At 39.1% G+C, this 224,642-nt stretch overlaps 3 protein-coding genes and 2 long non-coding RNA genes across 13 annotated transcripts; all 5 read left to right on the forward strand.

Moving 5' to 3' along the window:
- The first annotated feature begins 13,023 nt into the window (after positions 1-13,023).
- On the forward strand, positions 13,024-188,558 carry LOC131504417 (guanylate-binding protein 1-like). 5 transcript variants are annotated; one of them, XM_058716676.1, is made up of 11 exons: positions 13,024-13,140; positions 15,995-16,194; positions 178,730-178,857; positions 180,267-180,376; positions 180,646-180,842; positions 181,429-181,671; positions 183,156-183,436; positions 184,996-185,208; positions 186,244-186,346; positions 186,585-186,778; positions 187,380-188,558. In XM_058716676.1, exons 2-11 carry the CDS (start codon positions 16,005-16,007, stop codon positions 187,494-187,496), a joined length of 1,776 nt encoding a protein of 591 aa, XP_058572659.1. In that variant the 5' UTR covers positions 13,024-13,140; positions 15,995-16,004; the 3' UTR covers positions 187,497-188,558. The 5 variants fall into 5 exon arrangements, with proteins under 5 accessions (XP_058572659.1, XP_058572660.1, XP_058572658.1 ...); XM_058716677.1 differs by lacking the exons at positions 178,730-178,857; positions 180,267-180,376; positions 180,646-180,842; ... (4 more) ...; positions 186,585-186,778; positions 187,380-188,558 and adding exons at positions 16,950-17,077; positions 19,780-19,889; positions 20,149-20,345; ... (4 more) ...; positions 24,322-24,503; positions 25,934-27,084 and having other exon boundaries at positions 13,047-13,200; XM_058716675.1 differs by having other exon boundaries at positions 13,049-13,200.
- Positions 64,312-82,381, forward strand: LOC131504416 (guanylate-binding protein 4-like). The gene is made up of 11 exons (XM_058716673.1): positions 64,312-64,430; positions 68,445-68,640; positions 70,716-70,843; positions 72,793-72,902; positions 73,090-73,283; positions 75,061-75,306; positions 76,575-76,855; positions 78,555-78,767; positions 79,729-79,831; positions 80,171-80,364; positions 81,238-82,381. The coding sequence occupies exons 2-11, from the start codon at positions 68,451-68,453 to the stop codon at positions 81,454-81,456; spliced, it is 1,878 nt and encodes a 625-aa protein (XP_058572656.1). The 5' UTR covers positions 64,312-64,430; positions 68,445-68,450; the 3' UTR covers positions 81,457-82,381.
- Positions 102,472-141,883, forward strand: LOC131504415 (guanylate-binding protein 4-like). Of its 5 annotated transcripts, none has more exons than XM_058716669.1 (15): positions 102,473-102,779; positions 104,934-105,075; positions 106,262-106,457; positions 108,149-108,276; positions 114,807-114,916; positions 115,126-115,322; positions 117,317-117,562; positions 118,616-118,896; positions 119,826-120,038; positions 121,327-121,429; positions 121,759-121,952; positions 122,815-122,983; positions 123,612-123,805; positions 134,204-134,271; positions 138,959-141,883. In XM_058716669.1, the coding sequence occupies exons 2-14, from the start codon at positions 105,073-105,075 to the stop codon at positions 134,249-134,251; spliced, it is 2,082 nt and encodes a 693-aa protein (XP_058572652.1). In that variant the 5' UTR covers positions 102,473-102,779; positions 104,934-105,072; the 3' UTR covers positions 134,252-134,271; positions 138,959-141,883. The 5 variants fall into 5 exon arrangements, with proteins under 5 accessions (XP_058572653.1, XP_058572652.1, XP_058572650.1 ...); XM_058716667.1 differs by having other exon boundaries at positions 104,954-105,075; XM_058716668.1 differs by having other exon boundaries at positions 105,001-105,075.
- A 6,119-nt stretch (positions 188,559-194,677) lies between the features above and the next one.
- On the forward strand, positions 194,678-198,482 carry LOC131504418 (uncharacterized). The gene is made up of 2 exons (XR_009257982.1): positions 194,678-197,398; positions 197,486-198,482. It is a non-coding gene; the product is annotated as an uncharacterized LOC131504418 (long non-coding RNA).
- Positions 198,483-204,016: 5,534 nt separating this feature from the next.
- Positions 204,017-221,383, forward strand: LOC131504423 (uncharacterized). The gene is made up of 2 exons (XR_009257987.1): positions 204,017-205,095; positions 221,214-221,383. It is a non-coding gene; the product is annotated as an uncharacterized LOC131504423 (long non-coding RNA).
- Positions 221,384-224,642: the final 3,259 nt, after the last annotated feature.

The following is a 224,642-nucleotide window of genomic DNA, read 5'->3' on the forward strand; positions in this document are numbered from 1 at the left end:
GGAGAGGTCCCCATCCAATAATGGAAGGAAGTACCTCAGATTTCTCACCCATCCTAGAGGGTATTTGGAAGCAGGTTTTACACTGTTTCCTAGAGTTATCTCAGGAGATTTGAGCCCCTGGTCCCAAAAAAGGGACTCACAAAATAGGTTTCAATTTATTAGTTTCCTTCCCTTCCACTTTTCAATTTATCACTCTGCTACCATGCTTCTTAGGATCACCTTCCAAATAAACTCTTGCTCTAAAATACTTGCTTCGGGAACTGCTTCTAAGGAAGTACAGCCTAAGAGCCTCTTTATTCTTTATAAAATAGAGATAAAATTAGCTATATAATAGAATTGTTGTCAGGATAAATTGAGATATTTAAAGTGTCTAGATCTTGTAATCCAATTAATAAAAAGAAATGATTATGGTGATGATGATTATGATGATGATTCCGTCAGCAAATACAGAAATAGTACAATGAAGTGGTTCAGGGTACTTGAATTTGAATCTTAAGATCTATTTATTTGCAGTTGTATGATTTTGGACACGTTAGTAAATCTCTTGTTGCCACAATTATTGTATAATTGGGAGCAAATATTTGTTACAATAATAAAAATAGGGTAATTTATATAAAATAGTGAGCACTCTGTATGGATCATAGCACATATTTAATAATGTTCTTACTATCATTTATTATATCTTATGTGCCAAGAGTTTTGTCCTTTCCTGTGGGATGAAGTTCTCAGCTACTGAACCCACTGTAAAAGCAATAAACTTAGTCTTATGTATATCTAATATTTTGGGAAATTAAACTTCAGAAAGTATGTGTAGTTTCTCCCTGCTCTGCCTCCAAACTTCAGATTAATATCATTATACTGCAAGCTGGGTAAAATACCATATACTTGGAAAACTTGGGAGCCATTTAGAGATCATGACATAGGAATCTCTGGAACTCACCTACTCCCACAGATACATCTAGTCAGCTATATATAGGAAAATTCCCTCTGAAAGAATCCCAAAAACTAGCTGGGTGACTCTTACACTGTAGGCAATTGAGAAAAGACCCACATGGAAACAGGTAAGTGAAGCTAAAACACAATCTTTCCAAAAATCCCACCCCTTGCAACAACACACAATTGGGAGGGAACTCACATCTTCCAGCTTCTCCTGGAGAAGTGAAGGATTTGGACCCCACATCCAGTGCCCAACTTTCAAGACTTCCATCTGAGAGATGGACCTCTAAAACATCTACCTTTAAAGGCTAACAGTGCTTTGCATCCATGAGACCCACGAGGCTCTAACAAACTCAGAGACAGTTCTTAAATGGTTCAGGTGAACTCACCATGGCTAACCTCCCAAGGCCCACTGCATAGGCAGCAAACTGAAATGCACCAGTCTTTCCATGAAAGAACCATTTGCTTATACTAAGGCTTTGGCCTGAGGGGCAGGATTCTAACTTAAAACACATCGAGGGGCCAATTTCAATATTCTCCAGAGATTGCAGAAGCCAATGGGTGCCATCTTCACCTTCTCCCTCTGCCTTGCTCTAAGTCACAGGTGTCTCCTAGAAAGGAGACTGTGTATATGTCTCATCCCCCAGTTTCACAGCTACTGCTTATAGAATACTCGTTGATCACCTGGCTATGGTGGGCAGAAGAGCTTACATTCATAGGTCCCACAGAACTGTAATAAATAGAGAAAGAGTTCTTAACTGGACACCCCACCACCACCATGGTGCAGCACAGAGGCAGTAGACACAAATGCCCAGTCTTTCAATGAAAGAGGCCTATTTACTTATATTAAAAGCTGTGTTCTGAGGGGCAGGATTCTAATTTAACACGCATCATGAGGCCCACTGCAATCCTCTCTAGAGACCAGAAGGCAAGCAGGCACCTCTTTGCCCTCTCCCTCTGCCCTGTCCTAAGTCACCAGTGTTCTGAGGAAAGAGCTTGTGCACCTGTCTGGCACCCTGGCTTTTGTGGCTGCCACCCAGACAGAGGACACATCCCTTAATAGCCTGGCTCTAGTGGCCAGTGGGGCTTGTGTTCATGGGATCAACAGGATGGTAATAAACAAAGAAACAGTTCTTAACTGGCTATCCCCTCAGGACTCAGCGCAGAAGGAACATACAGAAACACCCATCTTCCAGCATTTCCTTAACAGAGGTATACCTGTATATTTTAAAAGTTTCTGCTTGAGAGGCTGGCTTCCAATTAGCTGCATCTAGGTGCTGACAGAGATCCTCCCCTTTGGGACAATGACAGGTATTGGCACACCCTCAACACCTGAGAGCCACTAAGAAAAAAGAAGGCTGCTTAGATCATCACAAAGGTTTGAACTAGGTACAGGTTAAACAGTAAGGTTTATCTCCCACATGAGACAACTTTTTCAAGACTGGGAGAGGTGACTGTTTTATCTAATGCATAAAAACCAACACACAGAGTCAAGGAAAATGAAGAAAATGACTGTTTTCAAGTGAAAGAAATGATAAAACCTTGGAAAAATAAATTAATGAAACAGAGATAAACAATTTACCTGATAAAGAGTTCAAAATAATAGTTATAGGGGCACCTGGGTGGCTCAGTCGGTTGAGCGTCCGGCTTTGGCTCAGGTCATGATCTCATGGTTCGTGAGTTCGAGCTCCACGTCAGGCTCTGTGCTGACCGCTCAGAGCCTGGAGCCTGCTTCGGATTCTGTGTCTCCCTCTCTCTCTGACCCTCCCCTGTTCATGCTCTGTCTGTCTCTGTCTCAAAAATAAAAAAAAAATAATAATAATAGTTATAAAAATGTTCACTGAGGTCAGGAGAACAATGCATGAAAAAAAATGAGAATCTCAAAAAAGAGATAGAAAATATAAGAAGATACCAAGAGTAAATTACAGAACTGAAAAAAAATGCAATAATTGGACTGAAAAATTCAATTAGAGGAGTTCAACATCAAAGTAGGTGAAGCAGAATAAAGCATCAGCATCAGACTTCTGGGTAAGATGGTGGAATACGAGGACCCTAAACTCATGTGGTCCCATGGATATAGATAAATAACATTCTCATAAGAGCAAACAACCCAGAAAAGGGCCCAAAGACTGGCCAAACAAACTCAACAACTAAATATGGAGAAGAGGCCCCATCGAAGAGGTTAAGAAGATTGAGGACTTGATGGGAACCTAAACCCCATGGGTCTGACCACTAGAGGGAGGAGGCTGCAAGTGCAGAGAGGGGTGAGAAACAGACAATCACAATGGGGAGGCTGCAAGGGGAAGAGGAATCCCCATAGCATTCTGTTTGGAAATTGGAGAGGCCAAAATTTCATGAGTGCTTACAACCATTGGGATGTAAAACCTGGAACTTTAAAAATCAGCAGGCTGGGCTCTGAGAGAGCCCAGTGGGTGATGGGCAGATGAGCCCCTGCCCTTAAAGAGACAGCACAGCAAACGGCCCACTAAGACACAACTTGAAAGCAGCATTTTGAAAGGCACTTACTTATGCAAGGGAGAGTGAGTTACTAATCCCACTTTGCTGAGGGACTTCTCCAGGAAGAAAGGAGCTAGCAGGCATCATTTCCCTCTCCTGCCCTCAACATTAAACACACAGCCACCCATGGGAACAAGTGGGACATGCATTCACTACCTGAGTTGTTTACACCACACCCTGCCTCAGTCCTGGTGTTGTGGATCCCTCCCCACTGCCCAGAAGACCCACACAAACTTTGCCAACACCGCATCTCCCAACATTCCTGGAAGGACAAGAGCACCTTGTTAAAACTGTATGTCCCATCCTTGCATGTTCTGTAGAGCAACCTCAGCAGGCCCTGGTTTCTGCAGTGGCTACACATCCCCTGCGGAGGAGGATGAGCACCCTGCCCCCTCAACCCACGCACCCATGCTTTGTGGAGCAGCCCTGACAGCCCCAGTGTCCACACAGTTGCATGTTTCCTGTGGAGGAGAACCAGTACCCCCAAGTTATAAGTGTGTGACCTACCCACTACTTTCAAGAGCAAGAGGCAGAGTTGACTTTCCTAACACAGACAAACAGACACAGAGTGTTAGGCAAAATAAAGAGATGTAAGAATGTCACAAATGAAAGAACAGGAAAAAAAATCACAGCAAGAGACCTAAGCGAAACAGAGATAAGTAACATGCCCAATAAAGAATTTAAAGTAAGGATCATAAAGATACTCACTAAAATTGAGAAAAGAGTGAAGTACATCAGTAAGACCCTTAAGAAATAGAAAACATAAAAAAGAATCAATAAGAGAAGAAGAACACAATAAATTAAATTAAAAATACACTTGCAGGACTAAATAGGTTGCAAGAAGTAGAGAAATGAATTAATGAACTAGAAGACAGAGTAATGAAAAGTAATCAATCTGAACAAATGAAAGAAAAAAATTATGCAAAATAAGAATAGACTTAGGGAACTCAGTGATTCCATCAAGCATAATCATATTTGCATTACAGGGATCCCAGAAGGAGAAGAGAAAGAAAAGGGGGCAGAAAATTAAAAGAGGTAATAGCTGAAAACTTCTCTAATCTGGGGAAAGAAACAGATATCCATATCCAGAAAGCATAGAGATTCCCCCAAGTAAATAAACCAAAGGAGGCCCACACCAAGATACATAGTAATCAAACTGGAAAAATTAGTTTAAAACATTTTTTTAAGCAGCAAAAGAAAGAAGACAGTTACATAAAAGAGGAAACCTCAAAAAGTTATCAGCTGATTTTTCAGCAGAAACTATACAGGCCGGGGTGAGGGGTGTGTGTGTGTGTGATGATATAGGGAAAGTGCTGAAAAGAAAAAATCTACAGCCAAGAATACTCTATCCAGAAAGGATATAATTTAGAATAGAAGGTGAGATAAAGCGTTTCTCAGACAAACAAAAACTAAAGAAGTTCCTGACCACTAAACCAACTTTACAAGAAATGTTAAAGGGGACTCTTTGAGTAGAATATAAAGACCAAAAGTGAGAGTATGAAAAGTAGGAAACACAAAAGCAATAAACATAAGTATTTCTATAAAAAAAGAGTCAAGGGATTTGCAAAATAAAAGGATGTAAAATATGATAACATATACCTAAAATGTAGGAAGGGGGGAGAGTAGTAAAGAATGGGTTCAAACTTAAGTGACCATCAACTGCTCTGTGCAAAAGATGTTATATACAAACCTAATGGTAACCACAAGTCAAAAACCAGTAATAGATACGCAAAGAATGAAGAGAAAGGAATTCAAGTGTATCACTAAAGAAAATCAGCAAACCATGAAAAAGAGCAAGAGAAGCAAGAACCAGAGTAAAATTACAAAGACAACCACAAAACACATAACAAAATGGTAATAAATACATATCTATCAATAATTACTTTGAATGTAAATGGACTAAACACTCCAATCAAAAGACATAAGGTGATAGAATGGATTAAAAAAAAAACAAAAACAAAAAAACAAGACTCAACTATATATTGCCTACAAAAGACTCATTTCAGACCAAAAGACACCTGTAGATGGAAAGTGAGAGGATGGAGAAGTATTTATCATGCAAATGGATGTCAAAAGAAAGTTAAAGTAACAATACTTATATCAGTCAAAATACACTTTAAAACAAAGACTGTAACAAGAGACAAAGAAGGACACTATACAATAATAAGGGGACAATCCAACAAGAGGATATAATAATTCTAAATATTTATGGACCAAACTTAGAAGTAGTCAAATACATAAGAGTTAAAAACAAACATAACAGAAATAATCGATAGTGATAAAATAATAGTAGAAGACTTTAACACCCCACTCACATCACTGGACAGATCATCTAAACAAAAAATCAACAAGGAAATGGTATCTTTGAATGACACACTGGACAAAATAGATTTAATTGACATATTCAGAACATTCCATCCTAAAACAGCAGAAGACATATTCTTTTCAAGTGTACATGGGACATTCTTCAGACTAGATCACATATTAGGCCACAAAACAAGTCTCAACAAGTTCAAAAACATTGAAGTCATACCATGCATCTTTGCTGACTACAATGCTATGAAATTAGAAAGTAACATAGGAAAAAATCTGGAAAGACCACAAATTCATAGACGTTAAATAACATGCTACTGCACCATGAATGGGTCAAACAAGAAACCACAGAAATCAAAAAGTATATAGAAACAAATGAACACGACCGACAGTCCAAAACCTTTCTGATGTGGCAAAAGCAGTTCTAAGAAGAAAGGTTATAGCAGTACAGGCCTACATCAAGAAGCAAGGAAAATCTCAAATGAACAACCTACCCTTACATGTAAAGGGGATAGAAAAAGAAAAACAAACAAAACCCAAAATTATCAGAAGGAAGAAAATAATAAAGATCAGAACAGAAATAAATGATGTAGAAACTAAAAAAACCAAAAGATCAATGAAACCAGGAGCTGATTTTTTGAAAAGATCAAAAAAACCCACAAAACTGATAAAGCTCTAGCTAGACTAAAAAAAACAAGAGGACTCAAATAAACAAAATCACAAATTAAAGAGAAAGAACAATCAACATCACAGTGAATCAAACAATTGTAAGTAGATATTATAAAAAACTATTTGCCAACAAATTAGACAACCTAGAATGGATAAATTTCTAGAAACATATAAACCATCAAAACTAAACAGGCGGAAATCAAATTGGAACAGACTAATTACCAGCTAGAAAATTGAATCAGTAATCAAAAAACTCCCAAGAAACAAAAGTCCATGACCAGACGGCTTCATGGGTGAATTCTACCAAACATTTAAAGACGAGTTATTACCTATCCTTTACAAAGTATTCCAAAAAATAAAAAAAAAGAATAAAAACTTTCAAATTCATTCTATGAGGCCAGTATCACCCTTATAACAAAACCAGATAAAGACAGTAGAAAAAAAGAGGACAGGCCAGTATCTCTTAAGAATGTAGATGTAAAAATACTCAACAAAATACTAGCAAAGGAAATCCAGCAATACATTAAAAAAACAACATTCACCACAATCAAGTGAGATTTATTCCTGGGACACAAGGATGTTTCAACATTTGGAAATCAATCAAAGTGATACGTCACATCAATAAGAGAAAGGATAAGAACTGTATAATTTCAATAGATACAGAAAAAAGCATTTGACAAAGTACAACACCATTCATGATAAAAAGCCCTCAACAAAGCAATTTTGAAGGAACATAGTTCAACAGAATAAAGGCCGTATATGAGAAACCCACAGTGAACATCATACTCAATGGATAAAACAGAGCTTTTCCCCTAAGGTCAGGAAAAAGACAAGGGTGTCCAAGCCCACCACTGTTATCAACATAGTACTGGAAGTTCTAGCCACAGCAATCAGACAACAAAAAGAAATAAAAGACATCCAAATTGGTGAGGAAGAAGTAAAGCTTTCACTTTTTACAGATGACATGATACTACTGAAAACCCTAAAGACTCCACCAAAAAACCACTAGAACTGATAAATGAATTCAGTAAGACTGTAGGATACGAAATCAACATACAGAAATCCACTGCATTTCTATGCACTAATAATGAAGGAGTAGAAAGTGAAATTAAGAAAACAACCCCATTTACAACTGCACTAAAAATAATAAAATATATAGGAATATACTTAACCAAAGAGATGAAAAACCTGTACTCTGGAAACTATAAAACATTGATGAAAGAAATTGAAGATGTCACAAATGGAATGACATTCCATGCTCACGGATGGAAGAATAAATATTGTTAAAATGTCTGTACTACTCAAAGCAACCTACACATGTAATGCAATCCCTATCAAAATACCAAAAGCCTTCTTCCCAAAACTAGAACAACAATTCTAAAATTTGTGTAGAACCACAAAAGACCCCAAATAGCCAAAGCAACCTCGAAAAAGAAAAACAGAACTGGAGATTTCACAACTCCAGACTTCAAGTTATATTACAAAGCTATAGTGATCAAAACAGTATGGTATTGGCACAAAAAGAGATACATACATCAATGGAACAGAATAGAAAATCCAGAAATACACTTCAATTATATGGGCAATTAATCTTAGACAAAGGAAGAATGAATAAAGAATGGGTAAAAGACAGTCTCTTCAGTAAATGGTGTTGGGAAAACTGGACAGCTACATGCAAAAGAATGAAACTGGACTATTTTCTTAAACCATACACAAAAATAAACTCAAAATGGATTAAAGACCTAAATGTGAGACCTGAAACCAAAAACTCCTAGAAGAGAGCACAGGCAGTAATTTCTCTGACATTGGCAGTAGCAACGTCTGTAGTGAGGTTTTTTCTAGATAGGTCCCCTGAAACAAGGGAAACAAAAGCAAAAGATACTATTAGGATAACATCAAAGTAAAAAGATTGTGCACAGCAAAAGAAACAATCAACAAAACTAAAAGACAACCTATGGAATGGGAGAAGATATTTGCAAATGACATACCCTATCAAGGGTTAGTATCTAAAATATATAAAGAACTTATAAACTCAACACCCAAAAAATAAATAATCCAATTAAAAATTGGGCAGAGGGGGCACCTGGGTCACTCAGTTGGTTAAACATCTGACTTGAGCTCAGGTCATGATCTCACAGTTCGTGAGTTTGAGCCCCATGTCAGGATCTGTGCTGACAGACCGCAGAGGCTGGAGCCTGCTTTGGATTCTGTGTCTCCCCCCTCTATCTGCCCCTCCACCGCTTATGCTCTGTTTCTCTCTCTCTCAAAAATAAATACATATTTTTAAAAATGGGCAGAAAACACTAACATTTTTTCCAAAGAAGACATACAGATAGCCTATAAGCACATAAAAAGATGCACAATATCCCTCATCATCAGGAAAATGCAAATCAAAACCACAATGAGATATCATATCACATCTGTCAGAATGGCTAAAATCAAAAACAAGAAACAAATACTGGCAAGGATATGGAGAAAAAGGAACCCCTGTGCACTGTTGGTAGGAATGCAAACAGGTGGAACCACTGTGGAAAACAGTATGGAGGTTCCTCAAAAAGTTAAAAATAGCTACGCCTGAGTGGCTCAGTCCAACTCTTGATTTCAGCTCAGGTCATGATCCTAGGGTCATGGGAACAAGCCCTGCAATAGGCTCTGTGCTGAGCACGGAACCTGCTAAAGATTCTCTCTTTCTCTTTCTCTCTCTCTCTCCCTCCCTCCCTCCGTCCCTCTGCCCCTCTCCCCACCTCTCACGCTCTCTCTCTCAGAAAGAAAAAAAAAGAAAGTTAAAAATAGAACTACCCTATGATCCAGTAATTGCACTACTGGGTATTTTCCCAAAAAATACAAAAACACAGATTCAAAGATATACATGCACCCCTATGTTTATTGCAGCATTATTTACAGCAGCCAAACCATGCAAGCAGCCCAAGTATCCATAGATAAATGAATGCATAAAGGGGATGTGTACATATATACAATGGAATATTATTCAGCCATACCAAAGAATGAAATCTTTTCATCTGCAACAACATAGATGGATCTAGAAAGTATATTGCTAAGTGAAATAAGTCAGAGAAAGACATATGATTTCACTCATATGTGGAATTTAAGAAATAAAACAAACAAAGGAAAAAAGAAAAAAGACAAACCAAGAAACTCTTGACTACAGAGAACAAACTGATGGTTACCTGAGCAGAGGTGGGTGGCAAGTGGGTGAAATAGGTGAAAGGATTAAGGAAGGTACTTTTCATGATGAGCACTGTGTGGTGTATGCAATTCTTGTATCACTATACTGTGCACCTGTAACTGATAAAACACTGGCCATTAACAATACTAGAATTAAAATAAAACTAATACAAAACGCAAGAAAGAATCACCAAACTCAAAGATAGGGCACTGGAATTCATCCAGTCAGAGAATAGGATTTAGAGGGAAGGAGGAAGTAGCAGATTGTATTTATCTAGGCTGAAATTTCCTCACAGAGATTATGATGTTTTTGCTTGTTTGTTTCTTGCTTGTCTTTCAACACTGCAGTATGCAGTAGATATTCAAAGTGTTTGGTTTGAATATTTGCCTGACTTATGAAAGATGCAGTTATAAAAAAAAACTGCTGACCCACTAATGACTGATCATTTTCTAAGTTCTTAAAATTTTTTCAGCATTTATCTCTTAACTCAGGAGGTTAATTTTCTTTTGTCATTGAAAGTATACAATTTATTCTCTGTGTTGCATAGCATGGCTGCTTCCTTAAAAACAAACAAAAATAGAGAGAGTTCCGGAAGATGGCGGCGTAGGAGGACGCTGGGCTCACCGCGCGTCCTGCTGATCACTTAGATTCCACCTACACCTGCCTAAAGAACCCAGAAAACCGCCAGAGGATTAGCAGAACGGAGTCTCCGGAGCCAAGCGCAGACGAGAGGCCCACGGAAGAGGGTAGGAAGGGCGGCGAGGCGGTGGGTGCTCCACGGACTGGCGGGAGGGAGCCGGGGCGGAGGGGCGGCTCGCCGACCAAGCAGAGCCCCCGAGTCTGGCTGGCAAAAGCGGAGGGGCCCGACGGACTGTGTTCCGACATCAAGCGCGACTTAGCGTCTGGGAGGTCAGAAGTTAACAGCTCTGCTCAGAAAGCGGGAAGGCTGGAGGACAAAGGGAGGGAGAGCTGCTGAGCCCCCGGACGACAGAGCTCAGTTTGGTGGGGAACAAAGGCGCTCGCCAGCGCCATCTTCCCCGCCCATCCCCCAGCCAAAATCCCAAAGAGAACCAGTTCCTGCCAGGGAACTTGCTCACTCCACGCAAACACCCAACTCTGTGCTTCTGCGGAGCCAAACCTCCGGCAGCGGATCTGACTCCCTCCCGCTGCCACAGGGCCCCTCCTGAAGTGGATCACCTAAGGAGAAGCGAGCTAAGCCTGCCCCTCCTGCCCCCGTGCACCTTGCCTACCCACCCCAGCTAATACGCCAGCTCCCCAGCACCACAAGCCTGGCAGTGTGCAAGTAGCCCAGACGGGCCACGCCACCCCACAGTGAATCCCGCCCCTAGGAGAGGGTAAGAGAAGGCACACACCAGTCTGACTGTGGCCCCAGCAGTGGGCTGGGGGCAGACATCAGGTCGGACTGCGGCCCCGCCCACCAACTCCAGTTATACACCACAGCACGGGGGAGGTGCCCTGCAGGTCCCCACCACTCCAGGGACTATCCAAAATGACCAAACGGAATAATTCCCCTCAGAAGAATCTCCAGGAAATAACAACAGCTAATGAACTGATCAAAAAGGATTTAAATAATATAACAGAAAGTGAATTTAGAATAATAGTCATAAAATTAATCCCTGGGCTTGAAAACAGTATACAGGACAGCAGAGAATTTCTTGCCACAGAGATCAAGGGACTAAGGAACAGTCACGAGGAGCTGAAAAATGCTTTAAACGAAATGCAAAACAAAATGGAAACCACGACGGCTCGGATTGAAGAGGCAGAGGAGAGAACAGGTGAACTAGAAGATAAAGTTATGGAAAAAGAGGAAGCTGAAAGAAAGAGAGATAAAAAAATCCAGGAGTATGAGGGGAAAATTAGAGAACTAAGTGATACACTAAAAAGAAATAATATACGCATGATTGGTATCCCAGAGGAGGAAGAGAGAGGGAAAGGTGCTGAAGGGGTACTTGAAGAAATTATAGCTGAGAACTTCCCTGAACTGGGGAAGGAAAAAGGCTTTGAAATCCAAGAGGCACAGAGAACTCCCTTCAGACGTAACTTGAATCGATCTTCTGCACGACATATCATAGTGAAACTGGCAAAATACAAGGATAAAGAGAAAATTCTGAAAGCAGCAAGGATAAACGTGCCCTCACATATAAAGGGAGACCTATAAGACTCGTGACTGATCTCTCCTTTGAAACTTGGCAGGCCAGAAAGGCTTGGCACGATATCTTCAGTGTGCTAAACAGAAAAAATATGCAGCCGAGAATCCTTTATCCAGCAAGTCTGTCATTTAGAATAGAAGGAGAGATAAAGGTCTTCCCAAACAAAAACTGAAGGAATTTGTCACCATGAAACCAGCCCTACAAGAGACCCTAAGGGGGATCCTGTGAGACAAAGTACCAGAGACATCACTACAAGCATAAAACATACAGACTCACAATGACTCTAAACCCGTATCTTTCTATAATAACACTGAATGTAAATGGATTAAATGCGCCAACCAAAAGACATAGGGTATCAGAATGGATAAAAAAACAAGACCCATCTATTTGCTGTCTACAAGAGACTCATTTTAGATCTGAGGACACCTTTAGATTGAGAGTGAGGGGATGGAGAACTATTTATCATGCTACTGGAAGCCAAAAGAAAGCTGGAGTAGCCATACTTATATCAGACAAACTAGACTTTAAATTAAAGGCAGTAACAAGGGGCGCCTGGGTGGCGCAGTCGGTTAAGCGTCCGACTTCAGCCAGGTCACGATCTCGCGGTCCGTGAGTTTGAGCCCCGCGTCAGGCTCTGGGCTGATGGCTCGGAGCCTGGAGCCTGTTTCCAATTCTGTGTCTCCCTCTCTCTCTGCCCCTCCCCCGTTCATGCTCTGTCTCTCTCTGTCCCAAAAATTTAAAAAAAAAAAAAAAAAAAAAAAGGCAGTAACAAGAGATGAAGAAGGGCATTATATAATAATTACAGGGTCTATCCATCAGGAAGAGCTAACAATTATAAATGTCTATGCACCAAATACCGGAGCCCCCAGATATATAAAAACAAACAAAAATAGTATATTCACAAAATTCATACATACTTTGGGGTTATATTCACTGTAACTGTGGACTTATGGTTTCTCACAGCCCTAAGGACAAGACTTGGAGTATTAAAAAAAATTGCAAATAACCGCAATCTCCAAGTTGCAGTCTCAAAGGTTGCAAAACAGTCTCTTCCACTAATACATGCAGTTTCTGAGAATTCAGGCCAAATACACCCAGCTTGTTCAGTGAGAAATATTCAGGAAGTTACCGTTGAAACGACTTACTGAGCTTGCTTTGTGGTTTTAGTTTCTGTAGTGAGGTTTTGAAGACTTACCACTTTTGGTTTTTATTTCATGTTCTAATCACCTGACCTCTGAAGGTCTGGGGGAGTGGGTGGTGGTAAGAAATCCCCAGGACCGGGTAAGAAGTATATCAGAAACCAACACAGCTAAACTGAGGAACAAGGGACTCCTGGCACATTTTCATGTAAGCAGCAGAATTTCTTACCTGCTCTAAAGTATCTCTGCTACTAATTTTACAGTTAAGGTAAGATTGGGGCAAGGGTGGAGAAGATTTGCCAGTGGTCAGAATGTTTTAAAAACTTTCTATCCAGGATATGCAGCCGAAACCTGATGTGCACCATTAGATGTCATTAAAGACTAAATTGTGGTGTTGTAAGACAGGTGGCAGAGTTCCTCAAGCCCCAGCTATGTCTGCTTACTGATGGATTAGACATGTGCATGTGTGGGGACTAAACCAACAATCTGAAATGTCTTAACACTGTTTTCCTCCCTTTGCCACCTTAGGATCTATGGAGATCATAACTGCCACTTATGTTACCTTTGTCTTTTGATAAAACCTGATTAAGTTACCTCAAGCTGCAGCCTGAATGTTTGAAGAATTGTGACTGTATTATTTTTGTGAGAAAGAGAAATGAATGAGACGCAATGCAAACAGCTTGCTTACATTGTTAAAAATGGAAAAAGAAAAAAATTGAAACTCGGAGTGAACAATGAAGAGGTTTAATGAAAACAGCTGCACATTTTTAGTCATAGTCTTGTACTTTGAAGGTGGATTTCTTCCTTTAGAAATAGTACTGGATTAATTGATTTTCACTTCTTGGCTCACACTCATTCCTTAAAGCTTTTTGTGCTAGGTTCTATTTCTACTACTCTATTGCCTCTACTATTATGGAATCACTTCAGTCCAGTTGCCCAACTCGACCCGTCCATAGTGTCTGGCAATTTTGATCGCTCCTTAGAACTCACACCTTTGAATTTCTTATCATGGCACATACTTCAGGCATCTCCTTCTTGTTTGATTTCCGCTTGTCTCCTTGCTAAGAGCTTTTCCTCCTCCTCCAAACTCAAACCAAAAACAACACAAAAGCAAAAAGCAACAATTACAAACAAAACCAACTAGACTTGTTTGGCTGAAAACAGATGGTTTCTTCTAGATACCTCATCACTTAGTACTTCTGAACTTTTTCTCCTATATTTCCTCACATTTTCCTTCTTTATACTTTTTCCCCATCTCCTGCAGCTCTCTTTTTTTAAGCTAGCAGTTATACTGGTACATACAACTATTTTATTTACTTCCATTTTTTCACAAACAGGCTAAGAGTGTTGAGTAGAAATGCCAGCATCATACAGATAGCCAGTTGTAGGGCTGGTACTGAAAATCAAGTCTGCCTTACTTCAAAGCCAAAATGTATATTTGTGTGTGTTTGTGTGCGTATCCATTCTTGCACTGTTTTTATTTACAAAAGTTTATGAGGCTCTAACAAAATTAAGAAGGATGCATGTCAGAGCACACATCACAGTTCGGGTTAGGGATGGCAAAACAATAGTTATATGTCGGTGTGAACACATTGAATTTGCAAAGATATTTTGGAGACTGGGCTCTCCTAAAGTATTAAGATGCCACCCAGATATCATTTGGGAGCAATGTGTAAAATACTTCTATTAATAGAAATACACAGTACTAAATTATGCCTCAGGAGTTCTCAATATTCAGACAAATCTACTCCCTCTCCCATGAGCGACATCATCCCAAAGCACAACAGCTTGTAAGCCTCCAACATCTGCAAACAGACTGATTGTGTATCTTCTGTTTTCCTAGATAATTGTTGTAGATCATCACTGCCAGTTCCCCATACCTTTGTAGTCTAAAATGATTATGATCCCTGCTTTATACAAATCAGGCAACCAGAAATCTACAAATGTAAGGTACTAATACTGTATTGGATATATGTCAGAATGGAAAGAGACTTGGCATATGAGTCTGTAAAATCATGGAATCCCTCTCTGGGTTCAGGTTGGCCTGGGTATTTCCTGGCTTCCGAGTCCATGATGCTATCTCATTTGCAAAGGATCACCTATGATCTGCTCATAACCAGTTTGTTTTTATTTGTCACCTGAATAGTTTCCAGTGCATTAGCTATAAGGAAGAGGGAAGAAGGGGGTTTTATAATTTTTAAAAAGCAGTTTTACCACTGGCTAATAAGGGAATCCATGATTTTTCATTGCATGATTTTAGTGAAAGAAAAAGCCAAGCAGATGTTGGGTTTTTAGCTTCTGTAGTAAATAACCATGTCTACAATGGAAGAAAATTGCCCTTTATAAGGCAAAGCAGACAAGCAAACATTTGCTTGAGTATCAGATAGCCTAAAATGCTTTAGCAGGAACTCTTCAGGTTAGAGGAATTGATGCCTAGAAGTTAGAAAATAAATGGTCAAGTATTCTTTAAGAAGTATTTTCACTTACTCCCTCATTCATAAAACAATTATGCACTGAAGTTTTGGTTGAAGGCACTACTATAGCTATACAAAAAAATTCCTTAAAAGTACAGCTACAAGTAAACAATTATGATTTGTTAGTGCTACATAATGACATGGCAAGATTTAACATAATATGGTTTGACTAGACATAGCCCTAAGTGAGAGTGAAGCAAGCTGATAAAGGCCAAGCAAGCATAATATAGCAAATAGTGGTCCTAAAGATTCAATCTAAGGATTCACAGAGGTAAAAACTAAGAAACATAAGTAAGCCAGAAACCAAAGGGAAGGAGTCAGATTTAAACTAGTCAGTAGGTAAAACTCATGAAATGGATTTCCTTATGCCCATTAAACATTTAAGAACCAATGGGGCAGCCTATAATATAGTCCTCCTTAGGGCCTACAGCTTTTTTACTCTGACCCTCTTGGCTGTCCTTTTTTCAAAACTTTCTTCAGAAACTGAGGCCATTTGGGGAAGCAGTACGTCACCAAGTTCAGAAAGTAAAATGACCTTCTCTTCGGTAAGACTGGATATTTCAGTCCATCTCATCTCTTCCCTTGCAGACCAGGGAACATGGCCTCAGAGATCCACATGCCGGCCCCAGTGTGCCTCATTGAGAACACTGAAGGGCAACTGGTGGTTAATCAGGAAGCTTTGGAGATCCTGTCAGCCACCAAGAATCCTCTCGTGGTGGTGGCTATTGTGGGCCTCTACCGCACAGGCAAATCCTACCTGATGAACAAGCTGGCTGGGAAGAACAAGGGTGAGTGGCGCCAAAAAGCTCCGCCGAGTCCCTTCTGTCCACCTACACTGCCTGCATTGAATGTGGTGATGCAAGGACGGGAAGTTAGAGAACGCGGAGGAATATTGAAAACTGATGTTTGGGTCATAGCTGGCTAATTATGTCCCGAGAAACAAAGGCAGAGGTCTTTTCCTGACATATCACCTCTTTTTTTCCCCTTAGTATTGCCTTGGGAAAAACATACTTTCCAATCTTAAGGAGTAAGACGTCAATAAAATAATTTTTTATTGTTTTTAAAATTTTAGTTTTTGGGAGAGGGAGAGAGAGAGCACAAACAGGGGAGAGGGGCAAAGGCAGGGGGGAGAGGGAGAGGGAGAGGGAGAGAATCTTAAGCAGGCTCCACACTCAGCACAGAGCCCAATGTGGGTCTCAATCCCACAACACTGGGATCATGACCTGAGTGGAAATCAAGAGTTGAACATTCAACCAACTGAGACATCCAGGTGCCCCAATAAAATAATTTCTATATATGCAATTATAAACTATTAAAATGTTAGCAGCATGACATTCTTGTAAAAAGGGAAAACATCAAATTTCCAACCTATGATATTTGATATTTTAATTTTTCCATTCCTCTATTCTAATTCAGATCAATATTGGTTATAGTTTTTGACGTGTCCTCATCTTGAATTTCTTAAACCCAAGTTCAGTTGTCAAGAAGGTCTCCAACTGGCAGATCCCCTCCTCTATTACAACCTCTCCCCTACCCCTTGCAGGCTTCTCTATTGGATCTACAGTGCAGTCTCACACCAAAGGAATCTGGATGTGGTGTATGCCTCATCCCAAGAAGCCAGACCACACCCTAGTTCTTCTGGACACAGAGGGTCTAGGAGATGTAGAGAAGGTAAGGAACAGGAATCCCTTTTGATTCCTCCCCACCTCTGAACATTCTTTACACAGGGAGGTTTTATGTTTTGTTTTGTTTTTCTAAATTTGTACTTCTACTTGACGGAGTATACCTTTTTTTCCTTTTCTATTATTTTTAATAGTCAAGACTTGGAAATCTCAGATGAGAAAAATATATTTATAAGCCAGAATCATGACTGGGACAAGACACTAAAATATGGAGTTAGGAAGTTAACTGAAATACGGAAAAGATGATACAAATAAAACCACTGTCCTAAGTCTGATCCTGCAGAGAAGAGTGATTAGGAGTGAGCTCTGGGTCAGAGGATCTTGGATTCAAATCAGGGTTCTGGCACTTGTAGCTCTCTGACTTTGACAAGCAAAACTCCCCCAAATCTTTTATTTCCTCTTTGGTCTTATCCAACTTAACATTTGAACAGTAGACACATGGACTTTTTTCCACTTCTATGCTGGTATTTAACAACCAGCCCACTGAGTTGGGGGGTGGGGGGAAGCCTTGACTGGTAGCACCTGCCAGTTTTCTAAATACTCCCATCATGGCTGATTCCAACAAACTGCAGGTTCAGAATAGATGTATACAGTTAGCTCCCGTGACCTAGTAAGAACTGGCTCTAGCACATAACTGAATCTTTCCCTTGAACTTCCCTAGTCTTTTATGTTTTCATTTTGCTTTTGATTTATCACAAAATCAAAACAGTCACCTCATTTTGTGCTTTAGTTTTTCTCATCTATAACAATTGGAGATAGTAGTTATAAAGCTATCTTATGGCACTGTTTTGAGTATTGGATAAGATCAGTAATATGAATTAGTGTGTGTTTTTTAAATTCTTTTTTAAAAAATATTTATTCATTCTGAGAGAGATAGCACACACAGGGGAGGAGCAGAGACAGACGAAGACAGAATCCCAAGCGGGGCCACACTGTCAACATGAAGCCTGATGTGGAGCTCGAACTCATGAACTGTGAGATCATGATCTGAGCCAAAATCAAGAGTTGGGACACTTAACTGACTGAGTCACCCAGGCATTCCTGAATTACTGTGCATTGTACTGTAATAACTAGTCAATAAAATAAATAACTAGTCAATAAAATAGATACATGCATGTGTGTACAGGCCAAATTTGTTTTACACAATTGAAAATCTTGATTTTTTTAATGCCAGTATAATTAATGTATACTGTTATATTAGTTTCAGGTGTTGAATCAGAGATTCAACAATTCTATACATTACTCAGTGCACATCACTATATGATGTGATCAACAATAATGTATACTGTTATATTAGTTTCAGGTGTTGAATCAGAGATTCAACAATTCTATACATTACTCAGTGCTCATCACTATAAGTGTACTCTTAGTCCTCTTCAGCTATTTCATCCATCTATCCACCCACCCACCTCCCCTCTGGTAACCTTCTGTTTGTTCTCTATAGTTAAGAGTCTGGTTTTTATTTTTGTCTCTTTTTTCTTTGTTTTATTTCTTAAATTCCACGTGAGTGAAATCATATGTCTTTATGAAATTATTTAAGAAATTACTTGTCTTTCTCTGACTGACTTATTTCACTTAGCATTATATCCTCTAGATCCATGTTGTTGCAAATGGCAAGAATTCATTCTTTTTTTACAGATGAGTAATGTTCTGTTGTATATAAATTCCACATATTCTTTATCCATTCATCTATCAACACTTGAGGAGCTTCCATATTTTGGCTACTGTAAATAATGTCACACTAAACATGGGGTGCATATATCTTTTCAAATTAGTTTCTTTTGTATTATTTGGGTAAATACCCAATAATAGAATCACTAGATCATATGGTAATTCTATTTTTAACTTTTTTTTAATATTTATTTGTTTTTGAGATAGAGACAGAGAGACGAAGCATGAGCAGGGGAAGGGCAGAGAGAGGGAGACACAGAATTTGAAGCTGGCTCCAGGATCTGAGCTGTCAGCACAGAGCCCAACGTGAGGCTCAGACTCACAAACCATGAGATTATGACTGGAGCCGACGTCAAATGCTTAACCAATGAGCCACCCAGGCATTCCTCTATTTTTAACTTAAAAAATTTTTTTAATGTTTATTTATTTTTGAGAGACAGAGAGACAGAGCATGAGCAGGGGAAGAGCAGAGAGAGAGGGAGACACAGAATTTGAAGCAGGCTCCAGGCTCTGAGCTGTCAGCACAGAGCCCGACACGGGGCTTGAACTCACAAACTGTGAGATCATGACCTGAGCCGAAGTCCGACGCTTAACCAACTAAGTCACCCAGGCTCCCCTATTTTTAACTTTTTAAGGAATGCCCATACTTTTTTCCACAATAGTTGCACCAGTTTGCATTCCCATCAACAGTGTACAAGGGTTCCTTTTTCTCCACATCCTCACCAATACTTGTTTTTGTGTTTTTGATGTAAATCTTGATTTTAAGTATTCTAGTTACTCCACAAACTTTGACTATCCATTTTTCAAATACCTAACTAGTTATAAAAGGAACTGATGAATTAAAAATATATGGTTCTGTATAAAAATTATCAATGTTAATAGAACTATTCTATTCAAAGTTCATATGTTTCTCACAATCATTTTTGTTGGTCTTGTTTAACATTTGTAGGTCAAGGGACTATTTTTAATGATTGCTCATCTGGGAATACCATGAGACATGACTTAAATTTTTTCTTCTAGGGTGACAAGAAGAATGATACCCAGATATTTGCACTGGCAATACTACTGAGTAGTACCTTTGTATACAATACTATGAACAAAATTGACCAGAGGGCTATGGACTTGTTGCAGTATCCTTTTGTGGTCCAAGATGGCACCAAAGCCAGAGAGAACTCTATTCACCAGTTGTGTTTGTGAGTCTTTGTGAATCAAACACAAAAATGAAAACATACTAAGTGTTAAGGTACAAGAAAAAGAGTCCTTATATTTACAAATGAAATGAGGAGTTGGTTAAGACCCAAAGGGGAAATAAAAGTATAGGGAGACATGGAATTAAATATGGGCTTAAAGTAGTCATATATCCATGAGTTTTCCTTAACTGCATCCCAGCTATGTGACAGAACTGTCAAATCTGCTCTGGACAGTATCCTCACCTGATCTTGATGGGGTTGAAGATACAACTAACTTTGCTAACTTCTATCCAGATTTAGTGTGGACTCTGAGAGATTTCTACCTAGACCTAGAAATAGACGGGCAACTTATCACAGCAGATGAATACCTGGAGAAATCACTGAAGCTAAAGGAAGGTAACAGGGACTTCAGTTTTGGGAAGAGAGAGAGAGAATTAATACAAGAAATTACCTCTCATGTATAGGCAGTTAAATTCATTGTCACCTGGCTAAACTACCAAATAAATATTAATTTATAGTGAACTAATAGACTCATCAATATTAAACTGTATTACTCCTCTGTTCTTGGAGCAAATTTTCTTTTCCTTTCCCTGATTAGTTACCTTTTAGCTTTTTGCCTAGGTTCTGTGAACATGTATTGAAATAAATAATCAGGTGGAAGGCACACTTAATTGAAGAGAATAAATTAACACAAATGTTAATATTATACTAAATGAATCCTACTTTTCCTTCCCCAGGCACCGATAAAAGCCTTCAAAATTTCAATTTGCCCCGTCTATGTATAAAAGAATTCTTTCCAATAAGGAAATGCTTTATCTTTGACTCTCCTGCTCACTGGAAGAAGTTTGCCCAGCTTGAGACACTGCGTAATGATGAGCTGGATCCTGATTTTGTGCAACAAGTGGCAGCATTCTGTTCCTACATCTTCAACCGTTCCAAGACTAAGACTCTTTCAGGAGGCATCAAGGTCAATGGACCCCGTGAGTACCTTTTTTAGGTTTTTCCTTCAATTCAACATATAGAATAGGGTACTGTTAAAAGTTTCTCCTTCCATTGTCAATGTTGAAAATGCATTTCACGAAATTCCAGTGGGTACCAAAAATATTTCTAGTCCGTTTTTAGTAATGCCTCCAAAGTAGAACAAAATAGAAACATTACCCTGAAAAAAAGGTCAAGGTAAAGAAGTTCTCCCCATAAGTGGTCCACCATTGAACTAGACTAACCCACATGGGTTGGCATCATTTGTTTCACCAATAGAGCACATTATATATCACAGCCTTTGGGAGACACAAGATGAGGATATATTCTCTGTAGAAATGAAGTAAGCTCACATAAACATTAAACAGAGGCCCAGGTTGTCTAGAACCCTAAAAGAAATCGAAGCAGAATTTTAGGTCCAGTTTCTCCTACAATCTGTACGTCTCAGAAGTCTGTAAATTATTACTGCACTCTGGAAGGAAGTTGAGTGCAAACAAAAGTATGCAAAGGACAAGGGAGACAAACAGGAAAGTTCCAACAAAGGGTAGAGGAGACGTAATCTAATGTGCTTACTTTGTGCTTTTCTAGAGCAGGATAACACTCATGCCAGCTTTACATACTGAAGTGAAAAACTGAAGGTAATTCTGAAGAGAATAGAAACCTGAGGAAGAGGGAAATAAAGGGAAGAGTAAAGAGGCAAAAGGCCCATAGCCTTCTAATCAAATGAAAATGCCTAACTTTATATAACCGTTTTCTCATTCCACAATGGGAAAAAGATGAAACGTGGATGATCACACACATCTTGAGTCTTCCCCTTTGAATACTTTCTTTTCAATCTTAAAAAGAACAATCTTGCTTCTTGGTCACATAATTTCCCAAAGGAACTTATTTGGGCCACACGAACAGTGTGCAGAATGCTAAGAAAATGCAGGCAATGTGTTGGGAAATTAACATGCACAGAATTACCCAGTGTGCCACATGCCCTCTTTCTTGCAAATAATATAAGCATCTCTTCCCCCTGTGAAGATCTGAAGAGGCTAGTGCAGACCTGTGTTAATGCCATCAGCCATGGGGATCTGCCCTACATGGAGAACTCAGTTGTGGCCTTGGCCCAGATCAAGAACTCAGCAGCAGTGAAAAAGGCCATTGCCCACTATGACCAGCAGATGGACCAGAAGGTGCAGCTGCCCACAGAAACTCTCTCTGAGCTCCTGGACCTACACGGGGCCTGTGAAAGGGAGGCCACAGAAATCTTCATGAAGAACTCTTTCAAGGATGTGAACCAAAAGTTCCAGAAGCAATTAGAGGTAATTATCTTTTTCCCCCCTCTAGTTCATGGGACTTATGAGCCATAAGAGGCAAAGTTGATTTTTATTGCTATGAAAGGCAAACAGGGGATGAATGATGAAAAGCAATCCTCACTAGACTGAAAAAATAATAATTACCACTTCTGTGATCAAGTTATCACTGTTATTCTGAAAACAAACAAACATGTGACTACTCTGGGCCCTACAGATTCTGAAGCTTCCACATACACACAACCCACCTTACCACGTTACACCTATGTAGAGTCATCTTTTCCCTTAAAACATTTTATGCATAAGGTATTCATTAGCTTTCCTTTTTTTATTAAATAAGCATACAGAATTGCCAAATGGGCCTACTAAAAGATTATGTCTCCAGGTTTAATAGCACATACTATATCATTCCAGCCAGGTTTTGCATTCCCCTTACTCACTGGTAACCCCAGAAATGTTGTCAAATAGTAGGTTGCATTTAAAATTAAGGCTTGAGTCTAGAGATCTGTAGTCTAAAGACAACATCCAAAGCAGAAATAGCAAAAGAAAGAGGTTTTAGGGGATTCCATACACAAAAGCAAAGTAATTTTTCTACAGTGTATCATCTTTGGAACCTTTCTAGGTTTTGGTGGGAAGGATATAGTCTTACTTGTAGTCTTCCAGTTTCTAGAAAAAATATAAAGATTCTTCTTGAGAACCATTTCTAGAAATGCTGAAGTGCTGCTAACAGTTTTTCCATGGCCGCTTATCCCTTTGAAGACTCTGCTAGAAGCCAGAAAGGATGACTTTTGTAACCAGAACATGGAGGCATCATGGAACCGTTGCTCAGCTTTACTTCAGGCTATATTTGGTCCTCTAGAAAATGAGGTGACGCAGGGGATTTATTCAAAGCCAGGAGGACATTTTCTCTTCATTCAGAAGACAGAAGAGCTGAAAGCAAGGTACTATCAGCAGCCCAGGAAAGGAATGCAGGTATTCTGAGTTTTATCTATCAATTGCAGGAAAGTGTTAAGGGGCTTCTTTCAAAAATCAATGAGGACAGGAAGGAAGTATTTACACTCTAATCATAGCTGTGGAATTAAACTGAAGTATGTCACCATACTCACCAGACTTTTATTGCAACCATGAACATTCACTGTAATGAAGGGCCTGTCTTGGTTACATGGCACAGAATCCCAATAATCGAAGCTAGCTTGAGAAAAAATGGTAATTCCTTGGCTTACTTAAACTAAAAGCAAGACATTTAAATGTCGTTGCAAGTATAGCTATGTTCAGGAGTTGAAACAGTTTCATAGATTTCCCCCCTTCCTTCTTTCTTTTCAATCTCCACTTCAGTTTTTTGTTCTGTTTTCCTTACTATTGGTTTCATTCTCAGGCAGGCTCACCCCGCATGGCAGCAGGGTGACACCAACAGTTCCAAGCATAACTAGTCTTTCGTGCCTTCAGTCTCAGGAGAGAGTATATTTGCCCAGCATCCGTACCCGCCTCTAACACATCCGCGTGTTATTTCCCCACCTGTACCCAAATTCTTTGCACCTAGTGGCCTTGGATGCTCTGATTGGCCAGCCCAGGGCTTGTACCCACCCCTGTGACAGAAGAGACTTGACTGGCAGTTTTACCAAGTATGGGGCTGAGCACTTACGTGAAGGAAAAGATCCTGGGACAAAAAAGAAATAAAGGCTTGTAACATTCCTTGTCACGGTTTCCTACTTCTAACTACATGTTTTTGGGATTCCTAGGCTGAGAAAGCTCTGCAGAAATATTTGCAGTCCAGACAGTCTACAAGTGATACCATCCTACAGACAGACCTGGCTCTCACAGTGAGGCAAAAGGTGATAGAAGGTGAGACGAAAACAAAGGAGATGCAAGACAGACATTTCTACAGATTTTAACTTAATTTCGCCTGGTTCACCTGCGATCAGAAAACTGGAGCAAGAATGCCAAAGATGATTCCTAAATGTGAACAGGGCACATACAGTCAGCTGCAATATGGTTTCCTGGAAGGGAAACACAGTTCCAGGCAATAACAAGGGTGGGAAGCAGAAGGAAGAGGCCCTTTAATCCTAGAGAGGGTTGTCATTTTCTTTTTTCCTCAGAGGCACGTATGAAAGCAGAGGCTGCAAGGATTGAAGCACAAAGGTTGGAAGCAATTCAAAGGTATAACCAGCAAGTGATGGAGCAAAGGCAGCGACTCCATCTGGAACAAGTGAGACAAATGGAAATGTTCCAAGAGTACCAGTTAAGACAACAGCAGAGGGTCCTGCAACTTCGATTCCAGGTATTCATCAATTATTGCATCTCAGGGTTTTCTCACATCTCCCTTCCCTGTATTGATGACAGCAGGAAGCAGTGACAAAGGGGAGGGGCAGCATAGTATTATGGCTCAGGACAAGGAGTCTGGAGTTAAATATCCCAGGTATGAATCCCAGCTCCCACCTCCTAAATATATGTTCTGTGCCTCGGTTTCCTCTTGTGGAAAACAGAGACAGTAATAATACCCACTTGATAGGGTTATTTTGATAATTAAGTGAGAACATTTGCGTTTTGAACTGTGCATGGCCCAGAATAAGCACTAATATGTGTGAAACGCCCAGGAGCTTTCTAACCCCTGATAATTAGCACTTGTTTGTTTTTGTTGCTATTGGTATCTTGGTCATTGCTCTAGACAGTCTTCTTTGGTTGTGATTACCTTATTAAATTAATTCATCTTTTTGTGTCTATGCCCTGTCCTTGCCTTAATCATCACTGGTTCTGAAGGCCTTTACTTGCAGTTTGTTTCATTCAGTCCTTTACTATTATCATTGCTCACAAAGCAGTAGCTCCTATTTATTTCGCACTATACAAAGCACTTTGCATTCATGCTCTCACCTATCCTGTTCATTGCGAAGCACAAGTATTAGGTCCCTATTTCTGCAATGAGAAAAATGAAGTTCCAAAGAGAGAGAACACAATGTCAATATCGACTCAGCAAGTTACCTAAACTGCCTTCCCAGAGAGGAGGATCTGCAATGGTTTGTTTCTGCAAACCTGGTGGAAAAATCTTAGGTGAATCTTAGTGTTGTCTTCCGAGACAACACTTCCCCAGGGTGGCCCGTCGACCAGCAGGTCCCAGTTTCCCAGGCACAAGCTCCAAGACCTCTTGAGATTACAGCTCTGCACTGAAGGGCGGTATAGTCAACCTGACGCTCTTGGTTCCCTCGCTATCCTTGTACTTCTGCCCCGTAACTGTGAAGACCTAGAAAAAATTGCCTCATCAGAGACTCAGACTCCTCGCGTGATTGTAGAGATCACCTACACACCTTCCTACACACCTACACACCCTCCTCTGCAAGCTAGAGCTGACATTCCTCTCTGTATAGATGAGAATTAAAGTTGAGGTGTGACAAAGATCACCTGAGGAGGATGTATAAAATAAGGGGACAAGGAGGAGGGGGCCTCAGGGTATATTTCTTGGGACACCAATATTTCAGGGATCGGGAGATGATGTTCCTGGAACTAGAGAGAGAGGTATGGGAGAGGGATTAGACAATAGGAGACCAAGAATGAGAAATGCACATGAATGGGAAAGAATTCAGGGACTGTCTTCGGTCATATCCTATGATGGATTAAAATAAACAAAGAAAAATCAATGATTTGGGCTTTTTTCCCCTCAAGTGATCTGGACATGAGTGTCTGCTAAACTCAATTGTTTTACTTATCACTCTTTAGGAACAGACCGTAAATCTCAATAGGGAAATCGAAGATGAACGCAGAAGACTTCACAACGAAATCCAGGATCTCCAGAGGAATATTGTCTCACAAGATGATACATGCATCTTACTTTAAAGAGCTAAACATCAGAACTTTCCTCATTCACTTTCACTAAAGAGAAAAAAGAATGAGAAACTATAGAACTTGGGACAATCACCACTTAAATAAACTTCATAATTATTGTATCAAACTTTTGTACAGTTATATAGTTGCAAGGCTTGTAATTAGTAAAATGTACATTTCAATAATTCCATAGTTTAATTGATTATCGCTTCCTTAAAGAGACTGTGAATTGTGTAATAAGGGAATTTTATCAATGTCTCTATTTGGGGTGATACTGGGTTGGTTCCATCAGGGAAAACTTTGTCTTCTAACTCAAATTCATCCCTCCAATTTTCCATTTTTGCATTGGGGGGATTAGAAGTGGCCTAAGGGGTGTTACTCACAATGAGCTAAGTCAAGTAGAATTTGGCCAAAGTCATGGGCTGAGTTGAGTATCACCCCTGCCAAGTGGTCTTATGCTGGATGTCATCAGAGGGAGGCACCAATGGTAAGGACAACTAACCTCGCTTCTTAGGGAAATAATGTATGGTTCTCAAGTGCGTGTAGGCTCTAGGGGCAATGATGTGAATCCTAGGTACAGTTAGTAAACAGTCTGCTTAGATTTTAAGCTGAAAAAAAAAAACCCACATGGTAATAAAATAGGGGTACTCCAGAAGATGGAAAGAACTACCAGTATAGAAACTATGCCATAAGCTGAGGGCTAAATAAGACTTTTCTTTGTTCATCCTCACAAAGGGCATAACTTAAATAGGACAGTTTATATCATGAGGCAATTTATATTAGACTTAATGACTGTGTATCACATGTTTATAATCCTTTAAGGCCTATAAATAAAAGGTATATGGAATGCTAGATAAGGTGTCAAAAAATCTGATGGGGATCATTTAATTTTATGCTTACCTTAGTGCTTAAGTTAAATCATTGTAATTTTTTGCAATAACATATAAAAGCCTACTGATTTTTTTCTAAAACTATGGATTGTGTAAACATATTTGTTCGCATATATTTTTAACTGTAAATAACGATTAAATTTTTCAAAAACGTAACTGTACTCCTTTGTTTCTATTTTCTACAAAATTGGAAAAATTTGGAAGGTCCTAAATGTTTCAGACACAAGGTTATCCACTTGTACCCACTGCTCTCTCTCTCTCTCTCTCTACATGCACCAAACATGGCCTCTGAACAGCAGGACACTCTCTCGTGGCTAGCTTCCAAGACAGAGTGCTCCAAAGAGCAAAATAAGAAATTAAAGATCTCTTAAGACCCAGTGAACTCAACAGCCCTTTCGTTGCATTCTGTTGATCAGGATAGTTCCTAGGGACAGCCCAAGGCAGGAGAAATGAAATCTACCTCACTCTGTGAAGTATGGCAATATATTTGCAGCCATTTTTAATCCATCACTGATTTATGTACAGAGCAAAGGTGGTACATTGATCTCAGCATTCAAAAATTAAGTAAGACTGAAGCTGATGGGCTATTTGGAATACTGACTATGTACAGACACAACTGCATTGTTGAGGGATTTCTTACTACTCAGATTCACAATGGAAAGCTGGTTCACAGACCCAAGGAAGTAAAGGCCACTCCTTAGCTTCTGCCAATCCATAGCAAACTGCTATAATGACAGTCTTGTCTGCTGTCCTAGCAGCAGCAAGGCTTGAACTGAGAAGAAGGAAAAGATGCAGCAGCAGCAGCAGCAGCAAGGAGCGCTTGGGTGGCTCAGTCGGTTAAGTGTCTCACATTGGCTCAGGTCACAATCTCACAGTTCGTGAGTTTGAGCCCTGCGTCAGTCTCTGTGCTGACAGCTCAGAACCTGGAGCCTGCTTCAGATTCTGTGTCTCCCTCTCTCTCTCTACCCCTCCCCTCATTCACACACACTTTCTCTCTGTCTCTCTCTCTCTCTCAAAAATAGATTAACATTAAAAAAAAAAAAAAAAAGGCAGCAGCGGCTGCGGCAGGTTGCCCTTACGTATGTCACATTGGCGCACTGGCTATAGTTGCTTCCCAAGTGCTCAGCATGCCACATGCATGCCTCAGATTGTGCAGGCAGAGAGAGAACCTGCAGATAACCTTCTCATCACCTGAAGAATTTTGCCTAAGATAGAATGCCAGCTCGACGTTCTGAGTCCTGTTTTATTTACGTGGAATTTTAATTGAGATTCTATGTAAAGACATAGGCCTCAACTTATTTACACTCGACTAAAGTAGAGGTCACATGAGAGAAGAACTGCTATTAGGCTGGCATTACAACGACTACTTTGCTTTCGACTTAACCACTTACCTATAGTCCTTGAAATTTACCCCATTTTCACTCACTTGCTACGTGTCGAAAAGTGGTTTCTGTTCCTTTTGTAAAAACTCTAATTTTAGGCTGCTTACAGTTGTGTGGTATGGTAAAGTCTCTATGCCCACATTCATTACATCCAAGCATTTATACATTGACTAAACTATCATTGAACTGGTTAAGTCTTCACAATGAGAAATCCAGACCAAAGGTTTTCATGGTATTAGAGGGGTAAGTATACATATAGTTTTCAAGAGTTTCACAATGCCTCTCATTAGCAGGTATATATACACTGTGTACTTATACATAAACACTGTGTCAAGTCTATATATACACACATATGTATATTCATATGTATATATACATATATATATATACACACACATATACATATACATACATACTGTGTAGCTACATACACATACTGTTTCAAGCATGCAATATATACATACATATATGTATCTATATGCTGAGTAGCAATGGTTCAAGCTGAAATACATTAGGTGATACATTAGATAATCTTCAAAACTATAATGATTTTTGAAACAGAAATAGCTTTCCAGAAATGCTTTACTTTAACAAAAGTGGAAAAAGTATATATACATATATATTTCTATGATTATAAAAATAATTCAATCACTGAAAAATTCATAATATACAGAAAAGTATAAAAACAAAATATACCCTCTAATCCTTTGAAACTAGCAAAAAATGCATGGGATATACTTCGTTATAAAACATATTGCTGAACTAGAAATACTGTTAATTTTGGACTATATATTCTTCTAGGAATATATATTTATATATTATTGATTTATAGGGCTTTTTTTTTTCAGGGACAGAATGATCTTATACACACCATGAATTATTCTTTTTATTATTTATGTATTTATTTATGCATTTATTTATTTTTATAATGTTTATTCACTTCTTGAGAGACAGAGACAGAGTATGAGCAGGGCAGGGGCAGAGGAGAGGGAGACACAGAATCTGAAGCAGGCTCCAGGCTCTGAGCTGTCAGCACAGAGCCCGATGTGGGCCTCCAACTCACGAACCATGAGATCATGACCTGAGTTGAAGTCGGATGCTTAACTGACTGAGCCACCCAGGCACCCCCATGAATTATTCTTTAAAAAAAAAATGTTTAAGAAAGAGAGAGCATGAGCTATGGAGGGGCAGAGAGAGAGACAAACAGAATCCCAAGCAGGTTCCGTACTGTCATGCAGAGTCCAACTCAGGGCTCCATCTTGCGAACTGTGAGATCATGACCTGAGCCAAAATCAAGAGTCAGACACTTAACCAACTGAGCCAACCAGGTGCCCCCACCTGTTGATGAATTATTCTTCATCAACATTTCCAAATTTGTCTACAGACAATATGTTTATCAGAAAGCAGTTTGAAGGGTGCACAAGAAATTCAGCTCTTCTACACACAAAATTCACAAAACATTCAATTGTCCCTGGAATTCTTTTTAGTTCTCTGGAATAAACAGTAGATTGTAATGAATAGGAAAAAGCAGCTCATTTCTCAGCATTAGACCAATTTCAAAGTAGCCCTGCCCTATTGTCACTTTCAGTCTCAACTATATTAATAGAAAATAAAGTTTTAAACTTTGTCTTGAAATTGGAACCACACATTTATGGAGAGACAAGGAACTTTGGAAATTACCAATTGCAAAAAAATTACCAGACAGAAACTTAGGGAGACAACAGGAAAGACAGACAGAATCAATGAGTCCTTGACTAATATCACTCAAATTATTGTGGAATATAACTCCAAACTCTTTTGATGCAATGACCATTTTAAGATCTGAAACTATTTTCTTATGGCTTGGGTAAGAATCCTAATTTATATCAGACTTTATATTATCCAGTAATCCTCCAGTGTCCTGACTTTATTAGATAACTTTGACATAGAAGAGGTAGAAGTTTGGAGCATGTTTCTTTTTGTCTTTCTTTTTTTTTTTTCTTTGTGATTAAGACAAATATTGGTAACTAAAGGTCTCAAGCAGACTTTGTATTAATATAAGGACTTCTAAGAGAAATTTTTTTAACTTTTCAATTAAACTATAACATAGGGACTATAGAATGCTCAGGTGAAAAGTATACAGTCGGTGAAATATCACAAAATGTACATATCCCTATAATTATTACCCAGATCAAGAAAACAAAGACCTTTTTTTTTCTAAGAAAAGTAACATTCATAGGTTATGGGAATTAGGACATGGATATGCCTTTGATAGGTCATTTTTTTAAACCTATCACACTGTCCCAGTATGGATGAGCACTTAAGATATTACACTAGCTAGGGGTGCCTGGGTGGCTCAGTCGGGTAAGCATCCGACTTCAGCTCAGGTCATAATCTCACAATTTGTGGGTTTGAGCATCAGCTTGGAGCCTGGTGCCTGCTTCGGTATTCTGTGTCTTCCCCCCCACCGCTGCCCCCTGCCTCTCCTTCTGCCTCTTCCCTGCTAATGTCTTTCTCTTTCAAAAATAAATATTTAAAAAGATACTAAAGTAGCTATATTATAAATAAACACTTCTATGATTATTCTGCTTTGGAGGGAATGTGTATATGTGCCTGTTGACTATATAATTAGGAGGGAAATAGGCAGGCAATTGGCTACTTACGCTCAACTTTAGGGTTTATGGCTTTAGGGGTGCCTGGGTGGTTCAGTCAATTAAGTTTCCAACTTCCACTCAAGTCATGATCTGTGGTTTGTGGATTCAAGCCCTGTGTTGGGCTCTGTGCTGACAGCTCAGAACCTGGAGCCTGCTTCAGATTCTATGTCTCCCTCTCTCTGCCCCTCCCCTGCTCATGCTCTTTCTGTCTCTCTGTCTCTCAAAAATAAACAAACATTAAAAAAAATTTTTTAAATGACTTCAAATAAAAAAAATGACTTCAAATCATCCTCAAAATTATAATGATTTCTAAAACAGAAACAGATTTTCAGGAGTAGCATTTTTACTACCATACCCATTTGTGTGTTTAATTAGCCTATTCATAGTAGATATATCGGTTTACAAATGATACACTCCTGCAAAATAGCCAAATAATGTGAAGAATACATTTTGTAATAAATACACATTTCTGATTCAACAGGCTGTGCATGACACCCTATGAAGAGGAGGAGCTGTTTGGCTTCAGAGAAGGAGAAAAAGAGGAGGGAAAGAAGGAACGGACGCTGATTCTGCCAAACCTCTCTGAAACATGCTGGGCACACCACCTCAGCAAAAAGTGGCATCACTGTAACAATAACAGCTCTCCTCAGTTGCAAGGGGTTGATACTCTCCTTCATGTTTGCTCATTACTCCCACAGTGGGAAGGATTCCCATATTGGAGAAGGATTTTTTCCTAAGTAGCTGGTCCAATTAGTGATCTAAGTTTAGGTTCTGGCTGGCACACCTCAAGTAATATTGGGAAGCCTCTCTAACTACCAGACTCCAGGATGTCCTTAGACCTTGAACCCTTCAAAGAGCACTCAGGGGATCTAGATCAGGGAATTCAGAGCCTTGTACACTTCCTAGTATGAGCCTTTTTCTTAGATTATGCTGTATCTATTAATTCTGTTTTATCAACACAAATGCTGGTTTTGAGATCCTTGGAGCTATAATGACAAATAGGCAAAATGCAAGTCAATTGCTTTTAACAGTGGATTTTGACTGACATGATACCAAATTCATAAATTTGAAACTTCCTTAACCTTAAATGAACTATCCTTGAAAAGTTTTAAAAATGTATAACAGATACATGCAATTTTACAAGAATCTACCCACATGTAATATTCACCACCTGGAAACCAATGTCAAGTCCAAACAGTTACTGTTTTAATTTCACAGTTTGGATCTTGAGACCAAAGGTGAAGATATTCTTTCCAACTGGCCTCACTTACAAATCACTAAATCTGTTCTTGGGGAAAGAGGCCAAGGCAAGCGAAGGAAAGACCGAGTCTGGGCAGTCCCTGCAGGTAGTACCTGTGGTCACCATCGACGATGTGGCATGAAATGAATAGAAGGAGTTAGGTGTAAAAGAGGAAAAAAGGTACAGTCAGCTGAACCTGTGCCATGGAACAAGGAACCCAAGTGTCTCTCAGAGGGTGACATAAAAGATCTTTTTCTTTTTCATATTTACAAATAGGTGATACCATGTTTGGAAGGAAACTATTTTTGTTCTCTAACCATTCATCCTACAAACAGGAAATCTTCCTAAATTTTCATCTTAGTGGTCTGCCATTCATTTCCCTTAAGGCTGCTGCTGATGAAACCTTGGCTGAGGACAGCAGGAGTTCTCATTACTGCTTTCAATATGGCCTCTGCTGTTACTCACAGTTTGGTGGCCTCCTTACCCCTGAAAGTCTTGCCTGTCCACTATACCTTCTCTGACACCACCCAGTGAGAAGGGGGAAGGGTGCCTCATGATCACACAAAAAGAATGAGAGCCTAGGGGAGCCTGGGTGGCGGGGTTGGTTAGGCATCCCACAGGTCATGATCTCACTGTTTGTAAGTTTGAGCTTGGGATTCTCTCTCTGACTCCCTCCCCCTTCTACTCTCTCTCTCTCTCTTTCAGTATAAATAGAAACTTAAAAAACAAAAAAAAAAAAGAATGAGAGTCTACATTCCTAGTGGATTTTCTGACACCATTTAGGCAGTGGATAACGGTACCTCTTTACTCCTAGGTGAGGCAGAAGTCTAGGCCTTTCCTTGCTGTATGGGAGTCTGGAGGTTGGTCCACAGATTTTACTGTGCTGTTGGGCTGGAACAAAGTGCTTTGTCTAGAATTCTCTTTGTCTTGCCAAGTTGCCTCTTTTGTAGGCCTCTGGCTAAAGAAAATATGCTTTGCTGAGGTTTTTTGTTTGGGAGCCTACTGATATTTATGGGTTGTCAGCTTTTCCAGCACTAAAACTGGTACACAGCTAATTTGCCTTCTCCTCCCCTTCCAGAATCTTCTAAGGTTTGTTATGCCAACAATATCCAGGACAGTTAGTGGTAATTAGTGGGGGGAATAGGGAAAGCATTTCTCCTTTATCTTTCTGGAAACAGAAGTCTTCTCCTCAACACTGAATATTTTTAACTTAGGGTAAAAATAGTGAGGAAGATAAAAAGGAAAAGGGGCAGGAAAAAAGAAATCCTCTCTTGACCCGTATTTCAATCACAACACAATCTTTTGCTCCTTTTCAAAGCAATATTTTGACAAATGGCATCCCCGTTTTTGAAGATTTTGAAATATGACACATACGTAAGAGTGCATAGAACATAAATGTAAAATATACAATATAAATATAATTTTAAAACAAATACCTAAATTACCACTAGGTATAGAAATTGAACATTTCTAAAATTCTAAAGGCACACATTTCAACTTCTGACAACCCTGCTAAGGGCCAGCTAACATCACACATTTCACAATCCCTTTCTAGGATCTGATCATGTACATCTGAGCCCTAAATAACATTATTTACTTTGGCCTGCTTTCAGGCTTCACATAACTAGAATTACATTGTATGTATTGTATCTTGCTTCATTTGTTCAATAAGCTATTTGTAAAAGTCTCCTAGTTCATCGTGTGAATTGTAAGCTGCAAACGTTGAGCTGTACAAAGATAATTTATTCGTTCTACTATCAATAAGTATTTGGATTTTCAGGTTTATTTTTTATGAAATAGTAAAGATTTGTTGAACACAAGTATAAAACTCCCTTGCATAATAAACTCAGAAGTGGAATCCTAGGTCATAGAGGAAGGTTTGTCTTGGTATTGCTGAGTAGAAGGACCAGAAAATGCTTTCTAAGCTGTACCAAAGCCTCCTGAATAAGCTCTCTCTCCGGTGTCCCCTCTCTATTCCCCCTCCCTCTTCTCCTCCCATCAGGGTGATGGAACTCAAGCACAGCTCTGAACGTGTCTAACAATCTTCAAAGACTACCTGCCCTGGAATAAAGTGTATGATCCAGGTGGGAATTGATATATTTTTTAATTTTTTTAATGTTTATTTATTTTTGACAGAGCACGCAAAGCGGGGGAGGAGTAGAGAGAGAGGGAGACACGGAATCGGAAACAAGCTCCAGGCTCTGTCAGCACAGAACCCAACATGGGGCTGGAACTCATGAACCGTGAGATCATGACCTGAGCCAAAGTTGAACATTTAACTGACTGAGCCACCCAGGCACCCCAGCAATTGATCTTTCAACCTCAACCTCAAAGAGCTCGTTGGCTACAATAGACTCCGGCTGATTCCTAGCATTTACTCACTACCTTTACATATTTGCTCATTCCCTTCCTTTGCTTTCCAATCTCTTTTTGATGAAATAAGAGTCGTCCTCCAAGATCCAGCAGAAATGGTACCTTCTTGTGAAGCCATCTACATACAATTTTTCCAAGTACAATTAATTGTTGCTCTGAAAAAGACTCAAATGTTTCATTTGTAACATATTAGCACTGATCACTTCTTATTTAATTTACAGTATCTGCCCCTTCAAGGTATGGTTTTACCAAGAGTAAGAACTCTGCTTTGGTCGTTTTTAAATATCCACTAACAATGAGTTCCATATTGGGTTACACACACTAGTAAAATGTGCCCTGGAGCGTTGCAGAAGGAAAAAAAAAAAAACCTCATTGCCCAATTTGAATAATCATAAATAAAGACAACTGAAAAAAATAAGAATTTAATTTCACCATGATACTACCTAAGAAGAGTACACTTTAATATTTAATATGAGGAAGTACGGTATACAGGCTCGTTGAGGTCAACTTTCTAATAAGAATGTGATTAATAGCATTACATAATACATCAAAGAAAAAGAGATTTTAAAACAATATGAAATTTCATATTGAAATTCTTTTTATATGGTGGGTTACACTGTTATGATACAAGTTTGTCACATTAGGAACTTTAAAAAGCTATGAAAGTGAGTCTCTAATATCTAAATGTTGGTACTTAGTTTCTACCTCATTATTGTCAATTTCACAAAAATATATTGGTGAAATTGGGTAAATCCTTAGTATCTTCTCAATTCACTCAGAACATTCTGGACATAAAAAAGCAGCAGACGAACCAGAGACCACATGGGTCTATTAAAACAGCTCCTACCTATATCCATCCAGAAGACAACATAATGTCGTGAAAGACTAATTTCAGTTCCTGTTCTGTTGCTCAGTATAAGGGAATACAATTTTAAGATGCATTCAAATAGTTCACCTGTATGCCTCAACTTTATATGCCAGAATTATTGCTCAAACTGAAATTCAAATATGACAGGAAGGAAGCACCCTAACAGAACTAAAAACTGGAAACGAAGATAAAATGTTTGTAGCATTTGTCAGCTTAAAAAAAAAAAAAAGTTGCTTATGATTCCTTTGCTCGTTTTAAATATTTAGAGTTTTTATTCGTTATTTTCTTTAAAGCAGAACCTGAAATTATATAAGCTTCACGATACCAAAACTCATATGAACACGTAGAGTAAAATTCAAGAAAAATATGCAACAAAATCATAGTGATTACCTCTGGACTGTTAATACTAGGTGTTTTATATACGCATGTGCATATATGTATTTTATTATGAAAACAATACTCACGTTAACTACAAGCGTACTTTTTAAGGTAAGCGTGAGAAGAGAGAAAAAATAAGAAATAAGTAAATATTACAACCCCCACCCCCACCCCAAGCCCATTCAAGGAAACCAGCCCCAAGGCATCCCGGGAAACCAGCGGTTTCCGGAGGAGCCAGACGCTGGCGGAGCGCGCGAGGGGCGAGCGAGAGCTGCTGAGAACTTGTCCCCTGACCGCAGCGCCAGCGCCACGTAAGTTCGCTCCTAAACCCGGCTTTCCGCGCGCGCTTCGGCTACCAGACTAACAACACAGGCCCAGGCGCAGGCTCCGCGCCGCCCGCGGGAAGGCAGCGGGAGGCCGGCGCGGGGCGCTTTGCTCCCGCCACTCGGCGAGTGCGCGTCCACGCGGGCGCCTGGGGGGGGCGACGGCGCGCGCGCGCCGCCGTCGCGGGAGGCGCCGCTCCCCCTCGGGCGTCCGGGGGAGCCCGGCGCGGGAAAAGGACCCGTGCGGGCCGCCGTGTCTGCGGAAGGGGGGGCCGTAGCCTTCCTCCGGCTGGCTGGCGAATAGACCCCCGACCCCTCCTCGCAGGGATGCCGGGTGAGGTCGCTCCCTCCGGGCAGCCCCTCCCTCCTCAGGCCGCCACGACGGTCCTCAGCTCCCCAACAACTTCAATCCCAAAAGATGGTTTCTGGTTTATTTTGTATTAACTATATTGAATTCCATAGAGGCTACAAAGCTGTGTTATATGGAACAATTCAGTCTCGTTTACACTGATCAACTGTTAAAAAGATAAAGTTTATTCATGTTTATGTATCATGTACTTTTTAAATACATGGTCCATGCACAAACTACATCAGAATTAAGTGGTTGCAAATACGGATGGAACACTTTAAAAAAAATTTTTTTAAACATTTATTCATTTTTAAGAGACCGAGATCACGAGTGGGGGAGGGCAGAGAGAGAGGGATACCCAAAACCCAAAGCAGACTCCAGGCTCCGAGCTGTCAGCACAGAGCCAGACAGGGGGTTCGAACCAAGAACCGTGAGATCACGACCTGAGCCGAAGTCAGAAAGCCTAACCAACTCAGCCACGCAGATGCCTCATGGATGGAACATTTTTAATCATCACTCTAGATTAGTCTTATGAAAAGTTTCTTTTGGAACTGTTGATTGGCTACAGATCTAATAGAATTATCTCATTCTACTTGCATAATTTGGCGTTAAACGCTTCTTTGCTTGGATATCTCAGCCCTCCAATAATATTTAATGTTATTGATCACTGCCTCCTTCCGGACACCCGCTCCAACAAGGCTTCTGAGGCATGTTCTCCTGGAACTCATAAGACCATTTCTGACCACTCCTTCTCAGTTTCCCTCATGTCTTATTCTGTCTGTAGTAACACCCAAAATATTAGTGTTCTCAGGGCTCCATCACCATTCCTTTGCTTTTCTCATTCCAACTTTATGCATCCTCTGGGCAAAGTGTTATAAGGATATTCCTACTGTTTCCATGCATACACTAGAGTCTTACAGATATAGAATGCATGTGTATCTAACTTCCCTGGGAGAACTTTCTCCTAAGCCACACATTAGTTCATGATAGCAATGTTTATTTAGTATCCTGTATGAACTGAGAATTGGCTTCACATCACAGAACAATACATATAGCCTCTGCCCCCTTGAACTAACTATCAGGAGATACCGATAAGTATGATAAACTGTGAATAAATGCTTTTCTATCAGGAGATACTTGTATTCAGGGTTATGTAATTCCATTTGAATGTTCTATGAATATACAAGAAATTAAACATGTCTAGAAAAAATTCAACATCGACTGAATTTTATTTTTGTTACTTTTTGCTAACAAAGTTATTCAAGCTAAAAACCTAGGAATCATTTAGATACCTTCTAATCATCTTAATCCTTTAAATCATTCTATATTCTGTTACTTTTCAATTTTAACTCTCTTCATCTTTACTAACTTGCTCCTTCTAGAAACTTTTTTTTTTGCTCAGTTTTCCTTCAGTGATATTAGATTATCCTTCTTTTTTGAGTATAGTTGTCACACAATGTTAGTTTTGGGTGTACAACTTACTGATTTGGCAAGTTTATACGTTCTGCTATGTTCATCACAAGTGCAGCTACCATCTGTCCTGCTACATTGCTGTTACAGTATCATTGATGGCTTCTTTTGAAGCTGTTCCAAAAAATAGATACGCAAAGAAAACTTCCAAACTCATTCTATGAAGCCAGGATTACCTTGATTCCAAAACCAGACAAAGACCCCACTAAAAAGGAGAACTACAGACCAATTTCTCTGATGAACATGGATGCAAAAATCCTCAACAAGATACTAACTAGCCCACTGGATTCGAAAATACATTAAAAAAATTATTCACCACGACCAAGTGGGATTTATGCCTGGGATGCAAGGCTGGTTCAATATTTGCAAAACAATCAGTGTGATACATCACATCAATAAAAGAAAGAATATGAACCACATGATCCTCTCAATAGATGCAGAGAAAATATTTGACAAAATACAGCATCCTTTCTTGATAAAAAACCCTCTAGAATGTAGGGATAGAAGGATCATGCCTCAGGATCATAAAAGCCATATATGAAACACCCACTGCTAATATCATCCTCAATGGGGAAAAACTGAGAACTTCCCCCCTAAGGTCAGGAACACGACAGGGATGTCCATTCTCACCACTATTATTCAACATAAGTGGAAGTCCTAGCCTCAGCAATCAGACAACACAAAGAAATAAAAGGCAGCCAAATTGGCAAGAAGGAAGTCAAACTTTCACTCTTCACAGATGACATAATACTCTATATGGAAAACCCAGAAGATTACACCATAAAACTGCTAGAACAAATCCATGAATTCAGCAAAGAGCAAAGTCTCAGGATATAAAATCAATGCACAGAAATCGGTTGCATTCATATACATCAATAATGAAGCAACAGAAAGAGAAATCAAGGAATCGATCCCATTTACAATTGCACACACACAAAAAAAAACATAAAATACCTAGGAATAAACCTAACCAAAGAGGTGAAAAATCTATACACTGAAAACTATAGAAAGCCTATGAAAGAAACTGAAGAAGACACACAAAAAATGGAAAAACATGCCATGCTCATGGATTAGAAGAACAAATATCGTTAAAATGTTGATACTACCCAAAGCAATCTACATATTCAATGCAATCCTTATCAAAATAACACCAGAATTCTTCACAGAGCTAGAACAAACAATCCTAAAATTTGTATGGAACCACAATAGACCCGGATAGACAAAGCAATCCTGAAAAAGAAAACCAAAGCTGGATGCATCACAACTCTGGACTTCAAGCTGTATTACAAAGTTGTAATCATCAAGACAGTATGGTACTGGCACAAAAACAGACTCATAGATCAATGTAACAGAATAGAGAACCCAGAAAAAACATATGGCCAACTAATCTTTGACAAAGCAGGAAAGAACATCCAGTGGAATACAGTCTCTCCAGCAAATGGTGCTGGGAAAACTGGACAGCAACATGCAGAAAAATGAACGTGGACCACTTTCTGACACCACAACACAAAAATAAACTCAAAATGGATGAAAGACCTAAACATAAGACAGGAAGCCATCAAAATCCTAGAAGAGAAAGCAGGCAAAAACCTCTTTGACCTCAGCCACAGCAACTTCTTACTCAACACGTCTCTCAAGTCAAGGGAGACAAAAGCAAATATGAACTATTGGGACCTCATCAAGATAAAAAGCTTCTACACAGGGAAGGAAACAATCGGCAAAACTAAAAGGCAACTGACAGAATGGGAGAAGATATTTGCAAATGACATATCAGATAAAGGGTTAGTATCCAAAATCTATAAAGAATTTATCAAACTCAACACCTAAATAACAAATAATCCAGTGAAGAAATGAGCGGAAGACATGAATAGACACTCTTCCAAAGAAGACATCCAGAGGGCTAACAGACACATGAAAAAATGCTCAACATCACTCATCATCAGGGGAATAAAATCAAAACTACAATGAGATACCACCTCACACCAGTCAGAATGGCTAAAATTAACAACTTGGGCAATAACAGATGTTAGCGAGGATATAGAGAAAGAGGATCTCTTTTGCACTGCTGGTGAGAATGTAAAGTGGTGCAGCCATTCTGGAAAACAGTATGGAGGGTGATTCCTCAAAAAATTAAACATAGAACTACCCTATGATGCAGCAATTACACCACTAGGTATGTACCCAAGGGATACAGGTGTGCTGTTTCTAAGGGGCACATACACCCCAATGTTTATAGCAGTGCTATTGACAATAGCCAAAGTACGGAAAGATCCCAAATGTCCATTGATGGATGAATGGATAAAAAAAGATGTGGTATGTATATATATATATATATATATATATATATATATATATATATATACACACATATATACATATGTGTGTGTGTGTGTACACACACATACACACATAATGGAGTATTGGCAATCAAAAAGAATGAAATCTTGCCATTTGCAACTACATGATGGAACTGAGGGTATTATGGAACTTAGCCAGAGAAAGACAAATACCATATGACTTCACTTATATAAGGAATTTAAGATACAAAACAGATGAACATAAGGGAAGGGAAGCAAAAATAATATAAAAACAAGGAGGGGGACAAAACATAAGAGGCTCTTAAATACAGAGAACAAACTGAGGGTTACTGGAGGGGTTGTGGGGGGGTGGGCTAAATGGGTAAGGGGCATTAGGGAGGACAATTGTTGGGATGAGCACTGGTTGTTATATACAGGGATGAATCACTGGAATCTATTCCTGAAATAGTATATTATAATCAGGAATTATAGTACTATAAGCTAACTAACTTGGATGTAAATTTAAAAGTAAATAAGTAAATTTAAAAAATAAAATTAATTTTTCAGGTGTGGAGTTTGGTGAGTTCTTTATAGATTTTGGATACTAGCCCTTTGTCCAATATGTCATTTGCAAATATCTTTTCCCATACCACCGGTTGCCTTTTAGTTTTGTTGTTTCCTTTGCAGTGCAGATCTTATGTGGATCTTGAGAAACTTAACAGAAGACCATGGAGGAGGGGAAGGGGAAAAAAAAAGTTACAGAGAGGGAGGGAGGCAAACCATAAGAGACTCTTAAGGACTGAGAACAAGCTAAGGGTAGATGGGGGGTAATGGTGAGGGGAAAGTAGGTGATGGGCAGGGAGGAGGGCACTTGTTGGGATAAGCAATGTGTGTTGTATGGAAACCAATTTGACAGTAAATTATATTTTTAAGATAATAATAAAAAAATAAAATTAATAAAATAAAAAAATAAAAAACAACACCCAATTTTTACCTGGGCACATGACACATAGGTTGCAATGACAATGAGAAATTAGAATTTCTAATTTAAGTAGAATAAGAAATTACAACTAGAGAGATTAAACTCCCCAGGCTTCTTTGCAGATAATCTTGCCATGAGATGTAATTCTAGTAAATAATTGTAAGGAGATGTTATTATACATAATCATTTAAGAAATGTATTAAAGGGAGGAAACATTGCCTCTTTTTCCCTATATTCTTCTGCTGAGTTGAAGATACATGTGAAGATAAGAAAATTTTGACCATGATGTGGCATGTTAAACAGCTAAGGCAGCATATGAAAGGAACCAGGGATGTTCAATTCTTATAAGAGAGGGGGAGAAAAAAAACACATACACACACATTAGGCCACCACGGCCAGCTGAATGGGTGCGGACTGCACATGCATTGAACTCTAAGGGGAGCCAGGGACCAGGAACAGGATGAGTGTCAACAAAGCCTAATCACAGGAGCAAGCTCTTAGGGCTATAAAGTATCAACCTAATTCCAAGACATGACCTACAGAAAAGCCCATATTCTCCATGAAGGCAAAGCAGAAGGAATCAGAGCTCAATCCCAGTATAAGGCAGGGGGAGCTGACAAGGGGTTTTATCCAGTAAAACAAGCTAATCAGAAAGGTCCAAAAGGGGGACAACTGTAACCCATTTGCAGCAGCCCTTTCAGAACAACTTTTGGGGAGTGGCCTCCCTCCCTGAATCCATGCTGGTGGTTGGGGCCATGCTGGAATGTCACAGGCATGAAGGACCCCTGGGAGCAAGGCAGTGGGAACAAGGCCTCCCACTGATCACAAACCCTGGCTACCCAGTGGGGAATATTGCCCCTGAAGGCAGAATTGGAGTCAGTGGCCTTGCCAGGGAGGTGCCAGGGCCTGCTGGCCAGGTGACCCTCTAATAAGTGACACCTGGGGGCCCTGGCTGCTGGAGAAGCCTGTGACCTCTCTAGTGCACAAATCCAAATGGGGATTGGCTGTTGCCAGTTTAAAGCCACCCCTCAGAATGATTTTCACCAAGTGAACTTCCTCCACCCTGGAGTCTCTGAGGGGGCTAGAGACTGGCCCAAGCCCCACAGACAAGGAGGACTTAGGCTGCCCCAAGCCAGCTGATGAAGTGTCTACTACCTATGTGTGGTCTGAGCGGGGCAGGTAGCCAGGCACCGGGAGCAGGGTTAGTGCGGGCAGAGGCTGACTCACAGCGCACACTCTTGGAAGTACAAGTCATCTGCCTAATTCCAAGCCCTAAATTACACAAATGTGCACATTCCCCCTGAAAGCAGAGCTGGAGGAATCTGGATTGCCTTACCTGGTTCTGGATGGACTGGCTAGTGCGCTGACCTTCCATTAAGATATACCTGGGAGACTTGAATCTTGGAGAAGCCAGAACTCCATTATGCAGCAGGTTCAAATGGAACCTGTCGCCCAGTAGCACCTGAAACCTCAGGATTTTTAGGAGATGGGCTGCTTCCACCGTGGAGGGTATACCAGTAGTCACGGAGAGTGGAGCTCTACAGGTCGGGAGAGCCTAGGCGCCCCAGGCCAGCTAATTGGGTGCTTTATGCGCGTGCGCAGTCTGCAAGGAGCCAAGAACCAGCAGCCGGCAATTGGCCAACTAAGCACGTGCATATCACAAACTCTACCTACCCAATGGGGTATAGTTTCTTTGAAGCCAGAGCTGGGGCAATCTCCATTGCCTTCCCAGGTTTGGGCAGCACTGCCTGGCTGAGATTCCTCCCGTGACAGACTCCTGCAAACCTTGATTGCTGGAGAATCCTTGGATCGTTATCAGGCAGCCAGTCTAAATGAGAACTCACTGTAGCCAGTTTAAAGCTACTGCCTCAGAAAGGTTTCAGGATATGGACTCTCTCTGCCCTGGAAGCTACGGAGGTGGCTGGGGCCTGGCGGAAGTTCTACAGGTACGGAGGACCCTGGCTACCTAAGGGTGGCTGATGGGAGGCTTACTGCGCATGCACAGGCATTGCAGGGTAGCATAGCCCTGAGCCTTAGAATAGTGCAAGTGTAGGCAGGTGTCCGGTCTCAAGAACAGGCTTTTGGAGGTGCAAGGCATCTGTCTAATCCTACGCACTAGGTACCCAATAGGGAATATTTCTGAAGGCAAACTGGAGATTTTTCACAGCTGCCTTGCCAGGGAGGGGCCGGGCAGGCAGGATAGGGTATCCTCTGTTAGGAAAAACCTGGGAGTCCTGGTTCCAGGAGAAGCCTGGGTCTCCATCAGGTGGGAAGGCCACATGGGGACTGGCTGTTGCCAGTTGAAAGCTCCTCCCTCAGAAAAATTTTCTTGTGGTCAACTTTCTCTACTCTGAGACTATGCAAGTGTTTGGGGATCAGCTTGAGCCACACAAGCATGAAAGGGACACGCTGTCCGAAGCCAGCCTATGGACTGCATAGTTCACATGCATGTGCCCTTGCAGAACAGGGTAGTCAGGGGTCTGGATAAGAGTGTCAGGATAGGCCAGGTCACAGAAATGGGCTCTTTGGGATACTAGGCATCTGCCTCATTCCAAATATTAAACTACACAAACGTGCATGTTCTCTCTGAAGGCAGACCTGGAGGAATCTGGGCTGCCTTGCCAGGCAGACTTGTCATGATATCCTCTCATAAGAGACACGTGGGACTCTTAACTGGTGGAAAAGCCCAGAACTCCATCAGGCAGAAAATCCAAATAGAGACTGACTGTCACCAGTTTAAGGCTCCCGCCTCAGATTTTTAGTGACCCAGTTTCTTCCACATTTGAGGTTATGCAGGTGATTAGGGACAGGCCTGAGTCTCTCAGCTGCCCAAGGCTGGTTGACAGAGTGTGTACTGTTCGGACATGGGCCAGAAGGTCAGAGTAGCCAGGGACATGGATCAAGCAAGTGTAGAAAAAGGTTTGGGTCACAGGAACAGGTCTTAGGGGTTCCGGGCATCGGCCTAATTCCAACCTCTCACTTAAACAAATGAGCATATTCCCCCACCTGAAGGCAATACTGGAGGATACTATGCTGCTGACTTGCCAGGGAAGACGTGGCTGGCTTTCCAGTCTATTCCAATAAATTATACCTTGGAGCTCTGGTGGGGAAAGTCTGGTCTGCAATCAACAGCAAGTCTAAATGGAAAATGACTGTAGCCCACTTGCAGCTGCCACCTCAAGAGTAGCACCTTTTGAGATGTGGGCTCCTTACATCCTGGGAAGCAATACAAATGTTTGGGCCCAGGCCCTAGATTCCCAGTTCTAGTAAGTCCCAGCTGCCCAGTTTACTAAAGGGGTGTGTACTGTACATACACTTGCAGCTCATTTCAGTATTGTCAGTGATGTGGAATATAGCAAGGGTTGGGAGAGGTTGATCACTAGGAGCACAATCTTGGGTAAGTAAGGCATCTGCCTAATCATAAGCCCTAAACTACCTACTGGTTAATATTCCCCCTGAAGGCAAAATGTGAGGTTACTGGCATGGAGGTGCTTGGCTGGTTCATCCTGGTTTCCTCCAACAAGAACTACCTGGGATTATGGGAGAAGCCTGGGACACAATCAGACAGCAAGTCCATTGGCACCTGGGTGGCTCAGTCGGTTGAGCATTTGACTTCGGCTCGGGTCATGATCTAGTGGTTCTTGAGTTCAAGCCCCACATCAGGTTTGCTGCTGTCAGCCTGTCAGCACAGAGCTCACTACAGATCCTCTGTTCCCCTCTTTCTGCCCCTCCTCTGCTTGAGCTCTCCCCAAATAAATATTTTTAAAAAAGACAGCAAGTCCAAATAAAGACTGACTGTTGCCAGTTTAAAACTGTTGCCTCAAAATAATTTTTAGCAGGCTCTCCATCCTGGAGTCTATACAGATAGTTAATCATGCGCCTGAGCTCCACAGGCCTAGGGACCCTGGGTTCCCAAGGCCATAGGATGGAATATGTACTGTGTTTGGGAGAACAAGGCATCTGCCATTCATAAGCTCTAACATACCCAGTGGATAATGTTACCTATGAAGGTGAAAGAGGAGTTTACTTGACTGTCTTGCCAGGGAGTTGAGTGGACTGGCTATAGTAACCTTCAAAAGGAGACACCTGTATGCCTTGATGGGCATATTCTCATGGGAGTAGGTAATGGCAACCTGGGTAACTTCCATTTCTGAAAGTTGATTTGTATCGTGTAACCTAATCGTGGGTTGAAAATCCAACAAATTCTCAGGGATGATACAAATGCTTTCTTTGACTTAACCTGGAACTTGGTAACTAGTGTTCTATACAGGATCAACAGTTCTTATTATTTGTTATATGCATGAGCTTATGCTACCTCAGTGGAATTGAGACTTAATTAGGATCAAACTTACAGTCCCTCCCCAACAGGAATAACATATTAAGGGGATGGTACTTAGGCCTGACCCAGACCCAGCTCCTCCCCACTCTCGGTGGGATGGTACCGACGGTATCATGGGAAGGTATAAACCCTGGACACTCCCACTTTTCATGTGCAGTCATATGCAAATATTGGACAAACTCATCAAAGAGCACCCTAAAGTGGTAGAGAAATAGACATAGTACTTGTTGAAATTGTTAAATATGAAATCTTGACTCTTCATAACTAGGGGTTTTCAAAAGTGGACCCTTTCTCTTTTATAGAACTGCTTAATGAAGAACTGCTTAATGAAAGATTTAAAAAACTGAGCAGTAGGGGTGCCTGGGTGGCTCAGTTGGTTAAGCCTCTGACTTCAGCTCAGGTCATGATCTCACAGTTTGTAGTTTGTGAGTTCAAGCCCCGCATCAGGCTTTCTGCTGTCAGCACAGAGCCTGCTGCAGATCCTCTGTCTCCCTCTCTCTCTGCTCGTCCCCAGCTTGCATGTGTGCATGCTCCTTCTCTCAAAAATAAACAAGCATTTTAAAAAGTCTAAAAAAATAATAAAAACTGAGGAGTTGCATTTAGAGATACGTTGACTAAAAGAAGAAATTGAAACAACTAAAAAAATAAGTGGTTATTGATTTCAAAGGTCATTGATATGTCTGGCAGTGTTATAATTGTTTTACTATTTGGTGTTGGGATAAAAATTTTCAGTTCACTAACAAAACAGGTGTATATTTCCTGGCACGGATATTATAAAATGAAGTGTCTTTTATTTTAATAACATAATACTGTTGCTCATTTTTGAAGTCTGTACGTCCTGCGACTTTCATTCAACAAGAGTTCAAAAATAAAGAAATCGTAACAAAAAATATTAGTATATTATAATTATTAATATTATCAGCACTTTGCTTAAATTTCTTTTTTTATATTTAATACACATTTGTAAAGTCTATTCGACTTTATTGCAGACCTTATTGCAGAGTTTTCTTCTTTGTAAAATAATAATCTTCTAAATACAAGTTGTTAGAACCATGGATTTATAGACACCATATTCTAATTAAATGACTTTCCTGTTTTTGTCCAATGGTCATAGGTGAAAACAGCACAGGGGAACAGCAAAGTGAACACTCAAAAATGTTCACTGTCAGGCTAAGCTGATAGAGAATGTGACTCTTGATCTTGGGGTTGTAAGTTCAAGTCCCATGCTGGGTGGAGAAATTACTTAAAAATAAAATCTTTAGGGGTGCCAGAGTGGCTCAGTTAGTTATGCATCCCAGTCTTGATCTCAGCCCAGGTCTTGATCTCAGGGTCATGAGTGCAAGCCCTACATTGGGCTCTGTGCTGGGTGTGAAACCTACTTAAAAAATAAAATAAAATCTTTAATAAAAAATGTTGGAATCCTTCTCTATTGGAAGTTTATCCTCCTATGATGTTGGTTCATCAGTATGGATTTGGTCAGGAAAAAAGGGCTACCACCATGCATTAGAGAATTAGGGAATTATGTCAATATAGGACTAAATGATGCAGGAGATCTGGGGTGTGAAGGTCTGTATAGGGGAGACATGGTGGGATAAAGAGTTACTAAGCACTTCTGCCCGAAGCTTTTGTGCAGCTATAAAAAGTGGAGTTTGTAAGAAAGTCCAAAAACCTGTGCCCATCTGACTATCAACATAACACTGGAGAGATCTTCTGAACAGTTGCATCTGACCAGCACTGTGAATGAAGAAGCCAAAATTGCTCTAGAATAATGGTGTTGGCTCCCCATCTGCCTTCCAAATAACCCTTGAAACTTGTATCTAGAATGTATAAAGAGCTCTTACAACTCAATAATAAAAAGAGAAATTACCCAAAGAACACATGGGCAAAAAATCTGCATAAACATTTCTCCAAAGAAGAAGATATACATGTGGCCAACAAACACATGAAAAAATGCTCAACATCATTAGCCATTAGGAAGATTAAATCCAAACCACAATGCGATACCACCTCACACTCACTAGGACGGTAATAACCAAAAAGACAGTAACATGTGTTGGTGAGGATGCAGAGCAATTGTGACCTTCATACATTCCTAGTGAGAACGCAAAGGGGGACGGTCACTTTGGAAAACAGACTGGCATCTTCTCAAAAGATGAGACATACAATTCTCATATGACCCAGCAATTCCAATTCTAGCTGTATACTAAGAGTAATTAAGTCAGGCACACAAAACCTCATATTGTATAATTCCATTTATGTGAAGTTAAGGTTGAGATACATTTAATTTGGTTTCAGTTTGGGATGATGAAAAAGTTCTGTAGATGGATAGTGATGATGGTTGCATGACAATGTGAATGTACTCAATGCCACTGAACTATATATTTAAAAATGGTTAAAATGGTAAGCTTAATGTTACATGTATTTTACCACAATGGAAAATTAAAGAATCTGTTTACAGCTTTATTGGGCCAGCAACACCTAAATGGTCTGTTTTATGGTAGAATCCATTGAGTCCATGGTCACATGAATTTAAACTCATTCTGTATTGTATCAGTACCCAAGTTCATCTGCAAGAATTGAAGAGAAGCACACCTTGAGAGGAAGCCGTTGATGTTATGTTGTCCTCCTGGTATCCAGTGTAGAAAAGGAGCTAGCCAAAGAGCTATGGCTTTAACAGCAAATTAATAAGATGACTTTTAAGAATGAGCTACTTTTATTTTCTTATCATTTTGATGTGCTAGAACATGTGTGGAGGAAAAAATAGCAAATTAATAAGATGACTTTTAAGAATGAGCTACTTTTATTTTCTTATCATTTTGATGTGCTAGAACATGTGTGGAGGAAAAAATAAAGAGTCAATATAAGTTGAAGATAATATTGATAATATTGAAGAATTGAACATGCTGAAAATATTGAAGAGTTGGGGGTGCTGAAAATAAAACTATCTGATTCCTAATCAAAGTACACCTCTGGCAGGTCATTAGTGCAGTTTCTGTTTTTTTCATACTCTAGGAAATGTAACAACCAAGACAAAGGAGGTTGGGTTTAGTGATGTCTCTAATTTCCTCCCACTGAAGGAATTGTGTGAAATGATAAAATGTAGTCTAAGTGCTGCACTCTACTTCTATATTTGTGACGTGATTGTTAGAAACAGTATTTTGAAAGAGTAGTGGAGATGAGTAAGAAAGCAGGCACTCCTGCTGGTGTATGTCTTGAGCTAGGAGGCTTAATGGAACCCATGGAACTGAATGTGAAATTTCCATTACATTATGAGCTCTTTATGGTGAAGAGGACAGACACTTAGGTCTTCAGGTTTTGTATTAGATTTGTTTTATCATCATTATTGTGGTAGGAATACTCAATATGAAATATACCCTCTTAACAAATCTTTTTTTTTTTAATTAATTGTCAAGTTGGCTAACATACAGTGTATACAGTGTGGTCTTGGGTTTTGGGGGTAGATTCCCATGACTCATTGCTTACATATAACACCCAGTGCTCATCCCAACAAGTGCCTTCCTTAATGCCCATCACCCACTTTCCCCTCTCCCCTGCACCCCCCATGAGCCCTCAGTTTGTTCTCTGTATTTAAAAGCCTCTTATGGTTTGCCTCCCTCCCTCTCTGTTTGTAACTATTTTTTTCCCCTTCCCCTCCCCCATGGTCTTCTGTTAAGTTTCTCAAGTTCCACATATGAGTGAAAACATATGGTATCTTTCTCTGACTGACTTATTTCACTTAGAATAATACCCTCCAGTTCCATCCACGTTGCTGCAAATGGCAGGATTTCTTTCTTTCTCATTGTCAAGTAGTATTCCATTGTATATATAAGCCACATCTTCTTTATCCATTCGTCAGTTAATGGACATTTAGGCTCTTTCCATACTTTGGCTATTGTTGAAAGCACTGCTATAAACATTGGGGTACATGTGCACCTATGAATCAGCATAGGTGTCCTTCCTGTGTCCTTCAGATCCTGTGTCCTTCAGATAAATTCCTAGTAGTGCTATTGCTGGTCATAGGGTAGTTCTATTTTTAATTTTTTGAGGAACCTCCACACTGTTTTCCAGAGAGGCTGCACCAGTTTGCATTCCCACCAACAGTGCAAGAAGATTTCTGTTTCTCCACATCCTCACCAGCATCTGTTGTTTCCTGAGTTATTAATTTTAGCCACTGTGACTGGTGTGAGGTGGTATCTCAGTGTGATTTTGATTTGTATTTCCCTGATGATGAGTGATGTTGAGCATCTTTTCATGTGTCTGTTGGCCATATGGATGTCTTCTTTGGAAAAGTGTCTATTCATGTCTTCTGCCCATTTCTTCACTGGATTATTTGTTTTTCCAGTGTTGAGTTTGGTGAGTTCTTTAGAGATTTTGGATACTAATCCTTTATCCAATGTCATTTGCAAATATCTTTTCCCATTCCGTCAGTTGCCTTTTAGTTTTGTTGATTGTTTCCTTTGCAGTGCAGAAGCTTTTTATCATGATGAGGTCCCAATAGTTCATTTTTGCTTTTAATTCCCTTTGGAGATGTGTCAAGTAAGAAATTGCCGTGGCTGAGGTCAGAGAGGTTTTTTCCTGCTTTCTCCTCTAGGGTTTTGATGGTGTCCTATCTCACATTCAGGTCCTTCGTCCATTTTGAGTTTATTTTTGTGAATGGTGTAAGAAAGTGGTCTAGTTTCATTTTTCTGCATGTTGCTGTCCAGTTCTCCCAGCACCATTTGCTAAAGAGACTGTCTTTTTTCCATTGGATACTCTTTCCTGCTTTGTCAAAGATTAGTTGGCCATATATTTGTGGTCCAATTCTGGAAGATATACATGTGGCCAACAAGCACATGTCCTGTATTCTATTCCATTGGTCTATGTGTCTGTTTTTGTGCCAATACCATACTGTCATGATGATTACAGCTTTGTAGTTGAGGCTAAAGTCTGGAATTGTGATGCCTCCTTTTTTCATTTTCTTTTTCAACATTACTTTGGCTATTCGGATCTTTTATGGTTCCATACAAACTTCAGGACTGTTTGTTCTAGCTTTGAGAAGAATTCTGGTGTTCTTTTCATTGAAATTGCATTGAATGTGTAGATTGCTTTGGGTAGTGTTGGCATTTTAACAATATTTGTCCTTCTAATCCATGAGCATGGAATATTTTTCCATTTTTTGTGTCTTCTTCAATTTCCCTCATAAGTTTTCTACAGTTTTCAGCACACAGATCTTTTACATCTTTGGTTAAGTTTATTCCTAGGTATTTTATGGTTCTTGGTGCAATTGTAAATGGCATCAATTTCTTGATTTCTCTTTCTGTTGCTTCATTATTGGTGTATAGAAATGCAACCAATTTTGGTACATTGATTTTGTATCCTGCAACTCTGCTGAATTCATGTATCAGTTCTAGCAGCTTTTTGGTGGAGTATTTTGGGTTTTCCATGTAGAGTATCATGTTATCTGCAAAAAGTGAAAGTTTGACTTCTTCTTTGCCAATTTGGATGCCTTTTATTTCATTTTGTTGTCTGATTGCTGATGCTAAGACTTCCAAAACTATGTTAAACAATAGTGGTGAGAGATGACATCCCTGTCATGTTCCTGATGTGGGGTGGGGGGGACTCTCAGTTTTTCCCCATTGAGGATATTAGCAGTGGGTCTTTCCTATATGGCTTTTATGATCTTGAGGTATGATCCTTCTATTCCTACTTTCTTGAGGGTTTTTATCGAGAAAGGTGCTGTATTTTGTCAAATACTTTTTCTGCATCTATTGACAGGATCATATAGTTCTTGTCCTTGCTTTTATTAATGTGATGTATCACATTAATTGATTAGTGAATATTGAACCAGCCCTGTAGCCCAGGAATGAATCCCACCTGATCATGGTGAATAATTCTTTTTATTTGTTGTTGAATTCAACTTGCTAGTATCTTGTTGAGAAGTTTTGCATCCATGTTCATCAGGGATATGGGCCTGTAATTCTCTTTTTTTGTGGGGTCTCTGTCTGCTTTGGGAATCAAGGTAATGCTGGCTTCATAGAATGAGTCCAGAATTTTTCCTTCTGGTTCTATTTTTTAGAACAGCTTGAGAAGGATAAGTATTAACTCTGCTTTAAATATCTGGTAGAATTCCCCTGGGAAGCCATCTGGCCCAAGACTGTTATTTGTTGGGAGATTTTTAATAACTGATTCAATTTCTTCATAGTTGTGGGTCTGTTCAAATTTTCTATTTCTTCCCGTTTGAGTTTTGGTAGTGTGTGGGTGTCTAGGAATTTGTCCATTTCTTCCAGGTTGTCTAGTTTGTTGGCATGTAATTTTTCATAGTATTCTCTGATAATTGCTTGTATTTCTGAGGGCTTGGTTGTGATAAATCCATTTTCATTCAATGATTTTATCTATTTGGGTCCTCTCTCTTTTCTTTTTGAGAAGCCTGGCTAGAGGTTTATCAATTTTGTTTATCTTTTTTAAAAGCTAGCTCTTAGTTTCATTGATCTGTTATACTGGTTTTTGGGAAATCTATATTGTTTATTTCTGCTCTGATCTTTATTATTTCTCTTCTTCTGCTGGGTTGGGGGTATCTTTGTTATTCTGCTTCTAGTTCCTTTAGGTGTGCTGTTAGATTTTGTATTGGGGATTTTTCTTGTTTCTTGAGATAGGCCTGTATTGCAATGTATTTTCCTCTTAGGACTGCCTTTATTATATCCCAAAGGATTTGGATTTTTGTGTTTTCATTTTCATTTGTTTCCATATATTTTTAAATTTCATCTTTAATTGCCTTGTTGACCCATTCATTCTTTAGTAGGATGTTCTTTAACCTCCATGCATTTGGAGGTTTTCCAAACTTTTTCCTGTTGTTGATTTCAAGTTTCATAGCATTGTGATCTGAAAATGTGCATGGTATGATCTCAATTCTTTTATAGTTACTGAGGGCTCTTTTGTGACCCAGTATGCATTCTGTCTTGGAGAATGTTCCATGTTCATTTGAGAAGAATGTGTATTCAGCTGCTTTTGGATGAATGTTATAAATATAACTGTTAAGTCCATCTAGTCCAGTGTGTCATTCAGGGCCATTGTCTCTTTATTGATTTTCTGCCCAGATAATCTGTCCATTGTTGTAAGTGGAGTATTAAAGTCCCCTGCAGTTACCATATTCTTATCAACAAGATTCCTTATGTTTGTGATTAATTGTTTTATATATTTGGGTATGTCCGAATTGGGTGCATAAACGTTTATAATTGTTAGTTCCTCTTGATGGGTAGACCCCATAATTATGATATAATGCCTTTCTTCATCTCTTGTTACAGCCTTTAGTTTAAAATAATTTGTCTTATATAAGTATGGCTACTCCGGCTTTCTTTTGACTTCCAGTAGCATGAAAGATAGTTCTCCATCCCTCACTTTCAATCTGAAGGTGTCCTCACTTCTAAAATGAGTCTCTTATAGACAACATATAGATGGGTCTTGTTTTTTATCCATTCTGATACCCTATGTCTTTTGATTGGAGCATTTAGTCCATTTACATTCAGAGTTATTAATGAAAGATATGGATTTAGTGTCCTTATGCTATCTGTAGGTTTCATGCTTGTGGTGATGTTTCTGGTCTTTTGTAGTCTTTGCAACATTTCACTCACAGAGTCCCCCTTAGGATCTCTTATAGGACTGGTTTAGTGGTAATGAACTCCTTCAGTTTTTGTTTGTCTAGGAAAACCTTTATTTCTCCTTCTATTCTGAATGACAGCTTTGCTGGATAAAGGATTCTTGACTGCATATTTTTTCCTATTCAGCACATTGAATATTTCCTGCCACTCCCTTCTGGCCTGCTAAGTTTCAGATGATAGGTCTACTACTAGCCTTATGTGTCTACCCTTGTACATTAAGACCCGTTTGTCCCATGCTGCTTTCAGAATTCTCTCCTTATCTTTGTATTTTGCCAGTTTCACTATGCTATGTCGTGCAGAAGATCGATTCCTGTTACTTCTGAAGGGAGTTCTCTGTGCCTCCTGGATTTCAATATCTTTTTCCTTCCCCAGATTGGGGAAGCTCTCAGCTATAATTTGTTCAAGTACACCTTCTGCCCCTTTCTCTCCTTCTTCTTCTTCTGGAATTCCTATGATACGTTTATTATTACGTTTCATTGAATCGCTAAGTTCTCTAGTTCTTCCCTCATGGTCTAGAATTTTTTTTATCTTTATTTTGCTCAGCTTCATCTTTTCCATACTTTTATCTTCTATTTCACTTATTCTCCCCTCTGCCTCTTCAATCCTCACTGTCACCACATCTAGTTTTTTTGCACCTCATTTACAGCATTTCTTAATTTGTCATGATTATTTTTTAGTTCCTTGATCTCTGCAGCAATAGATTCCCTGCTGTCTTCTGTGCTTTTTTCAAGCCCCACAATTAATCTTATGACTATTATTTTAAATTCTTGATCAGATATATTGTTTATATCTGATTTGAGCAATTCTTTACCTGTCATTTTTTCCTGGAATTTCTTTTGAGGAGAATTCTTCCATTTCATCATTTTGGCTAGTTTTCTGTCCCTTATATGTTTTTTTAAATTTTTTTTAATGTTCATTTATTTTTGAGACAGAGAGAGACAGAGCATGAGCAGGGGAGGGGCAGAGAGAGAGGGAGACACAGAATCCGAAGCAGGCTCCAGGCTCTGAGCTGTCAGCACAAAGCCTGATGCGGGGCTCGAACTCATCAACCACGAGATCATGACCTGAGCCAAAGTTGGACGCTCAACCGACTGAGCCACCCAGGCGCCCCATGTCCCTTGTGTGTTTTAAAAGCTTGTTATGTGTCCTGCACTTACAAGCACTACTATATTAAAGAGGGGGTCATACAGTGTCCACAGCCTGGCCCTTCAGGAGGTGGTTTTTGGAGTGTGTTACTTGCTCTCTGTTGTTGTGACTCTGGTTGCTTTATCTCCCTTCTCGTAGTGATGTTTTGGGCTCTCCACCGGGTGTGCTTTGATTTGTTCATTGAAGGGAGCCCTTTGTATTTCCAGTCATAATCACAGAGCCAGGTCCAGGTGCTCCAAAAAGGATGCACAGGTGAATGATTAGCCCCTTGGTGGCCTCGGCCAGTTTTCCCAGAATACCTTCTGCTGGCTGTGGAGGGAGCAGGATACCCTGCATTTTCATCCTGGTGACCAGATACTTTAGAAAAGGAACAAAAATTTTCCCTCTGCCCTTAATGGTGAGTGCTTGGCTGAGAAACCTTTTCCTGTAGGGCACCTCATAGATGCATGAGCTTATCTAGGACAGAAGTTCTCCACCATGGCCGCTGTAACTCAAGATTGTCTTTGGTGGGGTTAACCTGCTGTTTCAGCCTTCCAACAAAGACTCACTGGAGGCCTCACACCAGATCCACTCTGGCACTGGAACCAGTCAGTTTTTAAAGTGGACGCAGAATAACCGTTACCCTCTTAACAAATCTTTAAGTGCACAGTACATTACTGCCAGCCATAGGCATGTAGTTACACATCAGATCTCTAGAACTGATTCATTTTGTAAAACTGAGACTTTATGTGTGTTAAGCAGCAACTCCCTGTTACCTCCTTTTATTAGATCCTGCTTTTTCCTCTGGGGTGGCTCTAAATACAACCTTTCCAAAGTCTATCAACTTTTATTATGTGAACTCTCTGATACTCAAGAAATGGTAACATTAATCCAGGGATAACATTTTCTCCCTTATAAATTGGGCGTGAAGAGGCTTTAGAGTGAGTACTGCCTAACAGTGAGACCTGAAACCAAAGTCAAAAATTTCAAAATTTCTCAACTTAAAGTGAACCAGCCCTGACAAGTGTTGCAAACATGTAAGGGGGAGTACTTCTTGAGGTGTGGCCCAACAACAGTGCACTTACATATGTCTTCACAGCAAAACAGATGTGCTGGGCCATGGTGGGGCCACACAGCTGACTGTTGTAAAGGTATTTTCCAGATTGGGTCTCTGGGACAAGGAAGAAATGTTTTTTTCACTTCAGGCCCACTTATAGTCACTTAATTGTTCTCTGGGGGAGTCAAGGCAGTGTCTCTGAAGGGTGACCCTGAAGCAAGAATAACCAGGTACTTGGAGCTATAGCCCAGGGAGTGCAGTGATATGGCACCAGACTAAGTCTCACATCATTTAAGGGTGAATGAATGAAGGGAACACACTGGACTGAACTAGTGTGGAAAAAGGGAACAGGGGATCTCCCAGGGCCTCTCAGAGAGTGACACGAGAGGTACTTTGGACTTTGATAAACTCATAAATATGTAATAATAGCTTTCCAGTGTCCAGACATTCCTCATGGCTCTTTTTTCTCCTAAATATCTATCCTACTAATTAAAATCCTCTGTAATTTTAGTGTCCATGTGTTCCAAAAACATCATCACTGAATTGAATATGTACCCTTCCCTCTAGTGATGTAACCGTTGCTCTAGCTTCCTGGCAAGGCGACATATTTATTATAATCAACACCCAAGCAAGATCCATTGCCTTATATTTTGCATAGCTCTGAATTCTCTTCTTTTATTGTGTTTTTCTTTTTGTGTGTGTGTGGCAAAAATACCATCTATCCTTTAAGCAAATTTCAACAATAGGATACAGTATTGTTAGCTATAGTCACATTGTGGTAAATTAGATCTCCAGAACTTATCTTGCATGGCTGAAATGTTGTACTCTTGACCAGTATCTCCCCATTTCCCCTCCCCCAGCTCCCAGCAACCTCCATTCTACTCTCTGCTTCTATGATATTATTATTTTCGATTTTACACATATAAGTGAGATCATGCAGTATTTGTATTTCTGCATCTAGCTAATTTGATTTAAGATTTGTCCTCTAGTTCATTCCATGTTGTCACAAATGGCAGGATTTCCTTCTTTTTTTTTTTTTAACGTTTTTATTTATTTTTGAGACAGAGAGAGACAGAGCATGAAGGGGGGAGGGGCAGAGAGAGGAGACACAGAATTGGAAGCAGGCTCCAGGCTCTGAGCCATCAGCCCAGAGCCCGACGCGGGGCTGGAACTCACGGACCGCGAGATCGTGACCTGAGCTGAAGTCGGACGCTTAACCGACTGCGCCACCCAGGGGCCCCTCCTTCTTTTTTTTAAAATGAATAATATTCCATTTCATTTATATGCCACATTTTCTTTATCCATTTATTGAGTAATGGGCATTTAAACTGTTTTCATATCTTGGCTATTGTGAATAATGCTGCAGCGAACATGAGGGTGCAGATATGTCTTTGAGATCCTGATTTCATTTCCTTTGGACATATATCCAGAAGCTGGGTTGGTGGGTAATATAGTAGTTCTGTTTTTAATATTCTGAGGAACCTCCAATTCATAATAGCAATGAAAATAATAAAATACTGAGAAATAAACTTTACCAAAGAGGGGGAATATTTGTACACTGAAACTTATAAAACATTACTGAAGGAAAATAAAGAAAACACATATAAATGGAAATATATACTACATTCATGGGTTGGAAGAATTAATATTGTTAAAAGGTCTGTACTACCCAAAGTGATCTACATAGTCAAAGCAATTCCTATTCAAATCCCAGTGGCATTCTGTGCAGAAATAGAAAAATTATCCTAAAATTTGTGTAGAGTCACAAAAGACTCTGAATAGCCAAAGCAATCTTGAGCAAGAAGAACTAAGCTAGAAGCATCACATCTCCTGGTTTCAAAATATATTTTAAATCCAACAGTAATAAAAAGTATATACTGGCATAAAAGCAGACATATAGACTAATGTAACAGAATATAGAGGCCAGAAAGAAACACACATGTTTAAGGCCAACTAATCTTTTACGAAGGCACCAAAAACACACAATATGAAAAGGATAGTCTCCTTTAAAATGACGTTTTGGGGGCACCTGGGTGGCTCAGTTGGTTGAGCATCTGATTATGGCTTAGGTCATGATCTCGTGGTTCCTGAGTTCAAGCCCCACATTGAGCTCACTGATGTCAGCCTGTCAGCACAGAGCCCACTTCAGATCCTCTGTACCCATCTCTCTGATCTTCCCCCACTTGAGATCTCCCCCAAAATAAATATTTTTAAAAAATAAAATAATAAAATAAAATGATGGTGTGAAAACTGGGTATTCATATGCAGAAGAATGAAATTGGACCCTTACCTTACATCAGATGCAAAAATAAACTCAACATGGATTAAAGGCTTAAATGCTGTGGTTTTTAATGCTCAAAAACACCCAACATGCTTAGTTTGCAGTTGATTTTTATAGTAATATCACAGTGCCTACCCTTTATGATTCTAGAATTCTTTAAGCCCTGTGCATCTTGTCTCTAAAGGACCCACATTCCTTTGCAAACACATTTTTCTCAGCAACAGAATTGCATTAAACAGATTTCTAAACAAAAACTACTATAAGCTTGTGTTCCTTCGGAAGGGCTAGGACATCCGTAGATTTATCACCAAGCTTGGTGTAGCAGGATGTTACAATGAAACTCTTCCTGTCTGAGAACTTCCATCAAATAAACAGTTCCTAAAACACCCCATTATTTTTGGAGTTAAAGTAGTATAACATGAAAAAATTTTCACTTTAGCTAACCTGTTTCATTAACTTCCATAAGTTTAGGAAACTATTCAACCATTCTTTCATTACTAACATTATACTCTCATTATTACTTGGACTATAATTTTAAATTTAAACCTTCAGAGATTTTTTTTTTTTTGCAGTAATTACAAACCTGGAAAGCTGGAAGAAAGACTCAAAATTAATTTTCTTCCATTGCTGAATAATAATTATTATTACCTTATTATTATAATTTTTAAAGTAAATATATATTTTACTTAAATATATAAAATATAAACATCAAATTTAAAAGATATAAAATAATAAATTAAAATAACTTTTTAGATCTTTTAGGCAAAAATAACTAGCTTGAAATTCTTCATCCCTAGATTTGCATTTTTATAGCCTCATGAGCAAAAACAAAAGAGACAGAGAGAAGCTTTTAATCAAGTTGGCTGAAGGATTGTACTCATGGGACTTGGCTCATGTGCCCACCCCTCCTCCAACACAAACCTGCGTTTCTCAAGATATACATGGTCGTTGTACTTAGCCCAGCTAGGGTTCAAGTTTTGAAGCTGCCATGTTCAATTTCACAACTTAAAAACATCTGTCTGTGATATTTTTGCATAGCCTTTTGAATGATAACCAACCATTAAATTCTAAATTTTGTATTTTTCTATTTTACCAAATATCCCGCCCCCCAGCAAAAAACCTGAATCCATCCTAATATAAGCTGAGAAGAAAACTGGAAGACAATGAAGCAAAATATTGATGAATATCTCTGGAGCATAAAATTAGGGATCTTATATATACACACATGTATTTTTTTGTTACATATGGAAAAAAAGCAGTATTAAAATAAGAGTACTTCTGAAAAGGGGGGGAAGAGAAAAGAAATTACTAGGTAAAATCTTTTTAAAAAAATGCCTTCTCACTAACAAAAAATACTCTCAAGAGAGACGCTGTAGAAATCTTCTCAACCTGCCACTATTTTGTTCACATTCACACCTGGTTCTCTAGATGTATTGTGCTAGATGAGGATGTCTAAGGCACTTGTGGAAATTCCATAATACTTCTTTGTAATGGCCAGAGACAAGAAAACAGGGGTAAATACTAATGTACAAAGAAGACTTTAATAGACTGCAAGAGACAAAGAAGGACATTAAATAATAATGAAAGTATCAATTCACCAAGAAGATATAACAATTATGAATATGTATGTACCCAACATCCGAGCTCCTAAATATATGAAACAAACATTGAGAGAATTGAAGGAAGAAACATTTGCATAATAATAGGAGAATCAATACCTCCCTTTCAAGAATGAATAGAATAATCAGACAGAAGATCAATAAGGAAAGAAGGACCTGAGCAACATTAGAGGCCAATTGCACCTAACAAACATTTATAAAACGCTACACCCAACAACAGAATGCACATTTTTCTCAAGTGCATATGGAACATTGTCAGGGTAGACCTTATGTTAGGACACAAAATAAATCTTAAAACACTTAAAATTATTGAAATCATACCACCCGTCCTGATCATAGTGGAATGGAACTAGAAATAAACAGCTGAGGGAAAATCGGAAAATTCACAAACATGTGGAAACTACACAACACATACCTAAACAACAAATGGCCTAAGATGAAATCACAAGAGAAATTAGAGACAAATGAAAAGTAAAACATAACATACCAATAAATAAATAAATAAATAAATAAATAAATAAACAAATAAATAATAAAACATAACATACCAATGCTTATAGATACAGCAAAATAAGTGTAACAAGGGAAAGTTATGGCTTTAGATGCTTACATTAAGAAATAAAGAAGATCTCAAACTAACCACCTACCTGTACACTTTGAGAAACTGTAAAAAGAAGAACAAACTAAATCCAAACTAGCAGAAGGAAGTAATAAAGATGGGAGCAGAGACAAATGAGATAGAGAATAGAAAACACAGAAAATCAACAAAATCAAGAGTTGGGTTTCAAAAATATCAACAAATTTGACAAATGTTTAGGTAAAGTAACCAGATAAGAAAAAAGGAGAGAAGACTCAATTAAAATCAGAAATGAAGGAAAAGACATTACAACCAATTTTATAGAAATAAGAAGGATTATAAAGAATGAAAAATTGTATGCCAACAAATTAAATAGCCCACATGAAATGGATAAGTTCCTAGAAACACAAGGCCCACCAAGACTGAATCATGAAGAAATAGAAAATCTGAACAGACCTCTAATTTGCAAGGAGATTGAATCATTAAACAAAAACCTCCCAACGAAGAAAAGCCTAGGACCAGATGGCTTCACTGGTGGCCACTACCAAATACCATTACATTCTTTAAAGAAATAAAACCAAACCTCTTCAAACTCTTCCAAAAAATTAGGAGGGAACATCTCCAAGCTCATTCTATAAGTCTAACATTATTCTGATATTAAAACCAAACATCAAACATACAGAGAAATTGAATCACTCTGTTATACATCTGAAAGTAACATAACATTTTGTGTCAACTATTCTCAAAAAGACCAATATCCCTGATGAATATTTATACAAAGGTCTTCAACAAAATACCATCAAACAAAATTCAAAAGCACATTAGGAGGAATATATGCCAAGTGGGATTGACTCCTGCAATGCACAGATGGTTCACATTTGAAAATCAAGCAATGTAACATACCACATAAACAAAAAGAGGAAGAAAACCACCTAAAAATATCAATTAATGCAAAAAGTATTTGCCAAAATTTGACAGCCTTTCATGATAAAAACACACAACAAACTGGGAATAGAAGAAAACTACCTCGACATACTAAAGCCCACATATGAAAAGCCCACAGGTAATATCATACTCAAAGGTGAAAAACTGATTTTCCTCTAAGATCAGGAAAAAGACAAGGACCCTCACTTTTGCCACTTCTGTTCAGCATAGTACTGGAAATCTTAGCCAATTAGGCAAACAAAACAAATAATAGCTGCTAAAATTGAAAAGGAGGAGACAAAATTATCCCTGTTTGAAGACAATATAATCTTATATGTAGAAAACCCCAAATATTCCACACACACAAAAAAAGATGTTGGAATTAATTCATTCAGCAAAGTTTCGGGATACAAAATTAACACTCAAAACCAGTGGCATTTTTATAAGTTTATAACGAACAAATCGTAAAGGGAGTTAGGAAAACAGTTCCATTTACAATAGCACCCAAAACCAATAAATTCTTAGGAATAAACTTAAATAAGAAAACTGAAGATGTATACACTCAAAAACTACAAAACATTGCTGAAAGAAATTAAAGAAGACAACAATAAATGGAAATACATCTTGTGTACATGGACTGATTGCAAGAGTTAGGATTGTTAAACTGTCAAGACCATCCAAAGAGATGTATACATTCAGGGCAATTCCCATCACAATCTCAATGTCACTTTTTGCAAACTTAGAAACACAAACAACAAAGCATAATAAACATCCTAAAATTTGCATGGAATCTCAAGGAACACAGAATATCCAAAACAATCTTGAAAAGAAACAATGAAGTTGGAGGTCTCACAGTTCCTGATTTCAAAATTTATTTTAAAACCACAGTAATCAAAACAGTGTGATACTGGCATAATGACATATAGACCAATGGAAAAGAAGAGAGAGCCTAGAGAGAAACCCGGCTTATATGGTCAAATGATTTTCACCAATGGTGCCAATACCATTTAATGGGAAAAGAGCAGTCTTTTCAATAAATGATGTTGTGAAAACTGCATTTCCACATGTAAAAGAATGAAATTAGACCCTTACCATATACCATATACAAAAAATAATTTAAAATGAATCGAAGACCTAAACATAAACATAACACCTAAAACTGTAACACTCTTAAAAGAAAACATAAGCAAAATGCCTCATGACATTGGCTTTGGCAAAGATTTCTTGAAAATGCACAAAAAGCAAAGACAAAAAATAGCATATGAAAATTAAAAAGTCAAACATCTGTGCATCAAAGGACACAATCAACAGAGTGAAACACAACTTTCAGAATGGGAGAAAATATTTGCAAACCATGTTTTTGATAAGGGGTTAACATTTAGAATATATAAAGAATTCCTACAACTCAACAACAAAAAACAACCCAATTTTTAAAATGGGGAAAGGACTTGAGTACACATTTTTCCATAGATGATACACAAATTGACAACAAGCATATGAAAGCATACTCAACATCCCTAATCATTAGAGAAATGCAAATCAAAACCACAATTTTACCTCACACCGTTAGGATGGCTAGTATCAGGGGGGAAAAGACTATAACAAGTGTTAGCAAGGATTTAGGAAAATTAGAACCCTCGTGCACTGTTGGTGAGAATGTAAAATGGTGCAGCTACTATGGGAAACAGTATGGTAGTGCCTTAAAAAAGAATTACTATATGACCTAGCAATACCATTTCTGGGTATACATACAAAAGTGTTGAAAGAAGGATCTTTTTTTTCAATGTTTGTTTATTTATTTATTTATTTATTTATTTATTTATTTATTTAGGGAAAGGAGGGGGCACAGAGAGAGAGAGAATCCTAAGCAGGCTCTGCAAAGTAGGATTTTAAAGAGACTTGCACACCCATGTTCACAATATTATTCAAAATAGCCAAGAGATGTAAACAACCCAAATGTCCATCAATGGATGAAAAGACAAACATAATGTGGCATTATTCATGAAATAAAATATTATTCAGACTAAAAAAGGAAGGTAATTCACATGCTACAATATGTGGAAATTATGCTAGGGAAATAAACCAATCCCAAGGTTTATATGGGGTATCTAGAATAATCAAATTCACAGAAAGAGAATGTAGAATGGTGGTTGCCAGGGACTGAGGGAGAGGGAAATTCGGAATTACTGTTTAATGGGTATAGTTTTGCGCGACGAAAAGAGTTCTGGAAACTGATCTTTAACACTATTGAACTTTACGCTTAAAAAATAGTTAAGATAGTTATGTTATATATATTTTTACCACAATTAAAAAGAAATGTGATTGGCTGCATTCCATCAAATATCACAGGAAATGGATCTATTCAAAATTGACAATTAAAAATTTGTTTTCTGGTACTCCATGTACTTTCTTGATTCAAATCTGTGATTTTAAGAAGCCATTTTTGATAGCGTTATAAACAATGAATCTCTAACATCTCCTAGTACTTCGTTTTTACCATGTTATTTTCAAAGAGCCGATTTCACACAAACATATTAGCAAAAACGTAATTAATACTCTTAACATCTTTTCAATTCACTCAGAACGTTTTAGGCAGAGGAAAGCCGTCAATGAACCAAAGCGCACAGATTCCATGGCACAGCTCCTGTCTATATTCATCCAGAAGGCAACACACTGTAAAAACAGAGTAATCTGTTACACAGTCCAGTTCTGTAGCTCCATACTATGGAATGCCTTAAATTAACATATTTTGTTATTTTTCCAGAATTCATGCTCATACTAAAGTTCAAATATGACAGGGAGTACCCTAATAGAAGAAACACTGAAAACGGGGGGTGGGGGTGGGGGGAAATGCAGCATTTGTTAGATTTACCTTTTTTTTTGTTCTTATTTCTTTGTTCGTTTTAAATAAATACCTGCTTCTGAAATTTTCCTGATATTTGAGTGACCCCCCCCCCAAATATATAAGCTCCAGTTTCCCAAAATCTGCATCCACCTAGGGAAAAAAAATTGGAAAAATATGACTTAAAATAATAGTGATTATTTCTGAACTATAAAATAATTATTTCTAAACTACATGTACATATCCCCCAATTTTATACGTACACATACATATTTTATTATTATTTTTAAAGTACTTACGTTAATACCAAAAATACTTTTTTTTTAAAGCAGTGGGATAAGAAATAACCAAGTAAAAACTTAAAACAGACAAACAAAAACTTGTTCCCTGACAAAGTACCGCTGCGAAAACCGGCTGTTGAAATATTCACAACCTACTGTTACTTCGCTCACATTCGCTCCTACTGCTCTGTATTTACTGGGGGACCAGGGAAGCCCAAGCCAACTGTACAGGAGGGACCGGTGTGGAAGCTTCTACTTCTAGGATTTCCTGCTTCGCCTCATTCACACACTCCAGAGTCCTGACTTAGCTAAAAGTGAAAATCCACCGCAGTTGAAACACGACTAAGCATGTCGTTTCGATTTCAGGTCTCCTTCATCCCGAACCTGCAAAGAATGGCTGTAATATCCGGTTTGCTTTTCACTTCTAAAGAGAACGGTCCAGATCCGTAGAAGGCAGACGCTGCAGGAGCGCGAAAGGATAGGCGAGGGCAGCTGAGAACTTGTCGCTGACCGCAGCGCCCGCCCTAGGTAAGTTCGCTCCTAAACCTGGTCTTCCATGCACAAATCCATTAACTAACAACAACAAATTCCCAAGCGCAGACCCCACGCGGGCAGGCGGCAAAGACAGCATAAGAACGGCGAGGGTGCTCCGCGGTGTGTGGCCCTTGGGATGGTTTGCTCTGCCTGAAAAGCGACAGCGCCTGCACCGTGTCCCCGGGATGCGCTGCCCCTCTTCTGGCACCCACCCGGGTTTGCACCAAAAGCCCTGCATGGAAGGACTGCATCCGACTGCATCTTTAGAAAGGGGGATTGAAGTCCTTTCTTAGACTAAGGGACCAAACCCCGACCCAGTCACAGAGGTGCGGCGTAGACTCGCCCACTCCCTTCCCAACGCCCCTTTTCAGACAGGTCCTGCCTGCGCCCCTGCTGGGCATTGGGAAAACAGAGAGAAAAGATGATCCATACCTTAGGGACCGTGTAAATCTAAATTTTGGACTGTTGGTTGTTCTTTCATTAATTACACTAAATATTCTGAAGTTGCTACCAAGCTATATTACATGAAATAATTCAACATTCTTCCTAATCGATTGTTAATCAACTGTTAAAAATAACCGTATGACCGAACTATATGGTTTGCTCATCACGCACTGTTTCTAAACGCACCATCCACACAAATAATAACCTTCAGTATTCATTAAAAATACAGGTTTGAAGCATTTTTAACCATCATTCTAGATAACTCTTACAGTCAGTAACTTTGGAAAATAATGATCATTTATCAGTATATAATACAGCTATCTCATTCTACTTTTTATTTTGGAGAGAAAAGCTTCTTGCCTTGCTTCCACAGTCCTGCTTTGCATTAAACATTTTTTAAAAGAAAATCACTTTGTAAGATCATCTCTTTCCCAAAGCTTTTCATAACATTAACCATGAGAACTCCACATTTCCTCCTAACACGGCATTACAAAGGCTCATGTTTTACTTCTAATTTCTCCTTGAACAACCATAGAAGAAGTCTCATGAGAATCAGGTTGAATTTTTTACCAAAAAATATTATAGTTACCCTCTTACTCCTTGGTAATTTCCAGTTTACAGAATCCTATTGACACAGAACTTGTCTCACTATTCTGTGGCTTCACAGGCTCATTATTGAAACAGTACATTAATTGTGGAAAATTTAATGTATTGAGAGGTTTTGATCCAGACAGTAATGAATTAACCAGGAATTAGCATTTTACCCATAACACTGATAAGAAAGTTGTAATTTACCGAGGCGAGTTCCTTTTTCAAGGTCGTCCAGGCAATAGATGACTAGAGCTCTAGGTGTTAATTCATAGCAGTCTCCCTCCAGAATCTGTACTGTGACATCCCAGGTGTCTCTGGGTTGCCCCTGCCTAACACTCTCCACAGTGCCCTCCTTGGCTGTGGTTCCTGTGGGGTCTGATTCTGCCAGCTCATACTTCTCATGGGATAGTTTGTTTGTGATAATCCTTCCTTCCTTCATACCAGCTTTAACTTGTGGGAAGGAGTTGTCACCATTTCTACCCAAACCAATTCTTTGCCTTCTTTTGGAATTTCACCCTTCCTGCCTCCTTCAATACTTATTTTTTAAGCAATACTTACATAGCATTTATTACGTATCAAATATAATTTTAAGTGGTTCATATGTATGCAATCTGGGATACTTTTTATTCTAGTGGCCCTACAATTTAGTTATTATAAGAATTCCCATTTCACAGATGAAAAAAAAGGAGACAGAGAGATATCTTTCCAGTAATCACTCAGCTTGGAAAGTATGAATCCAGTGTTTGAGTCCAGGCAGTTGAGCCCCAAACAAACAGTATGATGCTGTCTCTCTTTAACTTATCAGTCATCCATTTCTTTCCAGGATCTTCAAACAATCTCTCTTTCTCTGTCTGTCTGTCTGTCTGTCTGTCTCAATCTTTATCTCCTTGCTCTTGCTCTAATTTTACTTCTACTCTACATCTCCCCCTCTGTCATCAACACCTTTGACAAATCCCTTTTATGGGCCCGAAAATTCATGGATATCTGCCATGTAATTAATCATTTTTGTTTCTCATAAGAAACAAATGGACAATATTTTCTATTCCCCCCAAATGTGGAGAGTAAATATAATATTGAAAAGTTATGTAAGGATGCATTCTTTATCCAGAAATTATCCTTAGTTGCAGACTGCTATTTCAATTAATATCTCGAATTAGCTAAGAAAGTTGTAATTGCGTGTTACCACCTGTCCCAAACTATACTGGATCATATTATCCAGACTCACCTATAATGATACAGGAGTGGTGAGCTCACTTCTGTCTCCTGAAGGAGGTGTCCAATTGTGCCCAATGAGCATTTACTTTACTTGAGGGCATGCCCTTGTAGGGGCACCTTTTTGCATGAGACCTCCTACCACTTTGGGTCCCGTACTGCCTAAATGACTATTCAAGTAACCCCACCTTAGGCAGAGGACTGGAACCAGTGTGGAGACACGTGAATGTTGCTTAGCGTTATCTTAGAATAAAGGCACAGTAAATGTTCTTTGGATGGTCTCTATCTTTTGGTATGATGAAATGTTCCATTCATTTAGATGACAACAATCAAAGCAGAGTCTAGCTCAGATGTGGAGCTCTGTCAGATCCGGGAAGATCCTCAGACATCCTCACAACTGGCTCTCTTTGCTGTAAACTTATAAACGAGAAGTGTTTTTCAGTACATGAATGAATCCTGGCCCCATATATTTCCTTTTTTAATCTTTCTTTCTTTCTTTCTTTCTTTCTTTCTTTCTTTCGAGAATGAGCAGGAGAGGGACAGAGAGAGAGATTGAGAATCCCAAGCAGGCTTCTCACTGTCAGCTCAGAGCCCAACATAGGGCTCGATCTCATAAGTCCTAAGAGTCTGATGCTTATCACCAACAGAGCCACCCAGGAACCCCTGGACCCATATATTTCTTTAAGCACTGTGTATAAAGGTTTTGGATATTGAGACAAGCTGCATTATTTCTTTTCCCTTCTTCTATGCTTACTCCCCCAACCAATCTACCTCCTGTCCTCTTCCTTTCACTAAATCTATCCTTATCACGGGCACTGTTCACCTTCATTTTCTTTTTCTCAGAATATTTTGTGTATAATTCAACCCCCAATAACCCTATCTATTGCCGTGTATTTCATCTCCTGCTTACTCTTCTCCAGACCACTTACCATCATCTAACACATGTAGATCTTTTCTCATTTGTTTTGTTAATTACCTGACTGCCCCTACTAGACTGGAGCTCCACGAGGCAAGAATCTTATCCGTTTTGTTCATTTCTGGATACTGAGCACCTAGAACAGTGCAGCATACAGTAGATACTCAATAAATATTTGCAGAATTGATGAGCCACTATATTGTCCTGGAATTCTTAGAAACTCTATGACCACTCTTCTCATTTCCTTCGTGTCTCATTCTGCCTTACCCCCAAAATGTTGGTTTTCTCAGGACTCTATCATCAGTCCTTTGCTTTCTTCATTCTGTTCATTTTATGCATCTCTTGGATATGATTATTTTAGGATTCACTTTAAGAACAATTAAGATAATAGATACAGGTTTTCTGTACCAAGCCTTAAGGCACTAACTAGGGTACACACTTTTCCCTTAGGAATGATGTCTATATTCCATAAGCAGAAAGCTGATATGTGTGTAATTTGTACAACCATTAGAGGTGACTTCATGGGGCGCCTGGGTGGCTCAGTCGGTTTAGCATCCCACTTCGGCTCAGGTCATGATCTCGTGGTCCGTGAGTTCAAGCCCCATGGTGGGCGCTGTGCTGATAGCTTGGAGCCTGTTTCAGAATCTGTGTCTCTGTCTCTCTGACCCTCCCTCGTTCATGTTCTGTCTCTCTCTGTCTCAAAAATAAATAAACGTTAAACAAAAAAAAATTTTTAGAGGTGATCTTGTGTTTTTAGAGGTGATCTAGATCACCTCTGAATAGAGGTGATTTAGAGGTGATCTTCAGGATCTTGTGTTATATTGGACAGTTCTTCTGGATTACAGGTTACCATGGCATCTGAACTCACCATGGAAGCCCCCATTTGCCTGATAAAAAACAAGGAAGAGGAGCTGGTGGTGAATCCAGAAGCGCTAGAGATTCTTGACAAGATATCTCAGCCTGTGGTGGTGGTGGGCATTGCAGGGCTGTCTCGGACAGGAAAATCCTACCTGATGAACCGCCTGGCAGGACAGAACCATGGTGAGTGTTGTCCTGGGACCAGGGCCATTTGCTTGGAACCATCAATATAACAGGCTGTTCAGGCCTCCTCTAGTGTCGTCTCAAGGAAGAGCCTAACCGCTCCCACTGAAGAAAAATTCTAATTCTCACCATCAAATTTACAACCTAACCCTATCTATCCACAAAATCTTACTCTTGTATCTAGTAAAAAAGAAGAGTCTCCAACCCTGCTTGTTCTCTGGAACCCATCCACTCTCATCAGCTCAGCTCCTGTCGTGATTCCCTTTCTTTCTTTTGTGTCACTTTTGCCCAAATTACAGGGCCATTCCCAGCAGCATAAAATTTTAGTTTAATGTGTCTTCTTTTTAAAAGAGATAGAAAAAGGGGCGCCTGGGTGGCTCAGTCGGTTGAGCAGCCAACTTCGGCTCAGGTCATGATCTCGCGGTCCGTGAGTTCAAGCCCCGCATCAGGCTCTGTGCTGACAGCTCAGAGCCTGGAGCCTGTTTCAGATTCTGTGTCTCCCTCTCTCTGACCCTCCCCTGTTCATGCTCTGTCTCTCCCTGTCTCAAAAATAAAAATAAAAAAACGTTAAATTGTTTTAAAAAAATTTTTTTAAAAATAAAAGAAAAAAAAAGAGGAAGGAAGGAATGAAGGAGGGAGGGAGGAAGGAAGAACCTGTTATTCCCAAATCTCAAGGGAGCTAAGATTAAATTTTTTCTTCCATTTCATAACAAAAGTTTGATAAATTGTGCCCCCTCTCTTTCTGTATTCAGTGTTTTCTAATGTGAAAACTGTAATATGCCCAGAAAAGTTTGTAAAACATACATGTACTATAAAGTTATTAAATGTAAGATGGTCACCTGATCAGGTAAAGAAATTTAATATTACCAACACTCAAAGCCCAAATCACACCCTCTCACACTCTTATCTGTGCTCACCAGTATTTTTAATTTTGATGGCACTTCTTTGCTTTTTAAAGATGGTTTCAGGGGCACCTGGGTGGCTTGGTCAGTTGACTGTCCAACTACTGATTTTGGCTCAGGTCGTGATACCAAGGTCATGAGATAGAGCACTGTGTCAGGCTGTGTGCTGAACCCTCTCTCTCTCTCTCTCTCTCTCTCTGCCCCTCTATCCTGTTCGTGTGTGCGTGCGCTCTCTCTCTAAAAAAAAGAAAGAAAGAAAGAAAGAAAGAAAGAAAGAAAGAAAGAAAGAAAGAAAGAAAGAAATGGTTTTATAGTCTATGCATTTCAAAAAAGTTTAATTTGGTCTGCTTTTAAAGTTTATATAAATGAAATTGTACCATGTGTATTCTTTTGTGTGTTGTTTTCTTGTATGTATTTGTAATTTATTTCTAACTGCTGCATAGTGTACAATCGTATGAAGATATCAGAATTTGTTTCTCCATTTATTATTAATGAATGTTGAGATTGGTCCCAGATTTTCTTGTTTATGAATTCAACTATCATAAATGGTTTTGTACTTAAATTCCAGTACACACTTACTCAACCTTCCCCCGTTGATTATACCCAGAATTGGGCTCACAGGGTGACAGGGTATCTGTGTTTTCAGCCATTCTGGACAGTATCAAACAGCTTTTTAACTTTTATGTACAATTTACATGACTGTTAGCAGTCACTGAGATTTTCCCACATCCTTATCACCATTTCGTAATGTTAGACATTTTGGCTTTTGCTAACCTTGTGACTATATAGTCACATAGTCTATGTCTCACTATGAATCAGTTTGAGAACCTTTTCATATATTTATTTGCTGCTTGTATTTCTTATTTTTTTCAGTGCAATAAAGTTTTTTTTTTCCTTTTAAGGGTCAGCTAAAACTACACAGGTTAGTAGAGTTTACATTAATCTGTCCTATGACCTATTTGAGCCTATACAGGTACAAGATGAATAGGGGGCCTAAAGTGTTTCCTCAGAAAATCCTTAATGTCTGTAAACAGTAGATTGTCGCTGAAATGGAAGAAACTCCTTTCCCTGCTGGACCCTGAAATGGAAGACATTTATAAGTTTCACCACTGTAGCTCCTGGGGAACCTGGACTATCTACTGTCCCTGTATGTTGTTAACTCCTCCCTCACAGGTTTCCGCATGAACGCCACAGTGAGATCTGAAACCAAGGGCATCTGGATGTGGTGTGTGCCCCACTCCTCCAAGAAGAACCACATCCTTGTCCTTCTGGACACTGAGGGCCTGGGGGATGTGAAAAAGGTAAGGAAGAAAGTTGAGTAAACTTCCTTGCTCTTGCCTATTAATTCACTACCTCAATTCTACTTCTGTGACCTATTCCTACAAATAGCAAGTGCAAATTATAGATAATGAGGTTAAATTCTCTTATCTTGAACTTTTTTCCTTGAGAGCACAAATATTTTGATATTTTGAGTTAAGATATTCATCTTACTTTTAACACCAGGGTTAATGACACAATTTAATAAACACTTTTGAGTAGCTACATCCAGGCCTCTCTGCTAAGTACTACAGACACAGCAGGGAAGAAAGTAAAGACCCAGAGGTTAGCGGGGAGACCTCAAGTACTTAGTACAATCAGTACAAGGTGCCATGGATGCAACCTCGTAGTGGGTAGGGATTAGATTTCAACTTTCCTGGTGAAATAACACGAAAACTGACTGAAGTGTAACCCATCAGGTCAATGGGACTACCAGTTAAATTGTATGGATTGGTGAGTTTGAATATAGTAGCCTCAAAAATAGGTTTGAACAAAGTAATATATTTAAATAAACTCCAGAAAAGCTTTGGCTGTTCCAAGAACATCCATAATGATTTTAGTCTAAGTTTCTTCACTGACTTCTAAAAAGCATGATCTTGACCAATAGAAAATATTGTAAACAGGATACTTGTAGGCGTGTTGTCTTCCCAGTATTAGGCACAATCAGTAGTTTCTCCTTACTTCATATAAGTCTGAGTCTACATTGTAGCAGCAGAAGATGGGTTGATTCTGATACTGCCCCTCAAAAAGTAAAGGAGAGACTTAGAAATTCTGAATTAAAATTTTTTAATGTTTTAAAACTTTAAGTTTTAAAGTCCTCAGTATAAAATAAAGTGTAAAATAAAACAGAAGAGAAACTAAAACAAAACCTATCAGGCCTCATGAATTCATCTCACCATATGTTTGGATTTTAACAAGTTTATCCCTTCTTTGAATGTACCAGCAACTTCTCAAACTAAGAAAAAAGAACAAAAGTACCAACTTGTTACTTACCATTCAAGGGCCCTGCAACTTAATTCCTAGTGAGTTAGATCTACTCTAATTACCACCCCCCACCCAAAAAATGAAGAGGGACTCTTGATGGTGAAATATATTATATTTTGGCCAAAACTTGTTTCTTTTTATCTAATTACACTTGTTTAAGGGACCCAAACATACCATATTATTAATAACTGGTGGCAATAGAGAACAACTCACTAAATTTAGATTTAGGTAGTGTCTAATTCTGTTTTCCTGGCCTTCAATGCCCCTCCCATCTTGTCTTGAATCTCCTTCCCAGTCTTGTCATCTACTCTCACACATTTATACATTGCTTCAGCCAAATGGAGTAATTCTATAATACATTTATATGATTGTGCTTTTTAATTCCAACTTGGCTTGTGTTGGTCCTCCCATGATCTTTTCATTTCCACAAATCCACACTGCATCATTTCTTTAAAACCCACCTATTTTTTTTTACCTACTGCCATCATTTCACAGTCAGATGTAATCTCTTGCTCAGAATTCGCAGGGCACTTTTCTTTTTTACGTTTTTGGTTTTTACCCCTTTTCCTTTTACATTTTAGGCTTCTGGTTCTACTCCTGGCAGAGATCATTAACTTGTTTAATGTTTCTTGGTTGTATGTTTACTCATTGGTTGACCAACCCAGAAAGTCAACTTCTTGAGGGCAACGACTATCATATGGGTGGTTGTGTCCACCCAACCAAATGTATTGCCTGACATTTAGAAGACAACCGATGAATAGTTGTTGAATTTAACTGAATGACATTGTGTTTTTAATGTTGTCCATGACGCATAAAGTTTGCTGTAGGAATAATTTCCTGCTTATTGGCATATATCTACTGTGTTCTAGTCACTGTGTTAATGAATAGAAATGTTAACAAGTAAATGAAGGGGAGACTCTTTAGTCTTTTGCTCTAATGTGCTTTCCAGGTCAACCCTAAGAATGACTCATGGATCTTTGCCCTGACTGTGCTTCTGAGCAGCACCTTGATCTATAACAGCATAGGCACCATCAACCACCAGGCCCTGGAGCAGCTGCAGTATCCTTCCAGGGACCAAACCACCAAGTTTTATTGAGTTTACAGGAATGGCAACTGAGACTGTCATCTTAATTGTCTGGTTGAGGAGAAGGGACATGGGAAATAAGTTAATGTTTATAAAATTTGTTTTTATAAGACCTGGAAATTGTGGTATAAATCATTTCTCCTTCCTTAGCTGAATTCTCAGCTACGTGGCTGAACTAACGCAGCTCATCAGGGCAAAATCCTCAACACCTGATGAAGTAGAGGACTCCACCGAGTTTGTGAGTTTCTTTCCAGACTTTGTTTGGACTGTCCGGGATTTCACTCTGGAGTTGAAGATAGATGAATCCTCAATCACTGAAGATGAGTACCTGGAGGATGCCTTGAAGCTAATTCCAGGTCTCAGAGCATGGCATGGGTGATGGAGGTTCCAGAGGGAGTGGGAGCAACTAAGCCCTGTCCTTCAGGACTTGAAATCAAATTTTGTTTGCCCTTGGTTCGAGATATAGTCTATTAGTGAGGGGTGATTGGTGAATGATGTGATTGTTTTTCATAGGTTATTAGCTGCAAAACTCCAGCTGCTGGAGTAAGCTCGCTGAGGAAATTTAAGGACCACTGTGGAGCCAAATGATTTTAGACCAAATGGGTGTTGTGAGACATTTTTCTAGGTTACAGTGCTGCAGCTTCCTAAGGCCCACATACTCGTGTTCCTTTTATGTGCTCCTCTTGTTTCATACTGACAAAAATAGCTCATCAGATTAGAAGTTGGTGAACATTGAATCACAAGAAATAAACGGACATAAATTGTTTGTTATGGAAAAATATACAAAACATAAAATTTACCATCTTAACCATTTTTGAGCTTATACTTCTGTGGCAATAAATGCATTCACATTGTTGTACAAGCATCACCACCCACCAACTCCGAAAACTTTTTATATTCCCCATCCAAAGTTGTACCCGCTAAACACTAACTCCCTGATACCCCCTACCCACAGCCCTTGGCAACCACCATTCTACTCTCTGTCTCCATCTAGGTACCTCATAGAAATGGAATCATACACTACTTATCTTTTTGTGACTGGCTTATTTCAGTAACCATAATGTCCTCAAGATTCATTCATGCTGTAGCAGGTGTTAGAATTTCTTCCTCTCTGAGACTAAATAGTATTCTACTATGTATATACCATATTTAAATGACCGTATTTTAAAAATATATTTCATGTTTCTATGAAATATTCTATGAATACTTTACCAGTGCCTGGACAGTTACAAATTTCAGAGAAAGGATATTTACACATTAAGAGTCCAGAAAAAAAAAAAAAAAGATGTCCTTCTAGTAAGACTTTCAGATCCACATCTATCTGTCACATGATTTCACTTTCTTCTTTCTTACGGTCTTGTACATTATGTTACCATTTTAATATCATTAATTCACTACATGTTAATTTTACTTGCATTTTATTTTTACTTTATTTTAGCAGAGTGAATAATTGATGGCACCTGGAAATAATACAAGTTTTTATTTAATCATTCATGTATTCATTTTTCCAAAAAAATTTTATTGAACATCTTATATATCCCCCAAAATCATTCTATGAAGTACTTCCAAGTCAGATCTAGCCTGATATAGTGTTAAGACCTCCAAATTACCTGCAGGTTAACCTTACCACGTGGACACTTCCACTAAAAGAGCTCCAAACATATTTTTTTAGTGTGATTTTTTTTTACTCTGAATTTTAGAAATTTTTTTCTTCCCTTGGTATTATTTGTCCATCTCCTGTTATTTTCACAAACAATGTCTTACTCTTCTTTCTGGCATTACTTTATTTTAGGAATTTTCACTACTTTTGTTCATTCATCGGACATTTGATAAACATTTTATAAATACTTAAACCACTAAACTCCATACCAATGCTAAGGAAACCAATTATAAGTTTGTTCAGTTGAGCCTCATGCCTTTCTTTCTTCTCCCATAGTATTTTCTTGACTCTGCTCCATGCAGAAATGGATTTTCCATTCCTGTGGGGATGGCCCAGGTTGGTTAGAAATGATTGGATGAAAGGAGATTTACAGACACAGGAGCTGCAATGATGGAAAAATTCCTGGAAATGAAGTCCTCACTCCTCTACCTGAAGGCTGCCATTCAGTGATCACCTTTTTTCCACCTTTGCAGGCACAAATCCCAAAATCCAAAATTCCAACATTCCCAGAGAGTGTATCAGACAGTTCTTTCCAAAACGGAAGTGCTTCATCTTTGACCGGCCTACAAATGACAAAAATCTCTTAGCCCATATTGAGAACGTGCCAGAAGACCAGCTGGACAGTAGTTTCCGGGAGCAATCAAACAAATTCTGCACCTATATTTTCACTCATACAAAGACCAAGACCCTACGAGAGGGAATCATTGTCACTGGGAACCGTGAGTCACCTTTGTCCCACAGCATGTCTCTGTATCAGTGTGCGTGGTGGAACTTTGAGTATACTCTGACTTTGGCAGTAATTTTGTTGACATCTGTGTGTAATGATGGGGAAGCAGATATTCATGCCATGAAAAGGTATCCATACATGTTTCTTAATTAGTCTCCCTATGTGAGGGTTTGCTGAGACTTAATATATCTCAAAACCCTAATTCACTAATTATAAAAAGGCAAGACAGAGTTAAAGAGAGGACATCTGCAGATTGAGAAATCCTATGGGATATCTTCTGGTCTTTAAGGATATAGTAGATATTTTGTAAACTTACATGAGTCAGATCATGAATAGGAAGCTATAAGTTCTGGCAAGCCCATTGACAAAGAAAATTATGTATAGTCTTATATGCAGGACAGCTTCATGGGCATGTGACTTATACAGTCTGGTAATACCTTGTGCAGAGATGAGCCAATACTCTCTGTGTGTTTTGTTTTAAGTTTCCTTATTTATTTTGGGAGAGAGAATTCTAAGCTGTCAGCGCAGAGTCTGATCTGGGGCTTCAACTCAAACCATGAGATCATGATCTGAGTGGAAATCAAGAGTCGATTGCTTCACCAGCTGAGCCACCCAGGCACCCATCTATCCGTGTTTTGAATTCTTGATCATTTTCAACTAGGAGCCCACATTTTCATTTTGTCCTGGGCCACACAAATTATGTAGCTGGTCTTGTTTGTGTATACTACTTCACCTGTATAATCTATTCCTTTTTATTCTCATTGAATGGGAAACTATTTTTCCAGTGACCCATGAGCACATTAATTGCAATTAATCAATTATTAAACAAATTGTTTTAATGTTTATTTTTGAGAGAGAGAGAGAGAGACAGAGCGCGAGCGGGGAAGGGGCAGAGAGAGATGGAGATACAGAATCCGAAGCAGGCTCCAGGCTCCAAACTGTCAGCACAGAACCCTGCCCAGAGCTTGAACCCATGAGCTACAAGATCATGTCCTCAGCCAAAACTGGATGCTCAAATGACTGAGCCACACAGGCGCTCCTGTAATTGATCATTTAAATTATAATATGAAGAAATGGAGAACAATAAAAGAAAGAATAGGAAAACAATGTTGTTAGAAAGAAATAGATTCCCAAAGAAGAAAATAAAGTTTGTTTCTAAATAAGGTGGGGTTTTTGTGATCTCAGGATGATGCTCCATAAAAACTGGAAGCCAATGATTAAGACCTCGCTATTTATCCTCAAATTTCCTGCCTTATTCAGGGCTGGGGACTCTGTTGAAAGCCTATGTGGATGCCATCAAGACGGGAGAAGTTCCTTGCTTGGAGAACGTGGTGACAGCTCTTGCCCAGCGTGAGAACTCAGTGGCCGTGCAGAAGGCAGCCGACCACTACAGCGAGCAGATGGCCCAACGAGTGAGCTTCCCCACAGACACGCTCCAGGAGCTGCTGGATGTGCATACAGACTGCGAGAGGGAAGCCATTGCAGTCTTCATGGAGCATTCCTTTAAGGATGACAAGCGGTCTTTCCAGAAGAAGCTTGTGGTAGTGTGTCTTAGCATTTATCCTTCCTAATTCCTACCCTTCTGGATGAATGCTTACAGTACATTTTTTTGACTCCGCAGCTCTTCTACCTCTCATGGTGGATGGAACCTGGGTTCTTGTGAGTGACAGGGCACTACAGGGTTACTAGTCACCTTTTTACTAAAAGATGGGCATTCTGTTAATTTTCTATTGCTACATTTGAAAATTACCATTAATTTAGCACACTGTAATAATAAATATATATTTGTATATATATATTATCCATATATAATATATATAATACATATATAATATACATGCATAAGCTTACCATTCTGTAGGTCAGAACATAGGCCTAGGATGGCGCCATCCTCTGGTCAGAGTGTCACAGACTAAAAACAAGATGTTGGCCAAAATGAGTTCTCAGCTGCAGGCTCTGGAGTGGCTCCAAGTTCCTTCAGGCTGCTGACTGAATCCCCTTCCTTTTGGTTGTGGGATTCATGTTCCCTTTTTTGTTGGCTTTCAGACAGGGGGGTGCCTCCAGCTCCTAGAAGCATTTTTTGTACATCTCCATGTTCTCCTTTCATCTTCAGGACAACAATGACACATAAAATTCTTTTCATATTTTAGTTTTTTTGACTTCCTCTTCTACCAAGAGCTTGGGAGAACTCTCTGCTTTATTTTTTTTTTTTTAATTTTTTTTTTCAACGTTTTTTATTTATTTTTGGGACAGAGAGAGACAGAGCATGAACGGGGGAGGGGCAGAGAGAGAGGGAGACACAGAATCGGAAGCAGGCTCCAGGCTCCGAGCCATCAGCCCAGAGCCTGACGCGGGGCTCGAACTCACGGACCGCGAGATCGTGACCTGGCTGAAGTCGGACGCTTAACCGACTGCGCCACCCAGGCGCCCCAAGAGAACTCTCTGCTTTAAAAGAATATATGGTCTTATCTAAGCTTTCTCCAATCCTACCCTCTAGTAATCTCCATTTCTTAAAGTTAACTTGTACCATGTAATATCTAACCACTGGAATAAAATTCAGCAAATTCATAGGCTCCAGGACCATGCAAGGGGTATACATCAGAAGAAGGAAATCTTGGAGGAGAGTTTAATTCCTGGGGACAATTAATTACCATTGGCATCTTTCTGGAAGTTTGTCTTTCAGTCTATGACCACCCTACAGTGAAAAAAATCTCTTTGTTCATATTGAGAAAATGCCAGAAAGTCAGCTGTATTGTAATTTTCAAGAGCAGGGGAAATGTTTATTTTTTCCTCTTTACACACTCAAATTCTTGTTAAAAGCATTCATGGAGAGTTCCAAAGTCTGCTCAGAATACACTTTAGTCATTACCAGATGATTGTTTGGGGGGCAGGGGGATGTACATTTTCATCCATAACAACCCAAACTCTCTGAGGAAACTCTACTTCTAGCCACAATTCAACTTCCTATTGCTCATTGTTGATGATTGGGTCACTGTTAATCATACTACAGCAGAAGGAACCATGGAGTTCATGTCTTCCAACCCCAGGGAAGTAAAGGGACTTTCCACAGGTCACACAGAGAACTGGTCAGAACTAGGGCTAAAAGTCTCTTGACTCCTGGTCTGTCCCATGTTTCATTGTACTCTTAGGTAATCAGGATGCTTTTTCTAAAAGGATGACAGTTGAACTTTCCCTCCTAACAGCTTCTTCCCATTGGATTTCTCTACATTTCCCTGGCAGGACACCATAGAGAAAAAGAAGGATGGTTTCTTGATGCAAAATGAAGATGTATCTTTCAAATATTGTCAGGCTGCAATGGAGCAGCTTTCAGAGCCTCTGAAGGAAAGCATTTCAAAAGGAACTTTCTCTGTTTCTGGAGGATATGATCTGTACTTAAAAGCAAAGAGAAATGTTGAACTTGGTTATAAAGAGGTGCACAGGAAAGGAGTTAAGGTAAGGAATAAAGGGAAAGAGGTTGAACAGTAGAGTGGAGTCAGGTGGCCTTTGTTGCACCTTCTGAATATTTAAGACCCTAGTACCAATTATGGGGAAAAACAAGAGCAAGGCAATCATTCCCTATGGAGCATATGATAATATTTGTGCTAAGTCCCTGGGGAATACAAATATTAGAGACACAACTTTGCTCCCAAGATGCTGATTTTACCAGAGATACAAATAGTGAACAGGATAGGGTATGATAAAGGTTGTACTGGTATGCTAATAGACTAATGATAATGGTAATGATGATAATAATGGTTAACACATTGAACACTGACTCTCTCTACCACACGTGGTCTTTAGGTGCTTTTGTTGGGTTATTAATTTAATCATCAGAGTAATATTGTGAATTAGGTATACTACCATCTACATTATACACTTGAGAAATGTGATGCACAGAGAAGTTAATAAATTGCCTAAGCCAATGCCACAGTAAGTGGTAGAGCTGGTAGGGCAAATCAGTATCTTGGTGGCCATTCAAAGCTCAGATGGCAGCTTAGGAAACATTACAGAAGGTTGCTCCTAGAAGTTTAAGATGAAGTATTCATAGATGTTAGCTTTATTAAGAAAAGCTAGAAGAGCTTCCAGGAAGAAGAAAAGAATGTCCAAATACATATGAACAAAGTTTTAATATGTTTGTAGAATCAGGAGTCTGGTTGGCTGTAACCCATGGTGGGGCTTGGGGGTGGGCATCAGTTAAAAAAGGGTCTCAAGAACTAAGAAGACTATGATGGAGTTTTTCCATTCTCATCAATAGATTAGAATTTATGCTGTGGACATAGAAGGAAGGGAATCACTCAGGGATACACAATTTACTGGGCCACATTTGAGGTTTTGTTGAACAATTATTTCTGCAACCAGAGACAAGATCTTTGTTGCCTGACATGTATTTGCTCCTTGTTGGTTGGTTCCTCAGGCAAATGAGATCCTCCAGAACTTCCTACAGTCACAGGCAGCAGTAGAGGAATCCATCATGCATTTAGACAAAGCCCTCACTGCTGGGGACATGGCCAAAGCAGGTACAGGGGAGGGCTCAACTCACAGCGGGATGGGTAGATTCCTGCAGTGCCCACTGACAGATCTGACCAAAGACCTTCTTGCAACAAGGAGTTTCCTCTTCTACCACAGAAAACATGCTCTGTTCAATCAATTCTGAAAATAACAAGACAAGTGGTAGTTGTACATCAGCCAGCCAGGCAGAGTCTCTAACTTCAAAGTGAGAAACCTGTCAATGGTGTGGCCATCTGGTGAAATTACACATTTCCCAGTCACCTTTGCAAAGTCAGTTTAGTCTCTAAGCTCAGGAGGGTCAGACCTGACCTGTTATTTTATTCCCTTTAAAAACTTTCATGGGGCAGTGGAGCAGGCCAAAAGGGAGGCCTCTGAGAAGGAACAGGAGCAGCTAAAACAGAAAGAAAATGAACAACAGCAAAAAATGGAGGCTCAAGAGAGGAGCCTCAAGGAAAACCTAAGCCAGCTGGAAGAGAAGATAAAGAAGGAAAAAGAAAACGTTCAGGAAATGCTGGAAAGGATGTTGAAACATTATCTGAAGGTAAGTCTGGCCTGGATTTGGGCAGATCCTCACTCCTCAGGAAGAGAAGGACAAAATTTTAAGCAAAGTCATGATCCAAGAGTGAAACACAAATGGCATGTGATTTACTAACTGCCTCAGTCCATGTGGATCCTGCTGTAACCCTTAAAGCCATAATACATCTGCCCCTTCCATAGTGCTAGACTTTCGAGTATACAAATAACACCCCTTGAGGAATGGTTTGCTATTTGGAGTGGTTATGGAATGGTCTTGTGAACCCCAATTGAGTAGGGTCTTTGTCTTCTAGTCCTATAGTCCTTAGGATTCTTGATACAACCATCAGAGAGATCAGAAATAGATTTTTTTTTGTCTTGAAAGTATCCAATTAGGTCTGATATGAAATGAAAAGGCTCCAAAACTTGCTGCATTTTTTTCCAGATCTGTCTGAATATCCTGGGATTATTATAAAACATAGAGGAAAATCTTTCCTTGGTCCAACCTGCAGCTTGATAAGCAATATTCTGTACAGAGTCAGTAGTTACCATGTTTTATTAGATGATTGTGGCCATGCAACCTCAAGTAGAACTGAGAATTAATTAGAATTAAAACTGTATTCCTACCCAAAGAGCATTGTTTGGGCTAGAATGCGTTATGGGGAAAGTTCTCATGTCTGATCTAGGCCCAACACCTACCCACCCCCAGAGAGATGATGCTGAGGACATCTTAGGATGTTATAAACCATGGATACTCTCATTATCCAGGTCAAAATGTATGGACACATTGGATATCCTCCAAACAGCAGTCTAAAGTGGCAGAAAAATAGACACCTACGTTTGCTGCTGGCTGAATCCTGATAATGGTGATTTTCACAAGTGGACTCTTTTCATTTTATAGGTCCAAGAAGAATTGCTTAATGAAAGATTTGGAAAGAAATCCGAGGAGTTGAATAAGGAGATAAATCGACTACAAAAAGAGATTGAAAGAAACAAAAAAACTGATCCGTTATTGATTTCAAAGGCGATTGATGTGGCTGGGAACGTATTAATTGTGGCACTACCTGAAATTTTTAGGCTAGTCCGTCAAGGGAGGAAAATTCTCAATGAAAACAATTAAATAAGCTTAGATGTCTTGTTAAGGATACTATAAAATGAGGCTTCTTTTGTTTTAGTAGTGTAATACTGTGTTTATTTTTGAAATACATGTGTCATGCCACTTTCATACAACAAAAGTTTAAAAATAAAAAGTGATTGCAAAAAACATCAGCTCATGGCATATACAAGATAAACTTAATTTTGACTGAATGAAATAATTTAGTGAAATGGGAACCAAGTTGAAAAATACAATGGAAGAAAAGGCTAAATTTTCAATGCCATTGTAACAAAATAATTCTGAATAAGATTATAAAGACATTTGTAAAATTTACATAGAGATATACTTTAAGTGTTACTGAAGAACACAAAAATTTATAAAATGAACCAAAGTAAATAAGACATATATGGTGTATGTGTGTGTCTGTACATGTATACATATATGTATACGTATGTGTATATGTATGTATGTACATGTACACATATATGTACATGATTCCAACAAATATTTCAAAAATGTCTTGAAAGTAGACAAATTTGTTTTACAGTATACATTGAAAAACTGTAAGCAAAAATATCCAATGCAATTCTATAAAGAGAAAAATAATGAGAGGCAGTTATCTCTAACTGTATGTTAAAACATCCCAACAAGTAGCACAATGAATTTTGAATGAATAGCACAATGGTGCTGGCACCTGAATATTTAAACATCAGTAAAATAGTGTTGAAAGTTTGGACATCAGTAAAAATTCAGATAGAAATTTATTATACAATAAGTTTGGCACTTCACATTAGTGAAGGGATAAGGAATATTCTGTAAGTGTAATTTGGACTCTACATGCCCATCTGGAAAAAAAATTTCAAGTCTTCCTTTCACTTCATACCAAAGCAAATTTCAGATGTATCAAAGATTTTTAAATGAAAATTAAATTGTAAAAGATTAAAGAGTAGTTTTGTGGTAGAAAAGTCCTTTTTCAGTGTGAATATGATGATTAAAAAGAAAAGATTAATATATTCAACTACATAAAAATAATGAAATTATTCATAGAAAAGAAAAAGCAAGGCAAGAAGACAAATACCAATATGAATATAAATTAACAACTTCTATCACAACGAGTATATTTCGTGAAGCTATAGGAACCCTTATAAATCAGTGAGAAAAGATAAACAACCCCATTAAAAATGTGCAGAACGGTAAGTAGAAAATATAGTTGGTCAATTCTGCTGATAATAAGAGCTATGTAAAGTAAAACTGTCAGCTACCCGTTTCACCTCTATGATTTGCAAGGAAGAACACATTTGACAGAAGACTAGGTTGTAAAAATATGGAGAAGCGGGAAGAGTCTGCTCAGTAGAGCAAGGAACTAGAAAGACACAGAGATGCTCCCAAATCTTGTTTTCATTAGGACTTTTCAATAAAGCCTGAAAAATCCAGCCCCTCGTTTCTTTTTAGATAAAAATTCACTTAGGAAGTCTTCTGGAGTAGCCTCTGAATTCCAATTCAAATTGATAACATGGGTAAAAGAAAAGGAAATTTTTCTTTGAGGTCAATTCAACTTTTATGGAATTCCTTTCCATGTCTCTGTAGATTCTGTTAATTCTGCTCTGGCTAGAATGAATTCCTTCTGATTCTCCAAGCTTCATGTGTTTTATCTGGACTCTGGGCTTTTGCACAATACATATACTTATTTAAATAACCCTGCTTGATATTCTTTATATGTTAGCCTCTGTTCCTCCTTCTGGTCTCCTATTTCCTGACTTCCTGAGACTAGATGAGGTGACCCTTCTCTATGCTGCCATTGTGCCTTGTCACTCCTACCATAGCACTTTTTATATAATTGTAAAATGAAACTGACCTATTTACCGCTGTCTCTCCTACTGTCTCTTGATCTCAGGTACTCACTCTTCTTCATCATCTTATCTTTAGTTCCCAACAGGCCCACCATATAATCACCCAGCGTTCAAAAAATGTTGATTGAATAATTATATGAGCTGCCATCCAAAAGGACTCCAATTTACCATGTTCTAACTACATTATCTGATCTCTGGGGTCTAAACATAAAAGATGTAGCAGTTTCAAGGCACAGCTGACATGAGCTACTGGCCCTGCCATATGATATGTTGTATTCATACAAGGGTATCAGATCCTTTCCCTTCTCCTAATCCATCGCATAGTTTAAACTCTACAGACTTCATTATTTAGCCAAACGTTATGCCACAGAAAAGAGTGCTTCCTGTGTTAAATCACCAGCTGTTAAAATGATCATTACAGACCAGGGCAATTCACATGCTCACTAATCACTCCAAGGGCAGAAATTGGAATTAGCATATAAACACATACATCACACTGCTTATTCTGGAGTATTTAAAAGTAAATTATCACATTAATAAGGTAATTTACCCCAGTTCCAATCTACTGCTCTCATAGTTTGTCTCCTCTATTTGTTCACCAGGAAAAAGCATTCTTTCTACCCAGCAACTATATCAAAAGCTGCTGGTATCTGTTCAAACCAGAGACTGGTACAACTCTTCATCCCTAGCAACCTTTGCGATCAGAACTATCATAGTATAAGTAGCTCAAATGTGTCCAGTTAAACCCTAATATATGACAAAGTTTTATGTATAGTCATTGCTTATTAAATAATTGTCTAACAAATAAATGTCTAATCTAAAGGCACTAAACCAGTACATGGAAGGTACTCAGAAAATGTTTCTTGAAAAAAATTGGCATTCTTTTGAAAATAGAAAACACCTTGTAATTATGTGTGTATGTATATTATAAAAATACATCACATTCATTGAAAAGAAATTCATAATACGTAGAAAACTCTTAAAAAAACTAATTCCTTCAATGAGCTACTAAATTTCAGAATATATATGCTTTTAGAGTTTTATCTATGCATCATTGATTTATAAGTGTTTTTCCAAATAGAATCACACTATATACTATATGTGCCAGGAATTAAATTACTCAGCCAATATTTCGAAAATTTTCCACAGAAAGTAATTTCCTTTTCCCAGAAAGGGCTTGGGAGGGTAGGCAGGAAATTCAGTCCCTTTATAAGCAAAATTCACAGGAAGATTCAACTGTTCCTATAACTGTGTTTGATTGCTCCTTATAAACAATAGACTTGGGCACCTGGGTGGCTCAGTTGGTTAAGTGTCTGACTCTTGGTTGCACCTCAGGTCATGATCTCATGGTTCGTGAGTTGGAGTCCCACGCCGGGCTCTCAGCTGTATAAGCAGAGCTTGCTTCAGATCCTCTGTCTCCCTCTCTCTCTCTGCCCAAGCCCCACCCCCCATAAATAACTAAACATTAAAAAAAAAAATAGACTTCATTTATCAGAAGAAAAAGCAAGTGATTTCTTAGCATTAGTACTATTTCCAAGTAGCCCTGCCCTTATTTTCCTTTTCAAACTCACTTATAAAGAGAAACAAAGTTTCAAATTTTGTCCTAAAATGGACACCAGAACTTAAAAAAGATGGAGATAAACTATAGACTTAGTCATTACAATTCGTTAATCACAAACTGAGAAAGATAGGAGAGGCAACAGGAGAGACAAGCCCAATCAATGAGCCCTGGCCCTATTTTTCCCAGACTAGAGTTGAACATAGCCCCAATTCTACTGATACAGTGGTCATTTTAGGTCTAAGCTTATATTGCTGGTGGTTTGGGTAAGAACCTGAATTCTGGATCAAGCGTAAAACTGTCCAGTGACAAAGATTCTCTCTTTGACCAAACTTTAGACAGACTCCTCTGAATTCTCTTCTCAAGTAGGCCTTGACTTTGGGGCTTCATGTTTGTCTCTGCATCGTCCAATTTTAGCAAGAATCCTGCTAAGTCAGGTTAGCCAGAATTGCCCACTCCTGATATCTGATTACCCTCAATATCTGATTGGGTTCTTTATCCCCCAGGTGATGTTTGATCACGTTGACCTGCCTTTACCAAGAACCCTGTAGTGTCAGTTTAAACAAAATTCTCCCTTAGTCCTCTTATTAATTTTCTATCCACTGACCACCCCCTATGCTACTTCCTGGCTGTAAATTCCCACTTTTCCTTACATTTGGCGTTGAACCCTATCTCTCTTCCTACTGAAAAATCCCATTGTAGTGGTCCCTCTACCTAGTCTTCCTTGAAAAAAGTCTTTAAGACCATTTTAACAAGTATCATGAACTATTTTTCAGTGCTGTGATTCTGCAAGAGCCCAAATTCTATTAGTTGCCTGTGACATAAAAGAGGCAAAAGTTCTGAACACGTTTGTTTGTTTTGACACAAAGCATTTATAATTAAAGGACCCAAGGGACACCTTGGTGTCTCAGTCGGTTAAGTGCTCGACTCTTCATTTCAGCTCAGGTCATGATTTTACACTTCGTGGGATCCAGCCCCACATCAGGCTCTGTGCTGATAGTGCGGAGCTTGCTTGGGATTCTCTCTCTCCCTCTCTCTCTGCCCATCCCCCACTCATACTCTCTCTCTCTCTCTCTCTCTCGCTCTCGCTCTCTCTCTCTCAAAATAAATAAATAAACATTTTTTAAAAGTTATTTCTAAAAAAAAAAAGGACCCAAGTGTTTTTTTATTACGATAAAGACTTATACCAGAAATTTTATTTTTGCACTTTAATTAAACTATAAAATAGGAACAAAACAGTGTTCAGCTTCAAGATGTACAACCAGTAGGAGCGCCTGGGTGGCTCAGTTAGTTAAACATCCGACTTCAGCTCTGGTGATGATCTAATGGTTCACGGATTTGAGCCCCACATTGGGCTCTGTGCTGACAGCTCAAAGCAGGAGCCTGCTTTGGATTCTGTGTCTCCCTCTCTCTCTGCCCCTCCCCTGCTCATGCTCTGTTTTTCTCTCAAAAAATAAATAAACATTAAAAAAAAAAAAGATGTACAACCAGTGAAATGCCACAAAATTAAAACATTCCTGTAATTAATACCCAAGTCAAAAAAAGGAAAAGAGCACTAACAAAGCCCTAGAAGTTTTACCTGTGCCCCTTTCCCATCATACCCTCCTCTCCTGTTCAATGATGCCCATTTTTCTGAACTTTTTTTTCTAATTTTTAATTTTGGTGAACTACACACAATATAACATTCACCATTTTAACCATTTTAAAGTGTACAAATCAGCAGTGTTAAGTCTTTCACATTATCATGCAAACAATCGCCTGGACTTTCACCTTGCAACAATTCCATTCTTTCCTATGCCGCAGCTCCTGGCAACCACCAGGCTACTTTCTGTGTTTGTGAATTTGACTGCCTCTTTTAATACCTCTTATAAGAAGAATCATACATTATTTGTCTTTTTTTACTGACTTATTTCACTTGGTATCATTTCCTCAAGATTCATTCATGTTAGAGCAGGTGTCAGAATTTCCTTCCTTTCTAAGGTTGAAAAATATATTGTATGTGTATACATACCACATTTTCTTTACCCTCTTTTCTATAGATGGACACTCAGGTTACTTCTACCTTTGGATTATTGTGAATAGTGCTGCTATGAACATAGGTGTACAAATACCTCTTTGGGATTCTGCATTCAATTATTTTGGGTATATACTCACAAGTGGAATTGAACATTTATCAGATGTATGATTTGCAAATATCTTCTCCTGTTCAGTAGGCTTCCTTTTTGTTTTGCTGATGGTTTCTATCACCGTGCAAAAGCTTTTTAGTTTGAAGTAATCCCATTTGTTTATTTCAGCTTTTGTTGCCTTTGCCTGAGGACACTGGTTCAAAACAAATATTGCTAAGACTGATGTCAAAGAGCTTACTTCCTGTGTTTTCTTACAGGAGTTTTATGATTTCAGGTCTTACGTTTAAATTTTTAATCCATTCTGAAATTATTCTTCATATATGGTGTAAGATAATGGTCCAGTTTCGTTCTTTGGCATGTAGCCATCCATTTTTCCTAATACCACTTATTGAAGAGACTGATTTTTCCCCATTCTATACTCTTGCATCCTTTATCATTGAATGCATATGTGTGGGTTTACCTCTAGACTTTCTATTCTGTTCCATTGACCTATGTGTCTGGTTTTATGCCAGTACCACACTGTTTTAATTACTATAACTTTGTAGTATACTTTGAAATGGGGGAGTGAGAAACCTCCAGCTTTGTCCGTCTTTCTCAAGATTGCTTTGACCTTTTGAGGTCTTTTGTGCTTCCATACAAATTTCAGGATTCTTTGTTTTAGTTTTGTGAAAAATGCCATTGGTTTTTTGAGGAGAATGCAAATAATCTACAGATGCTTTGGGTGGTATGGACATTTTATCAATATTAATTCCTCAAATCCATGAGCAAAGAATAACTTTCTATTTATTTGCATCATTTTCAATTTCTTTCATCACTGTCCTATAGTTTTCAGAATAGAGGTCTTTCACCTCCCTGGTTAAATTTCTTCCTAGATATTGTACTCTTTTTAATCCAATTGTAAATGGGATTTGTCCCCCTAATTTCTCTTTCTGATAGTTCATTATTAGTGTATAGAAACAGAACTGATTTGTGTATGTTAATTTTGTATTTTGAAATTTTACTGAATTTATTTATTAATTCTAATAGCTTTTTGGTGGAGTCTTTAGGGTTTTCTCTGTATAGTATCATGCCATCTACAAATAAAAACAGTTTCCTTCTTCCTTTCCAATTCCGATGCCCTTTTTCCCCATTTTCCATACCTAACTGCTGTAGTTAAGACTCCCAATCCTTTTTGAATAAAAGTGCACAAGTGGGCATCCTTGTCTTTTTCCTAATTTTAGAGAAAAAGCTTTTAGTTTTTCATGGGTTAGTATGATGTTAGAGGTGACAATATGATTGTCATATATGGCTTTTCATATTGAGGTATATTCCTTCTATACCTACTTTGTTGAGAGATTTTTAAATCATAAATAGATGTTTAATTGTGTAAGATGTGTTTTGTATGTCTATTGAGATGACAACATGATTTTTTCTTTTGTTTTGTTAATATGGCATATCACATTGATTAAATTGCAGATGTTGAATCATCCTTACTCCCTGGAATAAATCCCACTTGATTGTGGTATATGATATTTTAAATGTATTGTTGAACTTGGCTTAATAATATTTTAAGGTTTTTTGCATCTATGTTCATCAGGGATATTGGCCTTTAATTTTCTTTTTTTGTGATGTTTTCTATTTCTGTTTCAGTGTCAGAGTAATGCCATCCTTGTAAAATGAGTTTGGAAGCATTCCCTCCTTTTTGATTTTTGGAATAATTTGAGAGGAATAGATACTAACTCTTGTTTGAATGTTTGGTAGAATTCACCCGTGAATCTGTCTGGCTCTAGACTTTTGTTTTGGGGGAGTTGTTGTTTTTTTTTTTTAATTTTTTTTAACGTTTATTTACTTTTGAGACAGAGAGAGACAGAGCATGAATGGGGGAGGGTCAGAGAGAGAGAGGGAGACACAGAATCTGAAACAGGCTCCAGGCTCTGAGCTGTCAGCACAGAGCCCGACGCGGGGCTCAAACTCACGAACCGTGAGATCACGACCTGAGCCGAAGTCAGAAGCCCAACCGACTGAGCCACCCAGGCACCCCATGGGGGAGTTTTAAAATAACTGATTCAATTTTATTACTTGTGATTGGTCTATTCAAATTTCCTATTTCTTTGTGATTCAGCCTTGGAATTTGTGTATTTCTCAGAATTTATCCATTTCTTCTTTTAGGTTTTTGTTTGCATGTAATTGTTCATAACATTCTTATATCTGTGATGTCAATTGTAACTCTCATTTGGAATTTTTGGTGTTTGGGTCCTCTCTTCTTTTTTTTTTTTTTTCTTTTTTAAAGATTTTATTTTTAAGTAATCTCTATACCAAATGTAGGGTCCCAGAAGATGAAGAGAGAGAAAAAAAGGTAGAAGGTTTATGTGAGCAAATCATAGTGGAAAACTTTTCCTAACCTGGGGAAAGACAGACATAAAATCCAGGAAACAGAGAACTCCCATTAGATTCAACAAAAACCGACCATCAACAAGGTATATCATAGTCAAATTCACAAAATACACAGGAAAGGAAAGAATTATGAAAGCAGCAAGGGAAAAAAAAAAAGTCCTTAACCTACAAGTAAAGACAGATCAGGTTTGCAGCAGACCTATTGACAGAAACTTGGCAGGCCAGAAAGGAGCGGCAGGATATATTCAAAGTGCTGAATTGGAAAAATATGCAGCCAAGAATTCTTTATCCAGCAAGGCTGTCATTCAAAATAGAAGGAAAAATAAAGTTTCCCAGGCAAACAAAAACTGAAGTTTGTGACCACTAAACGAGCCCTGAAGAAATTTTAAGGGGGGCTCTCTGAGGGGAGAAAAGATGAAACAAAACAAAAAAGACCAAAAGCAACAAAGATTAGAAAGGACCAGAGAACACCACCAGAAACTCAAACTCTATAGGCAACAACACAATGGCAATAAATTCATATCCTTCAGTACTCACTCTAAATGTCAGTGGATTAAATGCTCCAATCAAAAGACTTAGGGTAACAGAATGGATAAGAAAATAAGATCCATCTATATGTTGTTTACAGGAAACCCATTTTAGACCTAAAGTCACCTTCAGATTGAAAGTAAGGGGATGGAGAACCATCTATCATGCTAATGGTCACCAAAAGAAAGCTGGAGCAGCTATACTTATATCAGAAAAACTAGATGTTAAAATAAAGACTGTAACAAAAGATGAAGAAAGGCATTATATCATAATTAAGGGCTCCATCCAACAAGAACACCTAGTAATTGAAAACATTTATGCCCCCAACGTGAAACAACCAAATATATAAATCAATTAATCACAAACATAAAGAAAATCATTGATAATAATACCATAATAGTAGGGGACCTCAACATCCCACTTACAACAATGGACAGATCATCTAAGCAGAAAAGCAACAAGGAAACAATGGCTTTGAATAACACACTGGACCAGATGGACTTACAGATATATTCAGAAAATTTCATCGTAAAGCCACAGAATACAAATTCTTCTCAAGTTCACATGGAACATTCTCCAGAATAGATCACATACTGGGACACAAATCTGCCCTCAATAAGTACAATGAGATCCAGATCGTACCATGAATATTTTCAGACCACAACACTATGAAGCTCGAAATCAACCACAAGAACAACAAATACTTGGAGACTAAAGAACATCCTACTAAAGAATGAATACGCTAGCCAAGAAGTTAAGGAGGAAATTAAAAAATACATGGAAGTCAATGAAAATGATAACACCACAGCCCCAAACCTCTAGGACACAGCAAAGGTGGTCATAAGAGGGGAGTATATGGCAATCCAGGCCTTCCTAAAAAAGGAAGAATGATCTCAGATACACAACCTAACCTTACACCTTAAAGAGCTGGAAAAATAACAACACTAAAACCCAAAGCCAGCAGAAGACAGGAAATCATAAAGATTAGAGCAGAAATCAATACTATCAAAAAACAAAAAACAAACAAAAACAGTGGAACAGATCAAAGAAACCAGGAGCTGGTTCTTTGACAGAATTTTAAAAACTTGATAAACCCCTAGCCAGTTTGATCAAAAATAAAAAGGAAAGTACTCAAATTAATAAAAAAAAATCAAGAATGAAAGAGGAGAGATCACAACCAACACTGTAATAATACAAACAATAATAAGAGAATATTATGAACAATTATATGCCAATAAATTGGTCAATCTGCAAATAATGGAAAATTTTCTAGAAACATATAAAGTACCAAAACTGAAACAAAAAGAAATGGAAAATTTGAACAGACCCATACTAGTAAAGATATCGAATTAGTAATAAAAAATCTCCCCCAAAACAAGAGTAGGCCGGCTGACTTTCCAGAGGAATTCTACCAAACATTTAAAGAAGAGTTAACACCTATTCTTTGAAGCTGTTACAAAAAATAGAAATGGAAGGAAAACTTCCAAACACATTCTATGAGGCCATAATTACCCTGATTCCAAAACCAAAGACCCCACTATTAGGAGAACTAAAAACCAATTTCCCTGATGGAGCTGGATGCAAAATTTTTCAACCAGATATTAGCCCACAGGATCCAACAGTACATTAAAAGAATTATTCACCACAACCAAGTGGGATTTATACCTGGGATGCAGAGCTGGTTCAATATCCACGAAACAATCAGTGTGATACATCATATCAATAAAAGAAAGGACACGAACCACATGATCCTCTCAATAGTTGCGGAGAGGGGCGCCTGGGTGGCGCAGTCGGTTAAGCGTCCGACTTCAGCCAGGTCACGATCTCGCGCTCCGTGAGTTCGAGCCCCGCGTCAGGCTCTGGGCTGATGGCTCGGAGCCTGGAGCCTGTTTCCGATTCTGTGTCTCCCTCTCTCTCTGCCCCTCCCCCGTTCATGCTCTGTCTCTCTCTGTCCCAAAAATAAATTTAAAAATGTTGAAAAAAAAAAAAAATTAAAAAAAAAAAAAATAGTTGCGGAGAAAGCATTTGACAAAATACAGCATCCTTTCTTAATAAAAGCCTTCAGGAAAGTAAGGATAAAGGATAATATCTCAAGATCATAAAAAGATGAAAGACCCACTGCTAATATCTTCAATGAGGAAAAACTGAGAGCTTTCCCCTTATGGTCAGGAGCATGACAGGGATGTCCATTTTCACCACTATTATTCAACATAGTATTGGAAGTTTTAGCCTCAGCAATCAGACAACACAAAGGAATAAAAGGCAGCCAAATCGGCAAGGAGGAAGTCAAACTTTCACTCTCCATAGAATACATGATATTTTATATGGAAAACCCAAAAGATTCCACAAAAAAAACTGCTAGAACTGATCCATGAAAATTCAGCAAAGTCGCAGAATATAAAATCAATGCACCGAAATTAGATGCATTTCTATACACCAATAATGAAGCAACAGAAAGAGAAAACAAGGACTCGATCCCATTTACAATTGCACCAGGAACCATAAAATACCTAGGAACAAACCTATCCAAAGAAGTGAAATATCTATACACTGAAAACTATATAAGGCTTATGAAAGAAATTGAAGACACACAAAAAAAATGGAAAAATATTCCATGCTCATGGATCGGAAGAACAAATATTATTACAATGTCAATACTATCCAAAGCAATCTACAATTGCTTTCAATGCAATCCCAATCAACATCGCACCAGTGTTCTTCTCAAAGCTAGAACAAATAATCCTAAAATTTGTGTGTAACTACAAAAGACCCCAAATAGCCAAAGTAATATTGAAAAAGAAAACCTAAGCGGGAGGCATCGCAATCCCAGACTTTAGCCTCAACTACAAAGCTATAATCATCAAAACAGTATGGTACTGGCACAAAAACAGACACAGAGACCAATGGAATAGAATACAGAACCCAGAATTGGACCCACAAATGTATGGGTAATTAAACTTTGACAAATCAGGAAAGAGAATCCAATGGAAAAAAGATAGTCTCTTTAGCAAATGGTGCTGGAGAACTGGACAGCAACATGCAGAAGAATGAACCTGGACCACTTTCTTACTCGATACACAAAAATAAAGTCAAAATGGATAAAAGACCTAAATGTGAGACAGGAAGCCATCAGAACTCTAGAGGAGAAAGCAGGCAACAAACCTCTTTGACCTCAGCCACAGCAATTCCTTGCTCAACACATCTCCAAAGGCAAGGGAATTAAAAGCAAAAATGAACTATTGGGACCTCATCATGATAAAAAGCTTCCACACTGCAAAGGAAATAATCAACAAAACTAAAAGACAACCAACAGAATGGGAGAAGATATTTACAAATGACATATTGGATAAAGGGCTAGTATCCAAAATCTATAAAGAACTTACCAAACTCACCATCCAAAAAAATAAATAATTTGGTGAAGAAATGAGCAGAAGACATGAATAGACACTTTTCCAAGGAAGACATCCACATGGCCAATAGACACATGAAAAGATGCTCAACATCACTCATCATCAGGAAAATACAAATCAAAACCACACTGAGATACCACCTCACACCAGTCACAGTGGTTAAAATTAATAACTCAGGAAACAACAGATGCTGGTGAGGATGTGGAGAAACAGGAACCCTCTTGCACTGCTGGTGGGAATGCAAACTGGTGCATCCACTCTGGAAGACAGTGTGGAGGTTCCTAAAAAAAATTAAAAATAGAACTACCCTACGACCCAGCAACAGCACCAGGAATTTACCCAAAGGATACAGGAGTGCTGATTCATAGGGCCACATGTATCCCATTGTTTATAGCAGCACTTTGAATAATACCCAAATTATGGAAAGAATCTAAATGTACATCAGCTGATGAATGTTTATATATACAATGGAATACTACTTGGTAATGAGAAAGAATGAAATCATGCCATTGCAGCAACGTGGATGGCACTGGAAGGTATTACGCTAAATGAAATAAGTCAGTCAGAGAAAGACAGATATCATGTTTTCACTCATATGTGGAACTTGAGAAACTTAACAGAAGACCATGGGGGAAGGGAAGGAGAAAAAAAATAGTTACAAACAGAGAGGGAGGGAGGCAAACTATAAGAGACTCTTGAATGCAGATAACAAGCTGATGATTGATGGGCGGGAGGGGAGAAAGGGGAAAGTGGGTGATGGGCATTGAGGAGGGCACTTGTTGGGATGAGCACTGGGTGTTGTATGAGAGCAATGAACCATAGGAATCTATCCCCAAAACCAAGAGCACACTGTGCCAATAAGTTATATTAAAAAATAAAAATAAAGAAATAAAATTTGTAAGGTACCAGAAAAGATCCAAATAGCCAAAGCAAACCTGAAAAAGAAAACCAAAGCTGGAGGCATCACAATTCCAGACTTCAAGCTGTATTACAGAGTTGTAATCAAGACAGTATGGCACTGGCACAAAAACAGACATTCAGATCAATGGAACAGAATAGAGAACCAAGAAATGGATCCACAAACGTATGGCCAACTAATCTTGGACAAAGCAGGGAAGAATATCCAATGGAATAAAGACAGTCTCTTCAGCAAGTGGTGCTGGGAAAACCGGACAGCGACATGCAGAAAAATGAACTTGGACCACTTTCTTACACCTTACACAAAAATAAACTCAAAATGGATGAAAGATCTAAATGTAAGACAGGAAGCCATAAAATCCTAGAGGAGGAAGTAGGCAAAAACCTCTTTGACTTTGGCCACAGCAACTTCTTACTCAACACGTCTCTGGAGGCAAAGGAAACACAAGCAAAAATGAACTACTGGGACTTCATCAAGTTAAAAAGCTTCTGTACAGCAAAGGAAACAATCAGCAAAGCTAAAGGCTAATGACAGAATGGGAGAAGATATTTGCAAATGACATATAGGATAAAGGGTTAGTATCCAAAATCTATAAAGAGCCTGTAAAACTCAACACCCAAAGGACAAATAATCCAGTGAAGAAATGGGCAAAAGACATGCATAGACACTTGTCCAGAGAAGACATGCAGAAGGCTAACAGACATATGAAAAAATGCTCAATATCGCTCATCATTAGGGAAATACAAATCAGAACTACAATGAGATACCACCTGACATCTGTCAGAATGGCTAAAATTAACAACTCAGGCAACAATAGATGTTGGCGAAGATGAGGAGAAAGAGGGTCTCTTTTGCATTGTTGGTGGCAATGCAAGCTGGTGCAGCCACTCTGGAAAACAGTATGGAGGTTTCCCAAAAAACTAAAAATAGAACTACCCTAGACCCAGCAATTGCACTACTAGGTATTTATCCAAGGGATACAGGTGTGCTGTTTTGAAGGGACACATGCAACCCCGTGTTTATAGCAGCACTATCAACAATAGCCAAAGTATGGAAAGAGCCCAAAGGTCCATCGATGAATGAATGGATAAAGAAGATGTGGTATATATATACAATGGAGTATTACTCGACAATCAAAAAGAATGAAATCTTGCCATTTGCAACTAGGTGGATGGAACTGGAGGCTATTATGCTAAGTGAAATTAGTCAGTCAGAGAAAGACAAACATCATATGACTTCACTCATATGAGGACTTTAATAGACAAAACAGATGAACATAAGGGAAGGGAAACAAAAATAATATAAAAACAGGGAGGGGGGCAAAGCAGAAGAGACTCATAAATATGGAGAACAAACTGAGGGTTGCCGGAGGGGTGGTGGGAGGGGGGATGGGCTAAATGGGTAAGGGGCACTAAGGAATCTACTCCTGAAATCATTGTTGCACTATATGCTAATTTGGATGTAAATTTTTAAAAAAATAAAAAATAAAATAAGTTAAAAAGAAAAAAAAAAGGATACTGTTATGGCTCAAGCTTAACACATCCAATATGTTTGGGAGGGTTCTTTTCATGAAAGTGCTGGTTGACTTGCCAGAGGAGAGCAAAAGAGAGTGACTTCTTCCCACTCCAGAGAGGCTGGAAGACATCTCTCAGCATAGTCAGTATACTTGGTTGATTTGGTCTGCCACTGAGGGAGAAGTGGGGCTACCAATTGTGATATTTTTTTCTCCCTCCCTCTCTCTCTCTCTCTCTCTCTCTCTCACACACACACACACACACACACACACACACACATACACACACACACACACACACACACACACACACGACTTTCATCAAACAGACTGGCTCTGGTTGGTGAATGACACTATATTGTTCCCCTTTAACTCTTCCTTTTCTCCCCCTCCTAACTGCCTTGCCAGGGACTTGTCATGGTCCCTTTTCAGCTTGACAGCATTTTCTCACTTCTTTCCTCCTTCTACTGTCCACCTCAGTCTTTTTTGGCTAACTCCACATTTCCCAAAACGGAATCTGATTGGCTGTATTGATGCTATCATATCAGGCCACTTGGATCATTGACTCGTATATAGTTGGACTTCCCTTGGATCCAACACTTTACTCAATGTCCAGACAGCCAAGGCCAGAGAGGTGGAGTCAGATGGAACAGACATGGCAAGTGCTCAATTGCTCCTCAATAGGTTATGCTGAGAGTATTCACATCAATAGAAGGAGGACAGAAAAACCCCAAACCTAATGTGGACACAAATCACTGTATAAGTACTTGGCAGACTCCCTAAAGAAAGACAAGATTGGCTAGGATTCATGTTCATGGTCACATTATAAACTCTGGGCTAGGGGTAATAAAAAAATAATTAACTTATAAAAAAAAATAGAACTACCCTATGACCCAGCAATAGCACTACTAGGCATTAATCCAACGGATACCGATGTGCTGTTCTGAAGGGACACATGCACCCCAATGTTTATAGAAGTGCTATCAACAATAGCCAAAGTATGGAAAGAGCCCAAGTGTCCATGATGGATGAATGGATAAAGAAGATGTGGTGTGTGTGTGTGTATACACACACACACACACACACACACACACACACACACACAATGGAGTATTACTTGGCAATCGAAAAGAATGAAATCTTGCCATTTGCAACAACATGGATGGAACTAGACAGTATTATGCTAAGTGAAATTAGTCAGAGAAAGACAAATATGATATGACTTCACTCGTATGAGGACTTTAAGATAGAAAACAGATGAACATAAGTGAAGAGAACCAAAAATAATATAAAAACAGGAAGGGGGACAAAACATAAGAGATTTAAATATAGAGAACAAGCTGAGGGTTGCTGGGGCGTTGTAGGTGGGAGGATGGGCTAAATGGATAAGGGACATTAAGGAAGACACTTGTTGGGATGAGCACTGTGTGTTGTACATAGGGGATGAATCACTGGATTTTACTCCTGAAATCATTATTGCACTATACGCTAACTAACTTGGATGTAAATTTATAAATGAATGGATGAATGAATGAATGAAGTTTATGGGCCTGTCTCTTCAAAAGAGATTGATACCTTTGGAAATCAGTTTACCTGCTTGCCTTTTGTCTTCCGTTCTTAGATGGGTTAAAACATGATGATTTCATAGAATGTCCTTTTTGTAAAGATGGGAGAAAATAAAGAATTTGTACCTTTTGTTCTCTTTATTTGTCACCACAGCTTTACCAACCTATTAAACTTTGCCAAAGACCAATATTTTGGATACTTTGACTCTATTTTATATTTGTTGTCTATTTCATTGAGTTCTACTTTATTTTTTGCTTTTCTTCCTTCCATGGTTTGTCTACTTTCTAACTTCTTGGGCCTGGTATTTAGCTAATTCTTCCCTAATACATGGGATTAACATGATGAATTTCACAATAAGATATAAGGATTATCAATATTTTTCAGGTTAAAATATTTTAGCTTTTATCATGAAGTCTTCTTAGACCCATAGGTTTTTTTTAGAAGTATAATTTTTAATTTACATGCTTATAGGGATTTCCATTTATCCTTTCATTATTGTTTCTTAACATTGTATCAAAGTAAATCACACTTGGCTTCATTGAAAATCTTTAAACCTGAAAATTTTTCTCTACCATATTTTAGCACCATTATCTATAGAGTAAATAACCATTTGTTCAGTTTTCTTAATTATGACGTTCAAGTCTTCAATATTATCACAGATTTTGTAGTTTTGATCCAACAAATTGTCACTAAAGTATTATAAATGTTTCTTTATAATTGTAGTCTTTTCTATTCTTGTAGTCATTCCCATTTTTGCTTATTTTGAAGTTATATTTTGGGTACAGAAAATTTAACAACATTAAATCCTCCTGAAAACTGGAATTTTTAAAAAAATTTTTTCATGTTTATTTGTTTTGAGGGAGAGAGAGACAGAGTGCAAGCAGGAGAAGGGCAGAGAGAGAGGGACCTCTGAGCTGTCAGCACAGAGCCCAGTACAGGGCTTGAACTCATGAACCTCAAGATCATGACCTGAGCCAAAGTCAAACGCTTAACTGACTGAGCCACCCAGGCACCCCCTGAAAACTGGGATTTACATCTTTTTCTGCATCACTTTTCATCTCTAGGCATACTTTTTTTCTTAATATATCGTTTATATTGTACTATTATACAACACACATAGAGACACATACATTATAATATTTCTATTAGCTTTCTTCTCTGCTCTCATATAGACAATTGACAGAGTGATTATTGATATAGTGGGGTAAATATCTACTATATTTATTACTGTTTTCTACTTATTGCTCTTGTTTTTTTGTTCCTATTTTTGTCTTCCAGTCTTTTTCTGCCTTTTTGTGATTTTAACTGAGCTTTTTATATGTTTCTCTTTTTCTCTCCCTTCTTAGTATATTGGCTGGGTTTTCTTTTTCATTTTTTAGCAGTTGCTCTAGAGTTTACAATATATATTTACAACTAATCCAAATGTCCTTTCAAATAATATTGTACTGTACCATCTCACAGATAGTGTAAGTCCCTTAAAATAACAAAATAAGCCTAATTCCTCCCTCCCATTCTTTGTGTTGTTGCTGTCACTCATTTCACTTATATATAAGAATACATAAGCATATATCTATACCCATATATATGTTATACATACCAAGATATATACATTAGCATACATAATCAAATACATTGTTGGCACTGTAATTTTGAACAAACTGTTATCTGTTAGGTTAATTAAGAATAAGAAAAATCGGGGCGCCTGGGTGGCGCAGTCGGTTGAGCGTCCGACTTCAGCCAGGTCACGATCTCGCGGTCCGTGAGTTCGAGCCCCGCGTCGGGCTCTGGGCTGATGGCTCGGAGCCTGGAGCCTGTTTCCGATTCTGTGTCTCCCTCTCTCTCTGCCCCTCCCCCGTTCATGCTCTGTCTCTCTCTGTCCCAAAAATAAATAAAAAACGTTGAAAAAAAAAAATTTTAAAAAGAATAAGAAAAATCGTGGCGCCTGGGTGGCTCAGTTGGTTAAGTATCCGACTTCGGTTCAGGTCATGATCTCACAGTTCCCGGGTTCGAGCCCCAAGTTGGGCTCTGCACTGACACCTAAGAGCTTGGAGCCTGCTTTGGATTCTGTGTCTCTCTCTCTGCCCCTCCCCTGCTCACATTCTCTCTCTCTCTCTCGGTCTCAAAAATAAACATTAAAAAAATTTAAGAGTTGGGCGCCTGGGTGGCTCAGTTGGTTAAGCGTCCGACTTCGGCTCAGGTCATGATCTCACAGTTTGTGAGTTCGACCCCATGTTGGGCTCTGTGCTCATAACTCAGAGCCTGGAGCCTGTTTCGGATTCTGTGTCTCCCTCTCTGACCCTCTCCCCTTCATGCTCTGTCTCTCTCTGTCTCACAAACAAATAAACATTAAAAAAAATTTTTTTAATAAAAATTTAAGAGTAAGAACAATCAACACACATGTGTTTTTCACCTAAAAATTGCCCTAGGCAGATATCAGAACTGAAACGCCTTCACATCTGTGCTCTCCGGAAGGGCTGGTACATCCATAACTCTTTGTTCTTTCACAATGTGTAGCAGGATGTTAAAATGAAACTTTTCCTAAGAACTTCCAGTAACTTCAAAAGCTGGTATAGTACGTGCCAAAAAAAAGCTAAAATAACATGATAAGCTATTGTTTTGGATACAAATGAATACAAAATGAAAAAAAAAAACCCTTCATCTATGTTAAACGAAGCCTCATTTAAACTCCATCAGTTCAGGAAAATTTTAACAACTCTTCCTTTGCCAGTATTACGCTCCAAAATACAATTATAAAAGATTTTTTGCCTTGAAACAATTATAAGCAAGAAAAACTGGAAGAAAAACTCTAAATTTATTTTTTTCTTTCATTGCTAAATACTAATAAAAACATTTTGCTGTAAAAAACATAATATTGTAAGATTGAGAGTGGGAGGATGTTGGGATGTTTCAGTGTGGCATTGAGGAAATTACGCCATACATGGATGGTATAAAAAGAATGATGCTCTTAGCTCAGCTTGGGTTCCACTCTCAAAATGGCCAACTTTAATTTTAGGACTTAAAAAAAATCTGTTTCTGATATTGTTGCATATACTTTTGGCATTATAACAGACTTCACAGCTTTAAATATTGTAAGATTCTATGGTATAAGATGATCTCATAACAGTACAGCTAGAGATTATACTTTTCTGACTGTTCTTTCAGCTATAATTACATTATGTTTGTATCTGAAATAGGTGCAGAAGTATATGTCTGTCATTTGAGAGTCTGGGCCAGAGAACTTTGAGTTTATAATCCACCAGTCTCTTTTCCCTCCTATTATAGGATCACAGATATGTTAGCCATCAATGTTTGACCTTACAAATGACTACAACGCCTTAGTGGTAGAGGAAGGAGTCTATATCCCTGAATGATCCTGTGGAACAATGTTTCCATACAAACTTACAGTGGAAGGGCTGTAACATGTCTTTAAATAGTCCAACAGCCTCCAAAATGATCTCTATCTCCAGTACTCCCACTTCATTGTCTTTTTCCTTCTCTCAGAGGGATGGATGATGGAATTTACATACAACTCTAAAGCATGTCTGATAACACTCAAGATTTTACCTGCCTCTGTATTAAAGATCATGACCCAGATCCCAAGTGACTTTTCAATCTCTGGGTATAATAAACCTTGGATCATTCCTAGCATTGCTCATAACCATTGTATATTAGTTCATTTCCTTCCTTTGTTTTCAAATGCATTTTGGGTTGCTTGGGTGGCTCAGTCAGTTTAAGTGTCCAACTTTTGATTTTGGCTCAGTTCACGGTCTCAGGGTCATTAGATCAAATCCCAAGACTGGTTTCACGCTGAGTGTGGAGCCTGCTTAAGATTCTCTCTTTCTCCCTCTTCCTCTACCTCTCCCCACTGCTCATGCATGCTCTCTCTCAACAACAACAACAAAAGCATTTTGTCCAGTCTTTCTTTGATGAAATCTGAGTCATTCCTCAAGATCTAAAAGTAATGCCACCTCCTAAGCCCATCTAAAATCCTTCTGAATATAATGAATTGTTGCTGTTGTAGACAACCAACCAGTTCATTTGTAACACTACTTAACACCCACATCTTACTTTATGTTATATTTGCCCCCAAGATCCACCAAGAGTGAGAACTTTGATTTGCTCTTTAAATATGCAATAGCAATGGGTCCTACATTTGAATTATACGTACCAGTAAAATGTACCTCAAGTGAGGAAAAAAAATATTATCATCCAATTTTAATAATATCAAGGAAGGAAAATTTTAAAAGCACATCCAATTTCACCAAGGTCATATAAATATGGGTAAATTTTTGTACAATAATAGGAAGGACAATATATAAGTTTATACTGAAAGATAAATTTCCCATAAATATATGATTGGTTAAAAAGAATATGTTAGCATTACATTACACACGAAAGGAAAAAGGGGGGTTTAAAATTTTCAATATGAAATTTTATTTTCTGATATTTACCAGTTTTGATCGCCATATCAGTGCTATATTTTGATAATTTAACACCATTTTAACTTTTGTTAGTTTAACAAGATTTTTGATATTGTATAAAAAGTGAATGCACAACCATCAGGGCCGTACTTAGCTTTTACCACTGTTTTTGTCAAAGAGCCAATTTCACACAAATACAACGGTGAAGATAGAATTGACACTATTAATGTGTTTTTAAGCCATCCTGAAATTTCTGAAAATGTTTGTAGCATTCATTCGCCATATTTTTAAAATGTGATGTTGGTTATGACTTCTTTGCTTTACTTTTAATGAGAATTCATTGTTGACTTCGTATTTTTCTACTATTTTATTTAGAACAAACCCCAAATTATATAAGCAAAAGGCCCCCACCCCCAATCTACCCATATGGTAGAAAAACAGAGAAAAAACTAACTGCAAGAATTGGAACAAATACTTGTGATTATTTGGGGATGATAGTATTGGGGGATACACACACACACACACACACACACACACACACGCTCACCATACGCGTATTTTTGTTATGAAAAGAATACTTTTTTTTTTTTTAAGAATACTTATAATACTAACAAGAGTAGTTCTTTTAAAGTGGGGGAGGAAGAAAAGAGCACGTAAAAATTAAAGAACAAAACAACAAACAAAGCTGTCCCCTGACAAGGCTCCGCACGGAGAAAAGCTGCCGCGGGGCCGCCACTGCGCCCACATTCCTCCCGCGGAGGCCGGGGAGCCCACTGCGCAGGCGGCGCCTACAGACTTCCAAACGCCGGCGCAGGAACCGCACGCACCTGCCGCGCCTCCCCTCACACGCACGCTCTCCCGCCTCGGCAAAACAAGCGAAGACCCCCGCAGTCAGAACCGGAGGAAAAATGCTTTCGATTTCTGTCCTCCCCATCCCCACCCATGCCTGCATGGCTGTAATATCCGGCGGCTCTCCTGCTTCCAAAGGGAACAGTTTCCTGAGGAACCAGACGCTGGTGGAGCGCGCGAGGGGCGAGTGAGAGCTGCTGAGAACTTGTCCCCTGACCGCAGCGCCAGCGCCACGTAAGTTCGCCCCTAAACCCGGCTTTCCGCGCGCGCTTCGGCTACCAGACTAACAACACAGGCCCACGCGCAGGCTCCGCGCCGCCCGCGGGAAGGCAGCGGGAGGCCGGCGCGGGGCGCTTTGCTCCCGCCACTCGGCGAGTGCGCGTCCACGCGGGCGCCTGGGGGGGGGGGGGGCGACGGCGCGCGCGCGCCGCCGTCGCGGGAGGCGCCGCTCCCCCTCGGGCGTCCGGGGGAGCCCGGCGCGGGAAAAGGACCCGTGCGGGCCGCCGTGTCTGCGGAAGGGGGGGCCGTAGCCTTCCTCCGGCTGGCTGGCGGATAGACCCCCGACCCCTCCTCGCAGGGATGCCGGGTGAGGTCGCTCCCTCCGGGCAGCCCCTCCCTCCTCCGCTGTGTCCTGCCTGCCCCCTGCTGGGCGCCGGGGAAAACAGGCAGGCTGGTCCTTATCTCCCCTACAGCTTCTATCCCAGAAGTTTGTCTCTTGCGCATGTTTGTGCTAGTCATATTTAATACATACCTACAGCAGAGATGTATGGAGTAAATCAGTCTCATTTACGCTAATCAATAGTTAAAAATAATTCTAAGGTTTAACACTGTTTATTGTGCACTGTTTATAAATGTGTGTTCTATGCACAAACTGCATCAGAATATCTTATGGTATTTGTTGAAAATGTAGATTTTGGACATTTTTACCATTATTTCAGATGATTCTTATAGACAGTAACTTTCGGGAGCTATTGACCATCTAACTCCTTCTGATAGAACTATCTCGTTCTATTTATTTAATTTGGATTTAAAATCATGTTAGCTTCGACATCTCAGTCCTGCTTTCTGTCGGTGTCCGCTTCACATTCACATTAACTCCTGGATGAGAGAAGTGTCACTGTGTCTGTCCAAAATGGTCCTTCACATGAATTTGGAATTCTACCTTTCCTGTCTTCTCAGATACTTAGTTTACTTACATAGGAGTTACAATATACCAGCTATGGATTTAGGTTGCCATAAATGTCATGAATTATTTAATACTCCCAATGGCCTGTGATGTAGTCACCATTAGTAGTCCAATCTTAGGAGAATACTAGTAAAAAAGAAATAGGCACAAAGAGAGTAAGTATTTTTTTGGTGGTCCAACAGCTCATAAAGAATGGATCCAATATTTGAACCCAGGCACTCAGGCTCTAAACACAATATATCATGGTGCCTCTCTTCAGTTGTCACTCTTGTTCCTGCTCTAATATTAGTTGTACTAGAGCTAATATTAGTTGTACTTCTCTGTCACCAATGCCTTTAGGCAGCTTTGTTTTATAAGCTAAAAGTCCATGATTATTTGTTGTGCAATTAATAATTTTTTTGTTTACTGCAAGAAATAAATGGACAATGTCTAATTTCACAGAATATAGAGGCAAAATAGAATGTTGAGAAGTATACAAAAAAGTATTCCTTATCCTGAAATTATGCTTAGTTGCTCTTTAATATTTCATTTAGTGTCTCAAATGAGGTAAGAGTTGTTGTTACGTGTTGGCATTAGTCTGTCCCAGATGAGACAGGATTGTGTTTAAGCATTACACGTACTCACAATGATGGTACAGGAGTGGTATGCATACCTCTCTCCTGAGCATGAGAGTGTCTTCTTCATGCGCTCCAGGACAGCCTGAATGACTGTCAGAGAAACCCCACCTTGGACAGAGAGCTGGAAACAGTATGGAACACTATTGTTCAACACTGTCATAACAAAAATAAAGGGACAGTCAAAGCTCCATGACTAATCTCTGTCTCTTTGTCTCATGAAACACTCTACTCACTGAGAGGGAAATATTCAAACTTTCCCACATGTGGGACTCTGTCAGATCTGGACAGAACCTCAAACATCCACACTACTGGCTCATTTCTCTGTAAGCCTATAAACAAAAATAAAACATTATAAAGCCTAGAAATGTCCTTTTCTTCCAGTTAAATAAATCCTGGAACTATATCTTTCTCTAGTCACTATAAAGGTATTTCTGTTCTGCTTTAAGAGAGAGCTCCATTCTTTACTGTTCTCTCATGTCACTCCTCCTTCACTTGGACACCATCCTGTGCAGATGTCTATTATGGCACTTTTCTACTTATGCTGCAATAAGTGATTATTGCCTATATTTTCCAAAATACCATAAGCTCTTGAGATATAATTACAGGAACTGGAATCTGAGCTAAAGTGATGTGTGCATGATCAATTATCCAGGAGATATCCTTGAAAGAAGGTGACCCAGAGTCCTTCCTCTTTTCTTCTTCTGCTGGGTAGAAGGCACATGTGATGGTGAGTCAGCTTATACCATGAGGTGGCATTGTTAAAAGGCAGCTAAGCAGGGGTGCCTGGGTGACTCAGTCGGTTGAGCACCTGACTCTTGATTTCGGCTCAGGTCATGATCTCCTGGTTGCGAGATCGAGCCCCCTGTTGGGTTCCATGCTGGGCATGGAGCCTGCTTGAGATTCTTTCTCTTCCTCTCTCTTTGCCCCTCCCCACCTCTAAAAAAAAAAAAAGAAAGATGTAAAGATTTTTAAGCAAGAAATACAAGGAACCAGTGCCCCTGATGACTTTGTGAAGTATAATCTTAATCTTTGTACACTTGTGAGAAAGAGTAGTACACTTTGAGCTTTTTAAGCAATGGTTTTCTAGGACTTTTCTATCACTCACAGGTGAATGAAAGGCTAGCTGATAAGATTCTAAGACACTTTGAAGGTTGGGACTCTATCTTACTCATTTTTATATCCCCAGCATTGAGCATGGCATCAGGTTTATCAAATATATAATGGATTAGATGTTTAGGTAATGAATTAGGTAATAAATTAGACTGGATATGAGATGAACTGAAGTTTCGTATGAGACACACACCCTGTAAATAGATGAGTTGGTCTGGAAATAGATCAGTGGCTTGATGATGACGCAGGAAAAACAGTATCTGTTTAGATCATGCTATCTGTTCAGAACCCTTACTCTTTCTCCATCAAGAAACTTACATATTTTTTAAATGTATATTTGAGGAAGTTAATTCTGACAGGTAAGTTTTTGGAGTAGGTAGTACGGTGAGATTACTATTTACCTCCTACTTTTGCTACTGACTGACCATAAAGCCTCTACCAATCTTTTAGCTTAAGTATCTGTAGTGTCATTACTTCATCTCATAAGAAAAGATAAAATTCTTTAAATTTCAGGGATTTTGTTTTTTTACCAAGGCTTTTCTTGCAGAGGGATTCATGAATAAGAATATTATTTTTAGAGAACTGAGTCATTGGAGACAAATAGTATGTTTGTGCCATCATTGATTTCACTAGGGATTATGGGTATGCCAGAGGAAGAGGTCTGTGATTTGCCAATTCCAGGCTATATACTTTTCCCTTCGAAATGTACAAAAAGTATGAAGTAAATATGCATGTTCCTTGAATAACCATTAAAGATGACTTTGGAATCTTCCATTCCACTGAGAGGCTCTTCTGGGTTGCAGGTTACCATGGCAACTGAACCCATCATGATGGCACCCATTTGTCTAGTGGAAAACCAGGAAGAGCAGCTGAACCTGAATCCAGAAGCATTACAGATTCTTAATAAGATTTCTCAGCCTGTGGTGGTGGTGGGCATTGTAGGGCTGTATCGGACTGGAAAATCCTACCTGATGAACTGCCTGGCAGGACAGAACCATGGTGAGTGTTGCCTTGGGATGGGGCCCATTTGCTCGGAAGCAGTGAGAGTGCAGGTTGGCCTCTTCTGGTATCATCTTAAGGAAAAGGCTGACTCTGCCCAATGAAGAAAATTTGTAATATTTACCATATAATTAACAACCTTGACCCCATCTGTCCATAAAACCTCTCTTCTCCAATAATGAAGAACCATTTTCCACACCCTATCAAAGACCAACCTCACTAGTCCCCTGGATTCCATCCATTCTTTTGCTCAGAAGTTCAGCCTCTGCTACTACTTTATTTCTTTCCCCTGCATCACTTCTGCCAAAACTATAATGTCATTCCAAGAAGCTTCAAATGTAGTTTAATATTTCCTGCTTTTTAAAGTAGAGGAAAGGAAGGAAGGGAAAAAGGGAAAAATCTTTTTTATTCTGTGTCTCCATAGAGCTACCATTTTATTTTTCTGCTCCATGTCATAACAGATTTTCATATGTTATAATCCCTTCTCTGTCTTTTTTTAGTTTTTACAAATATGTAAACTATAACACATACAAAAGAGTGCCTAAAATACAATGTACAATAAAGTAAATAAAGTGAACACCTGTGTAATTGTGACTTGAGTAAAAAAATAAATCATTGTCAAAGGCACAAGTCATACGCTCTCACATTCTCACTAGCGCTAAACAATATTTTTATTTTCATGATACTTCTTTCTTTACTTTTAAAAAATGGTTTTGTAGTCTATGTTTGCATTTTTAAAATTTTTTTAATGTTTTTATTTATTTTTGAGAGAGAGACAAAGCATGAGTAGGAAAAGGGCAGACAGAGAGGAAGACACAGAACTCGAGGCAGGCTCCAGGCTCTGAACTATCAGCACAGAGCCTGACACAGGGCTCGAGTTCACAAACCACAAGATGATGATCTGAGCCAAAGTCAGACGCTTAACTGACTGAGCCACCCAGGCGCTCTAGTCTATGTTTGCATTTCTAAAGCACACTTTATCTTGGCTTGCTTTTAAAGTTGATATAAATAGAATTAAATTTTATGTATTCTTTGATGGCTTCTTTTGCTCAACAAGAATTTCATAAGATTTATCCATTTTTTAGCATGTAGCTGTATTTCCTTATCTCACTGCATTATGGTATCTTTTATCTTTACGAACAGAGTTGTCTTAGATTTTTTATAATTTTATCCTGATACACATGTACACAGATTTCTTTTAAATAATATATCCTGAAGTGGAATCTCTGTATCAAAGAGTATGTGTTTCTTCAGGATTTCCAGATAATATCAATGGCTTTTTCAACTCTCTATTCAAGCTACATATTTATTAGCAGCAATTAAGAATTCCCACATCCTAAGAAAAATGTTTAACTTTTACTGTTGTGATAACTATTTGATTGTATGGCATGTGCCTCACTATAAATAAGGTTGAGCACCCTTTCACATATTATTTGCCATTTGTATTTCCTATTTTATTAAATGCCTACTCAAGTCTTTTTAAAAATTGTAATTGAGTTGTCTTTTTTAGTTCTTACTGATTTTTAGGAGAATCTTTCTCTGGTCCCATTAGTCATTAGTCATTTCTTTCTATGCAGCCAGTACATTCCAAATATCTTCTTTTTTGCTCAGCTTCACTAGGTGTTGAACCTCAGTCCCTAAACTCTAAGGATCCCCATACATCCATGTTGCTTTCCCCTCTTCTCTTTTAGGCTTCCCCCTGGGTTCCACAGTGAGGTCTACAACCAAGGGTATTTGGATGTGGTGTGTACCCCACCCCTCTAAGCTGAACCACACCCTGGTCCTTCTGGACACTGAGGGTCTAAGTAACTTGGAAAAGGTAAGGAAAAGTCATGAGGGAATCTGCTCTTGACTGTAATTCATTTGCTACCTCAATTCAAATTGTGTTACCTATTCCTACAAGCTATAAATCCAATTATGAATACGAGACTAAATTATTAGTCAGCTCAAATATTTGGGTATATTAGAACAACATCTTCTTACTGTAACAGTTGGATAAACATACAGTTTAATAAATACGTAACCAAACAGCTGAATTTCAGGACTCTGTGCTAAGTACAACAGACACTACAGTAAATAAGGCAAATGGCTAGAGCCTAGCTGGGGAGACAACATGTACACACTGTGACCAGTACAGGGTGCTATGCATAGATGTAGGCAGTAATCCAGTCATATGGCTTGGAGAAAGATTCCTAGAAGTAATGTCTAAACTGTAACCCGTGAGACCAGTGGAAACTACCAGTTCAAGTGTGTGGGAATGATGGAGTTAGAAGTAGGAGCTGTTAAATAGGGTTTTGGTAAAATAATTTATTTAAATCCTCTTCAGACAAAGCTTCAGCTACACCAGAAGCATTGATGAAGGAAGGGTTTTAGTTAAAGTCTCTGGTTTTGGAGATTACCTCTTCTCTAACTTCTATAAAAGAATGACCTTGACCCACTGAAATTATTTTCCCTGAGATAATCTTAGTATTTTGTTTTTAAATATTAAGTGAAACAAATTTTTTCTCCATCTTATTTTACATTATTCTGAGTCTGTATTCAAGTAGCAATGGTAAATACCTGTTTTCCATAATTGTGGGGAGAAAGTATTCAGAGTTTTTGTGCTCAGCTTTAAAGTTCTCGATAACTTCAGTATAAAACCAAAATGAAATATGCAGCCAAGAATTCTTTATCCAGCAAAGCTGTCATTCAGAATAGAAGGAGAGATAAAAGGTTTCCCAGACAAACAAAAACTAAAAAAGGATTTTGTGACCACTGAACCAACCCTGCAAGAAATTTTAAGGGGGACTCTTTGAGGGGAGAAAAAAAGAAAAGAAGACCAAAGCAATAAAGACTACAAAGGACCAAAAGACCAGAAACACCAACTCTATAGGTATAACACAATGACACTAAATTCATATCTTTCAGTAATCACTCTGAATGTAAATGGACTAAATACTCCAATAAAAAGATACACGGTATCAGAATAGATTAAAAAACAAACAAACAAGATCCATCTATATGCTGCCAATAAGAGACTCATTATTAGACCTAAAGACACCTGCAGATTGAAAGTGAGGGGATGGAGAGCCATCTATCATACTACTAGGTGTCAAAAGGAAGCTGGAATAGCCATCCTTATATCAAACAAACTAGATTTTAAAACAGAGACTATAACAAGAGATGAAGGGCATTATATCATAATTAAGGAGTGTATCCATCAAGAACATCTCACAATTGTAAATATTTATGCCCCCAAACTTAAGCACCCATTATATGTAAATCAATTAATTACAAACATAAAGGAAACTCGTTGATAATAATACAATAATAGTAGGGGAATTTAATACCCCACTTAAACAATGGACAGATACCTAAGCAGAAAATCAACAAGAAAACAGTGGCTTTGAATGACACACTGGATTGGACTGGATGACTGGATATATTCAGAACATTCCATCCTAAAGCAGCAGAATACACATTCTTCTCAAGTGCACATGGAACATTCTCCAAAATAGATCACATACTGGGTCACAAATCAGCCCTCAATAGGTACAAAAAGATCAAAATCATACCATGCATATTTTCAGATCACAATGCTATGAAGCTTGAAGTCAACCACAAGTAAAAATTTGGAAAGCCCTTAAATACATGGAAGGTAAAAAACATCCTACTAGAGAATGAATGAGAACATTACAGTCCAAACCCTTTGGGATGCAGCAAAGGCAGTCCTATAAGGAAAGTATACTGCAATTCAGGCCTATCCCAACAAGCAAGAAAGGTACCAAATACACAATTTTAACTTAAACCTAAAGAAGTTAGAAAAGAAACAGCAAATAAAGCCTAAATCCAGCAGAAAAAGGGAAATATTAAAGATTAGAACAGAAATAAATGATACAGAAACAAAAGAATGCAGTATAACAGATCAATGAAACTAAGAGCTGGTTCTTCGAAAGAATAAACAAAATTGATAAACCTCTAGCCAGATTTCTCAACAAGAAAAGAGAGAGGATCCAAATAGATAAAATCACAAATGAAAGAGGAGAGATCACAACCAACACCACAGAAATACAATTATAAGGGAATACTTTGAAAAATTATATGTCAACAAACTGGGCAATCTGGAAGGAATGGACATTCCTAGAAACTCACAAATTACCAAAACTAAAATAGGAAGGAATAGGAAATTTGAACAGACCCATAACCAGAAAAGAAATTGAATCAGTTACCAAAAAGCTTCCAGGGGCTCCTGGATGGCTCAGTCGGTTGAGCGTCTGACTTCGGCCCAGGTCATGATCTCATGGTCCGTGGGTTCGAGCCCTGCATTGGGCTCTGTACTGACAGCTCGGAGCCCGGAGCCTGTTTCAAATTCTGTGTCTCCCTCTCTCTCTGACCCTCCCCTGTTCATGCTCTGTCTCTCTCTGTCTCAAAAATAAATAAACATTTAAAAAAAATTTTTTTAAAAAAAAGCTCCGAAAACACAAGAGTCCTGGGCCAGATGGCTTCCCAGGGGTATTCTATAAGACATTTAAAGAAGAGTTAATACAAAAGGATGTAATGAAAGGAGGGAGGAAGGGAGGGAAAGAGGGAGAAGAGTTAATACCTATTCTTCTCAAACTGTTCCAAAAAGTAGAACTGGAACGGAAACTTCCAGACTCATTCTGTGAAGCAGCATTACCTTAATTCCAAAACCAGACAAAGAGAATTGGAAGAATTACAGGCCAATATCCCTGATGAATATGGATGCAAAAATTCTCAATAAGATACTAGCAAATTGAATTTAACAGTACATTAAAAGAATTATTCACCACAGTCAAGTGGGATTTATTCCTGGGCTGAAGGGCTGGTTCAATATTTGTAAATCAATCAATGTGATACACCACATTAATAAAATAAAGGATAAGAACCATATGGACCTATCAATAAATGTATAAGAAGCATTTGATAAAGCATCAATTCTTGATAAAACAAAAACTCAATAAAGTAGGTTTAGAGGGAACCTCAACATCATAAAGGCCATATATGAAAGAATGATCATCAATGGGGGAAAATTGAGAGCCTTTTACCTATAGTCAGGAACAAGACAAAGATGTCCACTCTCACCATTACTATTTAACATAGTTCTGTAAGTCTTAACCTCAGCAGTCAGAGAACAAAAATAATGAAACACGAATAATGAAACACAGACAAATCAAGGAATCAGTCCCATTTACAATTGTACCAAAAGCAATAAAAAACCTAGGAATAAACCTAACTAAGGAGGTCAAAGTTCTGTACTTTGAAAAGTGTAGAAGACTTATGAAAGATATTGAAGAGGACACAAAGAAATGGAAAAACAATTCCATGCTCATGGATTAGAAGAAAACACATTGTTAAAATGTCTACACAACTCAAAAAAAAGTCTACACTTCTCAAAGCAATCTACAGATTTAATGCAATTCCTATCAAAATAACACCAGCTTTCTTTGCAGAGCTAGATCAAACAGTCCTAAAATTTGTATGGAACCACCAAGACCCTGAATAGCCAAAGTAATACTGAAAAATTAAAAAACTGGAGGCATCACATTTCTGGATTTCAAGCTATATTACAAAGCTGTAGTCAGCAAGACTGTACGATACTGGCACAAAAACAGACACATAGATCAATGGAACAGAATAGAAAATCCAGAAATGGACCCACAGCTATATAGTCAACTCATCTTTGACAAAGCAGAAAAGAATATCCAATGGAAAAAAAGACAGCCTCTTCAACAAATGGTGTTGGGGAAACTGGATGACAACATGCAGAAGAATGAAATTGGACCACTTTCCTACATTGTACACAAAAATAAGTTCAAAATAGATGAAAGATCTAAATGTGAGACAGGAAACCTTCAAAATCCTAGAGGAGAAAACAGACAGCAACTTCTTTGACCTTGGCTGGAGCAACTTCTTACTAGACACATTACTGAAGGCAAGGGAAACAAAAGCAAACATGAACTCTTGGGACTTCATCAAATACAAAAGCTTCTACACAGCAAAGGAAACAATCAGCAAAACTAAAAGGCAACCTACGGGATGGGAGAAAATATTTGCACATGACATATCTGATAAACAGTATCCAAAATATATGAAGAACTTATCAAACTCAACACCCAAGAAACAAACATCCCAGTTAAGAAATGGGCAGAAGACATGAATAGACACTTCTCCAAAGAAAACATCCAGATGGCTAACAGACACATGAAAAGATACACAGCAACACTCATCATTAGGGAAATACAAATCAAAAACAGTGAGATGCCACCTCACACCTGACTGAATGACTAAAATTAACAACACAAGAAACAATGCCAGGTGTTGGTGAGGATGCAGAGAAAGGGGAACCCTCTTGCACTGTTAGTGGGAATGCAAACTGGTGCAGCCATTCTGGAGAACAGTTTGGAGGTTCCTCAAAAAACTAAAAATAGAACTACCTCACAATCTAGCAATTGCACTATTATATGTTTACTGAAAGGATAAAGAAATACAGATTCAAAGGGGTACATGCACCCCACTGTTTATTGCAGCATTATCAACAATAGCCAAACAAGGGGGAAAGCCCACATGTCTACCGAAAGATGAATGGATAAAGAAGATGTGGTGTGTATATACAACAGAATATTACTTGGCCATCAAAAAAGGGAAATCTTCCCATTTGCAATGATGTGAATGGAACTAGAATGTATTATGCTAAGGGAAATAAGTCAGTCCAAGAAAGACAAATATATGATTTCACTCATGTGGAATTTAACAAATAAAACAGATGAAGGGAAGGGTGGGGGAAAAGAAGAAAGGTTAACAAACCAGAAGTCTTTTTTTTTTAAATGTTTATTTATTTTTGAAAGAGAGAGCAACAGAGTGGGAGCTGTGGAGAGACAGAGAGAGAGAGAGAGAAAGAGACAGAATCTGAAGCAGGGTCCAGGATCTAGACAGATCCCAACACTGGGCTCAACCCACAAACTATGAGATCATGACCTGAACCAAAGTCAGGTGCTTAACCAACTGAGCCTCCCAGGTGCCCCACAATCTACAAGAGACTCTTAATAATAGAGAACAAATTGAGGGTTGATGGAAAGAGGTGGATGGGAGATGAGCTAAATGGGTGATGTGCATTAAGAAGGGCACTTGTTGGGATGAGCACTGGGTGTTGTATGTAAGTGATGAATCACTGAATTTTACTTCTGAAACCAAAATTCTACTGTATGTTAACTAAAATATATTTTAAAAAGAAAAAAGAAAATGCAAACAAATAAAAAAGCCAAAATGATTTTCCTGAGATTTAAATAGATTGTTTTTTGGCTCAAGTCCTGCTTTTAAAAAAAAATAAATAAATTTGATTAGTTTTAGGGATAATAAAATCAGGACTTGAAGAAATAATTTTTCTCAAAAATATGAAAAAGTGTTCTAGTCTTCAAGATCAAGTCTGGTAAGCATAGAATGCAGATACTGCATTTGTACAAGGCAACAAAGTATACCATACTGTAAACTCCTGATGGCAGCAGAACCAATGGCTAATGGTAGAATTGTGGAGTGATTTGAGATATCTGACCCTGTTTTCTTGGTCTTCAGAGAACTTCAGGTCTTGCCCTGAATCTTAATTTTAGCTTTGTCTTCCATATCTGCACCCCTACTCATTGTTTCAGTCAAACAGAAGTAACTTTGTAACAATTTTTTAGGATCTGCACTTTCTAATAATTCTGCCTTGGCAAGCTGCATGATCCCTTCAAATCTACATGTCCACTTTCTATCAACTCTTTGAAGTGCACCAGTTTTCATCATATATCCATCATATCCCTGGCAGATATTGTCACTTCTTGCTCTGAAGTTGCACAATACTTGTTTCCATGCGAGAGATTATAATCTCGGTTACATTTATATGTTGACATGTTTATCTGTCCCTTCATAAAGTCATCTTGAGTTCAGGGAATCTCATGTGGATCTTTTCATCCATAGAGCCAAATGCAGTGTCTGGCATTTGTAGGTGCCTAAAGAGTAGTTGTTGAACAACATTTGTGTTGCAAATACAGACAACATGAAGAAAAATTTGTTAGAGGAATAATTGCTCACATTGTATACCTACTATCTTCTAGGCACTGCATTAAACATTCTACACATATTGACCATGTCATTCACTTCTTTTAGTAGCTTAGGATACTGAGGCTCTGAGAGGGGATTGTATTAATACTCAAAATGAGGTTGAATTTATGATGGTCTTCAAAACTTGTATTCTTTGCCATACTGTTCGGCAATATATAGTGACAAAATAATGAATGAAAAGCTGAATGAATGAAAAATGAATTAATGAATAAAGAGCAGCCTTCTAAGTCCCTTGTCCAATGTGCTTTTCAGGAAGACCCTAAGAATGACTCATGGATCTTTGCCCTGACTGTGCTTCTGAGCAGCACCTTGATCTACAACAGCATGGGCACCATCAACAGCCAGGCCCTGGAGCAGCTGCAGTATCCTTCCAGGGACCAAACCACCAAGTTTTATTGAGTTTACAAGAATGGCAACTGAGACTGTCCTCTTTCCTGTGACTTAATTGTCATGGTTGAAGAAGGGGGTGAGGGGACACCAAGAACAAAAATTAGTGTTTATAGAAGGTATTTCTATCTGAGATCTGGAAATTGTGGTGTAAAGTACTTTTTCCTTAGCTGAGTTCCCACAGCTATATGACTGAACTAACGCAGCTGGTCAGGGCAAAGTCCTCCTCAGACTACACTGGGGTAGAGGACTCTGCCAAGTTTGTGAGTTTCTTTCCAGACTTTATTTGGGCTTTACGAGATTTCACATTGGAGATGAAGATAAATGGATACTCCGTAACTGAAGATGAGTACCTGGAGGATGCCTTGAAGCTGCTTCCAGGTCTCAGAGTATGGCTTAAATGGTAGAAGGTTTTTTTACTGGGTGGGATCAGCTGAGTCCTGTCAATCAGCATTTGACATATATGTTTATTTGAATTTGGATTGAAGCCAGTGCTAATGGTGATTGGGTTTTGTGGGTTATTATTACTTTAAAATCTCCAGCAATTGAAGCTTAAGGTCACTAAAGAAATTTAGGGCCCCATTTTGGATCAGATAACTTAATGCTAATTAATGCCATGAAAAAAGATCCCCAGATTGCAATCAGTGCTATAACTTCTTGAGGCCCACATATTTCTGTAGCTTGTTAAGTGTTCTTCCTGTTCTTTCTTTAAAAAAAAAATCAGATTGGGAGTTGCTAGACAAAATCACAATGAAATTAATTACCTTATTTTTGACATATATTATAATAGTAATAGTAATATGGTAATTGGAATAGTAAAATAGTAAGTATATTTTAATAGTAAAATATATTTTACTAGTACCTAGAGAGTTATATTCTTCACAGAAAGGGTATTTTCCACACTAACAGGTCCAGAAAAAAATGTTGACGTACCTTTCCAGTAAAACTGTGAGTCCTTCATGTCACCTTTCTTATAACATCATCCTTTTCATTTTGTAGCCTTACACAATATGCTATTTTAATATTATGAATTTGTCACATTATATTTAGCAGAGTGGATAATAGAAGGCATCTATAGGGAATATCTATTTTTATTTTTTAATTACTTTATTCTTTATTAAACAGCTGATATGTGCCATAGAGTTGCTCTTAATTGTTCTATGAAGTCTAAATTAATCTGATATAGGGAAATGATGAGGTCTCAAATTACATTTAGATTAATGTATACTTTAGAGATTTCAGTTACAGGACTCTCTAAACATATTTGCGGTATGATCTGATTTTGGCTTATGCTTATAAGTTTTCTTGACTGACATGGGTATCATCTGTTTCCTTCCTCACATTTCCCCAGCAAAATGTTATCCGTTTGTTCTGGCATCACTTCAAGGCCCATATTTCTTTTCTTTTCTTTTCTTTTCTTTTCTTTTCTTTTCTTTTCTTTTTTTTCTTTTTTGTTTGGTTTTTTTTTGTTTTGTTTTGTTGGGTTTTTTTTGGTGTTTATTTTTGAGAGTGAGCGAGCAGGGGAGGGGCGGAGAGAGAGGAGGACAGAGAATCTGAACTGGACTCCGCACTGACAGAAGAGAGCCTCCTGCGGGGTTTGAGCTCACGAACTGTGAGATCATGACCTGAGCTGAAGTCAGATGCTCAACCAACCGAGCCACCCAGGTGTCCCAAGGCCTATTATTTCATTTTTGCCATGGAAATAATAAGATCAGAAAAGTACCTCTGACCTTTTTTTTTCTTTTTTCTTTTTTTTAATTGAAGTATAGTTGACACATACTGTTACAGGTGTAGAACATAGTGATGTGACAACTCTATACATTATGCTATGCTCATGACAAGAGTAGCTACCATCTATCACCATACAATACTATTACAGTGCCATTAATTATATTCCCTCTGCTGCGTCTTTCATCCCCATGACTTCTTCATTCCATAACATGAAGCCTGTACCTCCTACTCCCCTTCACCCATTTTGCTCATTCCCCCACCCCCATCCTTTCTGCAACCACCAGTTTGTTCTCTATATTTACGGGTCTCGGACTCTTCTTTTCTTAATCACTAAACATGTATTCAGTATTTAATCCATGGGACTCCATAAAAATGCTAAGGAAACTATCCTAAGGTTCTTCTCTTGGGCTGAATGCCTCTCTTTCCTCTCCTGAAGTACTTCCTTGACTCTTAACTACTCTGTTCAAGGAATTTTCCTTAACTTTGGTATGTTAGCCCAAGATTGATTTGTAAAACACATGATTAGAATAAAGGAGATTTACAGTCATAAGAGCTGCAGTGATGCAAAGATTCCTGGAAATGAAGTCCTCACCCCCTTACCTGGAGATTGCCTTTCAGTGATCAATTTTTTTCCACCTTTGTAGGCACAAATCCCAAAATCCAAAATTCCAACATGTCCAGAGAGTGTATCAGACAGTTCTTTCCAAAACGGAAGTGCTTCATCTTTGACCGGCCTACAAATGACAAAAATCTCTTAGCCCATATTGAGAACGTGCCAGAAGACCAGCTGGACAGTAGTTTCCGGGAGCAATCAAACAAATTCCGTACCTATGTTTTCACTCATACAAAGACCAAGACCCTACGAGAGGGAATCATTGTCACTGGGAACCGTGAGTCACCTTTGTCCTACAGCATGTTTCTGTATCAGTGTGAGTGGTGGAGCTTTGAGTATACTCTGACTTTGGCAGTAATTTTGTTGACATCTGTTTGTCAGATGTCAACTGACTATGGAGAAGCAGATATTCATGCCATGAAAAGTATCCATACATGTTCCTTAATTAGTCTCCCTATGTGAGGGTTTGCTGAGACTTAATATATCTCAGAACCTTAATTCACTAGTTATAAAAAGTGAGTTAAAGAGAGGACATCTGTAGATTGAGAAATCCTATGGGATATCTTCTGGTCTTTAAGGATATAGTAGATATTTTGTAAACTTACATGAGTCATATCATAAATAGGAAGCTATAAATTCCTTTAAGCCTGTTGAGATAGAAGATTATGTATAATCTTATATGCAGGGCATGCATGCTTCATGGGTATGTGACTTATGTAGTCCCATGTGGAGATGGGCTCATACTCTGACTCTGTTTTATTTTGTTTTGTTTAAGTTTATTTATTTATTTTGAGAGAGAGTATTCCAGGCTGTCAGTGCAGAATCTGATGTGGGGCTTCAGCTTAAACCATGAGATCATGATCTGAGTGGAAATCAAGAGTCATTTGCTTAACCAGCTATACCACCCAGACATCTGTCTATTGCTGTTTTGAATTCTTGATCATTTTCAACTAGGAGCCCACATTTTTATTTTGTACTGGGCCACACAAATTATGTATCTGGTCTTGTTTGTATACACTACTTCACCTATATAACCTATTCCTTTTTATTCTCATTGAATGGGAAACTATTTTTTTCCAGTGACCCATGAGCATATTTGTTGTAACTGGTAATTTAACTTATAATATGAAGAAATGGAGAACAATAAAAGAAAGAACAGGAAAACAGTAATGTTGTTAGAAAGGAATAGATTCCCAAAGAAGAAAACAAAGTTTCCTTCTAAATAAGGTGGGGTGTTTTTTTTTTGTGATCTCAGGATGATGCTCCATAAAAACTGGAAGCCAGTGATTAAGACCTCACTATTTATCCTCAAATTTCCTGGCCTATTCAGGGCTGGAGACTCTGTTGAAAGCCTATGTGGTTGCCATCAAGACGGGAGAAGTTCCTTGCTTGGAGAATGTGGTGACAGCTCTTGCCCAGCGTGAGAACTCAGTGGCCGTACAGAAGGCAGCCGACCACTACAGCGAGCAGATGGCCCAACGAGTGAGCTTCCCCACAGACACGCTCCAGGAGCTGCTGGATGTGCATACAGACTGCGAGAGGGAAGCCATTGCAGTCTTCATGGAGCATTCCTTTAAGGATGACAAGCAGGAGTTCCAGAAAAATCTCATGGTAATTGTCTTATAGTAAAAACCTCATGGTAATTTATCACTCCTGATTTCTGCCCTTCTGAAATGATGCTTAGAGCCTATATTTTTTATTAAATAGCTCATCTCTACAATGATAGAAGGAGCCTGGATTGTTGTGAGACAGGGCTTTACAGGGCTACAGTTCACCCTTTTACTGTAATGTAGGCAGTTCATTAATTTTCTATTGCTGCACTAAAAATTGCCATGAATTCACCAGTTCAAAACAACAAATATGAATAAGCTCACCAATCTGTAGGTCAGAAGTCTGGTGTGGAATGGTCCTGTGCTCTGTTCATGGTATCACAGGCTAAGAACAAGGTGTCAACAGGACTGAGTTCTCATCTGCAGGCCTCTGAGGAGCCTCCAGTTCATTAAGGTTGTTGGTGTAACCAATCCCTTGGATTGCAATTTACAAGTTCAAAGAAAAAAGTTCTGTTTTTATATCTTCACATACTAGAATCCTGTTGGAAGAATTCATTAACGATTCCAAACTCTCTTCAGAGTATTCTTCAGTCAGCACTGGGGGGTTGATTTTCTTTGTACACAAAATCCATTTGTAGCAACCCAAATCCTCTGAGGAAGTGCTACTTCTGGCCACAAATCAACTTTCTATTGTTTATTATTGATGGTTGGGTCACTGTTAATCATACTACAGTAGAAGGAAAATTGGAGTTTATGTCTTCCAACACCATCATTTTGTAGATGATAAGCTTGAATCCAAGGGAGTTAAGGGGCTTTCCCCAAGTAACACAGAATTGATAAGAACTAGGACTAAAAGTCTTTTGACTTCTGGTCCGTTCCATGTTTCGGTCTACTTGTAGGTGATCAGAATGCTTTTTCTAAGAGGATGACATTGGACTTCCCCTTCTAACAGCTTCTTTCTATTGGATTTCTCCCCCATTTCTCTGGCAGGACATGATAGAAAAAAAGAAGAAAGATTTCTTGCTGCAGAATGAATACACATCTGTTAAATATTCCCAGGAAAAGCTTCAGCAACTTACAGAGCCCCTGATGAAAAGCATCTCAACAGGAACTTTCTGTGTTCCTGGAGGACACAGTCTCTACTTAGAAGCGAAGAACAAGGTTGAATGGGACTATAACCTAGTGCCCAGGAAAGGGGTTAAGGTAAGGAATAAAGAGGGAGGGATAGCTGTCAGAACCGTAGAGTCAAAGGGTGTTGCTTTTTCTGAAAATCTAAGGTCGTAGCACCATTTTTATGGAGAAAGCAGAGCAGGGCAATATCTCCACATTTTTAGCTTTTATCCACAGTTAGTTATATGTTGTTGAAGGAACTGGAAATATATTTGCAATATTTCGGGAATTCTGGGTTAAAGAGAACAACTTTTCTTTATCAAACAATGTGGCCATTTCTTTGCTAAGTATAGAGGATACAAAGAGTAAACACAACCTTTGTTCTCAAGATGATGATATTACCTGAAATGAAGACAAAAAATTGGGCAAATATATAATTATCATACTTTGATGAGCAGATAGTAAAATAATGGTAATGATTATTGATGATAACAATCATTATGATATTGGCTGATGGGGCCCCTGTGTGGCTCAGTAGGTGAGTGTCCGATTCTTGATTTCAGCTCAGGTCATGATCTCATGGTCATAAAATTGAGCCCTGAATTGGACTCCATGCTGGGCGTGGAGCCTGCATAAGATTCTCTCTCTCTCCCTGTCCATCTGTCCCTCCCCTGCTCATTTGCATTCTCTCTCTCTCTCTCTCTCTCTCTCTCAAAAAAAACTAGTAGACATGTTCAGCACCCCCTTACTATGCCATGCATAAATAACCTATAATCAGGTATTTTGGTTGGATTGTCAATTTAATGCTCAGAATATTATTATAACTTAGATACTATAGTTATGCAGTTGAGAAATGCAATACACAAAGAAGTAAAAAAGTTGCCCAGAGTCATACTACCAGCAAGGGGAGAGCTGGTAGGGCCGCTCAGAGTAATTGGCCATCCTCCAAACTGGAAAGGTAGCTTAGCAAAGCACTCTGAAAGAGCAATAGGAGTTACAGGATGAAGTATCCATAAATGTTATCCTAGTTAAGAAAGGGTAGACGAGCATCCTGGCAGAAAATAGATTGAGCAAATGTTTGAGAAAACAGGAGTCCCTGTTTATATACACACTGAAGTCTGCTGGGCGGCACCTGGGGTGGATAGTGGAAAGCTTCACTGGAAAGAAGGATGGAGGGCTGCAAAGGAGGCTGCAGTGGAAGGTTTCAGGTATCACAGAAGAACTCAGAATTTATATTGGAGGCATAGAAGGAAAGTTAGTGAGGGATATCTAGGCAAGTGAAAAATTTACAAGGCCAGATTTGTGACTTTGTAGAACAATAATTTCCCCCAAAAGACACGATGTGTGCTGCATGTCATGTCTCTTCTCCTTGTTTCCTCAGGCAAATGAAGTTCTCCAGCACTTCTTACAGTCCCAAGTGGCAATAGAGAAATCCATCCTGCAGGGAGACAAAGCCCTCACCTGTCAAGAGAAGGCACTCGCAGGTACAGGTGCAGGGCTGAGCTCATAGCAGAGTGGGTGGGTTGCTGCACTACCTCCAGACAGAAACGAGGGCAAAACCTGCATGAAACAAAGAGCTTCCCCTCCTACTGTGGAACGACACTGCTAAATACACATATAACAGTCAGAGTTGTCTTTTTATATCAGGCAGACAAGGAGGGCCATCTCCATCATATTCTGAAATGTGCTCTTGGTGACCCACATAATTTGGGGGCTTCTCAGCTTCCTTTTCAAAGTCAGTTTGGTATCTGTGCTAAGGAGAGTAGAATCAGACCTGACTGTTGCTTTCTTCTCTAAAACATTCGTGGAACAGTGGAGCGGGCTAAGAAGGAGGCAGCTGAGAAGGAGCAGGAGCTGCTAACTCAGAAACACAAGGAGCAGCTGCAAAAAATGGAGGCTCAAGAGAGAGGCTTCAGGGAAAACATAGCCCAACTGAGAGAGAAGTTGGAGAAGGAAAGAGAAAGCCTTCAGAGAGAACAGGAAAATATGCTGATGCACAAGCTGAAGGTAAGCCTTGGCACAGAGCTGGGCAGTGCTCCATGGACAGTGCCCTGGTTCCTGAGGAAGGGGAGAGCCAAACTATTAAAAATCATGATCCCAGGGAGAATCATAAAAGACATATGATTCATTAAAACCTCAGATCTTTCTGGACCCTGCTGGGACTCTTAAATCCACAAATTCCAAAGGCTTATGTAGTTAGAGAATTTGTAGTATGCAATTAACATCCCTAAGGGTGCTGGGCTGCTGTTTGTGGTGATTGTTAGGATGGTTTCATTGGACCCAAATTAAATAAGGCCCTAGTCTGCTCGTCCTTAGGATTCTTGGTTCAGCCATCAAACAGACCTAAAAGAACTCCAGCTTATCTTAAAAGTATCAGAAAGACTTGAAATACAGGATTCTGAAAGCTCTAAAATTTGCTGCATTTGTTTCCAGATCTGTGTGAGTCGTCCGACAGAGCACAGAGGAAAAGTAATTCTTCAACTCAGTCTGATGCTTGACAGCCAGTGTTCTGGAGGGGATCAGAACTTCCCATTTTTGTTAGACGTGTGTGTTCATGCTACCTTGGTGGAACTGAGAAATAGAATTAATCCTACATCCCCCTGAAGGACATCCTCACTGCTGGAACTAAGAGGATAGTTCTTAGGTCTGATCTAGCCTGACCCCACCCCACTCTTGGTGAGATGGTGCTGAGGGAATTGTGGGAAGGTGTAAACCATGGATACTCCCACTCTCCAGGATCGACTCATCAAAGAGCACTCTCGGGTGATAGTGCAGTAGACATGGTTCTTCCGTGCTGAAACTGTTAGACTCAAAACCCTTGCTTTTGATAATAGAGGATTTTCAGAAGTGAACTCCTTCTTTTTTATAGGTCCAAGAAGAACTTCGTAATGAGGGATTTGAAAAGAAATCTGAGAAGTTGCGTAGAGAGATACAGCTACTAAAAAAAGAGATTGTGGCAAATAAAGATAAATATTTGTTGGATCAATGGATTATTGATGTGACTGATGGAGTATTCAGTAAAGAAACGCCGGATCATAGTGAGTTACCTGGTTTGGGGATGAAGATTCTCAGCTCATAATGACATAGGCTCAGAATTCCTTTTAGGGACTCATAAAATGAGGGTTTTTGTGATGCTCTGACTTATTTTGGAAGCACATGTCATATTAGTTTCTTTTAACAAAAGTTTAAAGATCAACAGTGATTAATGATTACTAAGGCCTGACATACAAAAGACATACTTCATTTTGATCAAATAAAAGAAATGGTAAACAAGATTGTTAAAAGATAAACGTAGGGGGCCTGGGTGGCTCAGTGGGTTGAGAGTCCGACTTTGGCTCAGGTCATGAACTTGTGGTCCGTGAATTCGAGCCCCGCATCGGGCTCTGTGCTGACAGCTCGGATACTGGAGCCCGCTTTGGATTCTGTGTCTCCCTCTCTCTGTTCCTCCCCCACTCATCCTCCCTCTCTCCCTCCCTCCCTCCCTCCCTCTCTCTCTCTCTCTCTCTGTTGAAAATAAATATTAAAAAAATAATAATAATTTTAATAAAAGATAAATGTAAGGAAAAGCTGAATTTGCAATTGCAGCAAAACAGATGAGATACTGCAGAATAAAATCATCAGACCTGACCATTGCTTTCTTCTCTCTCTAAACCATTCGTGGAACAGCTGAGCGGGCTAAGAAGCAGGCAACTGAGAAGGAGCAGGAGCTGCTAACTCAGAAACACAAGGAGCAGCTGCAAAAAATGGAGTCTCAAGAGAGAAGCTTCAGGGAAAACATACCCCAAATGAGAGAGAAGTTGGAGAAGGAAATAGAAAGCCTTCTGAGAGAGCAGGAAAAAGTGCTGATGCACAAGCTGAAGGTAAGCCTTGCACAGAGCTGGGCAGTGCTCCATGGACAGTGCCCTGGTTCCTGAGGAAGGGGAGAGCCAATACTAATAGAAATCAAGATCCCAGGGAGAATCATAAAAAGTATATAATTCATTAGAACCTCAAATCCTTCTGGATCCTGCTGAGGTCCTTAAATCCACACAACTCCAACATTTCTGTAGTGGTAGTCTTTTTTTTTTTTTAATATTTATTTATTTTTAAGAGAGAGACAGAACTCCAGTAGAGTGGGGAAGGGAGGGGAGGCAGAGAGAGACACACACACACAGAATCTGAAGCAGGCTCCAGTCTCTGAGCTGTCAGCCCAGAGTGCAACGCGGGGCTCGAACTAATGAACCACAAGATCATGACCTGAGCCAAAGGTGGATGCTTAACCGACTGAGACACCCAGGTGCCCCTCTAGTGTTCGTCTTTGAAATGAACAAATAACATCCTCAGATTGGTACGTTGCTGTCTGTAGTGACTACAGCATGTTCTCTTAATGCTTGGATTGGGTAGGACCTCAGTACTATAGTCTTTAGGATATTAGTGTAACCATCAAATACATCTAAAATAGATCTACTGGGTTCTGAAAGTATCAGATTATTCCTGATATGAAATATAGAATTCTGAAAGCCCTATAACTTGCTGTATTTGTTTCCAGATCTGTGTGTTACTCTATAAAGCCCAAGGGAATAGTCTTCCTTATTCCAGTATGCAGCTTGATAGCCTGTTTTCTGCACAGTGTTAGCAATTCTCATTTTTTGTAGATGGTTTTGGCCATCATACCTCAAGCAGAACTGAGAATTAGTTGGAACCAAACCTACATTCTCTCCCAAAGGGCATCGTTAGAACTGGAACACATTTCTGTAATAGTTCTCAGTCTTGACTCAGCATCTCCCCACCCTCAGTGAGATGATCCTGAGAAAATTAGGAAGTTACATGCCATAGATACTCTTACCATCAGTTTCAAATACATGGATATATTGAAAAACCCCATCAAGGAACACTATGAAGATAGAGAAGAAGATATGAAGATGGATATGCTTAGCTTAGCTGCTAGTGTTAAAAGTGAAACCCAACTTGATAATTGGGGACTTTCAAAAGTGAACTCTCCCTTTTAGAAACCCAAGAAAAACTGCTTTTGAAGGATTTAAAGTTCTGGGATCACAAATGAAATAAGCTCATAATTCCTGTTAGGAAATTATAGAATGAGACTTGTTATGCTGTGACTCATTTTTGAGGTATATGTGTCATGTTAGTTTCATTTAACAAAAGTTTAAAAAGTAATTATCTAAATATATCAAGGTCTTACCCAGAAAAGATAAACTTCACATTGACAAAATTAATTTGGAGAAATGAGAAGCAAATTAAAAGATACAGTGGAAAAAAAGATCAAATTTCCAGTAACATCAAAACCAATATGATACTACAGAATAAAATCATGAAGTACGTAAAATTTACATGAACAAAATTTTTTAAATGGTATGTAAGACACAATTTATAAAAATGGACAGAAATTAAAATTTCAATATTATTTAAGTTAATATGGACATTTAATGTGATCCAAAAATATGTCAAACATAATTTTTCAAGAAGTAGATAAATTGGGGCGCCTGGGTGGCACAGTCGGTTAAGCGTCCGACTTCAGCCAGGTCACGATCTCGCGGTCCGTGAGTTCGAGCCCCGCGTCGGGCTCTGGGCTGATGGCTCAGAGCCTGGAGCCTGTTTCCGATTCTGTGTCTCCCTCTCTCTCTGCCCCTCCTCCGTTCATGCTCTGTCTCTCTCTGTCCCCAAAATAAATTAAAAAAAACGTTGAAAAAAAAAATTAAAAAAAAAAAAAAGAAGTAGATAAATTAATTCTGAAAGTTTTATGGAAAAGCCACAAACAAAAATATCCAGTGCAATCCTGAAAAAAGACAAATGAAAGGGAACTAGCTTTAGCCACATGTTAAAACATCCCAAGAATTAGCATTGTGGTACTAACATCTGAATATTGAAACAATGACAAAACAGACTTGGAAGTTTAGAAATTGGTGCATGAAGCTCCTGGGTGGTTCAGTTGGTTGAGCATCTGACTCTTGATTTCAGCTCAGGTCATGATCCCATGGTTGTGGGATCAAGCCCCATCTGGGACTCCATCCACATTGAGCATGGAGCCTGCTTGAGATTCTCTTTCATTCTCTTTCTGTCTCTCCCCCTCTACTCGCACCCTCTCTTTCTCTCAAAAATTTAAAAAAGAAAAGAAAAGAAATTTGTGCAAAGTCATGCAGAAATTCAGCAGATGATAATTTGGGCATTTTCTTGTGTGAAGGAATATGGGATATTCAGCCAATGGTGTTTGAACTATAGGCAGCCATCTGAAAAAGAAAAGTTGGGTTCTCCTTTACATGTAAATTTCAAGATGGTCCAAGTAAATTTCGGATGGTTCAAAGATACAAACATGAAAAATTACAGCATAAAATTAAGTAATAGGGGGGAGTTAAAAAAATAATATGGGAGTAGGTAGGACCTTTTTTTAAAAAAAAAATTTTAATGTTTATTTTTGAGAGAGAGAGAGAGGCAGACAGACAGACAGACTGTGGGTGGGGGAGGGGCCAAGAGAGAGGAAGACAGAGTCTGAAGCAGGCTCCAGGCTCTGACCTGTCAGCACAGAGTCCAACGCGGGGCTTGAACTCATGAACGGTGAGATCATAACCTGAGCCAAAGTTGGAAGCTTAACCAACTGAGCCACCCCGGTGCCCCAGTAGGACCTTTCTAAGTATGACATAATGGAAATAGATAAAAAAAGATATATTTAAAATTTTTTTGAATGTCGTTGACGCACAATGTTATATTAGTTTCAGGTGTGCAACATAGTGATTTGACAAGTTTATACATTATGCTATGCTCACAAGTTTAGCCAGCATCTGACACTGTACATTGCTGTTGCAGTATCGTTGACTGTATTCCCTATGCTGTGATTTTTATTCCTGTGACTTCTTCATTCCATAACTGGAAGCCTTTCCCACTCCCTTCATCTATTTTGCCCATTCCGCACACCTCCTTCCCCTCTGGAAACCATCAGTTTGTTCTCTGTCTGGTACTACTTTTTTTTTGTTTATTCATTTGTGGTTTTTCTTAGATTCCACTTATGAGTGAAATCAAATCAAAACTACAGTGAGATAGGGGTGCCTGGGTTGCTCAGTCACTTAAGCATCTGACTTCAGATCATGATCTCACAGCTTGTGAGTTTGAGCCCCACGTCAGGCTCTATGCTGACAGCTCAGAGCCTGGAGTCTGCTTCCGATTCTGTGTCTCCCTCTCTCTCTGCCCCTTTCCCACTCATGCTCTGTCTTTTTCTCTCAAAAATAAATAAATGTTGAAAAAAAAGTTAAAAAAAAAAACTACAGTGAGATACCACCTCACACCAGAATGACTAAAATCAAAAAGACAAGAAATAACAAGTGTTGGCAAGGTTGTGGAGAAAAAGGAACCCTCGTTCACTGTTGATAGGAATGTAAATTGATATAACCACTATGAAAACAGTATGGAGGTTCCTCAAAACATTAAGAATAGAAATACCATATGATCCAGTAATTACACTACAGAGTATATGCCCAAAGAAAACAAAAACACTAATTCAAAAAGTGCTCCCCCATGTTTCTTCTAGCATTATTTACAGTAGCCAAGATATGAAAGCAATTTAAGTGTCCATCGATAAACAGATTAAGATGTGGTGCATATATATATATATGTACACACACACACACAATGGAGTATTACATGGCCATAAAAAAGGATGAGATTGTGTCATTTGGGACAACCTGGATGGAACTAGAGGGTATTATGCTAAGTGAAATAAGTCATACTGAGGTAGATAAAAGAAAATACTGATGAATTCATTTGTCTAAGAAAAAAAAGTTCTTCATAGAAAAACATGAGCAAAGATGGCAAAATGAGGAATTCATTTTAATATGTATCAGAAAAAATAATATAATTTCTTTAAGCCATAATGATCCCTTTAAAGCAGTGGGAAAAAGAACACCCCTGTCCCCCCAAAATGGGCAAATATATTAGAAGAAATGAAATATATTCAACTTTGCTAATAATATGAGATACGCAAAATAAAGTTTTGAGGCTCCTGTTTCATCCCTAAGGTTAGCAAAGAAAAACACATTTGATAGGATACTAAGTTGCCAAGGATTTGGAGAAATCGGAAATTTCCCATATTTTCGAGAAAGTACAAATTGGAAAAATTCTATATCAAGGTATTAAATGCACATACCTTTGATCCAGCAGGTTCAAATTTAGGATTTGAACCTTATAGATTTAGTGTACGTGTGCCAAATGTCATACGTGCTAGGATGTATGTTACAGCACATGTGTATGGCACAAAATCAGAAAACAACTGTCAGGTGCTGGTAATAGAAATCATGGGGCATTTGTACAAGAGTATTCTATGGTCACTACAATGAAAGGGAAAACTCTGTACTAATATGAGAAGATCTCTAGATTTAGCATAAAGTAAAAAAACATCCGGAAAGTATGCATAGTTGCTACTAGTAAATTTAAATATAATGAATATGCACATGTATTTTACATGTCTCAGGAAAAATATGAAATAAACTAGTAACTATGGTTGTGACTGAGGATGGACCTGTGTAGTTGATGTGAGGCTTGAGAGGGTAGCTAACTTTATGTCATATATTCTTCTCCATGCCTCTTACATTTTGTATGGTATTACTGTTACATATTCAGAAATAAAGACTTAAAACTGCTAAAATTAAAACTAAAATAAAAATACATGGAAAGGGAACATTTAGTAATAGGGTGGAAGGAGTTATGCTCCTTGAAACAGCATACCTCAAGCATACCTTGAAACAGTAGGAAGAGTCTGCTGATTACAACAGGGAGCTGAAAACCATAAGATATGCATCCTAATCTTGCTTTAATTATGACCTTTCGATGTTCCAGTCTCTAATTTCTTTTTTTACTGAGGTATAATTGGCGTATAACATTATATTAGTTTCGGGTATACAACATACTGATTCAGCATTTATATACACTGGGAAATGGTCACCCCCAGTCTAGTTGCCGCCCATCACCATGCAGAGTTGCACTTTTTTTCTTGTGATGAGAACTTTTTAAGATTTACTGTCCTGGCAACTTTCAAATACGTACAACACTATTATTAATGATAATCACCATGCTGTACGTGAAATCTAATTTCTTTTGCTATATAGTCACTTGGGAAGTTTGCTAGAATGCCTCTATGTTCCAACGCCATGCTTATAAAGGGAGTGAATTAGAAAAATTGTTCTTCAGTATCAACTAGATTTTTCCGGAATTCCTTTTCCGGCTGCCTTGTGCTGTAGAATGTGATATAGCTAGAATGAACTACTTGTGATTCTGCAAGCTGCACATGTTATCTTTGGATTCTGTGTCTTTGTATATTGTATACAGACATCCTGCCACCATACTACAATCTCATTATTTGCTAGCCCCTATCTGTCCTGACTTCCCCAGGAGGCAGTTGATCTGTTCCTCCTCTGTGTTCCTTATTGTCACCCCTGTCAGAGCACTTTTTACTACTTGTGACATTGAAATAGCCTGTTTATAGGCACCTCTCCTCTTCTCTTGATCTCAGGTGCTCAGACTTTTTCATCATTGTGAATCTAACTCCCACCACATAAACCCCAGATCTTCAAAGGTAGTTCTATTTTTAGCTTTTTGAGGAACCTCCAAACTGTTCTCCAGTGTGGCTATATCAGTTGCATTCCCACCAGCAGTGCAGGAGGGTTCCCCTTTCTTTGCATCCTCACCAATACCTGTTGTTGCCTTAGTTGTTAACTTTAGCTATTCTGACAGGTGTGAGGTGGTATCTGATTATGGTTTTAATTTGTATTTCCCTGATGATGAGTGATGTTGAGTATCTTTTTATGTGTCTATTAGCCATCTGGATGTCTTCTTAGGAAAAATGTCATGTCTTCTGCCCATTTCTTAACTGGGTTATTTGGTTTTTGGGTGTTGAGTTAGATAAGTTGTTTATATATTTTGGATACTAACCGTTTATCAGATATGTCGTTTGCAAATATCTTCCCCCATTCCATAGGCTGCATTTTAGTTTTGTTGATTGTTTCCTTCACTGTGCAGAAGCTTTGTATCTTGAAGTCCCAATAGTTCATGTTTGCTTTTGTTTCCCTTTCCTTCAGTGATGTGTCTAGTAAGAAACTGCTCCAGGGTCAAAGAGGTTGCTGCTTGTGTTCTCCTCTAAGATTTTGATGGTTTCCTGTCTCACATTTAGGTCTTTAATCAATTTTGAATTTATTTGTGTGTGTTTGGTGTAGGAAAGTGGTCCACTTTTATTCTTCTGCATGTTGCTGTCCAGTTTTCCCAACCCCATTTGTTGAAGAGACTCTTTTTTCTTTGGATATTCTTTCCTGCTTTATCAAAGATTAGCTGACCGTATAGTTGGGGTTCATTTCTGGGTTTTCTATTCTGTTGCACTGATCAGTGTGTCTGTTTTTATGCCAGCACCATAGTATCTTGATGACTCAGCTTTGTAATATGGCTCTTAATGGAAAAGCATTCGATGCTCATGGATTAGAAGAACAAACATACTTAAAATGTTTATACTACCAAAGCAGTCTACACATTTTAATGCAATCCCTATCAAAATACCACCAACATTTTTCACAAAGCTAGAACAAACAACCCTAAAATTTGTATGGAACCACAAAATACCCCAGATAGCCAAAGCAGTCGTGAAAAAGAAAAACAAAACTGGAAGTATCATGATTCTGGATTTCATTCTCTCTAAAGCCTTTAGGGCACAGTTCTAGTTTCTTAACGGTTGTGAGTCAAAGTTTAGCCACCTTCTACTTTCCCCAACCAAAGCCATTGGAGTGAAAGTCCAGTAGCTGAATCAGTCCCTAGTGACCCATTGATATCACTCAGAGGACTGCATCTCATACTGTCCATATGCATGTTTTGGTAAAGGAAAGAAGCAGGGATAAGCCCTACTTCCCCATGAAATCTCCCTAACGCATATGGCCAACACACATCATATACATTATCTTCTGTCTGAATGAGCTGCCTCTTTTCAGGACATACTTTTTATCAAGTAACACCTTAAGCCTTAGGAAACATACTAGCTGCAGTGAATGATAACCATAGAGGGAAAAAGAATGAGGAACAGTCAACAAAGCAGTGTTTACAAGAAATGATAACTGGAAAAGATTAAGAGTGAAGTAAAGGACAATAGGGCAGAGTAAAAGGGATCTTCACCACTTCCATGTTTAGTCATAAACTTCCTTTTGTAATAAATTTTGTAAACACCCAAAGATAAGCCTCCCAGTAAAAGGTGTCTTACATAATAGTGAATAGGAAATAATTGTTGAATCATTGAAGTAATCAAAGAATGATTTCAAACACATCTTGGACAATCTTGTAAGAAGACAAGTTCAAGCCATTTGTGTACGTGGTATTTGGATGAAGTAAGATGTAAGTTGCTTGGCCATTTTTATATTACCATCTCTATTTCCTCAAACTTAGTCTACAGCCTGCCTTATTTGTTGCTACCTTCTCACCTCTAAGCTGGAGTTGAATAGCCCTTGGAAATGTATTTATTAAGAAGACTCTTCAGTGTTGGCTGCTGTATAGAAATTCAAAGAAAAAATAGAGCAGTCCTCTCTCCAGGAATATAGGAAATAGGTTAAGGAAGCTTAGGAAAGCTGATATGACCATGCCAGTGGTCTCCTTTGGCCTACCTAGTATCTGCATGGCCAACAGCAGGGGGGAACATACCAGCACAGGAAAATTATATTACATTTTGCTTGACCGCAATACAAATAATATGTGTGATCAAAACAGAATTCACTATGAAGATAATGCCCACAAAATGGCAGACTAGAAGCTCCAAGCCCTTGTTCCCTCATAGAGACATTAAAATAATAATAACAATAATAATAATAATAATAATATGACTAAAATAATCTTATAGAACCTCTAGAAAACAAAGTAAACACAACAGTCAAGTGAACCCCAATCAAGAAAAAGCCACATTGCCTGCTCCCCTAGATTAAGGGATGATCATCGACCAATGTAATTCATGACATTAACAAAATGGAGGGGAGAAAAATGATAGTCTCAATTCTAAGGAAGAAACATCTGACAAAATTCAACACCTTTTCATGTTAACAACCCTCGACAAAGTAGAAGTAGAAGGAAACTACCTCCACGAAACAAAGGCCATAAATAAAAACTCACAGCTAATTTCACACTCAATGGTGAAAGGTTGAAAGCTTTTCTGCTAAGATTGGGAACAAGACAAGGATGCACTCCTTCACCAATTCTATTCAGCATTGTACTGGAAGTCCTAGCCAGAGCAATTAGCAAGAAAAAGAAATAGAAGGCATCCAAACTAGAAAGGAAGAAGTAAAATTATCTCTCTTTGCAGATAACATTATCTTTTTTTCTCCAGATTTATTGAAATCGTTTTGACATATAACATATGTAAGTTTAATGTGTGCAATGTGATGACTAGATACATGTATATTTTGTAAAATTATTTCCACAATAAGATTAGTTAACACCTCCATCCTTTTACATAATTGTGATTACTTTTGTGTGTGTGGTGATAACACTTAAGATCTGTTCTCTTAACAACTTAAAGTATGTAATACAGCATTTTAATTATAGTCACCATGTTGTGCATTAATTAGATCCCATATCTTACTTATCTTATATCTGAGAATTTGTACTCTTTGACCAACATCTCTCCATTTCCCCTACCCCTTAGTCCCTGGCAACCACCATTATACTCTATTTCTATGACCTTACCTTTTTAAGATTCCATATGTAAGTGGGAACATACACTATTCATCTTTCTCTGTCTGACTTATTTCACTTAACAAAATGCCCTCAGTGTTCATCCATGTGGTTGCAAATGACAGGATTCCCTTCTTTTTCATGACTCAGTAATATTCCATTCCATTGTCTATACAATAGTGTACACACACACACACACACACACGCACGCACGCACGCATCGTCTTTGTCTATTAATCCATTGATAAAAATTAGGTTGTTTCCACATTTGGGCTACTGTGAATCATGCTGCAGTGAACATGGTGCATGAACATCATGCAGTGAATATATCTCTTCGAGATAGTGCTTCCATTTCATTCAGAAGTATACCCACAGTGGGATTGCTGGCTCATATGGTAATTCTATTATTAATTTTTTGATAACTGTTTTGATTACTGTAGTTTCATGATAAAGTTTGAAATCAGGAAATGTGATACCTCTAGTTTTGTTCTGCTTTCTTAGGATGACTTTTTTTATTTGGGATCTTTTGTGATTCCATATAAATTTTAGGATTATTTTTTTCTATTTCTGTGAAAAATATCATTGGAATTTTGATGGGGATTGTATTGTTTGCTAATATCTGATTTAGAATTTTTGCCTCCTTATAGTTGTCATAAACTTTTTCTATACAACTGTGGTCATATTTGGTATTAAGGACATTCTTGAATAATGAGTTAGATAGCATACCTTATTTTTTTGTTTATTTATATTATTTTTGAGAGAGAGAGAGAGTGCAGGAAGGGCAGACAGAGAGGGAGACAGAGAATCCCAAGCAGGCTCTGCACTGACAGCCTAGAGCCCACTGTAGAGCTTGAACTCACAAACCATGAGATCATGACTTGACTTGAAACTAAGAGTCACACACCTAACTGATTGAGCCACCCAGGCACCCCAACATGCCTTATTTTTGATGCCCAATAAGAATTTCTTTTTTTTGTTTTTTATTAAAAAAAATTTTTTTATATATGTTTATTCTTGAGACAGAGATAGAGTGTGACCAGGGGAGAGGCCGAAAGAGAGCATGAGCAGGAAAGGGGCAGGGAGAGAGAGGGAGACACAGAATCTGAAGCAGGCTCCAAGCTCTGAGCTGTCAGCACAGAACCCGTCACGAGGCTTGAACCCATGAACTATTAAATCAGGACCGGAGCTGAAGTTGGACGCTTAACCGACTGAGCCACCCAGGCGACCTCTGACAACAATTTATATAAAAAATATTGTTAAATGTTTGTTTGTAGAAATCACAGTTAAATCATCTGAGTCTTGAGGTTTATTGTAAAGAATTCACACTGGGGTGCCTGGGTGGCGCAGTCGGTTAAGCGTCCGACTTCAGCCAGGTCACGATCTCGCGGTCCGTGAGTTCGAGCCCCGCGTCAGGCTCTGGGCTGATGGCTCGGAGACTGGAGCCTGTTTCCGATTCTGTGTCTCCCTCTCTCTCTGCCCCTCCCCCGTTCATGCTCTGTCTCTCTCTGTCCCAAAAATAAATTAAAAAAAAAAAAAAAAAAAAAAAAAAAAAGAATTCACACTGATTTCAATTTCTTTAATAGATACTAGAAGCTTCCGGTTTCCAGCGACAAAAAGCACAGATTCCCTGAGGATATCATTGTGTGTGATGGTAAGTCCACTCATCCTTCCAGCTTTTGTTCCTAAAACCTATGTTTTAACCTTTTGGGGCACAACACTATATAAAGGCTATAGGTTTAAGGTGTATGTGTACTGACCAAAGCAGAGACACTTAGAAATTCACATATTATGTTAGGTCTTCCTTTCTTCTGTAGGGTAGCTTATATGGATAATTAATGCCCCCAAATATTAAAATCTGTCCTCTTTAATTGTGTGAGCTTTCTGATGCCCCCCAAAAATGGTAAAAAGGAAATATTAAGCCAGAAAAATAATGATTTCCCCTTTATAAATCAGACTTGAAGAGGCTTTGAATGTGTACTCCTTAATAATGAGACCGCACATTTAAGTCACAAATTTAACAATTCCTAGACTTAAAATGGATCATTCCTGACAAGTGTTGGAAATGTGTAAAAGGACTATACTTGAGGTAGGGTGCACTTAGGTATGCCTTCAGTATACCACAGCGGAAACCATAGGCTGCAGAGGGGTCACACCAGTTGACTTTTGTTAAGATGTTCTTCTGATTCGGTTTCTGGAAGAAGGGTGGGGGGGTTTTCATATTAGTACATTAGTACATTTAGTTTAACCTTTTATAGGGGAATCAGAGCAATCTGCATCTGTGAAGGGTCCTCCTGAAAAAAGAATGAGCAAAGTGTAAGACTCCACCTATGGTCACCATAGGAGATATGGCACAAGCTGTCTTGCATGTGTAAGGGTGGATGAAAGAAACGGGGCACATGGCCTCAACCTCTTTGGAGAATGGGCACAAAGACACACTTAGAGGGGTGGCTGGGTGACTCCATCGGTTAAACACTGGCTTCGGCTCAGGTCATGATCTCATGGTTCGTGGGTTCGAGCCCCACGTTGGGCTCTGTGCTGACAGCTCGGAGCCTGGAGCCTGCTTCAGATTCTGTGTCTCCCTCTCTCTGCTCCTTCCCCACTCGTGCTCTGTCTCTGTCTGTCTCTCAAAAATAAACAAATATTAAAAATTTTTTTTAAAAAAAGACACAGAGAGTAGCTTGAAAGACGCTTTTGTGAACTCATAAATATGTTATACTAGCACTTTACTGTCCAAGTCTTATTAGAGACTCTTTCCTGAATATCCATCCTGCAAATTAAAATCCTCTGTGATTTCAGTTTTCCCTTTAAGACCTATATTTTCGGTGCAATAAGATTGAACTTAAGTTCAGTTAAGTGAACTGATGCATTTTTCAATCCAACATGTAGGCAAGTTGCCATATTTATCACAGCCAAACCACTAGGCAAGTTCCATTGCCTTACATTTTATGTAGTTCTGGATTTCTCTTCGCTTAGTCTGTGTTTTTCAAAATCCAGCAAATGCAAGGTGATTTTGGTTTTGGATTGTTTTTACTCTTACATCACAGTTGCTAAACTCTCCAGTTCTAAAATTCCCTAAGCATGTGAATTATGTCCCTAAAAGGCTATTATTTTTTAAGACATTTAATTTTTTAACTGGTCAGTTGCACTCACCACATTTCTGAACTGAAATTGTCTCATGTCTGTGCTTTTCTGGAAGGGCTGGTACATTTGCAGCTTTGTGGTTTTTCACCAAACTTTGTGTAACAGGATGTTAAACGAGACTCTTCCTGTCTGAGAATTTCCACCATTCTCTAAAGATGAGTGCACGAGGTGCTAAAGAACCACAATTTCTAAAACAACATGCTACCGCATTTGGGAGGAGTTAAATTGATAAAACATGAAAAAAGTCATTTCTATTAAATTAAATCTCATTAGCTTCCATCAGTTTAAGAATATTTTAACAATTCTTCTTTTACCAGGAGTATAATCTTGGTACTTAGACTTGCAAAATATAAAAAGTTATTTCTCCTGGGGTACCTGGGTGGCCCAGTTAGTTAAACATGTGACTCTTGATTTGGGCTTGGGTCATGATCTCATGTTGTGTGAGATCAAGCCCAATGTTGGGCTCCATGCTGACAGCACAGAACCTACTTGGGATATCCTCTCTCTCTCTCTCACTCTCTCTCTGCTCCTCCCCTGCTCACACATGCACACTCTCTTTCAAAATAAATAAATAAACCTTTAAAAAAGTTATTTTTCTTGTCAGCAAATTTTCTTCCAAATAATGGAATCTGGAAGAGAGATGCCAAATTTATTTATTTTCATTGCTAAATAGTAAAAACATCCTGCTATACATCCAAATAGAACTAGCCTTAGATTCATCATCTCTAGAATCATATCTTTATAGCTTCATAAATAAAATGAAAAATAACAGCAACAAAAAATGAGAGAGACAGAGGGGGATTCCTTGATCCAGTTGGTGAGGAAGGACTCTTTTTATTTGGATGATAGTCATGTGCCCACCCTCTCCTACATCAATATCTGTGTCTCAGAAAGGACAGGACCTCTGTACTTAGTGCAGCTTGGGCCCATCCCTTAAAATGTCCAAGTTTAATTTCAGGACTATTAAAATTATCTGTCTCAGATATTGTTGCATATCTTTTTACAATAATAAAAGAAATGTCAGCTCTAATTATTATAAAGTTCTGTTATCAAAATGAGCTCCTGACAACCTTGCTAGATGTTAGATTTTTCTAGCTGCTCTTAAAGCTAGCAGTGGTCAATGTGATTATGTTTGCTCAGGAGATAGAAACAGAAGTATGTGTATGTCACTTGAGAGTCTAGGCCACAGAAATTTGCTCCTGTACTCCACCAGTTCCATCTTTTCCCTCCTACTGGTTCAACTTTGACAGCAGTGGAGCTTTGACCTTGCAGATAAATAGGCTTTCTTAGTGGGTACAGAACAACTAGATGGAAGGAACCTGAATCCCTGCAGAACCCTGTGGAGGAATGCTTCCACACAAGCCTGGAGTGGTAGAAGCAGAGGTGCTATGGCAGCACCCTCTAAAGGGATCTCTATCTCCAGTGTCCTCCCTGTACTCTTTCTCCTCCTGCCATCAGAATGTGGAACTCTATACGCCTTTGGGATAAATCCCATTACTCAGGTCCCACCTGATCTTTCAGCCTCATCCTTAATGAGCCTGTGGCTATGGTGAACTCCAGTGGATTCCTAGCATTTGCTCACTACCATTGTTTATTTGCTCATTTCATTCTTTTGGTCTAAAATACATTTCCTCTCATTTTTCTTTGATGCAATCTGAGTTATCTTTTGAGATCCAGCAGTAATGGCACCTCTTCTTGTAGCCATCTAAAATCCTGAATATAATTAATTGTTGCTTTTTTAGACAACCAAGCACTTTATTTTTAACATTATGTTAGCAGTTATTACTTCTCATTTAATGGTAAAATATTCATGTTCCTCAAGATACAGGTTAGCCAAAGAACTTTTCTTTGTTTTTAAATACACAAAAACCGTGGAAATGCTAGTTTTGAAGGCCTGAGAGGTATATAATGATGACAAATAGGCAAAACGTAAAGTAATAGCTTTTATCAGCAGCCTTTAGTTGGGCTGATGACAAAGTCTCAATTTTGAAAATTCCTTAACTTTAAATAAACTATCCTGGCAAGGTTTGATGACATGTCTAAAGATACTTTAAAAGTGGAGATTAAAGGGCGCCTGCGTGGCTCGGTCAGTTAAGCATCTGATTCTTGATTTCAGCTCAGGTCATGATCCCAGGATCATGGGATGGAGCTCCGCATCAGACTCCACACCTGCTTGGAATTCTCTCTCTCTCTCTCTCTCTCTCTCTCTCTCTCCCTCTCCCTCTCCCTCTCTCTCTCTCTCTCCCTCTTACTTTTCCTCTCTCTCTCTCTCTCTCTCTCTCTCTCTCTCTCTCTCCCCTTCCCTCCCTCCTCCTCCCCCTCTTCCCTACTTGTGCTCTCTCTTTCTCTCTAAAAAATAAAAATAGAGTGGAGATTAAAAAAATTTACTTGTTCACTATCTTGAACCAGGTATCACAAACAATAAAGGTAGACCAAACTGGCTATCTATTATTTTCATTTCACAGATTGGATCTTTGGGTCAAGGGTGAATATGGTCTTTCCAGTTAGCCTCACTGCAAGACATCGAATCTGTTCCTGGAGTAATAGGGTCAGAGCAAACTGAGGTGTGGCCAAGAAACTAGGATGGGAGATGCCGATAGTACCTATAGTCACCATCAAAGATGTATCATGAAACAAATTATACTAAATTCAGGGTGGAGTGAAGGAAAAGTCACAGTCACCTGAACCTGGGCTGAGGGAAATGAACAGAGGGACACCCTGACCTCTCAGAGAGTGGCATTAGCAAGCCTTTTGTCTTTTCCACATTCGCAAATATTTAATGCTAGCATCTAGAACCCAGGTCACAGAGGAAGCTTCTCCTTCTGATATCCATCAGACAAATATAAAAACCTCCTAAATTTTACATTCTTTTTCCCCACGCTCAAAAATACTAACTGCTGAACTAAGGGCAGCTCTTGTTTCCACTGGCTCAGCCCACACTGTGATTATGAACAAGATGACATATTTATTACAGCTATCTCACTAAGCTGATTCACTGACTCAGATTTGTGCAGTAACAGTTTCTTCTTATTTCTTTTTTTATATATATATAGATTTCCTCAGTCCCACCAATATCAGAGTATTTGTTTTGTGGTGTTTAGCTTTCTGTCACAGTAGCTAGTGCCTCTTGCTCTCATTCAAGAATATTGCAAGGCTATAGATCTTGACTCTAAAACTATTTATTCTTTTATCCCCAGATTTTTATCAGCTGAAGAATTGCATCAAATAGATTGATGGCCTGAAACTGCTTAAAGTCTGCATTTCCAGGAACTCGATGTGGTTTAGGATATCATCAGTTTGGGGCTCCTTCTTCTTATGCTTCAGGATGCTAAATGGGACTCTTCTGTTAGGGGTCCACTAAGTGTCCTGGACTGAAAACACTAGGTGCCAAATAACTAATTCCCAAGCAAGGTGCCACATCAGCTTTTACAGTTAGGTTAAACTCAAGACAGTAGAAGAAAAATAATATGATTATATCAATTAATGAAGAAAAAGCATTTGACAAAAGTCTAACACTCACTCGTGATGAAACCTTTCACAAATTAGGAATAGTGGGGTATTTCCTCAACTTGATAAAGAATAGCTGAAAAAAACCTACAAGCATACTTAATGGTGAAAAGCTAGATGCTTTCCTGTAAGATTAGGAACAAGGCAATGATGTCTGCTTTCACTTCTATTGAACATCATGGAAGTCCTAATGAAATAAGAAAAGAAAAGGAAAGATATATAGATTTTTTTATGTAGAAAGTCTCAAAACATCATCAACAACAACAAAAAATTCCTGGCACTAATAAGTGATTATAGCAAGGTTGCAGGATACAAGGTTTACATACAAAAATCAATTGCTTGCTTATACATCGGCAATGAACACGTGGAATTTGAAATTAATAACACAATATCATTTATGTTAGCACTCCTGAGAAAGAAATACTTAGGTTATACATCTGAAAAAAAAATATGTGTAAGGTCTAATGAAGAAAATAACAACTCTGTTGAAAGAAAACAAAGAAAAATCTAAATAAATGGGAACACTCAGTATTGTCAAGATGTCAGTTCTATAGATTCAATATAATCCCAGTAAAAATGCCAGCAAGTTATTTTGTGGATATTGACAAACTAATTCTGAAGTTCATATGGAGACGCAAAAGACCCAGAATATACAGCAAATACTGACGGAGAAGAAAATGTCAGAAACTGAAACTACCCAGCTTTAAGACTTACTATAAAATTATAGTAATCAAGACTGTGTGGCACTGGAAAAAGAATAGACAAGTAGATCAATGGAACAGAATAGAGGGTCCAGGAATAGACTCACACAACTATAGTTAACTGATCTCTGACGAAGAAGAGCAAATCAGTGGATAAAGCATAATCTTTTCAATAAATGCTGCTGGAACAACTGCACATTCATATACAAAAAAAAAAGGAAGGAAAAGAAAAAGAATCTAGACACAGATCTTACAATTTTGATAAAAATGAATTCAAGTTGGATCATAGATCTAAATGTAAAACATAAAACTCCTAGAAGATAAGATAGAGGAAAAACCTAGGCGACCTTTGGTTTATTGATAACTTTTTAGATACACTACCAAAAATCACAATCAATGAAAAGAAAATTGGTAAGTTGTACTTCACTGAAATTGAAAACTTTTGATGTTCAAAACACAGTATTCAAAGAGTGAAATGACAACGTACACATTAAGAGAAAATATTTACAGAAAACATGTCTGATAAAGAACTGATGTCCAAAATACACAAACAACTCTTAAGACTCAAGAATAAGAAAACAACCCAATTTAAAAATGGGCAAAAGATCTGAACAGACACCTCACAAAGATTCACAGATGTCAAGCAAGCATCTGAAAGGATGCCCCACATCATATGTCTTTAGAGAACCCTACATTAAAACCACAATAAGAGGGGCACCTGGGTGGCATAGTCAGTTAAGCTTCCGACTTTGGCTCAGATCATGATCTTGGCAGTTCGTGAGTTCAAGACCCGCTTTGGGCTCTGTGGTGACAGCTCAGAGCCTGGAGACTGCTTCGGATTCTATGTCCCCCCATCTCTCTGCCCCTCCCCTGCTCTCTTTCAAAAATAAATAAACATTAAAAAGGAAAAATTCTATCTTTTGGGATGTGCACTGGGTGTTGTATGGAAACCAATTTGACAATAAATTTCATATATTAAAAAATAAATAAAAATTAAAAAATAAAAAAATAGATATTTACATATGTCAAAAAAAAGAAAAAATTGTAAAAATAATTTTACAAAAATAAAACCACAAAAGATACCACTAAACACAAACCAAAATGGCTAAAACCTAGAATGCTGATGACACCAAATACTAGTAGAAGATATGAAGTGATAATAACTCCCATTCATTGCTGTGGGACTGCGAAATGGTTTGGCCATTTTGGAAGACATTTTTGTAGTTTCTCCCAGTGCTTAACACTTACATTCCGATCCAGGGATTGTGCTCCAGTATTTACCAAAATGAGTTGAAAACTTAATTTACAAAAAACCTGCATACAGATGTTGAAAGTAGCTTTATGTATAATTGCCAAAACTTAGAAGCAACCAACATATGCTTCAGCAGGTGAATAGATAAACAAATTGTGATATATCTGGTCAATGGAATGTTAATTCAATCCTAAAAAGAAATGGGCTCTCAAGGCACGAAAAGACGTAAGCAGACTTCAGTACAATTTGCTAAGTGAAAATTTCAGAAGCCCATCTGAGAGGCTACATATTGTCATCCAACTATATGACATTCTGAAAAGGTAAAACAGTAAAAATACCAGTGGTTGCTAGAGGCTCAAAGGGAGAAAGTGTGGTATGAATAGCTGGAGGTCTTTTGGGAAATGAAACTATTCTGTATGTACATACATATAAAACATACAAAATGTACCACACTAAGTGAACTCTAATATGGAATTTAGTTAATAATCTTTCAACATTGATTCAGCATTCATAACAAATGTACATGCTAATGTAAGATGGAAATAACTGGGGAAAACTGGGGGATGGAGTGGGCTAAGGGATATATGGAAACTCTTACTTTTTGCTTTATTTATGTAAACCTAAAACTGATCTAAACAAAATAAAGTCTTAATTTAACATAATGCATAGGGCATCAAAGAATGTAATTTCAGGCATCTGGGTGGCTCAATCGGTTAAACATCCAACCCTTGATCTTGGCTCAGGTCATGATCTCACAGTTTGTGAGATCCAGCCCCACGTTGGGTGCTGCACTGACAGCATGGAGCCTGCTTGGGATTCTCTTTCTTCCTCTCTGCTTCTCCCCTGCTCATGCATTCTCGCTCTCGCTCTCTCTCTCTCTCTCTCAAAATAAATGCATAATCTTAAAAAACAAACAATGTAGTTTCAATTCAATCAATTTGACACTATATTACATTAGGTAGGAATTTTTTAAGTTTTATTTTAATTCCAGCTAATTAACATACAGTATTGTATTTGTTTCAAGTGTAAAATATAGTAATATAACACTTCCATATATCACCCTGTGCTCATCACAGCAATTGCACTCCTTAATCCCTGTCATCTATTTAACCCATCCCCACACCCACCTCCTCTCTGGTAACCATCAGTTTGTTCTCTATAGTTAAGGGTCTGTTTCTTGGTTTGTCTCTCTCTCTCTCTCTCTCTCTCTCTCTCTCTCTCTCTCTCTTTTTCTCTCTCTCTCTCTCTTTTAATCCCTTTGCTCATTTGTTTCTTAAATTCCACATATGAGTGAAATCATACACTATATGTCTTTATCTAACTTATTTCACTTAGCATTCACTTAGTTCCATCCATATCATTTTAAATGGCAAGATTTCATTGTATTTTGTTTGTTTTCAGGAGTAGAATTTAGTGATTTATCACTTATATATATCACCTAGTGCTCAACATGACAAGTGCCCTTCTTAATACCCATCACCCATTTAACCCGTCCCCCATTTAACCACTTCCCTCCATCAACCCTCAGTTTGTTCTCTGTTGTAAAGAGTCTCTTATGGTTTCTCTCTCTCTCAATATTTCATTCTTTTTTATGGCTGAGTAATATTCCAGTGTGTGTGTGTGTGTGTAGACATACATACATCCCATATCTTCTTTATCCATTCATCAGTTGATGGACACTTGGGCTATTTCCATAGTTTGGCTATTGTAGGTAATGCTGCTATAGAAACTGTATAAATATTGTATAAATGCTGCTATGTATCTCTTTGAGTTAGTATTTTTATATCCTTTGGGTAAATACCTAGTAGTGCAATTGCTCAGTTGTAGGGTTGTTCTATTTTTAACTTTTCAAAGAAACTCCATACTGTTTTGCACAGTGGCTGCACCAGTTTGCATTCATACCAGCAGTGCAAGAGAATTCCCCTTTCTCCACATCCTTGCCAACACTTGTTTCATGTGTTGTTGATTTTAGCCATTCTGACAGGTGTGAGGTGATATCTCATTTTAGTTTTTATTTGAATTTCCTTGATGAGTGATGTTGAGCATCTTTTCATTTGTCTGTTAGTCATCAGGATGTCTTCTTTGGAAAATGTCTATTCATATCTTCTGTCCACTTCTTAACTGGATAATTTGTTTTTTAGGTGTTCAGTTTGATAAGTTCTTTATATATTTTGGATACTTTATCAGATATGTCTTTTGCAAATATCTTCTCCCATTCCATAGGCTACCTTTTAATTTTGTTGACTGTTTCCTTCACTGTGCAGAAGCTTCTTATTTTGATGAAGTCCCAATAATTTATTTTTGCGTTTGTTTTCCTTGCCTTAGTATACATACCTAGAAAGAAGGTGCTACAACTGATGTCAGAAAGGTTGCCGCTTTGTGTTCTCTACTAGGATTTTTAAGGTTTCAAGTCTCACATAGTCTTTAATCTATTTTGAACTTATTTTTCTGATTGGCGTAAGAAAGTGGTCCGGTTTCCTTCTTTTGCATGTAGGTTTCCAGTTTTCCCAGCACCATTTGTTGAAGAGATAGTCTTTTTCCCATTGGATATTCCTTCTGCTTTGTTGAATATTAACTGACAATATAGTTGTAGGTTCATTTTTGGATTTTCTCTTCTGTTCTATTGATCTGTGTGTCTGTTTTGTGGCAGTTTTGATTACTACAGGTTTGTAATGTAACTTGAAGTCCAGAATTGTGATGCCTCCAACTTTGCTTTTACTTTTCAAGGTTGCTTTGGTATTCTGAGTCTTTTGTGGTTCCATACAAATTTTAGGATTCTTTGTTCTAGTTCAGCGAAAAATGCTGTTGGTATTTCAGTAGGGATTTTATAAAATGTATAAATTGCTTTGGGTAGCATAGACATTTTAACAATATATGCTCTTCCAATCTGTGAGCATGGAATGTCTTTCCATATTATCATGTCATCTTCAGTTTCTTTCATCAGTGTTTTCACAGTATAGGTCTTTCACCTCTTTGGTTAGGTTTATTCCTAGGTATCTTATTGTTTTCAGTGTAGTTGTAAATGGGATCGATTCCTTAATTTCTCTTTTTGCTGCTTCATTATTGGTGTATAGAAATGCAACAGATTTCTGTACATTGATTTTCTATCCTGCTGCTTTCCTGAATTTGGGCGTCAGTTTTAGCAGATTTTTGATGGAGTCTTTCAGGTTTTCTATATAAAGTATCATGTCATCTGCAAACAGTGAAATCTCACTTCTTTCTTGCTGATTTTGGGTGCCTTTTATTTCTTTTTATTGTCTAATTGCTGAGGCTAGGACTTCCAGTACTAGGTTAAATAACAGTGGTGAGAGTGGACATCCCTGTCTTGTCCCTGACTGTAGAGGAAAAGCTCTCAGTTTTTGGCCATTGAGGATGATATTCACTGTTTTTCATATATGGCCTTTATTATGTTGAGGTATGATATTAGCTGTTTTTTGTATATAGCCTTTATTACATTGAGGTATGTTCCCTCTAAACCTACTTTGTTAGAGTTTTTATCATGAATGTATGTTGAACTTTGTCAAATGCTTCTTCTGCATCTACTCAAATTATCTAGTGGCTCTTATCCCTTCTTTTATTAATATGGTGCATCATGTTGATTGATTTGCAAATATTGAACCACCCTTGCAACCCAGGAATAAACCCCACTTGATTATGGTGAATGATTGTTTAAATGTATTGTTGGATTCGGTTTGCTAGTATTTTATTGAGAATTTTTGCATCCATGTTAATCAGGAATATTGGCCTGTAGTTTTCTTTTTTAGCAGAGGCTTTGTCTGCTTTTGGAATGAATGAAGGTAATCCTGACCTCATAAAATGAGTTTGGAAGTTTTCCTTTTCAATTTTCTGGAGTAGTTTGAAAAGAATACGTATTAACTCTTCTTTATTTTTTTTTTTTAACGTTTTATTTATTTTTGAGACAGGGACAGACAGAGAATGAACAGGGGAGGGTCAGAGAGAGGGAGACACAGAATCTGAAACAGGCTTCAGGCTCTGAGCTGTCAGCACAGAGCCCGATGCAGGGCTCGAACCCATGGACTGCGAGATCATGACCTGAGCCAAAGCCGGCCACTTAACCGACTGAGCCACCCAGGCGCCCTTTAACTCTTCTTTAAATGTTTGGTAGAATTCACCTATGAAGCCATTTGGTCCTGGGCTTTTGTTTGTTGGGAGTTTTTTGATTACTGATTCAGTTTCTTTCCTATTATCAGTCTGTTCAAAGTTTCTATTTCTTCCTATTTCAATTTTGGTGGCTTTTATGTTTCTAGGAATTTAATAATTTCTTCCAGGTTGGCATATAGTTTTTCATAATATTCTCTTGTAATTGTGTATATTTCTGTGGTATACCTTGTTATCTCCCCTCTCACATTTGTGAATTTATTTGGGTTCTCTCTCTCTCCCTGTCTTGGTAAGTCTAACTAGGGAATTATCAATTTTAATAATTTTTTCAAAGATCCAGCTCCTGGTTTCATTGATCTGTTCTATTGGGTTTTTGGTGTTTTTTTTTAGTGTCTCTGTCATTTATTTCTGCTCTAATCTTTATTATTTCCTTCCTTCTGCTGACTTTAGGCTTCATTTGTTGTTCTTTTTCTAGCTCCATTAAGCATAAGGTTAGATTGTTTTAGATTTTTCTTGCTTCTTGAAGTCGGCCTGTATTGCTATATACTTCCTTCTTATGACCTCTTTTGCTGCATCCCAAGGGTTTTGGACCATTGTGTTTTCATTCTCATTTGTTTCCATGTGTTTTTTTTATTTCTTCTTTGATTTCCTGGTTGATGCATTCATTCTTTAGTAGCATATTGTTTAACCTCCATGTATTTGTGGTCTTTCTGTATTTCCTCTTGTGGTTGACATCTAGTTTCATAGCGTTGTGGTCACAAAAGGTACATGGTATGATTTTAATCTTTTTGTATTGTTGAGGCCTGTTTTTTGACCTAATATGTGATCTATTCTAGAGAATGTTCCATGTGCTCTTAGAAAGAATGTGTATGCTGCTGTTTTAGGATGGAATATTTTGTATATATCTGTTAAATCAGTCTGTTCCAGTATGTCATTCAAAGCCATTGTTTCCTTGTGGATTTTCTGCTTAGATGCTCTGTCCATTGATGTAAGTGGGGTCCCCTGTTATAATTGTGTTATTATCAATTAGTTCATTTATGTTTGTTATTAGTTGCTTTATATATTTGGGTTCTTTCATGTTGGGTGCATAAATATTTACAATTGTTATATCTTCTTGTTGTATTGTCCCCTTTATGATTATATAATGACCTTTGTCTCCTGTTACAGACTTTGTTTTAAAGTCTAGTTTGTTTTATATAAGTATTGCTACTGTGGCTTTCTTTCGACATCCATTTGTGTGATAAATGTTTCTCCACCCCCTCACTTCTGACCTGCAGGTGTCTTTAAGTCTAAAATAAGTCTCTAGTAAGCAACACATAGATGGGTATTGTTTTTTTATCCATTCAAACACCCTATGTCTTTTGATTGGAACATTTAGTCCATTTAATTCAAAGTAATTATTGATAGATATGTATTGTCATTTAATTAATTGTTTTGTCATTGTTTCTGGAGATTTTCTCTGATCATTTCTTATCTTTGACACTTTTGGTCTCTCCTTTGCATACAAAGAATCCCCTTTAATATTTCTTACAGGGCTGGTTTAATGGTCACAAACTCTTTTAGTTTTTGTTTGTCTGGGAAACTCTTTATCTCTCCTTCTATCTGAATGATAGCCTTACTGGATAGAGTACTCTTGGCTACAGATTTTTCCCAGTTAGCAGTTTGAATATATCATGCCTCTCCCTTCTGGCTTGCCAAGTTTCTGTTGAGAAATCTCCTGCTAGCCTTATGGGTTTTCCCTTATAAGTTCCCAGGACTTCTTTTGTCTTGCTCCTTTTAAGATTTTTTTTCTTTATCACTATATTTTGCAAATTTAATTACAATGTGTCTTGCTGTTGGCCTGCTTTTGTTGATTTTTAATTTTTTTTTAATGTTTATTCATATTTGAGGGACAGAGAGAGACAGAGCAGTAGTGGGGGAGGGGCAGAGAGACAGAGACAGAATCTGAAGCAGGCTCCAGGCTCTGAGCTGCAAGCTGTCAGCTGTCAGCACAGAGCCTGATGTGGGGCTTGAACTCATGAGCGGTGAGATCATGACCTGAGCCAAAGTCAGACGCTTAAGCAACTGAGCCACCCAGGCACCCCTGGATTTGTTGATTTTGATGGGAGTTCTCTGTGCCTCCTGGATCTGGATATCTCTTTTCTTCCTCGGATCAGGGAAACTTTCTGCTATAATTTCTTGAAATAAATTTTCTTCCCCCTTTTTTCTCTCTTCTTCTAGGACTCTATAATATGAATGTTATTACTTTTGATGGAGTCACTGAGTTCCCCAAGTCCATTCTTGTATTGAATAATTCTTTTTTCTCTCTTTTGTTCAGCTTCATTATTTTCTATTATTTTGTCTTCTAGGCCACTGATTTGTTCCTCTGCTTTTTTCAGCCTGCCATTCATTGCATCAAGCCTATTTCCAATCTCCGTTATTGCACTCTTTATCTTTGATTGATTCTTTTAAATTCTTTTTTCTTTGTGGTAAAGGTCTCATGGATGTCTTCTATTCTTTTCTCAAACCCAGTGAGTATCCTTATGATTGTTGCTTTAAATTCTCCCTCAGGTATGTTACTTGTATCTATTTTTCTTAGATATCTGGCCATAGCATTATCTTGTTCTTTCATTTGGGACAAATCCCTTCATCTTGGGATTTTATCTAAGTCTCTGCCTTCTTCTCTATGTTAGAAATGTCAGTTAAGAGATCAAGTAGTGCCCAGGACCTGGGTGTATCTCTGGTGTGTGCTACATGCACTGTGCTGTTGCGTTTTGGCTGCTGTATTGATTAGGCCAGTCACATGCAGAAGTTCTCCTTGCCTGCTGTGAGCAGTATTTGGTCCCTTTCTGAATGTTCCAATTTTTAACTAGATGTACTCTGGTCTGCTTGTGAAAATGAGACCTAACACCAACTCCACCAGAACTGATGCCCTGCAGAACTCTCTGGTTGGAAGACATGGTGTGGACAGGGGTTTGTGCTGGCCTTCTGGGGGAGGGGCCTGACCGCATTGGGAACTGAAGCAAGCTTGACTGAGAAGGGCCATCCTACCATAATATATGGGGGTGGGGCTTGGTGTAAGCAAGTTAGGCAGCCAGTGTCAGTGCACTGCTTCTGTGTTTATGCTGAGAGATGGGGGAGGTAAATGATACCAGTCAGTTCCTTTGTTCTAAAGACACATCTCTGCAAACTCTGCCTTTCAGGGACATACTCAGAGAAGAGTGAACAGTCTCACCACTGTGAGCCCAAGGCATTCCCCAAATAGCCACTTCCATGCTGTCTGCCCTTGGGTTGTTTGCCTGTCTTTTCTCCAGGAGCAGCACAATGCCCTCTGGGCTCCATCCCAGCCATGCTCTCTGACCTTTAAAACTGTAGACTTTAATCCCCACTGGTTACAAGAACTCACATAATTCAGCCCTTTTCATTTTCCAGGCCAATGGCTTTGGGGAAATTGTGAGTTCCCCTGTGTGCTTCTGTCTCTTTCTTGCACTTCTCCATAATCACAGCTCCTTCCCTTCTGCAGCACCTGCAATCCATTTCTCCCCTAAACCACATCTCCACACTTCCTACATTCTTCATTGTGGCCTCTTCTCTCCCTTTAGTTGTGGAGTTTGTGCTGTCAGTCTAGGAAGACATTTTGATTGTAACTCTTCTCTTACCAATGGACTCTTCTGTAATAAGACTTATTGAATGTTGTACTTAAAAACATTACATTCCATGCAATGACACATCATGGGAGCTGGAAGAAAGTTTCTTGATTTATTTTTTTTCTTCTTCTGTTTCATTTCAAGATTCACATGCTTGCATCCTCATGATTAAAGAGGACAAAAAAGAAGGCTCTCTGATCAGAGGATGAATTCTGATAACTCTGATTTGGGTCATATGTTTATTTCTCCTCCTGAATCAGTCTCCGTTCTTCTAAGAAAGCTGAGTGATCTGTGATTAACCCAACTTGGGTTAAATGCCCTCCCCTTGCATCATCTGTAGATGGATAGATAGATAGACAGATTACCTAGATAGATCTATCTATCTGTATCACCTATCTATCTATCTATCTATCATCTCCATAAGGGCAATGCCTTGACAGGTTTACAGCAAGAAAATTGCCTCACAGAAGAAATCTGCCTAGAGAATTAGGTATAGGAATCACTACTCAGCAGAGGAGGAGCACCAGAAAACTGGAGGAGAGGAGAATCAAACAGGAAGTTTCTGTGTGTAGGTGATAGAGATGTCACTTAGCAGGTGTTCAACAGCACAGTGATGAGGTCTCTATGTCAGAGAACTCTGAAGGCCAGCAGTGGTTTGGTGTCTTTATGACCCAGGGTTTATCTATTGCCAGCCAATGTTGGGCAAAATTTCATGGGGTGTATAAAGCAAGCAGGTTTTAGATGGCTAAAAATCTACTTGGGGGAGGAGGCTAAATTAAAACAATTACATGTGTAAAACTTGAGTTTGGTGCCAGTCAGCTTTTGAGCTAACAGATCTCAGCCTGCAGTAAAGAAATAAACAACTTAGGGGCCAATACACAGAAGCTATCTGGGCTCATTTATATAGTATTTTCTTTTTGAATACATGGTAATCCAGGTAGGGAAGTATTCAGATATGTGTGATGAAAAGCTGATCCACAAACTTGGAAAAATTTGTACTGTACCATGAAATAATCCTCCGAATTTTTAAGCTATAGGACTTTGTCTTCTCTTTTAAAGAGAACTTTGAGGTCTCTTTTTATTTTTTTTTTTTTTTTAAATTTTTTTTTTTTCAACATTTTTTATTTATTTTTGGGACAGAGAGAGACAGAGCATGAACGGGGGAGGGGCAGAGAGAGAGGGAGACACAGAATCGGAAACAGGCTCCAGGCTCCGAGCCATCGGTCCAGAGCCTGACGCGGGGCTCGAACTCACGGACCGCGAGATCGTGACCTGGCTGAAGTCGGACGCTTAACCGACTGCGCCACCCAGGCGCCCCTGAGGTCTCTTTTTAAAGTAGCATAGGTATGATCCAGGTTAATACCTAAGACAATTAAAAATAATATGTATTTTAAATTTCCTGTAGAAAACTAAAGAAAGGCATAGAGAGAAAAAAGAAACTTTTTACTGAAATATTAAGAGCACAAAGAACTATCCATTTGGGGAGGAATATAAAGGGACCATTTAAGAAAAGGTTATATATTTATTATATCAGATTTCTAGCCACAGTCACTTCTAGCTATAATGCTGTTTGTTACATGCTCAGATGATAGGTACAGCATCAACTCCTGAGGAGCTCTGCCTATGTCAATTCTAGTGATATTTAAAACATGAAGTAGATTCAGCAGTATGTTTCTGACTTTCCCAGGTTAGAAGACCAAATTTAGAGGCAGATTTGCTCAATTTTCACAATCACTACAACCCAGAGAGCAGAGGACTTCCTATCCAATACCCAACTGCGCATCCTTCTATCTTATAGTGCCTTCCCTCAAAGAGAATTTAATTAGTAAACCCACATTTACGACCAGAATTTGGTATTGTGTATACTCTGCTTAGAATAATCTCCAGTGTCCACCTTCCACAAACTCAACTCTTTCCATCTGTTCTCAGCTTACAAGTCACCTCCAAAGAGAAACTCTGTCTAACTGCCCTGATTTGAGTGTCCACAATCTGGACCCCAAAAATGCCAAAGGTCATATCAAGATATGAATATGACCTACAAGTCTGGAGACAGACACAGGCACAGGGGCAGAGGAGAGAGAAAGTTGTTGAATGGCGTGAAGTCATTTTGTAGAAATTTCTCCTAATCAACAGACATGTAAAAATTTTTTTTAATTTTCTTATGTTTATTTGTTAGAGAGAGACAGAGCATGAGCGGGGGAGGGGCAGAGAGAGAGGGAGACACAGAATCCAAAGCAAGCTCCAGGCTCTGAACTGTCAACACAGAGCCCGATGTGGGGCTTGAACTCATGAACCGTGAGATCATGACCTGAACTGATGTTGGACGCTTAAATGACCGAACCACCCAGGTGTCCCAGACGTGTAAAATTTTTAAAGGATTTGTTGGTTTTCTTTGTTTACCTGTATTTTCTAATTATTATGTTAAAAAAATTGATTACTCATCAAAATAAGTACTTTTTTAAAAAGGACGAATGGTGGGTGGGCGCCTGGGTGACTCAGTTGATTAAACATTGGACTCTTGATTTCAGCTCAGGTCATAATCTCACAGTTTGTGGGATTGAGCCCCACTTTGGGCTCTGTGCTGGCAGCACTGCTTGGGAATCTCTCTCTCTCTCTCTCTCTCTCTCTCTCTCTCAAAAGAAAAGGACAAATGGTTGCACAATAATGTGAATATACATAATATTACTGAACCATATACTTGAAATGGTTAAGGTGGTTAATTTTATGTTTCTTACCACAATTTAAAAAAAAGAGAAAAAAATTGAAAACTTCTTTCCCACTATGGTGCTACCCAAGAAATACATCCTAAGGGACACACTGTTGAAATAAAGTTCATGACTTATCACATGTGCCAAGGACCCTAAAGTCAACGTTCAGAGTAATTTGAAGAAATTTTCAACCCTTCCAGGGAGCTGGCGATGAAATAAGAAAGGAAATGTCTTTGGATTCCTGAGGAAAAGGTGGACCTTCCAAACTCTTCTCTTACACATGTTCTTCACTTTAGTCCACTGACATAGGTATATTTGTCCTAAGTAGTAAAGAACACCAAAAATTACCTTTACTTTTGATTTTGCTCTCTTCCTCAGGTTCATTGAGTGGATGACTATAATATCATATCATCCCTAGTCATGGTCCAAGAAGAGTATTGTGCCCCTGTTGATTTTGTTGAGCAGAGCCTCAATTCCAATTCTGGATTAATTACTTTCAGACTTTACAGACTTTTATTGTGAGAATTAAAAATGAAAACAAGTAAACACACAAAAAAAGCAACTTCTATCACCTTTATGCAACAATTTACTCAGGTTTTTCTGTTACTAACAAATAAAGCTAACTCTTGTTGTTATTGTTCTTAAGGCACTTTGAAGGCAGAAACCATACCTTATTCCTCTCTGTATCCCCAGAAAAGAAAAGAAAAAAGTAACGGCAGTCACAATATAACCCCTATGCCAAATCATGGCACAAGGAATGATCAACTAGAACAGCATTATTGTGGGGGCGGCTGGGTGGCTGAGTCAGTTAAGCATCTGACTTCAGCTCAGGTCATGATCTCACGGTTCATGGGTTTGAGCCCCGCATCGGGTTCTCTGCTGACAGCTGGGAGCCTGGGGCCTGCTTTGGATTCTGTGTCTCCCTCTCTCTCTCTGCCCCTCTCCCACTTGTGCTCTCTCTCTCTCTCTCTCTCTCTCTCTCAAAAATAAGTAAAATGTTAAAAAAAAAAAAAAAGAATGGCATTATTGTGTACACAACAGCCATGATTCATTCAAAGACATACTCCTCATACCTAGCAATTAGAACTTTTCTAGACATCCTTTTGGTTGTCATCTACTGACAATTTCTTCTTTGTCAATACACAGCACCAAGTTTACTCCTTGTGCATCCAACCTACCTTATTATGTACATTCCCCATGATATCCCAGAATTTTGGCAAGGCAAAGAAAGCAGGAATGAGAAATTAGTCACATAGCATGGTTACAACAGTGGGGAAGCTGTATCTAGATTGGGGGAATGGCAGGAATTGCAGCTTTTACTGCAAAATATGACATAACATAATGCCAAAAATGTGAACAATTTATAAAAACAAACATTTCTTGGGATGCCTGCATGGCTCGGTTGGTTGAGCATCCCCCTTCAACTCAGATCATGATCTTATACTTTGTGGGTTCAAACCCTGCATCAGGCTTGCTACTATCAGAGCAGAGCCTGCTTTGGATCCTCAGTAACCCCCTCTCTCTCTCTGCCCCTCCCCCACTCATTCTCTCTCTCTCTCTCTCTCTCTCTCTCTTTCAGAAATAGGCATAAATAAATAAATAAATAAATACATAAATAAATACATAAATAAATAAATAAAATATTTCTTGTTCAGGTAACTCAAATTAGCTGTATAAGTTATCCTCCAGGGTTAGGTTCAACATTATTTCTTGTATCCTTTTTACTTGTGACTTGAAGGGGCAGTTCTTTCTGGGAGCCTGCTGTCCCCATTGTGGAGTGCAAATAGTGCACAACAGGGCTGGTGTGAATCTATAATATCTTTTAAAAACTCTGCCCAGGAGTGACACACTGTCTCTTCTGCCCATGTTTAATTTGCAAAGAAAGTCCCACGGTAAAGCTCATCATAAATAGTGCAGTGGGAAGAGTGAATGCATGTTGAATCAAATCTACTACATGGGGGACTGGCCTTAGCCAGCACTAGTTACAGTTAATGATATAAGCATGCTATTAATCGTAACCAATCCATATTTTAGCTAATCAGGAAACCTATAAAGTAGCAAGTCTGGATGCAGCCTTGTTTATATCAAATGAATGGTAATGTCTCTGACTAAAGACAAGGATATCATACATGTTTCTTTAACATCATTAAAGATGGACACTAAAATAGAAGACAAGAGCAGGGGGTTGGAGGTCAACCTATGCTGGCTTCAGGTTGTTGGTAAAGATACTTACAAGCTATGAATGAATTGAGAGGATAACGGAATCATTGAAACATGTGCCCCTGGACTGGATATACAAATAACATAGTGATTCTAATGGCATTTAACATTTAGTATATCATGCTAATGATAACTATAACCTACACTGAGAACTGACCCGAGGAAGAACTTGGCCTTTGAAAAATTGCAGTCTCAAAAATCCCATTTTACAGTTGGATCAAAAGTAATTAAATACCTTGGAATAAATTTAACCAAAGAAGTGAAGGATCTATATTCTGAAAACTATAAAACATTGATGAAAGAAATTGAAGACAACACAAACAAATGGAAATGGAAATACATTCCATGCTCATGGATTGGAAGAACATATATTGTTAAAATGTCTATACTACCCAAAGCAGTCTACACATTTAATTCAATCCCTATCAAGATACCAATAACATTTCTCACAGAACTAGAACAAACAATTCCTAATTTGTATGGAACCACGAAAGACCCCAAATAGCCAAAACAATCTTGAAAAAAAAAAAGAAAAACAAAGCTGGAGGTATCACAGTTCCAGATTTCAGGTTATTTCGCAGAGCTGTAGTAATCAAAACAGTATAGTACTGGCACAAAAATAGACATATAGATCAATGGAACAGAATAGAGTCCAGAAATAAACCACCATTATATGGTCAATTCATCTTGGACAAAGGAGGCAAGAATATGCAATAGGAAAAAGTCTCTTCAACAAATAGTGTTGGGAAAATTGGAAAGCTACATGCAAAAGAATGAAGCTGGACCACTTTTTTAAATTTACACAAAAATAAATTCAAAATGGATTAAGACCTAAATGTGAGACCTGAAACCATAAAAATCCTAGAAGAGAGCACAGACAGTAATTTCTCTAACACCAGCTGTAACATTTTTCTAGATAATGAGTCCTGAGGCAAGGGAAAAAAAATGCAAAAATAAACTATTGGGACTTTATCAAAATAAGAAGCTTCCGCACAGCAAAGAAAACAACCAAGAAAACTATGACAACCTACTGATGGGAGAAGATATTTGCAAAAGACATATCTGATAAAGGGTTAGTATCCAAAATACATAAAGAACTGATACAACTCAACACCCAAAGAAACAAATAATCCAATTAAAAAGTGGGCAGAAGACATAAGCAGACATTTCTCAAAAAAAAAAAAAAAAAAAAAAAAAAAGACCTACAGATGGCAAACAGACACATGAAAAGATGCTAAACATCACTCACTATCAGAGAAATGCAAATCACAATCACAATGCAATATCACTTCACAGCTGTCAGAATGGCTAAAGTCAAAAATTCAAGAAACAGCAAGTGCTTGCAAAGATGTGGAGAAAAAGAAACCCTCTTGCACTGTTGGCGGGAATGCAAACTGGTGCAGCCACTGTGGAAGACAGTATGGAGATTCCTCAAAAAATTAAAAATAGAACTACCATATGGTCCAGTAATCACACTGCTAGGTATTTACCCAAAGAATACAAAAACACTAACTCAAAAGGATATATGTACCCCTATGTTTCCTGCAGCCTTATTTACAATAGCCAAACTGAAGGAGCACATGTGTCCATCTAGAGATGAAAGGATAAAGAAGAGGTGGTATAGACATACAATGCAATATTATTCAGCCATAAAAAATAATGGCATCTTGTCATTTGCAACAACATGAATGGAAGTAGAGTATAATGCTAAGCAAAATAAGCCAGTCAGAGAAAGACAAATACCATAGGAACTGAAGAACTGAATTCCTCACTTAAAAAGCTACGTAACTCATGATTGGAAAATGTTTGCAGGGAATGGCTTTGGTGCTTTTCACTACAAATCATGTTTTGTATCCACTACTCACATACACTGGTGCTGGAGCCCTTAAGATGTGATCTCATATGTGGCCTCTGTACTGACACCTTTTCATCATGATGCATAATCAGCAGTAGGAAAATTCCTGCAAGCTGTTATTACTACACTGTGACAGGTAGAAAAGAATTAACTATTTATGAGAGTAATTGTAAACCAAAATATATACATATCCCACTAGACCTAAACTAAATGTATCTTAACCTCAACTGTCCTTAGCAATAGCCAAAAATTCCATAGCCAATTTAATGTTATATGACACAGGAAAATGGAACCAAGAGGAGCTGAAGTGCAAAGACGTAGCAGTATACATGATTGCAGGCTATATAACCTTTTTTTCTTTTTAGTTTTTTAAAAAGTAATCTCTCCACCCAGAATGGGGCTCAAACTCACAACCCCAAGATCAAGAGTTACATGTTCTACTGACTGAGCCAGCCAGGCAACCCCATAACCTTCTTTTTAAAAATATAACAACTTTATTGGGATATCAATCACATAAACATAATTCACAAACTCACAAGGTACAACTCAATGGTTTTTAGCATATGCATAGAGTTGTTGCAACCATCACTATAATTACAGAAATTTTCATCACTCAAAAAAGAAACCCAGTATGCATTAGCAGTATTTCTGCTCAATCCCCAGACCCTAGGTAACAAATTAATCTGCTTTCAGTCTCTATGGATTTACCTTCTTTGGACATTTCATATTAATAGAATTTAAAAGGTCTTGTGACTGGCTTCATTTCTTAAGGGTATATACTTGGGGGCAGAATTGCTGGGTCATATGGTAACTCTTATGTTTAAACTTTTGAGAAACTACCAAACTGTTTTCCAAAGTGGCTGTACCATTTTACATCCCCACCAGCAGTGTAGGGGGGTTCTGATTTCTCCATCCTTGACAGCACTTTTTATTAGCTGTTATTTTGTTCACACCAATCTTTGTGGGTGTGAAATGGTGTCTCATGGTGATTTTGATTTACATTTCCCCCTTGAGTAATGATTTTGAGCATATTTTTGTGTGCATTAGCATTTATACATCTTCTTTGGAATACTGTCTAGTCTTTATATATTCTAGATGAAAGTATCAAAGGATATTTGGAAGATGCAAATGGAGACAATGCAGTTATTCTCAGCAGTTGTGGCCTCATACACAGTGGTAGTCAGATAGGATGTTTCGGCAGACCTGTCCAGGATCACATTGACACCAGAGGCTCAGCTATTCAGACTTCTCCACAAACTACAGCTCTTTACCCTCACCAATGCTTCAGGCTTGAGTGGTTAGTAATTATAACTTTATCCTCCCCCAATTCTCCTCTTTCCAGACTTTCAGACCCCAGCATCCCTTTGTCCTTAAAGTTAGTCCTCATTCACATAATTCCTACATAAAACATATTCTCTCTGTAATGCTTGATGGTGGCTCTGTTTTCCTGACTGAATCCAGACTGATCACCCAACATTGTATTAGGATAAAATTCCAATAGGATGATTGCAACATTTAAAGTGTTCACCATCCCGTGCCCCTACACTGATCACGCAGTATGAACATTGGACAAAGCCAGATAAGTCATTTGGTTAGAATATGGTGCCTATAAAGCCATGGGTCTAGTAATATTTACGTAACTCATTTTTATTTCACAGAGAAGTAAAGCTCCACAGTAAGATCATTCTATGTATTTTAATCCTCATTAGACATTTTACAAGAGGGTATGAATTATGAAGAGAGAAATTAAGCAAAGAAGTAATAATAACACATAAATTTATACATTATTATAAATTTTGTATCCTGAAAACTTAACCAGAAGGAGCATATATTTAAATACCAAGTTGAGAAAAATGCCTTTGTTATTTAATTGCTGATTAAAATAACAGCAGAGGAGATGGAGAGAGGGAGACAGAGGATCTGAAGCAGGCTCCACTCTGATAGCCTGATGCAGGGCTTGAACCCACAAACCATGGGGTCATGACCTGAGCTGAAGTCAGATGCTCAACCAACTGAACCACCCAGGTGCCCCAAAAGAGGTACTAATTTTTATTTATTTATTTTTTTAATTTTTCTTAATGTTTTTATTTATTTTTGAGACAGAGATACACAGAGCACGAGCAGGGGAGGGGCAGAGAGAGAGGGAGACACAGAATCTGAAGCAGGCTCCAGGCTCTGAGCTGTCAACACAGAGCCTGACGCGGGGCTCAAACTCATGGAGTGTGAGATCATGACCTGAACTGAAGTCGGATGCTTAACCGACTGAGCCACCCAGGCGCCCCTCGAGGTACTAATTTTTAAGTGCTAATAATGACCATAATGATGTGAAAAGACTTTTATACAGATTATCTCCTTTAATTTTCACAAATCATTATAAATTGGGTATTTATAAAGCCACTAAGAAGATAGTGAAATACTGCATAGAGAATTTGTGAAGCTGATGAGTAGCTGTATAGGTTTGCATACTCAGTGTGCCAGCAGCTCTCTTGTGTTTTTTTCTCCACATTTCCTAATTTGACAAGAGCTGGAAATGAAATAGATTAGATGCCCTTCTTACTCCTCATTTTGACTTCCAAATCATTCATTCTCTTTCTTTCTTTTTTTTCAAATTTTAATGTTTATTTATTTTTGAGAGAGACAGAGTGCGAGTGGGGGAAGGGCAGAGAGAGAGGGAGACACAGAATCTGAAGCAGGTTCCAGGCTCTGAGCTGTCAGCACAGAGCCCGAGGCAGGGCTCAAACCCATGAACCGCAAGATCATGACCTCAGTCGAAATCAGTTACTTAACCGACTGAGTCACCCAAGTGCCTCCATTCTCTTTCTTAAGCCCCTTAATCCTCCCCACCCAAAGAACACAAAACAACAAACAGTAAGAACAAAGCTCCTCTCCGCTCCTCTCAAGACTTCCTCTATGTTGCTTCATCCAATGATCAATTTTATGGCTTCTTTTCTATTATATACTCTGTTTTTCTCTATTTCACCAGACTGTCTTATTAAGTTTTCTTTCTGGATTCACTCTACTTCTCAATCGCCAAATAGCGTGGCTCTTCTGTTTGAAACCTTCTTTTTCTTTAATCTGGTCCTCCATATCCATGGCTGGAGTAAATCAATAAAAATAATCCATGAATTTATATTTCCAGCTCTAACTTTATGTATGTGTTTCAAGCGCATAAACTCAATTCCCTATTTGACATCCCCTTATCTTGTCCTGTAATTATTGTAAGCCTAACATATCCAGACTAAAACTTTTGGTTGTTTTCTGTGGTCCTAAATGTAATCCTTCCAGTCGTCTCCAGCTCGGTGAATTATGAATGACTACTTTAATCCATCCTTGATTCCTATTTTTCTGTCAGGCCTCGAATTCAGCCCAACAGGAACTCCTGTGAACTCTAAATATGACACATATCTAGAGTCAGACAGAATCGCTATTTCTCATCCACTGATACATGTCCATATCACCACTCACCTAGGATACCATAGTAAGCTCTGAACTTGCCAACTATGTTCAGTCTTACTCTCCTAGATCTAATCCAGTCCTAGGTTTTTCGTTGTTTAAAAAAATTAATCAAAATTTCACATACATAAGGAATAATAACCAAATTATAATATTATGGATAATTTTCAAAAAGTAGACATATCTTTGTACAATTATGTAAGTCAAGGACTAGGATTTTACAGATACACCCAGAAGCTTAGTCATAGCACTTTCCAAATTTCCATCCCTCCCTTTTCCCACAAAGAAACTATAGAAAGCAATTTCTGACCCTGGCTTTCAATGTTCCTGCCTCATATTATTCACACTCTTGTGCAGTGCCTCTGCCTTGAGTGCGAGCTGAACCTGGTGAATTGCTTCTAATGAATAGATTATCCTAAACATGAGATGTAACTTCCATGACTAAGTAACAAAAGATTGATTTCCATCTTGATAGCACTTTCTCTTGTTACCTCTCGCTTTCTCTCTGCCCCATTCTCTTTTTATTCTCTCTCCCTCCTCCCACCTCTCTCATTTTCTCTTTCTTGGCCTACTCCCATGGATGAAGCAAGTTACCATGGTAGAGAGGCCCAGTGGTAATGAATTAAAGATGGCCTTCAGACAACAATCTTCAAGGAGTTGAGGCCTTTAGTCTAGCAACTCATAATGAAATGAACCCTGCCAAAAACCACATCAATGATCTTGCAAAGTGGATCCTTTTCCAGTTGTGCCTTGAGATGACTCCCATCCCCAGTCAACACTGTAATTACAGACTGTAGGAGACACTGAAGCAGAGGATGCAGCTAAACCATAGCCAGATTACTGTGACCTACAGAAGCTTTGAGATTATAAATATTGTTATTGCAAGCTGCTAAATTTGGGAGAACTTTGTTATGCAATAACAGATTACTAACACAGAAACTTTTATGTAAATTCTAACAACATAACAAACTGAGGGTTGATGGGGGGTGGGAGGGAGGGGAGGGTGGGTGATGGGTATTGAGGAGGGCACCTTTTGGGATGAGCACTGGGTGTTGTATGGAAACCAATTTGACAATAAATTTCATATATTAAAAAAAAAATTCTAACAACATAGATTGCTATTGTCTCATTTTTGTCTTTATATAAATTGAATTATATAGATGATTCACCTCATTTTGGCTTCTTTTGCTCAACAGTATATTTTTAAATTCATACAAATTGTTAGATTCAGTAACAGTATTTCTTCATATAACCAGGAGTGAAATTATTTGGTCATAAAGTATGTGCTCATTTTATGGTAGACAATATCAGTTTTTCAATGTGATTGTCCAAATTTATACAGTCATAAGTAATGTGTAAAATTCCCAGTATTCTGTGTTCTCATCATAGTTAGTAATGCTAGAGTTATAAAATTTTGTCATTCTGGTAAGTAAATAGTTATAATTTCAGGTTTAATTTTTTCTTTAAATCTTTTCTTTATTTCATGGCTATTGCCTTTTGCATATCTTCCTATTCAATATTCTTACCTATATTTTTAATGGGCTGTCTGTCCTTTTTTTTTCGTTCTTGATTTGGAGACTGCTTTATATACCCCATATCCTATAAATTTTTCTGTTAGTATTTTAGTTTGCTTTTTATTTCTCTTAGTGGTGTCTTTGAATGAACATGACTTTTTAATATTAATATAGTTAAATTTATCAATTATTTGTTTGCAAGTTATTGATTTATTTATCCTATTTCCTGAACCAAAGGACATGAAAATAATCTTTAACTTATTCTAAACATTTTATTATTTTGTCTTCCACGTTTATCCTATTTTCTGAACTGACGGACATCAAAATAATGTCTTTGACTTTCTTCTAAACACTTTATGCTTTACATTGGGATTTACAATCCATATAGAATCAACTTTTATAATGTCAGAAGGTAAGAATCAAGTTTTTTTTTCACACGTACGTAACATAGACTTAGCAGCATTTATTGAGAAGACTATCGTTTTGCTATAGTTGTCATGAATCAATTTTCCTTACGTGTATGAAACTAAGAATTGTAGCAAATCTATAGATAAATATGTGAATAAATGACACTCAAAAAATATGTCTCCAATTCATCATTACACGTCCCACAATTTGTTAGTCTTTTATAATCTTTCGGTAATATTTTATATTTCAGAGCATATACTCTTTGTACATTTTGTTAGATTTATTCCTGAATCTTTTTAAATAACTTTTTGAAGCATAAGTATACATATTAAATATATAAATAGACATATTAAATTTATGTACATGTAATATAAATTATTAAATATAAATATAAATAGTTTAAAAATTAATCAAATTAAACCAAGAAGGCAAAAGACTTATATGCTGAAAGCTATAAAATTTGGCTGAAAGAAATTAAAGAAGACACAAATACATGAAAAGACATCCCATGTTTCCAGATTACAGGACTTAATATTGTTAAAATGTTCATTCTATGCTACACAATCTACAGATTCAATGCAATTCCTATTAAAATCCCAGTAACATTTTTTTGCAGAAACATAAAACGCATCCTAAAATTCATATAGACTTTCAAGGGACTCTGGATAGTCCCATCAGTCTTGAAAAAGAAGAATAAAGTTGGAAGCCTCACACTTCCTGACTTCAAAACATATTACAAAGCTACAGGTAATAAAAACAGTCAGGTACTGGCATAAAGATAGCCAAATAGACAGTTCAGAAATAAACCCTCACATATGTGCTCAAATGATCTTTAACAAGCTTATTGAGACCACACAATGGGGAGAGAGCAGTATCTTCAATAAATGGTGTTAGAAAAACTGAACATCCACATATAAAAGAATGAATTCAGATTCTTAAAACATATAAAAATTAATTCAAAGTATATTAGAGTACTAAACATAAAATATAAGACTTTTACAAGAAAACATAGGGTAAACCTTCATGACGTTGGATTTGGCAATGATTTCTTGGAAATGACACCAAAGCATGGAAACAAAAGCGAAAACAGACAAGCAGAACTACATCAAACTTTAAAACTCTTGTGCATTAAAGAAAACAACCATCAGAGTGAAAAAGCAACCTATAGAATGGGAGAAAATATCTGAAAATCATATATCTGATAGGGAACAAATATCCAGAATATGTAAAGACCTACAATTCACAGTAACAAAAAACAACTCAGTCTAAAAAAATGACCAAAGGAATTGAATAGACATTTCATCAAAGAATATACAAATAACCAAAAAGCATATGAGAAGGTGTTCAATATCACTAATCATTAGAGAAATGCAAATAAAAAATATGAGATATTATCTCACATATATTAGGATGACCACTATCAAAAAAATAGAAAATAGGAAATATTGGTGAGAATATGGAGAAATTGGAATTCCTGTGTAATGTGAGTGGAAATAAAAAATGATGCAGTTGCTATGGAAAACTGTAAGATGGCCCCTCAGAAAAATAAAAAATAGAGTTACCATATGGTCCAGAAATTTTACTACTGAGTATCTATATCTAAAAGCACTGAAAGCAAGATCTTGAAGAGATATTTGCATACCCACATTTATTACATTATTCACAATAATCAAGAGGTAGAAACAACCCATATGTCCTTATAGACAGATGAGTGGATAAAGAAAATGTTGTGTACATATACAATGGAATGTTACTCAGTCTTAAAAATGAAATCTGTCACATGCCACAGCAAGGACTAACTATGAAAGCATTAAGAGAAATAATAAGTTACAAAAGACAAGTACTTTATTATTTCATTTATATGAGGTATCTAAGGTAGTCAAACTCATAAGCACAGAAAGTAGAATGGTGGTTGTTAAGGGGTGGAGTGAGAGAAGAATGGGAAATACATATGCTCTCTCTCTCTCTCTCTCTCTCTCTCTCTCCACCCCTACCCCCCCTACACACACACACACTGCAAGTTGTTTTTCTAACTTGCTGGTCTTGCCTCCTATTGTATATGAGACTCAGGGACCCCAACTGAATAAATGAATTCCTGCTGTTGAGTACCCTAAAATGTTCTGCATGGAATTCTCCATGTGAAAAGCAGCTAATATAAAAACATTTCAGACGTGTAATTCTGGATAACAATTGAAACCATTAAGCATATATACATAAATTTTTAATGTAATAATTCTATCGTGCAAATTAATTTGAGGTGTATCTTTTAGAGTAAGTATTCTAGAGACCACAACTCCAAGTGCACTGGAAAGCAAGGAAATACAGCTTCTTCATACCCAGTGTTTAAAAGAAGTCCCGGGGCGCCTGGGTGGCTCAGTCGGTTAGACGTCCGACTTCAGCTCGGGTCACGATCTCGCGGTCCGTGAGTTCGAGCCCCGCGTCGGGCTCTGGGCTGATGGCTCAGAGCCTGGAGCCTGTTTCCGATTCTGTGTCTCCCTCTCTCTCTGCCCCTCCCCTGTTCATGCTCTGTCCCTCTCTCAAAAATAAATAAACGTTAAAAAAATAAATAAAATTAAAAAAAATAAAAGAAGAAGTCCCTCGAAAAATTCTCAAGTCTGACATTAAAAAAAAAAAATGCACAAAAACGGTACACAACTCATTTTACTACACAGGAAGGAGCTTTTTCTTAACATCTGGCCTGTTTCTGAGAAACTAAGAGCCTGTTCCTGCTTTCATTTTCAACCGACATGTGTTCAGTAAAAATAGGTTCAAGTTGTCTTTAACTGAGACAAGAAATTCCTTACTAATAAGAAAAAGTAGAGAAGAACCAGACTTTTAATTTATAAAAGAACTAATCAGACTGTCATATTTAGCGCGGATATGGGAGAGACATACATCACCAGAGTCTTCTAGTCCACTTTTGCAGGTACAGAGCCATGAATGAACTTAATTTGACCTTCCCCTTTTAATACACTGACTTATCATTCAAGGAAATCTCAACTGTCAGTCTTGTGGCCCAGTGAACTGCCATTTAAAAAACATCTTTAAATTCCAGTTAGTTAACATATGGTATAATATTAGTTTCACGTGTACAAATAAAAAATTAAAATAAAGAATTCCAGATATATAAAAACTGAGAATTTTTTTTTACATGTTTATTTATTTTGGAGTGGGGAGGGTCAGAGACAGAGAGGGAGACAGAGGATCTGAAGCAGGCTCTATGCTGATAGTAGAAAGCCCGATACAAGGCTCAAACCCACAAAATATGAGATCATGACCTAAGCTGAAGTTGGATGCTTAACTGACTGAGCCACCCAGGTACCCCAAAACAGAATTTTTTGCTAGCAGACCCATCTCATGAGAAATAGTAAAAGAAATTCTTCAGACTGAAAGTGAACCCAGATAATAAATGCATGCATATAAAAAGAGAAAGAAAACTAGTAAATTATGTAATTATAAGACAGTATAAATACATATTTGTTTCCTTATCTTAACTGATTTTTAAAATAAGTAAATAAATAAATAAAATAAAAAATATCTTTAACCTGTATTAACTGGTCTGTAAAATGCAGATAATAATATCTACCTCATAAGCATGTACTGAGGGTAAATTCAATTTAGTTAGTAATACCTGTAAGGAATTAGCACAATGTCTACCATACAGCAGGCACCAGATGCATTTTACTTATTATAATATGAACTTAAGCTTCAATGCCTCAACAAAGCTTATATACTGTGAGATAACAATGTGATAAAAATAATTATATAAATATGTTCTTTTTCAATAGTAATAAGTTTTTTTTTCACGTTTATTTATTCTGAGAGAGAGAGCATGCAAGAAGGGGAGGGACAGAGAGAGAGGGGGAGACACAGAATCTGATGCAGGCTCCAGGCTCTGAGCTGTCAGCATGGAACCCAACACCGGGCTGGCACTCACAAGCTGTGAGATCATGACTTGAGTCAAAGTCGGATGCTCAATCAACTGAGCCACCCAGGTTCCCCAGTATTAATACAAAATTGTCTATTAAAACAGCACAGTATTTTCTACCTCTCAGCGTAGGTCAGATTTTAAACAGCATGATTCCACCTGTTCAGGGCGATGTCAAAGTACAGGTGCTTTTATATGCACTTGGAGAGTAGGAGAGTGCAAACATTTCCAGAAGCAAATTTTATAGTATGTCTCAAAAGTCTCCAAAAAGAACATAACCTTTAACCAACATGTTCACTTTCCCAATTTGATCCACTTAATCGCGAATACTTACTAAAGGCCTATCATGTGTCATGCACTGTTTTTGAGGGATTCAAAAGTCAAAAAGAAACAGAAATCTCTGCCTTCGTGGAAGTAACATTTTAGTAGGCAATAAAAACATAAACTATCCAGAATATCAGATGACAGTTTCTATGCAGGAAAGTGAAGCAGGAATAGGGGAGAACAAGTGCTGGCAATTTGAAGAAGAGCAATTTTATATAAGGGATCAGAAACAGCACCGATGAAGTGACATTTCAGTAAGGATCGAAAACTGTAAGGGAGAAGGTCATTGGATATCTAGGGAAACAGCATAAGTTGCAGGGGAAACAGCAAGTGCAAAGGCCCTAGGGAAGGAGCATGACCAGCGTGTTTCAGAGAGGCCAGGAGAGGGAAGTTATAGGGAAGAAATCCCAATCCTATAGCCCCTGTAATCTCTTGTGAGAACACGGCTTTTACATTACTAAAGCAAGATGCTAACCACCTGAGATGAGTTCAGGCCTTCTCTGAACTGTCCACTACAGCCAGAGCTGGAACTGGAAGTGAGATTGAGAGGATTCAAGTTAGCGCACCAGAAACATCTAAAATGGTCCACCCCTTGCATCATTCTGATCACTGTGCCCTATATTAAATGCAATCCATCATCGTATCTTCAAATTGGTGAGTAGCTACAATTCTATAAAGGACTTAATACACATGACTTGGTTTATGCCACAGACTTTAACTCCTACAACTTGTCACAGGTCATAGTTGATGTTCATCATCTCCCTCCTCCACCATCCATTCTAGATTTTCCTTGTCATAAACAAAAGCAGGCATCCCACTTAAAAAAAATTTTTTTTAACGTTTATTTATTTTTGAGACAGAGAGAGACAGAGCATGAACAGGGGAGGGTCAGAGAGAGGGAGACACAGAATCTGAAACAGGCTCCAGGCTCTGAGCTGTCAGCACAGAGCCTGACGCGGGGCTCGAACTCACAGACCACGAGATCACAACCTGAGCCGAAGTCGGCCGCTTAACCGACTGAGCCACCCAGGCGCCCCAAGCATCCCACTTTAGCTTTTCAACCGTGTGCCTAAAATACTCCTTCTACAAAACCAGACTAACCCAAAGAGAAAATATAACTGGAAAGACACTTAAAGGTTTGATAACTTCAGGTACTAGAAGGTCAGCATATCATCTGATGAAAAAGGTAATGAGCTCCTATGGGGACAGCACATTCTACTTATTAATGTTTATAAAAAGTGCACGCAGCCCTAAGCATGCCTGGCTGGCTCAGTTAGCCACGCATGTGACTTTTGGTCTCAGGGTTGTGAGTGTGAGCCCCATATTGGGTGAAAAATTACTTAAAAATAAAATCTTTTTTTAAAAAAGAGTGCATGCAGCCCTTTGTCTTTGTTTTTTGTATGGCTGCATTGGCATATGACAAACTCACAGTAATGTCCACAAATACTGTCCCATGGCAAGTTACAATCACCCAGACCATATTTCACATTGTTGAATAAAGTCACCGATAAGAAGGGGTGCTTGGGTGGCTCAGTCGGTTAAGGGTCCAACTCCAGATGAGGTCATGATCTCATGGTTTGTGAGTTTGAACCCTGCATCGGGCTCTGTGCTGACAGCTCAGAGCCCGGAGCCTGCTTCAGATTCTTTGTCCCTCTCTCTGCTCCTCCCTGCTTGCACTCTGTCTCTTGCTCTCTGTCAAAATAAATAAATAAATAAATAAATAAATAAATAAATAAATAAAAATAAAAACAATTTAAAGGTACAGATAAGTTATTGCAATTGGAAAAAACCCACAACTTTCTCATGGTTTTCTGTAATAACTTAAATACACAATATTGCCAATTGATCAGTATTTGTTGAAATCGTGGAAAACGTATAGTAATGGAGTAACATTTGGACTCTACTTAACACTTGACTTTATGTTTTCCTTATATTTTGACTAATTCATCATAATCTGGGACACAGATATGATATTTTGTTGTTGTTGTTGTTGTTGTTTTTAATTTTAGCATTTTTCCAAGTAGCCATGCAAAAGTGGATTAAGTCTAGCAAATAGTTTGATGATTCCCATGACATTTTCATTATTGGAAGAACATCATTTTTCATCATGATGTTCAGTAGAGCAAACCTCAGTTTAAAATATAATAATCGCAGGGGCACCTGGGTGGTTCAGTCAGGTAAGCATCCGACTTCAGCTCAGGTCATGATCTTGTGGTCCATGAGTTTTAGCCCTGCATCTGGCTCTGGGCTGACAGCTCAGCGCCTGAAGCCTGTTTTGGATCCTGTGTCTCCCTTTCTCTCTGTGCCCCTCCCCCAGTGGTGCTCTCTCTCTGCCTCTCAAAAATGAATAAACGTTAAAAAAATTTCTTTAAGCATGTTATAATTGCAGTGTTCCTGGTTGACTCAGTCGATTGAGTGTCTGACTCTTGATTTCAGCTCAGGTCATGATCACAGGGTCATGGGATCAAGCCCCATGTCAGGCTTCATGCTGAACATGGAGGCTGTTAGGATTCTCTCTCTCCCTCTGCCCCTGTCCCCTACTGACGCTGTATCTCCCACTCTCTCTCTAAAATAAAAAAAATTGAGTGCCCAGGTGGCTCATTTGGTTAAGCATCCAACTCTTGATTTTGGCTCAGGTCATGATCTCATGGTTTGTGAGTTCAAGCCTTGCATCTGATCTGAGCTCCCAGTGTGGTGCCTGGTTGGAATTCTTTCTCTCTTCTCGCTTTGCCCCTCCCCTGCTCTCTCTCTCTCTCTCTCTCTCTCTCGCTCTCTCTGTTTCTCAAAATAAATAAATAAATAAGTAAACATTTTTTAAAATAAATAAATTAAATTAAATTAAAAATTTTTAATGTAATAATTGCAGCAATCCCTTCAAAATAATGGTCAAGTTTCTTCAAGACATTAGTAAATACTTTTATATTTTATTTACATTGAATTCAAGTAAATTCAAGGTTTTTTATGCTCTGTGGAGTCTTCAACAAATTTTGAAGATTCTTTTTTTTCACTCACTTTGAAAACTACATGTCATATGTAACATCTGTACTGTTGTAAACATTTCACTAACTGAACAATATATACAAACTTTTAGTTCTGGAATAGACTAGCTAGGATCTCATAATAGTTTGAACAACTCTTACAATTTGAATATTGTTTATTAGGTCAGAGACAAATGCAGGCCTGAGTAGTCCCAACAGAATGACTCCAATCCCTCACCGTAAAAGCTTAAAGAATGGCACCAAAGGATATCACAAGTCTTGATTCAAACTTCCATCATTTCATGATAAAGTGGATAGACACATGGAAAAGACATTAACTACTCATTTGGACACCTGAATGGCTCAGTCAGTTAAGCATCCAACTCTTGGTTTCATCTCAGGTCATGATCTCACAGTTCATGGGTTTGAGCCCTGTGGGTTCAGGCTCTGCACTGACAGCTTGGAGCCTGCTTGAGGTTCTCTCTCCCTTCTCTCTCTCTCTCTCTGCCCCTACCCCGCTTGCACTCTCTCTCTAAATAAATAAACTTAAAAAATTTTTTTAAGTTTACATATTCAAATTGCCAAAAGTGTGGGGTTTCTTGCATAGTTGGGGTCATTTTATACTTAGTCACATAATATCCATTGAACTTCTACTCTATGCCAAGTCCTATTGTAAGTGCTGTGAATACATTAGTTAACTGCTTTTATGAATTTGAATTTCAGGTATCATAAGGGGGAAAAATCAAGGTGATGTGAAGGAGATTTGCAAAGGATTCACAGGAGACCAACAGAATAAAAAGGGATCTTGCCAAGATCAAGGGTAAGAAAGTTTCAGATCTGTAAAGTTGTGCCTCAAGGATCAAGGCAGGAAGGAACTGGGTGTGTCCCAGCAACAGAAAGTCCAAGCTAACTCATTTTTCAAAGCAAATTTCAAAAAGGAAAAAGAAAAGAGAGTATTCAGTTCTATTTGTTAAGTTTCTCACACTGGCTTCTGGGTATAGAGATCTGGGATCAGCAGAAAACCTAATCAATCTCTCCCTTTCTCCTCATTTCCCTATTCCTTCCTTTCAGAAGCAATGTGAAAGAGGAGAAAAAGCAGAGAATTTAAAGGTAAAATGAGTTTAGGGGCACCAGGGTGGCTCAGTCAGTTGAGCATCCAACTCTTGATTTCAGCTCAGGTCATGATCCCAGATTGTGAGACCAAGCCCCATCTTGGCCTCCATGCTGAGCATACAGCCTGCTTAGGATTCTCTTTTTCTCTTTCTCTCTCCCTCTGCCCCTCTCCCAGCTTGAATTCTCTAAAACAAAACAAAACAAAAGGTAAAAAGAGCTTAAAATTTGATTCCCACCCCTGTGACTTGCTCAATGAATATGGACCGGCATACTTACCCTCCCTCAAGCCTCCTTGTTTTCACTGTAAGATGAAGACATTGTTGCTTATTTTGCATTATTGTAATCAAAAATGAATTAGACTTGAAACACACATAGTTCTTTGCAAACAATCAAGAAATAAACCCATTACTTCTTTTGCTATTCACTCAGAAAGCCTAGAAAGGCAGTGTAGTGAAGTAGCTTCACAAGAGTGTTTGGGATCAAGAATGGTTCAGTTCAGATTACTTATATATACTACTGTGATTTGGGTTGAGACATTCAACTTTTCTGTTCCTGTTTCTATAAAAACATGGGGAAATGTTTAGCATATGATATGTTATAAAACCCACATAAAGCAGTCAGCATAGAGCCTCAAACATGTGTGCAATTCTTGGAGCCCCTTCCTGACTGTGCACTGGGTATTAGTGCCAGGTGCTGGGTGTTTGTGACTGTGTGTGTGGCATATTCTTCTCCTCACTTGCTGTATGTATAAAGCCAGGTCCGCTGTATGTTCATCACGTGAGGAAATTAGACCTAAAAATTCACATGATGCTTCCTCACTCTAGGTTTCTCAACCTGAACCCCAACTCTGAGCTCCATTTCATTGTATTTGCATATCTGATAGACATTCTTTAAAATCAGCGAGCGTTCTCTGAAATCTCTTTCAAAAAAATGTGAAGGTTCTGGTTGAGAAATTGTGTTAAACCCATATACCCTCCCACTAGCACAGCCTCCAGAAATTCCTTTTATGGTCTTTGAATAATTGTTTTGTGTCCCAATGCTTTCAGTTTCAGATAAAGTCTGTTACAGTGGTTGCTTTGCTTCTAGTTTGTCTTTAAAGGAAATCTGGAAAGTCCAATGACATTACACAAGTAAAATAAAAGATCCATGATCCAGTGAGAGAGGGAGAAGTAACAGAAACCGCTCCACCTAACTGAAGAGGAAAAAATAAAAGGTAAGAACTCCACTTCATTATCAAAGCAGCTTTTTCTTCAGCTTTAAAGGAGCTCTGTTCCAGGAAATGGGGCTCATGACAAGGTTGGGGCAGGGATGGGAAAGGATTTTATAAAGGTCAGTTTTCTTAAAAAGTGACCAGCCTAAGGGCACCTGGGTGCCTCAGTTGGTTGAACATCCGACTTCAGCTCAGGTCATGATCTCACAATTCATTAGTTTCAGCCCCACATCGGGCTCTCTGCTGTCAGCACAGAGCCTGCTTTGGATCCTCTGTCCCCCTCTGTCTCTGTCCCTCCCCCTGCACTCTCTCTCAAAAATAAATACACATTAAAAAAAAAAGTGATCAGCATCAAGACGGGCTGCAGTTGAGCCTGCTGTGGGATACTAGGTCGGATAATGAAATACTGGGGTCATCAAATGGTAGCATGTTCCTACCTGTTACTACTGTGCTTGTGTGAAATTAGGCACCAGCAGACATGGGGATAAATGAAGTTTGAAGTGCATTAGGATTGTCTTTCTTTTTGCTGACTTTGTCTGTGTTGACTGGGGACACAGTTAAATTCCCATTATCTTTGATAGAACTTGCTCAGTACAGATCCGACTGCAGCTAAGAAACTGAAAGGCTGCAAATATGTTATATTCATGAGAAGGAAAGAATAGTAAATGAGGTGTGGTGTGGTGAACAGCCACGCGACACTGATTTTTTTAATGTTTATTTATTTTGAGAGAGAGAGAGAGAGAGAGTGCATGAACAGGGAAGGGGCAGGGAGAAGGAGAGAGAGAATCCCAAGTAGGCTCTGAGATGCCAGTGAAGAGCCCAACACAGTGCGCAAACTCACGAAACCATGAGATCGTGAGCTGAGCCAAGATAGAGTCTTGAGCCACTGAGGTATCCCCACCTGATACTGTTAAAGACAGAGAAAGAAAAATCTGAAACCCAGAGCTAAAGGTGAAGATTTATGAAAACATCATTCTTTTTAATCACACACTTGAACTTTGACTCAAAGTGTATTTCTTCCTTCAGAAATAGTCCAGGTTCAGTAGATCCAATTACTTAGTGCCAACTTACTCCTTACCCCTTACAAGTAGAATCTGGAGCCCATTTGACTAGAAAGCTTCCTTTTTAAAGAATCTACCGTGATGCATCACTAAGGGCTACATCTTTGTTTGCCTTGACCTCTCTGTGCTCTCAATCAGTTCCAATCTTGCCTTCTGGAAACTCCTGCCCTGAATTCCTTGGCTTGGCACGAGCTTTATTTATCTTGCCTGACGACTCTCTCTCCTTTCCAGTTTCACTTTCCCTTCATCTCTCATCCCTCTTCCCCACCGTCTATTCTCCTCTTCCTGCTTCTCCTTCTCTACAAAATGGAAGAGCAGAACAAAACAGAAAACCTAGAAATGTATGCTGAAAATACAAATATTTTCCTTGAACAACTTGCCCTTTACCTCTCCTGATCTGCCTCCTCATTTTTTTTTTTTTTTTAGTTTCAGGTGTACAGTATAATGATTCAACAATTCTATACATTACTCAGTGCTCATCACAATAAGTACACTCTTAATCCCCTCACCTGTTTCACCCCAAACCCTACCCACCTTGCCTCCAGCAGCTTCCAATTTCTTTTCTATATTTAAGAGTCTGGGTGCTGTTTTTTTGCATTTTTTCCCCTCTTTTTTGCTTTGTTTGCTTTGTTTCTTAAATTAATTTCATATATGAGTGAAATCATATGGTATTTGTCTTTCTCTAACTGACTTATTTCAGTTAGGATTATACCCTCTATATCCACCCATGTTGTTGAAAATAGCAAGATCTCATTCTTTTTTATGGCTGAGTAGTATTACATTGTGTATATACACCATTTCCTCTTTATCCATTCATCTATAGATGGACGTTTGGATTGCTTCCATAGTTTGGCTATTGTAAATAATGATGCAGTAAACAAAAGGATGCATATATCCTTTCAAATTACTGTTTTTGTTTTATTTGGGTAAATACCCAGTAGTGCAATTACTGGATCACATGGTAGTTCTATTTTTGAGGAACCTCCATACTGTTTTCCAGAGTGACTGTACCAGTTTGTATTCCACCCCCCAGCAGTTCGCCAGAATCCTTTTCTCCACATCCTCGGTAACTTTCTTGAGTTTTTTATTTTGGACATTCTGATAGGTATAAGATGATACTCATTGTGATTTTGATTTGCATGTCTCTGATGAGTAGTAATGTCAAGCATCTTTTAATGTGTCTATTGACCATCTGTATGTCTTCTTTGGAAAAATGTCTATTCACGTCTTCTGCCCATTTTTAATTTTGGATTATTGGTTTTTGGGTGTTGAGTTGTATAAGTTCTTTATAGATTTTGGATATTAACCCCTTATCAAATATATCATTTGCAAATATCTTCTCCAATTCAGTAGATTGTCTTTTTGTTTTGTTGATGGTTTCCTTTTCTGTGCAAAAGCTTCTTATTTTAATGGAGTCTCAATAGTTTATCTTTGCTTATGTTTCACTTGCCTCAGGAGACATATCTAGAAATCTGTTTCTATAGCTGATGTCAAAGAAATTACTGCCTGTGTTTACTCCTAGGAATTTTGTGGTTTCATGTCTCATATTAAAGTCTTTAATCCATTTTGAGTTTATTTTTGTATATGGCTAAGAAAATGGTCCAATTTCATTATTTTGCATAGAGCTGTCCAGTTTTCCAACACCATTTGTTGAAGAGACTGTCTTTTTCCTATTATTGTATATTCTTACTTCCTTTATTGTAGGTCATTTGACCATAAAAGCATGAATTTATTTCTGGACTCTCTATTCTATACTATTGATCTATGTGTCTCTTTTTGTGCCAGTACCATACTGTTTTGATTACTACAGCTTTTTTGTATATCTTGAATTCTGAGATTGTGATACCTCCAGTTTTGTTCTTCTTTTTCAAAATTGTTTTGGCTATTTGTAGTTCCATACAAATTTTAGGATTGTTTGTTCTACTTCTATGAAAAAGGCTATTGGTGTTTTGATAGAAATTGCACTGGGGTGCCTGGAAGTCTCAGTCAGTTGAGCGACTGACCAGCTCAGGTCATGATCTCATGGTCTGTGAGTTCAAACCCCAAGTCGGGCTCTGTGCTGACAGCTCGGTGCCTGGAGCCTGCTTCATATTCTGTGTCTCCCTCTCTCTCTGCACTTCCCCTGCTCTCACTCTATCTCTCTCTCAAAAATAAATATTTAAAAAATAAAAAATAAAAAAATTGCATTAACTCTGTAGATTTCTTTAGGTAGTATGGACATTTTAACACTACTCATTCTCCCAATCAGTGAGCACAAAGTATCTTTCCATTTGTTTGTCTCACTAAGATCCTCCACTCTTTTCTCGAGTCCAGTAAATATCTTTATGATCATTACTTTGAATTCTCTGTCAGGCATATTTCTTATCTCCATTTCATTTAGCTCTTGTACTGTGATTTTTGTCTTGTTCTTTCATCTGGAACATATTCCTCTGTTTCTTCATTTTGTATAACATTCTGCACTTGTTTCTGTGTGTTAGGAAAGTTAGCTATGTCTCCTGATCTTGAAAATAGTGGCCTTATGAAGAAGAGGTTTTATAGTGTCCTCTAGTGCAATGTCCCCCCTTCACCAGAACATGGCACTTTCAGGGGTGTCTCGTATGTGTGTTGTGTTAGTTTATTTTTGTGGCTGAGCCATGTTTGCCTTCAGTGAATTGTCTGAAATGGCCCTCTTTCCCTATTATGAGCAGGGTTTGGTCTCTGTGCTCTTACAGGGCCAGTCTGGGGCAGCCTTGGGCTTGTAGCTAGGTCAAACCAGATGCCTGCTCTCAACCCATTTGCCAGAACTGTGGTCACACTGAACTGCATGGTGCTCTTCCTGCATTGTTCCCTTAGATGCTTTCATTGGTGGACAAAGCCTACAGTTAGACCCCAGTCTGATCCCAGTCTGTCTTTCAGGGTTGCAGGTAACCCAAACTACAGGGCTCTTCCTTTGTGCTGCCCCTTGTGAGGTTGGTTGGTAGAGCTAGCAGTCTGATCGGATGTCTGCCCCAGCCCACCATTGAGCCTGCAGTTAAATTGGTGTGTGTGCTTTTCTTCCCCCTCCCAGTCAATGTGGAGTGGTGCTGGCCACTGTTGGTGCTGCTTGAAGGACGAGACCTGGCCAGAGCATTTTGAAGGAACTTCTCTTGAGTGGGGTGTGTTGGATGGAGGGGATCTGCAGGAGAACAGGGCACATGGTGTTAGCAAACTAGATGATGTGTGGTCGTGCTAGTTCCCACAAGTGTCCATGTAGCTAATCTGGGGTTAGGAGAGAGAAATGGCACCTACCAGTTATTTAGTTCTTGGAGAAGTCTCCTAAAGATCCTTGCCCCTACTGCACACATTCTTTTTTTTTTTTTTTTTTTAAATGCAAACTCATAAACATTCACTTTATTGTTACTGATGCTTAAGTGTGAATTTATTTGTGATCTCAGACCTTGGATCAACGTAGGTAGCAGGGTCATCCCAGAACAATGTTATCAAACTAGAAAACTTGTCGATGGCATGTAAATGAATTTTCCAGAATCCCAGAGAGCTAGGGGCAGGGATATTGCTGGAGACAGCTAATCCTTTCTGTCTTCCAATTGACAACGTAACTCTAATGCTGAGGTTTGCTCAAGAACCAGTAGTAACTAATGCTTCTAAAACATTCCCATGAGCAAAAGTACATAGAAGTTCTTCAACAGGTCACCTACTGCACACATTCTGAGATTAGTAAATAAATCTCCTCATACACCCGAGGTGCCTCTCAAATTACTGCTTCTATGCTGTATCTCAGTGGGATTGTTTGTTCTGCTGGATCTATAGGGGTAGGGACTCCGTTTTCTATTACCCTCCATGCTCTCTAATATTTTTCTTAAGATGTTAAGCCCTACTGATGGTAAAAACCTGAAAGTTTAAGCCCTCTGATTTTCAAAGCCAAATGTAATGGGGACTTTAATTCCCCACTACATGTGCAGGTACCCCATGTCTCAAGTGCCCAGTGTGGGGTCTGCTCCTCTCCCTTCTCTGTACTTAGGGTATCCACAAGCAGTTAGTCTTGCAGATTAGCTTAGTTTCCAACCAGACTTCACCTTTGCTACTGTTTTTGATGTGGCCTCCTCTCTACGATTAACTGTAGACAGTCTGTTCTGCCAGTCTTTGGTTCATTTTCTGGGTTAATTACACTGGTGTGGCTGTTATTTAGGTGGGACAAGGTGAGCTTAGGATCCTCCTACTCTGCCATCTTCCCAGGGTCCTCTGACTCCTGACCTTTTAATCCTTATTTCATAGTCTTTTGTTTCCTTATCACATATATATAAACATGATTTTTAGCCATGGTAAGTATTTCCAGTAGTGCACTTGTACCCCCATGTAGCTGGAGGCTAACTTACTGTGAAGTTAATGAAGTTTAAAGGCCCCTTGCTTATAAAAGCCCATGCCAAGGCTTTCGAAGGGTCCCTGGTCATGTGTTCCAGATGGTCATATGTTTTTATAAAATTTGCAAAAGTAAGTTATATTGGTTTCACTTTTGGAATGGCAATTTGAGAAGTTCTGTGGACCCTCATTCTAGCAAAACAAGCATATCTATCAGGGGAGAAACACATTTAAAATCTATGGGAACTGTTCAAAGGGCATGCATGAAATAATGTACAAAAGTATTCATAGTAAGAATTAATGAATAAATAAATCAACATTGAATTTTTACATATAACCGGAATGTAAAATAAATACCTCTAAATTCTATTCTATTTTCCATTTAACATTTACTCTAAATTTTTTTAAGTTTTTCTATTATATTGAGAGAGAGCATGCACACATGCATATGTGCATGTGAGCAGGGGAGAGGCAGAGAGAGAAAGGAAGAGAGAGAATGCCAAGCAGGCTCTGTGCTATAAGCGTGGCCCAATGCAGGGCTCAATCCCACAAACTGTGAGATCATTACCTGAGCCAAAATCAAAGATGTGGATTCTTAACCAACTAAGCCACACAAGCACCCCTGCTTTACTCTAAATTTTAAATTTTTTAAAACATTTATTCATTTTTGAGAGACAGAGAGAGATGGAATGTGAATCAGGGAGGCGCAGAGAGAGGAGACACAAAATCTGAAGCAGGCTCCAGGCTCTGAACTGTCAGCACAGAGCCCGATGCGGGGCTCGAAATCACGGACCACAAGATCATGACCTGAGCTGAAGTCGGACGCTTAGCCGACTGAACCACCCAGGCACCCCTCTAAATTTTTTAATGAGAATACAAAAGGAAAGTTTTCCATGGTGAATTTAATGACCGATTTTGTTCATGAGAGTGTCTGAACATTCATAAGATATGGTCATACCAATATTTTTTCAATGGACTACTTTGATAATACTTCTGTAACTTTCTAAAATGATACAGATCTTACCCTCATCTATCTCAATGTTGACACAAAACTTATGTCCATGTTGTGGAAACTGAGGACTCCAGCTTCTGAATGTAAAATAACCTGGTGAGGTTCTTGATCTAATTGGACTGGAAATTTTATTTCATCCCATCTCTTCCCTTGCAGACCAGGGAACACTCTGAACATGGCCTCAGAGATCCACATGCCGGCCCCAGTGTGCCTCATTGAGAACACTGAAGGGCAACTGGTGGCTAATCAGGAAGCTTTGGAGATCCTGTCAGGCACCAAGAATCCTCTCGTGGTGGTGGCTATTGTGGGCCTCTACCGCACAGGCAAATCCTACCTGATGAACAAGCTGGCTGGGAAGAACAAAGGTGAGTGGCATCAAAAAGCTCCTCGGAGTCCCTTCTGTCCACTGACACTGCCTGTATTGAACGTGGTGATGCAAGGACAGAAAGTTAGAGAACGTGGAGGAATATTGAAAGTTATCTTTTAATCCACGATTATGCTCTTATCTTCACTATAATCTGAAAGAGTCAGTTCATCACTCTTCCCACTTTGCCTTAGTTTCCTCTTTTAAAAGCATAAATTGTTCCTTTCCTAGAAAGACTAGTGCAGTAATAAAAATAATTAATGTACATAATAAGACATTTACTAAAATGTTCATGTAGCAAAAGCAAGTTTCCACTGGTTATTAAGATGCAAAGAATGTTTAAGTCTGTATTGGCTTTTTTTTTCATTGTTGTAAAATATATATAACATAAAACTTACCATTGGAATCATTTTTAAGTGTACGTATAGTTCTATGGCATTAAGTAAATTCACACTGTTATGCAGCCATCACCATCATGCATCTCCCTAATTTTTTCATCTTCTTCAACAGAAACTCTGTACCCATTAAACAATAACTCCCCAGCCCTTGGCAACCACCATTCTACATACTATCTCTATGAATTGGACTGTTCTAGGAATCTCGTTTGAGAGGAATCAGACATTATTTGTCCTTTGTGATTTGCTTAATGTGATTTGGCACAATGTCTTCGGTGTTGTACCCTGTGTCAGAATTCTCTCCCTTTTTAAGGCTGACTAACTAATATGTGCATACTGATTTGTTTATCCCTTCATCTATTGAAGGACTCTTGGGTTGCCTCCACCTTTTGGCTATTATGGATAATGTTGCTAAAAACACGAGGGTACAAATATCTGTTCAAATCCCTACTTTCATTTTGTGAGGGTTATATATCTCCAAATCATAGGGTAATTCTATTTTAATTTTTTTTTAAGAAGCCATCATATTGTTTTCCACAGCAAGTGTACCATTTTACATTCTCACCAGAAATACACAAGGTTTCTAATATCCCCACATCCTCCCCAACACTTCCTATTTTCTGGGTTTTTGATAGTGGCCATCCCAATGAGTGTGAAGTAGTATCTCATTGTGGTTTTAATTTGTTTTTTCCCTAATGACTAATGATGATGAGCATCTTTTCATTTGATTATTGGTCGTTTGTATATTTGCTTTGGAGAAATTTCTATTCAAGTCCTTTGCTCTTGTTTTAATCAGGTTGTTTTTTTTGTGCGTTGCATTGTAGGATTTCTAGTTCCATCTGCTATTAAAACACCACCTTCTCTTATCCCCACTCTCCCTCACAGGCTTCTCTCTGGGCTCCACGGTGCAGTCTCACACCAAAGGAATCTGGATGTGGTGTGTGCCTCATCCCAAGAAGCCAGACCACACCCTAGTTCTTCTTGACACGGAGGGCCTGGGAGATGTAGAGAAGGTAAGGATTGAGGATTCAGTTTTGAAATAAGACCCTCATCCCTGAATATTCTCTACACAATTTAATTTTTCTTTAAATAAGAACTTACACTTAACCATAATATGCTTTTGTTTTTGTTTTTGTTTTATTTCTGTTTATGTGCCCTCCGACCAAGTTTAGCAACCAGGGATCAGGAAAATGTTTATAAGGCAGAATTCTAGAAGAAGATCATAGTGGTCAGTAGTAATTAGTAATATTCCAATGATTAACAATAGGCTGTGTGTGGGCCACCTGTGTGGCTCAGCCCGTTAGGTGTCCAACTTCGCCTCAGGTCATGATCTCAGGGTTCGTGAGTTCGAGCCCTGCGTTGGGCTCTGTGCTGACAGCTCAGAGCCTGGAGCTTGCTTCAGATTCTGGGTCTCCTTCTTTCTCTGCCCCGCCCCCACTTGTACTCTGTCTTTCTCTTTCTCAAAAATAATAAATAAACATTAAAACTATTTTTTAAAAAAGATTGTATGCTAAACCAGTTAACCCAGAAGCTTAAAGGTAGAACAAATAAAATCAATGTCACGAGTTGAATCCTGCAGAGAATTTTAGTTAAAATTTTAGGTTCTGAAGTTCTATACCCTTGTGTTTAAATGTAAACCCTGTCACTAACTCAGTGGCCTTAGCAAATTATTTGACCTCTTTTAACCTCAGCTTTCTGAATTTGTAAAACAGATGTAGTAGATCTTTATTTGACTCATAGTGTTGTTTTGGATAAGATAAGTAATGGAAAATGTTAGGTGCCTAATAATTGCTCAGTAAAATAGCTACAGGTATTATTACTCTCACATAAGTCAATTTTGCTGTAAAAAGGAAGAGAAAATTCTAAATTTATTATTTTTTTAAATGTTTATTTATTTTTGAGAGAGACAGTGAGACAGAGTGCAAACAGCGGAGGGGGAGAGAGAGAGGGAGACACAGAATCTGAAGCAAGCTGCAGGCTCTGAGCTGTCAGCACAAGCCTGACGCAGGGCTTGAATTCACGAGCCGCGACATCATGACCTGAACTGAAGTCAGATACTCAACTGACTGAGCCACGCAGGCGCCCTGAAAATTCTAAATTTAAATTATATTTAAAGCCTTAGAAAGCCTACCAACCTTTACTATTGGTTTTGTAATTATCTGCCAATAATCATAAGAAGACCTAGTGAGAATCAGTGTAAATTAAAAATACTAATCATAAAATGATCCAAAATCCAAATCCCACTAATATTTTCATTTGAATTTGGTTTTCTCATATAGGTCATTAATCTTAAAAAGCAAAAAAAAAAAACCAAAAACCTCTAGTTAAATAAGCATCTTTTTAGTGCTGCTGATCTAGAAAGTCAGGATCTAGATATCAGGAGAGTGAAACCTAACAGGCTTGCACATGTTCTGATTCACAGGGTGACAACCAGAACGATTCCTGGATCTTTGCCTTAGCAATACTCCTGAGCAGCACCTTTGTGTACAATAGCATGGGAACCATCAACCAGCAGGCCATGGACCAACTGCAGTATCCTTTTTGTAGTTCAAAATAGCCTCAAAGTAAGAGGGAAGAATTGTATTTAAAAACCAGCTGCTTGGTTGTGAATCCTGGTGAATCAAGCACAAAAAGAGAAAACATGAAAAATAATTCAAGGGCAGGGGAAAGATTCTATGTACCCACTAGAAAATTGATGCTTGGGTTAAAAACAAAGGTGAAGTGAAGGTTTTAATATGTGGAACCAATATGGGATGGGGACACTATTCTTTGATGCCAGTTTTCCTTAGTTTGCTACTCAGCTATGTGACAGAGCTGTCAGATCGGATCAGGGCGAAATCCTCCCCTAATTCCAATGGGATTGAAGATTCAGCAGACTTTGTGAGCTTCTTTCCAGATTTTGTGTGGACGCTGAGGGATTTCTCCTTAGAACTGGAAGCAGACGGACTACCCATCACAGCTGATGAGTACCTGGAGAATTCACTCAAGCTTAAACAAGGTAAAAGGGACTTAGAAATAAATGGAGATAATAAAACATAAAAAACTATTATTTTGTCCGTGTTCCATTTACAGTTTTCTTACATTTATAGTTTTCTATTTCTTCTTAGCTGGCCATCAGTAAGAATTAATGCTTGTTTAATACATGAATTAATAGATTTGATTTTAAATTATATTCTCCTCTCTTCTAAGAATAGTTTCTTTCTCTTTTATTTTTCCCTGTGCTATTATCAGATTGATTTTATCTCCCTGAATAGGGCTTGTGATTAGCCAAAGAATATGGAGAAGAATAGGCATTGTCTGGAAGAAAATAGGTAAAAGCATGAATAGTGCTCTAGTTCAGGGGTTGGCAAATTATGGCTCACAGGCAAATGATGGCCAACCCAGACCACCAGCTGTCTTTGTAGATAAGGTTTTATTGGAATAATGCTATGCCCACTCATTTATAGATTGTCTATGGCTGCTTTCTTGCTGCAATAGCAGAATTGAGTACTTGGAGAAGAGACCACCTGGTTTGCAAAACCTAAAATATTTACTGTTTGGTCCTTTACAGAAAAAGTTTGCAAGCCTTTTTTATCTTCCTGCAGGTACCACTCAAAGTGATCAAAATTTTAATCTGCCCCGACTCTGTATCCGGAAGTTCTTTCCGAAGAAGAAATGCTTTATCTTTGATCGACCCACTCATCGGAAGAAGCTAGGCCAGCTTGAGACACTGCATGATAATGACCTGGATCCTGAATTTGTGCAACAAGCTTCAGCCTTCTGTTCCTACATCTTTAAGAATTCCAAAACTAAAACTCTCTCAGGAGACATCAAAGTCAATGGACCTCGTGAGTCCTCTTCCCAGTCTTTTTCTTCCATTGTTAAGACTAAAGGAGAGTAGAATTACATCCACCTAGTTTCAGCTTTAAAAAATGTGAATCTAGGGGCGCCTGGGTGGCTCAGTTGGTTAAGCGGCCGACTTCGGCTCAGGTCATGATCTCGCAGTCTGTGAGTTCAAGCCCCACGTCAGGCTCTGTGCTGACAGCTCAGAGCCTGGAGCCTGTTTCAGATTCTGTGTCTCCCTCTCTCTGACCCTCCCCTGTTCATGCTCTGTCTCTCTCTGTCTCAAAAATAAATAAACATTAAAAAAAATGTGAATCTACTGCTATTTCCATGTTAAGTTCTTGATGACATCAACATTTCTAATAGATTTTACTAGTCAAATTTCTTGGGTGAGAAAAGATAGGAAAGGCTAAAGAAATCAAGTTCTATTTCTTAAAATTGACCTATTTATTAGGACCTGCATTGTCCAATATGGTAGCCACTTACACAAGTGTAGCTATCTAAATTTAAGTGTGAGCTAATTAAAATTACAGAAAATTTAAAATTCTGGGATGCTTGGGTAGCTCAGTGGGTTAAACGTCTGACTTTGGCTCGGGTCATGATCTCACAGTTCATGGGTTCAAGCTCCGGGCTCTGTGCTGACAACTCAGAGCCTGGAGACTGCTTTGGATTCTGTGTCTCCCTGTCTCTCTGCCCCTCCCCGACTTGTGCTCTGTCTCTCTCTCTCTCTCCCTCAAAATTAAATAAACATTTAAAAAAAATTTTTTTTAAAAACTTAAAATTCCAATTACACAGATTTATTTATTTGTTTGTTTATTTATATCTTAATATGAAATTTATTGTCAAATTGGTTTCCATACAACACCCAATGCTCATCCCACCAGTGCCCTCCTCAATGCCCACCACCCACTTTCCCCTCCCTGCCACCCCCATCAACCCTCAGTTTATCCTGTTTTTAAGAGTCTCTTGTGGTTATATATTTCAAAAGCCTATACCTACATGTGGCTAATAGCTGGATGACATAGAATATTTCCATCATAACAGAAAGTTGTCTTGGACCATGCTTTGCTAGAATAAACAAAATCGAGTATCCTTTTGATTTTTTCCACAACAATGATCAAATGCTTGCCACAGACCAGGGCTGATGATAGAGATGTAAATTAGAGAGGTATGGTTCCTGTCCTAATGGTGCTTAAGGGTAAAGTGAATGAAAACACTCAGTAAACATAGGCCTATGCTATCTAGAACAGATTCTCAACCTTTGATGTGTAAACATATCACCTGGACATCTTGCCAGAGAGGAGGGTCTAATTCACTTGATCTGGGTCAGAGGCTGAGAATCGACATTTCTAGCAAGGCTCCAGGTGATGTTGAGGACATTGATGCTTTGAGGCAAATGGGTGGTAGTAGACATGATCAGAATCACACAGAATGGAATGTTTCCTCATCCCACCTACAACAAGCAACATTATTTGTTCTCTGTTTGTAGGTCTAGAGAAACTGGTGCAGACCTATGTCGATGCCATCAGCCGTGGAGATCTGCCCTGCATGGAGAATGCAATCCTGGCCTTGGCCCAGATTGAGAATGCAGCCGCAGTGCAAAAGGCCATTGCCCACTATGACCAGCAGATGGGCCAGATGCTGCAGCTGCCCACAGAAACCCTCCAGGAGCTACTGAACCTGCACAGGGCCTGTGAGAAAGAGGCCATTGAACTCTTCATGAGGAATTCCTTCAAAGACAGAGACCATTTATGTCAAAAGGACTTAGCGGTAATTTTTTCTCAAGTTCTTATGGATTAGGGTCTTGGAAAGCAGAGTACTACCGGAAAATGAAATGGGTATTTATTTTGAAAGAGGCAATTCCTACTAGACTTTAAAATGGTGATAACCACTCTTTGTTTTTATCATAAAAAGAAGAACAAATTTTATTACAATGAACTCAAAGGGTTTTTTTCCTATTGTTTTTAATATATGAAATTTATTGTCAAATTGGTTTCCATACAACACCCAGTGCTCATCCCAAAAGATGCCCTCTTCAATACCCATCACCCACCCCCCCTCCCTCCCACCCCCGATCAACCCTCAGTTTGTACTCAGTTTTTAAGAGTCTCTTATGCTTTGGCTCTCTCCCACTCTAACCTCTTTTTTTTTTTTCTCCTTCCCCTCTCCCATGGGTTTCTGTTAAGTTTCTCAGGATCCACATAAGAGTGAAAACATATGGTATCTGTCTTTCTGTGTATGGCTTATTTCACTTAGCATCACACTCTCCAGTTCCATCCACGTTGCTACAAAGGGCCATATTTCGTTCTTTCTCATTGCCACGTAGTACTCCATTGTGTATATAAACCACAATTTCTTTATCCATTCATCAGTTGATGGACATTTAAGCTCTTTCCATAATTCGGCTATTGTTGAGAGTGCTGCTATAAACATTGGGGTACAAGTACCCCTATGCATCAGTACTCCTGTATCCCTTGGGTAAATTCCTAGCAGTGCTACTGCTGGGTCATAGGGTAGGTCTATTTTTAATTTTTTGAGGAACCTCCACACTGTTTTGCAGAGTGGCTGCACCAATTTGCATTCCCACCAACAGTGCAAGAGGGTTCCCGTCTCTCCACATCCTCGCCAACATCTATAGTCTCCTGATGTGTTCATTTTGGCCACTCTGACTGGCGTGAGGTGATATCTGAGTGTGGTTTTGATTTGTATTTCCCTGATGAGGAGCGACGTTGAGCATCTTTTCATGTGCCTGTTGGCCATCCGGATGTCTTCTTTAGAGAAGTGTCTATTCATGTTTTCTGCCCATTTCTGCACTGGATTATTTGTTTTTGGGTGTGGAGTTTGATGAGTTCTTTATAGATTTTGGATTGAACTCAAAGTTTTAAAACATTTTTTTCATGAATAATATTCTTCCTCTTAATTTACCTAAATTCACATAAGTCACAATCAGAGCTTCTAAATCAAATGCCCACTATTACCTGACTGATTTGATATCCTAATCAATCAGGATATTTCCCTGATTATCCATATGCAGGCTTATGTTGAGCCACATTTATTCCATACGCAATCACTGGCCTAATTTGAAAAGCGGAAGTTTATCTCTAAAGGTATAGCAAGAAAGCTAGCAATCTCTGCTCTGAACTTCACCTCTAAGGAGAAAGGGACTTCAGTAAAAGTCAGGAGCAGGAGGAAGGATATGGTCCTGTTGGGGTGCCTGTGACTTTTTCTAGGGTCATAGGCTTATTTCTGAGAAGCCCTTCCAGATATTCTAAGGTCATGCTAACATCTTTTCCCTGTTATTCTTTTTACCTCCTATTTTTACATCAAAGGCCCAGCTGGAAAAAAAGCGAGATGACTTTTGTAAACAGAATGTGCAGGCATCAACAGATCGTTGCTCAGATTTACTTAAGGATATTTTCAGTCCTCTTGAAGAAGCTGTGAAGCAGGGGGTTTATTCTAAACCAGGAGGGTACCGTCTCCTCATCCAGAAAATACAAGAGCTGAAGACAAAATATCTTCAGCAACCTAATAAAGGGATACAGGTAAGCGGGGCGCCTGGGTGGCGCAGTCGGTTAAGCGTCTGACTTCAGCCAGGTCACGATCTCGCGGTCTGTGAGTTCGAGCCCCGCGTCAGGCTCTGGGCTGATGGCTCGGAGCCTGGAGCCTGTTTCCGATTCTGTGTCTCCCTCTCTCTCTGCCCCTCCCCCGTTCATGCTCTGTCTCTCTCTGTCCCAAAAATAAATAAAAAACGTTGAAAAAAAAAAATTTAAAAAAAAAAAAAAAAAGGGATACAGGTAACCAAGATTTATGTTCTGATTCTGGAAAGCTGCTGACATGCCTCCTTGAAAGACTAAAATAACCACGTGTAATTGCACACCTTGTGAGAACAACAGCATTCATACTTTCATTCAGTAAACATGTATAAGGAGCCAATTACACCAGATACGTCCTATGTGCTCATCCAAGAGTGCACTCAATTAATAATTGAGTTATTAATTGGGTTTTCAGATCAACCACAAAGTTGTTATTGCAATTCACTACTGTGGCTGGATCTTTATGCTGCAAGGAACAGAAACCCATTTTCTTAAACAAAAATGGGAATTCATCAGTTTAGGCTTTAAACTGGCTTTAAGGACAACTGGATCCAAGATTTCAAATAATGTCATCATCTGTCTGTCTGTCTGTTACTCCCCTCAACCCTACACTTCCTTCTTTCCTATTCTCCCTCCACCTTTTCTCTGATCTGCTTTCTCCATAATGACTTCTTTTTTCAACAACTCACTCCTTAGGGGGCCAGAGCACCAACACCTCCAAAATTAGAGCCCTCATTCTAAAAAAACAAAGAATGTCTGTTTCCCAGTGTCTATCTCAGTCTCTTATAAAGGATTTTGCTTAGTAGGCTGCCATTATTGGCCAGCTCAGAGCATGTGTCCATGCCTGTGGCAAGGAGTCTTGACCACCAGGCACACTAAGGCCAAGAGGAGCAATTCCTAGAGGAAAAGATGATAGGAAGACAAACAGGAATGAGTGCTTATATCCATTTCCTATTACCAACTCCATGCTCTCTGGGTCCTAAGGCTGAAGAGGTTCTTCAGGAATACTTGAAGTCCAAGGAGTCTGTGACTGATGCGATTCTACAGACAGACCAGACTCTCACAGAAAAGGAAAAGGAGATTGAAGGTGAGGAGCCAGTCAAGAGATTAGATAGCCTCAAGAGTTCTTAAAGCTTAAATAATTTGGCCGGGTAAGCCTGGGATCCTTAAACTAGGGCAAGGTGAACAACAATGCCCCTTACTTGCTGAAGTCATTTCTGAGTAGGGCATATGTAGTCAACAGCAGCAATGACCGGTAAGTGTGCAAGGAAGAAAGGGACAACATGCTTACTCACATACATTTGTCTTCTTTTTCCTCCTCTAAGTGGAACGTGTGAAAGCTGAATCTGCACAGGCTGCAGCAAAAGTACTAGAAGAAATGCAAATAAAGAATCAGCAATTGATGGAACAGAAAGAAAGGAGTCATCAGGAACATGTGAGACAATTAACTGAGAAGATGGAAAGGGATAGAGTCCAGTGGCTGGATGAACAAGAGAGAATTCTAGCTTTCAAACTTCAGGTATTTAATTGTACTACCCTAAGGTTTCTGTTTTCTGTTTTCTCTCCACTCTCCCTCATCATATCTTAGTGTGGCAGTGATAATATGATGCCTACAAGAAGGACCTTGCTTGCCACTTGCCACTTGTACTTTTCAATTTCTGTCTGCCTGCCTGACCTGGCCCCTGCCTCTATCTGGTTATTAAAAGATTTATTTGTGGTTAGGTCACATCCAGTCCTCTATCTGTACATCCTTTCATCCATGGTAGCTGTTCTCTGCTAGGCATTCTGAAAAATCTCTTATATGGATCTCTTGCTTAATACTATACGAAGCAAGAACTGCTGTGTCTCTATTACTTACGAAAAGAAACAGAAGTTCAGAAAGGATTAAGTAACTTTTATAGGGTCACACAACTTGGTAAGATATCTGAACTGTCTTCACCACTTAGTGGAAATGTAATCACAGAGCTAAGACACCCAAGAGAACATATAATGAAACTTAAGGGTAGAGAAAATGTCAAGAAGAAATTTAATACTAAAAAAAATGAATGCGGAAACTAGCTATAAATTAGAGATTTACTTCAGTCCTACACTTTATTCAGTCTCCAATTGTCCCTTTTTAGGAACAGGCTCGTCTACTAAAGGAAGGATTCCAAAATGAGAGCAAACGACTTCACACTGAGATACAAAATATCCAGAAGAGCATGGAAAAACCAAGGAAAACATGTTTCTTAAGCTGAAGACCTAAAGAATAGAGCTCCTGATCATTCTTATCCAAGGCATAACTTAAGTAACCTTTGAATTTGGAAAAATATCATTACACTCGAAAGTAACTGGATTTTGCATTTTTATAACACTAGAAATTTGCAAAGATGTGCAGTACTGTAATTAAAAATCATATCCATCTTCCAAAAAAATATTATAAATTGTATGACAAAGGTCAGTTTTACCTCTCTAACACAAAAAGTATATGAGCTGGTACCATTCAGGAAAAATTTATTCCTCTAGGTGACTACTAGTAGACAAAGGGAAACTGAACAAAGTCTTAGGTAAAAGTTTAGGAACATAGTTGGGCTTCAGTCTGGCCAAGTGTACAATGGATTTCAGTGTCAGGAGGACCATCCTAGCTTCTTAGTGAAAGCAAAGTGCGGTTTTCCATTATACCACAGCTGCACCATCTGTGAGCAATGATGTGATCACTAGGCCCTAGGAATAGACAATCCTCCCTGATGGATTCTAAGCAGAAGCAAACCACCTTATATAGAGATCTAGAATCTACAGAATTTTCATAAGAAGGTAGAAGAAACCATTAGCATGAATAGGGATTGGATCACAAACAAATGGGCCAAAAAAGGAAACTCCTTTTTTACTTAATTCACCCAGGTTGTAACTTTAATGGTACATTTTAGAGGTTTAGATAATTGACACTGGACTGAACATAGTAACATGATGACAATTATGCATTATGTGTTTGTAACAATATATAATTCACAAAGATGGACTTTAAATGATGACAGATAACATACTAGAAAACTGAGCTAAGTTAATTAATAGATCATTTAAGATCCTATAAATTAGGCAACCTTTTTCCACTTCTCAACAGTCTATACTTGAAAGTTTGCTGATTTTCCCCAAAGTGATTATAGATTGTTTTTTATATTTTTTGAATAACAAAACAATGCTCTTGGTATTAGTATGCACAGACTTTCTCCTAATTTTCTAAACTCCTAGGTAAATGGTTGATATTTTTCAAAATGATTAAAAATTATTTTTAAGCTGAAAATAAAATATGCTTCACTGGGTTTTTTTTTTTTTTTTTTTTTTTTTTCAGTTTTCACCCAAAAATAAGACTTTACTCTTCACACCAATGGTTGGCTAACTTATCTGCAAAAGACCGGGTAGTGGCTATTCATGACTTTGTAGGCCCTACAGTCTCTGTCTCAACTGCTCAATTCTGCCATGTAGTGTGAGAGCAGTCATAGACAATACATAAATGGTTGGACATGGCTGTGTTCCAATAAAACTTTATTTTAAAAAATAAGTAGCACTCATAAGCCATAGTTTCCAGATTATTGCTCTATAAAAACATTGGTCAAAGTCTATGTATCCGCCTTATGTTGCTTACATTTGTAAGGGAATGTGTATTAAATTGTATGTTAAGATCTTGAAAATATTATACAATGTTTCAAGATATTAGAAGATGAGAGAAATGCAGAGACGTAGCTAATGCCATTAAATCCACATTAATAAGCCTGATTTCCTGATTGCATAGGGACATTTTCTTCCAATGAACCCCCTTACCTCCTATTACATGGTGAATACCTCTTTCCACAGTTAAACACATGCTACTAAGCAGTATTTTTTCATTTGACTGCCTTCACTGGAGATCAGGGAGATCTACGGCATGTATGTAGGTATGCACACAGACCCACAATGCTTATATAAATAGGCTTTGTCTTTTCTTATCCAAGCTGCATTGCAATAAAGGAGTAAATAAAATACATTTTTATTAACTAAAGAAACTTCATGGTAGAAAGAACACATATGCCTTCAAAACCAAGTAGTGGTCTCTTTAATAACCATTTAAAAATACTAACATTAAGGGGCGCCTGGGTGGCTCAGTCAGTTAAGTGTCTGACTCTAGACTTTGGCTCAGATCATGATCTCATGATTTGTGAGTTTGATTCCTGCATCAGGCTCCATGCTGGCAATGTGGAGCCTGCTTGGGATCCTATCTCTATCTCCTTTGCCCCTCCCCAGCTCTTTCTCAAAATAAGTTTTTAAAAAACCTTAAAAATAATAACACTGAAACTAAGCAAAATTACATAACTTCCTTTCTAGCTTGATAGCATGAGTCTATACCAGATTTCAAATCATCTGACGCCTGGTTTAATGCTTTTTCTATACTATCTCCAGGAACAAAATGAAGCTGTCTCCAGGGAGGCATGTTGCTTTCACCAGTAGTCTTCAACCCCACCGTGCATTAAAACCAATTTATTAAATATAAAGATTCTCTGGGCCCTAGCCTTCCCTTGACTTTCTGATATAGTAAATTTGAGATGGGTCATCGGGTGATATCTGCCAAAGCTAGCATATGTTAGGACCTATATTTGCTGACCCTTATGATGTTCTTGTGTCAAAATTCTTTTTAACTTGGGCAGGTATATTTTCTACTGTTTAAGTGACAGTCTGTTACTTTTCCTTCTATGGGTTTAATGAAAGGATATATAAGGTCCATTGATATAGTGGGAGGGGCTGAAAACTATCTTCCACATATTCAGGTCAAGGGTCAATTAGGCCACACAAGCTCAGAGCCTGGAGCCTGCTTCAGATTCTGTGTCTCTCTCTCAGCCCCTCCCCACTTATACTCTGTCTCTCAAAACTAAATAAACATTAGAAAAATGTTTTAAAGATTTAAAAAAAGAATCAATTAGGCCAATTAAGGTATTGACTGAAAAATAAACACAAAGATAAAAATTTAAGAAACCTTTTAAATATTTGATAGACAGATAAACTAAAACTCAATACTGTTACCACTCTGCATGCATAATTTCAACAAATTAGATGAAATGGACTAATTTCTAAAAAAACCCCCACAAACTACTAAAACCCACCTTAGGTGAAATAGATGATCTGAATTGTACTGTAACTTCTAAATTGAATTCTAATTGAATTTGTAGTTTAAAAAGAATCTGAACTGAAATCCATAAGATAATGGAATAGGAAATCCTGGCTCTCATCTACACCAATAAAAGAATGCTATTTCACTTTGCTGGTATCAGTCCCTGCCACAAGTTGAAACAGCTTAGCATCTAGAGAAAAATTTTGCTCAGCCCACGACTTTTCCCTCAGGGGCAAAATATAAGGGAAGCAACCATCTGATATCATCCTCACTTTTCCGGATGCTGCCCAAAAGACCTACTCGAGAGTGATGAGGCAAGCAGCAAAGTTAGAATGCCTGGGGGCGACTTTGAACAAAGAAAAGGGCAGGACCTCTCAGCTGACTGCATAGCTCTATGGGATTAAGAGAAGTTACATGATTGTGAGAGTTAGAGGAAGGGAGACAAGTAGAGCTTGCACCCAGTGCCATTCCAGTACATCCTGGCATTTTAGTTTATTGTCCTAGGGAAAAGAAGCAGGCAGCTCTCAACAGCTGGCATGGCTCTATGGGATAGGAAGAGACACACAATCCAGAATCTTCTCCAGAAGGGAGGGAGAAAAATGGAACTCAACAACTTCTCATTTCAGTACTGTGACCCAGAAAAAATGTGGCAGGAGGTTTGTGGTGGCCGGCATAGCTCTGTGAAATTGGAAGACGGCCCATAACCCTGAGATTTCTCCCCTGGAAGAGAGGGAGAGGACTGGAATATGTTTCTAATACACCACCCTATCAATGCACTGCTCTAAGGAAAAAGAAAGCAGCCTTACAGCAGCCAACATGACTCTGTGAAATTGAAAGAAGGTATACCACCCTGAAATCTCTTCCCTAGAAGGAAGGGAGATTGGGAGGTCCACATCCACAGAAAACATTTGACAGGCCCCCAGGATCTCCAGCTGGGCTGACCAATAAATGTCTTTTCCTGCCAAAACCAGTCTGTAAAGACTGGAAGAGGTGAATGCTTCATCCTGTGCACAGAAACCAGTGCAAAGTTATAAGGAACATGAAGAGTCAGGGAAATATGATGCAACCAAATAAACAAAATAAATCTTCAATAACCAACCCTAAAGAAATGGAGAACTGTAAATTGCCTGACAAAGAATTCAAAATAATACTCTTAAAGCTCAATGAACTACAAGAGAACACAGACAACTAAAAAAAATCAAGAAAATACATGAACAAAATGAGAATGTGAAGAAAGGAATAGAAACCATAAAAAATAATCAAGCAGAAAATCTGGAGTTGAAGGATACAACTGACCGGCACCCCCCCCCCCAAAAAAAATCAAAAGCTTCAACAGCAGACTTAATTATTCAGAAATAATCAATGACCTTTTTGTGGAAATGAAAGGTAAAGCATAGGATATATAGTCAATGGCCTTTTAACAGCATTCTATGAGGACAGATGGTACCTACACTTGCAGCGAGCACAGCATAATATAGACACAGTTGTGGAATCACTATGTTGTACACCTGAAACTGACGTGACATTGTATGCCAACTATACACAAATACAAAAATAAATACCCTCAGGAGGTTGGTATTCGAAGAAGTTATGAGTGGGGTGCCTGGGTGGGTGGCTCAGTCGGTGAAGCGTCCAACCTCAGCTCAGGTCATGATCTTGTGGTTCGCGAGTTTGAGCCCTGTCTAGACCTGGAGCCTGCTTCGGATTCTGTGTCTTCCTCTCTGCCCCTCCCCCATTCACCCTCTGTCTCTTTCTTTCTCAAAAAGAAATAAACATTTTAAAAATTTAAAATAAATAAATAAGAAGTTATGAGTGAAGTTTTATATAAAGTGAAAAACTAATGGCTGAATTTATCTGTGTTAAAATTTTGAATTTCATAGTCTACACTTATTTTTCAATTTGCAACCCTATATATAGTTGTCCTCAATTTGCTTTGCCAAATTGTAATCTTTTTTCCTCTGTGTTATATGTATAGTATAAATTCCCCAAAGGCAGAATAAAATCCAAAAAATGTTCGTTAAAATATTTGCAAAGTCTGAGGATAGGAAAAGTGTTGAACATGTAAGAGATTTATTGGAATCTCAGCTTGAATTCTAACTGCAAGTACTTATGAAAATGTAAATATTAACATGAAATATCTGGCAGTTCTTATAATAAGTGTAAATTGAATTAGAAAAAAAATCAATGGCCTTGAAAACAGGTCATTTGAAATTAGCCAGTTAGAGGAATAAAAAGAAAAAGAGTAAGGAAAGCATATGGGACCTATCGGATATCATCAAGCAAAGAAATATATGCATTATGGGAGTAAAAGAGGAGAAAACAGATAAGGACAGAAACTTTATTTACAGAAATAATGGCTGAAAATTCCCCAAATCTTGGGAGGGATGTGGACATCCACATTCATGAAACTAAAGGACCCTAAGCAAAATCAACCAAAGAAGATTGTCTCAAGAAACATTATAGTCAAATTCTCAAAATTCAAAGACAAAAGAGCTTTGAATGCAGCAAGGGAAAAGTGATTTGTCACATACAAGGGAATCCCCAGAAGGCTATCAGTGAATTTTTTTTTCTTTTTATTTAAAAAAAAATTTTAGGGGTGCCTGGGTGGCTCAGTTGGTTAAGCATCCAACTTTGGCTCAGGTCATGATCTCACAGTTCATGGGTTTAAACCCCACATCAGGCTCTGTGCTGACAGCTCAGAGCCTGGAGCCTGTTTCAGGATTCTGTGTCTCCCTCTGTCTCTGCTCCTTCTTAATTCATGCTGTTTCTCTCTCTCTCTCTCTCAAATGTTTTAATAAACACTAAAAAAAAAAATAAATAAACATAAGAATATTTATGAGGTAATACATTAAGACTCCCCAGTGGTTTTTTTGTTTTGCTTGATTTACCTGCTAGCACTGGTTTGATGATAACAAGTAAGTTTTTGTCTTAATGATTGCAGACCGGTGTAGAAACAAGGGGCCTAGTCCAAGTCCGTCGTTGGGAGGAGACCATAAGGAGAGGGAGTGGGAACAGGATGAAGGTGTAGGCTGAGCAAGGTGGCCCGAGTGATGCCTCTTAGAGGACTGGGAGGTCCATGTACAGCCTGACTGCAGAGAGGACACAGCTATAATTTACCTCCAGGGCCTTTTTAGGACTGCTGCACCCCCACCCCTCCTCTCTCACAAGGGGGTCGGAACTGATAGGTTCCATAGCAATCATTTCTTCTGCCCTCTCCTTTCATACCAACAGCTACCCTGGGTAACAGTATTATAACAGGACAGTGACATACAGGTATGCCTTTGTCCTGAGAAGAAGTAAGACATTTAAACTTTATTATAACTGAACAAATAAAACCTGAGTTTTAATATCTTTATTAAATGTCTGAATTACTTGTCTAAATCTTATTACCATAATAGCTTAGATATAAAATAAAATACCAATATTTTTCTCCACTAATAATAGACACATAGGAAAAAGCAAACATCAAGAAGCAAGAGAGGTCCATTTTCTCCTCTCTTTGGGGAAAACATTTTATAATTGTTTTTAAACTTCACCTTTGTTTGGAAGAATACTATGCAGGCCTGTACTTGAAAATGAATTTTTTTATGTTAAAACAACTTGTAGTAAGTATAACAATGTTTGGCGAAACAGTGTTTAATCCTGGTTACAGGTGGTTTTTGCTGAAATGAGCATAAGTCCAAAAGAAAATAGAAAGTGCTTATAAGAACTATGATAGTTTTTGGCTCCTAGCATGTATATGTTAAATCCACGTATACTTTTTATATACTTTATAATGAATTTCATACTCTACCAGTAAGGTCTTCAGAGGACATTTACTATTACTGCACAAAATGCCCAAGCATTTCTATTAGGTAAAATTGCAAGTAAAACAGCTTACAATAAAAATTTCTTTGGCGTTCTTTCACTAGCAATTTTATCATTACCTGATGAAATAAAAATATTTCAGTAAAACCAATTGATGTAAGCGATACATATACTAGAATTCATATTTTAAAAAATTTTTATATTTATTTTTGAGAGAGAAAGAGAGAATGCAAGCAGGGGAGGGGCAGAGAGAGAGACACACACAGAATCCGAAGCAGGCTGCAGGCTCCAGGCTTACAAGGTGTCAGCAGAGAACTCGACATGAGGCTTAAACTCAAGAACCATGAGATCATGACCTGAACTGAAGTTGGACGCTTAACCGACTAAGCCACTCAAGTGCCCTTCAGGGAATTTCTTAACAGAACCTTTGCAGGGAGATGATATATTCAAAGTGCAAAAAAAAAAAAAAAAAAAAAAAAAAAAAATGCCAACCAAGAACACTATGCCTGGCAAAGTTGTCCTTCAGAAATGAAGAAGAGATAAAGACATTCTCAAACAAAAGCTGAGGGACTTCACAAATCCTGCCTTACAAGGAATGTTCAAGGGACTTCTACAAGTCAAAACAAAAAGAGTACTAAGTAACAAAATGAAAACGTATGAAAGTGTAGAGCTCACTGATAAAGGTAAATATATGATCAAATTTAGAATATGCTAATATGGTAATGATGGTGCATAAATCACATTTAACTCTAGTATAAAAGTTAAATTACAAAATTATTAAAATAACTAAAACAATAATTTGTTGATGGATACACAATATTAAAAGATGTAAAGTATGGCATAAGTAGTATAAAATGTGGGAGAGAGACAAGATGTAAGAGTGTAGTTTTGGTATGTGATTGAAGTTAAGTTGTTACCAGCTTAAAATAGACTATAATAAATATAATTTTATGTATGCTTTATGGTAATCACAAAGAAAAATTCTCTAGTAGATACATAATACATAGAAAGAAAAGAATCAAAACATGCATTTTTTGTAAAAAATCAACAAATCACAAAGGAAGACAGCATGAGAGGAAAAAAGGAACAAAGAAACTACAAAACAGTCAGAAAACAACAAAATGGCAGGTATAAGTCCTTACCTATCTTAATTATTTTCAAAGTAAACTAATTAAATTCTCTAAGACAGAGTAGCTGAATGGATTTTAAAAAACAGGAGTTAAAATCCTTTAAAATTAAAAAGAACAGACTCCAACAGTATGCTGCCTACTAGAGATTCCATTTAGCTTTAAGGACACACACAGACTAAACTTTGTTTATGAGTTATAAGAATTTTTATGAAGCTTTGGTACATGATTGAAGTTGTTACCAGCTTAAAATAGGCTGTAATAAATGTGTTTTATGTACGCTTCATGTGAAGTTTTATGAAGTTTCTACATACAGGATCTTGTTATCTGCAAACACAGATAATTTTCTTCATGCTTTCTGATTTGGATTTCTTTCTTTCTTTCTTTCTTTTTTTTAAGGAAAACATGATTTAAATGCGTTTGGAAAGTGTTTTTTATTTTATTTTATTATTTTTTTTTTTTTAAAGAGAGAGAGTGCAAGTCAGGGAAGTATACAGGGAGACAGAGGGAGAGAATCTTAAGCAGACTCCACACTCAGCACACAGCCCAATGCAGGGCTCGATCTCACAACATGAGCCAAACTCAAGAGATCATGACATGAGCCAAACTCAAGAATTGGGCACTTCACTGACTGAGCCACCCAGGCGCCCCTGATGTGGATTACTTTTATTTATTTCTATTGCCTAATTGTTTTGGCTAGGGCTCCAGTACTATGTTGAATAGAGGTGGTGAGAATGGGTATCCTTGTCTTGTTCCTGATCATCACTGAGTATAATGTTAACTGTGGGCTGTTATATATGGTCTATACTCTGTTGAGGTACATTCTTGTATACCTAGTTTATGAGTATTATTTTATCATAAAAAGATGTTGAATTTTGTCAAATGTTTTATATGCATATATCGAGATGATCATATGATTTTTATCCTTAATTATATTAACGTGGTGTATCATGTTTATGGATTTCCTTATGCTGAGCCATCCTTGCATCACAGAGAAAAATCAACTAATATTTGACAAGGATGCCAAGAATACACAGTGGGGGAAATTATAGTCTTTTCCACAAATGCTGTTGGGGAAAAATAGATATCATATGCAAAAAAATTAAATTGCACCCTTCCTTTACACCATCCACAAAAATCAACTCAAAATGAATTAAAGACTTCAACACAAGACCTGAAATGGTAAAATTCTTAGAGAAAAACAGAGCAGATCTTTTTGACATTGGTCTTGATGATGTTTTCTTAGATAGGACACCAAAAATACAGGCCACAAAATCAAAAATAGACAGATAAGACTACACCAAGCTTCTGCAAAGCAAAGGAAACAAGAGAATGAAAAGGCAACCTATGGAATGAAAGAAAATATTTGCAAATCATATATCTGATTTGGGCTATATGCCCTTGATCAACTGAGGTTTATTAATTAATGTAATTCACCATACTAAAAGTCTGAGGAATAAAGACCACTTAATTATATAAATAAATGCAGATAAACCTCAACAAAATAATATAGCCGTTCGTGATAAAACTCTAAGCAAACTCGGAGTAAAAATTAACTTCTTTGAGCTGATAAAGGCATCTACAAAAGCCCTACAGATAACATCATATTTAATGATGAAAAACTGCTTTGCCACTAACTCAGAACAAAGCAAGTAAGTCTAGTCTCACCACTCCTGTTCAACACCACCCATCCAGAAAATCCCAGGGAATCTACCAAAACAACCTCTTTGAACTAATAGGTCATAAGATATAAGATCAACACACAAATCAATCTTCAGGACTCCATCTCCTGTTCTATTGATCTATGTGCTCATTTTTGTGCCAATACTATACTGTTTTGATTAATTACAGTTTGTAATATACCTTGAAATCTGGGATTGTGATACTTCCAGGTTTGTTGTATAATATTGTAATATGTTGTATAGTGCCAGATGGTGGTGACCGCAGTTATGGTAAACATTGGGTAATGTGGAGAATTGTCGAATCAATATTTTTGAAACAGTGCTGACAATACTGACCCCATCATTGACTGTGTGTTCCAGGCCCCTTGGTGATTAGCTTACATACCTTGGAAATGCCCATCAAGGTAGGGATTTGGGGGGAGGGGGGCTTGCTTTGGCCTCCCAGGAATCTGTTAGAGATAACGTATTTCTTTCCTCTTCCTGATGCATAGGTAGTACCACAAGCACTAACTGAAGTAGCCGTCAGTTAGGTGCTCGCAAGCCCTTTGAGGAACACGCAGACCCTTTGAGCTCACTACAGTGCCCCTTTTGTGTGGCCCCTCGCTCTATAAAATCTGTGGACTAAGGTCTGAATTTTGTGGAGCGTAACTATGCAGGTGACATGGATCATCCTCCACCGGATCCTTCCTGTCAGTAAGTTTCCCTGAGTAAAACTGTGCAAACTGTATGGAGTGGCCTGCTTTATTTTCCAGTCTCAAAGTGGCTTCTCAGTTTGGGGGACACTTTCCTGTCTCTTCTCTACCTTCTAACAATGTTATATGATGTGGGAATAATGGGGTTCAGAGCCCATGGCCAAGAAAGAATTCTTGAGACATCTTCAGTGCAAAAAGGTGGTTTTATTAAAGCACAGAGACAGGACCCATGGGCAGAGAGAGCTACACTAGGGTTGTGAGCAGTGGCTGATTATATATTTTCAGATTGGGAGGGGGTTAGGGATAGCGTAAGTCTATAAGGAATTTTGCAAGCAAGGTTTCCAGGACTTGAAGGGGGCTAGCTGTTGTTAGGAAAAGGTCATTTATTACTGTCTAGGGAAACCTCAGTCACAAGACCCTCCAGATGTATATCAGTGGGCCATATCCTTGGAGGATGATTGCTAACATCTATCTTGAGGGGAGGGGACAGAGATAAAGGATGTTTCCAAAGGAATTTTTATATGTTAAAGTAGACTTACAGGATCCTGGGGGGTCAAGATGATGTTAAGCTAAGATTGCCTTTTGCCTTTATCAAAGTGTTAGCATCAAGGCAGCTGAGCTCCCAAAGGAAGGTCACTCTGCCTGTTTCAAAGATTTGTCAGTGAGTTGTAGATAGTAGGGAAATTTAACTTGTTCTTATTGCCTTTGTTTCCCACATCATTGTACACTTGAAATTAACATAACATTGAATGTCAATTTTACTTCAGTAATAATAAAAAATGTATCTTCAACTGCATTTTTATATACAAGTAATGAACAACTGGAAGCCAGAATTTAAAAAAACAATGCCATTTACAACAACACAAGAAATACTTAGGTATAAATCTAACAAAACATTCAACAGAATCTCTATGCTGAAAATTATTCTAAGACCAAGAGATTTTAGGATAGACCATGACCCATGAACCTCCTTAGATTCTCTCCCCTAGCAGTTTTTACAATGTTCCTTCTACTGGCTGTAGAGAAGGTTCAAGACCCTTTTTTATCTAGTATTAGCCCTGACAAAAGTATATGCCTAACATTGGTTAAGTTCCATTGAGCACTAAAAATATGTCCATTGTGTGTGTTAGGATTTCTCCAAGTAGAAAGAGGAAAAAATATGACCCTGAACTCAGAATGACAAAAAATATTTCTACTCGATTTGCACACACACACACACACACACACACACAACCTTCCCATCCACTGGGAGTTCTTTGACAAAAAGGAATTCATAGAACACAAGAAAAGGAAAACTCACCCAAGTTTTTATTATGGAGATTTTTTTCACCAGCCAAACATCAAAATAGAGTCCCTAGGGAGTTAGATGAGACCACCTGGAAAACAGCAATTGCTTGGGCTAAAGGGATCCTTTCATTCAAAAGGTACTTGTTGAGTACCTATCAGGTACTCTGTCAAGGACTGGGAAGCATTGTTGTACTTCTTATTCAAGAAACTAATAGTCTAGTGGTGAATACAGATATTAAACAAATATCTGTATTCAGATTGGGATTCTTCCTCTCTCTCTCTCTTTCTCTCTCTGCCCATCCCCTGCTCGTGCTCTCTCTCTTAAAATCAATAAGTAAATATTTTTTAAAAGATACATTCAGATATTAAGTAAATAAATAAATAAATAAGGGTAAATACCCAGGAAATTGAGGGGAGAGGATTTCTATGATTTAGGAAGGAGCTGATCTAATTCACCTACTCCAAGATACCTCTTGTTGGCTCTGTAGTACATCTTAACTATATTTCCCCCTTTCTGTAAGCTGGTAGAAAAAGAAAATCTGAATAAGGAGGGAGAGATAAGAAAAGAGAGATAGCCTATCACCTGGCCCCCAAACACAACTTTAACAGCATATCAGGCACTCAGCATCATTCTTTTTGAGAGGATTGGTGAGACATAAAAAAAAGTAATGAGCTGTATCTAGTGGCCAACAGTTTAATTTTCCTTCACAGTATTTTATCACTGACATATTGCCTGTCTCCCCCATTAGAATAGAAGCTCCATGTGGGCAGAACTGTTTTGTCCATAAGGGTGCCTGGCATAGTAAGTAGCTCATACCATGATTATTTTTAAACATGTGAGTATCAGCGCAACTCCATTCTCAATGCTTCTCCCTGAAAGTTTACCTTTTGGTTATTTAACATCATATTGAATATTTCAGGAATTTGATAGCTGTTTATATTCTTATAGTATTTATTTTTAATTTTTTTTATTTTTATGTATTTTTGAGAGAGAGAGAGAGACAGAGTGTGAGCAAGGGAGGAGCAGAGAGAGAGGGCGACACAGAATCTGAAGCAGGCTCCAGGCTCCTAGCTGTTAGCACAGAGCCCAATGAGGGACTCAAACCCATGAACTACAAGATCATGACCTGAGCCAAAGTAGTATGCTCAACCAGGCATCCAGGCCCCCCTATGGTGATGGACTTTTGATCCCTCACTTTGTCATAGTGTCAATGTCTTTTTGGCACTGCTGCCTGTCCAGTCAGTACTACATGCCTTATGCTGGGTGGATTTCCAGAGCAATGGCAGGAAAGTAACACCAGATTCTCTAGGTCTGTAAGTAAGAAATAATAATGAAATCCTATGTGGGAAGGGAGAGGGAGAAGATTCTCCTTTAAACAGTACAAGAATAGGGGTGCCTGGGTGGCTCAATCAGCTCAGCGTCCAACTTCGGCTCAGATCATGATCTCGTGGTTCGTGGGTTTGAGCCCTGCATCAGGCTCTGTGCTGAGAGCTTGAAGCCGGGAGCCTGATTCGGAATCTGTGTCTCCATCTCTCTTTGCTCCTCCCCTGCTCACACTCTGTCTCTGTCTCTGTCTCTGTCTCTGTCTCTGTCTCTGAAAAATAAATAAACATTAAAAAAAATTTTTTAATTAAAAGAAAAGTCCAGGGGCGCCTGGGTGGCGCAGTCGGTTAAGCGTCCGACTTCAGCCAGGTCACGATCTCGCGGTCCGTGAGTCCGAGCCCCGCGTCAGGCTCTGGGCTGATGGCTCGGAGCCTGGAGCCTGTTTCCGATTCTGTGTCTCCCTCTCTGTCTGCCCCTCCCCCGTTCATGCTCTGTCTCTCTCTGTCCCAAAAAAAAAAAAAAAAAAAAAAAGTCCATCACCATAGAAACCCTTCAGCAGCTGAGAATCTGCATATAGCCTTAAAGAGAGAGGCCTCTATGGGGCGCCTGGGTGGCGCAGTCGGTTAAGCGTCCGACTTCAGCCAGGTCACGATCTCACGGTCCGTGAGTTCGAGCCCCGCGTCGGGCTCTGGGCTGATGGCTCGGAGCCTGTTTCCGATTCTGTGTCTCCCTCTCTCTGTCCCTCCCCCGTTCATGCTCTGTCTCTCTCTGTCCCAAAAATAAAATAAACGTTGAAAAAAAAAAAAAGAGAGAGAGGCTTCTGAAAGATTAAGAGCTTCATTCTGAATGTGAGTCAAGAATTCCAGAGGCAAAGTCAGACTGAGAAAGAATGCATAATACCTCACTAAGCAGAGCAATTTCTACCAGTTTCTAATGTAATGATACTTGTGTGAGGACATTTTCTAACGCTATTTAGCTGGAAACCACACACCTAGCCTGTCATAATGGGCACAGTACTTGCAAAAGCTTTCACAAGGATAATTTTTATTATTATATTTTACATTTGGACCCCATGTTTTGAACTATTTTTCCCTACCAAATTGACTTTTAAAGTCAACATTTATTCTTTTTAAAAACTGTTCAAAGATTATGAAGATTATAGAAGTAACCAATGCTAAAGGCTAAATTGCTATAAATCCAGCCAAATGTATATGCGGAAAGACGGCTGGACAGACAGATAAATAGATACATAGGCAGGCTTTCTATGGGTAAATGTTCAATTTCCATTACGGTTTTTGAAATACTTAAACTGTTTGTACAGCTATTATTTATCTGGCTGGAAAGCATTAATTTACTATAATAATACCTACACACATGCACGCACACACACACACACACAGAGAACATTGGATTTAAAATAGCTCCATGAGGCTGAACACTGAACATAACTTTTTGTGACATATGTATGTATATTATATATACACACATACCTTATAGAATGATTATTAAGATCAATTTAATTACCATGTTCATCATCTCACATAGTTTGCATAGTTAACTGTGTGTGTATGTGTGTGTGTATGTGTGTTGAGAATGTTGAAGATCTACTCTCATCAGCTTTCAAGAACATAACTCTTTTTTTTTAAGATTTTTTCTTTTTTTGAGAAAGAGAGAGAGGAGCAGAGGACAGGCAGAGAGAGGTAGAGAGAGAATCTTAGCCCAGTGCAGAGCCCAATACAGGGCTCAATCTCATGACCGTGAGGTCATGACCCGAGCCAAAATTAAGAGTTGGATACTTAAGCGACTGAGCCACCTAGGTGCCACTTAAAGATTTTCTTTTTAAGTAATCCCTACACCCAACATGGGGTTTGAATTTACAACCCTGAGATCAAGAGTCTCATGCTTTGCTGACTGAAACATCTAGGTGCCCCTCAAGAACATAACTCTTGGGGCGCTTGGTGCTGTCAGCGAGGGGTCTGCTTCGGATCCTCTGTCCCCCTCCCTCTCTACCCCTCCCCTGCTCACGTTCTCTGAAAATTAATTTAAAAAATTTTAAAAATAAAAAAGAATGTAACTTTTAAAAAAATAATTAATCTTAATAGCAGGAATGTCAGGTAGCAAAAAAAGCTTTAGGAATTTACAAACCCAGATTTCACTTTCTCTCCTAGAGCAGGTCCTTTTTAGTATCTCCCTAGGGTCATGAGGTAAAAGAAGAATGCTCTGTTTGCCTGCCTCTTAGCACCTACAGGTGACAGACACCTTTTGAGAAGCATTGCCAGGTAATGAGGCTTAGCTTCCACCTTGTTCTCCTCCCTGTCACTCCTCTATTGTCACCTGGAAAGTAAAGTGGCATGCTTTTGGTAAGTAAATTAGAAGAGTCAGTAAACCATTACAGCCATAGTACAACATGTCAGAAAATCCATATAAAAAAGTTAAGGGGCACCTGGGTGGCTCAGTCGGTTGAGCATCCGACTTCGGCTCAGGTCATGATCTCGCGGTTTCTGAGTTCAAGCCCTGCGTCGGGCTCTGTGCTGACAGCTCAGAGCCTGGAGCCTGCTTCAGATTCTGTGTCCCCTTCTCTTTCCACCCCATGCCTGCTTGTGCTCTGTCTCTCTCTGTCTTTCAAAAATGAATAAACATTAAAAAAAATTTCTTTAAAGAGTTAAAATTGAAGTTGACTTATCTCTTATTTAAATATAGTAGGTCTGGGCCTGGAGTAGTGGCTCCATCATGTCAGGGCCCAGGCTCCTTCTCTCCCATTCTATTGCTCTGCCATCTTCAATGTGCAGATTCCACGTGCTGGTCCAAGCAATCGTGTCTGCACTCAAACTGTCAGGGAAACTGCAAAACAAGGGAGCAATAAGGGCATGCTAGCCCTTTAAGACTTTTCCTGAATGAAGCACACATAGTTTCCCTTATACCCCAGTGGCCAGAATTTAGTCTTATGGCCAACCTAGCTACGACAGAGGCCGGAAATATAATCTCTATCCCAGTAGCCACAAACTCTGCTGAAATTTGAAATTTCTGTCATCAGCTAGACTCCAAGAGCTGACCTTTACTGCTCACCTGCTTGTACCCACTGAGACATTTGTCCCACATTTTTCCTTAAACTTTTTTTCCAGCTTATCTCTTAACTCAGGCAAATGATCCTACAGGCGTAGCACCCCATTATGGAAACTGAAACTGCCCCTCAAGCAATAATGACTGCCCAGAGGAGGAGCTCCTGGGGCCCAGACCACCCAGACCCAGTTTGAGTTATAAACCCCCTACTCACACCTCCCCAGGTGAACAATGGAATGACCTCTGGAATGATGGAGATATACCTTTACCTCATTATAATACTAAAATCTCTGCCCAAGGAGGGCACAAGCCTCCTTTATATAACATACAGGTCATGTACAGGCATGTTTCCTCAAGGCGCAGGTGTGACCTAACGCCCTCCTCTACGAACGGTGCCAAGGCTTCCCTTTCTAAATGTTCATCCTAACCCTAGATAAAAGGAACCCATTCACCCCTACTCAGGGAGTCAGAACTTTGGAAGTTATTCCCTGGGATCTTACTTGCTTATTTGCTGCAAATAAAGTTTCCTTTGTGTGACAATTCACCTGGTGTAGTTTCTATCTGTGAGTCACCGAGAACAAATTCGCATTAGTTCAGTTCTATTACTAGAGTGTGGTAGGGTCCCCTCCCTAAGGAAAGAAGAAAAAAAAAAAAAAAACTCAAGGCAACTTGGCTATACCCATACGTGACAACATCCCTCACGATCTTGTAACATGAAACACTCAATCAGACTACATGTTTGTGTGTTACCATATATGGGAGACAAAGAAGTGAAAAATATGTTTAAAAAAACCCTTGCCACGTGGCATTCGGGGTTGAGTTCTCTGAGTACGAACCCACCTGCGTGGTGCCGGCAGGACTAAAGTTGCTTCCCGGAAAGAAAAGTCTCAGTGTCATGACTCTGCCAGAATCCTGCTACATGACTTGTGGGCTCTCCTCCGGGATTCGGAGACAGTGCGTTTCCACCCCGTTTGCCACCAGGGATGAGAACCTCAGGGCAAGAGGCGGCTCACCTGGCGCCAGCAGACCCCTGGATCCGCAGGGGACTAGCCCTTCCCGCGATCTGGGGCGAGGACCGCCTGTGCGCTAACGGAATCCCGTGAGGGCCAGGAACCAGCTCGGGGAGCGCCGTCAGACGTTCGTTTTGGCAGACCTGCCCGTAAGAGGCAGAAGGGGAGCCTGATCATCTCCCAGAGTTGCCCTAGTAGTTGCATAAGGGGCGAGGAACGAAGCTGCAACTCTAAGGTGTTGGGCGCTGGACAATGGGTGGCAGGTTGGAGTCGCCGTGTGACTGTGTATGGGGACTTGTCTGTCCTTCACTTCCTGGGTAAATGACTATGATCATTAGAGCCAACTGTCTTGGTTATTCTACCTCAGAATGGGGACTTTAAGGAATAGTCCCAAGCGGCTGCTGAAACTCCTTTTCTTTCACGGAAATTCCCTGTCTTCTCCGACTGACATGGACTAATTTCACTGGTGGAAAACAAAACAAAAGAAACTTGGAGTCTGCCCCTCTGTCTGAGCTGACAAGATTTAAAACTGGGAATTCTCTTTCTCTGCCTTCTGCTGGCACCTGGTCTCTTCTGCCTTCCCTTCCCCTCCTCCTATTTCTACACCACCTGGGGCGCAGCCGGCAGAACGGCCTCCTCAATGCCTCAGGCACCATCAGCTCCTCCCACCCTAGATGTCAAGGAGCAAAGACCATCACCGATGTCAGATTTCCCCACCAACATTCCAGGTAAAAATTAACCATGCCTTACCTGGACTCATCAAATAGCCTTATGTGGACTCAAGTAAAACGTATTCAGTGTTTAAGCTAATTTAAGTTTGTTGGTTTGAGATAGACAATGTTTATCAACATCAAAAAAATTAAAACAAAAACTTTTATTCTACCTACATTTGCTGAAGATCAAATAAGCTCATGTTATCTCTGTTCCAATTTGTTAACAAAAGGATGACTTAAAGTGATGTCTAATTTTGTCCCTCTCAAAGCTTTCATGGGTAGGGGCGCCCGGGTGGCTCAGTCAGTTAAGCATCCGACTTCAGCTCAGGTCATGATCTCGCGGTCCGTGAGTTCGAGCCCCGCGTCGGGCTCTGGGCTGATGGCTCAGAGCCTGGAGCCTGCTTCCGATTCTGTGTCTCCCTCTCTCTCTGCCCCTCCCCCGTTCATGCTCTGTCTCTCTCTGTCTCAAAAATAAATAAACGTTAAAAAAAAAAAATTAAAAAAAAAAAAGCTTTCATGGGTAATTGTTAAGATAGCTTTCAAAGTCCTTGGTAACCTAAAACATTAAATTTTTGCTTGCATGATAAGTTGAGATTAAATTCAATGGATACCTAACAAGATAAGAGGCTAAAGCACTAATTACTAGATGTGGGTCTGTGCTTTTGACTTGTTGCAAAAAACTAAGGATATTTGGAACTGTTGAAAAATATGCTTTGTGCTTAATGGATTCATAAGTTTGCCATTTAAAAAATTCTGATGTTGGGAATGCAAACTGGTGCAGCCACTCTAGAAAACATTATGGAGGTTCCTCAAAAAAACAAAAATAGAACTACCCTATGACCCAGCAATTGCACTACTGGTATTTATCCAAGGGATACAGGTGTACACTTTCGAAGGGACACATGCACCTCCATGTTTATAGCAGCACTATCAACAATAGCCAAAGTATGGAGAGAGCCCGAATGTCCATCAGTGGATGAATGGATAAAGAAGATGTAATATATATGTATACAATGGAGTATTACTCGGCAGTCAAAACGAATGAAATCTTGCCGTTTGCAACCACGTGGTTGGAACTGGAGGGTATTATGCTAAGTGAAATTAGTCAGTCAGAGAAAGACAAACATCATATGACTTCACTCATATGAGGACTTTAAGAGACAAAACAGATGAACATAAGGGAAGGGAAACAAAAATAATATACAAACAGGGAGGGGGACAAAACATAAGAGACTCATAAATATGGAGAACAAACTGAGTGTTACTGGAGGAGGTGTGGGAGGGGGGATGGGCTAAAAGGGGAAGGGGCATTAAGGAATCTACTCCTGAAATCATTGTTGGACCATATGCTAACTAATTTGGATGTATATTGTAAAAAATTAAATTAAAAAAATAATAAATAAATAAATAATAACCTCTTAAAAATAAATAAAAAAAATAAAAAATTCTAATGTAACAGAGTTCACAATTGGTTACTACTTAGTTTTCACAGGAGACTAAGGTTTCTAAGGGTTAAAATTCTGCTAAATATAGATAAAACTGATAAAAATAAGAAAAACAACTCTGTATGTAAAAAAGTAGGAGATATGAAAGAAAGATATAAGAAATGTAAATGTATTTTTGTTGATGGTAAAAGAAAGTAATTTTATCCTAAATGAGACTAGTTATTTGGAGAGAAATGGCTTGGGACAAAATCTAAATGCAAAGAAAAGTTGTAGAAGGTTCGTGAAGGAAAATCTTTAAAAAGAAATTTTATGTGTGGTCAGGACGGACTAAGGTTAAAGATGAATGGATTTTAAAAGTACACAGGGTTAAGATTAAACTTCCTCCTCCTTTGATCCAAAGGCTGGGAAAATGATGGCAATACTGTTGGTGCCAGCCTCCAAACCCTTCACATTTGTGTTGTTCTTGTTTAGCAGAGGAATGGATGCCTCTGCCATATGAAGGATGAATGATATATAAAGGGCTTTTACTAAGATGTATGGGAGCTATTTTACTAAACTTAGCCTATTGTATGCCAAAAATGGATATCCACATGACTGAAACATATTTATGTGGGCATTGTTGAAAAAGGCAGGGGAAAAGACCTTGACTTTGGCTCTTTAACCCTCTCCCTCAATGACCAATGATCAATATGTAAGTTACTACTGAACCAAAATAAAATTAGTACATCCTACGACAACCAGGAAAATCTTGCTAGGTCACAGTCCATACCCCCAAGATGCTACTGGCCAGAAATGGAGGGATAAGAAAAAAAAAAAAAAAAATGAAAGTCCAGGTCAGCTCTCAGAGGTAGAGTCAAGCCTGGGTAAGAATGACTACTCCCAGCACCTCGAGAGACTGACGGGGCTCTTGGCTGCCAGTTGCATAGCCAGCCAAAACAAAGGGCCAGGAAATGAGGTTTCTCCTGGTTAGCTATAGGAAATTGAGATAAGGGGCAACTTTTTTCCTTTTTCCTATAGATGGGTAATTCCCCAACCAAGGCCATTACTCCTTTGGAATTCTAATTATGATTCATTTGCTTTTGCCCAAAGCCTTGGCCCCAGTACAAATTGGGAAAAGAGGGAACCTGGGTGCCAGAGGAAATTATCAATGAAAATATTGTCCTACAGTTGTGAAGGGAAATGGGGAGAATTTCCCTATGCTCATTGTTTTGGGGCTTTAAAAAAAATCGAGATATATGTAAGCAATATAAGGTGGATGGTAATTTAATGGCAGCCCTTTCTAAACTCCAGCAATCAGGAGGGGAACAATTAAGGGCACCTTACCTGTATCCAAAACAGACCTAGAGAAGGAGGAAGGGAAGTCTTCCACCTCAACCTCCTCCTCCTCAGGTCCTCAACTATATATTAAAAAAACAAAAAAACAAACAAACAAAAAAAAAAAACCAAACAAACAACTCAGGAAATCTAAGTTTTAGCCCTTCAATTATGCTAAATTGGCCACTATTTTTTTTTAATGTTTATTTATTTTTGAGAGAGAGAGACACAGCGTGAGTGGGGGGAGGAGCAGAGAGAGAGTGGGACACAGAATCCAAAGCAGGCTCCAGGCTCTGGGCTGTCAGCACAGAGCCAGACGCGGGGCTTGAACCCACAAACCATGAGATCGTGATCTGAGCTGAAGTCAGATGCTTAACCGACTGAGCCACCCAGGCGCCCCTAAATTGGCCACTATTTTACAAACACAAAATGGGAGTTCAATAGCCTTCCTGGAGAAGTTGGGGGAGGCTCTCATTAAATATATGGCTATCCCCCATGACACTCCTAAGGCTGAGATAACCTTAAAGGACAAATTTGTCACTCAATCAGCCCTAGATATTCAGAGAAAATGCAATAATTGGCTGTTGGCCTTGAAAGGACCCTGGAGGAGCCCTTATGAGCTACCAGTTGGGCATATTACAAACAAAACAGAAAAGGAAACTTAAAAAAAAAAAAAATCTGAGGCCTTAGTTATGGCCTTACGTACTATGTCAGACCAGACTTCCTGAGGTCCTGGCACCAAGTGCCATTTATATGGCCATTCAGAGCTCGAAAATGAAAACGTCCTCAGAGGGGACAACCAAAATGAAAACCACATAAGCCTTGCCTCTTATATGGAGACAATCACTGGAGATCTGAATGCCCTTGGGGACCTCTATCTGTGAGGGCTCAGATAACCAATGTCCCTGGAAGGGACTAACTGGGGCCTGGGACTCTTCACAGTTGCTCCCCTAAACCAACTGTCTATCAGAAACCCAGAGCCTCAGATAACTCTAAATATGGAAGGAAAACTGGTTGATTTCCTTCCTAACACCAGAGCTACCTTTTCTGTCCTCTTTTCCACTCCAGGCCAACCACCCAAACGCAGCATGACGATTAGAGGCATCTTCGAAAAACTTGTAACTAAATTTTTCTCTCAGTCCCTGGGATGTATATGGGGAATCCTAATTTTTTCTTATTCTTTACTGAGAATGCCAGAGAGCCTTACTCCTTTGCTACAAAGGAACATTATAACTAAATTAGAGACTATGGTGCCACTAACTCCAGGACAGATAAACAATTATGTAAGTTTTTGAAAATTACTGGATGTTGTAGGCTATAGATACCAGGGTTCAGGAGAATAGTTTGCTGCTCTATCAATTATTAAAGGAGACTCAATCCCACCTACTCTCCCCCGAAAAATAAACTGGGGTCTTACTTCTAGACACTGTCTCCAGCCCTTGGAATGGTTACAAACACAGCAGGGCAATTACTATCACCAAGCTCACAAAGCTAAAAGATTATTAAAACACAGCATCAGGCTTCTCCTTTAGGGGGGGATACTTATCAAAGGGCCCAAAGGATGTTTACTAAAAAAATTTGTCAAGGACAGTTCTGTAAGTAGTATCAGGCGATGAAGTGTATCTTAAAAACAATCCTTTCAACCACAAACTTGCTCTCCCAGACAATCAAGGAACTGGAGACTATGTAGGAAAGACTAACAATTAGGTCTCACTCAGATGCCAAGGTTAAAAAAAAAAAAAAATTCCAACATCTGTTTATATGGGTTAATGCTTTTACGTATTGGGTAAATGCCTTCCCCTACAAGACAGAAAAGGCACAAAAAGTAATAAAAATTCTCCTTTATAAAATATTACCCAGGTTTTGCTTGCCTAAAAATTTACCTAAAAGTTTTACACATCAAAATAAAGCAGAATGTCTGCTTATATTCAAGAAAACTCTACATAACACCGCACAAGCATTAGATGCTTTAAAAACTTTTTTTTTTAAATTAAGTTAGGGCCAAACTGTTGGAAATACAGCCACCATTGATTATTTACTGCTCCTGCTTCTCCATCACCTGAGTTATGAGAGATTCCCTGGCATATGTTGTTTACAAAGTCAGGGTCTCCTAGATTATTTGACAGGCTTGGAAACTGTAGACATTATCTTAAGATGCCATCTTCTTGGTCAGTATAATCTTTACTTTGTGTTTTTCTCTTTGTGTCTGCTAATGTTTATGCCACCTCCTGCCTGCCAGCCTTCCTGTAAAACCATACTGTGGGCCACTTGACCGACCTCGGGTATGTAATGCCCGAAGTTCAGAAATCTCCCACAAAAGACCACCAGAGTCGTGAGCCAAAGCCAAGTGGCAGGGATCGTTTATTGCAGGTTCGAACCTGGTTCCCCACACACTCGTCGCCAGTGTTAAAAAGGGGGCCTCGAACAAGGTTGGTACAGCGTTTTTATAGACAGAGACAAATAGTATAGGGGAGGTTTTAAATTATGAGGGGCCTGATTGGCTGATTTTAAAGTAAGGGCATTCGTTGTTTTCTGATTGGGCGTCCTTTGTCTGTCCTTTAGGCGGGAAGGCTTTGTCTGTTACTTGTGGCGGGAGAAAGAAAAAGGGGAAGGGGGAAAGGGGTAGGGTAGGTGAGGAAAGCGTTAAGCAAGCAGGTTTACAGAAGCGAGAAATGCCGGTTAGTTTACGTATAATTGCTTATTTCATCACATATCAGACTTTACCTAAGGAGGTTTATAACCCATTTACCACACACGGCGGGTTACATTCAGGAAAGGTTTTACAATACTTGTAGCAAACAGCAAGCAAAACGGACTTTTCAGCAATTATATATAATTTTTTTATCAAAGATCTATAATGAGCAGAAAAGAGAACTTTAGCTTTAAACTGAGGCAGGGCAGTCATTTGGAATAAGAGCCGTTCTTTTCATTCCCCCCTGTCTCAAGTACCTGGGGACCCAATCTTGGGCCCTCTGGTGTTATTTAATTGAGCTCGTTATTTACATTTAGTAGTTGATATTGTGGTCTAAGGACCATAACCTGAATGGCGTTTAGCCTATCTCTGATAAAGTTCATTATCTTGTTGAATATAATGGGGCCGATGGCAAGGAGAAGGAGAAGACCTAGTAGGGGGCCTAGAAGAGGGAGAAGGTAGGGTAGATAACCATGGAGTGCTGACCACAGTGGATTTTCGGCCATCTCCTTCTGTCGGCGTGCGAGGTCCTCTTGGAGCTGTTTGAATTTAGTTCGAACTATTCCTGATTTGTTGGCATAGAAACAACATTTTTCCTGCAAGGCTAAGCAAATGCCACCTTGTTCTGCGGTTAGATCTAATCCCCTTCGGTTCTGCAACACTACTTCTGCCAGGGAATCTAACTGATCTTGTAAATCTTGGATTGTCCCTGACAAGGCCCCGACGTCGTTGATTAGCTGTTGGGAGAGTTGTTGATAGGAGTGGATGGAGACTCCTAATCCTGCTGTCCCTGTAGCTAGGGCGCCTGTAATTCCTAGTCCTGCCAGGAGGGGGATAATAGTTACAGCTCGTTTGGATCTGCCAGCTATAAAATCCAGGCTAGGAATGGGCATGGGGGCTTCTCCCGCAACCAGGTCGATATCGGGTAGTAAGGTGGCTAGGACACATATTCCAGTCCAATTATGGGGAAGATAAGTGTACGCTAAGTTGTTTCCACAGACGAATACAGTAGTATTAGTACTGCATAGGGAGGAGTTAATAGTGATGTACTGGAGGCATCAGACAAGGGACGTGATTCCCACATCTATGGTGCTATTCTGAGAGGTAAAGTTGTTTATGTAGCAAGAAGTATTGAACGGACTGATAAACTGAACAGGGAAAGGTGGAGGTAGGGAGGAAGGGAAGCAGTTGTCGGTTGTGTTGATATTAAGTATGGTGGGGATGGCGATGGGTCGGGGAGTTTGCTGAGGTAGACACAGCCAGCAATTTTGGGCTAAAATTGGGTTAGTGGTGTTTAAGAGCGAGAAAGTGGTTTCTAGGACAGACATTGTCTGAGGGTCTAACTTGTAAGGGCTGTGTTTAGGAAGAATTAGGGGGTGGTAGTTAAGCTGTGGATACATATGTTTTACGATGTCTTTAAGTCTTGTTTGTGTTTCAGTCTGTCTGACGGTATCTTGGGGTCCCCCTCCGTCGGATACATGAATGGGGGCCCGAGGGCTCCAGCAGACTGCAGCTCCAATTATGCCAGAGCAGCCGACTTGAAGTTGCATATTATTATCGCTAACTTTTGCGGCCCTGACACTCTGTAAGATAGCTGTGAAGTAGGTTGTGGGGTTGTCTGGTCCTATACATTGTTGGTACGAGTCATAACAAGAGCTGTGTATGGACTCTTGGAAAGTGGAGCAAGGGCTTATTGCCATGGGGGGCAGCGGCTTGGGTTTGTTAACACACAACCATTGCTGTTTTTCGAGTCCTGTGCTGCCATAAGTCTGGGTGAAGTAAGCAATTGTGGTTCCACAGTCTTGTAGTTGAGTGTAGCTTCGCTGCAGACCCCCTTTGTTTACAGAGCCGGCCACTATCTTTTTACTGCGTGGTAGGGCAATGGTGTTAACCACGCCACCTCTGCAATCACAGGGCCTTCCATACAGAGCTTGTAACAATCTCTGTTTGTCAATGGGGGCATTTAGTCCTCCCTCCAGGAGTTTGAGGTTGAGGGCTAGTAGGACGAGGGTCACTATCCTGAACATGTTTAGGGAGAGTATGGCGTGAGATTAGGTTGGGGGGCTAAGGTTATGGGTTTGGTCTCTGGGGTTGTTTTTGACATAGGGTCAGTTTTAAAGGGTGGGTCTTACTCCAGTCTACCGTCCAGGCGGTGTTGGCTTTTGGCACGAAGTTTTCTTGAATCGTAGAGGGGTCAGCCGGTCAGGCGTGGGTGTAATGGATCCAGGTAGCAACCCCGTCGACTTTGAGAGCGGTGGGTGTAGTCAGGATCACAATATAGGGTCCCTTCCACCGTGGTTGGAGGATCTCCCGCTTGTGTCTCCGCACGTATACCCAATCTCCAGGTCGGTAGTGATGTGGCTCAGAAGGGGGCCCGTTTTCATAAATGGCTCTCAATCTGGGCCAAACTTCCTGGTGGGTGCGCTGGAGTTCCCTCAGGGAAATAAGTTTATGATCATCAAATTCAGTTAACACATTAGACTGTAGGTTGGGAATTATAGGGGGGGGGCACTCCATACATGATTTCAAAGGGGGTTAATCCCAGTTTGTAAGGGGAGTTCCGCACCCTGAACAGAGCGTAGGGGAGTAAGACTACCCAGTTAGCGCCAGTCTCCATGGTCAATTTGGTTAGGGTCTCTTTTAGGGTTCTATTCATTCTTTCTACCTGTCCTGAGCTTTGGGGTCTATATGCACTGAATACACTTTTGCCAAATTAGTGGGCTTACGTGCAGCAGCCCGGAGACCCGCCATTAGAGTCTGGCGATAAATGCGCCGCCGTCCCCTACCTTCTGCTGTGTTGTAGTCCCAGCCATCCTGTGGGGGGTCGGGTTAAGGGAAAAGCTGCATTAATGAGATCAAGGTTAGCAGTGGGTTGGCCATCATCTCTAGGAACCAACTTTCTTGCTTCCACTTGAATTCTTTCTTGCTCCTCGGTGGTGAACAGGATTCGGAGGAGCTGCTGACAATCATCCCAGGTGGGTTGATGGGTAAACATTACACTGTCTAAGAGACTTATTAAATCTTTCGGAAAATCGGGCATTTTGGGTTTTCCAATTATACAGATCACTGGTAGAGAAGGGCCAGTACTGAAGTCGGGGATTCCCCGTGTCGTCAGGAGGCCCTATTTCTCGTAGGGGTAGAGCTATGGTAGAGTCAGGAAGGTGGGGCCCTGACTCGTGTAGGGCTCGTCTACGGGTACGTCCAGCTGGCCCTTGGATTTCGCTTTCACTAGATATAGGAGCGGGCTGGGCCTCCCTGTCTTCTAATCTTTCTGTGGGCTGGGCTACGGGAGGCTCTGCCGGCGCGGCGGGAATAGGAGCAGCTTGCGGAATCAGAGGGGGAACCTGGTAAGGGGGTGGGTCAAGGGAAAGTAAGTCTTGGCTGTCAGGGAGGACAGAGGGTGCAGTTGGAGTTGGTGGCTTAGGAGGGTGGTTGATAGGTTTAGCTGCCAGAATGTTACATGGTCCTGTTATTATAAAGAGGGCCATCCAGGGGGGTGGGTTTTCTATGAGATCTTGCCATACTAAGATATAGGGAGCCTGATCCGGGTGGCCTTCTTTCCCTGGTAGGAAAATCTGTGATTTTACTTTAAGGACCACAGAGAGGCAGAAGGTTCCCTCTGGTGGCCAATCGACCTCAAAGGTAGGCCATTCAGAGCGACAATAGGTGATCAGCCTCCTTCTGCGAATGTCCAGGCTTAGGTTGTGTCCTCTAGCTTTTACATCCCTGAAGTTAGCGAGAAGGAGGGAGAGGGGGGTGCTCTGCGTCTGGCCCATTTTAGGATTTAGAGAAAAGGGGAGGAGAGGAGTGGGGTGCGAGCAGCCTGGACGTGGGGGAGGGGACGTCGCCGGCCAAACCGCAGGGAGCTGAGGAAGGAGGAGAGAGGAACAAAGGATGGAATAATTAATTCTGATCAGCCGAGAAAACACTTAATCCCAATAAAACATCCGACCCATGAAAGAAAAACAAGAACTAACAAGAATCTTTCGCAGCAGTTCCAACTTTCTGGTGCCGTTTCGGCCAGCCCAACAGAAAGGGTTATGGCTAAGACGGCGGTAATTACAAGGGCCCAGGGGTGACAATACATTTAGACCGACATAGAAGCACTCGCGTACTCGCCCGTCCGCGTCCCTCGCGGGAACTTAGGTGCCTCTTAGCATGGGCGGGCAGGTATAAACCCCCTGCTTGGATCAAAATAAATTTTGACCGCCTTAAGCCGTATGAGGATCACCGCGGAAGTCGGGTTAGAGCCCACTCGAATCCCGTAGCTTATGCCGTGGGACTACACATAGGGGAAGTCAGGCGCGTGCCCCTGACTCCCGACAATCATTCCAGTCATTTTTAACAAACAGACACACAGACACACATCACACCGAAATACGAGTAGCAATTGGCATGCCTAAACGGTTTTATTATTTTTTTTATTTTTAGCACTCTGGAAGTTTATAGAGAAAATGAAGTATTTAGTTCGCAGGCGCGTTGGGCGTAAGCAGCCCACAGAAAAGAATCCTGATGGGCCAAAAAGGCCCCCCGATGGACCAAGAAGGTCCCCTGATGGGCCAAGAAGGCCCCCAGATGTCAGTGGACGTCTCCAACTGACCCCGGCCGGGTGCCCTATAGCGCGTCCGCCAGGGTCACACCAGCTTCCAGACAGAACCGGTTCTCAGGAAAAAGAGGAACGTAACGTAAGAGGAACGTTACAGCCGGCACACTTACCGATCGGAATTTACATACGACCCGTTGACCTGAAGTCTGGTGGGCTCGGGGGAGATCTCGGTGGGACCTCCAAATGTAATGCCCGAAGTTCAGAAATCTCCCACAAAAGACCACCAGAGTCGTGAGCCAAAGCCAAGTGGCAGGGATCGTTTATTGCAGGTTCGAACCTGGTTCCCCACACACTCGTCGCCGGTGTTAAAAAGGGGGCCTCGAACAAGGTTGGTACAGCGTTTTTATAGACAGAGACAAATAGTATAGGGGAGGTTTTAAATTATGAGGGGCCTGATTGGCTGATTTTAAAGTAAGGGCATTCGTTGTTTTCTGATTGGGCGTCCTTTGTCTGTCCTTTAGGCGGGAAGGCTTTGTTACTTGTGGCGGGAGAAAGAAAAAGGGGAAGGGGGAAAGGGGTAGGGTAGGTGAGGAAAGCGTTAAGCAAGCAGGTTTACAGAAGCGAGAAATGCCGGTTAGTTTACGTATAATTGCTTATTTCATCACATATCAGACTTTACCTAAGGAGGTTTATAACCCATTTACCACACACGGCGGGTTACATTCAGGAAAGGTTTTACAATACTTGTAGCAAACAGCAAGCAAAACGGACTTTTCAGCAATTATATATAATTTTTTTATCAAAGATCTATAATGAGCAGAAAAGAGAACTTTAGCTTTAAACTGAGGCAGGGCAGTCATTTGGAATAAGAGCCGTTCTTTTCAGGTAGACTCTGACTGCTGTCCCCCTACACCGTCCCTTATCAGCTTGAAGAAGCCAGAGCAGTCATTGTCCCTGTTCCCTAACAGCAGTTATAGGCTCTATTCCAGGGAGAAATAGATAGGGAAAAGGATAACATTAGGCAGGGAGAGATAAGGGGCCTTCGGAGAAAGACTGCAGCTGCCAGTGGGAGGCTAAAGAAGCAAATGGGGTTCTCCCTTATAAAGTCCTTTATAGGCACCCTTCCCCCATTATCAAGGGCATAAGCAGGGAGGGGGGATCTAAATGAGATAAACAATAAGACAACAGATGTGGGCTCTTGGCTTTACCCTAACCACCTTCTACCCCCGGGTCAGGGAGCGATTAGCTGTAAATCTGACCACAGACACTCACCCCTTTAAACCAGGAGATGCAATATAAATAAAGGAATGAAATGTCCAACCCCTAAAACCCCTCTGGAGGGGCCCATTCACTGTCATTTTGTCCACCTCTACTGCAATAAAGATAGCAAGTGGGTCCCTGGATTCACTACAGCAGAGTGAAGCCAGCATCTCGAAACTGGGAATGCATCCCTGATCCATCAACGCTGTGCAAACTGACCATACGGAAGAAGCAATCTGCAACTCCAGAGGCTCCAGGAGACTGCAGCCCTGCTTTAGTCACGAGGGGAAGCTGACTATTCTATGTATGACAGAAGCTTGAGGAATCCACGGTCAGGTGAAACAAAAGACTGTCCTTATTTTTATAGGTTTCCTTACTTCAGTGATGCACTGTCACGCTTTGTTTCTCACTGTAATTGTGATTCTTCCTCTACTCTTTGCCATAGGATTGGCCATGACCACCCTGGCTGCTTGGAAATGTGTTAAGAGGTTTCTGTTAACACTCACCTTCCTTTTGTGGATAGGATACTTCGTCGGTACCAACGTGGGAAAACAATGGCCATAAGAGTCTAGAAAATTAGATCCCCACAAACCTTATAGTAAAACAAAATACCCCAGTCCTACTACTGGGGTTTGGCTCCTCGGAAGTTCAATTATTGGGAAAAAAATGCCTTGCCTGGTGGGGAGAAAGTTCATCATCGTCTCTGTTAAAAATTTAACATGTCTAGGCCAAAGATTTTATAATTCAACTGCCCAGAAAACTCAATGGTGGGGGACCCCAGATCACTTTGAGCCAGATCCCCCTTGTCTAACTTCTCTCATCTTTGACAGGCCTGAGACAGTGTCAGCGCAGCCATCAAATGGCGGGCCCCAGGTGGACTGTACTAGATATGTGGAAGGACAGCTTATACAGTACTTTCCTTAGTCTGGTCAGGGTCATATGTGCTGGAAGCTATTCGTCTTTCTTCCTGCTCCCACTTGCCAGAGGGAAACATTTGGGAGTCCAAGTGTATGGGGACAGGGTAACTCAAAGGAAGCAGCATGCCTCACAAATGAACGATTAAAAAGATAATAAATGGCCTCCATGCATTGAATCCAATATTATGGCCCTGCCACCTGGTTGGAGGATGGGTATTGGGGCTACTACGTACCCATTTACATGCTAAACCGCATAATTAGACTGCAAGCAGTTACAGAAATTATAACCACTGAAACTGCCAGAGCTCTTAACTTACTAGCCAAGCAACAAACCAAAATGTACAATGCCATCTATCAAAATTGCTTGGCTTTGGGTTACATGCTTGCTTCTGAGAGAGGTGTTTGTGAAAAATTTAACCTGAGCAACTGCTGCCTACAGATAGATGATGAGGAAAAAGTCATGGAGGAGATCACAGATCAAATAAAAAATGTTGCTCATGTCCCAGTCCAGACCTGAACGGTTAAAACCCCAGGGAGTTATTTGGAGGATGGTTTTCAACTCTCGGGGGGATACAAAACCCTCATGGAAATTATCCTTCTAATTTTGGGAGGGTGCTTTATCTTACCCTGCTTAGCTCCCCCAGTTGTATGGTCTGCCTTCAGTCTCATTGAGGCCATAATTTAAAAAAGAGACGGCCATTCATGTAATTATGTTATAAAAATATAAACCTCTATGGGGCGCCTGGGTGGCGCAGTCGGTTAAGCGTCCGACTTCAGCCAGGTCACGATCTCGCGGTCTGTGAGTTCGAGCCCCGCGTCAGGCTCTGGGCTGATGGCTCGGAGCCTGGAGCCTGTTTCCGATTCTGTGTCTCCCTCTCTCTCTGCCCCTCCCCCGTTCATGCTATGTCTCTCTCTGTCCCAAAAATAAATAAAAACCGTTGAAAAAAAAAAAAATTAAAAATATAAACCTCTAAACCAAGATGATGCTCTTTGACCTAAATAGAGGGGTCCGAGCATCACAGGGGGGAATGTGGTAGGGTCCCCTCCCTAAGGAAAGAAAAAAAAAAAAATACCTCAAGGCAACCTGGCTATATGCACATACATACGTGACAACATCCCAGACCTTGTAACATGAGACACTTAATCAGACTACATGTTTGTGTGTTACCATACATGGGAGACAAAGAAGTAAAAAATATATTAAAAAAGACTATGCCACATGGCATTCAGGGCTCAGTTCTTTGGATACGAACCTAACTGAGCGGTGCCTGCAGGAATAAAGTTGCTTCCTGGGAAGAGAGCCTTGGTGTCACGACTCTATGTGAGAATCCTGCTACAATAGAAGAGAATGCTAAATATTAGGGAGTAATCAGCAGTCCCCTCCTAAGTTTTCTCTTTCCTTTTTTCTTCAGGAACAATTTTATAGGACTTACTAAGAACCAAGTAATGTTCTAAGTTTTTTTAGGTCTATAAAGTCATCGAATCCTCATAGCAGCACTCTAAGTAAGGTGCTCACGTTTTACAGAGGAGGAAATTGGAAGTCAAGAGAAATAAAGTAACTTGCCCAAGTTTGCACAGCTAGATAATTGCAGAGCTAGGATTTGAACCAGACAGTTTGGCTTAGCCTCTGTGATATACTGCCTTCTCTCCGCTATATTTCAGAATATTTTTAGTCCTCTATGATGAGGGGGCATAAGAGGCAAGCTGACAATCTCACAAACACCCTTTCCCTCCCCACCCCCTCAAGGTGGGATATGTGTGACATTCCTCAGGCATTCCTGGCTGCCCAGGAACAAAGGAAAGGACAGAAAATAAATGGTTAACTAATAGAGATCAGAGTCATGCAGGTCATGAGTCCTCATCAGTTTAGGTATGTCTTAGTAAATTACAAGAAAAAGGCAATTTTTTTTTAAGTTTGTTTATTTATTTTGAGAGAGAGAGAGAGAGAGAGAGGAAGAGAGACAGTGGGGGAGGGCAGAGAGAGGTGGGGAGAGAATCTCAAGCAGGGCCCAAACCCACCAACCGTGAGATCATGACCTGAGCTGAGTCAAGAGTCAGACACTTAGGGGCGCCTGGGTGGCGCAGTCGGTTAAGCATCCGACTTCAGCCAGGTCACGATCTCACGGTCCCTGAGTTTGAGCCCCGCGTCAGGCTCTGGGCTGATGGCTCGGAGCCTGGAGCCTGTTTCCGATTCTGTGTCTCCCTCTCTCTCTGCCCCTCCCCCGTTCATGCTCTGTCTCTCTCTGTCCCAAAAATAAATAAAAAGCGTTGAAAAAAAAAAAAAATTAAGAGTCAGACACTTAACTGACTGAGCCACTTAGGTGCCCAAGAAAAAAGCAATCTTATCAATAGCCTAATCTCCGGAAACTATAAACTTAGTTTCCTGGAGCCCCAACATCACCCTCTCTTCCATAGTGATGTGGGGAACAAAGTCAAGAAGGAAATGGTAGATAAATTTCTTTATAAACTGCAGTCCATTGACAGTATAACATTTTTCCAGGAGCTCCCTACTGTCTTAATGTTAATGCCTTACTAGAGGGAAAACCACCTGAGCTTGACAATAGCAAGGCCTCAGGCATCTTAGGAGTCCTCTTTAGCACATCAAAGTCCCTCTGGAGGCCTCCATTTTGACTTTACCTCCCCCAACTCCATAGTGTCTAACCAGTCACTCTTCACAATCCCAGTGCTGCTCTTTCTGCCTACGGATCTCCATGCTTTAATAAAATCACCTTTTTGCACCAAAAATGTCTCAAGAATTCTTTCTTGGCCATCAGCTCCAAACCCCCCCAATCCAAAACCCCCTCACTCTATATGAAGCAATAGAAGGGCTTTAGCTACATATGGAAGATACTGTCTTTATATTCACAAAACAAATAAGCAGAAGGAATATGAGCTATTAAATAAGGAAAATGAGCTATTAATTCCAGGTAGTCACATATATTTCTCTTTTAAACACCAACATGAGTATAAAGAATAACATGAGGCTTAACATAGGAACAAAGTATTTGAATGCCCAGCATTTGATCATTTAGTCATTTAGTGAATATGTATGTAAGCCAATAACAACAGCAAGAGAAGTCAAATCAAAGATACACTTTGTCTCTACTTAAGCCCCACTAAAATAACAGTAAGGAAATTCTTTTAAGCCATAAACCCATGAGAACAAAAACAAGGGGAAAGCGAGTAGCAACAAAAATTATAGAAGTTAGAATGCAAATGGACAGGTAGTAACTGACAGCAGATTCAGATAAGCTGAGTCCTAGATCAGTCATGGAGAAAGCCAAAAAAGCAACTAGAATTACCCCCACAAGACTCAGGACTTGGTTCAGGACTAAATACAGGAGGATCATTCACTTAAAGGTCTTAATGAGAAACAACTAGATCCCCAGATCCCTACCCCCGGTCCACATAGCCCTGCCAATTGGTCTCTCTTCATTTTAGCAAGAGATTAGAGTTTATACTCTGAAGAGGGTGAGCAAAGAGTGTCTGAATTAGGAGAAACCAGGCACAGCTGAAGTGGAGGGGCAGTGCTGAAATAGAAACAAAAACTGACTATCAGCAGAATGAACGTTGGGATCCTTAGCCCTTTTTCCCTCCTCTGCCACTGCCCTAGCCCAACAGCTATCACTCCTTACTTTAGCAACCTCCTAACTGAAGGATCTTCCTGCTTCAAATCTTGCCTGTCCACAACTTTCTTCTCCAAAGCAGCTAGAGTACATTTTAAAAATGTAATTAAGATTACATTATTCCTCAACTAAAGGTTTTCCAATGGCTGCTCCAGAATAAAATCTAAATCCTTTTCTGTGGTCTACAAGGTTCTGCATGATATGTTCCCAGTCTTCTCCATCTTAATCTGGAAGCACATTCCCTCTGGATCACTATGGTTTAACCACCCCGGTCTCTTTTATTCCTTGAACATGCCAAGTTTGTTCCCATATCAGGGCCTTTTTCTTTTCCAGATTCATTTTTTTGCAAGGTTGCTTCTTCATCATTTGCCGGAGTCCAGCTCCAGCAGGCCCAGGGGTTCCCGAAGGATGGAGGGCATCGGTGAAAATAAAACAAAACTAAAATAAAAAACTAAAAAATAAAAAACTAAAACTAAAATAAAAATGGACACAGATAACAGCAATGTGTTGAACTGGCCGATTTATTGTAGTAAACGTGGCATTATACTTGCTAGTGATTTCCTTGTAGCATACGTCATCTATGTTTTTGTAACATTACCTAACTTTGAAAATGTTCCTATGTGTAATCAACCTTTAAGAAATAACATGGCGATTTTCCCCTAGTTTTCCCGCATACCCTTTGATTATTGATTAATTTCTTACATTATTCCATTATGCATCTGCGTTTATCTATAATCTACAAAGCATTTGCTTTGGTGTTCTCGTGAAAGGCCCTCCATTTCTCAACACCGCAAGTGGAACAGTTACAGGGACATGACCTCCTAACCACATGAGGCCAGAAGAACAATGTGCTTGCCTTGGTCCCAGGTGCCAGGAAGGGGCTGAAAAAGCCTTAGAAACCCATGCCTCATACATTCTCAGAGAGACAATGCACCTAGGAACCAATGAACCGACTAGGTTCAGTCATCATCTGGAATGCCTTGGTGGGGGGGGGTGGCGCTCCAGGTGGGCCTAAGGGTTGAAGTCACCTGTGCCCAGAGATACACTCCTTAGTTGCCAGAGTGAAGCTTTCAAATCCATTTGTCTCTCCTTTACAGGCCCTCTTTGCTGACAAAGGTATGAGGCTATCCTTCCTGTAAGTAGAAGTCTCCATAGGGGATGACAAGGGCTAAACGTAAGGCCGCTCAGTTTCTTGCGGAACCTTATTTTCTTCCCTAATGGTTCTTTTCCCAGGGGGCCTGCCGAGGGCAATTCCCCAACAGACAATACCCCAGGTAGTTTTAAGGCCAAATTACCTAAAAGTGGGAGTACAAGAAGCTTCACTGTCATTGGGCCGCCCTACAGTCACCAATCCGTCCACAGGCCGGGCCCTGCTACTCAGGCTTGGATAGCTCGGCTTCCAGCAATCATTCAATTCTGGGATCTAATGTTACCTCAAAACAAACAAACAAAAACAAACAAAAAACAAAAAAAACCCTTCCTGGGGCACCTGGGTGGTTCAGTCGGTTGAGTGTCTAACTCTTGATTTTGGTTCTGGTTGTGATCCCAGGGGTGCTTGAGATTCTCTCTATCTGTGTGTCTGTATCTCTCTGGGGAAAAAAAAAAATCCTTTCCTGACCATCCAATTTAAACCATCTGATGTCTCCACCCATCATTTCTTCTTTTATAGCAATTACCCTCTGAAGTCATTGTATGCATTAACTCCTCTATTGTCTGTTTCTGCCTCTGTAAGGTTCAGGACACTCACTTCCTCTGCTTCAGTTTTTCAAGCAGCCTCAGCACCCAAGTACTCCATTCATAGTTGTGACATGTGAGAAAAAGAAAAGCAGCACCGAACATTGGGACCTGAACCGACACTCTTAAGGCTTTGGCTTCAGTGTTGTTAGGAACCCACTGCAATGTTCCTCCCCCTACAAAACATAACAATCTGACCGAACACTAACATGAGACAAAATCACTCTGTGGTCATGATGAAGTAAGACAACAGACAAGATCACTTAATAGTCTTGCCTAAACACAGATTAAAAATAAGGTCATTGTAGGGGCGCCTGGGTGGCTCAGTCGGTTAAGCATCTGACTTCAGCTTAGGTCACGATCTTGTGGTCCGTGAGTTTGAGCCCCGCGTCGGGCTCTGGGCTGATGGCTCAGAGCCTGGAGCCTGCTTCCGATTCTGTGTCTCCCTCTCTCTCTGACCCTCCCCCGTTCATGCTCTGTCTCTCTCTGTCTCAAAAATAAATAAACGTTAAAAAAATAATTAAAAAAAATAAGGCCATTATATACATTTCATTAGATTGCCAGAGGGGCTAGAGCACAAAAAACGGTTAGGAGGCCCTGAGTTAGCCCTTTTGTGTTACTACACCCTGAATCCAGTTCTTTGCCTCCATGAACCTCAGTCTGCCCATCTGTCAACCAAGAACATTAATGGCTATGTTACAAGATTATTGTAATGTTTAAATGAAATAAACAATGTCTAGCCTGCTGCTTAACACATTAAAAAAAAAACCCACCAAGATTATTGTGAAAACTACAAAAATACCAAATTTCCTCCTCTCCCATCTAGTCAAATTGTTGCCTCTTTTCCAATTATGGATTTAGCCTTGCAATTATCCTCCCCTCCTTCTATGTAAGAATACAATACCTCATTTTACAATTACCCCTACTTCCTGACAACACCCAAAACAGAATGAACCTCCCTTTCTTTGAACCCTCCTCCAAAATCACGGAATACAAGCCCAGGTTTTATAAGTCATTTCTAACATCCTGTTACTGAATGATCCATGCTTCCCCAAGGTGTGTGTGTTCTCCCTCATTGCAACGAATAGTATACCTAACTTTCTGACTACAGTTGTGTTTTCTGTGGTCTTTGGGACCACCAATATTCTCCATATTTGCTGGAAAATACTGACAGATGAATGGGCTCACAATAGTTCACAATATAAAGGTAGTCCTCTGAAGTACCCAGCAATTTCTTCATTCACTTAATCATATTTTTTTTAATTAAAAAAAATGTTTATTTATTTTTGAGAGAAAGAGATAAAGAGAGAGTGCAAGCAGGGAAGGGGCAGAGAGAGAGGGAGACACAGAATCTGAAGCAGGCTCCAGGCTCTGAGCTGTCAGCACAGAGCCAGACTGGGAGGTTGAACCCACCGGGAACTGTGAGATCATGACCTGAGCCGAAGTCAGACTTAACCGACTGAACCACACAGGCGCCCCTCACCTAATCATCTTATGACCCTCCTTGTACCTAGTTTAAGAGTGTATTCCTTTGGGGCGCCTGGGTGGCTCAGTAGGTTAAGCGTCAAGCTCAGGTCATGATCTCACCCATGGTGAGTTCAAGCCCCACATCGGGCTCTTGACAGCTCCGAGCCTGGAGCCTGCTTCAGATTCTGTCTCTCTTTCTCTCTCTCTGCCCCTCCCCTACTCACGTTCTGTCTCTCAAAAATAAAATAAGCATTTAAAAAAAAAAGTATATTCCTTCAACCAAAGATTATCTTTGTTCTTTCCTCTAGGCCTGAGTACGATGCTACTGCCACACTCACTCCATCTACCCTCTCATCTTCTTAAAATAGGAGAGGAAGAAAATCCAATTGTGAAATTCGATTTTTAACAGAAACTGTGCTTTCGCTAGCATCGCCTCCCCCAAAGACATGTGGTGTCCATTACTCTCCAGCGATTTTTTTGTTCACTTTTAAAATCTCCTGTATTTTCCTTGGTGGCACATTCCCTTCTCAGTTCTTTAATCAAACCCATTTTACTGTTCAG

Source organism: Neofelis nebulosa, chromosome 2 (genome assembly GCF_028018385.1).
Source record: "Neofelis nebulosa isolate mNeoNeb1 chromosome 2, mNeoNeb1.pri, whole genome shotgun sequence".
Classification (NCBI taxonomy): Eukaryota; Metazoa; Chordata; class Mammalia; order Carnivora; family Felidae; genus Neofelis; species Neofelis nebulosa.

Coding starts and splice junctions, on each gene's coding strand:
- LOC131504417 (XM_058716676.1), top strand. CDS start 16,005: ATGGCCTCAGAGATCCACATGCCGGCCCCAGTGTGCCTCATTGAGAAC. Junction 180,843..181,428: donor TTCACTCAAGCTTAAACAAG/GTAAAAGGGACT, acceptor ATCTTCCTGCAG/GTACCACTCAAAGTGATCAA. Junction 186,779..187,379: donor TTCTAGCTTTCAAACTTCAG/GTATTTAATTGT, acceptor GTCCCTTTTTAG/GAACAGGCTCGTCTACTAAA.
- LOC131504416 (XM_058716673.1), top strand. CDS start 68,451: ATGGCATCTGAACTCACCATGGAAGCCCCCATTTGCCTGATAAAAAAC. Junction 68,641..70,715: donor CCTGGCAGGACAGAACCATG/GTGAGTGTTGTC, acceptor CCTCCCTCACAG/GTTTCCGCATGAACGCCACA. Junction 75,307..76,574: donor AATCATTGTCACTGGGAACC/GTGAGTCACCTT, acceptor TGCCTTATTCAG/GGCTGGGGACTCTGTTGAAA.
- LOC131504415 (XM_058716669.1), top strand. Junction 106,458..108,148: donor CCTGGCAGGACAGAACCATG/GTGAGTGTTGCC, acceptor CTTCTCTTTTAG/GCTTCCCCCTGGGTTCCACA. Junction 121,430..121,758: donor TCAAGAGAAGGCACTCGCAG/GTACAGGTGCAG, acceptor TTCGTGGAACAG/TGGAGCGGGCTAAGAAGGAG.